The sequence below is a fragment of the Myxocyprinus asiaticus genome, chromosome 3, assembly GCF_019703515.2.
Source record: "Myxocyprinus asiaticus isolate MX2 ecotype Aquarium Trade chromosome 3, UBuf_Myxa_2, whole genome shotgun sequence".
In the NCBI taxonomy this organism is placed as follows: domain Eukaryota; kingdom Metazoa; phylum Chordata; class Actinopteri; order Cypriniformes; family Catostomidae; genus Myxocyprinus; species Myxocyprinus asiaticus.
In genome coordinates this window covers 53,656,423-53,865,007 of record NC_059346.1, presented here as the reverse complement: position 1 = coordinate 53,865,007, position 208,585 = coordinate 53,656,423, and the positions used below count along the sequence as shown (strand labels likewise).

Genomic DNA, 208,585 nt, shown 5'->3' with positions numbered 1-208,585 from the left:
CCTTTAAAACTATTTACATTTACTTTAGCAGCTATACTGCAGAATAATTTTTATTTTATTTTATCTGAGAATGTTGAATATAATATTAAAAATAAAAATATTTTAAAATATCTAAAAATCCTTTAAAAAAAGATGCATTCACCTGAGAAGCAACATATAAGATATTTAGACTTTCTTTTAGAGAATAGATCTTGAATATAAGTGTATTTTGTCTTTACTGCACTCGCAGAAGTATAACCAAGTGAAAAAACACACTTATATACAAAATACACTTACATTTAAGATACATTCTCTTAAAGCAAGTCTAAATATCTTATATGTTACTTCTCAAGTACATTTATTTTTAGATCATTTTAAATGGAAAACAAGACAAAAACACTTTATAAAAATAGGATTTTTTGCAGTGAATTTCTTTTTTTTTTTTTTTTTTTTTTTTACTGAATTAAAAAATAAAAATATTTTTTTTCCTTTAATTCAGTGAATGTCATTTAGAGGTATTATTAAAAGATGATTTTGTCCTCTTTATTGTTAGCAAGCACATTTAATACAACCTTTTAAGTCAGGGCACAAGCTGAATAGTCGGTTAAGAACTAATGATTAATCATTGCAATAATCGCCCAAATAGTTGAATAATCATTCTAATAATCATTAGATTAGTGGATTATTAAAATAATCGTTAGTGGCAGCCCTACTTCATTGTAGTAAATGTAAATGATGAGAGAATTTTCATTTTTGGGTGAACTATCCCTTTAAGAATGAAGACTTTCTAGATGTTGAACCTTGTGGAAAATACTTAGTGAAATGTATGAATGCCATTTCATTAGATAGCAACTATTAAACCAAGTGGCATTTATTTTGAAGAAAGATAAGTTTGTTAGTTTTTAACCATTATACATACTGTTAAAAAATATACATTTCTTGTTGTTTGTATACATATATATATATATTCATATATAGTGAAACATAGGTCACTCTTAAAAATGTATTAATGTCATTATTTCATTAGCAAATCATCAAACAAAGTGGCATTTTTTTATGCATATGCTTAAATATTTGTAAATTAAAATGAAACACTAATTCCTTACCAGTTTTTACTTCACTGAAAAAAGGGAATGCAGCTCTATTTAAAATACTAAACCAGTACTTCAACTTAATACATTTATGTTTGAGATGAGAACATTATTATATTACAGTCCAAGTGATAGCTACAACACAGTCATCAAAAAGTGATATGATCACATTGCTATGAAATGTTCAAAAGGATTCAGACTTCTAACAGATGGTGTTTGCTTAACATGATTTTTACTGCTTGCTTTATTAACTTATTTAAAATGAGCTAATGCATCACAAATGGTCTCAACTTAATTTAATTGTGTGCAATCCATCTATGTTTACTTAATACAATTGTGTTTGGACTATGTGAATAACATACAGTATGTTGCATTAATGTATTGGTGAAACCAGACAGGGGATTTCAAGTTTCCAGCATGATTTGCATGGGACTGGTCAATTTTGAAATTAAGTGTTATTTTAATGTATTTCAAAATGAAAAAAATGAAACAAGTTGGAGACTTGTTAGTGTTTAATGTTCTGTTATGTTGGGATTAGAGGAGTTTCTGTAATGGTGGATTTTTTTGGAGGTTACCATTGTGGAGAAGAGTGGAGCTAATGGTCAGGTCGAGGTTGGGTACATTACTACTGAAAGATCAGTGTATAGCTATTCTCATGAAGCAAATACTGAGGAGTCATCAGAAGAATAATTGTTAGAGATCTGTAAACATTCAGCAGCACCATACTAGTCACATAGTAAAAAAAAAAAAAAAGTATATATATATACTATACTATACTATATATAAGGGTCTGTCTGCATCCTGCAAGACAGAACCACTACAAGACACGCCCACTGCAAGACACAATGACCACAAGACACGCCCACCATAAGGCACGCCCAGTATAAGTTATGCCCCCTCCAAATAACTAGAGGGAAATCCTGAAGTCTTGGAACAACTGGATGCCACATTCATACACTGTTTGTTGTGTTTGTTTGGAGTCCTGCAGCAACCATATACCTACACCTATCCATAACTCTAAACCTAACCATAACCAGAAAGATTTTAAATATGAAAAACATTAAATATACCGCAAACTAAAGATATTTTGAAAACAACCATACCGCCGTATCACTAGATGGCGACAGTGAGGAGAAATGTGATGAACATGATGAAAAGAAGTTTGCAGAATTCTAAGCTAATAGGCTATAACCAATTAGCTTGTGAGTTATATGTAGAAAACAAAACAGATAAACGTTTCTTTTACCATTTATATCTTTTTAAAATTATTATTATTATTGTTCAAGCAGAAATTACACAAACACCTTCAGGAATACATTAAAGAGCACTTCCACAAAATTTCACATTAAACAAGTAAGTTCAGTATACCATTTAAATCTTCTGTTTAATAATACAATATGTGACATAAAATGTAACTTTATACTTTGTCATATTTAAAGAGTTAAGAGAATATGAATCAAACAGCGATTGCATAGGATTTGAAAAGTTCTTGTAGCCAATTGAATCGCTTTAAGATCCAAGGGGGGCGTTACGTGTAGTGGGCGTGTCGTGAAGTGGGTGTTCTTTGTAGTCTTGTGGGATGCAGACAGATACATTTGGATTTTAAGACGTTTTAAAACAGTACGACGTAACGAAGCCTCGTTTGCTGAAGTCACGTGACTTGTCAGTTTGATACGTGATGGTTTGTAAAGGTTTTGAAGCTTCATGAAGCACTGTTTCGAAAGCGCCCATCACTAATTTGAACAGATCAAATTTAAGCTAGGTTAATTCATTTAGGTTTTTGCTACACAAAGTATTTGAGTAGAGCCTACATTTTCTGATTAAAATTTTTTATTGATTATATAGACAACAAAGAAAAGCAAAACATACATATACAGAATCAACGTTTAACCCCACTATTACCCCTCTCAATCCCCAACCCCACCCTAACCCTTAACAACATCCCTGTGGTCCCAAATGATTATAGACACACACACACACACAAAATATATATATATATAATAATCACACAGATTTAAAACTAAACTTCCCTCTCCACTGCCCCTCCCCGAGAGCCCTCCAAAAACACCAAATAGCTGCCCCATTTCCCATCAAATTAATCCCAACTCCCCAGCCTTCTACATGACGCTTCCTTGAAAGCCGCCACCCTCCCCATCTCCGTGAACCATTCTTCAAATGAGGGTGCTCCAGCCGACTCCCATCCCCTTAAAACAATTTGTCTGCCGATCATGACACTGGTTAGAACCCAGTTTTTTATGTGTTTATCTACTATATTGATGACAGCCCCATCTCCTAAAATACAGAGTCTGAGGCAAAATGAAATTTAAGTGCACAATACATCACACATAAAACTCTGAACCTTCAACCAAAATTTTTGGATCTTAACACACCACCAAAAAACATGGGTTGTGTCTCCATCTTCTGATTGGCATCACCAGCAGGTGGGTGTGCCTTTAAGACCAAGCCTATACAATCTAGAGGGGGTCCAATAGAATCAATGTAAAATCTTGAATTGCATAAGGCGCAACTTTGCATCTCTAGAAGCAGACTTGAAGTTTTTTAGAATCCTAGCCCACACCCCCTTCTCCAATACCAAGTTTAAATCTTTCTCCCATAATCTCTTGATAGAAGTTATAGCTCCATCCCCCAGACTCTGAATTAGCAGAGAGTAATACACTGATACCTCATGACCTTTTCCAAAAGCAGTAATCACCTCTCCCAGAGAATCTGCTGCTTTAGGGGGTGTATGCTACTCCCAAAAATAGTACAGAGCAGGTGGCACAGCTGTAAATACATAAAGAACTGAGATCTGGGAATCGCAAAATGTTGAACCAAATTTTCAAAAGATCTCAACACTCCACTCTCATATAGGTCACCGAGTGTATTAATCTCCCTCACAATCCACTCTGAGCAGCTGAAAGGGAACTGCCATATGCTCTAGGCAACATTTAAATAAATGTCCGAATTAAATACTCTGGATACTTTTGTCCATACCGCGTGCAAATGCGAGATAACGGGGTGTAACTTAACTTTTCCAATTAGTTTGATAGAAAGGCTTTGCAATGGCGAAATAGGGGCAAGAACTTTCTGTTCAATACAAAACCAGGGAGGGGCTCTCTCAGGTGGAAGCGACCAATGTGCCAAATGTCTGAGATCAAATGCATAATAATAAAACAAAATCTTGGGTAGGCCTAGCCCACCTTTGTCAATCGGCCTATGCAACTTATTGAAATGTAATCTGGGACGTTTACCATTCCAAATGAAGGACTTCGCTATGCTATCAAATTGCTTGAAATAAGAGAGGGGGATATCTACAGGGAGAGATTGTAGCAGGTAGTTGAATTTTGGAATACAGTTCATTTTAATAACATTAACCTTCCCAATCATAGATAAACGTAATGAAGCCCACCTGTCCACATCGCTCGAAAACCTTTTTATTAGAGCTGCAAAATTGACTAACTAAATCATACAAATTTGCTGGGAATAAAATGCCAAAATACTTAATGCCTTGTTTGGGCAACTGGAAGGCACCCGGTTGAAAAGCCGTTACTGGGCAGTATGCTGTCAGAGCCAAAGCTTCAGATTTAGACCAATTGACTCTGTATCCTGAGAATTTAGAAAAGGAATTAATAATTCTGTGAAGGCAAGGCATAGATCAAGTAGGGTCGGAGAAGAATAATAAAATATAATCGGCGTAAAGCAAAATGTTATCCATTTGTCTGTACCGCCGCTACCGGGTGTCTATAAAGTAAATTAATCCATTCAATAAAAGTATTCCCGAACCCGTATATTTCCAAAATCTTAAAAAGATAATCCCATTCTACCATATTAAACACCTTTTTGACGTCAAGTGAGATGGCAGCGATCGGGGTCTGATCATTCACCACTGACCACATGATATTGATGAAACGTCTAATGTTATCAGAAGAGCTATGGCCCTGAATAAACCCCACCTGATCAGTATGTATAAGAGATGTCATAACTTTTCTTAATCGGTTAGCCAAAATTTTTTACAATATTTTAACGTCTAGCTAGATCAGGGAAATTGGACGATAACTCTTACACTCATTTGGATCTTTGTCCTTTTTAAGAATCAGACTGATCCGGGCTTGTGTCATGATTGGCGGAAGCTTTCCATTCTTTAATGATTCCGTATAAACTTCTAGCAAAAGTGGAGCCAGTTCTGTAGCATAAGATCTAAAAAATTCAGCGTCAAAGCCATCTGGCCCCGGAGCCTTGCCTGTAGGCAAGGCCTTAATTACTTTGCAAAGCTCCTCCAAGTTTATCTCAGAATCAAGATAATTTTTTTGCTCAGTCGTCAGTTTAGGAAGTTCTAATGGTTCCACAAAGTTTCTAATATCTGCATCAGTAGACAAAGACGTGGAACTATAGAGGTCTGGATAGAATTCTTTAAAAGCATTATTAATATCAATGGCCGAGGTAAATATTTCACCACCAGCAGATTTCACTGAGGGAATGGTAGAAAAAGATTCTCTCTGTTTTATATATCTAGCCAAAAGCTTCCCTGCTTTGTCCCCTGACTTAAAGTATGACTGTCTTGCCCTGAATAGCCAAAACTCCACCTTCTGCGACAAAATAGTATTATATCTGTATTTCAATCGGGTCAATTCTCTGAAGCCATTAGACGATATTCAGCGCTTCAGTTCTGCTTCAGCACTTTTAATATTCCCTTCCAATTCCACGAGTTCTTGTGCTTTGGATTTTTTGGTGAATGAGGCATACTGTATGATCCGTCCTGTATTGAGTTCAGCCTTTAGCATTTGTTGGAATTCAGGATTTTGCAAAAGGAATACATTAAAGTGCCAACTATACGATTTCTTTTTCTCCATATGTGGCAACACCTCTAAACTCACCAGGGCGTGATCTGAGACTAAAATGTTTCCAATTGAGCAATCAACAACAGATGAAACAGATGGGTTCAAAAGTCTCCAAAACTCTCCAAATATCTGTAAGACCAAGATATTTACACATCCTGTGAAGCGTCAATGTTGCTCTAGGTGGTTTACACACTTTTGCTTCACTATGATCAAGGACTGAGTCCATCAAAAGATTAAAGTCTCCTCCCAATATAATATCATGAGGGGTGCCAGCGGCTTGCAACTTCCCTTCAAGATCGATAAAAAAAGCCTTGATCATCAACGTTAGGTGCGTAAATATTAGCCAAAATAAGACATTGCCCCTGAATTTCTGCTAAAACAATAATGACTCTTCCTAATTTATCTTTAATCTGTTTGAGACATTTGAATTGTAGATGTTTACTTATCAGTGTAATGACTCCCCTGCTGTTACTTGAGCCAGCACTAAAGAAAACCTGTCCACCCCACATCTTCCCAAATTTATCTTCATATTTCTTACGCTTAAGACGAGAAATAACATTCCTTCTTTTTATGGGGTGCCCAACCCATTCACATTCCACGTGGAGAGAGACAATCCACTCATATTAACATTTGACATATGAGAAAAAATAGATTGTGTGTCAAAAACACAATTATAAAGACCATATTCCAACATTAGAGCAAAAAACAAACCCAGAACTTCCCCCAGAACCAAACAAACAGAAAAAAAATCCCTCTAAACTCAAACAGTCCATGTATGCCTATGAGAGCCCCCGCGACACATTTGCCGTCGGAATGCTCAAATCTGGTGTTTCTATACAAATTTTGTGAGACAGAATTACACAACAAATAATAATCTATAAAACAAACTCCAGCCAATAGGCAGAATAAACACAAAGAAACACAAAGTTATGTAGATTCATCCACATAACTGTCCTGAAGGTGTGTTCCTTCACAAAACAAACTCCAGCCGCTAGGCGGCACCAGCACAAAAATAAATAAATACAAATAAATAAATTAATAAATAAATTAATAAAAAATAACAATAAAAAAAGCCGCAAATTTTCCTCGGACAGTCAAACGAATGTTCAGTGAGCTGTCCTATCCAGCCGCTACATGAGTGCAGCAACTGACCTAATCACTCCAATGTCTTGCAAGAAATACTCCACAAAACAAACTCCTAACAATAGGAGGCATAAGCACAAAGAACGTGTAGATTCATCCAGAACGCTGTCCTGAAGGTGTGTTATTCCACAAAATAAATTCAAGCCGCTAGGCGGAACCAGCACAAAAAGAAACAAAAAAGGCGCTCAGTTCCTCGAACAGTCAAGTGAATGTTCAGTGAGTCAGGCCCACTCGGCTGCAATGTGAGTACCACAAAATAACTTACTCCTCTGACTTTATGAAGGACAATGCTTGCTATGGGCATGTGAATGTTTTACGGCCATCCTTAGCATCTATTCTCAATTTGGCTGGGAACATCAGTGCAGAAGCAACCTTCCATTGATGTAAGAGTTTCTTGCATTCCTTGAATCGATCACATTTCTCTCTTGTCGAATTCACAAAGTCTGGGAACAAGAAAATGCTGTTTTTTTTTCCAAAAAAGCCTTCCTTTACACCTCGCCTGTCTCTCTCAGCGGATCGCCGAGCCGGAACCCTGTGAGCTCGCTCGATTTCCAGCTTATGTCGAGCAGACTCGGAAAGAGCCCGTCCAGGAATTCCACCATATTCTGACCCTCTGCTCCCTCAGGAATTCCAACAATATGGACATTATTCCGCCGACTACAATTCTTCATATTGTCCAGCTTCTCCCAGACACGCTCCAAACCCGCCTTGGTCGCTAGCGGATTAGCAGCTAATTCCCTCTCTGATGACTCCAGATAATCGATCCGTTTCTCAACATCCCCAACTCTTGTAATCACCTCAGTGAATTTTGTCTCCATGGCAGTGATCGATCGACGTATTACAGCAAGATCCTCCAAGTCAGCAACGACCTTCATCAGCATTGCCGACAAGTTCAACAATTCTCGCCGAATTTCCCGCACTTCCCGGCCAAACCCACTCCTTGCGGCCTTGTAAGGGGTGTCAGCTTGAGCACGTAAGTGTCTTTTAATGTCTCCAGAGCCTGAAGACTTTGAATTCTTTGACATATTGTCTTCCTAGAACAGTTATGGAACAGGGTGTTTCGAATCTCACCGGTTTATGACAATAATAATGTTAAAACTAGCAAAGTGCGCAGAGCTCGCCGTTCACACCGAACCTCGCGTGGCGTCATGTGACTCTCGAGTAGAGCCTACATTTTAATTTCATATCAAAGAAACTCATTTTCATTGTGTAGAACCAATGCATGAACCAACTGATTTAAGTTAAACCAACACAAATTTTCAGTGTACCCTTACAAAAAGTTATGTGGCTGTAACATGGTACAGTGATGCAGTCAGTTGACAATACTATGGTACTTTGATATATACCATGGTACTGGATAATTACGATATTCCATTTAGAACAGATACCATGATATTACCATGATATGTGTCCAAAAAACATGGAACTACCATGGTATTTTTTTACTGTTAGGGTTTTTTTTGAAGCATCATAAACATAACATATACTGTATCTACATTGTACTACAAGGTTTTCTTTGGTACTCTTTGGCAAACAGAATCACAAACATATAAAATATACACACTCCCACACTCTAGATTATTTTGCATTCTTTATTTCAGCAAGTAATATACAGTGCTTTTGTCTTAGACATAGAAACAGGCATTTAAACAAAGTTGACACACTAGTGTCATGTACAAAGTGACCGTCAAATGGCCTCCAGTATCATACTGTTAAATAGACAGCAGTTCTTATCAGTAAAATACAGTGCATTTTAAAAAGACAATTGCAGCAGTTAAGATAAACATTCCTACATGCAAAACATGAACCCCTGTACATCCATATTACATTCCTTACATATGATTATTAAATTATCAAACAGCATTCCATACAAGCATGCTATAAAGAATATCGAATAGGACCAAAACACCTTGTGTATGTGTGTTTTAAATCACAGACTTGTTGGAAAAGACTTTTGAGATGAGTTCTTGCCAGTTTATAAGTCATTTAGATTACCTGATAGCTGTTTAATATTTTAAAGCTGAAGTTTCTGCGACATAATTGCCACTGAATGTAATTGCAAAAATAAACAATGTTTTCAAAACAGCTTTCCGAATACGCCCGTCGTCTGCTGTTGTTCAAACAGTCAGATAGACCCACCCCCAACTCGCACCACTGGTTGAGTAACATTCCTGGGGGTGGGTCTAATCGGGTCGCTCAAAACAAACAGGATTTTACAGGATTTATAGCTCAGGATTTATACACAGGATTTTAAACAGGATTTATAGCTCCACAGTGACACAGTGTTTACAGTTTTGGAGAAAATTAACCTTTAAATGGCTTACTTATAGTAAGTACTTATAGTATATTAAATTGGGATTGAAGAATGTATTTTAACACACAAAAAGTTACATACTTCAGCTTTAAGGGGAAACTCCAAGTGAAATATATTGAGACAAAATTATTTTGGCACAAGGGAAGTTATTTCTTTGCAAGTTTTTGTGCTAGATAGGCTAGTTATCCCAGGCTGAACATTGATTTAGACTAAAGTAAAGTGGAAATCACCATTTCTCTATTTAAACAATATGTCCTAAATACCCCAGTGTTGTTTTCTAAGTTTAAAACACATTGTCTAATAGTGTTCCTAAAATATGAAATAATTATAGTATTAATAATAATTTAAGTATAAAAACATGGTATATGATAAGGCATTCTCAGTTAAAGTTCATGTAAAGGTTATAATCAATATCCACATGGAAATTCTGTTTGTTTAACTGTAAATATTACATAAAAACATGAACAAATAAAATAATTTCAATAAAAAGCAGCAAAAATTTAATTTATACAACTAAAGAGCTTATATCCATAGAGTACTTCACCTTAATGATAACTTGCCGATTTAATCAAGAGCATGATAAAATAAATATAGATTTGAAAAAAGCAGATGCGTTCCAAAAGTCTGAGAACACTAGTGAAAATGTTTCTATTTGGCATTTTCTAATTTAATATACCATACTATATAGTACACTATAGTATAGTATATAAAATGTACTATAAAAGAATCATTATAAATTATAATAATAACAATTTGAGTGATGAGTTATTTGAAAACATTTCCAAGAATTTCAGAACTTCTTAGTATTTGATTTGTGGATTGTGATTTGCATGATTTGAGGATGTTCCATAATTTTTTTTTTTTTTTTTTTACATTTTCAAAATCCTAAAACATTGTTTATAACCAGGTTTAGATGAAACATATGCCTCAGACTTTTTGACGCCACTGTAGATGTAATGATCACATAATATGAAGACATTCGGTTCTTTTCATTGCCACCCACAATGGATGAACATGCTCTTTCACTGTACAAAAATCCAAAGTTAAGTAGGCTGCTTATCGAACGTTGGCATGGTATGGCAATTGGCTGAGTCACAAGGTGGGACTTTTCTACAGACAAACAGTCTGCATGCAGACTTCAGTTCAGTCCTTTATGAGGCCCACGGCAAAATCAACATGTTCCTTTCACGAAGGGAAGTAGTTCCAGTTCTAATTCCAGTTCCAGTGTGGAAGTCTAAGAGGCTTCATTCTGAATTTGAGGCTGTTCAGAGTCCGGCTGATCTTCTGCTGTCTTCTGCTGGATGGAGTGGCTGCAGTCGGTTTTGTTGTTGTCTGTGTTGCCGTGGCTTCCTGCACTGCCCAGTCGAGTTGAGGCCACCACCGCTTTGACCGCCGCCTGCATAAACAAAAACATGTTTAAATATTGTTTACGAGGTGCGTATTGTGTTTATAATTTGAAAGTGACTTTTATATTCATTCACTTATTGCTCTATTGATTGCCTGTTGATGTTTGGTTGTAGTTGTTGTTAATCTTAAAGGTAAAGTGTATAATTAGCACCCCACTAGCAACAGCAAACAGAATTGCAAAAATAATTATTGTTTCCAAACACGTTTTCTGCAGACTCCCCCCATCTGACATTAGTTGTACAAACAAGGAGGTCTATAATGAATTACTTCCACACTGAAATTTCATGTGACGCAACTGGCTGTCAAACACACATTGAGCTACACAAAACACATAAGCTACTGTAAACATAAGCCACTGTCACGGTCCTGTCACTCTGTCAGTCTGGGGTTTTGTCTGACAGGACCGTGGCATCACCGTCCCATGTCTGTCTCGTGTTTCGTTGTCTGTCTTTGTGTGAGCGCGCGGTTTCTGTTGTATTCCCTGTCGTGCGCTCTTCGGTCCATCATGTTTCACGTCGGGAGCACGGTGTCTGGATCCTGACTTCCTGTCTGGTTCACTTTCGGTCTGTGTCAGGATCCGGTCACTCATGCTCCATGTCTGTCTGTTATTGATGTGAGTGCATTGCGCTTATGTCATCTTGGCAGCATGCACTCATGTCAATAGTTTGTCTAGCTCTCGCAAACGCGGGTGCGCCTCGCATCACGCTCGCGTTGCGTTGCGCGCCTGGGTCGCGAGCTGTCTTCATGTTGTGCTGAGGTTCGGTCACTTCGGTCTGAGGTGTCGGATGTGTGTGGCCGAACTCTCGCACAGGTGTCCTGTCTTGTTTTTGTTGCCTGTTGGCTCAGGCTTCGTTTAGTGTGAGAATGCGTGGCATCGCTTTGTTTGCCGTTGCTACGCATTCTCTCGTCTGGTTTGTCAGCTGGCATGGGCGTATATTGCCTTATTGCCTTGGCGATGTGCGCTCGTGCCATTCGGGTGTTTTGTTGTCTTGTGAGAGCATGTGGCTTTGTTTTATTCCTGTATCGCCACATGTCTCTCTTTCCTATGTCATATACCGCCTCCTTGTTTGCTTATTAGTTCATTTGCCTCACCTGTCCCCTGTTAACCCGTTTGATTTCTCTCCCTATTTTAGTCTCCTCGTGTTTGCTGTCCAATGCCAGTTCGTCTTGTTTCCAGTCTTGTGTGTTCAGTCTTCCCCGTCGGTCCTGTTTCCCCCTACCTGGTTCTTGTTTCGGCCTTGTCGGTCCTGTTTCCCTCTGCCCCTTTTTCCCCCTTGTGGGAGTTTTGGTTTGTGTTTTTGCCCTTGATATTAAATAAATTCCCTTTTATTTTTCAACTCTGCATTTGGGTGCTGCCTCTGGATTTCGTGACAAGCCACACTGTAAACCCTAATAAGTTAGCAGAACTCAAAAAAATTGAGGCAATCAGTTACACTGAATTTATTAAGTTAATAAGCCCCCAGTTTTAAGTTAATAGAACTTTCCGATTTTAATTTTGTACTACACACGCATGCTTATTGCTCTTAACTTAAATATTGTGTAAGCTAACTAACTCATGTATTTTGATGGCACTTAAATTTAAATGTAACTCTTTTAAAGTAATTAACAAGTAATCTCAACTTCAATACTTCAAGTAGAGGAAACCTAGCTAGAACTAGCTAGTACAGTGAATGATAGCATGCTGAATGCATGCTAACTGGTAATACTATGATTTGATTAGCATAACAATTGTTCAATGAATAGAGCAATACAGAACATTCTGAACTTGAACATGTCCTAAACCTAGATTCACTGTTCACGATAATGGTATTACCCAAAACTCCAACATAACAGAAACTCTTCTAAATAACACAACAAAATATTAAACACTAACAAGTCTCTGCCTTTAAAATGATCTTGGACAAAGCACATTATATAACACTTATTTTTTATCATTTACTCATGCAAAGCATGCTTGGAAAGTGCCCTGTGTCAGTTAAATTTAAGATCCTTTACATTTAAAGAAACATGTTACTTAAACTCAAAACAATAAAACAATTCAGGTTACTTGAATGGTGTCAGTTTCGTGAACTCAAACAAAAGAGAAAGTTCTAAATACTCAACAAGGATAATTTATTTGAATTAATTTGTATGATTTAATGTTTCCCTACTCAATTAATTATTTTGAGCATTAGGGTTTACAGTGTCACATATTTATTTTCTCAGGCACTTATTGAGTCTAAATAGATGCACAACTTACATACTGTAATTTCAGAAGTGCACACAAATGACAATAGCAAAATCATACTGTTCACGTGTTACACTTGCTATAGTTTAATTCCACGTTGCTTCTTCTTCAAATAGCAATGTCATATGTAAATCAAGTCAGTCACTGACACATCAGCATCACCTTGAGTAACAAATAGCATGTACAATATGCAAGTGTACACGCATATGGAATACAGATAATTCACCATTGCTGCACTGAAACTCAACGTTATATAGAAGTCATTTCTATGAATATAGTACTCATTGCTTAAAGTAAACCCTTTCAAGTGATTTTACTAAGGAAAATGTAGAAAACTGTACTGAACAATTTGGGCAATTAGCTTCAGAAAAGGTGACTTTAACTGAAAGATGAATATATATACAGGTGCATCTCAATCAGTTAGAATGTCATGGAAAAGTGCATTTATTTCAGTAATTCAACTCAAATTGTGAAACTCGTGTATTAAATAAATTCAATGCACACAGACTGAAGTAGTTTAAGTCTTTGGTTCTTTTAATTGTGATGATTTTGGCTCACATTTAACAAAAACCCACCAATTCACTATCTCAAAATCAGAATACATCATAAGACCAATAAAAAAAACATTTGTAGTGAATTGTTGGCCTTCTCGAAAGTATGTTCATTTACGTTATATGTACTCAATACTTAGTAGGGGCTCCTTTTGCTTTAATTACTGCCTCAATTCGGCGTGGCATGGAGGTGATCAGTTTGTGGCACTGCTGAGGTGGTTTGGAAGCCCAGGTTTCTTTGACAGTGGCCTTCAGCTCATCTGCATTTTTTGGTCTCTTGTTTCTCATTTTCCTCTTGACAATACCCCATAGATTCTCTATGGGGTTCAGGTCTGGTGAGTTTGCTGGCCAGTCAAGCACACCAACACCATGGTCATTTAACCAACTTTTGGTGCTTTTGGCAGTGTGGGCAGGTGCCAAATCCTGCTGGAAAATGAAATCAGCATCTTTAAAAAGCTGGTCAGCAGAAGGAAGCATGAAGAGCTCCAAAATTTCTTGGTAAACGGGTGCAGTGACTTTGGTTTTCAAAAGACACAATGGACCTCAAGCAACTGGACTTCAAGCAACTTGGGCTATGAGCTTCTCCACCCTTCCTCCAGACTCTAGGACCTTGGTTTCCAAATGAAATACAAAACTTGCTCTCATCTGAAAAGAGGACTTTGGAACACTGGGCAACAGTCCAGTTCTTCTTCTCCTTAGCCCAGGTAAGACGCCTCTGACGTTGTCTGTGGTTCAGGAGTGGCTTAACAAGAGGAATACGACAACTGTAGCCAAATTCCTTGACACGTCTGTGTGTGGTGGCTCTTGATGCCTTGACCCCAGCCTCAGTCCATTCCTTGTGAAGTTCACCCAAATTCTTGAATCGATTTTGCTTGCCAATCCTCATAAGGCTGCGGTTCTCTCGGTTGGTTGTGTATCTTTTTCTTCCACACTTTTTCCTTCCACTCAACTTTCTGTTAACATGCTTGGATACAGCACTCTGTGAACAGCCAGCTTCTTTGGCAATGAATGTTTGTGGCTTACCCTCCTTGTGAAGGGTGTCAATGATTGTCTTCTGGACAACTGTCAGATCAGCAGTCTTCCCCATGATTGTGTAGCCTAGTGAACCAAACTGAGAGACCATTTTGAAGGCTCAGGAAACCTTTGCAGGTGTTTTGAGTTGATTAGCTGATTGGCATGTCACCATATTCTAATTTTTTGAGATAGTGAATTGGTGGGTTTTTGTTAAATGTGAGCCAAAATCATCACAATTAAAAGAACCAAAGACTTAAACTACTTCAGTCTGTGTGCACTGAATTTATTTAATACACAAGTTTCACAATTTGAGTTGAATTACTGAAATAAATGAACTTTTCCATGACATTCTAATTTATTGAGATGCACCTGTATATATATATCAATCTTCACCTATAAATCATCATCAAAATATGCCATTGAGCCAAATGCCTCAAACCTTGAGCTTTCTTCGAGCATTGAACTCCTGGAGTTTCTTCTGTGCTGTGTCCATATGAGTGAAGTTAACAGCCTTTCCAGTGACCCAGGGGTGCTGCAGGGCCTGTTGTGTCGTCAGCCGTTTCTTTGGATCCTGGACAATAAGTTTCTTCACCTGGAGAGCAGAGGAAGAGAAGTAACAATATTTGTGTATTTACATTTATGACAATCATCTGTGTTGTATCTTCATATAATTTTTAACAATCTCGCTGGAGTGACCTGAGGTTAAATGCAATTGAAATTGAAGAGGTAAAAGAAGCTGAAGTAGATTTGAAAAACAACATGATAGAAGGCACTAATGCTCAATAAATATTAAATGTATTAATATTCAAAATAAACACCTCTTTTTCAAAGTAACAGTTCATTATCTAATTGTTTAGTTTACTTGTAGCAACTTGGTGCATTAAAATAGAAATCACTGGATGTGTAGTCAGATGTGCATATTAGTTCTTTTTACAGCAGCTTCTATCATGGCTCATGCAATTACATTTTAGAAAACATAATATACACATGAAAAATATTAGTGGATGTTTCCCAACAATGAAAACATGAATCCACATCCAGGCACTCATGTGGAATTTCAATATTAAAAAGCCTCTATTAAAGGGGCTACATCTTAAAAAAGCACCAACACGTATCAGCCCAAACAGGCCTTCATCAGGGCGTACGACTTATTGGGAAACATCCCCTACTATTTTTCATGTATTTTGCACCCTTTCCGGAGCACATGTGGCATTTTTTGAGTACCAGATGTACTCTTGGATGTAATTTCTTTTCATAATAGACACAGTTTTAAAAGCATAATATACTGTACACTAGGCTACCAAATGCCTAAAAAAAAACTTAAAACTACATCAAAACACCTCCTTCAGTGTGTGTGTATTTCTACGGTTCAGTATACACTATCAGTCAAACGTTTGGACATACTTTGAATTTATGATTCTCATGATCTTTGTAGAACAGCTTCACAACAGGCGGGAAGGAGAACACAGGGAAGCAAGTTTTTCATGGCTCAGGTAGGACTTTTAATAGGCCACTTCAGTGCTTTACAACTTCACAAACTCATCAGCTTCACAGGCACGTAGGCATTTAACACATCAGCTTCATAAACACGTAGTCACTTAAACACATTAGCTTCATAAACACGTAGTCACTTAAACACATTAGCTTCATAAACACGTAGTCACTTAAACACATTAGCTTCATAAACATAACAGGTTAAACGTAACAGCTTCAGGAGCACCGTGGCCTTCTTTGTGCCAGACTCTCTCTCTCTGTCTCTGCTGGTGGTGTGGCTGCTTATATGCCACTCTCCCCATGCTCACTGGAATTAGAGACAGGTGTTACACATAATCTAGCTCAGGTGCAAACGCCCTTACCGCTTTCTCTCTCTCCGGATGGACGCTCGACCACGCCCCCGCTGCCACAATCTTAAAAACCATTTATTCTAAAAATGTTTTAAATAAGATTTGTAGACATACAGTACTGTGCAAAAGTTTTAGGCACTTGTGAAAAATGTTGCATAGTGAGGATGTCTTCAAAAATAATGCCGATCAATTAACATCATACAAAGTCCAGTACACATAAAAAAAAAAAAGCTACATCAATATTTGGTGTGACCATCTTTGGCAGATAGGATGTTCCAAGCTTCTTAGAGAATTGGCCACAGTTCTTCTATCTATTTTCGGCTGTCTCAATTGCTTCTGTCTCTTCATGTAATCCCAGACTGACTCAATGAATTTGGAATTCGGACTCTGTGGGGGCCATGCCATCTTTTGCAGGGCTCCCTGTTCTTCTATTTCCTATTGACACACTAAAGCTGATGGTATAAATAACACCTTATGTGCCTTTTGTACAGTACTGTATATAAATTATGTCTATGATTTCTAATATATATATATATATATATATATATATATGTGTGTGTGTGTGTGTGTGTGGTAGCGGGGGCGTGGTCAAGCATCTGTCCGGAGAGAAAACAGTAAGGGTGCTTGCACCTGAGCTAGATTATGTTTAACACCTGTCTCTAATTCCAGTGAGCATGGGGAGAGCGGCATATAAGCAGCCACACCACCAGCAGAGAGAGAGAGAGAGAGAGAGAGAGAGAGAGAGTCTGTCTTAAGGAAGGCCACGGTGCTCCTGAAGCTGAAGCTGAAGCTGAAGCTGTTACATTTGATCTGTTATGTTTGTGAAGCTGATGTGCTTAAGTTATTACGTGCCTGTGAAGCTGATGAGTTTGTGAAGTTGTAAAGCATTAAAGTGGCCGATTAAAAGTCCTACATGAGCCTGGAAAAACTTGCTTCCCTGCGTTCACCTTCCCTACTGCTGTAAAGCTGTTCTACATATATATATATATATATATATATATATATATATATATATATATATATATATATATATGTAAATACACACACCAGTGAGCCAAATCATTATGACCACTCACTGGTGAAGCGAATAACGTTGATCATCTCCTAACTAGGCGACATGGGTAGATTAGATGGTAAGCGAACAATCAGTTCTCGCAGTCAACATGTTACATGCAGGAGAAATGGGCAGGAGTAAAGACCTGAGCAACTTTGACAAGGGCCAAATTGTTATGGCCAGACGACTGGGTCAGAGCATCTCTGAAACGGCAAGGCTTGTGGGGTGCGCTCGGTCAGCAGTGGTGAGTACCTACCAACAATGGTCCGAAATGGGACAAACCACAAACTGGCAACATGGTGTTGGGCGCCCAAGGCTCATTGATGCGCAAGGGCAACAAAGGCTATCCCGTCTGGTCCGAACCGACAGATGGTCTATTGTGACACAAGTTTTATGATGGATATGGGAGAAATGTGTCACAACACACAGTGCATCGCACCTTGCTGTGTATGGGGCTGCATAGCCGCAGACTGGTCAGAGTGCCCATGATGAACCCTGTCCACTGTTGAAACCTTCAAATGGGCACGTGAGTGTCGAGCAGTAGGAGAAGGTCGCCTGGTCCGATGAGTCCCGTTTGCTTTTACATCACGTGGACGGCCGTCTACATGTGCACCGTTTACCTGGGGAAGTGATGGCACCAGGATGCACTGCGGGAAGATGACAAGCAGGTGGAGGGAGTGTGATGCTCAGGGCAATGTTCTGCTGGGAAACCCTGGGTCCGATTATGTGGATGTCAATTTGACACCTACCACCTACCTAAACATCGTTGCAGACCAGGTACACCCTTCATGGCAATGGTATTCCCTGATGGCAGTGGCCTCTTTCAGCAGGATAATGCGCACTTCACACATTGTCCATGTATGGTTTGAGGAACATGGTGAAGAGTTCATGCCATTGCCCTGGCCTCCAAATTCCCCAGATCTCAGTCCGATTGAGCATCTGTGGGATGTGCTGGACCAACAAGTCCAATCCATGGTGGCCCCACCTCGCAGCTTACAGGAATTGAAGGATTTGCTGCTAATGTCTTGGTGCCAGATATCACAGGACACCTTCAGGGGTCTTGTAGAGTCCATGCCTCGGTGGGTCGATGTTTTGGTGGCAAGCGGAGGATCAACAGCCTATTAGGCAGGTAGTCATAATGTTTTGGCTCATCAGGATAGTGAAGGAAAAGCAGCCAAGTTTCCAGCATACATGGAAACTCCTTCAATACTGTTTAAAAAGCATCCTTACATAATTCTAATCACTACTTAATTCCCAAATTCCATTTGTATTAGATCATATTTTTGATGATTTTTGATAAAAATAGTAATAATATGTGTAAAAGTAAAAGTATGAGAAGGTGTGTCCAAAATTTTGACTGGTCATGCATTTATGAGCTACAAAGTCACTGAGATTCTACAGTATTTAGTGTGTAACTGAGTTAACCTACCAGGTCCTTGGCGTTGAGTGACACATTATCCCACCAGGGGGAGACAAATTCATATTCACAGTTCAAGATGCGTTTAAACATGTACTGGTCTCCTCTGTCATCAAAAAAGGGCTCAAAACCACATAACCTGTACAGAGATGAGAAACAGAAAAGAAGAAGAAAATACTTGTTTTAAAAGTAAATCTTCACAAAATGTAGCATTTGTCAAATATCTGTCTATCTATCTGTCTGTCTGTCTGTCTGTCTGCCTGTCTGTCTACAGTGTCTATCAAAATATCTAAATGTCTAAATATCTGCATTTAAAGAGGGTTTTTGTTCCATTCTTTCAATCATTCTAAGATTTCTGTATCTGTGTCCATGTTCACAAATTCCAGGAATTACACCCAAAAGTTCAGAACGTGCCTCACGTGTTTCACAAGTGCAGCTGCTCTGAGACAAAACCAAATTCTTAAGAGTGAAACGACAGGGAGTTTGAATGACTAAGCAGATAATTCTTGTGAAAGAATAACTTAAGAAGGCGAAGTATGTTGTGTCACTCACAAAATGTACGTGATAACTCCCACAGACCACATGTCAACCTCAGGGCCATAGGCACATCCCTGCAAAATCTCAGGAGCTGAGGAAGAGAGAGACAGAACATTAGACACTCCGTTGTACTGATGTTGTATAAAAGATTATGTCTAAGACTAACTAAAGCCACAGATGGTGTACTGTTAATGAATTCCTCTTTAACAAACTCACCACAATAGCCTGGAGTCCCGCACACGGTCTTCATTGTTACCTGATCATCCATTATTTTTGACAAACCAAAATCAGCTGAAAAAGATAAACACCAAATCAAAACTAGATTTTTACATTTTCTTAGGAAAAAGTGAGTGGTTCTTGTCCATGTAAAACTCGCCATCACAATGCCTGGGTGTTGTGTATGGTTACCAGGGCACTGGTGTTATGGGTGTTTTTAGTGTGTTGCTACGCAGTTGCAAGGGTGTCCTGGGTGGTTGCTATGTGGTTATAAATAATATAAAAATTATGATTATAATTATAATTCTAAATCAAATAATAATACTTAATTCTTTTAAATAGTAATAATATTTTTATTAATACAAAATCTAATAATAATGTATATTTATTTTATTATAATTTTTACACAATAATATTAAAAATATTATTATTTTTTATAATTCTAAATATAATTATAATACTTTATTATTTGAAATATTACATATATTTTATTCATATAAAAATCTAATAATATATATATTTTTAAATGCTTAAAATATTTTTTTCTATTATAAATTATTTGTCATGAAAATAATCACACAATGCAAACATTTTAATGGTCCTACAATAGGCTTTATGTTCTTGAAAAATAATTATTTTTTAATATTTATTTTAATAATTGTTTCACCCATTATTCCCCTGACTTCATTATCTGCCAGGCAAAAATTCGATTTCCAATCGTTTAGAAAATTAATAGCTCACCTCTCCTCATCAATCTGCACAAAATGAGGTGGTTCAAATCCCTAATTATAAGCAAGCACTACTAAAAAAACTGCACAAATCTGTAGCAAATATTTGAATGATATTCCATCTTTTAAATGTTCCTCTTTAGACTGCTTACAACAGGATCAAGCTGCTTGCTTGTAAAGTAATTCACCAACAATGGATGTCTAGGCAAAATGCAGATCCCCCATCAGACAAACAGAGAGCATTACCTATTTTGAGCGGAGCATCTGGCGCTGAGGTGGCATAGAGGAGGTTCTCAGGTTTCAGGTCTCTGTGCACTATGCCATTCTCATGCAGGTACTGCAAACAAAGATGAAGACAGACAACGGTTTGCTCTTTTTAATCTGTAACACTTTATGTGGCGTACACAGACATGCGTGACTGTACTAATTAACATGCATTGTCTTCATCATGATGTGTGTGATATTATGTTTATTCTCTATAATCATATGTGAAGCTCCTCTGCGGTTGGTAAACAGATGAATCTGGGTCTGACAATGAGCAAATTTAAAGTCTTGTCTGAGATGTACTGATTCAGCTGGCTTCATAACTGACTGAATTTGGTGTTTTAAGATATCTTTTCTCTCCTTTGGGGCCGGTGAATATATGTAGTGATATTCCACAAACATAGAATATTCTTCTCCTTCACTACAAAAATAACTTTCTTAATCAGTATTTTGATCTTGTTGTTTAGTGAAAACATCTATCCATCCATTCATCTTCGACCGCTTGTCCGGGACCTGGTCGCAGTTGCAGCAGACTAAGCAAAGTGGCCCATACGTCCTTTTCCCCGGCCACATCCTCCAGCTCATCCTGGGGGATTCTGAGTCATTCCCAGGCCAGCCAAGAGATATAATCCCTCCAGCATGTTCTGGGTCTTCCCCTGGGCCTCCTCCCAGTTGGACATGCCCGAAACACCTCCGCAGTAAGGTATCCAGGAGCCATCCTAATCAGATGCCCGAACCACCTCAACTGGCTCCTTTCAACACGGAGGAGCAGCGGTTCTACTCCGAGCCCCTCTCGGATGTCAGAGCTTCGCACCCTATCCCTTAGTGAGCCCTGACACCCTATGAAGAAAGTTCATTTCAGCCGCTTATATTCACGATCTTATTCTTTTGGTCACTACCCAAAGCTCATGACCATAGGTGAGGGTTGGAACGTACACCGACTGGTAAATTGAGAGCTTTGCCTTCAGGCTTAGCTTTCTTCATCACCACAGTCTGGTACAGCGACAGCATTACAGCAGACGCTGCACCGATCCGCCTGTCGATCTCACGCTCCAACTTTCCCTCACTCGAGAACAAGATCCCGAGATACTTGAACTCCTCCACTTAGGGCAGCTGCTCTTTTCCTACCTGAAGAGAGCTTCCACCCTTTTCCGGCTTTTTGTTTTTCTCAAACCTGCCATGTTCATATTACTCAACAAATTCATGTAACCAAGGGAACTTCAATGAACTTAGTTGATTCAACTAAAAAAAGTGTCTTGTCAGCTTTACTTAATCCATGTGTGTTGGGACAAAATGAATATTTTCTCTTTGGTTAACTGAAACTGGGCAGAGGATTTCTAGTTCCCAGCATGGTTTGCATAGGACTCGACAGGTAGAGTAAATGTTAAAATTAAGTGTTACTTTATGTGCTTTTGTGCAAGATGAACTTAAACGGGGAGACTTGCTAGTGTTTAAGGGTTTGTTATGTTGAGATTTAGAAGAGTTTCTGTTATGCTGTAGTTTTGCGGGTTACCATCATGAAGAGTGGAGCCTAGGTTGAGGACAAATACATTTTAAGTATTCTACATATCGCTTTATCCATTGAGCAATCACTGTGCTAACCATAGCATAGTGACAAAGTTGTATTTTGTAGTTCTTCCTACCAGCATGTGTTTACAGTAGCACGCTAACATTTCCTGTTACTATCTAGCATGTCACTTAAAGAGTTTCATTTGAGTTATTTTGACATGTTCAATTTTCCGGTTTACTTGATTCAGTTAGGTTCCCTCTACTTGAAGTATTTAAGTTGAAATTACATGGTAATTTTAATTTAAGAAAATGAATTTCAAACACGTGGAACCTCTGTCTATGATTGAATCAAGTTCAGCCAAAGAGTATTTATTTTTCTATTTTTTCGAGTGTACATCCAAACCATAGTGGATGATTACCTTTAACCCTTACCCATAATTCAATATATGTCTGGCCTCTTTATCTGTCATTTTGCTTTTTATGACAACATTAAATCAAAGCAGCTGACAAAAGTGATGATGCACCAAGTACCTCTGGAATACTATTAACTACTATCTTCTATTGCAGTGGACAGGTTTATGACTCTTAAAAATACTATATTTTACTATCATTTACAAGAAAAGATAGTGTGGCAGTGGGGGCGTGGTCAAGCATCTCTCTGGAGAGAGAGAAAGCGGTAAGGGCGCTTACACCTGAGCTAAATTATGTCTAACACCTGTCTCTAATTTCAGTGAGCACGGGGAGTGCGGCATAAAAGAGCCACACCCAGTAGACGGGGAGAGAGAGACCGGCACAAGAAAAGCCATATTGCCACGAAAGTTATTGTGAAGTTGTATGTGTGAAAAGTCAATATTTTTCTTGGAAAGCTGTAAACTTTAAGCTGGACAAATTAAAACACCCACCTGAACTGGGAAACCTCGCTTCTCGCCTCCTCCTTTCCTCGAACTCCCTTACAGATAGGGAATGATTCTATTCTACTTTTGAAGTTGAAACGTGTTATTAAATAATTCATGTACCAAAGCATTACAATTAAAGGTTGAACGTCTCCCTTTTACTGACACTGTTAGAATTTTTGCCATTCAAAATTTAACCGAAAGCGATGACATCACTGACATATTTGCATACAATCTTTTATTTTTTTCGTTTTCTCCCCAATTTGGAATGCCCAATTCCCAATGCGCCCTACGTCCTTGTGGTGGCGTAGTGACTCGCCTCAATCCTGGTGGCGGATGACGAATCTCAGTTGCCTCCGCATCTGAGACCGTCAATCCGTGCATCTTATCACGTATCAGACATAGCGCGTGTGGAGGCTTCACGCTATTCTCCGCGGCATCCACACACAGCTCACCACGCGCCCCACCGAGAGCGAACCACATTATAGCGACCACGAGGAGGTTACCCCATGTGACTCTACCCTCCTTAGCAACCAGGCCTATTTGGTTGCTTAGGAGACCTGGCTGGAGTCACTCAGCACACCCTGGATTCGAATTCGCGATTCCAGGGTTGGTAGTCAGCGTCTTTACTCGCTGAGCTACCCAAGCCCCTTGCATACACTCTTAGAAAAAAAGGTTCTTTGGGGTTCTATATAGAACCCTATGGTTTTTTACTCAGCTCCAAAGAACCCTTTATGCCAAAAAGGTTTACAGAAAAAAATAACCCTTTTTGCACATAAGGGTTCTTTGAGTTGGCAATTTCTTAATGTGGGTATGTATGTATGTATGTATGTGTATGCATAAATTACATTATTGAAAGTTTTTTATAAATAGTTTGAACAAAACACTACATTACTTTTGCATTTGCATTTCATTCTGCAGAAAAAATTTAACTTTTAATGTACTTCTACAGCTTTGAGTTTGATTAGAAAAGGATAAATGACAGACAATCAGATCCAATGTCCTTTCTCTTTTAGACAACAGGTTTATCTTAGTATTAATACAGTCTATTCTTGACTCATAATTCAAAAGATTTTTTTTATCATAAACAGCAAACAACTTGAGTGTGTAGTGCTGTTTTTTCCCTCCTATCTACATAGCTCAAAGGCAAATTTAAGTTGTGTGCTCGCTCGAGTGATCAAAACGCGAAAGCATCCTATATAAAATTGTAATGGTGAAACAAATTAATTTGTTGATTAATTTTGTTATTTTTATGTATTTTGACCTGACTCCTTGTCATGTTATAATGTAATTTTCTTTGCATTTAGAAAACAAGGGACACAATGAAACAAGTTTCCGAGAGCACATCACAGCACTGAATTAAGCCAACTACACTGATATAAAGAGATTAGTCCAGCTCTATTCAAGAGTGTGAATATGTCAAATGTCAAAAGTCAAAGAGAGGAAGTGATGGAAATGTTTCAATTTCTCAACTTTTTGGTGTATTTGGTGCTTGTAGTTTTATTGTCATATACAAAAATGAGATAATTAATTTATCATGGGTTTTAGTAAAGGCCTTCACCTAACTTAGATCAACATTCAATCAACATCATCAGAGCCATGACAAGTGGAAGTCAAAGGGGACATCTGTACAACTTATAACAATGACATAAACATGTTATAAAAGGTACATATTTTTCTATTGTTTTGCATTATTTTGCATTGCATCAAGGTTTTAATTATACATAATAATGGTTAATTTCTGTTTGCAGTAGCTCTGGAGTGCAGCATTACTAGTTTGACAATCTTCATACAGATAAAACACAACACTCCTATTCATGTAAGTGAGATGATTAAGATGTAATTTAGAGACATACCAATTTCTTTGTTTTTAATTATTCTGCATACTGACAGCAGGTCTATTAAATGTTTCACATACTTACAGTGATCAGCACATCCATCCTCAACCTGATCTTTCACATGGTATCCGGACCCCTCAGAGAGTGCAGAGTCAGCATCAAACTGATGAAGTTTTGTTTAATTTCCTGTATCCAAAAGATCTCTCTCATTTTGTCAGACCAGTGGCAACAAAATGATTCTGTATCTGCCCCAGTGTTAAAATTGTTTAATAGCTTTTCATAGGTCATTTGTTTTTATTTATTTTTAATTAGTTTTTTACTTGTTTATTAATCTTACTTATGGTTAGAATGTTAACATGTTAACTTATAGTTAATGTTAAATTATTTAATGTTTATGGTTTTTATTTAAAAAAAAACAATTACTACTAATTAACTTTTAGCTTTTTATTACAAACCTGTGGTATTTATTAAGTAAATTCTCATAACTATTGCTTTATGAATTGTGTTAATTATTGCTTGTGTTGCTGTAAATACAAACTATAAAAAATGCTTTACTTAATAATAATTAAATGTCTTTTATATGATTATTTCACTTTCTTAGTGATATAGTATTTGAACTATTAAATTTGCATTAAACATTCTTCTGGAAATAAAATAAATCTAAACACTAAACAAAAACCAAATGTTACGGTTGCATTTTGGGAACCCCTAAATGGTTCTAGATAGAACCTTTCCACCTGGCTCAAAGAACCCTTTAGGGTTCTTTTGAAAGAACCATTAAAAAGGGTTCTACATAGAACATTTTAGAGGTTCCAAATATGAAGCGAATGATAGAACCCTTTAGGGTTCTATATGGAACCTTTTAGAGGTTCCAAATATGAAGCAAGCGATAGAACCCTTTAGTGTTCTATATGGAACCTTTTCTTCTAAGAGTGTACTAAAATGACAATGGTCTTCTTTCTTGCACTTTTTTGCATAATGAATTGTGACTGGTGGCAGAGAAGCTGTTGTGGTTTGATGTGTTGTTGTGTGTAAACAGCCAACAAAAAACAAAATGTGTGCTCAGCATGCAAATTTACGTGTGCTTTAATATGCACAAAACCCAAAACCCAAAGCCTAAAAACTAAATTTACCTAAAAATTGCATTTTTTCTTTTTCTTTTTCTTTTTTTCGTCTAAGAAGTGCTGATATATCCTTCAAGACATGCAAATCTAGTTTAAAAACAGATGTTTCTATAATCAGCCCGATGCACTTGCCAGTGCTGTGGTGAGTGTTACCACGGAAACTCATTAAACAGAGTAGCACAGGCCATAGAAATCTGCCTGGTTACAGAAAAACAGCACGTGGTTACCATCTAACATGTGTTTCCGAGGGAGCTGATGAACGTTATAGAGAGATGCAACCGCTGCCCTTTTGAATGTTTTGACCCCAGAATCAAACAAAACAAATCTGTCAATTATTAGTGTTGTTGCAAGACAAGCGTCAGCATTATCATTGATAATATTTAGCAGAACCCTTCTATCAAAGGGAGCCTACAAGGTTAGCAGAAAATAGCATAACACAGCGGTCCCATAGACATCTATGGGCAGTACACTGGTGAGGAGACTAGAGGCCGTGCTTTTTTTAATGGATGTCTATGTAGGAGATACCTCAGTGTGCTGAATAAACTGCTTTTATGAGGAAACTATGTGGCTGCTAGGGATAAATAAACAATAAACCATCCTTTTGGAATGAACTATGAGTGCTGTTTTATACAAGAAGATAATTTTGCGACAGGTAGGTGTCTGTTTACGGCTCTCCCCATTCATTTATATGGTAACCGCAAACAGTGATTTACTGTTGTAACACGTTAGTTGACCGTTACTCTCTCTCCTATAGCCGTGGTGACTGTTATCTCAGTATAGAAGATCTCTGATATTTATGGTTATGAACACATCCCTTATTCATGTGCTACATACATGTAAGATACCTAAAATTGTGGTGCTTCATCCATTTCTAAGCGATTAGGACTTTTTGCCTAGTGGACATTAAAAGAGGCAGATAAATCCCATTGGCTTACAATGAATGAGGGAGCCGAGCCATATCTAGGTACCAGAATATCATCAAGACTATTTTGCTATTTTGACTTGGGCCAGTCAGCAACTAACTAGCAACCACCTTGAACACCATTGAAACCTCTTAGCAAGCACCTAGAACACCTCTGTAATCACATAGAAATGTGTTAAAAACCAGTTAGAACACCCTAGCAACCACATAGCAATGCCCTGCACCACCCACAATACCCTAGAAACCACCTAGCAACCACATAGAGCACCATAGCAACCACATAACAACACCCCAGCAACCACCCAGATCATCCTAGCAACCACCCAGACCATCCTAGCAACCACCCAGAACACCCTGATAGCCACCCAGAACACCCTAGCAACCACATAGCAATCCGGTTTACAACAACTTAGAACACTTTAGCAACCACACAAAGCAATGCTCTAGCAGCCACCCAGACCACCCCAGCAACCAACCAGACCACACTAGCAACCACCCAGAACACACTAGCAACCACCCATAATATCCTAGCAACCACATGACAATGCTCTGGCAGAACCCAGACCACCCTAGCAGCCACCCAGAACACCCTAGCAACCACATAGCAATCCAGTTAACAACAACTTAGAACACTTTAGCAACCACACAAAGCAATGCTCTAGCAGCCACCCAGACACAGGCAAGCATCACTCACATTTTGTAAATAAAATGTAAAAATCTAGTTTGATTATTGGGATTTGGAGTTTTTACTTTGGTTTGAATTCAGGCAAGCTGTGCTAAAGCCCTAAAGCTTGTAAAGGCCCATCTCTAAATGTGTATTGTCAGGGTCAGTGCTCTCCTCTTCATATAATTTACATAGGAAAGTCAAGCCTTTTGAATTCCAATCAAATACCTATCATACTGTCAAACCAGTATGTAAGACTGGTCATATAAATGTAGAGTCATCACAGTCCCCAGTGTAAAAACATTCCTACTTGTTTGTTTGCAGTATCCCTCACAGGAAGAGCAGCAGTACCCAACAGTCAGCTTCCTAACACCAATTATTAGGTGACATGAAGGAGTGTTTAGTGGTGTCTGAGGGGAATACTTCCATCCTCTTCAAAACTTTGTGGGCCTGACACACATAAGGTCTCTCTCTCTCTCTCTCTCTCTCTCTCTCACACACAAACACACACACACACACATTCAATTCAATTTTCAATTTAAAGTACTTTATTAGCATGATTGTGTTTCCATACTATATTGCCAAAGCATTAATACACAAAACAGATAATGACAAGACAAATAATAATAATAAAACAGTAACAAATAACAATAAAAATAGAATTAAAATAAGGTGCCAGGTAATGAATAAAATAAAAACTATAATAACTATATACACTATACAATATAAAATAAAATAATCATTTAAGAAGATATTATGAACATTAAAATAATAAAAAAAATAAAAATAAAATACTGTGGCTGAAGTACATTAAGGCAGTGATTGGTTTCTGAGGGTGTGCATCTCAAAAATGAATTTTGCTGCAACTGATGCATGATGGACCTCCCGCAGTAACACCTGCATTTGATCTGTTTCTGCTGAACTGGAAAACTGTGGCATGAGGTTTGAGAGTTTGTCAAAGTATTTCTCTCTCACCTCTGTAAATTTCTCACAGTGAAGGAGAAAGTGTGTCTCTGTCTCGACCTCAACATGTCCCAGTGAGCACAGACTTGTTCTTCCTTTAGAAGCCATGTTTGTCTGTGTCTGCCTTTTTCTATGGCCAGACTGTGATTGCTGAGCCTGTATTTGGTGAGGATCCGCCTCTGTTTTGGATCTCTTATAGTGTGGAGATATTCTGCCAGATTATACTTTCTGTTTAGGGCCCGATAACATTCCAATTTGCTTTGGTTTTTGCTAAAAAATTTTCCCAATGGTCAAAAAATGAATTTTTGCTTTCTTTTATGATTTGGTTTTGTTCAGCAGTGCTGGTCTGAAACTGGTGTTTGTTAGTTGTTAGTGGGTTTGTGAGTTTCAGAGCCAGCTGACAAACGGGACTGGTTTTAGGCTTCAACTCTTGGGTTTTAAGGGCTTCATGTTGCAGTGTGTTAGGGGAACATGAATTTAGGTGTGTCCAAAATTTGAGGGATCGTTTTTAAATATGTATAATTAGGGGGTATCTGCCTAGTTCGGCCTGGCATGCATTAGTAGGTGTTCTTCTCTGAACTCTTAGAATGTTTTTACAGAATTCTGCATGCAGGGATTCTGTGGGGTGTTTGTCCCATCTAGAGTAATCTGCCATACAGAGTGTACCCCAAACCTCACATCCGTACAGAGCAATAGGCATAATAATACTATCAAATATTTTACACTAAATTGTTACAGGAATGTCTATTTGGGTAAATTTGCCCTTAATAGCATAGAATGCTCTTCTAGCTTTCTCTTTTAGTGCATTCACTGCCAGACCAAATCCCACTGAAGCACTGATTTTTAGATCGAGGTAGTCGTAGTGTAGGGTGTGTTCTATTGCAGTGTTTCCCAGCGTGAATGTGTATCTGGTTTCCTGTAATCTCTCTCTCACTCACTCACACTCTCTCTCTCTCTCTCTCTCTCTCTCTCTCTCTCTCTCTCTCTCTCTCTTCCTCTCTCATCCCTCAAGTGCAGGAGGCCTGTAGCTTGCCACTGCTGCTGTCTATCCTCATGCCATGAAGATTATTTTAGCAACTAGCCATGTAGGTTGCTGGCCTAACAAACAAATCGAAGTCCACAAAATAATTTTTAAGTACCTTTTCTTCCTTAAAGGTGAAGTGTGTAATTTCTGCACCACTAGTGGCAATGAATTGCAAAAATGATGAGTGTTTTAAAGCTACACTATGTAAGAGTGTTAAGTAGTTTTTGTTAGAAATGAACAACATTTAATTAATGAGCAAGTACACAAACAATCCATCTTCCAAACCATGTTTTTGCCTTGGTATTACGATTCACTATGGTATTACATTTTAGAGCTGTCAGGACGGATTTGGAAGGACTTCCATCATTCGTACGTGCGTGTTTAGGTCATGTCCATAATGAAAAGGAGATCCAGCTATTACAGCGCATGTATATGTGCGCTGATAGGTGTGGTAGTAGTTTAAAGCTAAAAGCTTGTAGCCACAACAAATGAGTGAAACTGACCATGGATCATTCAAAAAGGCAACCCTCTGGGAAATCCCGTTTTCAAAATAAAGTAACCACGAACCGAGAAGAGTCTGCAAGCATAAAGTGAAAGCGATAGAGCCCGTAATAAAACACGAAACAACAATGGATTTTCAGAGGTGGCAACAACTCTGAGATCTTAAAGGATTTAAAACCAACCCAGAGATGTAGTTTTTCTTGTTGGACAGGTAAGATATTTTATTGGACCAATAGTTAGCCAGGTAGCTCTCTTAGCATGGTAGTGTTAGATAGCGTTAGCCACTCTAATGGGGCATTTTATTATGAATTTTGATACTGCAGTACTTTCAGTTTCATTTGAGGAAGGAAGGAATTTTTATGCTGGTAACAATCCCAATCTCTAAACCAGTTATTACGCTGGTCTATTTGTCTGCTAGCTAAGTTATATTATTTTCCACCATTTTTATCTGATATGACTAGCAATCGTTATGTCTAATGTCATTGTTGCCTAACTTTTGTAACACTATTTATTTTAAAACAACTGTTTTCAATAAGTCAAAACAACAGCAGAAAATATGCTACTTACCAGCTCATAAGACATATTTTCGGCTATGCATCTTTCTCTTCCTTTCATTATTTATTTATTTTTTGAGGGGAGGAGGCGAGTTTTGTTGTCATTAGTGGCATTCGCTCTGATAAGATGATCACCTGTAACTATGGTTACTCCTCAAATCATCAGATTCATCCACGCACAAGAGCAGAGTCGAAGCCCAACTCACATAATTTCCAAAACAATGTTCCTCCACAAGTAACCTGCAGTTTTATGCTTCAACCGCTAGATGGCCAAAAGGTACAGAGTGTAGCTTAAAACAGGTTAAAACACTCAACCCCCTGTCTTCCATGTAATAATGTAACAATGCCCCACCAACTTTTATGGCAACATCTTTTTTTTTTTTTTTTTTTTTTTTACGGTCTCTTTACTCAGTCGAGATCAGTTTCTATTACTTTCTTTAAAAACAACCCTTACAAAAAAATCTAAACTAGCCACACCAAATTTGCCACTCGTTATCTTCACATGCAAATGAGCTTTTGATTCACCACAAATATTTGCCAGAAGTTTGCAGTTCTTCACCGGTAGTGGTGAACCTCTGGCAAACCTTTGGCAACAATGGACAATTTGCCGCAAGTTTGCCGCAAAGCTCATTTGCATGTGAAAATTATCAGTGGCGAATTTGTGGCAAATTTGCCATGAACTCTCGATTTTCATAAGGGAAGTATTCAAAAAACCTTTTCCATCATCTTACGTTGATTCTTTTCACAAGATTCATCATAAAATACAATAACAGATGCTAAACGGTGCATTTTATGGCTACGTAGCGTGTTAGCATAGCATTAGCAGCGTGAATGCAGAATGTAAATACAACAAATTACACATATATATTACTTTAAATCATCATTAAGTGGTTAAAACAGCTTCTTTTATTGATACCATGTGTATTCTATTCATAGAATGAGACATGAAGTCATTGATAGCACATTTTAATGTCACATTGGTTTTACATTTCTCATATTTAAATGCTCCTCTAAACACCACCCCAGCAGCGTGGTCACTGTCTGAATGTTCGCAAACAGTATACTGTTGGTCAGCTGTTTTGACCTTCTTTCTAGCCCTGACCAAAGAACAAAGAAAAACTTCATTGTGAGTGTATAAGAGCGTTAAAAATGGCTTACTTAAAATTGTCTCTGCATATTAAGCTGGGAAAAGCAAAAGTATTATAACACTGAAAAAAAGACACACATCACCTTTAAAATAATGACTGTTTTCAAACAGGTTTCCCATACACTCTCACCATCTGATCTTGGTGGGAAAAATGGGTCATACCCTAAACACACCAATGGTTGAGCCAAATGTTGACATGTTAAGCCTGATTTATACTGTGGAAGAAGCCAAACTTTTTTCTCCTGGATGAACTAAAGCACCCTTGACAAACGAAACTGGCGTTTATACTACTCGCGATGTAATTTTAAAATTAGTTCATTGAGGGTGACATCACGGAAGGCTGTCAACTCTCTGGTGGACGACACATCAGGTAGGCTGTCTCGAGAGACGGGCTTCAAAGTTATCAATTTTAATGACAGTAACTTAGATAACAACTACTCAGCTGGCACGTGCGATTGTTAATAAAAATCATCACGTTGAAACCCACACCCACAATTAGTTTTAACCAATCAACAATGCTCTTTGACCAGCCGAGTTCTTCTATGTCAAGAATTTCAGAGATGAACGTGTACAGAAATATCACCAAACAACAAAATGGCAAAACAATCACATCACTGTATTTTGTCATAATTTGTAGGTGAAGTAAGCGAAGCCTGTTCACCCAGTAAGTATAAATAAGCCTTTAGGGTGAGCCACAGTGTTAACACTCTTTGGGGGTATCAACTTACAAATGGCTACAAATAGTTTCCTCTGCACATTAAACTGGGATAAAAGAAAATATTTTAAAATCAAAAATATAAAATTTCACCTTTAAATTAAAGATTAATTTTGTATTATAGAAATGTATTCTGAATATTCTTGTTTAATAACCTCTGTGGAACACAAAAATTGATGTAAGAAGAATGATCACGCTGCTTTTGTCCATACAATAAGCAAAAGCATAAATTGACTGTATAGTAAGAAACAGGCCAAAATTAAAGTAGTTACAGTATAATAAAAACCTTGCACTTTGCTCTAGCTTATAAATCTCATTCTCAATCTTAAGTAAAGGTACATTTATGTGATTAAATTACATAAAGTAGTTTCATTTTTGGGTAAACAACTTCTTTAACTGCAATATTTATTGTGATTTCAATCTCAACAAGAAAATGATCAATTCTATCATTAGAAAATGCAGCTTTTTGAGAGCCCTAATCTTCAAAGGGAACAATGCAAAAACATTGCACAGTCCCGAGCCACTGTAGATGTCCTCGGTGCCCCAGCCAATCAGACTGGCAGAAATCTACAAAAAACACATCCAGAGGGATACCACACAGCCAGCTGGCTTTTATGTGACAGAAAAACAGAATCTGCTGTTCTGAGGAGACCTGTGAAACTCTTCACACAATAACACATTAAAAACACTCCCTGAAAAGGCGGGTCACTTCAAAAGGGAATCGCAGCTTTGGCGTTTCCTTTGCTCTGGTTGTGTGACCCAGTTGGTTGCCGTTCTCTTCTTGTAGCCAACCAGCTAAATCCAGCCCATGAAAAATTTGCCCACTTACTTACTATCTCATCTCCTTGGCAACAGCCATCTTTGATGAATTGTGAGCCACTAGTAGAGAGCACACTTTAAAATAAAATACATTTAAAATACATTTACACCAGTGGTGAAGACTGCACAGGAATGCAGCTATGACGATTGTAACATTCTGTTTTTGTACTGTGTGTAAAAATAATTTATTTTTTACATATCATTCTTTATCCATGGAAGTCATTGGACACATGACCCACTGGAAACATTATCTGAATGTTTATTGGATCAATGACCACATTTACATGCACTTAAGAAAACTGTTTATTCCAGGGTTTTTGCAGAAGTGGCACTCTGAAACTTCATGTAAACGAAAATGCGTATTTCTTTACAGCATTTAAGGGATTAAGGGAAAGCGGTTTAACACACCTGGGTTTCTCCTGGAGAACACGGCTTAATGTGGTCACGTAAATGCTTAAGCGGCGTTCTAACAGGTTTTTAAAAAGTGAGCATGTGGGTGAACAGACCGAATACCAAACATCATAGGATGGAGCCCAACAATAAATCAACACAGCTTAAAGAATTCAATATTTCTGTGAGTAAAGTGGGAAAAGCACATACACTATAAACATTGATGCACACTAATGAAAAATATCGACTGTCCCTCACGTCCGCATATATGCACTCAAGTACACTGGGGGAATCCCAGCATTTTAAATAAGAGGGAAAACCCACTATTGCAGCACAATTCTGCTACAGGTCATGATAGAAGTTTAAGAAAACAAACAGCAACAACTCTGCAATACCTGGAAATAAAGTGAAACAACAATAATAGTGGATAGTCTTCCTTGGATGCCATGTTTGTTATTTACACAAGCGTCATGGGGAAATTATGTTGCTGTGTACAGTAGAAAGCTGTTTACTGACCGAGAGGCATGTATGCAGAAGTAAAGAGTAAGCGGATAACACAGTGCATGTAAACGTATACTCCACTTTCTCACTCGCCATAAGCCGCTTTCTGGTGTCCATGTTAACATAGTCAATATATTTTTGTCCCGCCCTGAAGCCTGGCTTCTCTATATATTGATTGGTTGAGCTTTCAAATGTGCGGAATTTGGCAGCAAATGGCCAATAATAGAGTGTAACAAAAAATTCCAAAAAGGGAATTAATTTTTAACACTAACTTATGAACCTTTAAAGACAGACCTACCGTGGGCTCCGAGGTTGTTAATCAACGGTATATGCTTCTGTTGAAGCCATCAAATTTCATCAACCAAAAAAATTTGTTTATTAGGGGAATTTGTGGTGAATAACTGCACTACTCATGAATCCTGAATAGAAATGATCCACGAATCAGGGAACTGCAATGAACAAATCGTGGCAAAAGAGTGCAGCATCGACCCCCCCCACAACCTCCCCCCATGCCAATGACACAATGCTAATGACATAATCGAGTCGTTCTCCTTAAAGTCTCAAACTACTTATATATTTGTATATACCAGAATATTTTGCAATTCACTTAAAATTTTATAATTCTATACTTATATAAATAAAAAGTTTAAACCAATAGTAATCAAGGTCCCACTTTATATTAGGTGTCTTTAACAACTAAGTACTAACATTAAAATACATACAATACAATTTACTCATTTTGTAACTACATGTTATTCTGTAAAATTCACATTTACATTGGTTGAGGTACGGGTAGGTTTAGGGTTAGGGTTAGGGTTTAGATTAGGGTTAGGTTTGGGGTAGGGTTAGGTTTAAGGGAAGTGTTGGGTTAGATTTAGGATTAGGGGTAAGGTTAACAATGTAACTACAGATGTAATTAAATGCAGGTACTTTAAATGTAAGTACAACGCAACAACACGTATGTACATAATAAGTTTGTTGTTCGTCCATCGCAAGCGAGGATGGCCACAGCCACAGGCATTTCTCGATCAGTAGCTTAAAGGCCCAAACCTACGCTACGTAAGTACGTGAACGCAGACGCACCTTGCTACGCAAGCTCAATTTTACACATTGTTGCTTGTGAAATGTGTCAAATGAGTGCAATTCATAACCTAACGCAAGTATGCGCTGTATTCTCAGTGTTGCCGCAAGGAGCGCTACAGCAGATTTTCTAGTCAACAACTGTCATGGCGGAGCAGCAATTTGAGGAGAGTCTTGCCGAACAAGTTCGATTATACAAACATATTTTTCTGTTGACTTTTTAGCAAACACAAAAGCACACTCCTCAACTGTCAACATGTTGACTCCATCACATCTGGTTTTGTGGTGCCTAAAAAACTCTTTCGCCCCCTTGTGGTCCAAGGTTTGTAACCGCCAGAGCAACGCAAAACCGCACGTAATGTACGTACAGTGGGACCATGTGTTGGCCATGTGTTGCGTTTGCGTACTTGCGTGAAGTATGTTTGGGCCCTTAGTGTCCAGAGATATCTTATCAGTCCGATCCAAGCACAGATGTCTTTTCCACATATAGGGTATGTGTGTGTTTGTCCAGAGGTAGAGGTGAGGTTGGCTCTTTCCTTGCATGCTTTACACTTTCTCTTAGCTTAAGCTATTCTTTTTTTTCTGCTGGGATGGCTCCTGCATGGACACTGCTTTGCCAGGAAGGAGGGTCTAGAGCATGAGTTTCCCAAGTAATGACATCTATGTGGAAGTTCTTCAGGTAAACTTTCAGTGAGTCCTTGAAGCGTTTTCGTGGATGGCCAACGAATCGCTTGCCCTCACACAACTTGCCATATAAAAGCTGCTTTGGAATGCGCTCATCTGACATGCGGACAACATGTCCAGCCCATCGGACTTGGGATTTTTGTAGAATTGTATGGATGCTTAGGCAGCTAGCTTTCTGGATCTGTTTTCTTTTATGAAGGATTTTATGAAACTCCTTTGAAAAAAAGTAAAAGTAAAAAAATACTTCCGGAACCAAGAAGGCTGAAATTGAAATGGTGATGTTCGTGCTTGATGACGAAGAACTTTTTATCTATTAGTAGTTTTATATGTCATTCTACTATATTGACAGCCCTAATATTTTTAATATAAATTATTATTAAATATTATTATTTAATTTCTGTTTTATAGGTTGAAAGTCCTCATGACTTGGACTTATTGAAGGGCTCATCCCTTTTTTTTAAAGTGAATAGCCTTTAGTTTACATCACAGCCATGAACATGATTTGCTGTTCACTATTAAGTAAGTGGTATGAGGGGGAGGGACTTTCTCATTGGGTAAAATGAGTGAGTGCAATATGATTGATCAATATCTTTGGTTTGTTTTCCCAGGAGAGACTGTAAATGTTAAATGTGTATATCAGCTAAAAGTGAATTTTGTCAACGTTAAAAGTCCACTAGCATATAGATGTCTTCAAAATAACAGACCTCCTCACGCAAGGGCCATTGGATGATCATGTCCGTAAGTTTCTTGAGCTGTCAAATGTGGTGCATTATGATGACTCTGATATCTTTCTTCAGAGCCGGTCTAAATGGAGAATTAAGGGCACAGATGCCTCAGGCAGATCCTTACTGGACTCTGTGTGAGTACGTGAACTTGGCTCTAAAACTATGTGGTTCAGTTTTTACTGTAGGGAAGGAGGAAGAGGACATTAATTTTCCCCCCACAGAGAACGCCCCCCGGGTGGCCGTCACTTCCAAGGCCCCTTCCTTCCGGCCCTCAATGGCCCCTTCCTCCCAGCCCTCAATGGCTCCTTCCTCCTGACCTCCTGCGGCTCCTTGCTCCACGCCTCCTTGCACCACGCCTCCCACAACTCCTTGCTCCAGGCCTCCCATGGCTCCTTGCTCCAGGCCTCCCACGGCTCCTTGCTCCAGGCCTCCCATGGCTCCTTGCTCCAGGCCTCCCACAGCTTCTTGCTCCAGGCCTCCACTGGCTCCTTGCTCCAGGCCTCCCACAGCTCCTTGCTCCAGGCTTTCCACGGCTCCTTGCTCCAGGCCTCCCACGGCCAATGAGCCAATGCCCATTCTACTATATTGACAGCCCTAATATTTTTAAAACATAATTTCTGTTTTATAGGTTGAAAGTCCTCATGGCAATGGTCTCTTGTGGCCCTAAAATGCAGTCAGTATCCACTTATGACTACTTTATACTGAAAAATAGAAAGGTTCCCTTTCCACTAATAACAGTTTCACTCCCATGGCTCCACCTCCCATGGCTCTGCCCTTCAAGCCTCCCACAGCTCTGCCTGCCATGGCTCTGCCCCTCGAGCCTCCCACGGCTCTGCCTTCTATGGCTCCACCCCTCGAGCCTTTCACGGCTCTGCCTTCCATGGCTCTGCCCCTCAAGGCTCTCACGGCTCCGCCCTCACTCCCAAAAACTCCAATTCCAGTGGTTCTGACCGCTTTGCCTCCTGAGACTCCATACTCTCCTGAAACGCCACCTCCTATGGCTCAGCCCGCTCCGCCACTGTCTCCACCTCCTAAATCTCAAATCCCGACTCCTGCTGCTCCGCCTCCGGATCTGCCTATGGCTCCACCCCCTAAGTCTCCACCTCCTGTTACCAAATCACCTCCTAAGCCTCCTGACCCAATCCCTGCCCTGTGGCCGCCTCCCAAGCCTCCTGACCCTATCCTGGCCCTTTGGCCGCCTCCCAGGCCTCCTGATCATCTGCCAACTTCCCCTTGGCACCTTGAGCATCCTCCGGATCCTTCCTTGTCAGTTTGTCTCTACCTGCCTTCCCATCCATATTTGGGTGCCAGGAGTCGCCCCTCTGGTGGGGGGGGGGGGGTTCTGTCACGAACTGCCTCATGTTTTTCCCCCTCACCTTCAGTTCACTTCAGTGTCTGTTCAGTTTTCCCTTGTGCTCACAGACCACACTTCCCAGCATGTACCTGTTTTTTTTTGTGTTTTTTTTTACTCCCAATTTGGAATGCCCAATTCCCAATGTGCTTTTAAGTCCTCGTGGTTGCGTAATGATTCACCTCAGTCCGGGTGGCGGAGGACGAATCCCAGTTGCCTCCGCGTCTGAGACCATCAACCCGCGCATCTTATCACGTGGCTTGTTGAGCGCGTTGCCACAGAGACATAGCGCGTGTGTCTTGCTTTAACAAATCTCTTGACCTCAAGACCATTAATCTTACGACTCTGTTCACACATATCATCAAAACTGTTCTTTTTTTGGTAATGTTACAACTTCTCATTCAGGGAAATAGCCAGAGCTAAATTTACTGGTATTTTCGAACAGGCCGTGTTCATAAATGACTTATAAACTCGAAATTTCAGTTGATTTTCTGGAAAAGGCTGTATAAGTGAAAACGATAAATCTGGTCCCTAGATATGGCTCAGGTCTCCTTCAATAGTATCATCTGTCAGGCACAAATATTGAGTTAGATTTCTAAGAAAAGTAATAGCACACCTCTCCTCAAAATGCCTTTGGAGGTCTTTAGTACCTTTTATTTTTTATGTGTAAAGCTTTCATGGAGCTTTTAGTTCACAAAAAGCAAAAGACCAGAAGAGGGAAATAATTTTTAGATAGAAAATGTAAAAGACTCACCGCAACTGCCTCAAGCACTTGTTTAACAGCATCAGCCGCATCTCGTTCGCTGTAATAGCCTTTCTCTACCACCCTGAAAAAGAGATGGCACCATTTGGTCTCCAGTGTAATTCCATATTGAGTGTAAAAAAAAGCTGTCTGACTCCTTTTTTAAATTTTCACTTCATTATTTTTCAGCCTTGGTGTGAGTCAACCACACCTCAGCGCACTGCACAGAGTCTTCCATCAATTGTTCATTAAAAAAGGCTGTTTTTTGAAAATGACTCAGGTCGCCACAATTGTACAATATATCAGGAAATAATATAATCTTGAGTGAGATTAAAAAGAAGTGTATTACACAATGACTTTCAAAAGTTTCACCCTCATGTCATTCCATACCTGTATGACTTTCTTTCTTCTGTGAAAAATAAAGAGAATTTTGACGCTACTCTTTTCCCATACAATGAAAGTGAATGTTGAATGAGGCAATGTCCACAATAATTCATTTTCGTTTAAAGGGATAGTTCACCCAAAAATGAAAATTCTCTCGTAATTTACTCACCCTCATGCCATCCCAGATGTGTATGACTGTGGTGATGTGGGCATGGCCGAGCAACGTCTGTGGAGAGCAAAGCCAGGAGAGGAAGAGCGGTAAGGATTGACACCTGTGGGAAATCACCTCTAACAGCTGTTTTGTGTTGCAGTGAGAGCTGGAGGGGGTTAAAAGGGCAGTCCAGACCGCCAGAGGAGAGAGTGAGAGAGAGAGAGAGAGAGAGAGAGAGAGAGAGAGAGAGAGAGAGAGAGAGAGAGAGAGACGCATGAAGCCGTGATCGTGTGTGTGTGCATTTGTCCTGCTGAAAAGCATTAGTTTATGTGTGTCACTGAAAAGCGTGTGTATAAAGCCTTACGTTGGATTGTTTAACCAGCTCATGCTTCCTCCTTCCGGAAGAGAACTAGAGACTTGTCACAAAGACTTTCTTTCTTTGGCTGAACACAAACAAATATATTTAGAAGAATTTTTCAGCTCTGTAGGTCAGTGAATGTTGACCAAAATGTTAAAGCTCCAAAATGCACATAAACGCAGCATAAAAGTAATCCAAGTCTTCAGTGGTTTAAATCCATGTCTTCAGAAGAGATATGATAGGTGCAGGTGAGAAACAGGTCAATATTTAATTTTACTATAAATTCTCCTCACTGGCCAGTAGGTAACGATATACACAAAGAATGCGAATAATCAAAAATAAAGAAAAAGAATGTCAAAGTAAAAGTGGAGATTTACAGTAAAAAAGGACTTAAATATTGACTCGTTTCCTCACCCACACCTATCATATCTCTTCTGAAGACATGGATTTAACCACTGGAGGCGTATGGATTATTTTAATGCTGCGTTTATGTGCATTTTGGAAATTCAAAATTTTGATCAACATTGTTTGGACCTACAGAGCTAAGATATTCTTCTAAAAATCTTCATTTGTGTTCAGCAGAAGAAAGAAAGTCATACACATCTGGGATGGCATGAGGGTGAATAAATGATGATGATGATATTTGGGTGAACTATCCCTTTAATGCAAAAAAAAAAAAAAATAAATAAAAAAAAATAATAATAATAATAATAATAATAATAATAATAATAATAATAATATATATATATATATATATATATATATATATATATATATATATATATATATATATATATATATATTATTTAGTTGTAAAGCGTCATGTTAGTATTTGTTGTTCTGCCTTCAATTTATGCTGGTTGAAATCTACAAAAAAAAAACTTTTTGAATTTTATATTAATCAGAATTGCAACTGAGGAAGTAATACAATTCAAAGTAATACGGTAATGAAAATTTTGGTGGAAAAAATACTAAATTGTCATATAAAAAATGTCACAATGCAAAAAATATTAATGGTCTTAAAAAATAGACTATATATTAATATCTAAATGTATTAGACCTGGGAAATTTTACACATTGATTTCTGTGATTAATAGATGACCGTTTAATGTGTACAAAAAAATGAACACAATTAATGCAGTATCCATTTTTTTTTTTTAACTTCCTAATACTTCACTAATGTTTTTCCACACTTCCTGTTGCTAAAATTGGCATATATAAATATCCAGGAGGTACACACTCGACTCGGCTGCACATCCTAGCACAGAAACTGATTGCATGGAGCAGTGCACGCTTATTCATTTGCACGCTTATTCATTACGCACAACACATGTCACAGGCATAATAAACACGGGAGCAGATTTACTGTATGGAGAATGGAGACTTCACCCGCAAGCGGTGAGCCAGGTGTGGGAGAGATACAGGCAAGTTGCCGTCTCTCTTTGACTCACCCAAAAACACTCACCCACTGTCATCGGAACCAGTGTTAAAAACGAAACCGCATGAGAAGGTTTTGTCCAACTGTTAATTACAGCATGTCCACTGATTTTATGGCATGTATACATGTACTTGTATCAAAGATTTATACCTGTAAAAATGTGTCTAATTAACTCTATCCACAAAAACAATTGACCTTGGCGTGTTTTGGTGAGATTTTTCAGATATGGCTCAGGCCCCTCTTTCAAAATAAGACTGTGAATGTGATTTTGTCGCCCGTTTTACTGCCTGACAGACAAACATAGATGTTACAGTGAGGGACTTCCAATGGAAGTGAATGGGGCCAATTTTTGGAGGATTTAAAGGCAGAAATGTGAAACTTTCTAAAAGCACCTACATTAATCCTTCTGTTAAACTTGTGTATTATTTGAGCTGTAAATTTGTTTAAATCATCATTTTTACAGTCATTTTAGGGTTTTTGGGTTTGTTGAGATTACATCATTATGGCAACAAACTTGTAAAACTGGATATAACTTTACACAGAAAAGGTTAGTAAGCGATTTTGTCACACTTAAATCAAGTTTACATGCATATTGTTTACATCTTGTTGTTATACTTTTGAAACAGTGAGTATTTTAATGTTTACAGTTTGTCCCCATTCACTTCCATTGTAAGTGCCTCACTGTTACCCAGATTTTGTTTTTTTGTTTTAAGAAAAATAGGGGCAAAATAAATTTTTGTGGTAATCAACACTATGTCACAAATGCTGTCAATTGAGCTTTATTTGTATTGTACCCGGAATATTCCTTTCATTTTTCTGAAAAACCTCTAACCCTGATTATTATCAATAATCATAGTAATGCTTGCCTAATCAGCCACCCCTAGTTACAATTCTGGAAAACATGTCAGTGCACAGAGTGGAGTTCACAACTTAATCAACCATAATTAGCATGTAGCACTTTACCTCCTTGGTGAACTGACCTGTCAAATAATTCTCCGCCAGTAACAAGTTCTAACACGAGGCTAATCTCCACAGGGGTCTCGAAGATCTCCTTCAGTTTGATCTGACAGAGAACGGCATGCGAAAAGAGAACATTTCACTGGAGGAATTTAAAAACATTGCATGATTAATCACTGATATTCCACTATGCTAGTATACAGCAGCTTTAATGTCTGACTAACATTTGCATAACCAGACCATGCTAAATCAAACTCAGACAGTGGTACAGGTACAAGACAGGATGAATATCTAAATGTGAGTGTTCTGGTAGTTTTATGCATATTTTAGGCCCTGAAACATTACAACTGCCACAGGACCAAAGTAGACAACTCATACATAGCATTTATCCATTCAGACTTACTATATTTGGATGAGAGAGGCGCAGTAATACACCTATCTCCGTTCGTACAATCTTCTTGTCAACCTGCGAGAACAAGCAAAGTCATTGCCTGAGGACAAAGTGAACAAGATGCACAATTATGAAGCCATTACATTCAGGAAACGTGGAGTAGCAACATCAACTCACCGCAGAGTGGAAAACTTTGTCTTATATAAGAAAAGAAAGTCAATCAAGCACTTTTATGCATTTAAGATGTCCAACAACTGTGAATTTAAAGGAATAGTTCACCAAAAATGAATATCCTGTCAACATTCCCTAATCAAAAACTTGTATGACTTTTTTCGTTCATGGAACACAAACTGAGAACGTTTGAGGAATGTACTGGTTGCTCTTTTCCATGCAATTACAATGAATGAGGACTGGAGTTTTCAAGTTTAAAAAAGTATGCAAAAGCACCATAAAATTACAATAAAAGTGGTCCATATGAATCGTGCGTTATATTCCAAGTCTTATGAAGTCATTTAGCATTTAGAAATGTAAAACTTAAAATAGCTCTTCTTCGTGTGCTCACCAAAGTTGTTGAGAGAAGTAGTGATCTCTAATATGTGAACCAATCATGAGTCTGATTTTTAAATTAATCGGTTGATCCACTTCACAAGACCTGGTTGAGTTCAACTTACTGACTCAATGATCCAGTCTCAGTGATTCTCAAGTTAATAGCCCAATCCTTTTTGAAGCTTGAAAGCTCAAATTTTCCACAAGAAAAATCATTCTTCCTGAGTATTTTTGCCTTAATTTCTGGTAAAAATATCTAAACATCAGGGTCCGAAATTAACCTTTTAGCCCACCATCCAAGGTGGCTGGTAGATGAATACATTTACCAGCCAGTTGGATTTCTTACTGGACATTTTTTTTATTTTTTTTATTATTTATTTTTATTGCATATCACAAGTGGATTTTGCAGACATGAGAGACAAATAAACAATACTGTAAGCATGTTTAAAAGTGAACTGCTTTTTAAAAGAATTTTATTGTTTTATTATTTATGAAATATTTAATTGCCAGATAGTCCATTTAGAATTATTTTTCATATTATTCACTTATTACAACAAAACTAAATTTACATTTTAAACTACATGTTGTCATATGAACGACCAGTAAGTAACTCTCATGGGTCTCATGAGCCTTTAGTACACATAACAGTAACAGATCTTGGTTTATTTGGAGTGATCAATTAATTCAGTCAGCTCCAACTGATTCATATGTCACTTGAGCCCTTCACCCAGTGTCTGAACTCAGGGGTTGCGTTAACCGAAAATTTACAAGGGCGTAGATTACCTGTTAGCCTGTGTTTAGAGCAGAATTGTCAGTTATTTTAGAGGAGTACCTGCATTAGAGCTTCAGAGATGCGTGTGCTTCTCATCTGTTACTTTATTGTTACAGGCTATCAGTCACATTGAAAAAGTTCCGTGAACCTGTGCATTTTCCGATCGGACGGTTATTTCATTTTCATTTAAAAGCCGGACGTACCAGTAAAGTTTAAAAATCTTGTTTTAGCTCAGTGGTTGACTGACAGGTAGCTATTTTCACCCAAGAATTTCTTGGTTTCACCAGATTTGTGCTTGGGGAGTCAAAAATACCATTAAGCCACTGTCATGTATTTGCCATTATAATGGATGCTACACCCCTGAATGTAGTACTTATACAATTAAAACAAGTATGATGGATAAAAATAGACCACGACGGAAATTTTACAACTCTAAAAATATTTTTTCTAGCGCAACCTCTGAACTGGATGTTGGTTGCGTTTCACTATGGAAGCAGAGGAGTGCCAATTAAAAAAGTGCTCTGTTCAGAGCACTCTTCCATGCCGTTGCGCTCAAAACAATATAATTTGATAGGCACACTCTCTTTCTCCGCAAAATTAGGTGAGGCGGGAGTGCTGTCAGGTGCTGTGGTCAACGGGTTACTCAGCTCGACATTTTTCATGACACCGCGATTAATGTGTAAAACTGGCCAAACATAAAGATGACAACTTCCACGATTAATTTGTTTGTCTTGGTTTTATATAAAGGATCAGAAAGGTGAGAAGAGAAGCACCAACAATGCGTTTTATGGGCAAGTTCAAAGTAATAAGTCACACATAATAAGACGAAATCTTCACGTGGTATCCGCAGGTTAAGAAAAAGCCACGACAATTCTTTCAACAAGATGAAAAGCAGCATTTCCAAGTAAGGAAATTAGTTAAGAATTTATGTAATGTTGAACATAGACCACATAAACCTCTATCAATAGCTGTCCAATGACAGACCGTCTTACATCTCCTTTGAGTGGGACATAGGAGAGGGGGTGTGTCTTAAAACTGAGTCGAAAGTTCATTGGATGCTCCCACATGTCAACTGTCCAATTACATTTTTAAACTCGATTGTCAAATGGAAAAAGAAAAGCCAAAGTAAAACAAAAAAGAAAAGACGGAGAAAAGCAATCGGCAAATGAATGAAGAAAAGCAATTGCCAAATGCTTTTTTAAAATGCTAATTAAAAGGTGCATTTAAAAATGACTTATTAATGTGCTATTTTATTGTTACATTTAATTGCATTTTAAACATGAATTAAATTCACGATTTATTAATGCACAATTTATTTGTTAAATATAATTACATATTTAAATGTGAATTAAATAGGCACATTTAAATGTGTCTATTTATTTGCCCATTTATAAATTGGTTTATTCACGTTTTTATTTTCAACTTAATAGATTGATTAATTATTTTTAATTGTCACACCTCGGCTTCAGCAGGTATGGATTGGCAAATGGAAAAAGAAAAGGAAATGTCAAACAATCATGAAAAGCAATTGGCAAATAAATTAAAGAAAAGCAATTGCCAAATGCTTTTTTAAAATGCACTTTAAAAGGTGCATTAAAAACTACTTAAAAATGTGTTTTTTGTTGCTAAATATAATAAAAATGTTAAACAGAAATGAAATAAACACATTTAAATGTGTCTATTTATTTGTCCATTTACAAATTGGTTTATTTATTCACATTTTTATTTTCAATTTAATAGATTGATTATTTATTCCTTTATTATTTTTTAATTGGCACTCCTCGGCTTCCATATTTCAAAACTTCAGCTAATGCTGGCTGTTGTGTTTGGACTGATGCATGTTTTTCTCAAGTTCTTTATGCTTTCGAATGTTTATTTACCCATGAAAAAGACGAACGAGCAGCATTTGATTATAATTTGAGCAGAGTGAGTGCAAGAAATTGTGTTGAGCCCCGCGTTTCGGAACTTAAAATTACATAATGTGAAGGGATTGTCCGTGTTTTTAATTCAAGAGTAAAATAAGATTACAGGCTTGTTAATGCCACCAGTTATGTTGTATTTAGCTAGATATTCCAATCAATTTCTTCTAATCATCACAGATAGAGTATATGCTCATGTTTAATATTTTCTGCATAATTAATCAGCACAGTATACGTTTTCTAATAGGTCAGTTACGCATGACAGCAGTGTGTAAATGCTGTAGACACACCGTACAGAAGTTTTCACCTCCGGAAAAGCTGGTCACTATGTGACTCAAAGTGATTATTAAACTGCAAATGGCTGCTATATAATTAAATAAATATGTAGTCTGTATGAAGTGAATTAGCGCTCTGCTCGCAGTGATCTGCTACAAACAGAGCGCGTGAGTGTGAGCCAAGGAGCTCATAAGAGCAGCTGGCTTCAGCACAACACCAGCTCCACACATACAAGTACATGAGCGCGGTATCCCTACTGCTAACTGAGAATTTTGATGAGCAGCGGGACTAGCTAATGAGAGCCGTTCCATGTAAACACCTGCAACTGACTGAACTTACTGACTGAACCCCCTTGATGACAAAACTGGAACATGTTCCATTATTTTTCAAGCTGACACAAACTGAAAAAAAGGGCCCGCCAAAGTGGCGTTTGACACCGCGAAATACACCAGCCAAACAGAAAATTTACCCTCATTTGGTGCTTGGTGGGTGTTAATTTCAGACCATGTTAAACATCCTTAAAACAAGAAAAAAATACTTGAGAAAGAGAGTGAAATAAGATATTTTGTGGGGTTTATACTTAAAACAAGAATAAACTATTTGCCAATGGGCTAAAAAAACAAAAACACAAATTTCTTACCACATTAGCTAAGTTTTATCTTGTTATAAGCATAAACGCTACTCAATTTTGTTAGATTTCTTTGAAACAAGACAAAACATCTTATGTCATTCTGCTTCTCAAGTCATTTTTTCTTATTTTAAGGATTTTTAGATATTTTTACTGGGAAAAAAAGAAAAAAGAAATAGTGATTTTTTGCAGTGTAGTCCCCATTCATTGTAACTGCATGGAAAAGAGTGACCAGTACATTCTTTAAAATTTCTCCTTTTAAAAAGAAAGTCATACAGGTTTAAAAATGACACGATGACAGATTGTATCATAAATGAATAAATGATGACAGAATTTTCCTTTTTGGGTGAACTATCCCTTTAAATACTAAGCTTTCATGATTTTTCATACAAAGCAGGATTGTAGCTGTGCAATCGCTGCATGTTATCTAAAACATATTGAAGCAATTTACAGTATATATTATTAGTTAAAAATACCACAACAGCAAAGAAAACATTTTACTTTTGTAAAAGCAGCACAGTAAACTTAACTCTACTATTGCGTTCAGAATCTGCATACCTTTTGCATTCGGTGGAATTCAAGCTTATAAATCATTCATAACCCAATGGTTTTCATCTAAAACTTGACGTTTCTAACAATCAATGAACCCCTCAAAACCACAACGTAATCAATCTCAAAATTTAAAATAAGCTCCCTCTTTGTTTGTGTGTTTAGTTTTCAGGTAACTGTCACTGGATTTCGAATTAAGTGAAAAGTCACATCATGCGTGATCACTATCGATCATCGTTTTCATGATCGATCATTGATGCCATGTCAGAGTCCTCGAGTACTCATGCCCATCCCTAGTGTGTATTATTGTGTGCATGTCTGTAAACAAGATGCAGTCCCAGTGAGAGACAAAAAAGTGTGCTAGAGACTTTGGGAAAGAGGCAAAATGTACAGTGCATTCAGAAAGTATACAGACCCCTTCATTTTTTCACATTTTGTATGTTGCAGTGTTATGTTAAAATGCTTAAAATTATAATTTTTTTTCACATCAATCTACACTCCATACCCCATAATGACAAAGCAAAAACCAGATTTTTGATAACTTTGCAAATTTATTAAAAAGAAAAACTGAAATTTTTATATAAGTATTCAGACCCTTAACTCAGTACTTACCTGAAGCACCTTTGGCAGCGATTACAGCCTCAAGTTTTTTTGGGTATGATGCGATAAGCTTTGCACACCTGGATTTGGGGATTTTCTGCCATTTTTCTCTGCAGATCTTCTCAAGCTCTGCCAGGTTGGATGGGGACCGTCGGTGGACAGCCATTTTCAGGTCTCTCCAGAGATGTTTGACTGGGTTCAAGTCTGGGCTCTGGCTGGGCCACTCAAGGACATTCACAGAGTTGTCCCTAAGCCACTGTTTCATTGTCTTGGCTGTGTGCTTAGGGTCATTGTCCTGTTGGAAGGTGAACTTTCAGCCCAGTCACCCCTGAGTGCTCTGGACCAAGTTTTCATTAAGGATATCTCTGTATTTTGCTGCATTCACCTTTCCTTCAACCCTGACCAGTCCCCCAGTCCCTGCCACTGAAAAACACCCCCACAGCATGAGGCTACCACCACCATGCTTCACCGTTGGGATGGTATTGCGCAGGTGATGAGTGGTGACTGGTTACCTCCAGACATGACGCTTGGAATTGAGGCCAACCAGTTCAATCTTCGTTTCATCAGACCAGAGAATCTTGTTTCTCACAGTCAAGGAGTCCTTTAGGTGCTTTTTTATGTGTCGTGCGCTGAGGAGAGGCTTCCATCTGGCCACTCTGCCATAAAGCCCAGATCGGTGGAATGCTGCAGTGTTGGTTGTCCTTCTGCAAGTTTCTCCCATCTCCACACATGATCTCTGGGGCTCAACCAGAGTGACCATCGGTTTCTTGGTCACCTCTCTTCCCATGGCCCCTCCCCTCCGATTGCTCACTTTGGCCAGGCGGCCAGCTCTAGGAAGAGTCCTGGTTGTTCCAAAGTTCTTCCATTTAAGAATTATGTGCTTTTGGGAACCCCAGATCTGTGCCTCGACACAATCCTGTCTCTGAGCTCTGCAGGCAGTTCCTTTGATATGCATTTTCAGCTGTGAGACCTTATATAGACAGGTGTGAGCCTTTACAAATCATGTCCAGTCAATTGAATTTGCCACGGGTGGACTCCAATCAAAGTGTAGAAACATCTCAAAGATGATCCAGAGAAATGGGATGCACCTGAGCTAAATTTCAAGTGTCATGGCAAAGGGTCTGAATACTTACGTCAATGTGATATTTCAGTTTTTTCTTTTTAATCAATTTGAAAAATTATAAAAAAACCTGGTTTTTGCTTTGTCATTATGGGGTATGGAGTGTAGATTAATGTAAAAACAAAAAACAAAATTTAAAGCATTTTAGCATAAGGCTGCAACATGTCTGGATACTTTTTGAAAGCACTGTAAGTGGTGTTTACAAGAAAAAATTTACAAAAAAATAGACAAAATATCATGTGTAAAGCCACAAAATTCACCCGTGAATGCAAAAGATGTAAAAAAAAAATGTTTTATGGTTATTTCTCTTAAACAATTTTATTTAAAAATATGAAAAAAATGTATTATGTGCATTTGGATAGTCTTGACAATGTCACAAATTTGGTTCCCGTTATAAAAACGATATGGTATTTAAAAATTATTATATACCTCTCTCAGGTTAAAAATGACCCGAACGCAATAGGAGGGTAAAAAATACTTTTTTTTTACTATTCTTGTTCTATTCTTTTTCATTTTTTAAAGACATACAACAAGGCATTTATATATAGCAACTTGACAACATAATCCCATAATGCCTTTTATATAGCATCAGCATAACATAATATAATCACATATGTATTAGAGGCTATAGCCTTACTATTCCCTATACAATAGCAAATGATGGAATGTATGTGGTGTGGTATAAGGTGCACAGTACTACGCTGACAACAGACAGGCTGACAGCAATTATTACCCATCACGCATCAGAGCGATATAGAGCAATGGAAGGAAACAACAGTGAGGTCTTTTACGATGTTACAGCTGAAAGGAAGTCCTGACCAGCAAAACTGTGGAGAACAAAGAGCAGAGCGGAAAGCCTGGTAACATGAGGAGAGATATATGTCAGAGCACTCACTGTTTTCTTCAGCATCTTCACAGCATATTGCTTCTGGGTGCCTTTCTGGTGGCATCTGAACACCACTGATGTGGCTCCCCTGCAAGAGAGAAAGAGCAAATGACTCACTTAGAAATGAGTTTGATTCCTTGAATTAGTAGGGCTCATTTCCCACAATATGTTGAGATAACTCCACCCCACCCCAATCAGAAAACATAATTGTAAAACGTCTCTTCCTAATGGAAAGGAGGAAGCGGGAACCAGATGAACACTCAACGAACTTTAATTACAACACAGACACTTCCAACTGAAACACAACATAAAACACTGACGCACACACACAACTCCACGTGCGTCTCTCTCTCTCTCTCTCTCTCTCTAACTGGCATCTCCGGCTCCCCTTTATCCCTCTCCCGCAGATTGGCCAACTCAGCGCCAGGCGCGCACCCTCACGGCCCGGCCACGCCCTCCTCCTTGTCACAATAATATGTCACTCCTTGTGGTGCCATGCAACTCCATATGGACATAAAACAATCAGTAAACTCTGAAAGGGTTCAAACTGTAGTTAATTATTGCTATAGGTGGCAAGGCCTGTCCAACATTGGTGCTGCAATGTCAACAACAGCTGGTACACCTAGACAAACACACCTCTTTTATTACCTCAGTTTTCTAAGGACCAGAATATCAGAGAGATATGGGTGTGGGCTCTTTTGACTTGAGCTAATAGAGCGCAACAGTAGGTTTCTGGAAGTAAAAATCCCATTCATTTTCTCCATAGACAAATTAATTTTTAATGTTAACTTATAAAGATTTAGACAGATGTATCGTGACCACAGAGGTTGTTAATCGATGGTATATGCTTCTACTAAAGCCATCAGTCCTCTTTATTTCTGCCCATGATCCTGAAGGGAACAGATCCACCAATCAGAGAGAGGACTGTGGTGAAAAAAGAGCACCAAACAAGCTCTGCAGTGACTGCCCACTTCCATGACGCACTGTAAATTATGCAATCTTCAATATTTGTATTTATCTGAAAATTTGGCAATAAACTTAAAATATATTGTTTATGGGGCCTGGGTAGCTCAGCAAGTAAAGACGCTGACTACCACACCTGGAGTCGCAAGTTCGAATCCAGGGAGTGCTGAGTGACTCCAGTCAGGCTTCCTAAGCAACCAATTGATCCGGTTGCTAGGGTGGGTAGTGTCACGTTGGGTTAACCTTCTCATGGTTGCTATAATGTGGTTCTCACTCTCGGTGGGGTGCGTGGTGAGTTGTGCGTGGATGCTGCGGAGAATAGCATGAGCCTCCACACGCGCTAGGTCTCCGCGGTTACGCGCTCAACAAGCCACGTGATAAGATGCGCAGATTGATGGTCTCAGACGCTGAGGCATCTGAGATTTGTCCTCCACCACCCGGATAGCTTGTGAGCTAACTGGTGAAAACTGAACAAAGACATTTTTTATTTCACCATTTGTATAATAATAATATGATATGTGATGGGATTAGCTTTAATTACATTTATTTTTAATACAAGTCAAGAGAGTTTTTATTGTCAGCCCATCCACATACATGTATACCGTAAGGATAAAATAACAACCATGGTCAAATTTGTCTGTATGAATCACAAAAACTGGTGTGACTAATGTGTGCATTTTGCTTTCACAAATCAAGAAGGGAAAAAACATTTCAGGAACAATTTCAGAGGACTTTTGACATATTTGATAATTTCTTGAATTAACAACATGGACGGTTTGTTCATGTTTGGCAACTTTATTTCCCAATCTCTTTCTCCATCTTAATTTTTTTAACGTTTTGAAATGCGGAACAGGAAACCATCTTCGATCTACATACACCCACACCTCAACAGTTCAATTACCCCCTTATCTCGGTCTGTCACAAAATTATGTGTAGAAGCCTATTTAGTGAAGTCATCATAATTCAGTATTTAAGTCTATATATTACATAATTAATAATTTCCCCTTTGAATATTTATACACAGGTGTTTGGAGTTTGGAGCATAATTAGGGGAGGGGAGTTGCGCATTTTTTGACTGTATCCATGCATGTGTGATTAGTGAGTCATGTTTCTTTTCTTTTTTTCGTTCTTGAGAAACTAACTGTAAAGAACACAAAGGACATAAAAGGAGACGTTGTTCAATGCAAATGGATTGTGTGGATATCAGCTATGTTTGGACATACACAGAGACTATTTAGCAGAGATGGGTCACTTCTATTTAAATGAATGGGAGAAATTGGAATGCTCAACCAAGACACTTTAGCACCCAACGGTCAACGGATGTAGAAAGGAAGTCCCGCCTTACAGTTAAAAGAGCCAATCACTTTTTAGATACAGACATCACCTGTCAATCAACTCGCATGTGCATTAGCTATACAAGCTGGGAAAATTGTGTGTTTTAGCGTAATATGAGGTAAAGAATCACAATTTATGAAACCAGTATTGTCAGATTTTATTGCTGATTTGAAAAATGTTCTTTGATCGTAATCTTGACTAACCATTTTTGAGATTTCGGTGTTCCCCCATTCAGGTAGATAGGAGCTGCACTTGCATTACTGGAAATAGCCTCCCGAGAGCATTCTAAAGATGGCTGCTAGACTTGCTAGAAAGACTTTGATGCACATCACAGGAGTCAAACCAACTCAGGGGTGGTGGAACCGGGACCCCAACTTTCTGCCTACACCTCAACAGAACTTTGGCTGACATCAAAATATACACACTTCTGGTGCACGCTTTAATAAGGACTGAAAATTACTGACTACAAGCTGCTTTGAGACATTGCTTTACTATTCTTGATAGGCAATAATGATCAAACTGATGTCTCCCTAAGGCAATCCAAAGGTCAGGCAACTGGAAACTTTAACAGGTGATGGGCGCATAAGAAAGACATTTAATAAAGTTTTGAAACCTAAACAATCAATTTGTTACAATTCCAATGCTTCTAAGCATTCATCACACTGATCAAGTCATGTGATTTCACCAGCAGGTATCACCAGTGTGTGGTGATATGAGTGCTTCAAAATGCAGAATAATTTACCAAATCAGGTGATTCACTTTATTCAGAGCTTAACAAAACTTTATATTCAATATTTCTATGTCAAACAGTATCACACCTAAATCAAAGGAACACTAATCTCACCCACGGTAAAAAAAAACAAAAAAAAACAAAACATTTAATAACATAAAACGACATAATTAACATTAAACGGAACTTAAAACATAACTATAACCCCCAATAACTTTAAAATGTTAATTAATAACACCCCCAAACAGTCCCCAAAACCTGCACAGATGTACCTCATTAATTATGCAATGACAACAGCCAAGCAAGTCCTCAAGCATAAACAACAACAGACGTTAAAGTATGTTCCTGGTAAGGACTATAATTAGATGCAGTTTTAGCATATGATATTCATTTAAATCAGTGGCGGGCCGTGCATTTAAAGTCTAGGCCTTTAGTGTGATTCATGCCATTAAGAAAACACAGTTTCACAATGAATAAGACACACTATGCCTTTGGGCATCATACGTTATGTCGCAGCTAACTAGTAATACCAACTGACATTTTAAAAACACGTCCACGCACGAAAGCCAGAACTTGAAACGACACTTAATGCTCAAGCAAGCCTAATTTTAACTGCAGTATGATTGTTTTGTGAAATGAATGTCTCCTGAACAGACAATACTTTTTCACATGAATCTACTAAGGAGGTCTATAATACCTGGAAAAATCTATCTAATATTATTTGCAATTTAAATGTTGCTTGTAATAAATTTCGTTTCGTCAGGGTACACGGTTATGCTGCTTTCATTCAAGTTGTATGTGGGATATTCCTACTTGATATCTCCGATAAATGCATTCCATTCCCCGATATTCGAAACTGCAACGCTCCCGTTAGCTTAGCAGGCGTTTGACTCTCATTAAAGAAGTCTCCTAGCAACCCAACTTATAGACAATGCTGCAGCGCTAGCATTTTGCTTTAGGTGTACGATTATCAAAAGAGATTATAATGTTTTATACACCTGTTTCTGCAGCAGGTGTTTGTTAAACAAGCTTTAATATCATGTAATGTGGAAACAAACACATTTATCGATATTACATAATAAAGTGAATGTTTATCACTTACTTTGTATATCTCCCTGAGTGTCGACATGTTTGTGTGACATCATGCCCCTGCGTCTCGGTGAAATCGGAGTTGAGAATTTCTGCACAAGCCTACAAGTTGTAATTCTGACTTCAAGATGCATTCCATTGCACTTTTCCTAGTAGGAAGTTGTAAAATCCGACTTTCCGAGTTGAATGGAACGCAGCACTATTTTTCAAAACTTGATCTGACACTGAATGCTCCAGCAGCCTAATTTACACTAAGTAAACTCGTGATGTTGCTATAACAATGCAAAAAGCACTTACCAATATGCTTGAAGTGAAAATTAGTCCTCCTTTCCTGTTTAATAAATTAAGCAATCACACGGTCAAGCAAAACATCTCGTGTTTTTAAATCCATAAGGATCTCTTTCTCAACGGCAATACCAGCAGTGATGACAGCCGACTCGTCAGCAAGATCTTGCCCTCTTCGCTTTCAAATTACGTACATCACTTAAAGTGTGATTGCGTCACTCAAGGCCAGCCAGAAGGCCTCGACCGGGACATATCCTAAAGACCACACCCACAAGAATAAATAAATAAATCTGATTGGCTTATGAATCTGACAATCTGACTTTAGTTGCCTGTTCATTTGCACTGTTGAGGGATTCTGTGGAAATTCTGAAGGCCTGACGGGGTGGAGCTCAAACTCACACACTTAGGGCATGTGATTTGTGAAACAGTTGTCACACTTTGCTTGTAAGAATCAAGAAATAAATTCTGACTGGACAAACTTTTTGTTTTTCTCTATTTGTTTGTAGATTAATTAAGAGTGGAAAGCGATTAAAAATACATAGGCAAAAAGGTGATTGAGAATGAAATATTTATTTACTTGGCATGTTAGGCCAGCAGAGAAGGCTTTGCTGGCCCTGAGAATTCGCCACTGATTTAAATAGGTATATGTGTCATTTTGACATTTGCACCAAGAAAAGTGAAACAACGCAGACATCTGATCGGTCCATCTAACCACTGATCTACAAAAGCCCAGAACCTGAATAAAAAAAAGCCATAAATGAATGAAACTTCATGAGGGCACACTGACTGTCACTGCCATTCTATGTTGTTTGTAGATACGTGTTGAACCATAAGGATATGTTCCATTACACACAAGTCCAGATGTTTATGTAAGTAGTTATAAACTTGCATGATATGACTTAAATGACTTATAGTCGTAGAATGACCATATACTGTTTGCACAATGTTATCAAGCTTATCAAGTAAAATAACGGTGTGGGTGTCATGTTATTCTTCTTTCAAGAGGGAAATTTGACTTAATTCACAGTAAGACAAGACTGATATTGAAGATCAGTCATAAAGTCAGCAGTATTAGACAAAGTAGGATAATGAACAAATATTGCTTTGTATCCTATTACTGGGGATGTGGAAATAACTTTAACCCTTAACTCTTCAAGTCACACAATGTCAAATGCAATATGCTACTTTAAAAAGGTATAAACACAGGGCATATTATGCTTGTGCAACATTGTTAAATGCAGACACAAACAATAAAATGACAGTCAAACGATTTTATAGACACATAAATAGAGGGACACATGCACAAGAACACGCAGATGAACCAATACAGTGTTCCAGAAGTATCCAAAACCGAAGACAGCTGCCTCATCAAAGGAATGTGTGAACTGTGCAATGACAACTACATGCCAGTCTCTCCTTATTTCAGTGCAGAAGCAGATTTTAATCTCTTTAGTTAGATTACGTCAACATTTGAACTGTGTACGTCAAGGGCGTTGCTAGGAAATTACTTTTGGATGGGCCTCAACAAAAATGGATGGGCAAAGTTTTAGGCCACACATTTTTTTCCCCCAAAATGTTCCTTAACAATAGAGAATAGGTGCATTCAAACAGTTCTTTTACACTTCTAGAAATCAGAATTTATTCATTTTTAAAATTATTTTTTAAATATATATTTGAAGTCACAGAATAACCTCTAACGTTCTGGGTGGCCCAGGCCCACCCTTGGCTACACCACTTGTGTATGTAGATAAATAGCTAGTCAGTCACCGTGATTTTGACAATCTTGGAAGCTGGTCTGGTATAAATTGGCTATATTATTTAAAATGTTTTTATTTATTTTTTATATATAACTTGGCCATATTGACTGCGGAATGTTGTTGTGATGACATCACAGCCAGCCCAGTTTGCTGCCCCCCCACTTCAAAACTCATTCTGGCGCTGGTGAACCAACTTATACTCTCGTAATATCTATTGAAATCAAATATTATTTGCTTATGCTCCTTCCTTTTTAGCCTTTTCTGTTATATCGACCAACCAGAAGAAAGATAATCATTTGTTTCTCATTTATATGGGCAACAATTAAGTGGTGTGCATTAAAGAACAACATGAAATGAATTGTAAATCTTTTATCTTGTTCAATAACTAAATAAATAAAGCGTTCAAAGTAACGTGCGCAAAGACGCCGCAATCATTACAGACACAGGAATGAGCATTTCATCTGAGGTAAAACACAGTAAAGTGGTATTTAAACAGAAGCCGTCTGTAATTTGACAGTGGTTCATATAAAACAGTACTACATTGCATTAGAGAAACAACAGTAAGCGTACTGTATGTAATAAACAATGCGTTGTTGTTGGCTAAATTATAATAACAGTACCATACGATTTTTTTTAACAGTAATGTACTGGCATCTGTGCTACCAGTAATTTAATGTAAATTAACACGTAATTTTTTTTTAAACTGATCCTTATAATCAACAACCTAAAATCAACAGTTTTATATATTTCCATAATTTTTTATTCGGTTTTCCTCAGTGTTTCGTGGTATTGTGGTTCATTCCCTCATTAAAGACACTAAATACACAGTCTTGTACGTTTGTCTTTTTGTCTGATTTTCAAATATTTTTTGCTTCAAATCAAAGTTTGTAACGTTGTGATTCACCTCTGAGCTGGTTGGTTTGGTTCATGGCTTAGAACTCTTTTTATTAAGGATTTTATGAAATCCCAATGGAAAAATGTATGAAAAAAATACTTCCGGAACCAAGACGGCTGAAAAAGTGGGCAGGCACTGTTGCATTCTATTAGCCTAGCAACTACTCAAAGCACCCTAGCAACCGCATAGCAATGCATTAGCAAGCACCACTCACATTAGGGGTCAGAATCAGGGACCTCGAGATACGATATTATATTGATATCTGGGTCATGATAATATAATGATCCTTTTTTTTTTTTTTTTTTCTCCCAATTCCCAATGTGCTTTTAAGTCCTCGTGGTCGCATAGTGATTCGCCTCAGTCCGGGTGGTGGAGGACAAATCCCAGTTGCCTCCACGTCTGAGATTGTCAACCCGCACATCTTATCACGTGGCTTGTTGAGCGCACTGCCACGGAGACATAGCGTGTGTGGAGGCTTCATGCCATCCACCGCGACAACCACGCTCAACTCACCATGCGCCCCACCGAGAACGAACCGCATTATAGTGACCATGAGGAGGTTACCCCATGTGACTCTACCCTCCCTAGCAACCGGGCCAATTTGGTTGCTTAGGAGACCTGGCTGGAGTCACTCAGCACGCCCAGGGATTCGAACTAGCGAACCCCAGGGGTGGTAGCCAGCGTGTTTACCACTGAGCTACCCAGGCCCCCAATATAATGATCCTTTATGTTAATGTTAACTGTTATATATTGCAATATATTGTTCACTTGTTCTTTTTTACCTGCATTGAAACTCGGAGCAATTTTTTTAAGCTCATATTGATTTAGCATTTTGGATGAACAAAAATAATTCTATAATTCCTGCTCAATCTCCTATTTCTCCCAAATACTTAAAATATTGATTATTGGCGTTTAAATATCAATACAGCATTGTGAGGTTGAATATAGCAATAGCAATATTTACTTACATTTTCTTCAGGATGTAGAAATCTAGTTGTTTAGCTTTATGAGCTTTCTCCCTCTTAATATCTGATTCATGGTTCCGATACCTTAATATCAGACATACTGGCCCTGGACCAAACCACTATGTTGGATCCAAGCAACAGCCAGCAGTTGCAAACAAGTAATCTCAGCTGGAAAGTGTCCAGTGTGCAAATAAATGAAATTTGGGTGGAAAGCTTGGCTAATGCAATTAAAGGGAAGAGGCCACTCCAGTGTCCTAGAATGAGCATCTGGGCACTCATTAGGAGACCGTACCAGATCCAAACAGCTATAGAAGCCCTCCCTCTCTCTCTGTGCTGACCGTACCCTCCCACTGACAGTGCATGTGAATAGACATCAGGCAAGGATAGCAACCAGCTTATGGCTCCAATCTGCTCCACATAATCTCCATGTCCAAAAACATTAATTTCATTTGGTTATATAACCAGAAAGCACATTTGATTGATTTCATGTACCTGCCAACATCCAATGGCAATTAGCAAAGTACAATTGTGCATTGAGCATCCTGTTTAGATCAGTGGTTCTCAGCTGGTGGGTCACGACAAAGTCCCTTTCAAGGCAAGTCAGTCCACTCGGAGGTTGGAACACTCCCGGGTAGCTATTTTCTGTGGACACGAGCGGCATAAAAATATAGCTTCTACCTACTTGAATGGGGAAAGACCGAAATATCCAGAATGGTTGGTCAAGATTACGATCAAAGAACATATTTCAAACTGTTGTGTGAAAAAATCTCAGGAGATCAGCAGTTACAGAAATACTCAAACCAGCCCATCTGGCACCAACAATCATGCCACTGTTGTAGTCACTGAGATAAAAATGTTTCCTCATTCTGATGGTTGATGTGAACATTAACTGAAGCTCCTGACCCGTATCTGCATTATTTTATGCACTGCACTGCTGCCACACGACTGGCTGATTAGATAATCGCATGGATGATTGTTGGTGCCAGATGGACTGGTTTGTGTATTTCTGTAACTGCTGATCTCCTGGGACTTTCACGCACAACAGTCTCTAGAGTTTACTCAGAATGGTTCCAAAAACAAAAAACATCCAGTGAGTGGCAGTTCTGTGTACAGAAATGACTTGTTGATGAGAGAGGTCAACAGAGAATGGCCAGACTGGTTCGAACTGACAAAGTCTACGGTAACTCAGATAACTGCTCGACGGCACGAGGGGGACCTACACAATATTAGGCAGGTGGTTTTAATGTTGCGGCTGATTAAAACTTAACAAATCCATGTATTCCATCAATAAATATATTATACTGCATATAATAGATTTTGTTCCATGTTTAATGTTTAATATATAATTTATACTATTTAAAAGTATTTACACTGATTTGTAGAGCACTGGCTAAAAATCGGTACTGTATTTAATGAGCACATATTAACGAGAGAGGATTCGAATGGCTTCTTTATCCCATCCGTGCTATTCGTGATTAGAATGAAATGTTTGTTTTTTTGTTTTTGATCAACACCTGAGTGTTAAGAAAAGAAAGTGTATTAAAAGAGACATTACTCAACGACAAATAGGTTGTGTGGATCTTGTCTTTGGACACACATTACACGGAACGAGCCAAACCAAACTTTTAATCTCTCAACACACAGTGAAAGGATGCTGAACTTCTTCACCACTACACTACACAATCACTGGGGAGTGAAATCTGAACATTTACCAGCCAGTGGCTCATCCCAGACATTTTTAGTTGCATAGAGCGAAATCTGGTCTCATAAATGAGTGATGACATTAGAGAGTAGCACATAAAAGATAGATCTTGGGATTTAAGAATTGATGTTGCTCAAATGAGGATTGCGATGCATCGGTAAATCAATACATTTTTACCCAGTCCTAGTAACAGGCCTGTGACTGCAATGTGTTGGCCAAGTTTAACATCTGCGGTTTCTGTCCTTAGCCTACTCTATAATCGGGACCCATAATGCTTCATTTCATTTGATCATTAAAAGTTAATAGAATGCCATGGCAGAAGGATCTACAGTATATTAATGAGGACACTCGGCTTGCAGGGTGATGCATGACAGGAAGCAGATTGTCCACTATTCCACCAGATCCTTAGCATTTGTCATGGACAACATGAAGTCAATATAAAGTACTGTGCAAAAGTCTTAGGCACATAAGATGTTTCACAAAAACATTTGTCTTAAAATGGTTATTTATATCTGTTACTTTAGTGTGTCAATAGGAAATATACATTTTATACTCCCAAACATTCCTTTTGCAAATAGAATAGAATAGAAGAACAGGGAACCCTGCAACAGATGGCATTTCCCCCACAGAGCCCCCCACTGAACAGAGTCAGTCTGGGATTACACGAAGAGACAGAAGTAACTGAGACAGTCTAAATAAATAAAAGAACTGTGGCGAATTCTCCAAGAAGCTTGGAACATCCTATCTGCCAACAACCAAGAAAAACTGTGTCCAGGTGTAAGTAGGAGAATTGGTGCTGTTTTGAAGGCAAAAGTGTTCACACCAAATATTGATTTAGCTCTTTATTTGTTTACTGGACTTTGTGTGACAGTAATTGATTAATGAAAACTATTTATGTCATTATTCTTTTAAGAAATCCTCACTTTACAGTACTGTACATTAACACAAATATAGTATATGCAGATAGGAAAACAACTGGCTTCATACTTGACCATAAAGGAATACTCTTCTATCAATGTCTGGACCATCACACTGGGCTCAAGTCAACATGAAATAGAAATTGAAACACATTTTACTCCCTAATATGACATATTTCCAAGTTAAAACTGAATTTTCAGTGAGAAAAAAATGTAGGGCGGAACTTGACTTTAATCAACAATTGATTTTATCAACAGTAACCTAAAACAATGCCGAGCCTAAATAGTGATTTGGCTTTTGTTTAACATTATTTCCATTCTGTCTGACATTGGCAGAAAAGGAAAAGTCATTTCAGAGGCAGAGCTTCTTAGAATAGCATGCACTGATGACGAGTCACGCACAATAAGACCAGTACCGTATATTAAGAGGGTAACTGGGGTCCATTTTGATTGTTGACGTCATACTTGTAATTTTGAAAGGGGGTTAGCACGGCTTGTAACCCTAGGCTATGAAGTCCTGCATGCTCCCTTTTTACCCAGGGCATCATTGATAGCAAAAATGATGGTGGCAAAAGTATACAGTATAAATTACTAAGTATGATCAGTGTAAAAACAAGACAACCCAGGATTACACTAAACCAGGGTTAAAAGCTGAACTGTTTCTGACATGTTTTGAGAGCACATTTAGTTTCAGCTTCATGCAAATTAGTTTATCTTGAACATCAACAGTGGCAAATTCTCTCTCAAGAGTCACAGTATCACACAATAAAAGGTTAGTAGAGATCTTAATAAATCCTCCACTGATACATTAGTCATTCTACATTAATTAAGTCAACCTCCTTTTGTTGTAACACTCAATAATTGGAATAAGATGCTGGAGGGATTTTCATCTCATTACCTCCCAACAGGACTATTTAACATTGTTGATTAAACACTTGCATGGGATTATGAGGCTTTTCATTGTAAGGTTATTAGATATAGGAGATGTCCAGGAGCAAGAACTTGGACAGGGCAAGCTAATAGCTAAATAGAAAATATAAGATGTTTTGTGGTCGTCACTACAAGCACAGAATAAACAGACTTTTCTCAGGAGCAACACACATGACAAATTACTGCAGAGCACCTAAGCTTAACAGGCACAGACACACTGTCCTAGTAAAGAAGAGAAGTCTGTTTAGAGCAAGTCTTGTGTAGCTAGACTTTTGACTATAAGCATGAAGTCTGGTCCACATTGCACTTTGCTTATTCAGGCCAAGAACCGCCCGCCAAATAATTATAAATATAATATATGTATTATTAAAATAATAATTCAAATGATTAAAATGCATTCCATTATTGTGGCAGTCAAGCGAAGCATTGACAAGACAATACAAAATGTTTCTTTAGAAGGAAATGTATTCTTTATTTCCATTTTGTTGAACATAAGCCTATATCAGTGGTCTACAGTCCACAGCAATCCATTTTGCAACTGAATTTATCAATCTGTCCGAGATTTATTATAAGGGCTTTTCTAAGGATGCATTAATGCTAGTCTCGCGTAGCCAGATCTTTGACTAAAACGGCAAAGGTCTGGGATCTATAGTAGCTTACATTGGCCAAGAACCGCCCATTTTGACAGATAAACCCACAAGTAACTCGATTTTGTCATTACGTGAATTTCGGGGTGATGGAACTTCCACGAGTAGAAGCACACAGGACTTTTCACCAGTCCACCTGGAAACAGCATTGTGTTCTCAAGGTTCTGCGTTAAGACAATGAGCGCTTTTGAGGACAAAGTAATCACTAGATTTGTCCAAGTTTGCCAGGTTACTTAAGTCTTGTGAGCATAATGTAAACAAATGACTGCTGGGGTTCAAATACGAGTAATGATTAAAAAACAATTGTCTTCTGCATACCATGGATCAGAATCCTGCGGGCGCCCCTGAATCACTCTAATTACTGGATGGTTGTTGATATGACAGTGTGTACTTAAAGATACAAATTATGAGTTTTGTTTAATTTGTGGTATTTTATCAAAGTGAATGACAAAACTGCACCCACCGGTTAAGGCTAATAATTATGAAACAAACACAAAATATCAGGTGACAATACAGGGGCCTCAGCCTATAACGAAACCAGTGCAAAGTACAAAGATACCACATGATCACAAAGGAAGTCTCCATGTTATTTCCGAGAGTTCAACCTTGTCCCAAATGGCACACTTGATGTGGACTTGCAGTCTCGTAGCCTTCATTTGCGCGTTCCCGCAAAGTCCACGAGACCGTAGGGTGTCCCATTTGAAATTTTAGCGCTCCGAGAGGTGCTCCGAGCACCCCCTTTGCACCCTCAATGCGCATCAGAATAATACATGGCTGTAGCTTGTAAGATTAATTATATTTATTGATAGAGCATCATTCGGTCTAACAGTGTTATTTATACCTGCAGAAGTGTGGCTCTGTGTGTTTTATAACTATTTTTGCGAATATATGGAAGTATGTTCTTTCTATACATTTTACTGTGTTGTAATTAAGCTAAATCATGTTTATTTGTTCTCAAAACATATAAAATGATGGGGTTTTGTTGCTGCAGTAATATGTGTGCTTTATTTTTTAAAGGTTCTTGATTAAATTATCTAATGCTTTTTCAGTGTAATAAAAACAAATATTCAACAGTGAGTTCAAAGTGTGTTCCTTTATCCTATGTGTCAATGCCATGACTTTTTCAAATAATAATTTGTAAAATTGCATGTGTATAAAAACATAATGTAAAAAAATGTGTCATCTGATTGAAGTCTGTCCCAAATGCACACTTTTACCAGTAATGCCCCCTCATGGACTTGCTGACTAGTGCCCCATCGGTCTGCACTTGCTTATGTCACCAAAGTCTGCATTCAGAGGAAGACTGCAAGGGCAGAGTGTGCCATTTGGGACAGGGCCTTCCAGTACCCTATGATCAGCCACATTATGCTGACTCACCGACAAGCATCTTCTCCCAACAGACATTTTTGCATCAGCTCCATCTTGTTTACCTTCCCTTGTGGCGCAACCAGAAGCATGTTGCGTCAGCGATGTGGGAGACCCGGGTTTAGATCCTGTGTTGTGACCAGGAAGTAAACATGTTTGAATAATCATTGACAAGTGTGATTCAGAGGATGCCTTTTTCCCTCTAACAATACATTTTTACTCCTCTGATAGTTAAGTTTAGGTTTGGGGTTTGGGTTTGGGGTTCAGTTTATAAAATATGCATTCCTCTTTACTGTACTACAGCTAGTTGAAACAACTCGCTTTTGGCAGCCCTCCATGGGCATTTCACCTGGAAAATGGAGCTCAGACATGCCCATACGCCCAACAACACTTACCACTTTGGCCACTGGGGGCAGTGTTTCGAATTTCGGTAAGCACTGACCTATTTTAGCTAACGTAAAGCCAATCTTCCATTTCAGATTTCAGTGAGATCAGGCTTAAAGATATTAACTGTTTTAAACAGGTTTCTGAACTTTGCCCCTATTTTTCTTTGGTCAAACAAACTGAGCGGACATTCAAAAAAGTCACAAGAAGCAATTTTTCTCAGTTTTAGTGTTGCTAAATAATGCTTACGTTAATTAGATTGCTAGATTTTACAAATACATTGAATTTGAAATTACCCCATTTTTCTGTTTTCACTATTGTATGGCATCTTCCTCTATGTAAACTTTATAAATCCAAAAATTTAAATTCTGTTAGAATTTAGTCATCATCATGTCGTTCCAAACCCAAATGAGATGTTACGTAGAATGACAGCCTCAGTCATCATTCACTTTCATTGCTTATTTTTTTTTATTTTCATAAAATGAAAGTGAATGGTGACTGAGGCTGCCAGTCCCTAACCTTCTGTGTAACATCTCATTTTGTGTTCCATGGAAGAAAGAATGTCATACGGGTTTGGAACAACATACGTGTGAGTAAATTATGACAGAATTTTTATTTTGGGTGAACTTTTACTCAAATGCGTCATGATCTCAAGCTATATGTCTAACCATTTTTTTGCTAAATGTTTTCAACCTTCAAAATATATTGTGTGGATTAACCTTGATCTAACTGTAGCACACATAATTTATTTAAAGTGTAAATAATGTTCTCTCACACTGTAACCACAAAATGTCCAAACGGATTCTTCACTGTAGTGTTCCTATGCTCTTAATGCACAGCTGAGAAGTGTATGTTACACAAGCTGCTCCTGTTTCTGTTTTCTACTCTTCCAGCATTATATAATCACAGCAGAGAGTGAGTGTGAGAGGGAGGAAGAGGAGCACTCGGGGACTGTGGTAGGCTTCATTATTCAGCTTGCTCTGCCTTCTTCAGTCAGGACCTGAGTCCACAATCTACTGCCATGCACTTAAAACGAATCTGCAACTGTAATGCAATTATGTACATTTACTGTCAGTTCTGCCATTCTTTAAAACTGTATTCGCAGCATTGCTTGTTTGAGGTCCAGGTCAGATTTTGATTTACGCAAATGTATTAATATTATATTATTATTTATCATACTTAGGGTTAGGGATTTGAACAAACCTCTAACCCAAAGTATTAAACTGTGGTACATAACTCACATTCTTAGCAACCACATAGCAACGCCTGGCAACACCAATGGCGAGTTTTGCATGGGCAAGCACCACTCCCATTGTAAGTGACTCACTGTGCCCACAATTTTTGCTTTTTTTGCAAGTCAAAATTAGTTTTTGTGGTAATCAACATTACGCCACAAATGCTGTCGATTGAGCTCAACTTGAATTGAATCAAGATAAGTTTTCTTATTTTTTTCAGCATAAAGCTAATAAAATTTTGTGAGGTTTATGCTTAAAACAAGTAAAACAACTATTTGCCAATAGGGAAAGAAAAATAAGATGGTAACAAGCTAAAATAAGGTTGCAATTGTAACCGTTAATTAACTAATTTAGGTATCATGAACTAACAATTAACAATACTTTTACTGCACTTATAAATCTTGGTCAACATTAATTTCAACATATACCAATACAGTTTTAACATTTAAAGTCATGTGTTAATATTAGTCAATGCAATATGAACTACCATGAACTGACAATGAAAAAAGTATATTTCGAAATGTACATTTACCAAGATAATAAATAAATGCAGTAAATGATTGCTCATTGTTTGTTCATGATACCAAATGCATTTACCAATGTTAACGAATAGAACCTTGTTGTAAAGTGCTACCAGTAAGCTTAATTCTAGAAATATTCTTTGAAAACAAGTCTCATTATCTTGCACAATTTTGCAGGTATAATGTTTAGATATTTTTACTGCAAAACAGAAATACGCAAGTGAAAAATGCATATTGTTATTCAGTCAGAGGCATAGCACCAAATGCTGGGCCCTGGGAACTGAACTATTTTAGGGCCCCTTTTGGGTTTGTGGAGGTAATATATAATTTTTTATGATGGATATATGATGCTGTTTCATTTATAAGTAATTCCCAAAAAAATTTATTATAATTTTTTATTATTAAACAATTATTATTTGAATCAAGCAAAAAATTATATATACAGTTGTGCTCAAAAGTTTGCATACCCTTGGAGAATTGGTAATATATGTACCATTTTTAAAGAAAACATGAGTGAGCAGGCAAAACACATTTCTTTTATTTCTCATGGGATTCATATTCAACTGTAGGTTATAACAGAATGGCACAATCATAAAACAAAACATAGCAACAAAGAAAAAATGAAATGACCCCTGTTCAAAAGTCTGCATACCCATAGTTCTTAATACAGTGTTTTGCCCCCTTTAGCATCAATGACAGTATGCAGTCTTTTGTAATAGTTGTCTATAAGACCCCAAATTCTTGCAGGTGGTATAGCTGCCCATTCATCTTGGCAAAATGCCTTCAGGTCATGCAAAGTCTTTGGTCGTCTTGCATGAATCGCACGTTTGAGATCTCCCCAGAGTGGCTCGATGATATTAAGGTCAGGAGACTGTGATGGCCACTCCAGAACCTTCACCTTTTTCTGCTGTAACCACTGGAGGGTCAACTTGGCCTTGTGCTTAGGGTCATTGTCATGCTGGAAAGTCCAAGAGCATCCCATGCGCAGCTTTCGTGCAGAAGAATGCAAATTGTCTGCCAGTATTTTCTTGCTGCATTCATCTTGACATCAATTTTCATAAGATTCCCCGTGCCTTTAGAGCTCACACACCCCCAAAGCATCAGTGAGCCACCACCATACTTCACAGTGGGGATGGTATTCTTTTCACTATAGGCCTTGTTGACCCCTCTCCAAACATATTGTTGTGACCATAAAGCTCTATATTGGTCTCGTCACTCCAAATTACAGTGTGCCAGAAGCTGTGAGGCATGTCAAGGTGTTGTCAGGCATATTGTATCCTGGCTTTTTTGTGGCATTGGCGCAGTAAAGGCTTCTTTCTGGCAACTCGACCATGCAGCTCATTTTTGTTCAAGTATCGTCGTATTGTGCTCCTTGAAACAACCACACCGTCTTTTTCCAGAGCAGCTTGTATTTCTCCTGAAGTTACCTGTGGGTTTTTCTTTGTATCCCAAACAATTATTCTGGCAGTTGTGGTTGAAGTCTTTCTTGGTCTACCTGACCTTGGCTTGGTATCAAGAGATCCCTGAATTTTCCACTTATTAATAAGTGATTGAACAGTACTGACTGGCATTTTCAAGGCTTTGGATATCTTTTTATAGGGTATGCAAACTTTTAAGCACAAATGTATATATAAACAATGCCTACTAACAAAATAAATTATACATGTATACATTTACGAATTGTCTTGTTGGTTACATTACCATAAATATGTCTGAAATGAGAGGAGTGCCCGGTTGATCAGTCTATTACTGCTCTCAGGTAGTCTTAGCAAATCTTAACTACATACAGCATTGTATCAGCATACTATCTCACAAAAGATGTTATACTGTATAACCTACTTTTCTCTTTTATCTCATTCGTTCTTAAATAGAACTGGACAATAGAATAGTTTCCATTCCATGGAATGTGGCCCAGGTCTTCTCAAGTGTCTAAAAGGTACAGACTGTAACTCTCAGCTTGGCTGAAATAGTAGTGTGGAACAGCCATTGTTAGCAAGAGCCAAACAATTTATGGGCACTTAGCAACAATTCAAGGCCCCCCTGTCACAGATCGATGAATGTTCCCCTACTACACACTGTCCTGCGCCATGTCCAGAGATGCTAAAATGCCACAATCAGATTATCAGACAATTTGGGTTCAACACAATCACAAAATGTTATGTGTAAGAGATAGAATACAAGCTATATTTCTGCTATGTTTTTAAAGGTTTTGAGTGCTGATTTTAAATTATTTTCCTGTTCGAGTGGCATCCCTTGACCCCAATCCCATGTGGCCAACTAGAATTTCACATGGGACAGTTGTCAAAAATGTTTTTGCCTTTAACAGCCATTTCTTATTGTTACACTAGCAAAAAGTACCATGGTACCAGTGTTGGATAAATTATTCAAAAGAGTAATTCAATACAAATTACTAATTACTACCCTAAAATAGTAATGAGATTACTCACTTTACTGTTTACTTCATCGAAAAAGTAATCACATTGCTAATTACTTTTAAATTACTTTTAAAAACACTTTTCACAGAATAGCTTTTGTTTGTCCGCTCAACTATGTCAAAATAATGTCTATATTTCTTCCTTGTTCATTGATCGCTAGGGGGAGCACTTCCTTCAGCTGTCACAAAACGTGAACAGATATACATATTAACGTAATTCGTGTTTTCAATGTATTCTACACATTGGAGGTAGGACAATATATCGGTTTTACCTTATTAATAGTTGCTTTTTGGAACTATCAGTTATCTTCATTATTTCTTGTAATTATCGTGATTTTGGTTGCACAATAAACTGCATCTGGAATTTTTGAATGTAAAATTTTAACATTCTATAAATCCAATTTAAAAACTATCGGCTGATTAATCGGTTATCTGCTTTTTTCACCACCTTAATTACTGCTATCGGCATAATCCACTATCGTTCTAACTCTACTTCATATACAGGGTTGGGGAGTAACGGAATACATCTAACGGGATTAGTACGTATTTAAAATACAAAATATAAGTAACTGTATTCCACTAATTTAAATAATTGGTAATTAGAATAAAGTTACATTCAAAATGTATTTTGATTACTGAAGAGATTACTTTGCATTTTATTGTCATTTGTTTCATTTAATATTTAGTCCTTTCAGATGGAAAACATTTTTACATATAAATGATGTGATCCAAAGTGCATTTGAACAGCAGTGAAACACTTTCTTATGATGTGTTACATTCATACGAGCAGACAGAGAAGTAAGTTTGAAGTTTGGAGCAGAAGAAATAGAAATAAACCTAAAAATGCTATTTCTAGCCATTTTACATGCACATATTACCAGCCACGATCATATTTTTTTATCAAGAAAATTCACATTGGATCATAATTAATTTTTTTCTAGTAAGACCTTTGATATTAGAGCAAAAATCATATTCTTGATAATAATTTTTGTATTGTTTTCCTGTAAAAATATCTAAAAATCCTTAAAACAAGATCAATTTGATGTATCTTGTTTTAGAAACAATACTGCATAAGATATTTAGGTTTTTCAGAGAATGTATTTTTAACATGTGTATTTTGTCTTACTGTACTGGCAGAGTTTTTATAGTCAAAACAAGTGAAAAAATCTACCAGTGCTGAAGAAGTAATCCAAAGTATTTAGAATACGTTACTGACCTTGAGTAATCTAACAGAATACATAACAAATTACATTTTACAGCATGTATTCTGTAATCTGTAGTGGAATACATCTCAAAAGTAACCCTCACAACCCTGTATATATATATATATAATATTATTTTAGAAATTTGTATAATGTAATTACATTTTTTAAAGTAAGTAACTGTATTCTGATTACAAGAATTTGAAATTGAATGCACTACATAACTTTCTGTATTTATTAGATTACAGTAATTAATTACTGTTTAATTAAATTACACCCAACACTGCATGGTACTAAAATGTGTTTTTAGACATGGTACCATGGTAGAACCATGGTTTTCTTTGAAGTATCTTGGAGTACCATGTAAATAGTATGTTACTTCAATATGGTAATCCTTCTATCATGGTATATTGTATATAAATATACCATGGTATTACCATCCCTGTACCAAGGTATTGCCACAATACTTTTTGTAAGGGCAATAATAAAAAAACATAGCAATACCATGGCACTTTTGTGTAACGGTACACTGAATAATTGATACCTTAAAAAATCATAAAACTTTAAAAAAAAAAAAAAAAAAAAAAAAGCTATTTAAAGCTATTTAATCCTGTTCTGAAGATCTCACTAACAAAAAAGTACCAAAGCACTGTGTTTTTTATTTTATTTTATTTTTTTACATGTAACCATGGTAATATCATGATATTCTTTAAAGTACATTGGGGTACAATGTAAATGCCAAGGAACATGGTAATAATTCTGTGCCTGCACTTTTTTTTTAAGTACTGTAAGGATCCAAGTCTCCCTCAAGTCTGTATCAAGTCACTTTCACTTTTACGCAAGTTGTTTTAAAGGGTAAAATTATTCCAAATGAGACAAAAATGAAACCAATAACTTATCATCTGAGAAGAACGCAAGTATTTGTTTAAATATCTTGTTATGTGGCACCAACATTTTATACTCTTCCTGAACACAGTCAGAGAAATACAATATTCTGGTAATTTAATGATACTGACAAAGTGATCAAACTCAGTGTAGTAGACATAGAAACACCTTGTAATTTGAGGCTGTCCTCTCCTTTTACACTTATTGCATAGTGACAAATGAACAGATGGCAACGTAAACACTAGTTCAGTTTATCACTCTGGTTTAAACTAATGACACTAAGTGAGTCTTTTTCTATTATGTTAATTTTCCTTGTGACTACTGTAGATATATATCAAGAGACTATAAATTTCTGTCCAAAATATGCAGCCATTTAAGAGCAAATTCTTGAAGAGGACCAAAGAATACCCTGCCTGGGAAAGAGGATGGTTTGTGTTAAAAGAAAATAGTCTGATCCCTCATCAATTACAGCAAAAGAAAAAGCCTATATACTATAATGTATGATATTCTTGCCAGTTTTGATGTGTGCCTCCAATTTAAACTGACAGGATTTTGCAATGCTTCCACATTTTGGCACTTTCCACAAATAGGGCGTCCAACCAATTTTTGTCCAATTTTTATTATATTTTTTTTAAGAAATAAAGGCACAAATCACACATTCTTCGGCGTGAGACCTGTTAGATAAGTTAGATACTGGTCTTATTATTAACTATTTGTCAAGCTCAACCATTCAACCTTGTAATTAAATAAATAAATATATAACAAATAAGAGAAAAGGAAATATAAGTTTATTAATAACTATAAACCAACATTTGGGCTCAAATTAGCTGACCTCTACTGAGTGACAGCTTAATTTCCCATTTTTATTATGATACTTTCATGAATACAGTACATATTTGTGTATACATCCAATGTTCTTTGGAGTAAGTAGTAGTTCAGATACTAGACTTGTCAATCATTATACATTTTTAATACAGATTTTAGTGTTGACTGCATTTGTCAAGCTCAAGCATACTGTAGCTCATTCAATCAAAATTAGGCTACTGTAAGAAAAATTTTCCATTTAATTTTTATTTATTTTTTTACTTTAATTTGAAAGAAATGTAAGTTTATCAATATAAACCAACATTTGTTCCCAACTAGCCAACCCCTACTGAGTGATGGCAAAATCTGCCCTTCTGTTATCCATTCTGGTATATTATTAGAGGTCCAAGCAGCAAATATCGTCTAAATTTAAACAAGCGTTTCTTCCCAAAGCTGGGTTGCACACACCACATCCACGCAAATAGCTCATCGCCACAATACAGCAGCACCTCCACTTACCGTCCCAGTTCAGACTCGAGCTCATAGAAGTCGGCCAGCGTCTCTTTCTTGGATCCGTCGATCCAGTATTCAGGAGCGGCGCGAGAGGCGGCCACAGTCACTTTCAGCATCTCTAGCGCTTCAGTTCACTGTCACGGGATCTGAATAGTCAACATTAACATCACATGGTCGCAGAGGCACATAATAAACATGATTGTCGAAATAGTTGATAATTACCCGTACTGTGTGTTCCTGAGGTGCGACTGAGTGGACGTGAATACGTACTGTCAGTGTTTAGGCAGTTGTCATGTCGCGGTGCTCGCGGCTTCCACTGGGTCTTATAGTCGCCTATGTTTTGTGTGTGTGTGTGTGTGTGTGTGTGTGTGTGTGTGTGATTTACCTGGATTCAATGGACGTCACGGTCCGTTGTTACATAACACTAGTACTCCGGTATATTTTAGGCAGATGCACTGAAATAGATACTATCATTATGGAAAATTATAGTTATGTTGCAAAGTATTGATGACCATTTCATGCAAACAAAGGTACTATCTACTTTATAATGGACATGTTGTCTTAGAACTTGCTGTGTGAATCTCACAAAATCTGTCAGGATCATGTCCGGATAATATGTCACCCCAAAATCAAGAAATCATTTATAATAATCATCATATTCTGAAGTTGAATAACAAAGAAGCTTCTTTTGAGGACCATTTTTGCATGGACATTTCCCCCAATTTCCAAATCCAAGAGGATTTATACATCAGAGTATTTGTAGTATTGTCTTACAATATATATATATATATATATATATATATATATATATATATATATATATATATATATATATATATATATATTACAGTAAAAAAATAAAAAAATAAATAAATACAAAAAATCTGGGTTACAGTGAGGCACTTACAATGGGGCCAATTTGGGGGGGTTAAAGGCAGAAATGTGAAGCTTATAATTTTATTAACCCACTTACATTAATTCTGTTTAAAAAGGTTTATTATTAGAGCTGTAAAGTTGTTTAAATTGTCGTTTTTACAGTGTTACGTCGTCATGGCAACGAAGTTGTAAAATTGGCTATAACTTTACACAAAAAGTTTCGTAAGCGATTTTATCACACTAAAATCATGTTAACACACATATTGTTTACGTCTTATAGGAGGGACGAGTCAAAATGTATTTTTGTGGTAATTAACAACATACCACAAATGCTGTCAGTTGAAAATATCTTGCATTGAACCCGGAATATTCCTTTAATAATGATAATAAATAAAATAGGCCTAATAATTGTCTCTGGACAGGACGATGCAATGAATTATTGTGCTTGCCATGAAAACAGTCACAATAAAACGGGCTTCTTTTTCTTTATACAAAGTATAGTCTAGTATCTTATTTTCTTCTTTTGATTCTGGGGTGAAATATGACCCGGACTTGTTCTTAACCATATATATTGTTACATTAATAAGGTAATAATCATCCAGTACCATATTATATACATCAAAGCACCATGGTATTACCATCTGTGACCACCACTGTGCTTTTTTTTTTTTTTTTTTTTGCAAAGGGCAGTTCTGGAGAAACCGGTTCTGGAGATCTTACTAACAAAATAGTACCAAAACATTCCATAGTATTACATATTTTTTGGACATGGTACAATGGTAGACTTCTTTGAAGCACTATTTCATGTAATATTCAGATTTGTGGTTGACCAATCTTACTACTTCTTAAACCTTTACATTTGGTTACATCCTTTGTATTTATTGAAGTACCATGCTATTGCCATCTGATACAACCACTATACTGACATGGTACCTATTTGCAAGGGCTGTTTAATCCTGCTCTGAAACACCAGAGCGTTTTATTCAAAATTTTACCCAAGACCTCTGAAGTGAGTACTTTTAGTTCGGTCTTCTTTTATTAGGGTGACAGCAATTCTCTTCCTGCGTTTTACTTGATGAGCACTGCTTAGGATCTTTTCCTTTACATTTTCAAAAATGCCACTTTCAATGACAATTTGAATGTTCTATGAGGAACGGTCTGAAAATTCACCCACAGCAGGCCTGCATGACTGGTCATCCTTTAAAGCTCAAGCCGAGCAGGAGTGTTCTGGGCTCCCACACACACAGAGACCCATCTGTTCAGAATCTGCTCAGCACAAATCAACCACAACCGTACATTCACTTCCTTGCGGCTCAGTCATGCAAAAGAAGGACTGGAAGACAATTTAGGATCATTTCTGCCATGGGATCACACTTTGCATCTGCAAGACTGAGGGTATTTTTGTGGCTTAATGGAAGTGTGTGCTTATCTGTAACAGGATTCAGGTTTACTACGTTTAAATGGACACCAGCAAGCGGCTTATTGAGAGAAAGCAGCGTTCCCATTTACATGCACTTTATAAACGGTGTACTCTTTACTCCTGTATACATGCAGCTCGGTCAATAAGTAGCTTTCTCCAAAGCAACATAATTTCCCCACAACGCTTGTGTAAATAACAAACATGGTATCCAAGGAAGACTTCGCTATTTTTATTCCCCGTTGCTTTGCTTTATCTGCAATATATTCCAGAGTTGTTGCTGTGTTTGTTTTCTTAACTTTCTATAGCAATCCACAGTGAATTGCGCTGCAACAGTGGGGTTTTCCTCTTACCTAAAACTCTGGGATTCCCCCAGTGTACGTGAGTGCATATACGCTGACATGAGGGACAGTCGATATTTTACACTGGTGTGTATAAATGGGTATAGTTTATAGTGTATGTGCTTTTCTCACTGTACTCACAGAAATTTTGTATTCTTTCCACTGTGTTGACTTATTGATAGGCTCCATTCTATGATGTCTGTTATTCGGTCTGTTTACAGACATGTGCATTCTTCAAACACCCATCGCCGCTTATGTGTTTACATGACCACATTAAGCATTCTCGAGGAGAAACCTAGGTGTTTTAAACCGCTTTTGTCTTAATCCCTTAAACGGCGTATGGAAATTGGCATTCTCGTTTACAGTACATGTTTCAGAATGCCGCTTTCTGCAAAAACCCTGGCATAAGTACATGTAAACGTGGTCATTGTGTGCAGGTACCCCAAAAAATATTTGAACACTCAAGCCAACTATATGAAAAATCGCATATACATTTTGTATACTTTTAATTTCTTAGCAATATAAGGTAAGAAAATTGTCATATACAAACATTCTTAGAAAAGCAAATGAAGATTTTGGATGCAGAAAGGTGCTCTACAGCAGTGCACTCTTGATATATGACAACAGACAAATGTTCTGGTTTAAAAGCATCTGCACGGAGATCCACATCTCCTCCAGAATTCCAGACACTCTCTGTGCCTCCTCCATCAGCTGCGGCTCCTCTGCGATGAACCGAAGATGTAGCTGAAACACAAAGGTGAAGTTCTTAGTAACTAAAAGACCACAAAGCAAAAGTTCTGCATCACTTAACTAATGTCAAACATCCTGAATGGGTGTATAGATGTTACAGAAATTATTTTTGGGTCATTTAGTGGCTATACACAGATACAAAGAAGCTAGTCTGTGAATGATATTTTGTGCAGGACAATGGACCATGAAGGGCAATATTTTCTTATACTTTTGCTGCCATCTGCTGTTTAAAAACAAGACAAATCCAGGACAAATAGGGATGTAATGGTATTAGATTTTCAAAGTATGATAACCGTCACAAAACATACCATGCTATTACAGTATCACTGTATTAAGGTGCAGTGCTAATAATATTAGCAGTTTAATATTAATGTTAAAGCTAGATTTAGACTAAAAAAGACATGTTCCCTACTGCAACTTAATTATATTTATAATCGCCATAAGTTTTGTCCATAAGATATGTAAATACAAAAAGTATTTAAATATTGATCTGTTTCTCATCCAAAGCACTTGCATCGCTTCGGAAGAAACAAATAGCTACTTTTATGCTGCCTTTATGTGATTTTTTGAGCTTCAAAGTTCTGGCCACCATTCACTTGCATTGTATGTACCTTCAGAGCTGAAATATTCTTCTAAAAATCTTTGTGTTCAGCAGAAGGAAGAAAGTCACACATTTGGGATGGCATGAGGGTGAGTAAATGATGAGAGAATTTTCATTTTTGGGTGAACTATCCCTTTAAATAGCACCTTATTTTTTGGGGTTAGTTATTATATTCTGAGTGTACCATGAGTAGACCACTTTACTGAGTTAGTACTGTGCTTCTTGGAAAATTGTTATTTCCTTCTGAAATATTGTTTTCCTTTCATCAGGCTCTTAATAATTTACAGTAAGTAATTTCTTGAAATATCTGCAGGCAAGCATGGTCAGTTTGTTGAATATCAGACCTCATTAGAACAGGAGGAAATCATCATTTTCATCATCATTTTTTTTTAATTCATGGAGATCCAGATTTTAAACCCTTCATTCTATATTATACTTGCCCTTATGAAAGTTTACCATAGTTCTTCCATTGTTTATCTATGGCATTTGTAATATTAGGACCATAATCGCATAAGACCATGACTGGCTTCAAATTACCGTGGTTATGTCGATGTAGCCAGTGTTTCTAAAAAAATAAACTATAGTATCTGTTATGAAAAAAATAATAGCCTCAACACAATAAATAAAACAAAATAAAAATATATTCTAATATAATTCCCCCTAATAGATGAAACTATAATTAAAGTATTTAGCTGATGAATCCTATGAGCTATGTTTTATTTATTTTAGATTGAATTACATTGTCTTGTTATTTGGCATGAGATTTATTTTGGTGGCATGAGAGCATGAACAAACAGCCTATTGCAACATCGCAATGCTAAACGTGCTTTGAAGTTTAGGTTAAATGTGAAATGAGGAAGTCGCAATTTAGAGATTTCTATCGTCAAGTTTAAATTATGCTGTGTAAATGTAGCCGATTCTGTCTTCATTGAACTGAATTGGATTTTAGAAAGTTCAGTAAAAAACTGACTTTATGTTCATGCAACACAGTGAATACAGTATGAAAACCATCTGATTTAAAACTGGGGTATACCCTGAAACCACTACATCCTTAAGTACAACACTGCGTCCTAATCAGGTGCAAAACTATAACTTTGCACATAAAATAATTTGTCTGTCCACAATAAATTTGAAAATGCTGCATAAAGCAACAAAATCACAGCCATTCACAACATATTTCATTTTTGCTGTAGCTGTTTTGTGAATATAAGAGATGAGAATTCATGGTAATAATATTATAAAAAATATATTGTAATATTATATTTACGTGTGTTAATTATACGTATTATTACTATGTTGATCATGATAATTAGGTTTACTTCTATATTGTACTTACAGTGCTGTGAAAAGTATTTACCCCATCCTGATTTCTTCTGTTTTTGTGTATTTCTCATACTAAATTGTTTCAAAAATTAAAACTAAATCTAACATAAAACAAAGGCAATCTGAGTAAACACAAAATACAGTTTTTAAATGATGTTATTTATTGAAGCAAAAAAGTTATCCAATACAAACTGGGCCTTTGTGAATAAGTATTTGCCCCCTTAGTTACGAAATCCCCAAATCTATGAAACTGCATTAATAATGGGGTTCAGCTGGACTAGACACACCTAGGCCTGATTACTGCCAGCCCTGTTCAGTCAAATCAACACCTAAACAGAACTTTTTCAGTAGCATGAAGTTGGCTAAAAGGTCTCAACCAGTATGCCAAGGTCAAAAGAAATTCCAGAAATGATGAGGAAAAAGATGATTGAAATACATCAGTCTGGGAAGGGTCACAAAGCTGTTTCAAAGGCTCTGGGACTCAAAAGAACCACAATGAGAGCCATTATCTCCAAATGGAGAAAACTTGACACAGTAGTGAACCTTCCCTGAAGTGGCCGGCCTTCCAAAATTCCTTCAAGAGCACAGCGACGACTCATCCAGGAAGTCACAAAAAATGCTGAGGACAACATCCAAGGAACTGCAGGCCTCTCTCGCATCAATAAAGTCGTTGTTCATGACTCCATTATCAGACAGACACTGGCCAAAAATGCCATCCATGGAAGAGTGGTGAGGCGAAAACCACTGCTAATCCGGAAGAACATTAAGGCTTGTCACAGTTTTGCCAAAACACACCTTGATGATCCTCAAACCTTTTGGGAGAATGTTCTGTGGACTGATGAGTCGAAAGTGGAACTGTTTGGAAAACAGGGGTCCCGTTACATCTGGCGTAAATCAAACAAAGAATTCCACAAAAAGAACATCATACCTATTGTCAAGCATGGTGGTGGAAGTGTGATGGTGTGGGGATGCTTTGCTGCTTCACGGCAGGGCGACTTGCAATAATTGAGGGAAACATGAATTCTGCTCTCTACCAGAAAATCCTAAAGGAGAACGTCCGGTCAACAGTCTGTGAGTTGAAGCTAAAGTGCAACTGGATTATGCATCAAGACAATGATCCAAAGCATAGGAGTAAGTCCACCTCTGAATGGCTCAGAATAAGCTAAATTCAAGTTTTGCCGTGGCCTAGTCAAAGTCCTGACTAGAACCCAATTGAGATGCTGTAGCAGGAACTTAAACGGGCAGTTCATGCTCGAAAACCCTCCAGTGTGGCTGAACTAAAGCAGTTCTGCAAAGAAGAGTGGGCCAAAATTCCACCACAGCGTTGTGAATGACTGATCTCCAGTTATCGGAAGCGTTTGGTTGCAGTTGTTGCTGCTAAAGGTGTCACAACCAGCTATTAAGTTTAAGGGGGCAGTTCGTTTTTCACATGGGTGATATAGGTGTTGGATAACTTTTTTGCTTCAATAAAAAAATATATAAATTTGAAAACTGTATTTTGTGTTTACTCAGGTTGCCTTTGTTTTATGGTACATCTTGTTTGAAGATCTAAAACAATTTAGTATGAAAAATACGAGAAATCAGGAGCAGTGTATATTTTAAAATAAAGTAGTCTACTATAACATACATTAATGCAATAATTAACAAGAACTGACAATCTACAATTTTATACATTATTACATATAGATTTGGATGCAAATATACTGATTTCAGTACGACAATGTCAATTGCAGTGTGGAGGAATTTTTATTGTGTTACGACCCTAGCCGTCCTCTTCCCATGGCTGCAGCATGAGGGAGTTCTGGTTGACTGGAGGCGTAATTGTTTAATTGATTGGATTGGGGTGTGGAGTATAAAATAGAGGTTTTCCCCAGAATCGATGCTCGTGGGCTCATTGGCTCACTTGCTCTGGTTTCTCCTCAAGGGTGAAGCTTCATCTCTTCAGAGGAGTCATCGTTACAACTCTGGCTTGATTCTCACTGGCAGCTTCCAGCCCATATATTTGCTTTTGTTTAACTCCTTGACATTATTGGATTTCTGCTTATTATATGTTTGTTTATAATAAAATGATATTTTAATTGCACCCTTGAGTTTGACTCCCATTTGTGTTGCGGTCTCAAACGAGCCAGCCGTAACAATTGCTTAGCGCCTTTTTGGATCACAGTTCTACAAAAAAAAAGTCTATGAATATCATGAGTTATGAAGGGCTTTGCTGTTTCTATTACTAAGTGAAATTCTGTAGAAATATGTAGAACTCTACATACAGGCACACTGGACAGGGGAACAATAAGTTGAAGATTCATACTGTACCTTAAGGAACAATGCTAGGTATGCTTGGGCTAGGTCAAAATCTCTTTTAGACTGAAGAATGCAGATGATCATCTTCAGGAAGCTTTGCATAACTCGGACATCTCCTCCCATATCTGGAGACAGGGCCCGAAGTTCTGTTTCAATGGCAGAGGGGCCCAACTCTCTCATCAGCTTCACTGGCTCCTCATCTATCATGACACCAAAAAAAGCATACTCAACATATCGCTGTGCATTACGTTTAAAAAAACATTTTTTTAATAGTAATGTATCATATCATCAAGCAGCATAAAGGACTTACACGAGCAGCTGTCAAATGCCTTCTCAAGCTGAAGGTAGAAGGTGGATTTCTGTGCCAACACTCCCAAGTTAACGACTTTAGACTGCGATAAAGAGACAGAATATCATTCTGTTGAGTGAGCAGTAATGAGAACCTAACCAAATTAAAGAAATTTTACAGGTTCAATACAAGTTAACAGCATTTGTGGCATAATGTTGATTACCACAAAAAAAAAAAAAAAAACTTTATTTAAAAACAAAATGCAAAAATCGTGGTTACAGTAAGGCACAATGGAAGTGAATGGGGCCAGTCCATAAACATTAAAATACAGACAAAATCAAAAGTACAGTCACAGAATGTAAACATTATACGTGTTAACATGATTTAAGTGTGATAAAATTGCTTACTAACCTTTTTTGTATAAAGTTATATCCAATATTACAACTTCAATTTCATGACAACGAAGCGCTTTAATCCCGGTATTCACACAGATAAAGTTGGCAAGAATCTGAATCCCACTAAAATCATGTTAACAAGTTAACAAAATGTTTGTCTTGCAGCTATACTTTTGAAACAGTGTGTATATTAGTGTTTATGGACTGGCCCTATTCATTTCCATTGTAAGTCCTTTCCTTTAACCCTTACCGTTATTTAATTTATTATTTTTTTTAATAAATGTGGGGCAAGTTGAAATTATTTTTGTGTGGTAATCAATATAATGCCACCAATGCTGTCATTTGAGCTTTAATTGTATTAAACCTGGAACATTAATTTAACCCTTATATTGTGTTCCGGTCAAAACTGACCGATTAACTTTTTTGTTTTTTTTGTTTCTGAAAACTGTAGTTTATTTCATCCAGTTGAAATCAGATTCAATATCTTTGTTCACACAGGGCATCTGAACAACAATTTTATTGGTTTTATTCACTTTGTTACACCTGTTGTGTTCCCGGTCTAAAGTGACCGGTCATTGGAAATGAATGGATTAGACTACAAAATACAGAAATATTAACTGAGCATCCCGATCCTTTAGATGAGCACATTTGTAGATGTGTGTTTGCACTAGGGATGTGCGCTACGACTAATATGACTGTCGTTTAAACGAAAGCTTTGTAACCGACTAGTCGACTAGTCTAAAGAGAAACCAACCTTCAGAAAACAGTAAAAAAAAAAAAAAAAGTGTATTTATGCGACCCATTTAAAATACTTAATCTATTCCAAATCCGATGTTAAATTCCACTGAAAAGGGGCATTTATCTGCGACGTGCTCGCCTTGAATTATGATCATTGTACATTAAATATAGAACATGACACACATTCACTGAATCAACATTTAATAGACATATTTATAGAAAACAATTGAATAGTGCAGGACCAATAGAACAACCCTAAAAGCCTGTTCTAAATGGAAATCACCAAGTAAAAGTTACTTAACATATTAAAACAGTCAGGACATTGTTGAAAATAATTAACAGGTAGACTAAGCCAAATCTATGAGAGAGAAAAAAATGCGCTGAAAAGTCAAGCGTATTTCACAACGTGCAGTCGTGCATTAACCATTGATCTAATATGACAGCTGTTCGGTAAAGAACGTCAACCAATTACAGTTACGATATAATAAAAGAAAGAAAAAAGTAGTTATAGGATAGAAAAAATAGGCCTGTGATGTAGCCTGCAATAAACCTAATGTATTCTAAACATGACGTGCACACAGAATAAAATATAGTTTAACACGTTAAGCAGTCGGCACCTCGTTGAAAATAGCCTTCTTGATCGGCAGATTAAAAAAATGGCATACCTAGTCTAAAACAGTTATTTTCTAGGCTACTTACTCAAAAGCATAATTTTTTGGATGAGCAAAATTAACCCGTCGACATGGTCCGGTGAAAGATGGGACTTGACTCACCTGAGGCGTCTATCCTGCGCTTGAAAAAGCCCGCTCAGTGGAAAAATAACATCCAAGCATGCACAGATGTAAAGAAGACTCAAATGTGAAAACATCCATAGGGACTTTCAAACATTTAGAAAGCCGATTCCCGCACCACCGAAGTGATTTTATAACTACTTTGCTGAGTTTGCTTGTCTAGCGAGAGGACATTTTCCTGCGTGCGCCGCGAGTGAGAGGGAAGAAGCAAACGCAGACTGAGGTGAAATTAAACTCTGTATCTGCTCCAGATATCCTCTTTTTAAATGATATTTGTATTATTAATTCTATTTAAAACATGTAAAATTAATATGACAGTAATTTAAGTGCAGCCTCTGTAAAAATATAAAGCCAAACGTAAATGTGTAAAAATGTTGATCAGTTTAATGGGGGGAAATATTAACCGACTAGTGATTCCAGTGTCGACTAGCCACATCAGAACTGTTTAGTAGACTAGTCTCGCACCTCCCAAGTTTGCACACACAAAGTCATCAGACATGTGCATACACACACACACCGGGTGTTGAGCACCCTTTTGTGCATCGTCTTTCCATGTACACTCTTTGAGGAGTATTTCAAAATCTACTCATCATATTAAGTTGTGTTTGGGCTAGTTTGAATCGAGATAGTCTGCTGTGAGTTACCATATGTCATTGTCTATGTTATATGTATGTTTCAGGAAGTAATAAGGAAAAAAACTTGACAAAAAGACTCCTATTTTTTACATTTATTTTTATAATTATGTGTGTCATTTTTTTTCATAAACTAAAACTCACTGTAGTTTGGTCTCTGAGTGAAACAAATTTGCTCAATGCACATTACTAATTAAGACCTTTCTAATGATATATAACACATGGCTATCTAATCTTTTTAATGTATTTACCAACATTTTTGTTGCACATTATGAGAACAAAACAGTTCTAATTTGTCATCAAATTAAACAGCATTGTTTAAGAATTGGTAGGATCAGCTATATGCATTGTAAAGTCTAAATTCTGAGCTTTAAAATTACACTTATTTTGTTCAGATCAAGTGATTATTCATTTATTACATCATTATTTTAATTTGTTAAGCAGGGAGTTCCCCCCACTGGCCCGGTATAAGCTTAGTTCAATAAATCCTTCTATCCATAGAAAATATAGATTTTAGTTAACAAAAAGATCTAATGCAATATCTTGTGATAATATATGCAATATGAGAGATGTATTCATCTTATGGGTCGGTCATTTTTAATTAAATTAATACAAGGGTTAATTCTAAGCTTCATACGAAGTAAATTGCCAATAACTATAAAAAGAGAAATAATTAATTGGATACAAATTATGAACTGAAAACATCTTCGTAAAGGTGATCAAATGATATTGCATTAATAACTAGATTTTTACATTTTCTGAAAATAAATAAAATAAATATGCTCGCAACTTGCCTGTGCAAAACTCGCTGCCATAATGTTGGGGTGTTTTGGATAGTTGCTAAGTTGTTGCTTATTGGCCCAAGTCTATGATATTTTAATACCTAGATATAGCTTGAGTTCCTCATTCAATGTTAAGTCTATGAGAATTTTTTTCTCTGTTTTATTGTCCGCCAGGCGAAAATACTAAGTACACTTACTTAGAAAAGTAATAGCAAACTTCTCCTCAACAAACGTGATTTGTTTCATTCATGTCTGTAGCGAGCAGGAAGAGTTGCACCGATTCAGGAAAGTTTAATACTTCGGATTAATCCTACATATCAAGGTCAGAAATTAATGGGGGCTTGGGGCAAAAATGCCACCAAAAATACCCCTACAATTCAAAATTTGTTTTTTATTTGTAACATCCAATATAGCTCTTAATTTTCTATTACTGTCCAAGTTTTTCATATTATGACTATAAATATGAGTTGATGTTGATTTAATTCTTAAGGTAAGAGGGAATAAATTCTCTTATTCAGAATGTGCATTAATTAATTGATTAAATTGACACTAGGGCTAATCTAACTAATCTAACGATTATTCGACTATTCAGGTGATTACTGCAACGATTAATCATCAAGCAGCAATTACCGTGGTTCAAGCCACATAGGGCCTTTAAGTGCATGTGCTACAAGATTTTAAGAATTATTCTGATAGCCCGTAAGCACTTAAAATAGAGATAAAGCAATACAATTTTCAGCAATCTCAGGTTAATAACCATAGAGATTAATTGTTTTATTTTAACATGTCTGACTGTTATAGCACCACCTATTGTCCAATCCACACCAAATTGTGCTTGCTTCTTTGGAATCACATTTCACTTGTGCACTAAATTTGATTCCAATCGGAGCCTTTGTTTAGGAGTTATTGGCTTTTGCGTGATCTAGGCCACACACATACATTTAAATTACCTTATTATAGCCATGATAAATAAAAAGTTCAACTTTTTTTTTTGATAATTATTGATCTAGGAAAGATACAGGTTTTGTTGATGTCACGTAAAAAAACCAAAAGTAGGTTTTTTAAATAATATCAAATATTTAACAAATGATTTGATTGACACCAATGGTTCTTGAGGCAAAGTTGTTCAGAAAGTGGAGATTTATCATGTGATATGTTTAACGTGTGTAAAACGCGATAGCACCTCCTGGTGGCCTTTTTTCTCTCCAAATTTTGCACAGACCTCTAGGGCCAAGAATCAAAAATGCCCACCGCGTTTCGTTCCGATCAGCCTTTGTTAGCCTTGTCAAAAAGCTGCTGAATATTGATTGGTCGATGGCGGCCATGTTTTTCCAAGATATACAACTGTCCTCACAGAACTTGATGGCACCTTGGACAAAGACACTGCCTGCAAAATTACAGGTCGATAAGAAAAAGGGCTCCTTAGTTACAGCCATTTTTAGGTATTTAATTTTTTTAGCACCACCAAATGGCCGAGGTGTGCAAGTGTCCTCAGAATGACCCCATGCATAAGTTTCCAGAGTTTTGAGAAAATATCTCATACCGTTCAAGAGTTACAGGCATTTGCATAAAAGTGGCCATGAGTGCTTCGTACGTTTTTGCGTTTTTTTGATAATTATTGAAAATGGGACTCCAGAGAATCTCTCTTCACTGGTTTGGTTCCAATCAGGCGAACGGCCTAGGACCACAAATCACAGAAAAGAAATTCATGACAGAAACAGCCATTTCGTTGTCTTGAGCAACGGATTCCAATGATATAAAGCACTTGAGTGTATGTCACACGGTTCAGGAGAAGTGGCCCAAAATGTGAATTTTTTTGTTTTGTTCACTGTACCGCCCCTCATTGGCTGATCAGGGTGAGTCCATGTGTATGCGTAGACTGCTGGGGTACTACCATTCCCCAAAGTTTCATGTCTCTAGCTCTTACTGTTTGGTCTGCACGATCAATTTAGGGCAGAAAAATAATTATAATATAAATCCTGACAAATACAATATGGTTTCAGCACTTTGTTCTTGAACACCTAATAATAGTGTTGCTAATGACTGTATCCAAACAGGTTACCCAAACACTCCTACTTCCCTTTCCACCCTGAACTCACAGCATTGGTAATGCCACAATAAAACTGAACCAGAAGTTGACATGTTGCACAGCTAAAACAAAAAGCAACGTTTTGAGCAACAGTGTTTACCCTCTTCAGATAGTCAACAAATAGTTTAATATTAGTGGTCTCTGTACATTGAACTCTTATAGGAAAAATTATTTTAACATTTAAAGAGAGACTTCACCTGGTCCCCTGCAGGTGTTTCGGGGAGAGCAAACTGTGGCACAAGCCCTGGAATGGTGGGAATGAAGAAGGGCGCGGCTTTGGGCAGTTTTGGAGGTTCTTTGGCTTTATTCCTTTTCTGTAGATAAAGATTTTAAAAATATTAAAGGATTTTGTACAGTCTTTCAAAAATATCACAATTAAGCACTTCACTGAAGGAGTGCCTTTATTGTAAACGAACATTAAAATAAAAACTAAATATTAAAGGTGCACTCAGTAAGTTTTGTCTTCGTGTCATCTTGTACACTGACACCTAGCGGCTTGGATGCAGCATCATTTAAAATAAACAGTTTTCAGTTTCAGATGTCATTGTAGAAATGTAGTATTCACAGTCAGCCATGATTACTTTAATCAGTGAGTGAAAGTGTCAAATAACAGGGCAGTTACTGAGATTAAGCGAGTAGTATTCAGCTGGTCGTGTGATTCTAACATGGCCGCCCCCATGTGCGGACCCTCTCCATGTAGAATAAAACAGCTTTTATAAGGTTACTGATTTGACTGGCGTCTTTATTTTAATGTGAGTGCTCATGATTTCCTACATATATTGCAAAATTACAATTCATGTCTTTAGGATTTAAACTTTTTTAATGAGGAAAAAATTAATGAGTGCACCTTTAACATTTTCATTATCTGAAATAAAAATGAAAACTAAAATATTCTGAAAAACTAAAACAAACAAAAGAAAATGAAGCCTACTTTTAAAACCGTTAAGATTTTTTGCATTGTGTCATTATTATCAGGCCACTTAAGCACATTTTCCCCCCAATTCTCATTACCGTAATGCATCTGGACATTTTACTTTTACTGTTCCGATTGTTTTCAATTACTGGTATAATTCTCATTAATTCAACACAGTCATTTTTTTACGATATTACAGGATTACAGCTGTTGTACAATTAATTTTGTAAATTAAAATAATCAAAAATAAAACGTAGTAGTAAGGAAGTACTACTATGTTCAAATACTTTTTTCACATTGTGTTAATAATAATAATATCACAATGACCATTTTTCCACATCACAGTAATGAGGATTGGAGGGTCAAATATGCATAATTGTCATGAAAATAATAGCACAATAGCCCTAAAATAGGCTTAATGTTCTATATGCAAAATATAATTTCTTATTTATTTCTTTTGATTTGGGAGCAAAAAAGAACCAGAAATGTTTCTTGACAGGCTTTGTGAGAATCACCCAGAACGGAATGAAACAGTTATAAAGTCAAATCAGGTAAATGTGTATTAAATGAATTTCACAGCATTAAGCATATCTAAATATCTCAGTTAAACAAGTTAACTTTAGTAGCCTTAAAAATAATAAAACTAAACTGAAACTAGAAAACACTATAAAAAAAATAAAAAAATAATAATAATGAAAAACCAAAAAACAATCAGAGTGAAAATTAACACACATCAAAAATGAAACTAAACTGAAAGCACAAATTAAAAAAAAAAAAATAAAAAAAAAATAAACTTTTAATAACTCTGCACTGAATTTAACAGATCAAACCTTGATGATGTCGAGATGCAGGAGGTTCTTCCAGCGTGAATCAGGAAGCAGAGAGAGTGTGACCAGCTCTTCGTCCAGCTGTGCTGGTGATATATACTCCACCATCTCAGAGCTGTCGTCATCCAAGACTTCCTCCTCTTCTGTATCTGCTCACAAATAACACAATCAGTAAGATTTAATCCCAGTATATGCACTGTTAAAACTATAATCACTAAAGTAATGTGGTCTCACCTTTACTTGGGCAGCTGCCTGGCAGCATGATCACAGTGGGTTCGTAGTCTGCAGGTAGAGGGCGCAATGACACCATACTGCACAGTGTGTTATTGGACCTAGAAACCAACCAGTAGGCTGAATATACCATATTTGAAAGAGCAATACTTCCCGAAACATTAAAACATGATTTTCAAAACAAAGACTCTGTTCGGAATAACATACTACCATCATCCTTTTAACACTTCTGCTGTATATGGTAGAGGTCAACCAATAGTGGATTTTGCTGATACCTATAACTAAAGTGGTGAAAAATATAATATTTATACATTTAGAGGCTACAAAAGTCTAAAATAAATAAAATCCCAGATGTAGTGTATTGTTCAAACAAAATCCCATTAATAATGAGAAAAAAAATTACGATTTGGTACATAACACAGGGCTTTTAACTATAAACAAGCCTGAAACAGACCGGAAATTCTTATATTGAAATTACGGAGACTTGGCCCCACTAAAATTCTCTGTATTTCAGTATTTACCAAATTAAGCTTTTTATAGCCTATTTATTCACCAGATGAAGGGTTTTGTTTATATATACTTTACCAGATTAGGTTTAATGAGGAATAAAGTTTATTATTCACAAGATATGAAGTTCGAGACAAGATGCATGTGCTGACGGGACATGTTGCCATGTAGTCCATGTCCTTGCTTCAATTTAGATACCTAATATCTAATCATAATAACAAAATATACATTGAAGTGAGGATAAAAATATGGATGTATATTGTCAATGATAAAAGATTCACTAACACGGGGGAATTATAAAAAAAAAATATCTGAAACTATTTGCATCGATTTCTGCAGATAACCGATAGTTCCAAAAACCAACTTTCGGCACCGATTAATCGGTAAAACCATGATAAGGATACTTTTGTCTTACGGATATGAACTCAACGACTATTGAGCTTCAATGGATATAATGTAGATATGTACCAACAGCTCTAAATCACCAGTGTCTTAACCTCTTCAACTCTGCAGAGCCGCCGGCGGGTCCAAAAGAGGGTGCTATGTCGTGCAAAAAGTTTACGCTTAAAATATTCAAGTCTACGAATACATAAGTCAGGCATATGGGGTATCGTTTGAAAGCTTAGAATCTGAACTTTTCATAGGTATCCATCACTTCACCATTAATGTTACATAAAATAACAAAACAATGCCTGAAATCATTCGCGTTGCAAATCAGCGCCACCTAGAAGTTATGTGGTAGAAATATGAATATAAAAGTCTTTCAAGTAAAACTTAAATAGACAATTCATATATCAAACGAAAGCTCTCATTCTCAAGAATGTGAATGTATAGTTTATATATAGTTTATTTTGTTGCCCTAACACCACAGAAGATTTTCAAAAGAATCACAAAGTGAAATATGATTACTGTAAGACATCAAATACAAATGTCTCTTTTATGCACTGCTGCTGTAAGCCCCAAATAGCTAAAAACTTTATATCTGCGTTTACCTCAGCCAGTTTTCTAAACAATTGGCCAATTTTTACTTGTCTGTGAGCTTGCTTGTGTGAATAATCCAATATTATATCTTAGATGTCCAGAACAAAACATCCGGTCCAGCAGGAAAAGCATGTTAAACAAATCATCGGAAATATAAGTTACTGACTATTGCTGATAAAATGTTATACATCATTGCAAAGATGAGGATTTCAGCTTTCTGATGACACTGATATTGAGCTTCTAGTTCACTCAATGGCTGAGACAATGGATGAAACAGTGGGGGTGGTGCGTGAACTGAAAATTAGACTGAATGTCTATGGATGAGCACATCTGGGCTAAATTGCATTAGAGCGCCATCTACATTTCAGATCGGCATTTTGTGAAGGAAGATGAAAGAGAAAAACAATTTTTACGACTTTTTTGAGGGAGATGGAATGAACAGAACCAGAACTATATGCTTACAAAGCTAGGAAAAAAATCTATTCATCATAAGATTGTAATCATATATCATATATGTTATCTTGTAAATATTTTTTTTATGAATAATTGTAGTCTTTTTTTTAATGGGTGGAAAAACCAGACAATTTTTTGGGCAATTAGTATGTTTAAATGTTGAGCTTTTAAATTTGAGTGTGAAAAATTTCAGGCGGCAGCTCAAAAATGCTCCAGAGTTGAAGAGCTTATTACCTCTCAATTTTATTCAGACTATTTGCAACTGAAATTTCATTCACGCTCATGTTCAATTCAAATATGACACATCAAGATGTGTTGCATCTGGTCTGACATCATGATGTCAAGCTTCACTGGCTCTCTTGTATGTCTCACCATCAGGGTTGGGAACTTGTTCAGTCTATGTTATCAGCAGATTGAAGCTGCAACCTCATAAACTCTTGACTGCACCAGAACCCACAATCCCTTTCCACCGCAAGCAATCATTTTTCCCTCACAAGACAAACAGTAAACTTGTTCCGTCATGATCAATAATGATAAGAACTTACTAAAACTCTACTAAAAATCTCAATATCTAATGTGTGAAACAACCAATTTAATGAGAATGTCTAAGTCAAAACAAGAGTCGCAGTATCTGCAATGCAATCTCTTACCATAAGTAAACACCTAGACCGTCGACATGCGACGAGGCCAGGAAGTTCCCGGTAGGGGACATACTGAGACTGACGGCTGCCGCATCTACCAGGAAACAGTCAACCAAACTGAAAAAATACAAGAAGTGGAGGAAAGTGAAATGGTGAAAGAAACAAGTGAAAGAAAGAATTAAACTGCAAAATAATGCATTTTCTTAATTAGTATTTATGTCTTGTTTTCCAGGAAAAACATATAAACTTCTTTAAAACAATATACATTAACTTGTTTTCAGAGTATATATTTAAATTAAAGTTTATTTTTTTAACAAAATTGATTTTCTTATTTTAAGCATAAACCTCAATACATTTTGTTAGATCTATGCTTTTATTTGGACACTTAAGCCACACTTAGTTTATTTCAATTAAATATTGTATTTATATATTTAACTAGAAAAGTTAGGTTTGTCAAGAACACAAAGGTGCTCTTGAACATCTAGAGATGTTTTATATCATGCTGCTATTAGATTTATTATCAATATCCCTTATAGAACTCATCGTTGTATTTATATTCTATTATAAATTGGCCTTCATTTCACACTAGATGAGAACTCCAATGGTATATATTTATTTACAGAACCTCGTTAGGTTTGACACCAGTTTATTTTCAAGCTACATTGCCACATCACATTGTAATATATTCAACCAGATCATCTAACTGCACCCTTCTGAATGTTCCAGAAAGAAAAACTGTTTATGGCCGTTTTGCTTTTCATTTTGCTGCTCCCAATGACTGGAATAATTTGCAGAAATTATTTAAAATCGATACTTAAACTAGGGGCCCTATTTTAAGAGCGCTAGCACTATGCGCAGTCATATGCGCAAAGTCAATGGGGATTGCTGCGAAGTTTTGCTATTTTTGTGCAAGTATGTGCTAAGCCTAGGCGCAATTGGGTTTGGCGAATTTGCAAGTGCAAAGCGCTAATGGGCTGGGTCAAGTGCAATTTAATTCTGAGGTCTTTCCTCTATTATACAGTCTTCGTCCTATTATATAGTCCATTCCCTGTCAAGCACCAGCGACATAAACAAAGACAGCACATTCATAAGAAGTTGGTAGAGTAAATGGCTGTATGCAATGAATTAGAAGAACAGAAATATGGACTTACATTAATTTGTGCATTAACTGCATCCTTGTTAAATGTCAGGCATATTTCTATGACAGTGACACGCTCCTTTAATATGCATGGGAAATGGGGGGCCTGGGTAGCTCAGTGGTAAAGACGCTGGCTACCACCCCTGGAATTCGCTAGTTCGAATCCCAGGGCGTGCTGAGTGACTCCAGCCAGGTCTCCCAAGCAACCAAATTGGCCCGGTTGCTAGGGAGGGTAGAGTCACATGGGGTAACCTCCTTGTGGTCGCTATAATGTGGTTCGTTCTCAGTGGGGCGCGTGGTGAGTTGAGCATGGTTGCCGCAGTGGATGGCGTGAAGCCTCCACACACGCTATGTCTCTGTGGCAGCACACTCAACAAGCCACGTGATAAGATGCGCGGGTTGACGATCTCAGATGCGTAGGCAACTGGGATTCGTCCTCCGCCACCCGGATTGAGGCGAATCACTATGCAACCATGAGGACTTAAAAAGCACACTGGGAATTGGGCATTCCAAATTGGGAGAAATAAATAAATATATATATATATATATATATATATATGCATGGGAAATTTGATTCTTGTCACTACTGTCAGTATTTGGATTTATGCTGTTTATAATGAATGTAAGTATTCTTAATCATTTTCATCTACTGACACACAAATCATGACTAGTACTAACACTGATTGTACTGGCCTTCCGGGTTAGGCTGTGGATCGAGGGATTTTTGCACGCACTTCGCTTCTACGGGTCTATTTTGCTTTGGAAAAATTCTATTAATTTATTGAAATACAAAAACAATTAAACCAAAATATTTCAAAATTCAAATTACACTGTAAACGAAAGGAAATATAATCAAAATAACGAAGTGGTCAAAAAAATCGTACAAAATCCAAACATTTTGCTCTCTCCAACTTCTTCCACCAGCCCCTTTTGCAGTGATTAAAAATCACTTTAAGACAACATGTGGAAGAATAAAAACACAAAAAAGTTCGTAAATATAAATCTTTGAACATTCCGTCAATCTAAGTCAGTTATTTTTTTATATTTGATCGGCCGCTGTGTGAAAACCATAAGTCTGACTAGTTAAAAAATTATATAGCACAAAATTCCAGAACAGTCTGAAGGTCTGTGCTGAGTTTGGTGGATGTAGCTTGAAAGCTCTAGAAGTTAGTGTTAGAAATATTGGTTTAGGATTTTGAAAAATCCCTAAGCAAAGTTTGTAGAATAAAAAAAGCCAACATAATTAGACTCAAATGATAAAACAACAGATATTTTGGTCTTAATGCAATGAAATTTATACATTTTTAAAAATGACTTAAGTTTACATTTAAGCTAACGTATGTGTCCTAAAGTGTCCAAATACTCATTGGAACCAATGTATATTGTTTTAAGGATTTTATAACTTATCTATTGTAACTTTATAACCTATATCTGAAAAAAAAAAAAAAAAAAAAATGCAAACTCATTAAGTTAAATAGTTTTTTACAATTGGGCCAGAGGGGACTTCATCGGCTGGAGGAAACCCCATTAGACAAACGAAAAAATATCCAATACACTAAATGTCACTATGGCCACATCTTGAGAGATAATAATTATCTTTAAAACTGGTTTCACTGGTTACTTTGAAAAGCAGTCTGGGACTGAGTAAAGGAAAGGTCATCACAAATATCTTTCTACTAAATAATACAGAAAGTGGAAAAGGAGTCACTGGAACGGCTTGGTTTTTCCCTCCTTCAAAAGGCTACTTCAGTGGTTTTATGGTTGAACAACAATGATGCAATCTCGCTTACCTCGCAAAAGCCTTACCTGTGACGTATTTTACAATACACAAAGACTTCCAAACTTTATACCTGCCAGATGGAAGATCCCATGTTCTAATGGTGCAGTCCATAGATGCTGTAATCAGCCATCGTCCATCTGGGCTAAATGTCTGGACAACAGTATTAAGGACACTTTATAAACACTCCATAACACACATAACAGTACACCCAAATATGAAAATGCATGTTGTTCTAAACAAACATAGATGTAAGTGTCAAATGGAATTGTGAAAACTCTTTCCTGATCAAGAAACTTAACTCACCATGTCATTGACCTGTCCACGATGTCCAGAGAACCTGCGGACAATTCTCCTTGTCTCCATGTCCAGGATGTGTACTGTAAAGTTATCCAGAGAGATGGCGAGCATTCCACTGTAAGGAGAGGATCAAACATAAACTGTCATCCTAACTAGGGCTGCTCGGTACAAGTATAAAAATATTCAGCCTTTAGACAATATTCAATAAATCAAGATATTTGTGCATTTGCTCTGCTATGACTTAAAAGGGTGATTTTTTTCTCCTTAAACCACGTCTACGGTTATTACAAAAGTTTACTTGCTTAATAAAAAGCGGATTAAATTGCCAACAAAACCACTGTGAATATATCGTAAATATTTGTTATATAATCCAAACATCCACATCCTCAAAACACATTTCCCCAATTACAAATTAGGAGTCCTGACATGATATTGTCATCTTTTATTTGACCTCAAGCACACTTCACTATTACTAGAAATACATAGCATTTTTAAACCTATATTTATTTACATCGTGAAGTCTCACTTGCATGTGAAGCATCTCTTTCAAAGCATTGTATTGACTCCAATACCTGTCTCTATGAAGCAGAGAGGATGCAGGTGCGGCTGTCAGGCTGTGTGTGTGTAAAAGCTCCTTAGACTTAAACTTCCAGATTTTGAGAAGGTGATCTGCTCCCACACTGACAGTCAGCTGGTTCAGCGCATCCACAGAGACCCCTCGCACTGGACCTGCATGTGCTGCAATGCATAAAAAGCATGCCACTGAGATCTGACTGGAAATTTTACAGCTATTTATGCAAATAGCCTGCTGATGTTCAATATATGTTTGTGAACTCACCCTTGTCTTCTCCATAATGCCCTCGATGGAGACCTGACTGCATGTTGTACATATCTATGTGTCCTGAAGACAGTGCAATGACTGCAAAGTTCCCACAGGAGGAGATATCCACAGCCTGCAGAACATATGGCCAAATTAGATTTAAATCACCCATTATACACATTATGCCCTACAAAAACAAAATGCAGCAACTACACCAACAAAGACACTGGTTTTGGAATAGTTCACCCAAAAATGAAAATTCTGATAATTTGCTCACCTTCATGCCATCCCAGATGTGTATGACTTTCTTTCTTATGCAGAACACAAATTAAGTGAATGGTGACCACATCTTTGAAGCTCCATAAAGCACATAAAGGCAGCATAAAATTAATCCATCCGACTCCAGCGGTTAAATCGATATCTTCTATAGTGATATGATAGGTGTGTGTGAGAGACAGATCAATATTTATGTCCTTTTTCACTATCAATTCTCCTCCTTACCCAGTAGGTGGCGATATGCAGAAAGAATGCAAATCGCCAAAAACAAAAAAAGAAGAATGTGAAAGTGGAGATAGATAGTAAAAAAGGATTTAAACATTAAAGTGTTTCTCACCCACACCTATCATATTGCTTTTGAAGACATGGATTAAACCACTGGAGTCGTGGATTACTTTTATGCTGCCTTTATGTGCTTTTGTGATCTTAAAATTTTTGGTCACCATTCACTTGCATTGTATGGACCTACAGAGCTGAAATATACTTCTAAAGATCTTCATTTGTGTTCAGCAGAAGAAAGAAAGTCATCTGAGATGGCATGAGGGTGAGGAAATGATGAGAGAATTTTCATTTTTGGGTGAACTATCCCTTTACAGGTGCTCTCAGTATTTATTTTTATTCATCTTGGATATACACTAGGGGTGAGGATACAACATCATTCAAACGCAATCATTTTCAGCTACCAGTATCATTGTAGAAATTCACTATTTACAGTCAGCCATGACTGGTTATAATCCATGAGTGAAAGTGTGTGAGTTACTGAGATTAAGTGAGAAGTATTCGGCTGGTCATGTGATCCTAAGCAAACAGTCCACCTTTAAAAAAGTAAAATGGCTTTTTTTTATGTAAAGTGCGTGAGATGTGTTTAATGACACCACCCGTCAAATAGGAGAATTTACTTGCTGGTAACAATATGACAATTTTAAAAAAACTTCAGTAGACAAGAGCCGGAGGTTCTTGTTGAGGAAATTACTGCAAGAAAAAAGTTCTCCTTGGGAAGTTTGATAACTATATCACGTCGGAAAGAAAGCGGGCATGGGAAAGTGTAGCGTGGCTGTCTCTGCTGTGGCCAACTCCGTTAGGGATGTGGATGGGGTGAAAGGAAGTCTCAGCTATCTAATGATGTAATATTATTTTACTATGGACTCCAAAGGTCGCAGAGAGAGAGAGAGAGAGAGAGAGAGAGAGAGAGAGAGAGAGAGAGAGCGCTATGCAGCACATCCGTTGTAATTTGGTGATAACATTTACATGGTTTGAAAGCTGAAAATAAAAATAACAAAACACAAAACGGTCAAAAACGTTGAAACACTGAACGTGAAAAAACGTCATGAACAGCCCATTGCGACAACATGCTCGCGTCACATTTGAAACAACAAAGTAAATTCTTTAAACATCTTACCTTTTATGATTTGCGAGGTTATCCTAACTTTAAGATGTTATTTACGAGGATTTTTAAGAACATTTAAGTCCATGGGCATACCATTCGAGGCTTATACTAGGTTTTCTACGAGTCTGGGAATATACCGATACACACATCTACACACTTACGGTTGCATGGACATTGAGGGAGCGGTTCCTGTTGAAGCGTTCTGGCTCCAGCTTGTGAGCACCAATCGAACCCTTCTGGTAGTTCCATGATGTAGCCAAAAGGAAACCACGGTGGCATGCAATAATGCCATCCCAGTCACTCTGTCGAGCAGTTTCTAAATGTGATAAAACACGGCTTATATGCTTGGCAGCAACATTACTTACAGTTATGGCTTTCAGTGTGCAGTTTTCTTTATTTAGTCATTTAGTGAGAACTGGTAACTTTGCACTGGACAGAGAGTGAGTTACTAACTCAAAGAGGTCATTCAATAAGAAATGAGTCACATTAATCTGTACTTCCAAAAAGTAATGATTACTTGTTGCACGCTACCCCAACACTGGTGATTAATTTATGCAGGTAATCCATTTACAAATGAAATATCAAACCTGAGGCAAAAGTAGTGATGGCTGGAAGTTTTGCCGTGTCATGTTTCACACCTTTCTTCTTTGCTTTCGTTTTGTTGAGGGTGCCTGTTGAATTAATGTTGTTTGTTGTCAGAAAAACAGTAAAACTTATATAAAATAAAATTCAAATAATGTCTCTCTCTCTCTCTCTCTCATATATATATATATATATATATATATATATATATATATATATATATATATATATATATACGCACACACACACACACGTATATTATTTTTATATAATTATATTACATACCTAATCCAAAAATATAATATATTATATTATTACATGTAATACAATAATATAAAATGTAAAACTAAAATCTATTACTACAGAAAAGTGTTTTTAATATCGCACTGACAATTGAAGTCTAAGGGCAAACGTATAGCAGCAAAAAATGTAAATAAATAAATAAAATAAAAATATAATTCATTGTACTTTTTACAAAATTTCATTTTTCAAAGTTACAGCCTTAAAACTTAAAACACATGTGTTAATATGAAAGTTGTGTAATAGAATTTCTTTCTAACACTTTCTGTCAGTTCAATCTTTCAACTCATGTAATGACTATGTAACACTGAAAAACCTGGTGTAAAAGCAGGATTTGCTGTATCTAAATCATTCACACAAAAAATACTTTCACATGATATGCGCAATGATAGAGTAAATTACATAAATTAAAATAAATTCAATAAATTCATCCACTTAAAAAGGAGTCCCTCTTCCAAAGGGACAATATAGGCAACTTTACAGATAATAAACAGTTTTTCTCAAAGTAATTTTTGTGTAAGCACTTTAACAAAAATACAAGCTTCACATTTCTGCTTTTAAACACTTGATGAACTTCCATTTCCACTTCAATTGCAGGTGTATTACTTAGGGACTTCTCAAAATAACTTCCAGTAGTAATCGTAATCATGCCTCAGATGTTGTCAATAGAGCTTAACCCTTTAAGCTCTTCAGGTGTTTTTAAAGATTTCCTGTTTCAGCGGCATTCCCCAAATAACTTCCTGTAGTTTGGTATCATTGTAAAGAAAACTTCAAATATTTTAATTATATAAATTATGATAAATTCTGAGACTCTCAGCCTAAGAAACTGCTGAAAAATCACAAAAAAAACATATTTTTAACTTTTTTCTTATTTTTCTGATTTGACATATCTCAGGGTGTAAATAAGGTAGCTCCGAAAAGCTGCATTTGTTTTGTTCCAAATCATGTCACCTGTACGTGAGTAACAATTTTGTGTTGATACGACAAAGCAATCAAAAGTTATAGCATTACAAAAATAATTTATCCTCGTGTCCAAAAGCCTCTCCAAACAAATAAAACATAATAACTGTACATAAGAACTAATTACACATGCAAATACAACAATAACTATGCTCTCTCTCCAAAGCATGCAGGCATGAGTAAAGAGATCTCATTCAGTTCCATTCTGTGTCATCTGAGCCATCGAGTCTGTGTCATGTACTTGGCGCCATCTCCTGGTGGCCATATGTAATTAGAGTGAACGATCCTCTCTGCCCATATTTGGATGACTTCCACCGATAAAGTCATCTGATCCAGGAAAGCTAACATGTTTTTAGCCAGACAGCACATTATGTGCTGTGTGCACATTGTGTGCATTATCTAACTATCTATTAGGGATGGGCACGAGTACTCGAGGTCTCGGACATGGCAGCAATGATCGATCATGAAAACGATGATCGATAGTGATCACACATGATGTGAATTTTCACTTAATTTGAAATCCAGTGACAATTACCTGACAACTAAACACAAACGTGTCAAAGAGGGAGCTTATTTTTAATTTTGAGATTGATTACGTTGTAACTTTGAGGGGTACATTGATTATCATCAGAGACTGCTCATGGCAAACAAACTGATACGACACTGCAATGCTATCGTTACAATAATCAAAACAAAGAGAGTGTAATTAACCGTGTTTTGAACATCTGTCTCTGCAAAACGTTTGCTAAACACGCTTTATCATCATTTAATGTAAGAACTTTGACTCGTTAACGAATATTATTTAATAAAAGTGAATGTTTGTCACTGACTAAACCTCCCTGCCCTGCGTGACGTAACACACACCTGCATCTCGACGAAATGAATGAAGATTTCCAGGCGCGTGTAGCAGTGTACAGCAGGCGAGTGTTTCAAACAGCTAGACAAAGCGCAGTTAAATGGAAGACAATGCAGCATCTTCAAAAATGAACTTCAACTTAACACGCATGTTAAAATGCAATGGTTATGGCATCTCCTGTTATTTGAAAATATATGGTTCAGACAGTTACTTAATAAACTGGTGCGCACTTACTAAGATTACTACAGTAACCTGAAGGAAGAATAGACATATGTGCGTTGTGCCCATTCTTTCATCGAGTTGGGCAGCGAATCTTCAAATAATGAAAAAATATGATTATGTTTTGATTATGCGATCTTTTGTACATTTTGTAACATACTATTTTATAACAGCCTGTAATAATGAATAGATGACACGCTGGAACAAAAAGACGCAATGCAGCAGCCATAGACGTTTGTCAGACATGTTATTATATATACAGTTATGAACATGTAATTGCCCCTTGAGTAATCGACGAGTACGAGTAATTAGTCTGAGTACTCGAGTAGACAAAATGACCAAAATGCCCATCCCTACTACCTATGCATCCAATTATGTTGTATGTGGGCTCATTTTAAAGATAATCAATCCTCTAGGTAATGGTACAAGATATTTCATGTTCGGTTTACTTTTCGTGAAGTTATAAGCGAAAACGCGGCATTAAAGCAAAATCCTGTTTACATTTAACATGTATGTCAAAGACATATACTTAGCTGTTACTCGCTATATTTTTGTCTCTGTGTAAAACAAATAGATGGGTTGTATTCTACTCATTGAGAGCTTTCCAACAACATGACACATGGCTATTTGATCAGTTTGATGTTTTTACCGATTACAATAATATGTGCTGTGCAAATTTTTTTTAAATAAATTATCCAAACGGAACACTTCTGATTTGTCTGCAAATTTCAAAGCACTTGTTCAGTTTTGGTCATAATGCCTACATATATTGTAAAGTAGAGCTTCAAAGCTTTCAAACAATACCTATTCTGTGTTAGTCAAGACTGTAGTTATTAATATTTATATTTTTATAAATTTTTTCATGAGCCTATCCGAGCTTAAAGGGTTAAGTTGTATTCAACCTGGAATTTTCTTTTTAAATATATATGGACTGGACTAAAACACCTCACAAATGATTAGCTTAAATGCACTAGCAAAAACATGCAAAGTGGTTATTACCATGCCCCAAACTCTTGTTGAATCTTTCGTGCACTGTTGAAAAAGACTGCAAGGTCCCATCTTGCCCTGAGGAGAGAAAGACAATTTCTATATGATCAAATACATTGTTCATAATGTCATCCTGGTTTTCCACCTTCATACCAGACTATTTATGCCACAGTCACAGGATGTCATACCTGAGCTAAGAAGGTGCAAGCCACTCTGGTCATGGTGTCGAATCTTTGTTGGTGGGGCGCTGTGACCAATCCGATGTCTTAACAGACGGCCCTCCCCCCCAGCAATGTCAAAAATCCACACCTACGCCAAAATGTACAAAAACAGCTTTACAACACTTACAAACTGTCATAAAACACATTCAAACATATTCTGTTGCAATGGATTGCATCTGTATAATTCATATCATACACAGAAGAATGGCTACAGAGTCTTTGAAATAACAAGACACTGGGTCTAATTCACTAATAACTGTTCACAAGTTGCATACCTTTTTTGCGCGTTAAAGTTTTCTTGGCTTTAGGTGCGCACTCACGTGGATTTGTTATTACCCTTGTTCTGCCCAAAATTAGCTCCATATAAGGGCTTTCCGCACAACCTCTGCTGTACATATCCTTAGGCTCTCTAAAGATGCAAGCATATCCAAGTGTGCCATTTAAAAAATTCCTTAAAATTTGGCTGCATTTTTATGCAGAACCTATGCCGGACCAAGCTATAATAAACAATTTTACATAATTAAGACTTATTGTAGGTCACTGAATTATTCAACTTGTAGTAATAATATATAAAAACTAGGGCTGTTGATTTAACATGTTAATTCAGAATGATTAAAAAAATTACGCAATTACTGATGTCCCCAGACTGGAATAAGGAATATTCCTGCCATCAAAGCACACTGTAAAAATTGTTTTGTTGATTTCAACTCATTATAATTAGTGCCTTTTTTGCATGGGCTTTTTTGAGTTTAACTGACTTAATAGGATATGCTTTTCTTACAGATTAAAAAGTAATCGAACTGATTGAATGTAGTTGTAAAAAACTTCAGTTTAGTTAGTTGAACTTAATCAGTTTAGTTAGCTGAACTTAAATGTGATGTAGTTATAACTACTTCACATTAGTTTACTGAAATTAAAGGCTTGCCGCTGTAAAGTTATGTTCAGTGCACCTAACTTTAATTGTCAAGAAAACGCTGCAAGTTCTGCACTACAGGATGGTCACTTTTTCACAGGCACAAACTACACGCATAACAGTTTGATTAGAAGGCACATAGATATCAACACTTGACGCACAAATCTCAGTAATGGTGATACTCAACAAACATCATTCAGTAAAAGATGAGCTCAACATCACCACACAACTATTAATCAACAGTGATGACTAAACAGCAGCAGCTGCACAAGTCTGCAAATAGCAAAAAAAAAAAGCCAACAACACTAACCTCACTTTATTCATGCTGCAATGCATGCTGGGAGCTGGCAAATCTTTGTTTTTTCAGACAACTTTGTTGAGCAAGTTGAGATGACAAATACACTTGTTAATTCAACTTAAGTACAAGCTGATAGAATCACAACTTAAAAAGTTAAGTTGACTGGACAAGTTAGTAGTGTCAACTCAAAAAAGCACATTGATACAACTAAATGTCAACTAAATCTTGAACTTTTTTCAGCAGTAAGCAAAACTCCAGCAAAACTGTTTAGGCAAAGTGCAGCTGAACAGACACCAAACCACATTCAGGCTTGCTTGACATTAGCGACAGCACTAGATGAGAATGCGTTCGTGCGGATTGAGACGTGTCTTTCTAAGTTTCAAACTATGTTTAACTTGACAGAGCGACCTAAAAACACTTTATGACACGAAGATACAAAAGTGTGATGCTCCAAAAGCATCTGTCAGACGCATGTTTACATTAACGCGTCCATAGAAAAGACCTTATAATAAGTCTAACTCTATCTCACTTATGATAGGCTTATTGTCAATGATAAGGAAATAAACAATATATTGACTTCTAAAGATACTTTATGTATTGTCTTATCAATGCTTTTAATTATCTGAATTCTTTTAATTTTACTAAAATTATTTAATCAATATTTAGAATTATTGTTATTTGAGGGCCTTTCTCAGCAAATACTTACAGTGCATCCGGAATGTATTCACAGCACTTCACTTTTTCAACATTTTGTTATGTTACAGCCTTATTCCAAAATGGATTAAATTCATTATTTTCCTCAAAATTCTACAAACAATACCCCATAATGACAACGTGAAAGAAGTTTGTTTGAAATCTTTGCAAATTTATTAAAAAAAATAAAAAAAAAATCCCATGTACATAAGTATTCACAGCCTTTGCTCAATACTTTGTTGAAGCACCTTTGGCACCAATTACAGCCTCAAGTCTTTTCAAGTATGATGCTACAAGCTTGGCACACCTATTTTTGGGCAGTTTCTCCCATTCTTCTTTGCAGGACCTCTCAAGCTCCATCAGGTTGGATGGGGAGTGTCGGTGCACAGCCATTTTCAGATCTCTCCAGAGATGTTCAATCAGGTTCATGTCTGGGCTCTGGCTGGGCCACTCAAGGACATTCACAGAGTTGTCCCGGAGCCACTCCTTTGTTATCGTGGCTGTGTGCTTAGGGTTGTTGTCCTATTGAAAGATGAACCTTCACCCCAGTCTGAGGTCCAGAGTGCTCTGGAGCAGGTTTTCATCAAGGATGTCTCTGTACATTGCTGCATTCATCTTTCCCTCGATCCTGACTAGTCTCCCAGTTCCTGCCACTGAAAAAAAATCCCCACAGCATGACGCTGCCACCACCATGCTTCACCGTAGGGATGGTCTTGACCAGGTGATGAGCGGTGCCTGGTTTCCTCCAGACATGACGCTTGCCATTCAGGCCAAAGAGTTCAATCTTTGTTTCTCATGGTCTGAGAGTCCTTCAGGTGCCTTTTGGCAAACTCCATGCGGGCTGTCATGTGCTTTTTACTGAGGAGTGGCTTCCTTCTGGCCACTCTACCATACAGGCCTGATTGGTGGAGTGCTGCAGAGATGGTTGTTCTTCTGGAAGGTTCTCCTCTCTCCACAGAGAAACACTGGAGCTCTGTCAGAGTGACCATCATGTTCTTGGTCACCTCCCTGACTAAGGCCCTTCTCTCACGATTGCTCAGTTTGGCCGGGCGGCCCGCTCTAGGAAGAGTCCTGATGGTTCCAAACTTCTTCCATTTACGGATGATGGAGGCCACTGTGCTCATTGGGACCTTCAATGCTGCAGAAATTTTTCTGTACCCTTCCCCAGATCTGAGCCTCGATACAATCCTGTCTCGGAGGTCTACAGACAATTCCTTGGACTTCATGGCTTGGTTTGTGCTCTGACATGCACTGTTAACTGTGGGACCTTATATAGACAGGTGTGTGCCTTTCCAAATCATGTCCAATCAACTGAATTTACCACAGGTGGACTCCAATCAAGTTGTAGAAACATCTCAAGGTTGATCAGTGGAAACAGGATGCACCTGAGCTCAATTTTGAGTGTCATGGCAAAGGCTGTGAATGCTTATGTACATGTGATTTTTTTTTCCCGTTTTTTATTTTTAATAAATTTGCAAAGATTTCAAACAAACTTCTTTCACAGTGTCATTATGGGGTATTGTTTGTAGAATTTTGAGGAAAATAATAAATTTAATCCATTTTGGAATAAGGCTGTAACATAACAAAATGTGGAAAAAGTGAAGCGCTGTGAATACTTTCCGGATGCACTGTAAATATGCGATTAATTGCGATTAATTAGATTAATCGACATATCGTAATTAATTCGACAAAAAATTTGAATCGATTGACAGCGCTAATAAAAACAGTTCTTTACATATTCCATCGTTCAAAACTGTGGTTTTGAGTCGGTTCTAAATTGGATCCTCAATTTAGAATAAGTTTAAGTGCAAACTTACTGATCAGACTTGATTTCTGTGTGAAAACATTTGCGCAAAGGTTTAAACATACAAATATGTGTATAAGCACGGTTTGTGAATGATACCCAGTGTGATGAGCACAGGAAACAAACCCGTATGGCATTGTCCGCTCCGTTGGTAATCAGAAGGGGTTCACTGTGAAGAAATGTGAGGCCAGCGATGGCTGTCGTATGAGCATCTCGCATCTGACCGATTATTTTTCTCTCCTCTAAATCCCACAGTCCAATGTGTCCGATGGGACTGCCAGATGCCATCACAGCATGTCCATCTGAACAAATAAGTACAATATAATGTGTGTGTTCATCACTGTACAGAAGGGTATGATGAGACAGATGGTAAGAGTGATTTCTTAACTTCAAAGCTCTGTTGACTACAAGAAAGTGTAGCATGCATTTTATTAAAAGAACATTCTAGGCTCAAAAAAGTTAAACTCTACCAACAGCATCGATGCTGATAATGACATTGTGTCGATTACCACAGCCAATTAGTGTTGTCACGATACCAAAATTTCAGTAGTCGGTACCGATACCAGTGACATTTCACAGTTCTCAATACCAATTTTGATACCACAGCAAAAATATGCTAATAAGTTAATGTGCTATTGAACGCACTCCTTTAGCCTATTTAAAGTTAAATTTCAATAATAATAAATAATAAATTAAAAGAAATGTTTTCTTCAAGTGTTTCTCAATTAAGTTTGCATTGCTTAAGTGTTTATAAGTAGGACCCTAATGAAATCTGTTTTATTTTCTAGAATTCCATGTTTTAAAGTTTCATTTAATTTAATCATCCAAAGGGTTTTTTTAAAAAACTTTTAACAAGTGAAAAATAGACCAATAATTTTTCAACACACCCATGCATTTGAACAAAGCTTTATTCAGTACAAAAGTACTTTTGTTTGTGATATATTGCTTAATTATTATTATTATTATCATTATTATTTATTATTATTGGTATTACTACAATGAATATTACATTTTACTATACAGTTGTAATATATTTCTGTTTCAATTTCTTCAATTTCAGGTGTCTAGCTTTTATTTTGAATCGTGCTTTTATTTTGATGTGCGGTTTCACGGAAGCTTCAGTTTTTTCTACTGACAGATAAACAGTTTGCTGGGACCGAACTACTGGTACTGCACAAACACTGGTATTGTGACATATTTTTTATTTAGTGCTGACTTTGTGACAAAGTACCGGTACTTTTGACAACACCACAGCCAATAATTTTGACTCATCCCTCAGTTTTCAGAAAAACAAAAATTGTGTTTACAGTAATGCATAAACAATGGAAGTCTATGGGTAAAGACATTCCGAAAGGATTAAAAGCAGAAATGTGCTGTTTGAATTTTATTTTTCCATGCAGAAATGTGTTATTTGAGCTGTAAAGTAGTCTAAATCTACTCCCAATTTGGAATGGCCAATTCCCAATGTGCTTTTAAGTCCTCGTGGTGGCGTAGTGATTCGCCTCAGTCCGGGTGGTGGAGGATGAATCCCAGTTGCCTCCGCGTCTGAGACCGTCAACCCACGCATCTTATCACGTGGCTTGTTGAGCGCGTTGCCACAGAGACATAGCGCGTGTGGAGGCTTCACGCCATCCACCGCGGCAACCACGATCAACTCACCACGCGCCCCACCGAGAACGAACCACATTATAGCGACCACGAGGAGGTTACCCCATGTGACTCTACCCTCCCTAGCAACTGGGCCAATTTGGTTGCTTAGGAGACCTGGCTGGAGTCACTCAGCACGTCCTGGGATTTGAACTAGCGAACTCCAGGGGTGGTAGCCAGCATATTTTACCACTGAGCTACCCAGGCCCACTAAATGTCTTTTTTTTAATGTGGGACTAATGTTCTAGGCGGATGAACTTCTCGTTATAGGGTTAGGTATTTCCTGTCGTGGATTTTGGAATATTGAATATAGCACAGACAAGGTTTGAAAGCAGTTTTATCACACTAGTCTCATGTGAACACACACAATGTTTAGGTTTGTAGTTATACTTTCAAAACAGCTTGAATTTGAATGTTTATCAGAGTGCAGTGTATTGCTCCATAGATTTCCATTGTAAGTGCAATTGTAAACGTAATTATTTTTGGTCGTAATGAACGGCACGTCAAACATAAATTATACTGAACCCAAAACACTTCTTTAACAACATCTGTAACACTATTACCTGTCCTGAAGGATAAAGCTGTGATTGGACCCCAGTCTTGTTGGAACTTCATCAGTGTTTCGTCAAACCTGATATTGTGAATGATGATCTGCCCAGACGCCAAGCCTACACCCACAACATCCACAGCTGGAGTCTAAAGGGGATACCACAAACATCAGATACCACTGACCAAAAAAAAAAAAAGAGAAAAGAAAAAAGGGCACACAGGGTGAAATATCTGAATGAAGTAACAGTACAAACCTGCTGAAGAACAGTAACAGCAGACGTCCATCCAGAAAATGTGAACAGGAGTTTGCTGGATTGAGAGAAGCACACTTTTGTTTTTTATGTTTTGTAAATCAAACAACAGGATGTGTCTTCTAAAGTATATGTAAAACTATAGCAATACATATTAAAAGGAATTTAAATACAAGTTAAGCTCTAGCATCTGTGGCATGCTGTTAATTACCACAGACAATATTTTTAACAAATACAAACAAAACATTTTTGAAAAGTTTTGCAAAGTTTACCACGATTTCAGTTTCAATGTAATCAATTGTGCAGCTTTTATGGATATCAGACTGAAGTCTCAGCAGTCAAGGTGTGCCGGTTTTTAAAGTGTTTTCTCCTGCTCATGTAAGCACATGTAATACAGTGAGCACCGGGATGAGTTTTTTTAAGCACGAGAGTGAATTTGCACAGGGTTTACAGATGATTGTACTATATTAAACTGTATGTAATGTTGAATATAATGAATAATAATGCTAAGGGTCCTGTTAATGCCACATCATGTAATGTCTGATTTCACTAGTAAATTTATACAATGGCAAACATTATTTTACTGGATAAACAAACACAATTTATTTTAAAGAATAGTTTAGAAACATGTAATCAGTGAAAATACTATTTTAAAAACTATAATATTAAAATATTTAAATGTATATAATCAGTGACAGTGTACAAGCATACTGTATCTAACATAATTATGCAGAATTATTAACATTTCTATTCTCGTGTCACTATCACCCTCAGCTGGGCTGATTTTTTTTGTCCCACTCCATCCCCGATGGATCATTTTACTCTTTAATGATGAGCATTTTTCGTTAAGTTTTACAAGTAAAGGAACTGTTTCGCATATGTCCTGAAAGTAATAATAATAATACATTTAAACATAACTTCTGATGATCCAGGCTTTGTTCAAAGTTTTGTGAGAGTAAAGAATCATTAATTCAGTAATATATAGCAAACCAAATCCTTACGCCCTTTATCATTTCAGTTTTTTGAAAAATCATATTTTAATAAAATACAGGAAATAAAATTACATTTTTATCCGATTAATCGTAGAAATAATCGAAGATTAATCAATTATCAAAATAATCGATTATCAAAATAATCGTTAGCTGCAGCCCTATGTACAAGCATTTTGCGGTGTCTAAAGAGCTTAATGTGTAACTTTCCCTAAGAATATTCCTTTGACACAATTAACACTACAGTAATAATGTTTTGTGTTTACTATGAATGATGCATTACTACAGAGTGTGCTTTCCTATTGCAGAAACACTAACTTAAAGTGATAGTTCACCAAAAAATGTTAATTATTTGATCATTTCCTCACCCTCATGCCATCCCAGATATGTATGACTTTCTTTCTTCTGCTGAACACAAACAAAGATTTTCAGAAGAATATTTCAGCGCTGTAGGTCCATACAATGCAAGTGAATAGTGACCAAAACTTTAAAGCTCCAAAAAATCACATAAAGGCAGCATAAAAGTAATCCATCAGACTCCTATGGTTAAATTCATATATTCAGAAGTGATATGGTAGGTGTGGGTGAGAAACAGATCAATATTTAAGTCCTTTTTTACTATAAATTCACCTCCCTTCCCAGTAGGTGGTGATCTGCACAAAAATGCAAATCACCAAAAACAAAACAAAAAGAAGAATGTGAAAGTGGAGATTTATAGTAAAAAAGGACTTAAATATTGATCTGATTCGCACCCACACTTACCATATCGCTTTTGAAGATATGAATTTAACCACTGGAGTCGTATGGATTACTTTTATGCTGTCTTTATGTGCTTTGTGGACATTCAGATTTCTGGTCACCATTCACTTGCATTTTATGTACCAACAGAGCTGAAATATTCTTCTAAAAATCTTTGTGTTCTGCAGAAGAAAGGAAGTCCTACACATCTGGGATGGCATTAGGGTGAGTAAATGATGAGATAATTTTAATTTTTGGGTGAACTATCCCTTTAAATTTCAATGGAATTATGTACGGATGCCGCCAACATGTCACTGAAGCCACTATAACAACACCAAGTACATTCAGCATTCATTGGAAGTACATACTTTGACTTGACGTTCCATAACTGAAGACTCCCTTGACTGCTTCCAAACAGAATTTTGTTCAGGTAGGTGCTCGGGTGCATCACAGCAGAGACCTCAAATGACACTTTGTCAAATGAAATCTGCAGGTATGTGTCTGCAGAATCATTGACAGGATGAGGGAAAGAAAAGCAGCAAATATATCATACACAATGAAGACGTCCTGAATTTTGCTTAAAATTAATCATTAAAAATGAATAGTAACAATGTTATAACAAACCAACCTTCCGACTCAACATCCCAAATAATGACAACATTCTCCTTGTCAACTGAAATGAGATGATCCCCAAAAGGCAAAAGCAAGTGTACTTCAGCTTGATGGCCCGTGTATGTGTGAACAACCTGTATGGTAGAAACATTCAAATACATTATGAATTCTGCTCATTCTTATTTTAAAATCTTGTGTGGGTAAATAAAGGTACTAAACTGCAATGTAAGTGAGAATTTCTCTAGGGTGCAAGTTTTTAGCATTTGTGAGAGCAAGGTATTCTAACTGCATATATTTTTATGCACACTTTTATGCATTACCTCTTTGTTTTTTGCAAAAGCAGAAATGACTTTTCCATGTGCAGCATAGACGAGCATTCGATCTGCTGCCAGGCATGAAATGTCTTCTGGGAGGGCATTACCTGTATAGGACATCAATATTTTCAACCAAACTCTAAAAGAACACTTTCAATCAAATGTTCACATATTGACAACAGAACTTGTGGGGGAAATATGAGTGTTGAATCATGAAAATTAACGTGCAGAAAATGGGCTGTAATCATTGAAGCCTACTCACTGACTGCAACGATTCCAAGTTTCTTTACCTGCCGAAAGAAAAAAGCCAGGATTATTTGCTTTTGGACTGGAATTGGTAACACATGGAAAATTCACTGTCCTCAATAAGTTTTGTAATTATGATATAACTTACCATTATTAAAGGGATAGTTCACCCAAAAATGAAAATTCTCTCATCATTTACTCACCCTCATGCCATCCCAGATGTGTAAGACTTTCTTTCTTCTCTTGAACACAAAGAGATTTTTAGAAGAATATCTCAGCTCTGTAGGTCCATACAATGCAAGTGAATCGTGACCAAAACTTTGAAGCTTAAAAAGCACATAAATGCAACATAAAAGTAATCCATATGACTCAAGTGGTTACATTTATGTCTTCTGAAGCGATATGATAAGTGTGGGTGAGAAACAAATCAATATTGAAGTCCAGCAAAAAAGAACTACTACTCTTAGGAAAGAAGACCGCTTAAGAGGGCTGTTTGAAAGTGGAGATTACTAGTAAAAAAGGACTTGATTTATCTGTTTCTCAACCACACTTATATCACTTCTGAAGACATAAATGTAACCACTGGAGTCATATGGATTACTTTTATGTGCTTTTTGGAGCTTCAAAAGTTTGGTCACCATTCACTTGCATTGTATGGACCTACAGAGCTGCAATATTCTTCTAAATATCTTAATTTGTGTTCTGCAGAAGAAAGAAAGCCATGCACATCTGGGACGGCATGCGGGTAAGTAAACAATGAGAGAATTGTATTTTATTTTTTTTGTGAACTATTGTTTTAATGTAAGTTATTAAACTAAGTTATAACTATATAAGTTATATTATTATTACTACAGGGTTTCCATCTTTTTTGACCAATTCAATTCAATTACTTTTCCATGACCCTTTCAAGCCATTTTGGATTGCTTGATACAGATTTTTCTTTAATTATTTTGATTCAGACTGATTTATTAACCATTTTGACCCATTTATTGACTCAAAAGTGTGCTCACAAATAAGGCCATCACTATGGCTTACAACTTACAAGCAACATAAACTTTACTTAAGAACTAAAGACATATTTTTAGGCAGAGGAAAAACACTACATGATTTCAGAATGTTTTTCAGGCCTGGAAATCAACATTTTAAAGAACTCCCTGATATTTCCAGGTTTTAATGGGTGTGGGAACCCTGTCAAAACTACTACTTCTGCTCGAAAAACAGGCAACTAACAACAAAAAAAAAATAATAATAAAACTATCAAGAAGGCTACCAAAAAGTACTATGACACTATTTTGAAGTTCCTTAAAGTGCCATGTAAATATAATGGTATATGAATAATGGTAATAATTAAGTAACTTGTTATATGAATGAAAGTACCATGGAAACACCACTGTATCATACCACCACAGTACTTTTTATAAGGGTGCATTTTCCCAAATATCAGGAATCAGATTTGACATCCGACAAATCACCTCCATCTAGATAAACATGCTTCAGATTTTACAAATGAAAATTACATTCAACAACACTCTTAACAGTGTAAAAAAGGAATAAAATATGTTTAACGGATGGGTGGAAGTGTGAAGACTCCAGTCATATCAGTAACCTTATAAAAGCTGTTTTATTCTACATGGAGAGGGTCCACACATGGGGGCGGCCATGTTTGAATCACATGACCAGCTGAATACTACTTGCTTAATCTAGTAACAGTCCTGTTATTTGAGTAAAGTAATCATGGCTGACTGTGAATACTACATTTCTACAATGGCATCTGAAACTAAACACTACTGATTTGAAATGATGCTGCATCCAAGCTGCTAGGTGTCAGTGTCCAAGATGACACAAAGTTTAAAGTTACTGAGTGCACCTTTAAAGAAAAGGAGGGATATGTCGAAATAAATGTATGTGGTAAACATTATGCCACAAATGCTGTCGATTGAGCTTAACTTGTATTGAACCCAGAATATTCTTTTAACATTGGACGTGTCCAAAAAAAATTGGTATTACCATGGTACATGTTCAAATAGCATGGTATTACTATAGTACATTTATATATATGAGTGTGTGTGGTACTACTGTACCATGATGGCACATGACAAATAACATATTACCATGGTGCAAATATAAAAACGTACACGTGTGGTACTTCCATGGTACATGTCCTTATAACATGGTATAGCCATGGTATACATAAAAAAACAGCTTGTACCATAGAACTACATGAGATATTAAAAACGAGTTGGTTGTCATTAATTTCATTCACACTTACATTAAAAGTGTGGAAACACTGTCCCACTGCAGTGATCACATAGAACTCTCGGTGTTTCTTATGGAAGCGAAGCACGTGCGCCAGATGATTGGAATAAAGTCCCAGCGCTCTGAATCCAGAGAAGATTACGCTCCCTTTCTTTCCCGCAGACATCTTCGCAATGTATTTTCACCCGTGGATATGTAAACTCAAGGACTATATCGTGACATATGATTAATATTTAAGTGCGTTTCCTGCACATTTCTGTATAAGCGGCCACTGTTGTCAAACAGTGTTACACTAAATTGGGTCCGTAAGGAAACTCTATACAACGCGTTCCTGCTAACCCACACCATGTATATTGTGTCAATGTAAAGTATTTTTAATACATTTCAAATTCAATCGATTTTTCTTTATTACAAATGGCATTACAAGCATAAATAAACATTCTTTATTGTCATATTCTTTGTGGACAATGGTAATTGGTGTAGCTGTTCATTCAAAAAATTAAAAGGAAAGATTAAAATACTGATATATTACATTAAACGTTTTTAAATACTTAGTTGTTTAGAAAATAATTCAAAATCACATTCATGTTGTACACATTGTGCAGAACAATTACAGTCAGCCTAGTCTAACTGCTAGGTTAGTGACAACTTTGCAGACAAAACAAACCAAATTTGTGAGCAGCTTTCATTATTTCATTACATCACAATTTCCTTAGTATAAAAACACACCAGCATCTTAGGAAGGCCAAAGTGGAGCAGCTCTTCAGTGGATATAGGACTGGTGTACTGAAACACTTCATCTGATGATAAAGAAAATAATATAGACATACAGTTGAAGTTAGAAGTTTACATACACAGGTTGAAGTCATTAAAACTCGAAAAAAAATTAACCACTTCACAGATTTAATATTAGCAAACTATAGTTTTGGCAAGTCGTTTAGGGCATCGGCATAACACAAGTTATTTTTCCAACAACTGTTTACAGACTGATTGTTTCACTTTTAATTGACTATATCACAATTTCAGTGGGTCAGATGTTTACATACACTAAGTTAACTGTGCCTTTAAGCAGCTTCCAGAAAATTATGTCAAGATTTTAGACAATTAGCCAATTGGCTTCTGATAGGAGGTGTACTGAATTGGAGATGTACCTGTGGATGTATTTAAATTTTTAAACAATAGTACACAAGTATAAACACCATGGGACCACGCAGCCATCATACCGCTCAGGAAGAAGATGCATTCTGTCTCCTAGAGATGAGCGTAGTTTGGTGCGAAAAGTACAAATCAATGCCAGAACAACAGCAAAGGACCTTGTGAAGATGCTGGAGGAAACAGGTAGACAAGTATCTATATCCACAGTAAAAACAAGTCCTATATCGAAATAACCTGAAAGGCTGCTCAGCAAGGAAGAAGCCACTGCTCCAAAACCGCCATAAAAAAGCCAGACTACAGTTTGCAAGTGCACATGGGGACAAAGATCTTACTTTTTGGAGAAATGTCCTCTGGTCTAATGAAACAAAAATTTTAATGTTTGGCCATAATGACCATCGTTATGTTTGGAGGAAAAAGGGTGAGGCTTGAAAGCCGAAGAACACCATCCCAACCGTGAAGCATGGGGGTGGCATCATCATGTTGTGGGGGTGCTTTGCTGCAGGAGGGACTGGTGCACTTCACAAAATAGATGGCATCATGAGGAACGAAAATAATGTGGATATATTGAAGCAACATCTCAAGACATCTGCCAGGAATTTAAAGCTCGGTCGCAAATGGGTCTTCCAAATGGACAATGACCCCAAGCATACCTCCAAAGTTGTGGCAAAATGGCTTAAGGACAACAAAGTCAAGGTGTTGGTGTGGCCATCACAAAGCCCTGACCTCAATCAGATAGAAAATTTGTGGGCAGAACTGAAAAAGCGTGTGCGAGCAAGGAGGCCTACAAACTCAGTTACACCAGTTCTGTCTGGAGGAATGGGCCAAAATTCCAGCAACTTATTGTGAGAAGCTTGTGGAAGGCTACCCAAAACGTTTGACCCAAGTTAAACAGTTTAAAGGCAATGCTACCAAATACTAACAAAGTGTATGTAAACTTCTGACCCACTGGGAATGTGATGAAAGAAATAAAAGCTGAAATAAATCATTCTCTCTACTATTATTCTGACATTTCACATTCTTAAAATAAAGTAGTGATCCTAACTGACCTAAAACAGGGAATGTTTTCTACGATTAAATGTCAGGAATTGTGAAAAACTGAGTTTAAATGTATTTGGCTAAGGTGTATGTAAACTTCTGACTTCAACTGTATGTAGTTATAACATTTAGTAATAAAAGTAGATTTAAGCAATGGTATACTTACACTGCTGTCTCGTATCATCTCTTGTATATTTTGTATTTCAGATACAGTACATGAGTTCTCAGCTGAAGCCCAGTTAAAGATGCACATTGGGTCATTTTCAAACTGGAAAATAGTATGACAAGAAATCTTCAGTATACATACCTGCCAATAACATTATATTATAAACCTGTAACAAATACGATCTGTTAGGAAGGTGTGCACTGACCTTAAAGATGCCTTTACATGACAGCCCTAAATTCTGGGAGGCCAAATTTTAGAGCAAATTAAAACATTAAGACATGTTTTAGACCAAGTTAGGTTTCATAAAGGGAAGGTTCACCCAACAATGAAAACTCTGTTATCATTTACTGTTCCAAAGCCATATGACTTTCCTCCTTCTGTGAAACACAAGTGGAGATGTAACATTAGGCAGAATGTAAGTGACTGACAGACTCAGACACAGTTCAATTACATTGCATATTTTTTTTCTCCATACAATAAAAGAGAATGGTGACCTATGCTTTCAGTCTCTAACATTCTGCCAACCATCTCCTATTGTGTTCCACGGAAGAAAGAGAGTCATACTGGTTCAGAACAACATGAGGGTGAGTAAACAACAACAAAGTATACAAACATTAAAATTACTAACATTAAGACTTACTTTGACGTACGGCATTATTACATGGAAGGAATCATCCTTCATAATATTGAGACATTCTTGATTCGACTTGACGTAGTTTAATATGAGAACTATGAACAACAACTCTGAAAAAGAAATGTTACAAGATATAAAATAAAATAAAATAAAAAACACACTAATTTGACTAATACAAATGTAATGGCTCTTACCACAAAGCTTTCTATTCTCCATCTTCAACCACTTTTGAAAATAATAAAAGATGCCTCTTTTATACCAAAATGAGTACGCAAAAAAGTTAAGCCTCAAGCTGCACTACTACAAAGATAATGGCTTATGTACAAAGAGATGATATATATATGATGACTCAAATCTCTTCACCCCACACATTTTTGAAGGAATTCCACAGTAAGACGTAAACGAACTACCTAGAAACTCTAGAGAGGGGCCGGTGTATGTATGGATAATCTCCAAAACACTTTATTTCCAAATTTCAGATAACATGATTTCATTGCAAACATGTAAGGTATATTCATAGGTTTAATCAAGTTCACCACATCTTCCCTACAAACTGAGATTAGAGTTGATACAATCTCTCAAACTTTTTTGAAAAATAAAAATGATTAGTGTTATTGCAATCCTTCACAACAGCAGGCAGAGCTGTATCTCAGTAACTGTAAGGTTTTGTATAAAAAGTCAGATTTTTCAAGTGTTTTCTCTAGCAGTGGTTTTGTATTTTAGTTTCAAACTGTCTTCATTTTATGAATTCTGTCCTCTAAACAAAAATTCCAGTAGCAAAATCTTTTTCAACAGCTCTTAAAACCCAACTGGGTTACATTAAGGACAATGTCAACTCTATAATAAAGATAGATGTTAAGAAAAAAGTTAAACTATGTTCTTAGGACAAGGGTATTTATATTGGGTATTCACATTTTAACTGGGGCAAGTTGACGTGTTTAATATGTCGCAATTTTAAACAATGTCTACTACTGTATGCTACCTTTTCCATTGTTGCTCTTTAATGAACTGTTGTGCACTTTTTACTGAAAAGCCTATAATAGGGTGTTTTGGCAGGTTTTCACTGACAACTAACCCCATATAGTGTTACAACATGCCCTGCTATTGTCACAAAAGGCCAAACATGTGTTAGCCCTTAAATGAAGACCTCAGGTCTTTAGTGGGACCTAATTTCACCCCCTATACTTAATCTATTTTTTGGAGTTATGCCCCCACCTTTTTAGTATTCCTAAACACCCACAAAAATTATAATTGCTTAAAGCTACACTATGTAACTTTTTTTTTTTTTTAGAGAAATAACGAAATATTATTAATAAGAGAGTGCAACAAAAATTAATCTTCCAAACCATGTCTTTACCCAAATACACTTTGATAAACCTATAATAATGATTTATATTTTAGAGCTGTCGGGACGTATTTAGCGAGAAATTGTATACATACGTTATTCGCCCATGCGTGTTGACGTCATTTCTGTACACAGAGAAAATAAGCTCCGGCTACTGTAGCACGTGTGTGGGAGTAGCGTGAACCTGAAAGTTTGTTGTCACAATGAATGAGAAAAACTGAACAGAGCAGAGTCTACAAGCAAAAAGTGAAAGCGACAGAGTCCGTAATAAAACCCGAATCAACATCAGCTTGGCTTTTCAGAGGTGGCAACAATGACCCAGAGATTACTTTTTTCTTACTCAACAGATGACGTTTTCAAACTGATTAAGTAAAGTTATGACATCTCTTATACATATAGATCAGGTGGGGTTTATTCGGGGCCGTAGCTCTTCTGATAACATCAGGTGTCTCATCAATATCATGTGATCAGTGGCGAATGATCAGACTCTGGTCGCTGCCATCTCACTTGACGCCGAAAAGGCATTTGATATGGTAGAATGGGATTATCTTTTTAAGATTTTGGAAATGTACAGGTTCGGGAATACTTTTATTGGGTGGATTAAGTTACAGACACCCTGTAGCAGCGGTACAAACGAATGGATTAATTTCAGATTATTTTACTCTGGATAGGGGCACCCGGCATTGTTGCCCTCTTTCCCCCTTATTGTTTTGTCTTGCCCTGGAACCATTAGCAGCCACGATAAGAAAGGAGGATGATTTTCCAGGGGTGGTGGAGGGAGGTGTGGCGCATAAGCTTTTGCTTTGCGCAGATGATATTTTATCATTTGTCTCCGACCCTACTTGATCTATGCCTTGCCTTCACAGAATTATTCATTCCTTTTCGAAATTCTCAGGATACAGAGTCAGTTGGTCTAAATCTGAAGCCTTGGCTCTGACAGCATACTGCCCAGTAACGGCTTTTCAGCCGGTGCCTTCCAGTGGCCCAAACGTGGCATTACGTTTTTGGGCATTTTATTCCCAGCAAATTTGTGTGATTTAGTTAGTTAATTTTGACCCCTTAATAAAAAGTTTTTTTGAGTGATGTGGGCAGGTGGGCTTCATTACACTTATCGATGATTGGGAAGGTTAATGTTATTAAAATGAATTATATTCCAAAATTCAACTACCTGCTACAATCTCTCCCTGTAGATGTTCCCCTCTCTTATTTTAAGCAATTTGATAGCATTGCGAAGTCCTTCATTTGGAATGGTAAACATCCCAGATTACATTTCAATAATTTACACAGGCCGATTGACAAAGGTGGGCTAGGCCTACCCAAGATTTTGTTTTATTACTATGCATTCGGTCTCAGACATTTGGCTCATTGGTCGCTTCCACCTGAGAGAGCCCCTCTCTGGTTTTGTATCGAACAGAAAGTGCTTGCCCCTATTTTGCCATTGCAAAGCCTTTCTATTAAACTAACCAGAGAAGTTAAGTTACACCCCGTTATCTCGCATTTGCATGCGGTATGGACAAAAATGTCCAGAGTGTTTAATTCGGACATTTATTTAAATGTTGCCTCAAGCATATGGCGGAACCCAAAATTACGTATATTAATAAGTCCCCTTTCTGCTGGTCAGAGTGGATTGTGAGGGAGGTTAATATGCTTGGTGACCTATATGAGAGTGGAGTGTTGAGATTGGACCCCCTCTAGATTGTATAGACTTGGTCTTAAAGACACACCCATCTGCTGGTGATGCCAATCAGAAGACGGGGACACAACCCATGTTTTTTGGGGATGTGTCAAGGTCCAATAATTTTGGTTGAGGGTTCAGAGCTTCATGTGTGATGTAGTGGACACTCAAATTTTCATTTTGCCCCAGACTGTGTATTTTGGGTGATGGGGCGGTCCTGAATATGGGTGATGGATATATGGAGAGCTGGGTTCTGACCGGTGTGATGATTGGCAGACGGGTAATCCTCAGGGGATGGAGGTCGTCTGATGCGCCCTCATTTCGTGAGTGGTGCGTCAAGTTGGGCAGGGTGGTGGTGTTTGAGGAGATGGTATATAGAAGGCTAGGCAACCTGGATATGTACATCAAGAAATGGGGCAGCTATCTAGCCTTTTTGGAAGGCTCTCGGGATGGAGCAGCGGAGAGAGACTAGTTTTTTTTATTTTTATTTTATGTCTCTAAGTATTTTCTGCTGTTTTACTGTCTATTTGTGTGTCTTTGTCAGTTGGCTTTTGACCACTGGAGTGCTTGTTTCTGTCGGGTGGGGTAGGGGGGTTAATGTTTGGGGGAAAATTTATGATTTCATGTGGTTTGATTTTGCATTTTCTGTTATGTCTATTTGATTTGCTACATGGAATCAATAAAAAATTGTTAATAAAAAAAAAAAAAAACTAAAGCAAGTACAACACATCACATGAACAGTAATTTACGGCTATTGCCATTTGGGTGTACTACTGAAAAAATGCTTGACAGAAAAAAAAATTCAGAGTGGACGTAAGGTATGCCGTTCTATCATTGGTATCATCATAACTTTGATATATGATAAATAAAACATAATTCTATTTTGTTATTTTCAAATTGTCTTGAAAAACCTACCCTGAGAAATAGACAGACAGACAAATAGCTAGAGAGACAGACAAACAGACAGACACTTGCAGACATACAGACAGATAAACAGGCAGACAGAGAGACAGACAGACAGAGCAGAGAGAGAGAGAGAGATACAGACAGACAAATAGATAAAGACAGACAGAGTAGAGAGAGATTGACAGACAAGATACATGTAGAGAAATGGATAGACAGACAGATACATGCAGACAGACATACATACTGACAGATACATGCAGATAAATAGATAGATAGAATGACAGACAGAGAGACAGATATATATATAGACAGAGACAAATAGATAGACAGACCAACAGACAGACAGATAGATTGAGAGACAGACAGAGTAGAGAGAGCTATAGTATATATAGACAGACAAATAGATAGAGAGACAGACAGAGTACAGATAGTTAGATATATAGACACACAGACAGACAAATATATAGAGAGACAGACCAACAGACAGGCAGATATACAATATAGACAGACAGACATATACATGCAGATAGACAGACAGACAGATACACGTAGAGAAAAGGACAGACATACATACAGACAGATACATAGATAGATAGATAGATAGACAGACAGACAGACAGATAGACAGACAGATAGATAGATAGATAGATAGATAGACAGACAGACAGACAGATAGACAGACAGATGATGGACTGACAGAAAGACAAACAGATAGAGAGACAGACAGACAGAGGAGAGAGATAGATATATAGACAGACAAATAGACAGACAGACCAACAGACAGATTGAGAGATAGAGCAGAGAGAGATATAGTATATATAGACAGACAGACAAATAGATAGAGAGACAGACAGAGTAGAGAGAGTTAGATATATAGACACACAGACAGACAAATATATAGAGAGACAGACCAACAGACAGGCAGATATACAGTATAGACAGAGACATATACATGCAGATAGACAGACAGACAGACAGATACATGCAGATAGGCAGACAGACACATGCAGACAGACAGACATACAGATATATAGATAGACAGATATAGACAAATATATCAGTATATTCATTGCCTTTTTTTCTTTTTTTAATGTGTCAAATACAAAGGCAATTGATAAAAAAAATAAAACCAGTTCACACAAAACCGATTTTAGACATTTATTTTAAAGCAAGGTGCCCCAATAATTAAGAACTTGATTATTTACTCACCTAATTACCAGATTTAGGTTAGTTTTACACATGCTTTTTTTTTGTATATAATTGCTACCAATTCAAGGAACTGAATTGAATATCTTTCATATCAAGTTAAATCTGGCAGAAAAAAAACATTTTCACTGTTTAAAACACTGGCACAAATTTCACTAAGTTGCAAATAATAATTTAATAACATAATACAATTTCTATACATGTTGTAAGAACTTGGCACAGGCCTTCAACAAATACTGCCAAATGAACAAGTACCACATTCACACACCACATTACGAGACAAAGTGTCCAGTGACGTGACTGAAACAGGGACAGAACAGTATATAAACATAATTACAACAGTTGATGCTTCAGAAATATCATGTCTATTTTGGCGCTGGTGGTGGGGTATTGAGGTGGGTTTGGGGGTCACTATAAAAACAATTTAAATGCTGTGCCAATATGAGAGCATATAGATTATTTTGCATTTGCATTTAGATAAAATGAGTCGTGCAATTAAGCAGACAACCAGTGCTTTATGAAACAACATAGGCAAAGAAAACCACACATATCTCCAATCTTGAATCTCTATCTTGAATTTCCAATCCAACCAAAAAAGGACCTCTGAATGAATTAGGAAGGAATCTCATCAATAAAGCTTTCCGAATCTTTCGACTCAAGCATTCCGCAACAGCGCTGAATAGATCATCTTTGTGATCTGCAGCACTGTGGCATGCAGCGAGTACTGCACCACGATGGAGCCGAAGCCCTTGTAGAAGCCCATGGTGCCTTCTTCACGCCGAATTGCATTAATACAGTCCCTCATTCCTTCATATTGTGTGTTTATGGGCAACACCTCAAAACCCAGGTCGGTGTTGTCGATGATAGTGCGTGTTCCTTGGATATGCAGCCTGTGCAGCACTGTTTCCAAAGGAAACAGCAGCACGTCTGCACACAGGCTGGCCACAAAGCTGGCCATGAGCTCAGGGAAGTAGGCATCCAGCATAGACTGGACCGTGTCCGTTCCCGAATTGGGGGACGAGTGCTTCGGTGAGCTGTTATTCTGACGACGCAACAGGTAAAGGACCAACCTTTGCACGCTGGAACTGATAAGATAATGCAGGATCCCGTGGAGCACCGTAGGGAGCACAAGGTTCCACAGGGGCAGGAGGCGCTTGCTGTGGGGCACTCCCATACCAATCACACGCCCAAGGCCCTCTTTCACACAGTCTAGTATGCCAGGGTTGTCTCGGATTATTTCACTCTGGTGAAGGAACCAAGAGGAATCACTTAATCATGTTTGTTTGAATCTCACGAAAACATGTCCAGGGCATATTTCTGGATGCGAAATATGCCAGAAATAAAAAAAATGATATATAGTGTATTACGAAAATTAAGTATATTTTAGGACTATTACGATTTTTTGCATTGTGACATTATTTTCATGACAATTAAGCACACTTCACACCAAAAGTCTCATCACCATAACATATCCAGGCGTTTCACATCTGAGTTTTTTTTTCTTCAATTCACATTATTGTCAATGGAGAATTAGATTCTCATTACTGCACCAGTTTTGTATTATCATATTAAAGCAAAAATACTGATATAATTTTTTATTATGATTTTTTTTAATTTTTTATCAAAATACATTAAAAGCAGTGCAAATACTACAATGACATATAATTTTTTTTTTAAATGTAAATAATCACTTAGGGCTTGGTAAAAATATCGATTTTCTGATGCATCGCAATCTCAATTTGAATGATCTCGATAACGATTCTTAAACCCCGTAAAATAGTACAAATGATGTAAACAACAATCATGCAACACTCTTGGTTGTTGGCAGATAGGATGTTCCAAGCTTTTTGGAGAATTCACCACAGTGACAGTTCTTCTATCTATTTAGGCAATCTCAATTGCTTCTATCTCTATATGTAATCTCAGACTGACACGATGTTCAGTGGGGGGCTTTGTGGGTGCCATGACATCTGTTGCAGGGCTCTCTGTTCTTCTATTCTAATCTTTTTTATTAGCAAAAGTAATGTTCAGTAGTCTTATGTGGTGCCAGATGGGCTGGTTTGAGTATTTCTGTAACTGCTGATCTCCTGGGATTTTCTCACACAACAGTCTATAGAATTTACACAGAATGGTGCCAAAAACAAAAAACATCCAGTGAGTGGCAGTTCTGTGGATGGAAATGCCTTGTTGATGACAGAGGTCAACAGAAAACAGCCAGACTGGTTTGAACTGACAAAGTCTACAGTAACTCAGATAACCACTCTGTACAATTGTGGTGAGAAGAATATCATCTCTGAATGCTATTCTGAGATGCGGGTTGGCGCTGTTTTGGCGACATGAAGGGGACAATATTAGGCAGGTGGTTTTAATGTTGTGGCTGATCGGTGTATATACATATATGGTATATGCAATATAATATATGCAATTTAAAGACACTATATTTATTTACGCAATACATTAATTAGTACATTTTTAAAAAGCTAAAATGTGACCAAAATGATCAAAAGCTAATGATAAAATAAAATTGTTAACTAAATTTTTTTTTTTAATTTAACTAGTTAGAAGGTCCTCTGTATAATTAACAGCATTAGCTGGGAGATGGTAATTGGGCAAAATGGTAATTATAACTGAAATATACCCATATGAATTGGAATTGTATTGAATCAAGAGTTTGTGAATCGGAATCGAATCGGGAAATCTGTATTAATAACCAGCCCTATAATCATAATTTTTTTGCATTCCAGTAATTTTTTTTTTTTGCATTGTGGTTGGGCTGGGTATTGATACAGATTTACCAATTCAATTAGATTCTGATTCACAAGCTCTCGATTCGATTGGATATTGATTCATAGGGGCATATTTCATTTATAATGTGCCTTTTGCTAACTTATGAAAGAAAGTGTCTCCCAGCTAATACTGTTAATTATACAGGGGACCTTCTAAGTAGGTACCTAATGAAAATACTAATTTTACTAATTATATTTTATTAGTTTTTCATCATTTTGGTCACATTTTGGCTGTTTTCAATCAATAAATACGATATTATAATGCATATAATATTTTTTGTTACATGTTTATTGTTTAATAACATAATTTGCACTATTTACAGGTATTTACATTGTTTTGTTTAACACATGTTAAAAACCGGTACTGTCTTTTTAAAAAAGACGGCATTTCTGTAATGAGCGTCAGTAAATGAGCGTATATTAACAAGTGTGACTTCTTTTCCTAATCCGTGCTATACCTGATTAGAATTAAATGTTTCTTTTTTGGTTGCTTTTGATCAACAACTGACTGCAGAGAACAGAAAGGGTATTAAGAGACATTATTCAATGACAAATGGATCGCGTGGATCTCATCTTTGGATACAAACACATTACATGGAACGACTTTTACTCTTTAGGGCTGTGCATAGAGTAAAATATAGATCTTGGGATTAAAGAATCAATATCTTTCAAACGAAGATCGTGACACTTTACAGTCCCCACATTACAGTAAAAAAAAAAAAATTGGTGAAATGCATTTAACTGTCATGAATAAAGTCTTATAGAATAATAAAAAAAAAATCTTAAATAATATTAAAAATATATATATTTGTGGAAAAACTATAACTTATTATTTTTTTCCTCTGGGATGAAATATGATGTATATGTTCTTGACAGGGTTCATACAATTAACACAATAGGCAGAAAATGATTGTATTTGTCTGATGAGGAGACAAAATCCAATGCGATTTAGCACCTTTGTGGCAACGCTGAGAATGCAAGATGTCATAAATTGTGTTCTGAGACATTTTGTGACGCAAATGGCAAATATGCTTTATTTTTTCCAAAATATGCAGATCTCTGTCAGGTAAAGAAAGACACTTTGTTGGTAGAAACGGGTTTCCTATGACACAATTTCACACAACTAGCTTTAATTCCAACAGCAGTATAGAAAGTGAAAGAACAGCAAAATCAGTTTGCCCATCCACCACAAGATCAAATCAATATTTGTTTCCTGATTCATCGAATCCAATCTTAGTGTCTGGTTTGGATGTGTTAGCGCTTTATTTAGACTATTTTTAAAGGTGCACTCAGTAATAATTTCCTCATTAAAAAAATTGTACTCCTAAAGAAATTAATTGTAATTTTTAAAACATGTATAAAATCATGACAACTTGAGATGAAGACTCCAGTCATATCAGTAACCATATAAAAGCTGTTTTATTCTACATGGAAAGAGTCCACACATGGGGGCTGCCATGTTTGAATCACATGACCAGCTAAATACTACTCGCTTAATCTTAGTAAGCGCCCTGTTATTGGACACTTTCACACTTTATTATATTTATATATATTTAAATTAATCATAGCTCACTGTGAACAGTGAATTACTACAATGGCATCTGAAACTAAACACTATTGATTTTGAATGATGCCGCATCCAAGCCGCTAGGTGTCAGTGTAATCACGTGAGTGCACCTTTAATATTTTATTACACAGCAAATTTCTTAACCGCTCTAAATGCATTATTTTATTCCCCTTTTTCTTAACAGCATTTCTCCCCAAGTATTCAAAGAATTTGTTTACTTACCTGTACAGTCTCTATGAGACTTGCTGAGTAAAACGGCATTGCAACCACATATGTCAAACTGGAAAAAAGACAATGATTTCAAAACATCAAAGGACTAAATAAGAGATAAGGAGGAGACAGATAATTTATATCTCAACCATATGAAATTCCCTTTCCACATTCTTTGCGGGACTTTAATGTATAAATAACTAGCTGCAAATTAAGCTTAGTCAGATTCATATTCAGAATGTTCCTTGCTATCGAAGAGCAATGTAAAATGATGACTCATAAAAGACACAAGATAAACAACTTGCAGCTGACAGCATTTTCCAAAAATGCTACCAAAATTACTCTCAATAAAAAAATGATTAGCATTGCACATAACAAAATTAGGCCAAAGTCTCAGCATACCCTTTGAGTACTAAATGTCCCACCACTTGTCTAGGGTTCCACCTGTGTGATAACTCCCTGTGAACAAACAGGAGAAGATAAGACATGACAGAACTATTATCTGTCTAATTAACTGCAGGAAAGCATAAATAAATCCTGAAAAGCTCTATTCTGCCAAAAAACAAAAACATCACTTTTTACAATATTCAAATCTAAAGCTATAGATCTAGAGATTTTCATTGTGACTGATACAAGACATTGGCTACAGTCTTTAGTAAAACCAAACTAACTGAATCAAACTGAAATAGGGTTTCAAGAGGTTTTAAGGACACATTTATTAGGGCTGGTTGTATATTTCTATACCTTGGTAATGGGGTACATTCACTGATGATGCCTTCTGTGCCAAGGGTGACTCCCTGTACCACAAAAGTGCTGCCCATTCCTTTCCATAAAGCCTTTGGACCCTGTAAGTGATTATGAGAAAATAATAGAATCATTGTATTTTGTATAGGATGCTCTCATAAGTTTTATCATCTTGACATTTCACATTTTCATGCTCAGGGCAGCAAAAACGAAAGAATGACAGTTGGCAGTTTGGTGAGGGCCCTTTTCTGTTTCAGAATTACAATGCCCATTTGAACAAAGCGAGGTCTGTGAAAGCTGTTATAGCAGCATGGGAAGGGATTAATGGCCATGCTTTTGAAATTAAATGTTCAACAAAACACAAGAGCATCTGTCAGCATTCCACAAATACAACTGGAATAGTCAAACTTGTTAATTAGAAGGGGGTGTCATACTTTTGAACCACATGGTGTATATTATAGGTCATATGATCTAACTTTCTGGACTGTTATGAAAACTGGGTTATTGGAAGACCTTAAATGTATATACTTACCTGGCTAATCATTCAATTGGGAGAAAAAGCTTGGACCCACTTTATATTAGGTGTCTTTAATTACTATGTGCTTAAGTTTTAGATACAAGGTACATATTATGTACAGATGTGTTGTTGCATTTTAGTGACATTTAAAGTGCTTGGCCTTGAACTAAAGACTTAAAAGTTGCATATTCTAATATTTCGTTGGACCATCTTTAGCTTTGATTACGGCATGCATTCATCATGGCATTGTTTCGACAACCTTATGCAACGTCACAACATTTATTTCCGTCCAGAGCTGCATTAATTTTTGGCTGAGATCTTGTATTGATGACGGGAGAGTCAAACCACTCCATAAAGTCTTCTTCAGTACATTCCAAAGACTTTCAATGGAGTTAAGTTCAGGATTCTGTGGTGGCCAATTCATGTGTGAAAATGATTCCTCATGCTCCCTGAACCACTCTTTCACAATTTGAGCCCAAGCATTGTCATCCTGGAATATGCACGCGATGTCAGTGAAGAAAAAATCCATTGATGGGATAACCTGGTCATTCAGTACATTCAGCTAGTCAGCTGACTTCATTTTATTGCCGCATAACATTGCTGAGCCAAGACCTGACCAAATGAAGCAACTCCAGATCATAACACTGCCTCCAGAGGCTTGTACAGTGGGCACTATGCATGACGGATGCATCGCTTCATGCATTTCACTACTTACCCTGACACGCCCATCGCTTTGGAATAGGGTAAATCTGGACTCATCAGACCACATGACCTTTTTCCATTGCCCCACAGTCCAATCTTTATGCTCCCTAGCAAATTGAAGTCGTTTTTTCCGATTAGCCTCACTAACAAGTGGCTTTCTTGTGGCCACACACTTGTTTAGTCCCAATCCTGTAAGTTCTTTTCACATTGTGCATGTGGAAATGCTCTTACTTTCACTAATAAACATAGCCGTGAGTTTTACTATCGATTTTTAAAGATGTGACTTCAAGTGTTTTAGCGATCTCCGATCATGATCATTCATGATTTTTTTCCGACCACATTTCTTCCGCGAAGCTGATGGTTCTCCACTATCCTTCCAGATTTTAATAATGCATTGAACAGTTCTTAACCCAATTCCAGTGATTTCAGCAATCTCTTTAGTTGTTTTCTTTGCTTGACGCAGGCCAATAATTTGCCCCTTCCGAAAAACAGTAACATCTTTTCCACGAACACGGGATATGTCTTCCGACATGGTTGTTTAAGAAATGAGAAGCTACACACTGCATCAGTTAGGGTTAAAAGAACTGTTGAAACTTATTAATCACTGCAATAATGATCATATCATTAAGTATCTGCTTATTTAAATCCAAACTGCAACTTTTTTTTTGCCAGGCAGTGTACCTGCATTTAATTACATCTGTAGTATACCCTAACCTTACCCCAATCCTTACCCTAACCTCTAACCCTAAACTTACCCGTACCTCAAACTCAGTAGCAGAAAATTTGAATTTTGTGAGAATTCTGCAGAACAACATTTAGTTTCACAATAAGTACATTGTATTGTATGTATTTTAATAGTACATAGTAGTTAATATAAAGTGGGACCAGAAGCTTTAAACTGTATTTAAATATTTTTTGAGCGACAACAACATGACAAAGGTATGATTTGTATTACCTGAGTTTTAGTGACATTGTACATCACGCTGATGGCAGTCAGTGGTGACAAGTGGTAACACCTGGCATGGTAATTCACCTGAAACACACAGTGAAATTGATTAAACCCTGATTGTATTTCAGGATTAGTCAATGCAGATGAAAGAATAATTTACTTTGAGTTTGGAACACAAAGTCATCATATTACAATTTCTATACTGTACAGCAATAATGTATTCATAGTATATGGCTCTTTGTTTCAGACATATATGGAGTGTGTAGGTATTTTGAGCATTCATCATCTGGGTTTACCTGACATTGACGCCGAAACACAATGCAGGGGTGGGCCAGGACATTTTCTGTGAAGAGGCTAATTGAAACATTAGAAAAGGATTATGATTCAGAAACATTGTTTCTCATTTCTGTATCTTAATTTACTTTCAATCCATCTTCAATGACTGTTGCTGCTTAGGTAGTAAATATATATGGGGTTCTGTTACCTTGCAAGACCAATCCCAAACCCAGCAAATCTGTTCAGTTGTTCTGAAAGACAGAATTTACGACAGTGATTAAAAAAAAAAAAAGAAATACTTATTTTCAATATGATTCTGATTGCTGATATACTTTATAAAGGTCTCTGGGTGAACCAAGTGTTTGCATTTGATCAGTTAAAGTAAATAACATGGATTGTTTGCAAAAGTGAAAAAACGTTGTAAGCTGCCTTAGAAGAGTTACAGCTCATTTATATCAGCGATAGAGGTAGATCGATGCCAATAGTTGCTTTTTTGAACTATTGGTTACCGGCAACTATTGGCATAGATTTTTGCCGATAACCAATCGGTTTTACCGATTTATCTGTGTTGCAAAAAGCAACTATCGGCCCAGATTAATCGGTAAAACCGATATATTAGTCTACCTCTATCGCTGATATATGAGCTGTAACTCTTCTAAGACTGTTTACGAAGATTTGTCACTTCTGCAAACAATCCGTGTACATACTTAGTAAATATATATATTTTTTTCCCTCTGTGTTAGTCAATCTTTTATTATTTACAATATTCATTGATATTTTTATCCTCACTTCAATGCATATTTTGTTAATATTTTTAGATAATTAGGTATCTAAATTGAAGGACATGGACTACATGGCAACGTGTCCCGTCAGCACATGCATCTTGTCTCGAACTTCAAATCTTGTGAATAATACAATTTATTCCTCATTAAACCTAATCTGGTAAAGTATATATAAACAAAACCCTTCATCTGGTGAATAAATAGGCTATAAAAAGCTTAATTAGGTTAATACTGAAATACACAGAATTATAAGGGAGCTAAGTCTCGGTCATTTCAAAATAAGAATCTCCGGTGTGTTTCAGGATTGTTTATAGTTAAAAGTCCAGAGTTATGTACCAAATCTTCAGAATTTTCTGGTAAATCAGTTATCTGCCTTTCTCACCACTTTAGTTATCGTATCGGCAAAATCCACTATCGGTCGACTTCTAATCAGCGACATATGTAACAACACTTTAAGATATGCTATTGACTTAAACTGTATCATATGCAAAACAATAAATGTGTTTCGCAAAACATTTATTAAAGCTCTATGTCATTTGCTTCATATCACTAGACGCAATACCGAAATATAAAAATGTGTGTATCTGTTTAGCTGGCACCTCAGTTGTACTTGTGAAGCATTTTGCTTTCTTTATTTTGTACAATTCTGTATCTGAGAAAAAAATTAATAAAATCCATTTGAATGTTTTGTAAGACAGTACACACCAGTATTGAGACATCCTACCACCATGTGAAATTATGTCAATACCATAGACTGGCTTGTTGCGTACTAAAGTCCCCACACGGCATTTAACGTATTTGCTTTGTGTAGTTAAATAAATACATCGTAAAATACTGCTGTTAATACTGTTTTCAATTGTGCTATATAAAAGTGTATAAATGTGTTCCAGTTTGATACTGCCACTTTGAGACCCTGACTGTGTGTTTTTTTTTGTTTGTTTGTTTTTCCAATGTTCCAATATGTCACCCAGCTCAATTCATTTTACTCTCAAACAAATTTCCCCCTTACAGCTGAGTGATTCACGAACGCTTTGCGAATCGTTCCGACTGAAACAAACGATTCGATTCGAAAGCTAATTGGACATTATTAGCAGATGGGCGGAGCAGTGACAGTGACAACACATTCATTCAGATCATATTTACGGTCTGCGTGATGACAGACCAGTGTGAGACACTGCCGCGGTGCACAAATAGATCATATTCATTTTTATAACAACCTGTCACTGCATACAAACTGATGATAAACTGCAGTCAAATCTCACCAGTCGGTGGAGCCGCTGACTGCGCTTCGTCCGCAGCTCCAGGCGGGGCAGGTGGCGTCTCAAATTGGGGTGTGCGATCGCCGAAATGCAGGTTTCTGCTGCCAGGTATATCCGGAGGTGTGGTGACCCAGTGCTGGAGATCGGCACTGGACGAATTATTGAATGACCTGCCCGAATAGCCCCCGCTGAATGACGGGTCCTCTCTGCCCCTGTAACCCAAACCATCGAAGCTGTCAGGCCGACGAGAAGTCATGATGGGGAAACGCGGGGAACACTACACTGAAATGACAAAATATATCAGTCTGACTCCCTTAGATTTAAAACCTCTGTCGTGTGATATGAATTCATTGACAATTATAAGAATCGAAATGTAAATTTCGAGAAAAAAATTCTGGTTGACCGAGGCTGTGAGCAGGCTAGTGCTTTAGCAAAACAACCCAACAACACACGGTTGAGTGACTTTCGCCCGTTGACACTTTTACTTCCGCTTTTGAATGTGGCATTCTGGGACATGTAGTCCTGCTGCTGAGTCTAAGCGTTTATAAACCCCGTTTATGTGGCAAAATTGTGTGTTGGTACTAATTAGTGTTTTAATGTAATGTAGTACAAGAATTTTTTTTTATTTTAATGCAATTTTTGCTGAAAAAAAAAAACATCTTAAAGGGATAGTTCACCCAAAAAAGAAAATTCTGTCATGATTTTCTCTCCCTCATGCCATTCCTTTGAAGCTCAAAAAGCACGTAAAGGCATCATAAAAGTAATGCATACGATTCCAGTGGTTTAATCCATGACAGGTGTGACTAAGAAACTAATAAATGTTTGTCATTTTTTTTTTTTTTTTTTTTACTATATATTTCCACATTCATTAATATATCTCCCTCCCTATATCCTTTTTCACACTCCGGGGTTTGGAACGTGGAAGTAAACGCTTGCAGGGTAAACTTCGACAGCGGTGAATGAGAGACCACAGCAAATGTTATTTTCACTTACACATTTGCTCCAAGAACAAAAGAAAAAATCCACTATTATGTTTGCATGACTTTCCAGAAGATAAAAAATAGAGAGCGGTGGATTAAGACAGACAGAAATTTACTGTCACTTTCTCAGCAGTTGTAATCGAAACCCCCTCGCAGCTGTGGTAACTCATTTTTTTAAAACTAATTCCAGGGTAATATAACACAAAGCATAATGTTATAAACTTACACTCTATATTTGAAAAAAAAAATGATCAAATAAAATAGTTTGCTAGATTTACGCTACAAAATAAGGCAGAAACGCGTCATCACAGTCTGTGAAAATAGTCTATCGCACTTCTCTCCTAATAGTTCTTCTTTTGTTTTTGGCAGTTCACATTCTTCATGCATATCGCCACTACTGGGCAGGGAAGAGAACTTATGGTAAAAAAAATACTTAAATGTTGATCTGTTTCTCACCCACCCCATCAAGTCACTTCTGAAGACATAGATTTAATTACTGGAATTTTATGCTGCCTTTATGTCCTTTCTGGTCACCATTCACTTTCATTGTATGGACCTACAGAGCTGAAATTTACATTTACATTTATGCATTTGGCAGACACTTTTATCCAAAGCGACTTACAGTGCACTGATTACAGGGACAATCCCCCTGGAGCAACCTGGAGTTAAGTGCCTTGCTCAAGTACACAATGGTGGTGGCTGTGGGGATTGAACCAACAACCGTCCGCTTATCAGTTCAGTGCTTTAGTCCACTACCACCACCACCACTCCGTGAAATATTCTTCTAAAAATCTTTGTTTGTGTTCAGCAGAAGAAAGAAAGCAAAACACATCTGGGATGGCATGGAGAATTTTTGCAGTTTTGGCTGAATTATTCCTTTAACATTCTGCCTAACATATCCTTTTATATTCCATGAAATAATGAAAGTCATTCGGGTTTGGGACAACATAAATGTGAGTAAATGATGACAGAGTTTAAATTTTTTTTAAACACGAGGATCTAGATCCACACCATGATTCAAAACCAGTTCCCAAGGGGCATTTTAGTTTTGGGCATATATTATGAAACAGACCAGATGTAGACGATAGGGAAAGATGAAGTGAAAGTAGGGCCATGTTTCAATGGTTTGCTAAACAATAGAATTTACAATGAGTACACTAAAAATATAATATAAAATAATAAATATAAAAACTTTGAAAATGTAATGTTTTTTATATGGTTTCGAGACTTGCAATAGTTCCAAAATTCTTTTTGCAGCACAGCATCCAAACACTAGAAGACCAGCATAATAAACTGTGGTATATGCATTTAAACACTGCTCAAATGGAGATGTGAGCGCCCCCTGTGGATGAAGAGCGGCACTACATCAGCTTGAGATGCAGCAGCTTTGACGGGGATCCGCTTATGAGTCGCGAGGCCTGCGGTAAGATCATGATTTTACATATCAAAACATAACCTCTCAATACTGACAGGTTTGAGTACAATAGTGCATATGATAAAGGAACAGATATGAAGCGTTTGTACATAAAGATATACATATATTATGAGATCCGCATCGTCTTCAAAAGTTGTTGACTTGAATAGCATTTGCTGGATAGCTCACAAGCTACCTGATTATGTTGAGTGTTATCTTAAAAACAAACCATTAATTTCAGTATTATTCACTGTCATCTTATTATAACCATTGCATATAGTGTAACTGTAACTTTAAACATTTATCCGGTTAGTTGTGTCGGACTGTATTCACTGATTGTGACATTCAGCATGGTCTGTGTTGAAGGGTAGATTAGATTAGTTTAGTGCGGTTGTGTCAGATTGATGATTTGTGACTTTGTGTGCTTCAGAGGTAGTGTAGGAGAGACCGAGGGACATTTTTGCCACATTTCTGTGATGCACAGACTAGTACAAATCTACCTGCCATCTTTTGGTACAGTAAAACATACTGTATATATTTGCAGAAGCCAGGTAACAGTAGCATTTAAAAAAGTGGTGTGGGGCAACTGTACAGTAACACTTGAAAATATTACATTATTAACCCACTGTATTTCAAATGAGCTCACAAAGGAATGATCTCATTGTTTTTAATACTTTTTAATATTACTGAATAGTTTTCGCTTTCATATGGTATGATCTAATCCTTTTAGCGTCCTAATATTGCATTCTTGTGCCTTAAAGTGGATGTGTGTTAATTTTTTAATGTTAAACTGCTTAACATGCTGAGTAAATTATAAGTTATAAGCTATTTTTAGGTGAAATCAATCTACAAGGGTTCTGTGGCCATATCAAAACATTGCTCTGTTTATTTAAGTGGCCCGTCCAGGCCAACACAGTAACATTTGCTCAACCAATGGTGTAATTTTGGGTTGGGACAATCTGTCGGGGGACTTTTCTGGAATTGTTTGAAAACTGATTATTTTTGCTTTTCCGTTTGGAGATGTTAGTGCTGCACTTCGGCTTTAAAGGAATATTCCGGGTTCAATACAAGTTAAGCTCAGTCGACATCATTTGTGGCATGATGTTGATTACCACAAAAAATTATTTTGACTTGTCTGTCCTTTTCTTTGAAAAAAAGGATGAAAGCCGAATATGGCCTTATGCAATTACCAAATCGTGCTTCAGTCAGCATTGCATGATCGAACGGTTCCCTTAGGCCAGACTCAGGAATACTTGGCTCATTTTTTTTCAGCCATTTTTTTTCTTGAAGCACTTCACAGTTGATTTAAAGACGGCATTTTGTGACTTGTGCTGTTGGGTTTTATGATGCGACGGTTAAATCATGCTCTTTAAGACTCATTAGACTGCTACACAGACATGCTATACTATATTCACATCCGGAGGTTGTTTGAACAGAGGCATAAAACTCTCACAATGTCTCATTACAGAGGACAGCAGAGTAGGTGCATTAATATAGAATGGCGATTAAAGTCGCTATCGCTGTAGAGGACCGGTTTTTAGATAAACAAAATTAGTTTTCAAGACATTTCAAGTAATGTTTAATTAGGACAACTTGATTTTTCGAGTATTGACAACATTAGGGTTTACAGTGCAGGCAACCATGGGTAGCCTATACATCGAACCGGTAGATTCATCCTTGCAGAAGAGCACTGCTAAGTGCAAGTAACTTGTATTTTCATGTTTCAACAACAAATGTCGATAGAGAGCCCAAAGTTATATACTAGTACAGCTTTAAACAGACTATGTACAGTTGAAGTCAGAAATTTACATACACTTAGGTTGAAGTAATTAAAAATCATTTTTTAACCACTCCAGATTTCATATTAGCAAACTATAGTTTTGGCAAGTCATTTAGGACATCTACTTTGTCCATTACACGAGTAATTTTTCCAACAATTGTTTACAGACTGATTGTTTCACTTTTAATTGACTATATCACAATTCCAGTGGATCAGAAGTTTACATACACTAAGCTAACTGTGCCTTTAAGCAGCTTGGAAAATTCCAGAAAGTGGTGTCAAGCCTTTAGACAATTAGCCAATTAGCTTCTGATAGACTAATTGGAGTCAATTGGATGTGTACCTGTGGATGTATTTTAAGGCCTACCTTCAAACTCTGTGCCTCTTTGCTTGACATCATGAGAAAATCAAAATAAATCAGCCAAGACCTAAAAAAAAAATACAATAAAATTGTGGACCTCCACAAGTCTGGTTCATCCTTGGGAGCAATTTCCAAACACTTGAAGGTACCACATTCATCTGTATAAACAATAGTACGCGAGTATAAACACCATGAGACCACACAGTCATCATAACGCTCAGGAAGGAGATGCATTCTGTCTCCTAGAGATTAACGTAGTTTGGTGTGAAAAGTGTAAATAAATCCAGAACAACAGCAAAGGACCGTGTGAAGATGCTGGAGGAAACAGGTAGACAAGTATCTATATCCACAGTAAAACGAGTCCTATATCGACATAACCTGAAAGGCTGCACAGCAAGGAAGAAGCCAATGCTCCAAAACCGCCATAAAAAAGCCAGATTACAGTTTGCATGTGCACATGGGGACAAAGATCTTACTTTTTGGAGAAATGTCCTCTGGTCTGACGAAACAAAAATTTAACTGTTTGGCCATAATTACCATCGTTATGTTTTGAGGAAAAAGAGTGAGGCTTGCAAGCCAAAGAACACCATCCCAACCGTGAAGCACTGGGGTGACAGCATCATGTTGTGGGGGTGCTTTGCTGCAGGAGGGACTGGTGCACTTCACAAAATAGATGGCATCATGAGGAAGGAAAATTATGTGGATACTCTACCGGTCAGAAGTTTTGAAACACTCACTCTTTAATATAATTTTTTTCTTCACATTTTAGAATAATAGAAAAGTCATCAAAACTATGGAATAACATAAATAGAACTATGGGAATTATGTTGTGACTAAACAAAATCCAAAATAAATCAAAACTGTGTTATATTTTAGCATCTTCAAAGTAGTCACCCTTTGCCTAGAATTTGCAGACATGTACTCTTGACATTTTCTCAACCAACTTCTTGAAGTATCATCATGGGATGCTTTTTAAACAGTATTGAAGGAGTTCCCATCTATGTTGGGCACTTATTGACTGATTTTCTTTATTATTTGGTCCAAGTCATCAATTTCAAAAACTTTTTTTTTTAATTTTTATTAAATTTTAGTTTTATAATGAAATATATTAATATGGTGGCATAATTATATTTTTGTCTACAAAACTAATTTCAAACATTTAAGCATACGCCTTCAGATCAAAAGATTTTTAAGATCATGAGAAACATTTCAGTCAAGTGTTTCAAAACTTTTGACCGGTAGTGTATAATAAAGCAACAGTTCAATGGGTCTTCCAAACAGACAATGACCCCAAGCATACCTGCAAAGACTACCCAAAATGTTTGACCCAAGTTAAACAATTTAAAGGCAATGCTACCAAATACTAACAAATTGTATGTAAACTTCTGACCCACTGGGAATGTGATGAAAGAAATAAAAGCTGAAATAAATCATTCTCTCTACTATTATTCTGACATTTCACATTCTTAAAATAAAGTAGTGATCCTAACTGACCTAAGACAAGGAATGTTTTCTACAATTAAATGTCAGGAATTGTGAAAAACTGAGTTTTAATGTATTTGGCTAAGGTGTATGTAAACTTCTGACTTCAAATGTAAATGCACCTTTTCGTGGTACTGTATAAATGCTGCTTCAGATGCAACTTTTTTGCCGCCTTTGCATTTTACAATAAAGTCTCTTTGTAAACAACCATTAACATCACTATTTCTTCACTAGTTATCATCGATTGATGAGAATCAGAGGGACTACAGATGTAGCCGAAGGAGAATTGCGTTGCCCCCGCTGGTCCTCATACCCCGCATTGCATGGCTTCTCCTGCTGGTGTCTCACATTGTGTCTTCATAGCCCCAGTCTTGCACACCCTCATGTTGGGGTCGCAGGCATCTCACAGACTGACCAATGACTGCCTGGATTGTTCTGCCTGTCAGCCTGTCTGCCTTCTCCATCACGGGGATATGGATCGTGTGAGTGTTTATGTTCAAGTTATGATATTTACAGTGATCGAAGTTTCATGTTTTGAACTGTCATTGAGGTTTGTTGTCTACATATGAAAGATTAAGAGCCCCTTTTTTCGGAATAAGGCAGTCATTATCTAAGAACCACACTAACAAAAAAAGTGGCAAACAGTACCATAGTATTACCTTGGATCTGGGTATTTCTGTAACTGCTGATCTCCTGGGATTTTCATGCACAACAGTCTCTAGAATTTACTCTGAAAGGACAAAGTTTACGGTAACTCAGATAACCACTCTGTACAGTTGTGGTGAGAAGAATCTAATCTCAGAATGCTATTATTAATATGCTATTATACAGTTATTCATAAAAAAAAATTTTCTCTAGATATGCCATGGCAGTAATGAACCACCATGTCTGTCCTGTTGAGAACTGGTAAGTTGAATCCCAAACGTTCCAGTATCTACATGCACATTTACCTAGTTCAGCCAATGGGACTAATAATAATAATAATAATAATGTTTTACTTATATAGCGCCTTTCTAAAACCCAAGGTTGCTTTACAAAAACGAACAAAAGCACAAATGTATCACAATAGTATTACATTTCTGGCTGTGAATACTTATGTACATGTGATTTTTTTCGTTTTTTATTTTTAATAAATTCGCAAAGATTTCAACAAACTTCTTTCACGTTGTCATTATGGGGTATTGTTTGTAGAATTTTGAGGAAAATAATGAATTTAATCCATTTTGGAATAAGGCTGTAACATAACAAAATGTGGAAAAAGTGAAGCGCTGTGAATACTTTCCGGATGCACTGTAAATGGCAGTAATACAAAAAAAAAAAAACTCATGGGCCAAAAGCAGAGTAACACACGCAGTTACAGACTAGTAATTAGCGTCCCTGTTTAGCATCTACTTTAGTGTTTCTTAAATAGTTCTGTGTATCGTAGGTCATACAACTTGACATGTACAGAGGAAACGGCTAAGAGGGGCTTCCCAATGACCTGCTGCACGCTTCAAGACATCCCCCTCATCAGGTGAATGCTTACTGTGATAACTACTGTGAAATTATCTACCACAGAATGACCACAATTTCAACATGTCTCATTTCGCTGTTTTCTTTAAACTTGCCATGAAATGTTATCTTTTCTTCTTTTGACAGTAAATGTGGTTGCTATCCACCAGAGAGCTGTCTCTTCAGTTTGATAGGCAATGTTGGGGCCTTTATGGGTAAGAATTAGGATTTCAGAATGACTAAATACTTAACTTATTAAATATATCTTTTAAGATGAAGTGTATGATTTTTAGTTTTTTATTAATATAATTTTTTTTATAGTTTAATGGGCATACTGCCACAAGTGGCACAGAAATTACACACTTCACCTGTAAGTGTACTGTATGACCATAAACAGATCTTTAAACTCAAGCTGTCTCAAGTTAGGCAGATTGATATCTAACTATTTAGTAAAATTAATAATCGGGGTATGCCTCATTGTCATTGAGAGCAATATATTCCTAAAAAATGTCTTATATTCTGTTCACTCTCTCTTTTCCTCTCGTGATCTGTCTCTGCAGTGGTTATGGTGTGCATGCTGCGTTACGCTCAAGTGATTGAACACAGTCATTACTGTTGGACCAACACGAGCGCTTTGGTGTCCGGCTGCATTAACGCCCTGGGTCTGGTCATGGTGGGCAACTTTCAGGTCAGCAGGCGAGAGGCATCCTCGGTGACTTCAGCCCATGCTAGCAAATGTCAGTGACATTATCATTTGTTTTTTTGGTTACCTCTCATTCTCTGTCTTTTTTTTTTTTGTTGTCTCAGGTCGATCACGCTAAAACGCTTCATTATGTGGGCGCTGGTGTTGCGTTCCCTGCCGGCTTGCTCTTTGTGTGTCTGCAGTGTGTTTTGACGTACCGTATAGCGGAGACAGCGCTGGACTACTGGATGGCTCATGTGCGTGTAGTTCTCTCAGCTGGAGCTCTGGTCTCACTTGTCCTCAGTATCCTTATCTGTACAGTGTTTCTATACAGCAGCGGTTAGTTGTGTTGGACCTGATGGAAGACAGTGATTAACACAACATAATGGCAACGTTTATACCTGGTTGTCACATCCATCTCAGTGGATAGTGTTAAATGCAGGTGTAGGGTACAACAGGGCTTTTTAAAAGGCACTTTTGATGTAATTTTCTCCTAAAATACTAAATAGCAACAAAAAGTACTTTTCCAAACACCTGTGAGTCACTATACACTGCAAGATATGTCTGATCCATGAGATTGATTGAGGTTGATTTTAAGGTTATTTGATGTGACGTTTAATCATTTTTCAGATCTTGCTTATTTTAATTAATTATCACATTTATTTTAAGACAAAATACTTATCTGTCTTTTCAGTTTTGTTCAAGGTGATTCAATCAAAAGTGTTTCATAACTGTGCAGTAAGTGAAAGGATAGTACTGTATTTGGGGTAAAAGCTTCCCTGTTGCAGGAACTAAAGGCCCCTATAAAACACATTGTTTTTTTAAATGGTGTGAATAGATTTGTTTTGGAAAATGTCCAAAGTGGGCTCACACTGATTGGACTGATCCAATCACAATTGAGATTAATTTGTTTATAGAATACTTGAGATGTTATAAAATGCCAAATGTGATTGAAATTAACAGAAAATGTTTAACCATTTTCTGAAGTGGTTATTTTGAATAACTATTATCTTCATTTGTTACTCAAAAAAGCAACCTGCTGTCTTAAAAGTGTTTCCATAAGTTGAAAAACATTTTCCCATCACTATTGTACCTATATCTACACGATATCACTCTAACCCCCCTGAGGGCCTCTTACCGCAAGTGTGGGGTAAAAGACTCCCTCGCCACCTTTATAAAAAAAAAATAAATATATATATATATATATATATATATATATATATATATATATGAATCGAAACAACCTTCTGTTATTAAAAACAAATGATGTTGCTCCATCATTATTCAATAAAAAGAAATGTTTTTTCTTTATACACTTTGTGACCAGAAAAAACACGCTTTCTTTAAGGTGTGCCTTTAGCCCCGCTGTACCCTAAATCACACAAACACATTTTGAGGTTGTCGAAAACACGTGATCACAATGCATTTGCAGACTAAACATTAATTGGTCCTGATGCGTCCTGTTTCCTTGTGCTAAAACAAGGGTTTTAAATTTTGCCAGTTACATGCTTTAAAACTTTAAAAGAAAAATCTAAACATTTTTGATCATCATTTACTCACCCGCATGCCATCCCAGATATGTATGACTTTATTTCTTCTGCTGAACACAAAAAAGATTTTTAGAAGAATATCTCAGCTCTCTAGGTCCATACAATGCAAGTCTCTAGAGTCCAAAACTTTAGGGTCCAACAGATAAAGGCAGCATAAATGTAATCCATATGACTGAATTTTTTTTAACTTTTTGGCAAAATATGATGATCCCCTTGTGAAGGACTCCCTTTCTAAAACGTCCAATTTATATTATGTGTGAAAAATAGTGACACGTGATATTATAAACACAACATTCTGTTTTCAAAATTAAATATTTGCTTTTTATATTGTTATTGCACTAAAGATAAAAAGAAGTAAAATATAACCTTTTTTAAATATCTGTAAAATATTTACTTTGTATTAGCGCATATTTTTTTTTTTTGCACAATAGCCTATTAGAGCAATGATAGATGTTAAAACCTGCAGAGAAATGTTTTTAATTCAATTTAAATGTATTTTTATAACAGTTTTCACAATAAATATTGTTCCAAAGCAGCTTTACAGAGAATATTGCTTTACAACCCCCACTGTGCAAGCTAAAGGTGACAGTGACATGGAGAAACTCCCTAGAAAGATTTAATCTATTCAGATCTAATCTAATCAAAAGTATGTGTGTTGCAAATGAAGGAACTATATGTAGATTTATTTGTATTTATTACTGTTAAAAATCTCATTACAATAAAGTAAACATGATTAACCTTTGTAGAATGCAGAATGAATTTGGTCAAATGTTAACCTTTTTACTTAAAAAAATAAATTAAAAAAATAATAAATGTGCACAAATTTTTTTTTTCCTCTGAACTTTTTACAGACCCCCTAAGGCCCCCTGGGGTCCTGAACCCCAGTTTTAGATGATGCATCATCATGCTAAACATATATCTAAATCTAAAGTTTTTTAATCTAAATTGAAACTTAAATGCACATCGTTCTTATGTCTGATCTTCCCCTATCTTTCCCAAATAATAATAATAATAGATTAGATTTAGATTTAGATTAGATATACTTTATTGATCCCGCGAGGGAAATTGTTATGGTACAGCAGGATAATCAACAATAGATTAAGAATAACAATAATATTAAAAGCAGAATTGAAGATTCACATAACGAACACTGAATATTGAATAAAGATATGTGCAATATATACATCTATAACAATAATAGTAATAAATACAATATATGTATGATAAAAACAGTATGTACAGATGGTAGTGCAATAGTGTAATCCATACGACTCCAGTGGTTTAATCCATGTCTTCAGAAGCGATTGGATCGGTGTGGGTGAGAAACAGATCAATATTCCTTTTTAACTATAAATTCTCCTCCCTGCACAGTAGGTGGCAATATGCACGATGAATGTAAATCAGCAAAAACAAAATAGGAACCCTTAGGAGAGCACTTAGGAGGGCTGTTTAAAGTGCAGTTTTATAGTAAAAACGGACTTAAATATTGATCTGTTTCTCACCCACACCTATCAAATTACTTCTGAAGATATGGCTTAAAGCACTGGAGTCTTATGGATTACGTTTATGCTGCCTTTATGTACTTTTTTGAGCTTCAAAGTTTCTAAACCTGTTGACTTGCACTGTAAAGACACAGAGCTGAAATATTCTTATAAAAATCTTCGTTTGTGTTCACCAGAAGAAAGTCATACACATCTGGGATGGCATGAGAGTGAGTAAATGATGAGAGAATTGTCATTTTTGGGTGAACTATTGATTTAAATGTCACTATCGAGTACACGGGTATTTATGCCCATTCCTAGTTACTTTCTCTAAAAATAAACAATTTATTTGAAATATACTGTATGGTGTAACGCAGTAACGTAACACAATACTTTTAAAAGTAATGTTCCTCAGAATTGCTATCCATTAAGGTAAGACCATTACAGTTAATTGGTTTACTGACATGTTAAAATTGTACATTTTGAAATCTGTTCCTTAACATCATCCTCCCTACTCAAGGTGGTATCTTCTTCATCCACGAGAGCTTTATGTTGCAGCACGCTGCAGCCATCTGTGAATGGGTCTTCACAGTGCTGGTTCTGGTATACTACGGCACGTTCACCTATGAGTTTGGCACTGTCAACACTGACACCATGATGGCAGCCTTAATGAAGCGCAATCAACATCACCATCCAGGCTCAGGGGTCATCGTTGGGGGCATCAACAAAGGTGTTGCTATGGGATGTGGTGCCCGCAGCTTTAAGTCTCCCGGGGGTAGCAGCACCTCCACACATTTCAACTGTACACCAGAGAGCATCGCCATGTTTTAAGGGTTAATCGATACAGTATTCTCTCAGACCTCAATGTATAGTCTTTTCACATTCACATCACAGATTTGTGGAGAACTGGTACAAGCAGTACAGAATTACTTACTTGCAAGGTTACAGCAATTTTTTGATTATAATCTAATAGTAATGGCCAGTTGGTCATAACTAAGGTATTTTGTATGATATTTTACATTCATGTTTAAGACAACTTTCTGCAGTCCTAGTTACCAGGGCAAACGAATCCTTCAAATGATTCATGGGGCCTCTGATAAAAATGTATTCATTTACTGTGTTAAAACTGCAATAACGCCTCTCTAAAGGTGTGTTCACACTGACAGCGATTAAAGGAATAGAAAGGACTGAAGTAATAGAAAAGTTCACACCAGAACTTTGCAACCTAGTCTAATAGAATAAATGTGACTATAACTACATTTTTGCAAACTGACTTTTACATGCCGAGTTCTACGTTTCGTCGCAGTTTCCTGGTGAAATTAACACTGGAAGCACAACAACTGTGTGTTTTATTCAATTTCACACAAATAACAGGTAGTATGGCTGTTTATGACTTTATTAACACTTATTTTTCCACTATTACTCACACCCTGCAATGTTATAATATCAAAACACTTTTACTCTTAACGAATCATTTGAAAAACGATACATTTTAACACTTGTATTACAGACCCACCTACATTTGCACACTTATTCCAATGGGATTAGCTTGCACGGTAGCTCACCTGATAAGAGTGTTGGACTTTGGACTTGGAGACTGAGCCTCAAACCCAGTCAAGGTTACTCTAAGTGAAAGTGAAGCAAAGTGCCATAGAAGTGACAAGATATAACATGGTTGCTTCAGAAAATGTGCTTTTCATGTCGAATTTGCTTTTAAATCACTATTGTTTAGGTGTTGGTTTAGGGTAATGATGTCTGTTTTGTTTACCTCTCATTTACCTTTTTTATAACACTGTAGGTTAGGTTTAGGTTAGGTTACATTTTTAGGTTAGGGAAGTGCGTTTTACTCTAAACATATTCACCTTAAAAACCTCTTCTGATTACAACATCATTTCACTCACTTTTGGCGCCCCCCGCTGGACATTTCACTGGGAAACTGCAGCCAAACGTGTCATGAAGCACGTAATTTTGGTTTGCAAACATTTTGCCAGTGTCCCGTAAATTTCATGAGATCGGGCTGGAACCACTGTGAGCCACTGTAAACGAGCTTCTCTCATGCGCAACGGACGTCTAGATTTTAGTTGAAATATGACTTAAATTGTGCGCTGTTTCTCACCAAATCCTTTCCAAAAATTTTAAAGTGAGTCCCTATTAACTGTCATTGTATTAAAAAGACATACCGAATATTCATTTAAACATTCCTTTTGTGTTGCACATAAGAAAGCAAGTAATTTGGAACAAAATGTTTAGTAAATTATGACTGAATTTTCATTATTCCTTTAACTTTATCACACTGCCAGTGGTTGGTCATGTCACCTGAAATCACCAACTTTTTATGAAATTGAGTGACCTATGGTCGCATTGTGTCAGCAAATCGCCATCAGTGTGAACACCTCTTAAATCTGTTACAGATCTGCCAGCAATACCAAGACACTTGCCAAGACAAAGAAGATAAATGGCTAAACTTATCCACCTTCATCCACTCATCTAATCTGTAGGAACTGTGATAACTTCACAAGTTAAGTTGGTATAAGCCCTTACTGTAGCAATGGAGATGCTCCAGCCATTGATACAAATAGTTTGGGTTTTCGGTGAAGTTCTTCAAGTCAAGTAACCAATGTTTTTCTCATACCTGAGATGCATTGATATTTATGCATTCATTCCGTCATTCCAAGTGTTGTTATAGCCTAGTTTGATCTTTGGCACTTTATTGACATGACATCAGGTGCTGTGGACTCCCTGTCTTATAGTGCCTGATACAACGTGGTTGCAACTATTCAGGGTCCAGCTACATGAAATAAGATTTACTTACTTTTTAGTCATGGTAAACCTGTCGTACTGTGTGGTGTCAGCCAGTAGCTACACATTCTGCTTGATCCATCCCAGGTATCGTGAAAACAAGGTCTTAATATTTTTAATACCACAGGCAAACTATATTATTTTGTTTAAATTATTTTTGTTTTTATGGCGAAATTAATCCAACTTTTATCAAGTGGTTCATCTTTTCTAGATGCCTGTCAAAAAAAACTATGCTTTGAGTCATTGATAATGAAAATAAGCCTATTTTTTTTTCAATCTTCAGTTCCTGTTACCACTTATTTACCCAGTCAGATATCTTATCTGCAGTTCCCTTGTATACAGAATTGTATTATTTTAAAAACATTAGCATAAATGATAAAGAGCAATTGTTGTGAAGAGCTGCTTTTAAGTGAATGCCTTTAGCTGAGGATTATGTTGCATAAAACAAGAGTATGCTGCGATGAGACAACATTCTAGTCAATTATTATGAAATGAAGGCTGCTCCACTTTTAACACCTCTTTTACTAGATATGTCATTTTGTTATATATAGAATACTCTGTAAAAAAAAATCTCATATGTTGGGCACTAAAGTGGGAAAACCTGAATATTTTTAGCATTCGGCGGACCCAAAATGTGAAATCCTCCATAATAAGGTGTATTTTGATGACACACCGTATTTTAGTTATAAGATCTTGCTCATTTTTAAGCAATTTGTGTTATTAATATGGGTTATGGTTATATTTTAATCTATTTGTTTATGATTTCTTTGTAATGCCAGACAATGAAACAATGCAAAATTTAACTTTGTGAAAGAACTTGCAGACAAGTATACCTCTATGAAAACCCTGCTGTGGTGAGAAGGAAAGTTCCTAAAGGAGCTGCTAAGATATATTATGGAGTTTAAACTGGATCTTTGTTGTTTCTGTTTTGTGTGAAAGGCCAAGTTCAAACATCCCTAGAACTGTGAAATACTGTTACATAAAGCGCAGTCAAGTTATTATATATATAGGGATCAAATTTTAAACATATGAGACTGTCAGTGCAGCTGTTTGAATAAGGTACTAATCACATTTTATACTAATTACTTCAATAAACATTTTCCAACAAATAATTTAGTATCAGTCACAAACTGTGTAAAGACTTTCCAAAAACAGAATGTTTAGATGGCAGATTTTTTTGATAAACATGCGAAATGGAAACTTTTGACTTGTTACTTCATACTGCAACTTTCTGTTGAGTTATGAATCATTCATCTGCACATTTCATTATCTTTTTTTCTTTTGTGAAATAAAATGCACCTGAATTGGAAAGATGCTGTTTGTTGAGAAGCTTGTTTGCTGCCATGTATTAAACTGATTTACAGCACAGGTACATAATGTTTAGTATAGAATTTATGTTACTCTTAAAATGACATGGGCTGCTTTTCCCAAAAGTATCGCAAGCTTAAGTTGATAGTAGAGACCATTGTATGGTTTATACAATCTACTTAAGCTTACGATGCTTTTGTGAAACGCTGCCCTAGTGTGTTTCTCATCGGGGGAAGACTGATGCTGGATGCAAAACGTGTTTGATAACCGAAAAATATAATATACCATTGTATGAAAAGAACTTCTAAAAGAAAATTAAACATTTAAACAATAAACTGTTGTTGTTTTGCAACAGCCCTGAAAAGAATCACATAGTGATTATGGAAAATTATGGATCATGGAACATTTTAATTATTTTAAAAATCAAATAATCTTATATTTTAGGCTCTTTACAGTAGCCACCCTATGCCTTGATAACAGCTCTGCATATATATATATATATATATATATATATATATATATATATATATATATATATATATATATATATATATATAGTACTGTGCAAAAGTGTTGATGTTTCACAAAAACATTTCTCTTAAGATGGTTATTTATATCTTCAGCTTTAGTGTGTCAATAGGAAATATACATTTTAGACTCCCAAACATTCCTTTTGCAAATATAAAAGAACAGAAAAGAAGAACAGGGAGCCCTGCAACAGATGTCATGGCCCCCACAAAGCCCCCCACTCAGTCTGGGATTTCATGAAGAGACAGAAGTAATTAAGACAGCGTAAATAGACAGAAGAGCTGTGGCAAATTCTCCAAGAAGCTTGGAACATCCTATCTTCCAACAATCAAGAAAAACTGTGTCCAGGTGTAAGTAGGAGAATTGGTGCTGTTTTGAAGGCAAAGGTGGTCACACCAAATATTGATTTAGCTTGTTTTATGTTTGCTACACCTTGTATGACATTAATTGATATATGAAAACTATTTATGGCATTATTTTTAAAGACATCCTCACTATGCAACAGTTTTCACAAGTGCCCAAAACTTTTGCACAGTACTATATATATATATATATATATATATATGTGTGTGTGTGTGTGTGTGTGTGTGTGTGTGTGTGTGTGTGTGTGTGTGTGTGTACACCAATCAGCCACAACATTAAAACCACCTGCCTAATATAATATAATTGTGGAGAGAAGAATATCATCTTAGAATGCTATTCTGAGATGCGGGTTGGCGCTGTTTTGGCGACACAAGGGGGACCTACACAATATTAGACAGGTGGTTTTAATGTTGTGGCTGATCAGTGTATATACAGTATATATATATATATATATATATATATATATATATATATATATATATATATATATATATATATATACACACTGGCGGCCAAAAGTTTGGAATAATGTACAGATTTTGCTCTTATGGAAAGAAATTGGTACTTTTATTCACCAAAGTGGCATTCAACTGATCATAATGTATAGTCAGAATATTAATAACATGAAAATTTAACTACTTAAACTACTTCAAAGAGTTCTCATCAAAAAATCCTCCACATGCAGCAATCACAGCTTTGCAGATCCTTGGCATTCCAGCTGTCATTTTGTCCAGATACTCAGGTGACATTTCACCCCACACTTCCTGTAGCACTTGCCATAGATGTGACTGTCTTGTCGGGCACTTCTCAAGCACCTTACAGTCTAGCTGATCCCACAAAAGCTCAATGGGGTTAAGATCCAAAACACTCTTTTCCAATTATCTGTTGTCCAATGTCTCTGTTTCTTTGCCCACTCTAACCTTTTCTTTTTGTTTTTCTGTTTCAAAAGTGGCTTTTTCTTTGCAATTCTTCCCGTAAGGCCTGCACCCCTTTCTTTATTGTTGTACATGAAACTTGTGTTGAGCGGGTAGAATTCAATGAAGCTGTCAGCTGAGGACATGTGAGGCCTCTATTTCTCAAACTAGAGACTCTGATGTACTTATCCTCTTGTTTAGTTGTACATCTGGCCTTCCACATCTCTTTCTGTTCTTGTTAGAGCCAGTTGTCCTTTGTCTTTGAAGACTGTAGTGTACACCTTTATATGAGATCTTCAGTTTTTTTTGCAATTTCAAATATTGTATAGCCTTCATTCCTCAAAACAATGATTGACTGATGAGTTTCTAGAGAAAGCTTTTTCTTTCTTTTTTTTCTTTTCTTTTTTTGTGCCATTTTTGATCTAATATTTACCTTAAGACATGCCAGTATATTGCATACTGTGGCAACTCAAAAACAAACACAAAGACAAAGTTAAGCTTCATTTAATGAACCAAATAGCTTTCAACTGTGTTTGTTATAATGGCAAGTGATTTTCTAGTACCAAATGATCAATTTAGCATGATTACTCAAGGATAAGGTGTTGGAGTGATGGCTGCTGGAAATGGGGCCTGTCTAGATTTGATCAAAAATGACTTTTTTTAAATAGTGATGGTGCTGTTTTTTACATCAGTAATGTCCTGACTATACTTTGTGATCAGTTGAATGCCACTTTGGTGAATTAAAGTACCAATTTCCTTCCGAAACAGCAAAATCTGTACATTATTCCAAACTTCTGGCCACCAGTGTGTGTGTGTGTGTGTGTGTGTGTGTGTATATATATATATATATACACACACACACACACAATTCCAAAAAAAGTTGGGACAGTAGCCTATGCAAAAAGAACTGTATAAAGCATTGCATCTGCATTGTTTTTTGAAGGTATCCGGCTTTTTTTAAATTGATGCCTGCAACACATTCAAAAAAAGGTTGAGACGGGGCAATTTTGGACTAATAATAATGGGACAAGTTCAAATAACAAGTTGATGTAAAACAGGTGATATTAAAAAGGTGAGGACATTGTGTTATAGTAGCCAATATAAGGAGCCTCCAAAAAAAGCATCTAGTGCAAGGATTCAACAATTTGCCAACAGAGGCAAGTAAGTAGGTTTTAGGATTACTCCCAAAGGGGCGTGGTTACCCTAAAAGTGGGGTTGCGCCAACTCCACAAGGGGCTGTCACTTCCACTCATGGTTAAGGTTAGGGGCTCCCTATATCTTCAGTGGCGATTTGGATCATGACATGGGCTCGGAAATAGTTCGGTAAACCTCTGTCAGTCAACACCATTCGGCGCTGAATCCACAGATGCAAAATAAAGGGTTAATTCACCCAAAAATGAAAATGCTTTCATCATTTATTCACCCTCATGCCATCCCAGATGTGTATAACTTTCTGTCTTCTGCAGAGCACAAATTAAGATTTTTAGAAGAATATCTCAGCTCTGTAGGTCCACACAATACAAGTGAATGGTGACCAGAACTTTGAAGCTCTGAAAAGCACATAAAGGCAGCCTAAATGTAATCCATAAGACTCCAGTGGTTTAATCCATGTCTTCTGAAGCGGTCCAGTCGGTTTTGGGTGAGAAACAGAAATAAATGTAACTGTCTTTTGGTCTTGTGCCATTCTTGTTTTGGCAGGATTGTGACAGTTTCCTCCGCCCATCTCTCAGGTTATCCCATGCGCTGTTGTTTCCCTCTCTCCCTCCTGTTTCTCACAGGCAGGGTTGTGAGGGTTACTTTTGAAATGTATTCCACTACAGATTACAGAATACATGCTGTAAAATGTCATTTGTAACGTATTTCGTTACTATAAAAACTCTGCCAGTACAGTATGACAAAATACACGTTAAAAATACATTCTCTGAAAAACCTAAATATCTTATGCAGTATTGTTTCTAAAACAAGATCAAACAAATTGATCTTGTTTTAAGGATTTTTAGATCTTTTTACAGGAAAACATTACAAAAATTATTATCAAGAATACGATTTTTGGCCTAATATTAAAGTCATACTGGAAAAAAGAAATTATGATCCAATGTGAATTTTCTTGATAAAAAAATATGATCCGTGTCTGGTAACGTGCATGTAAAATGGCTAAAAATAGCATTTTATCTTAGTTTTAAAGCTGACAATTTACACAAGATTTATTTCTATTTCTTCTGCTCCAAACTCACTTCAAACTTACTTCTCTGTCTGCTCGTATGAATGTAACACATCATAAGAAAGTGTTTCACCGCTGTTCAAATGCACTTTGGATCGCATCACTGATGTGTATAAATGTTTTCCATCTGAAAGAACTAAATATTAAATGAAACAAATGACAATAAAATGCAAAGTAATCTCTTCAGTAATCAAAATACTTTTTGAATGTAACTGTATTTTAATTACCAATGATTTAATTTGTAACTGTAGTGGAATACAGTTACTTATATTTTGTATTTTAAATACGTAATCCCGTTACATGTATTTCTTTACTCCCCAATCCTGCTCAAAGGTGCTGCTCAGCAGTTCGTGATTATTGGCAGCACTTGTACCCTATATCCCTAATCGCTCTATATATTCTCTCCTTTGTCTCTTCTTTATTGCCAGATCGTTGTTGTTGTGTCTGCTCTCCAGTTTTGTCAGTCAGTCCATGTGAGTTCCTGTTTGTTCCCGTTCTTAGTTAGTTTGTTAATTATTCTTCTTGCCTTGTCTGGTTTTTCTCCCCCGTGAGTTTTTGTTTGCATTTTAATTTTATTTTTCACGTGTGTCTTGTCTTGATATTGTTTCCCTCCAATGTGAGAGGTTTTGTTTGTATTATGTTTTTATTTTTAATAAAGCCCAGTTCTTTGCCTTCCTGCATCTTGGTTCCTTCCTCAAATTCTGTGACAGTAACTAAGTTTTCACTAAAAATCTTGACATCAGCAGTCTCCTTGGCGATCATGATTTCAAGCTCGATTACACTTCCTAGCACCAACTAGCGCTCTGCGCATGCATCGAGCACTAGGAAGTGTTTTTCATTCTTGAAAAATGAAACTATTTCATACTGTTTAATTTATGCTGAAACATTTAGCACATATCCTGGAATAAAGATCTGATCATGGTCTAGTTCAGCCTTCAAGAATAGAGATTGAAATCATAATCTTGCCTAGAGACTACACTGGCAACTATACAGGAGTCATACTTGAACAGAACCATAGTAGCATAGTATAGTAGTAATGACTTTCTAAATTCCATTACGGAGCAGATCGAAAACATAATTGGAAATATACAACCATCTTCCACAGCATCTCTGAAAACGGCATCTCATAAAACCCCCAAAGAGAAACTTTAGTCTTTTACTGTTATAAAACAGAAAAAGCTAGCAAAATTTATTACAGCATCAAAACCAACAACGTAGCATGCTAAACTCTATACTCACTATGCTACTGGAAGAGGTGCTTCCTGTATTATCAGAACCCTGTCTCAATTTTATTATCTTCTCCATATGTTTAGGACATGTTCCACAGACTTTCAGAATGGCAGTTTTGCTAGTCCCACATTCATGGGACTTGATCCTTTTCATCTGAAATATATGGGGAAAATGTGAAAAGGGAAATGTAATCTACCTATTTTATATAATACAAATCCTGTTTTTTGAAAATGATGTTTTGCAACATAATTTGGGTATCTGCCTGCATGCCTGAGAGCTTGTATGTGTGTGCACAAGCTATGTATATAGTTCCTGACAGTTTCTTGGTGGAAAAAAGTACAAATGAACAATTATCTTAACATTTTGTTCCAAAAAGTATTTTTCTCTTTGTATGGACTGACACTGCCACAATGCCCATGAGTCCTTTCTTGCCCCTTTTGGTTCTTATTCTTCTCTATCTCCTTTTTTGCTTTATCATGAAGACTTTTACTCTAAAAAGGGAATTAAAATAGCATTGAATGTTTCTATTGACCAACTTTTAAAAATTTATTTTCAGAGCAATTCTGTGTAGATACCATGAAGCATGATTTTTTTTTTTTTTAATGTTTTGACCAATATCAAAGTTTATTTACAGTACATAATATGCCAGTAGAACATGACTGTAATGATGAGTCAGCGGAGTTGAGATCCATATGCAACTTTTAATAACAATAAACGTAGTAATACAGGCAGGGGTCAATCATCAGCAACAGTAATATCCAAGGTAATCCAGAGAGGTAGTCAATAAAGTGGTCAGGGCAGGCGGCAGACAATCACAGGTTATTTCCAGGTAAACAAGGCAGTAATAGTAGGCAGCCAGCAACGGGTCAAAACAGGGTGAACAGTCCAGGATCATACACAGGTAATGCAATAAACACAGAGAACACTCAGAAATATCAGCCAGGGCAAAACAAGACTTCACAATGTGAGAGAGTGAGTGCGAGTCTTAAATACAGGTGCATCTCAATAAATTAGAATGTTGTGGAAAAGTTCATTTATTTCAGTAATTCAACTCAAATTGTGAAACTCATGTATTAAATAAATTCAATGCACACAGACTGAAGTAGTTTAAGCCTTTGGTTCTTTTAATTGTGATGATTTTGGCTCACATTTAACAAAAACCCACCAATTCACTATCTCAAAATTAGAATACATCATAAGACCAATTAAAAAAACATTTTTAGTGAATTGTTGGCCTTCTGGAAAGTATGTTCATTTACTGTATATGTACTCAATACTTGGTAGGGGCTCCTTTTGCTTTAATTACTGCCTCAATTTGGCGTGGCATGGAGGTGATCAGTTTGTGGCACTGCCGAGGTGGTATGGAAGCCCAGGTTTCTTTGACAGTGGCCTTCAGCTCATCTGCATTTTTTGGTCTCTTGTTTCTCATTTTCCTCTTGACAATACCCCATAGATTCTCTATGGGGTTCAGGTCTGGTGAGTTTGCTGGCCAGTCAAGCACACCAACACCATGGTCATTTAACCAACTTTTGGTGCTTTTGGCAGTGTGGGCAGGTGCCAAATCCTGCTGGAAAATGAAATCAGCATCTTTAAAAAGCTGGTCAGCAGAAGGAAGCATGAAGTGCTCCAAAATTTCTTGGTAAACGGGTGCAGTGACTTGTGTTTTTTGAAAACCAAATGGACCAACACCAGCAGATGACATTGCACCCCAAATCATCACAGACTGTGGAAACAACACTGGACTTCAAGCAACTTGGGCTATGAACTTCTCCACCCTTCCTCCAGACTCTAGGACCTTGGTTTCCAAATGAAATACAAAACTTGCTCTCATCTGAAAAGAGGACTTTGGACCACTGGGCAACAGTCCAGTTCTTCTTGTCCTTAGCCCAGGTAAGATGCCTCTGACGTTGTCTGTGGTTCAGGAGTGGCTTAACAAGAGGAATATGACAACTGTAGCCAAATTCTTTGACACGTCTGTGTGTGGTGGCTCTTGATGCCTTGATCCCAGCCTCAGTCCATTCCTTGTGAAGTTCACCCAAATTCTTGAATCGATTTTGCTTGACAATCATAAGGCTGCGGTTCTCTCAGTTGGTTGTGCATCTTTTTCCTTCCACACTTTTTCCTTCCACTCAACTTTCTGTTAACATGCTTTGATACAGCACTCTGTGAACAGCCAGCTTCTTTGGCAATGAATGTTTGTGGCTTACCCTCCTTGTGAAGCGTGTCAATGATCGTCTTCTGGACAACTGTCAGATCAGCAGTCTTCCCCATGATTGTGTAGCCTAGTGAACCAAACTGAGAGACCATTTTGAAGGCTCAGGAAACCTTTGCAGGTGTTTTGAGTTGATTAGCTGATTGGCATGTCACCATATTCTAATTTTTTGAGATAGTGAATTGGTGGGTTTTTGTTAAATGTGAGCCAAAATCATCACAGTTAAAAGAACCAAAGACTTAAACTACTTCAGTCTGTGTGCATTGAATTTATTTAATACACGAGTTTCACAATTTGAGTTGAATTACTGAAATAAATGAACTTTTCCACGACATTCTAATTTATTGAGATGCACCTGTAGCTGAGTGGATTGGAAACAGGTGAACAGGTAATCATTGACAGGTACGGGGATTATGGGAAATGGTGTCCAGTTAGTTAAAGTCAATCCCCAGGTGATGGAGCTCTCTGGTGGTAAGCGGGTGGAACAACAAAGGTGGGAATCATGACAATGACAAATAATACTGTTAAATGTTCAAATTAGCCTTCATAGCAATAATATATAATGCAATGGAAAAAACGAAGACACAAATCCATCAAACAATAATAATTTATTTGGTCATATAGAGGAGCAATCAAATCATTACACAGTAGTTGCCTACAACAAAAGTCCTCCTGAAAGATTATGTGCCGGTTCCATGACAAAGAGATTGATTACTCTCATCTTTGCAATAGATTTAATGCACTATTATATAGTTGGGTGTGACCAGTACATTCCTATTGGAAATGTACTGATTGCTTTATTGCAATTGACTGAGAAAATAGTGATTATGGATTGATGCTTAAGCGAATTTCAAGGTATAAACCACCAGGTTGCAATACAACTGATGATTTTCACTTCCTTCCCAATTTATATACCACATTTTAACCAAACATGAGAATCAACCTTGTGGCATGACTTCATGAAAGGTAATAACAACTTTGGGTGGTTTCCAAGTCAAAAATATAGAATTATGGTTTTAGTATATAATGATTTTATTATTATTATAAATTCTTATTTTTTAAATAATAATGAAATTATTAAAATATTATAAACAATTATATTATACAATTATATAAACTATTATATTAATCTCATATGTTAACCCGATGTTAGCACAGTGCACAAAAAAGGGATGTTGTGCACTGGACCTTGCTTTTAATCTTCTTTTGTTTACATACCAAACTATCAGCACTATTTCCATGGGGATCAAGTCTTTCGTGGTAGCCTTTTCTGTAAAGTTGTGTTTATATGACAAAGTTACAGCACACCAAATGAATTTTGGTGAACAACCTTCCCCACAATCTTGTATGCAAATATAATGCAAACAATCTTAAAACTCCTTGAGTTAACCATGAATGTGCATGATTGTGAATTTTGAAGTATGCTTAAAGGTGCACTCAGTAATTTTTTTTCCTCATTTAAAAAGTTTTACTTGTAAAAAAATGAATAGTAATTTTGAAACATATGTGTAAAATCATGACCACTCATGTGAGATGAAGAGTTCAGTCATATCAGTAGCCTTATAAGAGCTCTTTTATTCTACATGTGGCAGGGGCGCCTCATGGGGGCAGCCATGTTAGCATCACATGACCAGCTGAATACCACTCTCTTAATCTCAGTAACTGCCCTGTAATCGGACACTTTCATTCATGGATCAAATTAATCCTGGCTTATTGGGTTTAGTGAATTTCTTCAATGGCATCTGAAATTGAAAACTACTGTGTTTGAATGATGCAGCATCCAGGCCACTAGGTGTCAGTGTAAGACAATGTTAGCCACTTCAACATTCCTCAAAAAATTATTTAGTGCACCTTTAAACATATCAATTGACACTAAACAATCTAAGTGTGCGTTCCATTCAGAAGTGATAATCCCTATGCCCTATTCCCATCGAAGACTTTACCATCCACTGTGAGAGCTTTGAAAAGCTAAATGGGTAATTCAGAACTCACTTTTTAAATCATTTTTAATGGAAATTCAATTTGAAGCAATCTTAAAGCATGACTATCATGATTGTTCTCCCTTAAATATGATTTATCCCATTTGAAATGTAAGTTTTATAAAAAGGTTCCTGAAAATTCTTTATAATAATGAATTTTCTCTCATCTTAGCTTAGATATATCATAAAACATAACCAATTAATGTCAGCTAAACATGTCGCCCCCACCCCAGAAACATCTAACCCATAAAAACTATGGTCCAACTTTATATTAGGTGTTTTTAACTACAATGTACTAATATTAAAATACATACAATACAATGTACTTATTGTATAAGGTTGTAGGTTGTACGGGTAGGTTTAGAGGTAGGGTTAGGGTATAAGGTTAACAGTGTAACTACAGATGTAATTTAATGCAGGTACTTTAAATGTAAGTATACTGCAACAACATGCATGTACATAATAAGTACCTTGTATCAAGTGCTTAATTACATAGTTAAAGACACCTAATAAACAGTAAAGTGGGTCCTAAACAGTCTACAAATGAAAAGACTTCTCCACAGTAAAATTGGTTTTGTTGAGTCAAAAGAGGTTCCAAGTGTTGGTAAAGTCAGTCATACTCCCCTGAACAAACTGACAGTTCTGGTGTGGTAGTGGGGATTTGTCCTCTTCTTGTTCCAGTCTGCTGAAGTTGATGCTATGGCTCTTCTAAGACACTTTCTACTTCTGAGTGCCTGTGCTCATATATGTCTTTGGTGACGAGCATGGCAATCACCACAGCAATTATAATAGCAGCTGAGACCATTAAGATGCTTAAAAGTCCTTTATTAGCCCGCATGAACTCCATTTTCTGGTTCACTTTCAGCTTTGTTGCATTTTTTAGCTTTGCAGTTTTACTCTGAAAGAAAATTTGAAATAGAACTGGATGAGAATTATTGATTGACTCCTTAAACACAAAGATGCAGATTGTTTGAGAGTGTGTGAAAATGTCATTCCACAATAGAGTTTTGTTGATATGGCAATTCTGGGTTGAGAACTGCGAATAAAGTTTCATAGAATATTCTAAACACTAATGTTGATGTTTATATGTTGTAGGTTTATACTGTACATAACTTTTATACCAGGAATATTATGACTGTCCTATTGTTTAGAGTTGCATTTAGTCTTAGAGTTCCTGCATACCAAGTCATGGGTTCAATTCCCAGGGAGCACACATACTGATAAAATGTATACACTGAATGCACTTTGGATAAAAGCGTCTGCATAAATGCAATGTACAAGTAAATCAGAAGACATCCAGATTTAACTGTGATGAATCGGGATGTATTAAATCTAGATATGACATGCATCATATTGCAAGTTACACGCCAATATCAGACTCTATTTCAGGGGACACAGATGAACATTACTCACAGTGGACTGAAGTTGTTCAGCTCTCTGATCCTTGAGTTTTCCTTCACGTTCTTCTGCTTTATTTGCATTTTCCAGCATAATGACTTTCACCTCCTCTGCCTCCCTCTGAGCACTTTCAATTTTGCTATCCTAAAACAGATACAAGTAATGAGAGAATTTAAGGCCATGTGCTTGCCAATAACCAGTGTATGCAACATGGTGCATGAAATTACTGTGCATCTCTAGTGCTTTAAATACAAAGGACATTTCTGTTGGAAACGAGTATACATTATTTATTTATAACAGAACAATGTTGCAAAATAAAAACTTACTAAATGAATTAGCAAGGCCTACAAGTGTAAATTAAATGACATGCATGGGCCCCAAAAAGTTTTCAGACTATGATGTATTGTCTTGCGGTAACAGGTGTATTTTATCACAGTAACTGTGGAAATGTTCCACTAAGTCTGTCAACCAGAAAAAAATAAAAAATAAAATCATCTTAATTTCTATAATTTTATCTATTGTTTTTCTAATTTACCAAACTTCTTTTTGCTTGAAAATTGTGCATGTGCTATCTTTCTTAAAAATAAATGCCACTTGGCTAAAGTGTCCAAATACTTTTTGGGACCATTGTATTTCCATATACTGTATGTATTTACACTGATTTTTTTTTTTTTTTTTTTGGTGGTGAAATAAAATAGCAGAAAAATACATTCTACACTGAATAAGTTAAATTGCAAACTTGAAAATATTAAGTAAATTCTACATTTGTACTCAATTCAAGCATGCTCTAGCTTATAACTTATAATGAAAGATAACGAACAATCATAAATAATATTTACTTACTAATATGTACTTATAAGTTATAAGTAAATATTATTTATGATTGTTCGTTATCTTTACAATGCATCATCATGCGCCTATCCATCCTAAAGTAGAAAACCTTGTCACATTTATTCGCTAATTTGAGTACACTTTACTTAACTTTTCGAAGCTGGTGTTCCCAGTTGAATAATTAATGAGCTTGCATGGTTTCACTGTTTGCAAGTTTATTTACACCGTTTTTATTGTTGATTTGATGTTTTGTTTAGTAACTTCTTGCTTTGAAAAGTCTGAAGTTCATTTTCTACTCAACAAAATAACTGGTCATGATAATAATAATAACAGTAGTAATAATAATAATAATAATAATAATATCTGTTGATTGTTACCTTCATCGTGATTTGTGCACTAAGTGTTCAGTCTGCATTTCTATTGTCAGTAATGCAAGGTGATGTTGTCTAATAGACTAGCATGCAATACGTTTCATGTGGTACATGATTAAATGTGTGTTCATGAGGAAAGTTTTAAATGTACAATGTTCATATAAAATTTACTATGTTTATTTAAGTACCATGTGCATCAGATTTAAAAAAATGTACTGTATTAACTGAAATTATTAAGTTAAATGTACTCATTCACTTTAATCAATATTATGTCATGAAATACATTCTTAAAACTAAATCTTACTAGTCACTTTTTCAGTGTAGTTATCTTTTGCATTTTGTACAAAAACTTATATCTTGTCTTTAAAATGACAAAATAAAACATAAAATAATCCTTCCTGCCACTTGATCATTTTAAAATCACGCCTCGATTGAATTGTGATAAGCTACTGTATGACCTACATGAACAAAAACGAAAACACACTTGCCAAGGATTGCCAACAGGTCAAATGCGCATACAGTTTGCCAAAACTGTGCAGATTTTGCTAGCATACATACATTCAAAGCGTTTAACCTAATATCTCTCAGAGTTCTTCATCTTAATAAAGTGTTACACAAACTATGCTGATATCCTGGAAAGTTTAGAAATTGTACAGTGAAAACAGTCGTTTTGGTTTTTGATAAACAAGCTCACCATAATACAGCACTATCGCGTTGAAGATCGCGTTTGTAGACTTGATTCCGATGGTACAGAAAGAGAAAACAGACCAAGTGAGAGCAAAGTCCAGATAGTTTAAATACAGCACACTCCTCACTTGAGCAGCGCCTCCTTTTTATTTGCCTTAGTGTGAAGAAGGAAGTGTTTTTCATTAACATCTTCCTATGAAACAATTGGTTTTCATTTCTTCCTGCATGTATATAGACATCTGTTATCGATCACTATTGATGCCTTGATAAATCTCAACTCAACACGGGGGGATCTTGCCCCAGACAGAGGGTCATTTTTAATTTTGTGATATGACAACTTAATTATTTATTATACGTTTCGATTAATGTCCCGTGATTATGGATCAGATTTGTTTTATTTTTGTATTATTATTATTTTTTTTTTTAAACTTTTATTTATTTATTTATTTATTTATTTTTTTACTTTTTGGCAAAATATGATGATCCCCTTGTGAAGGACTCCCTTTCTAAAATATAAAGCCAGCTATTCATTTTAATGTATAACGTCCAATTTATAATATGTGAGAAAAATAGTGACACGTGATATTATAAACACAACATTCTGTTTTCAAAATTAAATATTTGCTTTTTATATTGTTATTGCACTAAAGATAAAAAGAAAGAAGTAAAATATAACCTTTTTTAAATATCTGTAAAATATTTACTTTGTATTAGCGCATATTTTTTTTGCACAATAGCCTATTAGAGCAATGATAGATGTTAAAACCTGCAGAGAAATGTTTTTAATTCAATTCAAATGTATTTTTATAACAGTTTTCACAATAAATATTATTCCAAAGCAGCTTTACAGAGAATATTGCTTTACAACCCCCACTGTGCAAGCTAAAGGTGACAGTGACATGGAGAAACTCCCTAGAAAGATTTAATCTATTCAAATCTAATCTAATCAAAAGTATGTGTGTTGCAAATGAAGGAACTATATGTAGATTTATTTGTATTTATTACTGTTAAAAATCTCATTACAATAAAGTAATCATGATTAACCTTTGTAGAATGCAGAATGAATTTGGTCAAATTTTAACCTTTTTACACACACACACACACACACACACACACACACACACACACACACACACACACACACACACACACACATATATATATATATATATATATATATATATATATATATGCACTTTTCAGTCCAAAACAATGTGAAACAGCTTGAAGCTCCACTAATTTTGTGGAAATGAATTGCTTTTATTCATGTTTTTCAGAAGTAATGCAAAATGTTAATGGTAGACTTCTGAAACATGTAACTAAATTGACATTTTGCTCATTAGAAGTTCTCATACATTTCGGAAAAGTAATGCATGTTTTGTGTAGTCTTTCTGTTGCATTTACATAACTTTACCAGCAGATGTCCTCAGCGCGCGGTGTTTCGAGCTCTTCGAAAAAATGAATCGTTTTGAGTATCAAATGGTTCAGTTGATTCAAAGTTCAGAAAGCATCGTCTCCCTATTACTAACAAACGCAACATTTGTAAAATAGTCGGTATATTCATTCCTGTGACCTAAAAACACATCTAAACCGTAGTAAACTCACCCCAAAATGAGACTTTCGTGGTTTATTGCTTTATTTGAACAGATATATTTACATTTTATAATAATGGCCGCTAGTTGGCGTCGGTTTCGCGGTCACTAACAATAACAAATCAACAGCAGATTTCCCATTTCAGAAAGTTTCTGTTTTTGTAAAACACACAATGTCGACAAACGGCAGCACCTCGAGAATATTACAGTTTTTAGCCCCAGAGGAGCGCCATCTGTTCGGAATTGAGGTAAAGGTGCAAAGCAGGTTTGTTGTTGATGGTGAATGATTATAAATGTACAAGGCGCTCCAGCAAACTACTTCTCTTTACATGTGTTTTTAATGCTATTTCAGTAAACGTAATTTTTTCTACAGCACTGGCTGACTTTAGAGTTAAAAAAGAGCTTTTTAACTTCCAATTTGGACGTATTTGGTCGCCTGGGATGTCTAACAATATTAGTGTGTCAATGCATCCACAAATACCATGGCAATATGTTTTTCCATGTGTTTTGGACATGGCAGTACCATGATATTCTTTGAAGTGCCATGTAAATACCATGGCACATGATTATGATTTTTCCATACCATTTCAAAGTACCGTTGTATTACCATCTGTTACCATTACTGTCGCATGGTACCACCACAGTATTTCTTTGCTAAGAGTCTAAATGGGACCTCCTGAATTTACCCATTTGACAGCAAATTAAAGGGGTAGTGCAGCCGAAAATGAAAATTCTCTCTGACTTTCTTTTCCTGAATGCAAACAAAGATTTTCAGAAGAATATCTCAGCTCTGTAGGTCCATACAATGCAAGTGAATGATGATTAAATATTGAAAGCCACAAAAATCACAAAAGCAGCATAAAAGTAGTCCAAAGACTCCAGTGGTTTAATCCATGTCTTCAGAAGCAATATGATAGGTGTGGGTGAGAAGCAGATCAATATGTAAGTCCATTTTCACTTAAAAATTCTCCTCCCTGCCCAGTAGGTGGCGATATGCAAGAAGAATGCAAATCACCAAAAACAAAAGAAGAAGAATGTGAAAGTGGAGATTTATGGTTAAAAAATACATAAATATTGATCTGTTTCTCTCACACACCTATCATATCACTTCTGAAGATATGGATTTAACCACTGGAGTCTTAATTAGTTTTATGGTGCCTTTATGTACATTTTGGAGCTTCAAAGTTTTGGTCACGATTCACTTACATTGTATGGACCTACAGAGCTGAAATATTCTTCTAAAAATCTTTGTGTTCATCTGGGATGGCATGAGGGTAATTAAATGAGAGAATTTTAACTTGGTGGTTAATGGGGTTTCATGTTGAGTAATAATGGCTACAAATGCCAACATATGTATTTAGAAATATGAACTGTTATATAAATTATAAAAATAGTTTTATTAAAAATAGATAAGCTAAAACATGATCTAATAAATATTTGTGTTTTAGACTCCTTTCCAGCGTCTGGCTTGGCAAATGCAAGACATATTAGGGGATGGAGGAGTTCTCAAAGAGGTGATCCATGCAGGGGAAGGTCCACCCATACCCTTGCATGCTTCAGTATCAAGTAAATGACTAGACTGAATGTGGTTTTAATGGAGCAGTCAGTCACAGTTTTAACATCTTGCGTATGATAGTCAAGTTCAGAGATAAATGATTCTCAGCAGCACATATACCTTTATGTCACGGGACCTTTTTGGGTAAATTTCACAGACCTGGTTAAGAACATGCCCATGGTATATTCAAATAGTTTTTTTAATCATTGTATTACAGTAATGAGAATTTGATGAGAATCACCATTGCAAATAATGTGAATTACGAAAAAAAAAGTTAAACATTCTGACACATTTCTGTAATGCAAATTTAAGGGGAAAATGGGCTTCTTGGACTTGAAAATAATGCAGAACAATGCAATGCTCAAAATCTTAATGATCCAAAAATAGACTTAATTATTTATTCATAATTTAATTTGCAATGTTTTTTGTTTTTTAATTTTGGGGTGAAATGAGACCTAGACACGTTTTTGTGGGATTCTCCCTTAATGTTTTAGTTCAACTTCTACAATGCCATTTCTGTATATATTTAACATTTACAACAAACAGTAAGTGTAATTTCATCCACAGTTCATTTCTCTGGTTTTCTTGAGTATTCCGAAGCACCATTCGAGACAACCAGCCACTTAAAATATCCACGAATGATGAAGCTTGGTCGAGGTAAGGTGGACATTTAGATCTCCTATTATAATCATAATCATCACTATTCCCCTGTTTATTGTCATTGTCCTAAATGCCACTCAAATCAGCTCTTTCCCCATAGATGTTACTTTGTATGGCCTAGAACTCGGCCTTCTTACTATGAGGAAAGACGAGTTTTCCCGTTTTCTTTTCAAGCCCAAATATGCCTATGGGGACCTTGGCTGCCCCCCACACATACCTCCATTAGCCACAATCCTCTATGAGGTGCAAGTCCTCGATTTCTTGGACACAGCAAAAGTGGATGATTTCATGGATTTGACTCTGGTAAGATTTTTTGAATTTGGCCTGCTCATTTAATTAAATGCTTTGTAAAATTGCCAATTCCTAGAGTTTTACACATTTAATGATCTGGGCTCTGTTGTGAAAATGTTACCAGGCTATTTTAATTAGTAATTGAAGGTGCTGTTAAAAATGTTGAATATAATTTTTGTATTCATTAATATGTGTGGTTGGTTGGTTGTATCTGAGATTGTGATTTTAAAAATGGTTTCTTAGGAAGAGCAGAACACTGTCCCACTGTCAACGTTGCTGAATGTGGTGGACACACAGCGTAGCTTTGGCAATCTCTGCTTCAATAAGAAGCGATATGAAGATGCCCGAGAGAGATACAAGCAGGTTCTGTGCTTTCTTATCCATTACGTCACTCTCCCGTCTCAGTCTCGAGAGTTTTAACTGAGCTTTTGCTTTGCACAAGCATGTGTACTTGTTAAAAAATTAAGTTCACATCTACTCACCCTTATGTCGTTTGTTGCGTGGAACACAAAAGGAGATATTTTGTAAAATGTCCAATAGAGCTGTCAAAAGGGCCAAAATTCAAAATCATTATTTTAGTTAGGGAGGAAAAACTACAAGACATCAGTGATCACCAGATTTTTAAATCAACCTTGTCTCCTAAGTCCACAAGAGGGCGCAACAATGGTGCGAGTTGTGGGGGGTCTAGGGGTGCCTCAGACCCCTTGAGTGCAACAGGAGACCCCCGTTGAATGCTAATTTGTGCATTCTTGGGGAGCTGGGGGCTTTTTTCGTATCAGCTTTCCATTTGCATAATTTATTTATTTTTGCAACAAAATGGCATATAATGTTTTCCTACATAATTTTTCCGTTTCCCCTGCATTGTTTTATCTTCATTCACAAGTTGCATCTAATGGTAAATACCTGCCTATGTATTAGAATTTATAGTGATTTTAATATATTTATCATAATATATTTTTATAAATATATTTTGTTGCCTGCGTTTCCAAAATCAGTTACTTAGGATCCGTGTCAGCCAGTCCACTGACACAGCTCCCAACCCCCGACCATGGAGGAAAGTCAATGTGTAATTTGTCTCTCACAGGTCTGTTCGGATAGGATCACGGACAGCAGGTAAAGAACAATATCATAGTTCTCCCTACATTGAAATTTTATCAGTGGTCACCCAAGCTAAATTTCAGGCCGCCGAGGCAAATTTATACGCTCTAAAAATGCTTCTCATCTGCAATGCGATATTTTCGCGGTGCGATTGACGCCTGGTTTTTGCGCAAGTGTACTGCGAGCCATCACAGAACAACTCTCGCCAGTGATCTGCTCTGCTCTGCTCTAACCTGCTGTGTCCTTGGATTGCGCCCCCATCAACCGGGCTTTTCTCGATATCGCGGCGCAGACCTTAAAACTGATGCAACCCATTTGAATTCTAGTTTGAATTTTCTAGTTCACAGTAAAAAGTTCTAACAGTAAACAGCCTCGACATGCTTAACAGGACTGAGCAGGGGGGAAAACAACAGTGTTAACTACTTAAATTCTACTTTCTACTGGCATTTTTGGAACTCGCCAGGACCAGTCAATTTCATTGAATGGAAAAGAGCAGCTTGGACATTCTGCATAATTTTTTCTTTTGTGTTACTTAGAGAAAATTGTTTATCATAATCTTAAAGTGTTTAAATATTAAAGCTGGTTTCCTAAACACGTACATTAATTTAGTTGTGGGCTAGCAAGTATTCTCTTGTGATAGTCACCATGAATAAAGTAATAAAATAAGGGACCTTCTAAATCTGTGTGTGGAAAACTGACCTTTGATGTTTCCCTTTTAACATCACATTGGTCCATGGTACAGGCCGTGATACTTTTGCAGAATCGTGTGCCAGTGGACGAAGAAGAGAAGAAGCATCTTGAGGAGGTGAAGTTACCTTTCCTGCTCAACCTCTCACTCACATACCTCAGGCAGGAGAAACATCAGAAAGCCCTTTGCTATGGTCAGAAAGCCCTGGACATAAGCCCTCACAACACCAAAGCACTGTTCCGCTGCGGCCAGGTTGGAGCCGTTTGTTTTACACATATATGTCCTTTATTGATTATTTGAACAAAATATTTAAAAAAGGTAAAAGGATGTTGCTCTGAACCGAAAATTTTTACTTTACAAATGTTTTGAATTTAAATATTTTTTTCTGCATTAATGTAGGCTAATGAGGGTTAAATCTACTTAACTGTCATTAAAATAATGCCATAATGCAAAAAAACCATAATGGTCTAAAATAGGCTTGATTTAGGCAAAATATAATGTCTTCTTTTTTCTTTTTATTTTGAGGTAAAATATGACCAGGACATTTCTTTGATCTAGACAGTTATCATGAGATTCACCTAATTATACTGATATATTTCCTTTCAATCAATTTCCTTTCATTTTTTAATTAGGCTTGTTTGGAGATGAAAGACTATGAGAAAGCACAAGATTACCTCACACTTGCTCAAGCAAAAAAGCCATTTGACCCCGACATCAATACCTTGCTGAAAAAGCTTGCTCTGTAAGTTTGTGAAGTGTAAAGTCTTTTATATGTGAATGTTAAAAGGTGGTAAACTAAACAAATCTACCAATCCTTTACAGCTGCTATAAAGACTATTTGGACAAAGAGAGAGACATGTGCTTCAAGATGTTCTCAGGTTTAAAGCCAACAGAAAAGTAAAGAATTTTCCTCACCAGTTGATCCACAAGTGGGCAGTAAAAGCACAATTATATAGTCATTTTGGATTGAGTGGCCAACATTTGTCAAGTGTTGTCAAACGTTTTATTGATTTTTTTTATTTTTATTATAATTTTTATTATTTGTGTTTGTAAATGTGTATATACATATATATATAGCTTTGCCTACACATATATAGCTACAGCTCTCTGTACACTGTATTACTGAGGTCAAGCTAAACTCAGCTATATTACAACAAACAACTTTTGCAGCATGATGAGATCCTGGACATTTTCTCACATAATTGCAGTTGTTCAGTAATCTGTATAGATAATCAGAGAATGTTTTCTGCACATGTAGTTGATAAAGTTTCATAAGTCATATTAATTTCACATTATTTCACATTAATTTCAATTATTTTTATATGCCATCAAATGCATGTTATTTTTGTTAATAATTTTCAAACTGACCAAGCATTTTGTATGTTCAGGTTTGATAATGTTGAACAATTCAATTAATAAGATGTTCTGCTTCACTTAGTGTGTTCTGAATTTTCCTTCGATTTATATAAAAGTTGATTTGTATAGAACTATGCTACTGTATAAGTTTAAAAATACATATGCTTTTGCTTTGTGTTTACTCAAATAAAACAAAACAAGTGACCACAAGATATAGTCATTATACATGGTGTCTTTTCACGCCCGCAAACTGTTGAAATTGTAAGAAAGTGTCTTTCAATGTTTCATTCTGTTCACCGTTTCATTCACACTTGAAAATGATAAAATATTTTAGTTTTATTGGCAATAAGTGTTATTTTTGTTCAGATTTTCAAGAGATATTGCCAGACATGCAGTCCACCAATATCATTAGAGCAAAAGCAGTAGAAACGCCCACTAGGGATATCAAGCAATAAAGTCACTGCATGTTTGTACGGGAGTACCCAGACCGGAATGATAGTGGGGCGTTTGCCCACGGACAAACCACCAAAGGGGGTAATGGCCGATCACTCTGGCAGCGACGTACACTTAAAGTGTGGATGGAGTAAGTCCTGCATCCAAGTGTTCTTTCAAAAAGCAGCAAGTGCTTTTTCACAGGTCAATGTGCTGTGTCCTCACAACGGGAGGAACACCAGTCAGCAAAAATTGGCCATTTTGAAGGCATACAGCCGCCTTGTTGAGGGTGCCCTGGCCTGCAGTGTGGTGTCGAACATGGGCTGCGACAACCCTAGTGTGTCACATGAGCCCTGTTCAGGAGACAAACATGAAGCCTTCACAGCTCCGGCTGAGGATGCCAGATTGTTCCTTGAACTTGTGATAGCAGATCCCTCCTCAAAGAAATTTCCCATGGGGGAGTATTCAACAGCTCTACCAGCTCTGGGAACCAAGGGCTGTTATGCCACTTTGGCACAGCTAGCAGCACGGATTCCTTGTCTTCCCAAACCTTGCACAAAACTTAGTGCAGCAAGCCGACAGGCGGGAAAATATATTGCGCTTCGCTAGCGATTTGTGAGCTATAGCATCCAAGTTGGAGCTATTTATGTGCGGCCAAAACTGCAGTGTTGTCCATGCAGATCAGAACTTGAAAGCCCTGCATGTCTGTCTGAAAAGCTCTCAGAGCCAGAAGGACAGAGCTTGGACGTGTCTGTTGTGACAACTTTGTTTCTGTCCACTTGGCTGAGCCCAACGTCCTTCAGATAGAACGTGGCCGTTCTCTACATAGCTAGTGCGGCTAAAAATTGGCACGTCGATAGGATACTTAAGCGACCATGTCACCACATACGATGCGGGACTCTCAAGTTGACCCAACATTGGAGAGGCCTTATATGAAAAAAGCCCAAAAGGGTTACGGCTGCGAAAGCAGCCATCATACCCAAGGCCAGCTGGGACTGTCGCAGCAGTAGGGCTACCCCTGGCTTGAAACTCATCAAAAACCGGAGTGCATTTGTCGGTCAGATGCGCCAACATGGCTATCGAGTCCAAGAAGGAAACTTGTTGACTGAGCACCAACATGCTTTTTGCTCAATTGACTTTAAGGCCCAAATGCTCCAGATGTGCAAGCTGCAGATCCCTGTGCTTGTACGCTTGTTCTTTAGATACCGCTCAGCCTCAGCAGAGCATGAGCCACATTGACACATTATGTAAATGTGCAGGGAGCCAGGGACAAGCTGTAGGGCAGGACTTTGAGCTGGTATATAGTCACCTTGAAGGCTAATCTCAAGAATGACCTGTGGTGAGAAGCTATGTGCACATAAAAGCCATGTATCTGTGCGTAGTTTTTTGCCTCGTGCAACCGCAACAGGGTTTGAAATCTTTTTTGGAACGTGACAGACATCTGGCATGGAGCCAACAGCAACACAAACAGTGAACACACTTAGTACATGTTCTTGTTCCTGACAATTTTTGACAAATTTAGTCAGGGGTGTCACTCCATGGACACTGGGCCGCCTGTAGACCTGCTAATTTCCTGGGCAGAGTTCTCGGAGTGCCAATTCCTGGTGCAGTATTGCGAAGGCGGCAGCGCCGCAGACCTATTGGAACTTGACAAACATCTGGCACGGGGCCATAAGCAACAGAAATGGTGAACAAATTGTGAATATACTCTTGTTCCTGGAATGGAACAGCAGGAAGATTGAGAAGAGAATTCCTGACAAATTTAGTCAGGGGTGTCACTCCATGGACACCGGGCCGCCCATAGACCTGCTAATTTCCTTGGCAGAGGCCTTGGTGGCCGGAGAGTCAACTCGTGGCGAGCTGCATTTAACAAGCACAGCTAAGGCAGCAGCACCAGAGACCTGAACCCTTGCTAAATAAATGGGGAATGTCAAGTCATACATTTTTTTTAGAGGCTCAAGCGAGAAAGTTCAAACAACTCAGTCTCTTTGTCCACTTTGTCCTGTTTTCCTGGCCACGGGGGAAAATTAAGGTAAACGCGTCACCTGAACACGTACATGTTTTACTTAAAGAAAGCTCAGCAACAAAACATCACTGACGTCATCACCCCCACCAACATTATTGATAGCAGCGTGCCGAAGTGAGCCACAAATCATCCTCAAACTCTCCTTGCTCTGTATCCCATCCTTGCTAGATATAGGGAGGAGAGGGGAACGGTGTCAGATTTCCAGAAAGCAAGCCGAGAGCAAAGCATTTTGAATGTCATGCTCTCGCAAAGAATACAATCAATCTCAGCGAGAGCTGTGTCAGAGAGGGCTCATCCCAGGCAATAAACAGTGCTCATACTGAATGGGAGAAACTGCTGGATATGGATGAGAGGAGGAGCTGCTCAATCTCAGCGCTGTGTATATCCCACCCTTGCGTGCCTCTGTCATGCAAAAGACTCTTTTAATTTCTTTTCACTGAAAAAGAAACACACAATGCAATCAATACAGTGAAACTGAAGTGTTCAAAGTATCCGCTGTTTGTCGGAGCACACACTGGAAGAAAACAATCCACTGGCCGTTGAAGGGTGCAAATCCAAATGACGAAGCAATGAGTCAGGTTCCAGAGAATGTAATGTATGAGATGTAATCGTTACCCTGAAGAGAAAAATTCAGACGAAATGACGCTGTGCTCTGATTTAAATGCCCGTGATGACGCATACATAGGGTTCGGAGCATCAAGCGCAATCTGCCATTGAAATTTGCACGATTTTATAGGGTTTCAGAGATTGTCACTTCTGCTCATTTAGCATCAGCTACTGACACAGTGTCGAAGTGAATCCTTGATAACTTAAAGGAACAGTTCACTCAAAAATGAAAATTCTGTCATTAATTTACCCTCATGTTGTTCCAAACCTGTATGACTTTTTTTCTTCCATGGAACACAAAAGGAGATGTTGGGCAGAATGTTAGGGACTGACAGCCTTAGTCACCATTCACTTTTATTGCATCTTTTTTCCATACAAGACTGAGGCTAATATTCTGTGTAACATCCTTTGTGTTCTATGGAAGAAGAACGTCATATACTGTATGTTTGGAACATGAGGGTGAGGAAATAATGACTATTTTGGGTGAACTATCCCTTTAAGTCAGTGCAATCCATTCTTTGACATTCTGACAATTTGTTATTTTTGTTTGATTCCAGTGTTGCTCCTCTACTGACATTTACACGAGCCAGACGTGAAGATATATTTTTATGAGTACAAAGTGAAGTTTATTATTCTTGACCCAGACTTCCATCTCTAGGTTCGACTGTACAAAGCTCTCGGTGCCTAGCAGCAAGTAGTCTCTCAAAACTAGAAGTCTTCTGTTATGCCGTGCTGTTTTTCCTGAGCAGCATGTATAACGTTTTCTAGACACCTAGCTTCCTGAATGTTCTGCCTTTACTGAGAAGTTTGAGTGATTAATGTTTTTTTTTTTTTATGTTTAAAAAAGACATTTCCTAAAGTGTACTTGCAACCTGTTTCTAAAATGAAATTAAAGCAGAGAATTTGAAACTTTAATATTACTATAACATGACAACCTGGTCTCATAGAATCACATTACTATACCAGCATTTTTGCAAAATAATTTTTATGTCCCTCGTACGCATGGCGGCACTTTCCTGGTGAAATGAACACTAGAGGCGATAAAACAGACTTTTATTCATGAACAGTTACTTTTCACCCGGTTCTTCACACACTGCTGTCTTATGACATCTAAATACTTTTACTATAGTGAGTGACTTGGAAGGCGATACATTTTAACATTTGCATTATACAGTTACATTTAAAAGCTTGTTTGGGGTACAATCAAATTGAGTGGTAGATCAATTAAGGAAGCGTAAGTCGAAAGTGTCATAGAAGCACCACAAAATTATGTTGTTGCTGTAGCAATTGTGTTTTTCATCTCACATTTGCTTTTTATTACACTATCGGTTTAGGTTTCTGGTTTAGGGAAGGGAGGTAGGAGGTCGGTTTTGTTGATTTAAAGCTCGATATTAAGACTCAAGCATTACCCTTAAAATCCTCATGTGTTTGGGAGAACATTTAACTCACTTTTAGTGACACACATTGGACATTTCACCTTGGAACCGCCGCGGAATGTGTAAAGAACCACATCATATCATTTTGCAAAAATTTTGCCACAGTCATGTAGCTTTCATTAGATCAGGCTGTGGAAAAATGTTCTCCAACATGCCAACACAAAACAAAGTTCGCAAGCCATTTTAATTCCATAATGTGACATATTTAATTGAAAAACGGGATGTTCAACAATAAAATGTAGGGCAGGGCTCAATTTTATCCATCAGGAATTGATTAGATTGTGTAAAGTGGTGTCTATATGACAAGTGGTTGGAAAGGAAGGTTGTAACTATGGAAAATAAGAGCTTGGTGACATCCACTGAAAATAACTTGTTTTAGGGCAGAGCAAGTTAAATACAATTTTGATGAAATATTAACGAAGACAAACACTGGAAGCACTTCAGAGCCATGTTGTTTACACTCTTTAAGGTGTAACTAAAGTCAACAAATGGCTTACCTACAGTCATCCCTGTACATTAAACTGGGATAGGAGAAAACATTTTAACATAAAAAACTACTTTAAGGAGTAGTGATTTTGTGCCACTGGTAGTGTCAGCCAAGTAGGAAGTGTTCCTCGATCAACATTCCTATCAGCTAAGAATTAGGGTTATTATTGTATGATATGAATGTTTTGCCAAGGATTTTAGTCCAGGCCAGGGTTCTTACTTTCCTAAATCATGTCACGCATATACAGTAGGTGTAGAGACACCAAGGTTTGTATACAGACTTCTGCGTGCAAACTTGTAACAGATTCAGATCTCCAAAAGCTGAAGATAGCAGTAAACACAAAGACCTCAGTTGTCTGTTCCAGTCCATACATGTTGCTAGACCTGAAGAGTGCATTTCAGTGAATGTATGGGTACGTGTTGGTGGGTACCCTGATAAAATAATTCTAACTCACAGCATTCACAAAGAGATTTCTGTTGGCCACCCATCACTGTTGATACTATCGCAGCATGTAGGATGTCAGAGACCATCTTTTCCAGACAGGTTGATGCTAGAGGTTGATGCATGGTAAAATCTTTTACCACCCAGAGATGTAGTAAAGCAGTAAAATAAATGTATCTCAAAAGTCTGAATGCATAGTCTCCAACAGTAAGGTACCAATGTTGGGGAAGCTACTTTGAAATGTAGCCTCCCAATGTACAAGCTACATACACACAACTTAAAGAAGTTAAACTACAGTCAGGGTATAGAGCTGTTCACCAATGACATCAATTTATAGGCTGACCCAGATGGTTAATTCGCTGTGGGTTCCTCAGGTATTTCCAATGGGTTTTTATAATAGTGTTTTTTAATTTATGAGTATTATAATGTCTGTGATAAACATGAAGATACTTGGACTTGTTCTTCTACAAAATAAATTACAAACAGTCAAACCTCGAATGTGATTTTTTAAGCCGCTGTGTTTTTAAAAATTGTATGTTGCTAAATAAGGACTACAATAACCACATGTGAGTGTACAAGCCTGACGAAACAAAAAAACGTTGTAGTCCTTATCTAGCAATTTGTTAGCAACATATTAAAAAACATGGCAGCTTCAAAATTCACGTTTTGAATATTACTGTGTGTAATTTATGTTGTAGAACATAACGTGCAAGTATTTTCAAGTATTGTTTACCACAGACCTTATTTTACTCATAAATCCAAAACGGCCATTCTCAAAAACTAATAGGAAAATCCCTAAAAAACCAATAGCTCGGAAATGCGGATTCTTCTCTGGGTTTTTGGACTACAACCTGAACAGCTCTATTAGTTTAAAAAAGTATGTAGCTACACTACAAACTACTAAACAATAAGTAGCTACAGTTACTACACCCTATTTTATATTACTGAAATTTAGTCATAAACAGCAGCAATTTACAGAAATTTTCACTTCAAAATCAATGGCAGTGTCCCTTTAAGATTGCACGGGGCTCAAGTGAATCAGTGAATCATTTATGTGTGAACTAGTTCATTTACATGAACTGTCCGAAAGAACCGACTCACTAAAATAAATTTGCGTTCCCTTTGCTAAATATAAGGGAATTGTATATTTTAACTAGTTCAGTTACACGAACTGTCCAAAAGAACAGATTCACTTAAATGATTTGGATTTCCCAGTGTTACAAGAGAAAGAGGACACAGGTGTGCGTGTTTGATTTCTCCCTTTTTTCTTTTTTTACCAATTAACTCTCTATTAATGGCCATTGTTGAAACGAAATGGTCAACAATCACACCTGTGGTGTTTAGGTGTCAACAGTACATACTTTTGCCTATGAAGTGTAGTGTATGTTCAGTGTCAGTCAGCTCTTTTAAAAGGGCGTGCAAGTGATGACGGCAACTCAAATTCAGATCCAACAGATCCACAGATTAGCACTTGTTGTAAAGTTCTTCCCAGTTCAGAAGAACTTGAGCAGCTGTTAGTTCACATAGTTCGATCTGGCTGTAGTGCTGACCTGGCCAAATTCCATGGGCCCTTATCAGTCATGGCCTCCTAAAAATCCCCATCCATGAATTGGCTCTACCACCCTATTCTCCCCTCTTCACCAACAGCTGGTGTGTGGTGAGCTTTTGGTGCACTATGGCTGCCGTCGCATCATCAGGTTGGATGCTGCACACTGGTGGTGGTTGAAGAGGTTCCCCTGTTCACAATTTGTGTAGTGTCAGAAAAGTGCTATTAAATGTAACGTTCATTTCACAATGTGCAGTCTAGATGAATGGATCGAGGGATGAAGCTGAAAAAGCACAACATGGCTATGTTCGGAATGGAGTTTTATGTAAAGATTTCATAACTTTTGGACGTATGATCAAATACAGAGTCATAAAAAAAGGGCTAAAGCAAGAATAATAGCAATTTAAACTCTTTTGACAGCATTTGTGGCATAATATTGATTGCCACAAAAATATTTTCAATCCTTCCCTCGATTATTTAAATAAAGCATTGGAAGTGATGGGGCCAGTCCATAAACATTAAAATACACATTGTTTCAAAAGTGTAGCCACAAGATTTAAATGTGATAAAATCACTGATTAACCTGTGAAAAAAAAACAAAAAAAAACAATGGAAGTGAATGGGGTCAGTCCGTAAACATACAGTGGCAAGACAAAGTATCTAAACCCTTTGGAATTAGCTGGTTTTCTGCATTAATTGGTCATAATTTGCGATCTCATCTTCATCAAAGTCACAAATACAGACAAACACGATGTGCTTAAGCTATCAACACACAAACAATTATAATCTTTTTTGTCTTTATTGAACACATCCCATTGAACATTCACAGTACTGTGGAAAAAGCAAGAAAATCCTTAGATTTAATAACTGGTCGATCCTCTTTTGGCAGCAATAACCTCAATGAAGCATTTCTGGTAGCTGCAGATTAGACCTGCACAACGTTCAGAAGGAATTTTGGACCATTCTTCCTTACAGAACTGCTTCAGCTCAGCCATATTTTTAGGATGTCTGGTGTAAACGGCTCTCTTGAGGTCATTTCACAGCATCTCTATTGGGTTAAGGTTTGGGCTCTGACTCTCCAAAAGGATGATTTTCTTTTATTGAAGCCATTCTGTAGTGGATTTACTTTGATGTTTAAGGTCATAGTCCTGCTGCATCACCCAACTTCTACTGAGCTTCAGCTCACGCACATCCACCCTGACATTATCCTATAGGATATCTTGATAAACTTGGGAATTCATTTTCCTCTCGATGATGGCAAGCGGTCCAGGCCTGATGCAGCAAAGCAGCCCCAAATCATGATGCTAAGGTTGGGATGCTGTGCCCTTTTTATGCCATACATAGTGCTGTGTGTTCTTCCCAAACAATTCAACCTTAGTTTCATCAGTCCACAAAACATTTTCCCTGTAGCATTGTGGAGTGTCAAGGTGGTCTTCAGCAAACTTCAGGCATTCAGCAATGCATTTATTGGAAAGCAGCGGCTTTCTTCATGGTGTGCTGCCATGGACACCATGCCTGTTTAATGTTTTCCATATAGTAGATTCATGAACAGAGATGTTAACCAGTTTCAATGATTCCTTCAAATCTTTAGCTGTCACTCTAATGTTCTTTTTATCTCATTGAGCATTCTGCGGTGTACCATTTGAGTCATTTTTGATGGACGGCTACTTCTAGGGAGAGTAGCCACAGTACTAAATCATCTCCATTTATAGACAATTTGTCTAACTGTGAACAGATGAATAAGCTCTTTGAGATAACTTTGTAACCCTTTCCAGCTTTATGCAAAGCAACAATTCTTGATCGTAGGTCTTCTGAGATCTCTTTTTTGCAAGGCATGGCCACATCAGCAGATTCTTCTTGTGAATAGCAAACTCAAAAAAACAGTGCTTTTCATAACTCAAAGTAGCTCTAACCCACACCTCCAATCTCTTTTCATTAATTGGTTGCCAGGTTTGCAACTATTGACTCTAATTAGCTTTTGTTGATGTCATTAGCCTGGGAGTTTACATACTTTTTCCAACCTACACTGTGAATGTTTGAATGATTTATTTAATGTGTACAAGGACAATACAATTATTTGTGTGTTAGTAGTTAAACCAGATTATGTTTATTCCTTATTGTAACTTAAATGAAGATCAAACCAGATTTTAAGACACATTTATAAAAAAAAAATCACTTACTAGCCCGTTCAAAAGTTTAGGGTCACTTACTCATTCTTTATTATATTTTTTTTCTTCACATTTTAGAATAATAGTAAAGTCATCAAAACTATGGAATAACATAAATGGAACTATGGGAATTATGTTGTGACTAAACAAAATCCAAAATAAATCAAAACTGTGTTATATTTGAGCATCTTCACAGTAGTCACCCTTTGCCTAGAATTTGCAGACATGTACTCTTGACATTTTCTCAACCAACTTCTTGAGGTATCACCCTGGGATGCTTTTTAAACAGTATTGAAGGAGTTCCCATCTATGTTGGGCACTTATTGGCTGCTTTTCTTTATTATTTGGTCCAAGTCATCAATTTCAAAAACTTTTTTTTTTTAAATTAAATTTTAGATTTATAATGAAATAAATTAATATGGTGGCACAATTATATTTTTGTCTACAAAACTAATTTCAAACATTTAAGCATACGCCTTCAGATCAAAAGATTTTTAAGATCATGAGAAACATTTCAGTCAAGTGTTTCAAAACTTTTGACCGGTAGTGTATATCCAATATTATAACTTCATTGCCATGACGGCACAACGCCATAAACCCTACAAGCAATTTTTTTTTTTATCACATTAAATCATGTAAAACAAAAATTTTATCAAACTACAGTCATATTAACATGTATAATGTTTATGTCTTGTGGCTATACTTTTAAACAGTGTATATTTTAATGTTTATGGACTGGCCCCAGTCACGTCCATTGCAGATGCCTCACTGTATCCTCCTTTTTTAAATATACGAGGAATGAGTCAAATTTTTTTCTGTGGTTATTAACAGTAAGCTTCAAATGCTGTCGATTTAGCTTAACTTGTATTAAACTTGGAATATTTCTATAAAAATCACGGTAAACATTATTAGAGGTTCAGTGGTCACACTGGAAATGGAATCAAGTTGAATGCATTACATAGTGGCATACAGTATCCTGTGCTGTTCCCTTTTATATTGCACATTTTGGTAAATGTAGTACTGTATGTCATCCATGTATTCTGTGCATTGAGAAAATAAGCATACTGTGCACAGGATACATAAGATATTCTGCAGGTATTAGTAAGCGTTGTATGGTAGCATTTACTATTCCAAGCATGTTTTCATCCTGGCAAATCCATAAAGATTTTCTTGGAATTGACAGCCCCTAGTCTTAATTGATGAGTTGGTTACTATTTGTGTAAATGTTTCTAAACTGGAACTGCCAGAAATTGAATATACAAATAGGGCTGTTTTTGTTACGCTTCATGCATTAAGCAAACCCTACTTTTGTGTAAACTTCAGCCTCTCTATAATTAGTTACAGATCTCACTACTTTACCAAATGTTTTACTTCAGATATGTTTGACATATATTTCTTATAGTTATTGCACGATAAATATGTTTTTGTTTTGTTTTTTTAATCTTGGTTGATAATATTTTGGTAGGACTAAAATGTTTTTTGGTTGATCAGGGCATGATGGGGTTCTGTGTTGGGCACAGTAACTTTATTTAGTACAACATTTTAGGACTGCTTGGACACTCTGGGGCTGTGTTTGTCCTGGCTCAGGACTGAGGAGGTGGTACGGTGCCCCATGGTTGCTACAGACAAGTTGGCGCCTGTGTATGTTGTGAATGAAAAGCCAAAGAGTGTTTTTTCCCCCTGCTACATCAGGTACGAATGCATGGTCAAAGCAAAGAGTGAGTGATGGTTCTGGTTATGCCAATTACTCTTAATTTAATCACATTAAATTCTATTATAAATACATTTTGAAAAGACTTGAAAAGATTCAGTCTTGGATGCATGTATAGAAAAAAATATGTTGCTAAATACTGTATATCATGAGGCCAGTGGTTCTCAACTGGTTTTGCTTCAGGACCCACATTTTACACTGGACAGCAAGTGCTGACCAAATACAGTGCCCAAAATAACCAGTATTTATTGTAGTCTGGGTATTTTTTTTTTAATTATTTTTTTAAAATCTTTTGTAGTTTTGTGAGAATTATCATGTGACTCATCCATGTTGCCATTTCCCAAATATTATCTGAATTGACCGTAGAGTTTTGCTGGATGCACAGCCTTTCATGTCAACAGCAAAAGATATGGGAAAGTTTTTTCCCCCTCCCTTTTGATTATTTTATTTATTTTTTGCATTTTTTTGCTATCATAACTATGCACGATTATATGGTTAGCTGCATTTTATTATGTGCATTTACCACTGTTTCTGTCATGATCCTATCAGAACAGATCTGCAAGCCATTTTGGACTGCAATCCACCAGTTGAGAACCACTGATATACCGTAGCCTATCCTATCCTATGCACCTACAATAATAAGTTATTTATGCCGTTTAGCTTTCTGTAGTTTCATACAATAGTCCTTATATCAAATGTGAGTTGGCTGACAACAAAAACAATGACTAAAAAAACATCTATCCTGCATAGTTTTAAAAGGCCAGTTGAGACTATTATCTGTTGCCTCCAAGTGGACACATCATACTTTTTAAGGTTGCACAAAATGAGGCTGTGCCTCAGGTCTATTTTCCTTATTTGGCTCATTTTTGTGCTATATTCCACATACCATTATTGGTCCTTAGTGTTCACGACAAGCAATGATTAGAAATGACTTTTGGCTTTATTTAGATGCCCCTGTAGCAAATATTGTACATCCTGGCTCCTTATGAATATGTTTTTGTTAACAGCCTAGAAGATTTCAAAATTTTAATTTGTAAATGGGGAATTAAGATTTTAATACCGTACTAAGCATACACTCTTGAAAACTGTCCAAAAAAACTCCTCTTAAAGGGTTTTTGGAACCTATACAAATACTGTATAAGAGACACAGTGTATTTTGCCACAATGGCTCCATATGCATGATGCCATTTCCAGATAGTGGTGAGGTATCTGTGCCATCTCGGGCTTGTTCAGGCAGAAAAGACAGCCTAGAATGTTTGTCTTTCATCTATGAATTTGTCATTATGGCTCCTGTTTATTGTGTTCCTTACACACCTTATGAAAACAACTTACATATTCCCACTTTCTACTGGATCTGTTTAAATTCACAAATATGACTATTACTGTCACAATTACTATTGCTCATTCCTATATATATATATATATATATATATATATATATATATATATATATATATATATATCCCCTTTTCTCCCCAATTTGGAATGCCCAGTTCCCACTACTTAGTAGGTACTCGTGGTGGCGCAGGACAAGACTCAGTTGCCTCCACTTCTGAGACAGTCAATCCACGCGCATCTTATCACGTGGCTCACTGTGCATGACACCACAGAGACTCACAGCATGTGGAGACTCATGCTACTCTCCGCGATCCACACACAACTTACCACGCGCCCCACTGAGAGCGAGAACCACTAATCGCGAACACGAGGAGGTTACCCCATGTGACTCTACCCTCCCTAGCAACTGGGCCAATTTGGCTGCTAAGGAGACATGGCTGGAGTCACTCAGCACATCCTGGATTCCAACTCGTGACTCCAGGGCTAGTAGTCAGCATCAATACTCGCTGAGCTACCCAGGCACCTGCATATTCCTATATTTAACCCTTAAATGCATGGGAATTTCACCAAATACTCGGGTCTTCAGAGACCCGGCACTTCTATCAATCAAATATGGATTTACAAAATGTCCAGATAGTGTCAAATTTTCAAAATATTTTCAAGACAATTAGAAAATAATAGAATAAAATATAGTTTGATATATTCTTTTTTTTTAATTGTTAATTATATATATATATATATATATATATATATATATATATATATATATATATATATATATAAAAGAGATAATGCAACAAATCAGGACAAATCTAGAACAGGATTCATTATTTTCACACTGAAATTTAATGAGACGCAACTGGCTCTCAAAAACATATTGAACTACACATAACACATAACCTACACATAAGCTACACATAGGCTACACATTTTCTCAGTATTTTCTCAGGCACTTTTTGAGTCTAAATAGATGCACAACTCACATAATTTCAGTAGTACGCACAAATGACAATAGTCATATCATACTGTTCATGTGTTAAACTTGCTATAGTTTAATTCCATATTGTTTCTTCTTCAGATAGCAATGTCAAATGTAAATCATGTCAATCACTGAATCAACAGCACCACCTTGAGAAATTGCACGTATATTGTGTACATTCATATGGTATACAGATAATTCACCATTGTTGCACTGCAAATCAACGTGATACTGTATTTATTAGTATGAATATAGTGCTCATTTCTCTTATAATAAACAAAGAAATATATATCCCGTGATAGAAAACTTATATACACTGGTGGCCAAAAGTTTGGAATAATGTACAGATTTTGCTCTTATGGAAAGAAATTGGTACTTTTATTCACCAAAGTGGCATTCAACTGATCACAATTTATAGTCAGGACACTAATAACGTGAAAAATTAACTACTTAAACTACTTCAAAGTGTTCTCATCAAATAATCCTCCACGTGCAGCAATCACAGCTTTGCAGATCCTTGGCATTCTAGCTGTCATTTTGTCCAGATACTCAGGTGACATTTCACCCCACGCTTCCTGTAGCACTTGACATAGATGTGGCTGTCTTGTCGGGCACTTCTCGCACACCTTACAGTCTAGCTGATCCCACAAAAGCTCAATGGGGTTAAGATCCATAACACTTTTCCAGTTATCTGTTGTCCAATGTCTGTGTTTCTTTGCCCATTCTAACCTTTTCTTTTTGTTTTTCTGTTTCAAAAGTGGCATTTTCTTTGCAATTCTTCCCGTAAGGCCTGCACCCCTGAGTCTTCTCTTTACTCTTGTACATGAAACTGGTGTTGAGCGGGTAGAATTCAATGAAGCTGTCAGCTGAGGACATGTGAGGCGTCTATTTCTCAAACTAGAGACTCTGATGTACTTATCCTCTTGTTTAGTTGTACATCTGGCCTTCCACATCTCTTTCTTTATTTGAAGACTGTAATGCTCACCTATGAAGTCTTCAGTTTTTTGACAGTTTCAAGCATTGTATAGCCTTCATTCCTCAAAACAATGATTGACTGATGAGTTTCTAGAGAAAGCTGTTTCTTTTTTGCCATTTTTGACCTTAAGGCATGCCAGTCTATTGCATACCGTGGCAACTCAAAAACAAACACAAAGACAAAGTTAAGCTTCATTTAATGAACCAAATAGCTTTCAGTAGTGTTTGATATAATGGCAAGTGATTTTCTAGTACCAAATGATCAATTTAGCATGATTACTCAAGGATAAGGTGTTGGAGTGATGGCTGCTGGAAATGGGGCCTGTCTAGATTTGATCAAAAATGACTTTTTTCAAATAGTGATGGTGCTGTTTTTTACATCAGTAATGTCCTGACTATACTTTGTGATCAGCTGAATGCCACTTTGGTGATAAAAGTACCAATTTCCTTCCGAAACAGCAAAACCTGTACATTATTCCAAACTTCTGGCCACCAGTGTAAATATCGAAGAACAAAAAAAAAAAAACCACACTATTACATAAGGTCTCTAATGATCCTATACACTTTTGGTACTCAAGCCATTAATATATATATATATATACATATATTATATTATATTATTATTATTATTATTTCTTGTGCAATTTTTTTTTTTTTTCACTATTTCTAAGAGAAAGATTGAGGAATACTAATGAGGTTTGGGCAGAACTCTAAAAAATGGACGAGGTACAGTGGTGAAATGAGGTCCAGGGTCACTAAAGACCCGAGGTATGCATTTAAGGGTTAAAAAAAAAAAAAAGCAAGCTAATTTAAGTATCAATGTAAACTTCGGAAAGTAACATGTCCTGCACCGTTTGTGCTACAGACATGAATGACAGTTCAAAGCACACATTCCTAAGTGACCTGACTTATGAGCTTTGCCTTGAGGATGGTAAAACAGTCAAAAATATCCCATAGACTTACATTGTAGGAAGCCACATAAGGACTGGGCTCTTTTGACCTAGACCCATGGGCGTGGTGGGGAGAGTTGAAGAGTGTGTGCTGGTTGTGATGTCATGAAACTCATGAATATTAATTCAGTTATTAATTAGACACTTACCAGATTTAAAAAAAGTGGTAGGGACAAAACTGGCCAGGGCAAAAAGTGATTGGGACATGTTCCACCCGTCCTATCTACTGACCAGTAAGCAACCACCTAAACCACCCGCAACCACATAGCGACATTGTAAAAACCACTCAGGACACCTTAGCAAACGCATAACATCTTAGCATTGTGGCGGCAAGTTTTGCATGGACATACACCACTCAAATTTTATTCTGAAAAAGTAGAGAGATAGTTCATCATTTACTAACCCTCATGTTGTTCCAAAACCCATTTGACTTTCCCTCTTCCATGGAACACAAAAAGTGATGTTAGGCAGAATGCTAGTTTCAGTGACCATTCACTTCCATTACATATTTTTTCCTTCCAACAAAAGTGAAGAGTGATTGAGGCTAACATTCTGCCTAACATCTCTTTTTGTGTTTCTTGAAAGAAAGAAATTCAAATGGATTTGAAACAACATGTTGAGAAAAAATGATGAATGATGATGACTCAAAAACATTTTAATTCCTCCACAGGCATTCTGTGGAAGCTTAAGTCTCTCAATTATTTTCGTCTCATTTTCAATGTGTGCAGCAGAAAGTAAGCTGTCAGTGTGCGTTTCATTTAACATCGTAATTCATCATGAAGCTAGACTGCAGGTTTGAAGAACAAGGCCTGATATTGTGTAGCCCGGCCAGCCTTTGCCAAAAAATACCATATATGTTTTTCTTTTTTGCTCTTTTTTTCCACTCTCCTGCACGGCAGAGAAGAATCAGCTCTATGTGAATGTGAGCCTCATGTTTATGTTAGCCTCGCAGTAACTGGAACACAGGATTAGCAGATGAGAGAGGAGTGAGAGGGGAGGTAAGATGAAGAAAAGCAAGTGCCATAGTGATGGAATGGGAGGAAAGCAGGAGAATGAAATGAAGAATGTAGTCTCTGAGTGACAGATTATTAAGAACTTGGAGTGGGATGACTTCTTTAAACTCCAAGAACAACATGTGGAGGGGTGGGAACAGTGTCAGGGTCTAGAGAAAGACATTATTGGTTTCCAATCTGGCAGGTGGGAAATAGCATTTCACCATCTACATGTTATGGGGGAAATACATGGTGGAGACTTGCAAGGCATATTGTAATTTAGCTTGTTGGTCAGATTGATTATTGCATTGAAATTGTTTTATGGCATGGTTTGCCCAAAATAAATAAATACAGAATAAAAATAAGAACAAAAATTTGGGGCTGCTTGTCTCTTTTAGTTTTTGTTATATAAAATTATACAATGTGAATAGCTCATTATTTTTTATTTTATTTTACTTTTTAAAAAGACAGTAGAAAGACAGTAAAAAGTCACATTAAAAACAAAAATTCTTGGACATTTCTTGTTGTTGGAATTAGTAGTTTGTAATAACTTTTTAATATTCTTGCTTTAAATATAAGCAGTGAAACAATTCTGTTTTAAAATATAATAATTTTTTTAAAATATTAATATGTAAGTTTGTCCACCAAATCAAAGTCAGGTGGCATAACCAACATGCAGGTAGCCATTCTGTTAATATGTGACAAAAGCTCTCACAAAACAGAGAGGACCTCTTTAGACCCTCATGATTGTGAGTGAAGTTTTTAAAAAATATTGGATATTTTGGCATTTTTATGAAAAGGCACATTTTTGTTCAGGTCAAATGCTGTAACCCTAAGGAAACCTCTTCATATTCGTCTCTCAAAAACTCAAGATATTCGTTAAAAAAATAAATATAAATAAAATAATTGAAATTGAAATAAAAAAAAGGTGTGTACACTGTATTCACTGTGTAGGAAAAGTATTTAATCCCTTTTTCTTGATGGTTAAATGACTTGACATTTAAAAATAAATAACTCACTGAGCACTTTATCAGGAACACCTGTACACCTACTTATTCATGCGATTATCTAATCAGCCAATCAATTGGCAGCAGTGCAGTGCATAGAATCATGCAGATACGGGTCAGGAGCTTCAGTTAATGTTCATATCAACCATCAGAATGGGGGAAAAAATTTGATCTCAGTGATTTCGACCGTGGCATGATTGTTGGTTTGAGTATTTCTGTAACTGCTGATCTCCTGGGATTTTCACACACAACAGTCTCTAGAATTTACTCAGAATGGTGTCAAAAACAAAAAAACATCCAGTGAAGGGCAGTTCTGTGGATGGAAACTCCTTGTTGATGAGAGGTCAACGGAGAATTGCCAGACTGGTTCGAGCTGACAGAAGGGCTATGGTAACTCAGATAACCGCTCTGTACAATTGTAGTGAACAGAATAGCATCTCAGAATGCACAACATGTCAAACCTTGATGCAGATGGGATACAACAGCAGAAGACCACGACGGGCACTTTTTTAGGACCATAGCGTTCCTAAAAAAGTGCTCAGTGAGTGTATTTTAATGCACATTATTATATAAAGATATCCATAAACCATCCAGGAAAAGGTTTAATATTCAGGATATTTTAATGTGGTGAAACATTTCTATTTTTTTTTTTTATTATTTTTTTTAGAGACTTAAAAAATGGGTAGAAAAACCAAATAAACTAAGGCATTATGATTCCACATTCCCACAATCAAGGTGAAATATTGCTCCCTCCTTGCAGACACCTAACCCCACTCTTGACCTACTTCACACTGACCCTGACTAGTAAATAGTCCTGTCAGCCAATACAAGATTGTGGCATGTATCAGGCAGTATGTCACTGTCAGTCTTCATATACCCCACCACACTCTTGTGAACTCAAGCCAGTGAGATGACACCCTTGATTTCTGTTGCCTTCCACACCATATTAATAGGACTTGTTAGGTGTCCGTGACTTGCTGGAAACCCCAGGCAGGGGGGAGGTTGGCATGAGATGGAGTGTTATGCTGTCCAATTTATTTTAATCTACTGGTAAAAGATACCCATTGCAAATCTCACTACACTACACCACTCTCACCACCATTTAGCCAGTGCCTCTACTGTTTAGATACAACATGTCCCTTTTCCTGCACTTCTCTATATCATCAGAAAGCTGCATTGTTTTTTCCCACTTGTGGTATGGCATATGATTAAGTAAAAAAAATAATTTTGTGTTTCTGAATGCACTTTCCACATGATGATGTTTATGGTGATGTTGATAAATAGCTAAAAATGGGGATGTTCAGAATACAAAGAAAGAAGGAAACAAGAGAGTTTTATTTCAGGACATTATGTAATTAATGCAGAATTGTGCTGCCTAAAACCCTTAAAGGAATATTCCATGTTCAATACAAGTTGAGCTCAGTCAAAAGCATCTCTTGTTGGTTGTTGATTACCACAAAAAATTAAATCGATGTTACAGTGAGGCTTTTAACATGTAGTATTTTAACATTTACGTATTGGCCCCCATTCACTTCCATTGTACAGTAAGTGCATCACTGTAACCCACATTTTTTCTTTTTTTTTTTTTTTTTTTTTTTTTTAAGAAATGAAGGGCAACGAGTCGAAATAAATTTTTGTGGTAATTACCATTATGCCACAAATGCTGTAGATTGAGCTTAACTTGTAATTTCTTTAACCCTCCTATTATGTTTGGGTCATTTTTGACCCGTTTAAGAGTTAAAAACAGTGCAAAACTAATCTTAATCTTAAATTTGGTCAAAATGCCTTTGGGTTATTCTCAACACTGACCAAATGAATATAATTTTTTTTTTTTTAAGTTTTTAGTATTTGTTTAGATTTTTGGCATGTCAAACTTTTTGTCTCCACCTTTTATTTTCGGGTCACAACTGACATATAAGTGGCGCTCTTTCCATTTAAAATGCTTCTATAAAAGCCTGAGTTAAGTGCGAAAGCATGTAGGTAAGCCTATGCCAATTTTCATGTTTATAATTAATAGATGAGTGTGCTGTAAATCTACTGAAATCTATTGATCTCTGTATGGGTCATTTTTGACACGAACATCACAGTTGTCATTATTTTTAAACATAACAGAAAGGTTAAATGGACACAAGATTAATTCAGTCAAATATTTAGTTGCCTTAGAACTTACAGTAATATATATTTAGAGATTTGACTCCAAGAAAATAAAAAGTGATGTGGCTCTGACAGATTGCAGTATTTACCACATCGCAATAGTTGCACTATACTATTTGTAGTATCCTCACAAAATATATCATCTGTACTTTTCAGCTAAAGGTCATTTTATTTACAAGGAGCATATCCACTTAAAAATAAGTACTATGTTGACATGTTTATTTATTTATACATGATATCATGGAATACTATGGTTTTTGGGCATGTACCATGGTAATGCAAAAAAACAAACAAACAAAAAAAACAGTATAGGAATATGGTAATCATTCAGTGCCATGGTATATTTCAATGTACAATCAAAGTGTTATTACCAACAGTACCCTGATATCACCACAGAACTTTCTGTAAGAGTCTGTTTTTATATATGAGTTCTTCAAAATGTCTTAGCATACAATTTTTTTTCCAACAATCTTGAGAGCATAACATTTTTGTGTGTTTAATTCCATCATTCATAAAAAAGGACGATTTTTTTTTTTTTTTTTTTGTCAGCTAAATAAGCTCTGCTTTCTAAATATCTGAATTGCCCCAGTGGCTGAAGCTGGAACTACAGTTGAACAGATGCGCACCTTCGGTGAATTGGGTCCAATTTAGGTGGAAAAAGATGTCAGAGATCACGTTACAAGGACAGTCTGCATTTCGAAAGTTAACAACGAGCAATCTATCCATCAACTTGATCACACAGGAACAAAGAAGCATGTCATTAGCCACGTTTCCACTGTCGGGCAAAATGAGGGCGTGCTATTGCGTGCCAGGGCCAGTTGCGTTCCCACTGACACTTCTGGGCACTCACCTTCTCTGGGCTTTCGCGGGGCCAGCGACCAATGACCTTTGGCCCGCCAGTTAGTCTTGGGCCAGACAAGGCCAACTGGGGATTGAGGCGGGGTCAATGTCAAAGGTGGAGTTTTGCCAAACTTGCCATGTTGTGTATCCAGTGCACAACAGTACAGGTTCGGGGAAAAAAAAAAAAATTGCGGGTACAGTAAAATCCGTTAAAACGCACAATGGACAAAGCAGTGCCCAAATAAATACATTTCCATGGTTTGAGATAATGGATGGTGTGCTGGGACATCGTCCCGCTGTTAGTGGAGACCACTCGGGACATCATGGCAGTAACAGTCAACAGTGAGTTGTCAATGCTAACCTATCTTGCTAGCTAGCTAATGTTTACAAACGATATAAACTCGATATATTAGGTAAAATGATATCTCAGCTAGAGCTTCCCTCTTGCTTATGAAATGGGTTGGGTGTGTGATGTTGGCACCAGGGCGACGTGTTAAGGGTGGGTTTAAGGCAATGCTGCGGGGCTATTGGCACAATGGTGGGAACGCAGATCGATTTTGGTCTCATGGCTCGAGGTCTGAGGCTGTTTGCCCCGAATGGCCAGTTGAGAGCTCTGGCTTGCACTGGTCCGATAGTGGAAAAGTGGCTATTGAAAAGGTAATCATATGAGCCCATAAGGGTTTCTAACCCTTCCTGCACATCTCTTTTCTGTTGTGTATTCTTACATTGTTCTTTTATCCTAAATAAACTAAACTAAAAAAATTTTACCAAAAGTTCTAGTACCCTGACATCAACCCCATACTGCAGAGTTAAGCGTCATCTCTCATTAGACATTTTTACTTCAGTTCAACTGTGTTTACCTTTTCCTGTAGCGCTACTCATATCGTGTTGTGTGAGTAACCTCTGAGACATGAGACCCCACAATGTAGGAAGTAATTCAGGAAGTAATCGCGTTCACTTAATCAATGATGAGTATGATTTGGAGGTTGATTTTTCCCCTATAAAATTACACTGACGGTTAGGTTTAGGGTTTGGGTTAGGGTTTACAGTTTATAAAATATGCTTTCCTGTTGACTGTACTACATTATTTACAACTAAAAACAACTCTCTTTACAACTCTCTTTTGGCACCACTTTGTGGACATTTCACCTGAAAACGTGGAACTCACACATGTCCATACATTCAACAACACTTCCAGCCTCGGCCACTGGGGGCAGTGCGTCGAATTTCAGTGAGCACAGACCAATTTCAGCTGAAGAACTTTCGGCCTACTGTTGCTGAATTCATAGTGAGATCAGTCTGTTATGACTGAAGTACACCAAACTGAAACGTTCTGTGTACTTCAGTCTGTTATGACTGAAGTACACCAAACTGAAACGTTCTGTGTACTTCAGTCTGTTATGACTGAAGTACACCAAACTGAAACGTTCTGTGTGAATATTTAATCTTAAAATGTGCAACTATCCCCTTTCAGTTTAAAGGGGAGTGTTATTTAGCCAAAGGAATATGATATCTTTATAGACTGTAAAGCATCTTGACTATGTGCTCAGGAGCTGATCTCCTCTCTCTTTCATAAGCCTCTATGCTCCATTGACTGCTGGGCAGTCGTGTTGTTTTCCATCACTCAAGGGCAAGTGTGTGTGTGAATATTCTATTTGGGTCCATTTTTCTCCTTTTTTTGTTAATGCCATTTTTTATGGGGTGGCTGCTTGAGACTTTAGTGCTGCAAATTGAGCTTAAAGACCTCAGCTATTATTTTTCATAAAGTATTCGCTTTCCTTGGCATCATGTGTTGTGCTCATACTTTGGACGAGGCTTTTAGGCTCGGCGATTGCCAGAGAGTCTGTGCTAAAATCGGAGGCGCGTGAAGACATAAGGCCTTGCCTGCCTCAGGCTAATGGTTAGATCAGGAATATTCATGATCATACAGCACTCATACACAAACAGAGTGAGATCACTGCTGTCGGGATCATTCTGATTCAGGTTGGAATATAGTTTTAGTAATGAATTAGCTGATATGTCTTACAACTTTCAGTGTCCATTAGCTACGTTTCTCTTGGTTTTCTATGGGAATAGTTTTCACAAAAAATGAAAATTCTGTCTTATTTTACTCACCCTCATGTCATTTCAAACCTGTATGACTTTCTCTCTCATGTGGAACAAAAAAGGTCAAAGATAAATATATCCCATATTTTCTTTACAATGGCAGTTGGTAGTGACTCACTTTAAAGCTCAAAAAGGATCCAAAACTATCATAAAAGGAGCCCATGCGACTTCTGCATCCTATTCCAAGTCTTCTGAAAGCATACTATAGGATTTGATGATAAACAACCCGATATTTAAGTCATTTTTCAGTGACAAACCATGATGTACATTGCACATTCATGAGTGCATGAGAGAAACATCATGTTTTTTTCTAATTGTTTTTCAGATTTTTTGAAAATTACATTTTCATGCATAATACTGTGTTGCAAATTGTTCACTTGTTCACTCATTCACTATCAACTACTAAGCAATTAACTCATAGTTCACTGTATGGAGAAAAAGTTTGACACTGGACACTGTGCACTACTGAATGACCAATTTGACCATTCAGATTGAAAAGCATTTCCAAAAATCTGATTTAAATAAGATATCGAACCACATGTGATTGAGATTTGTAAAAGGTTTTTAAAAAACGGATTTCAGATAACTCAGAGCTGCACATAAACTGATTTAAATAGTGATTAATGACTGTTTTGTTAAACTATTTTAAGCCAGTCCCTATTACTTATGAAGTCCTCATAGTTTGGCTCACATTTTTCTTCCTTCCCTTTGATTATGGTATCCTTGTATCATTTGTCCTAATTAAGCTTCTAAGATGCTTCTGTAAGTCAGCTGAGTAGCATGTTTGTGGTTCATGGAAAAGCTCTTCTCAGCTTTAATGCCTACATTTGTAACTTTGACTGATTGCCCTTGTAGATGTGATCGCTCTTCTTTTATTTTTGCTCCATTCACTGAGCATGAAGAATAGGCTCTTTCATGGCAGACTTGTGGTAGAATACGTGGAAAGCGCCGCTTAAACAGATCTCAGCCAAAACAAAACCTGCCGCCAAAAGGAATCCCATTTCATTTATATGAGCAGGAAATTGACCCATCAGAGTATGAGAAACCCAGAGAACCGATACTCCGTACTGCGGGAACGTCTGGTGCGCTTGAGTGGCGGGTGAGAGCTGAGCTTAGGGATAATAAATGGCCACACTAAGACTCTAGAGGCACTCTTCTCTTGTGTTTAGCATGAGAATGGAAGAGAGATGGGCCTGGTATCGCAGGTGGTGCTTTCCCTGCCCTATGCCCCAGACTGGAACGTATAAGCAGGCACTAATGGTGCAGAGAGCCTCCTGGGCCTCATATAGACCGGAGGATGAACCTGTGGAATTGTGTTTAGGAAGATAGAAGGATTGGTTTAGGAAGGTGTCACTGCACACACACAAAAGAAAAGAAAACATGGAGTTTTTTTGGGGGGGATCACGAAAATTTGCTTGAGAAACAAACTAAAGTTCTTGGGATACATTTTAAGAATTTAGGGTTATGTTCCTAACTGCAAAAAAGAAAGAACAAATGTTAAATTTAGTTAAAGATTTATAAAGGGGTCCATTAGTTATTATTATTCATTCATTAGTCATTTACAAATGCATTAAAAATCATTTATATGCAGTTATAGCAACATGCATAAAGAGGGCAACTTTCATCCAATAATTGCCAAATAAGCATTTTCAACTTACATGTTAGAAATGCTTAATACATAGACTTATTCATACTTACATTAATCAAAAATGTAAAATGCCCTAATTTATGATTTATGTCGCAATGTAGCAAAAATAGACTATTATACAGTAGGTCTTCATGCTCATTTACAGCATATATTATATAATAAAGTGTGATAATCATTAAACCAAATGGAACTTAATGTGCATAGGTACTTACTAAATGCTTAACAAGTATCCCATTTACAATTAGGTACATTTTCATAGGTTACTAATATTGAATAATTGTTACTAAGCATTTATAACATATGAGGTAAAATGGCTCACTATTTGTCAGGCAAAAGCATGAAAGTCACCCTTTTTATGCATGTTGTAATACCACGAATCAGTGATTTATAATGCCCTTGTAAATTAATTATTAGTCATTAATTAACCCCTTTATATAATCCCCAGAGGGAACATTAATGTAAAGATATGAAAATTCTTAAGTCTTTTCGGGAATACAAAATATTCGTAACTTTGTTCTTTCATTAGAAAATAGTAGTTAGAAGAATTTTATTCTCAAGAATGTTTTGTGAATCTGTCCCTTTAAAGTCATTCCATTTTTTTTTTGTCTTACGTTTTTTTATTACGTTGCTATAGAAAAACAGTATATATATATTTAATGTTTATTTTGATACACCTTTCAAAATCATTAAAACACAATGTTCTACAATACTTAAGAATAATATGATTCCTTAACCTTGCTTTACACTTATGTTATACACACATGAAACTTTTGTTGATGCAGCGCAATTTTAGTTCACTCAAAAATGAAAACTCTCTCATAATTTACTCACCCTCATGCCATCCCAGATGTGTATGGCGTTCTTTCTTCTGCAGAACAAAAATGAATATTTTTTAAAAAATATCTCAGCTCTGTAGGTCAATACAATGCAAGTGAATGGTGATCAGAACTTTAAAGCTCCAAGAAATCACATAAATGCAGCATAAAATTAATCCATAAGACTCCAGTGGATAAATCTATATCTTCTGAAGCGACATAATAGGTGTTGGTGAGAAACAGACATATATTAAGTCATTTTCTTCTTTAAATCTCTACCTTTGACCAGCCCCAACCAGTAGGTAGTGATATGCATGAAGAATGCGAATTGCCAAAAAACAGAAGAAGAAGAATGTAAAAGTAAATGTGGACATTTGTAGTGAAAAAGAACTTAAATATTAATCTGTTTCTCACCCACACTTATTATATCGCTTTCTACATAAATGTAACCACTGGAGTCTGATGGAGTAATTTTATGTTGCCTTTCTGTGATTTTTGGAGCTTCAAAGATTTGGTCACCATTCACTTGCATTGTATGGACCTACAGAGCGGAAATATTCTTCTAAAAATCTTCGTTTGTGTTCTGCAGAAGAAAGAAAGTCATACACAGTAAATGATGAGAGAATTTTCATTTTTGGGTGAACTATCCCTAATACTGCAGATATAGTTGGTTTTTGTATGACTAATTGCTTTTTATGTTCCTCATTTGACTATGTAAATGTAAATGAAGAAAGCGTTAAACGTAGTCATGCATAACTGTTTCACAGAAAATTACAGCTTCATCACAATGGTAAAAAAACAAAAAGTCGATGAAAATGGAAGCGAGATGGGCCATGTATAGCAGGTGGTGCTTTCCCTGCATTCCCATCACAACAGTTACAACTTTGTTGCATAAATGTGGCTCTTTACAAGTCAATGTTTGGTTTTATGACCTTAAACTATACCAAAACTTTAGAATTGACTAAAGTAATTCTGCTGTGATTATTTTTGCTTAATTCCATTTGGCTATCCAACAATTACATGGATATTAACCGTTTACTTTGTAAAAACAACGATTTTACGTTCTTTACTGGATCTTTACTGTAGATGAAGTGGATTGTTGCCATTTCTTTTAAGTTTTACAATATTTGTAATTACCTCTTTGCAGTTCACTTAAATAGATATGTGACATCAATTTAAAAAGTACAAATATTCCACTCTCAGTTAACATGAGATCATTAAAACTGCATGTATAGCCTATTAATAATGGGTAGATGACATAACATTTCAAGTGTTGACAACAATGTTCTGCAGTGTGGCATGATTTACTTAATGTCAAATTATTTGATAAAGCATTTTTTTTATTATTCTTGGACTGCACTTTTATAATTCAGTATCGTTTTTTTATGACCTCATATTAATTGAGAGACTATCTGGAATATCTTTATTTTTAAAAATGGATTTGTTACCAGAGGGCTAGGTATGAACTGCTAAAAGGTGATTGAAAATGATATATGTGTGTGTATATATATATATATATATATATATATATATATATATATATATATATATATATATATATATATATATATATATATATATACAGCACTGCTGTCATGTCAACTATCCGTATTTGTGCAGCATTCATTGTTTCGTGCAGAGATAGTAGCCTAAGTAATTTCAGCATATCAGTCAATATAACAAGCAGAGCCTGTTCTTTCTCGGGATATTTGTTGTACAGGCGTTCTGCTCCAGCCTGTGAAGAGGGCATGACTTTATTTGTATAGTTTTGTGGAGGAGGGTGCAGTGTTAGGAGGAGCTTGTCTGTCAGTCACCGATCAACGCCCCGTTAAGAAGAACACAACCAGGATTGAATGTACAGCGCAGTGTTTCCACGTGGGGAGAGTTATAACATCGGACGTTTTCGGAGATGGATAGTTTCAACCCCGCCTGGTGCTTACTAAAAGTTCATTCTCGTGGAACGGGAACTGAAAGTTGCGCGAAACGTTTTAAAATGTCTCAAAGTTTGAATGCTCGCCGGTGCACGAGTTGTTTTGGTTTTGACATCCAGCATTGACTGCACCGATTAATTCTGCGAACTTACGATCTTTCAGATATACCTGCCAAACACGTAAACGTTTATTATTATTATTGTTATTATTATTGTTATTATTTATGTTCGAAGACTGAATCACAATGGATTTGTTTTAATATAAAACGTTTTTTATATTATGGCATGACAATTAAAAATTCCCAAAATGAAAAACTTTTCTTCAAAACATCTATTGCAAACTACTGTACGATGCACCATGGATCAACTTGGGTGATCAAACGCTTAATTTCTGGTAAAACAGCAGAAGAAAGATAAAACCTACATGGAACTGGATGCATTAATGATTTTTAAGGCTTTCTTGACTTAATCACAATGTCCCATTGCATGAATATTGTGATTTTACTTTTCCAGCTTGTAATAGCTGGATCTACACTGGAGATAGGAGCATATGATATTGAGCGGGGCCGACCTGCAAAATGCGAACCCATCACCATTCCCATGTGCCAGGGAATCGGCTACAACTTAACACGGATGCCCAACTTTATGAAATATGAAAGCCAAGAGGAGGCTAGTATTAAACTGAATGAATTTGCTCCTCTGGTAGAGTATGGATGTGATGTGCACTTGCGATTTTTCCTGTGCTCTCTATATGTACCAATGTGCGCTGATCAAGTATCCACCACTATTCCAGCATGCCGTCCTATGTGTGAACAAGCAAGGCAGAGGTGTTCGCCTATCATGGAACAATTCAGTTTTGGCTGGCCAGATTCACTGGATTGCTCAAAGCTGCCAACCAACAACGACCCTAACGCGCTGTGCATCGAAGCTCCTGAAAATGACACTCAGCCTGCGACTAAGAAAGGGGAGGGCATGCTGCCGGTTCCTCCACGGTCCAGGCAACCCGCAACTGGGAGTGGACGTTCCTCAAGCAGCTCAAGGTCCTGTGACAACCCGGAGAAGTTCCAGTACGTGGATAAGAGCGAGACCTGCGCGCCTCGTTGCACACCTACAGTGGATGTCTATTGGTCTAGACAGGATAAGGACTTTGCATTTATTTGGATGGTCGTGTGGTCAACGCTTTGCTTCGTTTCCACTGCTTTCACCGTTCTAACCTTCCTCCTCGACCCCCAACGCTTCCAATACCCCGAGCGCCCCATCATCTTCCTCTCCATGTGTTATAACGTCTACTCGGTGGCCTTCATCATTCGTTCGGTGTCTGGAGCTGAGAATATTGCCTGCGATCGTGAAAATGGAGAGCTATACATAATCCAAGAGGGTTTGGAGAGCACAGGCTGCACCATAGTCTTCCTAATCCTCTACTATTTTGGCATGGCCAGCTCTATCTGGTGGGTCATTCTCACCCTTACTTGGTTTCTGGCAGCTGGAAGGAAATGGGGTCATGAGGCTATTGAGGCACACAGTAGCTACTTCCATATGGCCGCTTGGGGTATACCTGCTGTTAAGACCATAGTCATCCTTACTATGAGGAAGGTGGCTGGGGATGAGTTGACGGGACTGTGTTATGTGGGTAGTATGGACACTAATGCCCTCACTGGCTTTGTATTGATCCCTCTTTCCTGTTATCTCATTGTTGGGACGTCTTTTATCCTAACTGGCTTTGTGGCACTGTTCCATATCCGCAAGATCATGAAAACTGGCGGCACCAACACAGAAAAGCTAGAGAAACTCATGGTTAAGATTGGAGTCTTCTCCATACTATACACCGTGCCTGCTACAGTTGTCATCATATGCTATTTCTATGAAAGACTCAACATGGAATACTGGAAGTTCCAAGCTTTGGAAAACAAGTGCACTTCTTTTCCTGGTCGAAGAAGTGAGGACTGCTCACTGGACTCCTCAGTGCCTACAGTAGCTGTTTTCATGCTAAAAATTTTCATGTCATTGGTGGTGGGCATCACCAGTGGAGTTTGGGTATGGAGCTCAAAGACGCTGCAAACTTGGCAAGGCTTGTGTAATAGGAGGTTGGATGGGAGTACAAGCCGCAAGCCCTGCTCCAGTGTCAGCTGCAGTAGCTCCCACTGCCATTACAAAGCACCAGCTGTGACACTTCACATGAACAAAACAGATGTGTATACAGACAGTCTGACACATGTTTGAGTCTAAAGGCTGCTGACCTTAGAGCAGCTTCCATGCAAAGACTTAAAGACTGTTGAGATGCTCATGTTGGACAACAGATCATGGTTAAACTGACAGTGGTGGCATTTTAAAACTTTCCCCCAAATAGAAAACACACAGCAGAGGTCACTTCAATAAAAGAAAGGTTTGTTGCATGGGATGAATATAGCTGAACCAGCAAACATGTATTGGTGTGTTCTGCTGCTTTGCAGAACAGTTTATTTATTGTGAATATTTAAGTATTTCTGGTTGTATAGATTTTTACTGTATGTGCTATACTGTATATAAGGACATATGTTACAAGAGAGAAGTTTAAAATAATTTGCCAGTATATTATATTTTTCTCAAAAGAGGAGCAATAAAACATTTATTACAAAGGAGCTTTTTCCTCGTTGTTTAGTTTTTTAATGCCACAGATTTGTAATTTGTAACACATTTGTGAAGGATACAAATGTACATAAAATGATGTCTTGCAGCAGTGGGTTTAGTTCTTGAACTCTTTCTGAATTATTATTTGTTCTCACTTCTAACTGGAATGGATTTTGACATAGTAAGAAATACAGCGAAGTTCTCTCTTTAACATAAAATAATGAAAGAAGTTATATGTATGTTTTGCAAACATCCAGTGCAGTCCTTCATTTGATTCAATTCAATTTATTTTGAGTATAATATTAGAAATAGGACTGGAAGTTTTTTTTTTTCCTCAAAGGAATATTCCAGGTTTAATACAATTTAAGCTCAGTCGACAGCTTTTGTGGCATAATATTAATTACCACAAAAATTATTTTGACTGGTCTCTCCTTTAAAAAAAAAAAAAAAAAGGTTAACATCGAGGTTTGGAATGAGGCACTTACAAGGGAAGTGAATGGAGCCAATGTTTTGAGGGTTTAAAGGCAGAAATGTGAAGCTTATAATTTTATAAAAGCACTTACATTAATTCTTCCTGAAATTCTTTGATTTCCTAATCCAAATAGCACAAAAATGTAATGCATTCACATTAAAAATGCATCTCAAAACAAACAACATAAACCACGTAATGTACATTTCGGAAATTCACAGTGCATTAACCACATGTTGTCGTCAGTAAATCAGTTTAATTAATACATGGCTGTTTTCAGCTGCTAAATTTACAGTGCAGTAGCATGCATAAACACTAGAGTCTTGAGACACAAACAGAAAAGGCTACATCAGCCAGCAGACTAAAGACATTATGAAATATTAATGTAGTGGAAGATAAATGTAGCTCCTATTAAATTCTATTGAGACATTACTCAATTGGCTGAGCTTTTATTATAAAAAAATGAAAGATTAACATAGGTATAATGCTTAATTGTGGTGATTTCTTACAGTGGCTGATGTTGTAATCTACATACAACAGTTCAGTCACTATTCAAATAATCACTGTTATGTAGTCTTTAAACATTTTGTTAAAATAGATGTTAGTGGGGGGCCTGGGTAGCTCAGCGAGTATTGATGCTGACTGTCACCCCTGGAGTCGTGAGTTTGAATCCAGGGCATGCTGAGTGACTCCAGCCAGGTCTCCTAAGCAACCAAATTGGCCCGGTTGCTAGGGAGGGTAGAGTCACATGGGGTAACCTCCTCATGGTCTCTATAATGCGGTTCTCGCTCTCGGTGGGGCGTGTGGTGAGTTGTGCGTGGATGCAACGGAGAATAGCATGAAGCCTCCACACGCGCTGTCTCCACGGTAATGTGCTCAACAAGCTATGTGAGATGATGAGCAGATTGATGGTCTCAGACACGGAGGCAACTGAGATTCATCCTCCGTCACCCGGATTGAGGCGAGTCACTACGCCACCACGAGGACTTAGAGCGCATTGGGAATTGGGCATTCCAGATTGGGGAGTAAAGGGGAGAAAAAAAAAAAAGAAAAAAAAAATATTGATGTTAGTGTTTCCCAATTATATTGTTTTTATGTTTACATTCTGTATCATCATGGAGTTATAGGTGGAACTGAGACTAGTTGTTAAATGGGAAAGTTCTCACGAGGGCTTTATCTCGTAAATATAGTCAGATTGCTTAATTGCATACACGTTTGTTTTCCCTGTATGTTGGTTTCAAAACTTAAATTACAATATCATCATATTTTTGTAATAGCTGTTGGGCAAACAAGTGAAAACAATAAAACCACACTCGCATACATTAAGGCAAAGGTCAACAAATAAATTAAGGTATATTTTAACATAAAGGTTGAACTGTCTGTTTCGAACAAAGTTTTTTCTTCTTCATAAATTTCAGGTTGAGGCAGGTTGTGACATTTACATAGAGGCAAGTAGTCAAATGTGTTTTATATGATGTAATTATATATATATATACACACACACAGTATATTTTAAATTTTTTTTACTATACACTTCAATTAAAAAACATTTAAAATATTATTATTGAAAATGAATAATATAAAAAATATTAATATTTTTAAATATTTGTTTACATTATACATTTTTGTATGCTAAAAGAAAAATAAAATCAGTTTGCAGGTTCTCATTATTAAAACTTACCTCATATATTTTGAGAAAATGCTCACATTTAGGCATTTTGTCACAAAAAGTCAATATGTCTTATATTAACAGTTTTTTTTTTTTTTTTCCTGAGCAGTTGCAATAGAAATTGTTGTTCTTGGATCCAAGACTTCAAAGGTATCACAGATAGCACACTTACATCTCCGAGATGTCCGTTTTAGATCGTTTCATCTGGAAAGCATCACAATCTAAGTAACATCTGCTAAACATCTTAAAATGATCAGATTTTCAAACATCTAAATCATAAACATCTCAAAGACATCAACTGAAGTCTTATTGACATCAAAAACATACTTATTGACATCCATCTTATTGGAGATGAGCAAACATGGTAAAAAAAAAAAAAGTCTTTCAGATGTAAACACACATATCAAATAGACATCTGCATCCACATGTGCTATCAAGGATGTGCCTTTACAGAAATTGACAGTCAAAAAATAAATTACCCTGAAAAAATGTGACAACTAGCCCTAACTAATATGATGTTTTCTGTGCCCAGTCAGGCCCCAAATGGAACGATTTCTTACAACCACACAAAGGGCATATTTGTTATGTAGATTCTGCCAAAATCAACTGTTCTTTGGTGAAGTAGTTGTCCGACAATGCTGCATTTGTGTGGAAAAAAACTTTCCGTTTATACAGCAACAGGATTCATTATTTTGCTCATCAAAACCCGGAGCATAAAGGCTCCATTGTACACCTTGATGTTTAAGGTTTTCAGTTCTATTTTAGGCAAAGCACAGTCAAAGAAACCCCTTTTGCCATTTGAGTCCATTATCAAGTGAATGTTAATGGGCTTGTAAGTGAGCTTGAAAATGGACAAGATAGAACAGCATTGTAACTGTCTGCAAGTTTGTCTGGTTAAGGGAGGATCATTAAAGCATCAGGGACTTTCCCTCTTCTTTAAAGAAGCCAGAGGATCGGAGAGCGAGAAGAAAGCAGTGGTGCTCATTACTCTGTACCCCATGGGTAGTATCCCTTTCCTCATCGTTTGATGTGGAAATGAGGCTACGGTAAAAGACCATTGAGAAGCTGTTGTCACCAGAAGGACTTTTCACCAAAATGCTTGAGTCTCATTTTGAGCCTCGAGTGTTATCCACACAGCAGCGTCCCACCTGCCCAACGGCTCTCACTTTCACTTAAAAACATGCTCAGACTCTCTATTTGTTTTTGATAAACAGTTGACATTGAACTTAAAACCGTTGTGTGTGTTTTAGTATTTGCCAGTCTGTTAATGGGTGACATGTTTTTATCTGGCTCTTACACAGAGAAAGGTATGCATTGCTTAACATGTAGGTGACATTTGGTGCGTCCCTATGCGCCCTAAATAGTATCCAAGATTAGAATTAAAGTGTCCCAAATCATAGTATGATGAAATTGTCACAACTGATCTCCCTTAACCTCCTGAGACCCGAGCGTGACTGCTGTGTGCATTTTGCATTTCTCTTTTTGATTAGTAACTGGTAGCACCTAATAAACATGCAAAATAAAATAAAATAAATATATTTCTAGAGTGAATAGTTTTCCTAAAAATGTATGTCCACAAATGTGGACAATGGTACTAAGTTGTGAAATGTTAAATAATACCAAGCTATAGAAAGTTAAAATTTTTTTTTTTTTTTTATCAAATTGTTTATTATTTTTCCAGGAGTACTGGTTATTCATGTTTTTGAGACGTTACAGACATTACATCAGAAATTAGCATTATTAATTCTGATTCAAAGTTATGGGCAGCATCATCCAATCACTGCCAACCATGTTAAAATAAAATTATACATTATTAATTCTGAATCTATGTACTGATTATCATTGTCAAAAAAAATTATTAATTAAAAAACAACCTTGTTTTGCGGAGCCCCCTGGTGGCTCAGAGGCCCTAAGTGGCTGCTTATACCGCTTATAGCTAGAAGCAGCCCTGTTAAGCCTAACTAAACAAAGTAGCAAGTATCACAAAGAGTGGTGTAGTCATCCCTGGATAGCCTCCATATTGTAATAAGAGATGATGGTTGATGGTTATATCCCTTCCAACTAACATTATTGAGACAAATGACAGCTACTTTGGGTCATACCTGTGGTCTGATGGCATGAGAATGTTATGCAATATGTCTGGGAATGCAATGGGCAGTTGTAGGGTCCAAGGGTGACAATGAATGATGCCATCTTGGCTTATGGTTGCACACATTGCAATGTTTTCCCTATGCTGTCCTGGGACATTCACAATGGAGAGCAATGATAATCACCTTGCAATGGTAAATCTTTTGTAAAAATGAATTTATGGTGGACTGCTATAGCCTGTAACCCAAAATGAGTATGAAATAAAAGCAGTCACTCAAACAAAGGCCTAAACTGAATTACTGTTACTTGTCTGCAAATAGTTGATAGGATACAGTCCACTGATTGAGAAGTTAAACATGCTGTGCAAGTGTAGAGATTTGAATGGCAGTACTCTCCATATTGACCATAACAAACTGAATGCTGGTTTAAAGGTAAAGTGTATAATTTCTGTACCACTAGTGTCACCACACAGTATTACAAAAAGAATGACTGTTTTTCAAACAGGATTCCTGTACTGGTTGGGCAAACAGATAATCCCATCCCAAACTCAAACCATTGGTTGGTCAGGATTCTCGAACAAACAACATTTATTTTTTATAGTGCAACAGTGAATAAAGAAAATAATGTATTGACTTCCAAAAAACAAACAAACAAACAAACAAACAAACAAACAAACATTTCAGACATGGTTTAGGCCAGTGGTTCTCAACTAGGGGGCCTCAAGATGATGCAAAATTATTTAAATATATGAAATTATAATGAAATGATCTTACTGAACTAACTAACTAACTTGAATCTTCTAGAATCACAAAATGAATGGTGATGAATTCTCTTAATATATTGATACTAAAGTTTCCAGGTGGATGGGGGCTTCAAATATGGTCTTGAACAATGGGGGGCCTTGGAGCCAAAAAGGCTGACAATGTATAGTGTGTACTCTTGCAAATGAAAGCAACCCCATGGTTTAGGTAATTTGGTACATACATTTCAAGTCACAAGTTACAGTTAAGTTTCTCAGACAAATTGGTGTCAGTGAAAAACATGTAAAAACCTTTGGACAGACAAATAACTATAGCAGTGTTTATCAGTTTGAGTCTGACAATGTATAGTGTACACTCTTGCAAATGAAAGCAAACTCATGGGAAAGGAAAAGTGCCCAATTAGTAACATTAGCATTACTTGGTTTTTATATGGATCTCTGTTTACTGCAAAACCTCATAAACAAAAGTCCCCTGGCAGTTGTGTCAGCGCTGTTGTGATTAGAAAGACGAGATGTACTAGTCTAATAAAGCACAAAACCACCAGCTGGGACATATGCTAATGGTTACCCCCCTTAAGAGTAATGAACTAGGCACGTTGGCACTTTAAAATGGTTTCCCTGGAACTCCCAGGGCCAGTTGGCGGAAACCTGGCACAAGATGAACGCATGAAGACTGAACATGCAAACGGTGACTTGGTCAGTTTTTTTGCCTCACTAGTTCAGGAAGAGGCAATTGGTTATTAAAAGTGGTCATTTTTGTGGCACTCAATAGAATTGTGAAATTGTGTTCTCTTGGCTTCAATGGCAGCCTACTGTAATTCAATTTTCCACTGTTATCCTGCAAAACGATGAATAGAAATTTTTAATGACCTTTTAGTGCATTAGTTAGCAATATCTGTGCCCCCCCCCCCTCTCAGTGTTAAAGGAATATTCCAGGTTTAATACAAGTTAAAGGGGCATTCAGTAGTTCTCTAGCTAGCATTAGCACTGCTCTTCTTCATGTACTTTAAGTACTGATACGACAGTGGTGTTAGACACTGTATTGCTATCTATCGACGTGGATCAGCATGATCATCTCTGCTGCCCCCGCCATCTCTGGAATATCATTTGCATCTGGAAAATGTCGGTGTTTGCGGTCATTTTTAAAGTAATTTTTTCCTACTATAATATAATTGCTTTGCCTAAAACAAACATCAGAATTCAAACGAACAAACTTCTACAGTTAAGGACAGATTATTATTGTCCCTTATATCAATAATCTTTGGAGACTGTCTGTGCTTCACGTTATTTCTAAAGACAGTTATTACCTTTATTAGAGAACTGCTTAGTGTAAAATAAACCTCAATTATCTAGCGATACGAATGTCATGGTAAAGGAAAGATTAGAATTGTTTTTGCTGATCAAATTTATCATATACATGAATACTGTATTTGGTGAACTTGCTTTGTTTCCAAGCAACCAAAGTCATGGTTTACACAGAATCCACAACAATCGCTGTGCCAAGCTACTTTGCACTAATTGAATGAAAACTTGTGCCGTTTCATAGATGGGCCCCCACTTACTATAGCTGTGATAACAAAGACAAGAAAATTACAAGCTGCTTTCTGGTTGCATTTCTAAACACAACTGAAAACTGTCCGTTACTAAAAAAAAAAAAAAAAAAAAAAAAAAACAAAAAACAAAAAAAAAAAACATGGACTACACATGTAATTTTAAAAAGTTCGAGGGAAACATGAGTTTTCTGTAAATTCCACTGATACTAGTTTAGAAAGTGGCCTAAACAATTAATAATTTCTTACCCGTCCAACAAAAAAGAAGCAACATCGGCATCGCTACTCAAGATTTTCTCCATCATCAAATCTTTCCACTTTATGCGTGCTGTACCGATGTTTACTCTAGTTTTTTGCCTTTGTCTGTCTTTCTGACTTTTTGCTTCAGATCTTTTTCACTTCTTCGGCAGCACAGCTACTGAATCTCCTCTTGCACGATAATAAGTATGTTCCATTGTATTTTTTTTTTTTGCTCTTCGCATCACCAAACAACACTGCGCTAAGCATAGCCAAACGTATCTACATCGGCGGCAGCCAGTTAGCATGAGGATTCGCTTCTTCGACGTTTCGTGAAACACAGTGGACCATGTCATTTCAACATGGCGAAACAAATTGAAGGGGGTGACCTGCACCATAAAAACACTTTTTATAGAAAAATATGAGTACAGTCTTCATGTCATGTGAATTTACACCATTCAGATCACTCGTCACAAAAACACAATTCATTTGTTAATGTGTCAAACATTTTAAATAAGCTCCAAATTACTGAATGCACCTTTAAGGTCAATCAGCAGCATTTGTGGCATTATGTTGATTACTATAAAAATTTCTAGTTTGGCTCGTTTCTCCTTTTCTTTAAAAAAAAAAAAGCAAAAATCAGGGTAACAGTGAGGCACTTACAATGGAAGTGAATGGGGACAATCTGTAATAAATCAAATACTCACTGTTTCAAAAGTAAAGACACAAGACGTAAACAATATGTGTGTTAACATGATTTTAGTGTGATACAATCGTTACTAACCTTTTCTGTGTAAAGTTATATCCAGTTTTACAACTACGTTGCCATGACGACGTAATCGCGTAAACCCTAGAACAACCGTAAAAACAACTTTCCAGCATAAATAATACACAATTTCTTAAATAAGAATGAATGCAAGTGGTTTTAGAAAATTATAAGCTTCAAATTTTTACCTTTAAACCCTCCAAAAATTGGCCCCATTCACTTCCATTGTAAGTGTCTCTGTCAAATGTATTTTGTTGATTCAATTATTTTATTTTGAAATGTTTAGTTCCTGTTTCCCTTGTCATGTGATTTCATGTTTTCCCTCCATGTTCATGTGTCATGTTTTCATTGGTTTATTGTTTAATTATCTTGTTAGAGTTCTGTTTTTTCATTGGTTAACTTGTTTGTCTTGTTCTCCCATGTCTTGTATTTAAGCCCTCGTGTTTGCCATTGTCCATGGTCAGGTATTGAATGTAACTTTGTAGTCAAGTCAAGCCATAGTCCATGTCCATGTCCATGTCCATGTCCATGTCCATGTCCATGTCCATGTCCATGTCCATGCCCATGCCCATGTTTTGTAGTCAGGGTTATTGGTTCTCACTTTGTAAATAAACTGCACTTGGGTTCTCTACACTTCGTCATCGTCATCGTCTTCATCATTGCCATTGCCAGCAACATTACAGAATACTTGACCATCTAATGAACCCAGCAGTTTGGCTCATACGCCTACGTCAGGGGAATCGTCCCCTGGAGGATTACATAGAGGACTTTTGCGTTCTGGCCAGCCAGGTGGATTTTAATGTGGTCGCCCTCAAGGACATTTTTAGGGTGGGGTTAAGTGAGCTGATCTCCTCCTTGATGTCTGGCAGTCGCAGTTCCCTCAGCCTGGCTCAATATATTGACCTCGCCCTACAGATCATTGGTTCCACTTTCACTGTGGGGGAGGCGGACGCCGAGCCAGCGTTCCACGACATGGCCGCCGCCGAGCCAGAGTTCCACGTCACAGCAGCGCCTCAGCCTGCTCCATGCCACGTCACAGCCACACCTGAGCAGTTGGACCTGGAGATGGTTCCCACCCTTATACCCACCCTTAGTTCTCCTGAGCAGGCAAGGGGAACTTTCGGCCCGCCGGCCCCACCTGGACCCTCCGAGCCCTGGACTTCGCCTTGGCCTGTCGGTCCCTCAACATTGCCTCAGCTCTGTGATCCCTCGGCTCCACTGCGTTCCTTCAACCTGTTGGCTTTGCCGGGGTCCCTCGTCCCTCCGGCTCCTCCTTGGTCTGTCGGTCACCTGGCTCCACTTTGGCTTGCCGATCCTCTGGCTGCGCCTCGTCCCTCCGGTCTGTCAGCTCCACTGGGGACCTCCTTCCCTACGGCTCCACCTTAGTCCTCAGTCCCACCGGCTCCACCTCAGTCTTCCGATCTCCCAGCTCTGCCTTGCTCCTCCGAGCCTCCAGCACCGCCTTGGTCCTCCCTGCCATCGGCTCCACCCTGGCCCTTCAAGTCTTCGGCTACTCTCCGGGCACCAAGTTCCATGGCTCCGCCCCTCGAGCCTCTCACGGCTCCACCTTCCATGGCTCCACCCCTCGAGCCTCTCATGGCTCCACCCCTTACGGACTCTGCCCTGGTCCCATGCCCCTTGCCCTTTCTTGCCATGCCACACCCCACACCTCAAGACACCCCTCCCCCAGCTCCCTACAGAACTTTGAATTTATGTCATGTTTTACGTGTTTTGTTTATGTGTTGGGGCGTCGGGAGCCACCCCTTAGTGGGGGGGATATGTCATGTGTATTTTGTTGATTCATGTCTTTTATTTTGAAATGTTTAGTTCCTGTTTCCCTTGTCATGTGATTTCATGTTTTCCCTCCATGTTCATGTGTCATGTTTTCATTGGTTTATTGTTTAATTATCTTGTTAGAGTTCTGTTTTTTCATTGGTTAACTTGTTTGTCTTGTTCTCACATGTCTTATATTTAAGCCCTCGTGTTTGCCATTGTCCATGGTCAGGTATTGAATGTAACTTTGTAGTCAAGTCAAGCCAGAGTCAAGTCTAGTCCATGTCCATGTCCATGTCCATGTCCATGTCCATGTCCATGTCCATGTCCATGTTCATGTTTTGTTTTGTAGTCAGGGGTATGGTTCTCACTTTGTAAATAAACTGCACTTGGGTTCTCTACACTTCATCATCATCATCGTCTTCATCATTGCCATTGCCAGCAACGTTACAGTCTCACTATGACCTCGATTTTTGCTTCTTTTTTTTTTTAAAGAAAAGAAGGGATTTTTGTGGTAATCAACATTATGCCACAAATGCATTTGATTGAGCTTTACCAAAGTCTTTCTAGCAAGTCAGTCCACTGGCATCCATCTTTGGAATGCTCCCAGGCACCTTTTTTTCTATGTAAACAAGCGGCATACAAGTAAAGCTCCTATCTACTTGAATGGGGAAAGACTGAAATCTACAAAAAGGTTGGTCAAGATTACGATCAAAGAGCCTATTTCAAATCAGCAGTAAAATCTTACAACACTGGTATCATACATTGTGCTTCTTTACCTCAGACTATGCTAAAAAACTCAGTCTTCCCAGTTTGTATAATTAATGCGCATGTGCGTTCTTGAAACAGGCGATGTCTGTATCTAAAAGATGACTAGCTCTTTTACCTGCAAGGTGGGACTTTCTTTCTACTTCTGTTGACCGTTGGGCGTTCCAGTTTCTCCCATTCATTTTAATAGAAGTGGCTTTACATGTACTGAACCTGGAATATTCCTTTTAAAGCTTTGAAGTAACATCATGTTATACATAAATGTCATTTCATTTGAATGTAATGTCATCTGTATGTATTATTTCTCCTTAAAGTACTATATAAATACCTTTGAGCACCATCAAAATATCATAGTATATTAATATAGTATCATTCAGTACCATGGTACCATAGTAATATCAGTTGATACCATTAATATACTATGGTTCTGCCACTGTATTTTTAATAAAGGAATATTTATAGTTTTTAGTAAAGGAATATTTATAGTGGAAACTGATCTGAGTTCAGTTTTTACCTTGGGCAAAGTAGTTGGCGATTCACAGAAACATTTACCTTTCCCATTGGAAATGCTTTTATGGTGAGAAAAAAAAGTTTTGTCTTTCTTTTTATATGACATTTCATTTACACTACATTTGTTTGCTACATTTTATATACATTTATGCAGATTATTTCTTATTAAGAGGAATATAAATTGTATGCACATTCAAAAAATTTTTTTTGGGTAAATGTGCATACAATTTACGTCCTTCTGGAAAACTTCTTATAGATGAATTACAACTTACAGATGAAAGAAAGACCCCATTAAATGGTTTAATGAATGTTATTTTCTTTCCTCTGTTGATGTATGGAAAAAGGAATTTGGAGCGGGACATAATGGAGGGCTCATCCTTTTGTTTACCAAGCCAGTAGCCAAGATTTGCTGCTTGCTATTGCCAGTCCGTTGCAGGTGGTATTGGGGGAGGGGGAATTCTCATTCTAAAGAGCATTTGATTTGTGAAAAATTTTGAGAAAAATCATGAGTTATCAATAATTTGATCGATTTTCACAGAAAAGAAAGACTGTCAATTTTAAATGTTCATCTGGTAAAAGTTTATTTTGTCACTTTTTGGAATACACAAGCATATAGATGACCTTAAAGCTAATAGACATGGACTAAAAGCAACAAAACTTGAATTTTATGGAATTTGACAAGTATTTTGCTGCTTTAGCTCAATTGTGTAAAGAAGATTGTGATGTGATCATGGAATGTCAAAATAGGACAAACCTCACGTTCCGTACCTGTCTAGACTTTGGAGACATTTGCAAAGACTATTCAAATGGACTAAAACCCGTGTCAATAAAACCTTAGAATCCAGTATTCAGATGGAGAGTCTACTAAAGACTATGGTGTCCCTGCTCCTGTTGGATGGAGTTTTTGGACATTTTGGACCACAAGATTCCTTCACCTTAAAAGATTCTACCATTGTCAAGTTCAATGCATTACTACTGCCTAATGGGCTGCCATTCACATAGTGGATTATGTGTCCTGGTGACTGTGATTTTGCCAAGTAGGACGTGTTCCTGGATCAACAGATTTTTTTGCTCATTTAACAATGTTCTTGTCAAAGAAACATTGTCCTAACACTGTCCCTAACCTTAAACCTAACCATCAACTACCCCCAAAATCAGTGATTGTGAAATTATAAATTGATATACATTTTGTTTAAACCCCAATCCCAGTCCTAAACCTAATCCTAACCCAACCCCTAAAATAGGATGTAATGTTATTCCATGACCAACAAGGATGTTGATCCAGAAACACGTCATACTTACAGTAGCAATATCACGGTCACTAATTTCCCTTACAAAAAATTACTGTGGCAGTACTATGATAAGAGTGAGGGTAATCAGATGGTAATACTATGGTATATTATTACAGTATACCATGGTACTGTATGATTACTATGTTCATTTACCATGGTATTTACATGGTACTCCAATGTACCACGTAATTATCAAAGAATACCATAGCATTACTATCACGGTAGTCTTACATAGCCAGACATTTGACTTGAAGCATAAAGTCTGGTCCACTTTGCAGCATAACTTCACATGCTCATCAAAACTGGACAGTTAAATACAGGAAAAACATAGCTTGGTCTGATGAATCTCAATTTCTGCTGAGGTGCACAGATGGTAGGCCCACTGCAGCCTCAGTTTTCTGTTCTTGGCTGACAGCAGTGGAACCTGACGTGGTCTTCTGCTGTTGTATCCCATCCGCCTCAAGGTTTGACATGTTGTGCATTCTGAGATGCTGTTCTGCTCACTACAATTGTACAGAGCGGTTATCTGAGTTACCGTAGCCTTTCTGTCAGCTCGAACCAGTCTGGCCATTCTCCGTTGACCTCTCTCATCAACAAGGTGTTTCCATCTCCAGAACTGCCACTTGATGGATGTTTTTTATTTTTGGCACCATTCTGAGTAACCTCCAGAGACTGTTGTGCGTGAAAATCCCAGGAGATCAGCAGTTACAGAAATACTCAAAACAGCCCGTCCGGCAAAAACAATAATGCCACGGTCGAAATCACTGAGATCACATTTTTTCCCCATTCTGATGGTTGATGTGAAAATGAACTGAAGCTCCTGAGCCATATCTGCATGATTTTATGCATTGCACTGCTGCCACATGATTGGCTGATTAAATAATTGCATGAATAAGTAGGTGTACAGGTGTTCCTAATAAAGTGGTCGGTGAGTGTATCCTACTCTTGTCTTACAACTCAATGACTACTGACTAAAATAACAAAATTACACATTTGAATTAATATATCTAATTCTGTGAATATTTCATAGGGATTCCTATAATGATTCTAGTGTGCATGTGTGCATCTGGTGTAAATATTCAGTTTAAACGGGGTAGACAGTGCCGTGCTTTCGTGGCTACCAGCATTTTTTCTCCAGCCCTGAAATCTTTTCTCTCTTACATCGATACAGTCATCTTTTCCAGCAGTAATGTTATGAATGCATTAATAATAATAAAAAGAATAGTTGCTGCATGCTGATGCAGTGACGCGCTCAGAACTGTAGTATATTTAAAGGTGCTATATGTAAGATTGACAACAAGCATTTGAAATGAGTATTGCAGTCCAAATTCAAAATATTGGAGAGTTGTCTGCCCTGCCCCAGACTTGAAGCTCATGCGGGTTGCCAGAATGTTGACTCACAAATTAGCCAACTCAGCATCCGTTTTAAAGGATTTCTGGGCTTTAAGCTGTCTCCATCTTCCAAAGGCATCTCCAATATTTATTCTTGTTTTACTATGCCTCTGGTCATGGTGGTTTTTAGATGGATGGCGAGGCTTTTTATGTCGGGTGGAATCTCAATCAAATAAAATCAAATCCCTTTATTGTCACTCAACCATATACACAAGTGCAACAGTGGGTGAAAGGCTTGGGTGCAGTTCCGAGCAACATAGCAGTCATGACAGTGATGAAACATATACCAATTTACAATAAACATCAGATTTACACAACACAATTTACATATCTAATATACACATAATTACACACAACACAATATACAAATAATAATATACAATGTACATTATACAATACACACAATATAGAATACACATACACACAATACTGAATTCACAGTATACAATAAAAATAGTATATATAAATTATACAGTAGGTTGTATTGTGCTGTACTGACATTCAGGCTGTCGGTTGATAGTCAGTTGCCAGTGTGTTGTTAAGAGAGAATATAATTATGACAGTCCAGTGTAAGATTAATATAGTGCAGTGCTGACGTATTTTGATTGTGAGAGATCAAGAGTTCAAAAGTCTGATTGCTTGGGGGAAGAAGCTGTCGTGAAGTCGACTGGTGCGGGTCCTGATGCTGCGATACCGCCTGCCTGATGGTAGCAGTGAGAGCAGCCCATGGCTCGGGTGGCTGGAGACTCTGATGATCCTCCAAGCTTTTTTCACACACCGCCTGGTATATATGTCCTGGAGGGAGGGAAGCTCACCTCCGATGATGTGTCTGGCAGTTTACACCACCCTTTGCAGGGCTTTGTGGTTGAGGGCAGTGCTGTTGCCGTACCAGGCAGTGATGCAGCCAGTTAGGATGCTCTCTACAGTGCTGGTGTAGAACCGTGTGAGGATGTGGTGGTTCATTCCAAACTTCCTCAGCCGTCTCAGGAAGAATAGGTGCTGGTGAGTCTTCTTCACAATGGCCTCAGTGTGGACAGATCTTTTGAGTTCCTCAGTGATGTGGACACGAGGAACTTGAAGCTGCTGACTCTCTCCACCGGTGCTCCATTGATGGTGATGGGGCTGTGTTCTCTGTCTTTTCTCCTGAAGTCCACCACAAGTTCCTTGGTCTTGCTGACGTTGAGGGAGAGGTTGTACTCCTGACACCAGCGTGTCAGTGCACCTCCTCTCTGTAGGCTGTTTCATCATTGTCAGTGATCAGACCTACCACCGTCGTATCATCAGCAAACTTAATGATGGCATTGGAGCTATGTGTTGCCACACAGTCATGTGTGTACAGTGAATACAGGAGTGGGCTGAGAACACAGCCCTGTGGGGCTCCAGTGTTGAGGGTCAGTGATGAGGAGATGTTGCTGCCCATTCTAACCACCTGGCATCTGCTTGACAGGAAGTCCAGGATCCAGCTGCACAGCGAGCTGTTTAAGCCCAGAGCCCGGAGTTTCTCATCAAGCTTGGAGGGTTGGTGTTGAATGCTGAGCTGTAGTCTACAAACAGTATTCTCACATATGTGTTCCTTTTTTTCAGGTGGGAGAGAGCAGTGTGTAGTGTAGATGCAATGGCATCATCGGTGGAGCGATTGTTGCGGTATGCAGACTGCATTGAGTCCAGTGAGGTGGGCAGCACAGAGCAGATGTAATCTCTGATTAGTCTCTAAAAGCATTTGCTGATGATGGGGGTCAGAGCAACAGGATGCCAGTCATTTAAGCAAGTGATTTTGGATTGCTTTGGTACAGGCACAATGGTGGACATTTAAAGCATGTGGGGACTACAGACAAAGAGAGGGAAAGGTTGAAAATGTCTGTAAAAACACCAGCCAGTTGGTTCGCGCATGCTCTGATGATGCAGCCCGGAATGCTATCTGGACCCGTGGCTTTACAGATATTCACCCGTCGGAAGGTTACATCCGCTACAAAGACGGAGAGTAAACTAACCTCTGTAGCTTCGACTGCGAGAGCACTCTCCGCGTGGGTGGTGTTATTTCCCTCGAAACGAGCATAAAAAGTATTTAGCTCATCCGGGAGAGAGGCAGCAGTTCACAACGGAGTTTTTAATTCCCTTTGAAGTCCGTGATGATATTAATTCCCTGCCACATGCTTCTAGAGTCGGTGGTGTTGAACTGTCCTTCAATCTTGTCCCTGTACTGCCGTTTGGCTGCTTGTTTATGCTCCTCCGCGATCCCAGAATTAAAAGCAGAGGTCCACGAATTAAGTGCCGCGCGAACATTGCTATTAACCCATGGCTTCTGGTTAGGGTAGATCCATATTGTTTTGGTCGGTACAACATCTTCTGTGCACTTCCTGATGAAACACGTTATGCTATCAGCGTAGATCTCGATGTCGTCATCAGAGGTGGACCGGAACATCTCCCAGTCTGTGTGATCAAAACAGTCTTGTAGCATAGAATCTGAATGGTCCGACCAGCACTGGATCGTTCTGAGGGCGGGTGCTTCCTGTTTCAGTTTCTGCCTGTAAGCGGGCAGAAGCAGAATGGAAGAGTGGTCCGATTTGCCAAATGGTGGGCAGGGGAGGGA

The 208,585-nt window shown here is 37.1% G+C and overlaps 6 protein-coding genes and 2 long non-coding RNA genes across 10 annotated transcripts; 3 read left to right on the top strand and 5 right to left on the bottom strand.

The window, feature by feature from the left end:
* Positions 1-8,623: 8,623 nt before the first annotated feature.
* On the bottom strand, positions 8,624-71,655 carry LOC127430794 (calcium/calmodulin-dependent protein kinase type IV-like). 3 transcript variants are annotated; one of them, XM_051680866.1, is made up of 12 exons: positions 71,526-71,655; positions 71,310-71,449; positions 49,755-49,833; positions 42,462-42,524; positions 42,082-42,164; positions 38,783-38,855; positions 20,607-20,697; positions 19,633-19,707; positions 19,432-19,507; positions 18,892-19,018; positions 15,004-15,156; positions 8,624-10,761 (listed from the first exon to the last, which is right to left on the bottom strand). In XM_051680866.1, the coding sequence occupies exons 2-12, from the start codon at positions 71,417-71,419 to the stop codon at positions 10,600-10,602; spliced, it is 1,092 nt and encodes a 363-aa protein (XP_051536826.1). In that variant the 5' UTR covers positions 71,420-71,449; positions 71,526-71,655; the 3' UTR covers positions 8,624-10,599. The 3 variants fall into 3 exon arrangements, with proteins under 3 accessions (XP_051536826.1, XP_051536844.1, XP_051536836.1); XM_051680884.1 differs by having other exon boundaries at positions 71,310-71,437; positions 71,526-71,628; XM_051680876.1 differs by having other exon boundaries at positions 71,532-71,572.
* A 2,771-nt stretch (positions 71,656-74,426) lies between these two features.
* On the bottom strand, positions 74,427-110,603 carry LOC127430751 (WD repeat-containing protein 36-like). The gene is made up of 23 exons (XM_051680777.1): positions 110,325-110,603; positions 108,072-108,099; positions 107,816-107,916; positions 107,512-107,629; positions 107,252-107,384; positions 105,160-105,214; positions 104,920-105,052; positions 102,836-103,011; positions 98,969-99,089; positions 98,793-98,858; positions 95,464-95,547; positions 95,038-95,192; positions 93,232-93,346; positions 92,966-93,131; positions 92,400-92,508; positions 92,167-92,246; positions 89,188-89,295; positions 86,600-86,697; positions 86,369-86,514; positions 84,823-84,939; positions 79,220-79,301; positions 78,922-79,109; positions 74,427-74,681 (listed from the first exon to the last, which is right to left on the bottom strand). The coding sequence occupies exons 1-23, from the start codon at positions 110,475-110,477 to the stop codon at positions 74,532-74,534; spliced, it is 2,682 nt and encodes an 893-aa protein (XP_051536737.1). The 5' UTR covers positions 110,478-110,603; the 3' UTR covers positions 74,427-74,531.
* A 137-nt stretch (positions 110,604-110,740) lies between these two features.
* LOC127430832 (uncharacterized) lies at positions 110,741-117,857 on the bottom strand. Its single transcript, XR_007895498.1, has 3 exons — positions 112,873-117,857; positions 112,668-112,769; positions 110,741-111,111 (listed from the first exon to the last, which is right to left on the bottom strand). It is a non-coding gene; the product is annotated as an uncharacterized LOC127430832 (long non-coding RNA).
* A 514-nt stretch (positions 117,858-118,371) lies between these two features.
* LOC127430787 (mitochondrial outer membrane protein SLC25A46) lies at positions 118,372-128,704 on the bottom strand. Its single transcript, XM_051680857.1, has 8 exons — positions 128,229-128,704; positions 126,393-126,435; positions 126,205-126,262; positions 125,915-125,992; positions 123,741-123,841; positions 123,399-123,455; positions 123,009-123,066; positions 118,372-119,676 (listed from the first exon to the last, which is right to left on the bottom strand). The coding sequence occupies exons 1-8, from the start codon at positions 128,479-128,481 to the stop codon at positions 119,089-119,091; spliced, it is 1,236 nt and encodes a 411-aa protein (XP_051536817.1). The 5' UTR covers positions 128,482-128,704; the 3' UTR covers positions 118,372-119,088.
* A 1,835-nt stretch (positions 128,705-130,539) lies between these two features.
* LOC127430815 (transmembrane protein 150A-like) lies at positions 130,540-143,745 on the top strand. The gene is made up of 8 exons (XM_051680910.1): positions 130,540-130,628; positions 134,477-134,724; positions 135,101-135,148; positions 135,669-135,755; positions 135,881-135,948; positions 136,294-136,421; positions 136,541-136,718; positions 139,967-143,745. The coding sequence occupies exons 2-8, from the start codon at positions 134,660-134,662 to the stop codon at positions 140,275-140,277; spliced, it is 885 nt and encodes a 294-aa protein (XP_051536870.1). The 5' UTR covers positions 130,540-130,628; positions 134,477-134,659; the 3' UTR covers positions 140,278-143,745.
* Positions 143,746-151,610: 7,865 nt separating this feature from the next.
* Positions 151,611-156,434, bottom strand: LOC127430828 (uncharacterized). The gene is made up of 3 exons (XR_007895497.1): positions 156,295-156,434; positions 154,414-154,542; positions 151,611-153,898 (listed from the first exon to the last, which is right to left on the bottom strand). It is a non-coding gene; the product is annotated as an uncharacterized LOC127430828 (long non-coding RNA).
* Positions 156,435-158,052: 1,618 nt separating this feature from the next.
* On the top strand, positions 158,053-163,640 carry fkbp6 (FKBP prolyl isomerase 6). The gene is made up of 8 exons (XM_051680897.1): positions 158,053-158,127; positions 159,328-159,445; positions 160,002-160,091; positions 160,195-160,397; positions 160,629-160,748; positions 162,226-162,423; positions 162,804-162,913; positions 162,994-163,640. Exons 1-8 carry the CDS (start codon positions 158,053-158,055, stop codon positions 163,070-163,072), a joined length of 993 nt encoding a protein of 330 aa, XP_051536857.1. The 3' UTR covers positions 163,073-163,640.
* A 26,382-nt stretch (positions 163,641-190,022) lies between these two features.
* On the top strand, positions 190,023-192,827 carry LOC127430765 (frizzled-9). The gene has a single exon (XM_051680804.1). The coding sequence runs from the start codon at positions 190,589-190,591 to the stop codon at positions 192,332-192,334; it is 1,746 nt and encodes a 581-aa protein (XP_051536764.1). The 5' UTR covers positions 190,023-190,588; the 3' UTR covers positions 192,335-192,827.
* The last annotated feature ends 15,758 nt before the right edge of the window (positions 192,828-208,585 follow it).

What these genes read in the sequence shown, in the direction of transcription:
- LOC127430751 (XM_051680777.1), bottom strand. Translation starts at nt 110,477, where the DNA reads ATGTCTGCGGGAAAGAAAGGGAGCGTAATCTTCTCTGGATTCAGAGCG. An exon ending in CTGTTACTGTTCTTCAGCAG is followed by an intron (nt 105,053 to 105,159) that starts GTTTGTACTGTT and finishes TATCCCCTTTAG; the next exon opens with ACTCCAGCTGTGGATGTTGT. An exon ending in CCCTCAATGTCCATGCAACC is followed by an intron (nt 93,347 to 95,037) that starts GTAAGTGTGTAG and finishes TATGTTCTGCAG; the next exon opens with GCTGTGGATATCTCCTCCTG.
- LOC127430794 (XM_051680866.1), bottom strand. Translation starts at nt 71,419, where the DNA reads ATGCTGAAAGTGACTGTGGCCGCCTCTCGCGCCGCTCCTGAATACTGG. An exon ending in AGATGCTCCGCTCAAAATAG is followed by an intron (nt 19,708 to 20,606) that starts GTAATGCTCTCT and finishes TATCTTTTTCAG; the next exon opens with CTGATTTTGGTTTGTCAAAA. An exon ending in GGAGTTATCACGTACATTTT is followed by an intron (nt 19,019 to 19,431) that starts GTGAGTGACACA and finishes ATCTCTGTACAG; the next exon opens with GTTATGTGGTTTTGAGCCCT.
- LOC127430765 (XM_051680804.1), top strand. Translation starts at nt 190,589, where the DNA reads ATGTCCCATTGCATGAATATTGTGATTTTACTTTTCCAGCTTGTAATA.
- fkbp6 (XM_051680897.1), top strand. Translation starts at nt 158,053, where the DNA reads ATGTCGACAAACGGCAGCACCTCGAGAATATTACAGTTTTTAGCCCCA. An exon ending in GCCATCTGTTCGGAATTGAG is followed by an intron (nt 158,128 to 159,327) that starts GTAAAGGTGCAA and finishes TTTGTGTTTTAG; the next exon opens with ACTCCTTTCCAGCGTCTGGC. An exon ending in TTGCTGAAAAAGCTTGCTCT is followed by an intron (nt 162,914 to 162,993) that starts GTAAGTTTGTGA and finishes AATCCTTTACAG; the next exon opens with CTGCTATAAAGACTATTTGG.
- LOC127430815 (XM_051680910.1), top strand. Translation starts at nt 134,660, where the DNA reads ATGACTGCCTGGATTGTTCTGCCTGTCAGCCTGTCTGCCTTCTCCATC. An exon ending in ATCACGGGGATATGGATCGT is followed by an intron (nt 134,725 to 135,100) that starts GTGAGTGTTTAT and finishes AATTTTCTCTAG; the next exon opens with ATATGCCATGGCAGTAATGA. An exon ending in TCTGGTCTCACTTGTCCTCA is followed by an intron (nt 136,719 to 139,966) that starts GTATCCTTATCT and finishes TCCCTACTCAAG; the next exon opens with GTGGTATCTTCTTCATCCAC.
- LOC127430787 (XM_051680857.1), bottom strand. Translation starts at nt 128,481, where the DNA reads ATGACTTCTCGTCGGCCTGACAGCTTCGATGGTTTGGGTTACAGGGGC. An exon ending in GGACATTTAGTACTCAAAGG is followed by an intron (nt 123,067 to 123,398) that starts GTATGCTGAGAC and finishes TCTTTTTTCCAG; the next exon opens with TTTGACATATGTGGTTGCAA. An exon ending in GTCTCATAGAGACTGTACAG is followed by an intron (nt 119,677 to 123,008) that starts GTAAGTAAACAA and finishes TTCCTTCACCAG; the next exon opens with AGTGAAATAATCCGAGACAA.